Genomic DNA, 281,051 nt, shown 5'->3' on the forward strand with positions numbered 1-281,051 from the left:
CTTTTCAAAGTCCCCCCAGATGCAGCTGCACAAACTCCCAGGGCAAACCCTTCGACCCCCTGACCATCTCCATGACAGGAAGTTTTCTCCTTCTGTGCTCGGAGCCCCTCGTGTCCCCTGGGACAGTGTTGCTTCTCTTTCCCCCAACGCTTCCCTTCAGAGCACTTAACGCACCAACTCTGCCTTGCCTTAAACCCCCCTGGCCTGCAGAGCAGCCACGCTGCTGAGCTACTGGCAACTTTCCCCGTGGCTCTGGCTCTGTGTGGGGGGAGGGCACCACAGACAAGGCTTTCTTGCAGACCTCAGCGGGCAAAGGACGAGAGTCCCTGAGGTACGAGAGCAGCCAAGTGCAGACCTGCATTTACCAGTCCCACGGGGAACTGCTTCCACGGGACTCCTCCTTCTTTTTCCCAGCTCATTGCCACACCCCTCGTCTGGGTCACACTTGCAGACTACCCAGAACACCCGGGTGCTGTTTTGACAAAGCCCTCACCTTTCCCCCTGGCCTTGAGCAGGCCTGTCAGCTGCTTTGTTCACAAGGCACTCCAGAATCTCCTCATGCTGTTGCAAGGCTGCAAGTTGGAAGGGGGTAAATCCCCACTAAAAGGAGAAAGAATCCCCATTAGAAAGACACAGACAAGTTCTGCAGCTGTTGGAAAGAGCAGCTTCAGCCACATGCCAAGGTTACCTGGTTCTGAGCATCACTCTTGGCATGATGCTCCAGTAACAGCCCTGCTACAGCTGTGTTTTTAGAGAGGACAGCCAGGTGAAGGGCAGTGCCTCAGTCCGCAGGGATAGGGGAAATTTGGACCGAGCACTGCAGTTAGGGTTCGGACGCAGTTGAGGTCTCGTGATGCAATGCCAGTTTATTCAAGGGAAACAAGGGTTTAAAAAACCGCGGTTTGAGGGGTGGATGCTAAGCCAGGGAGGTGCAAGAGATTGACAGCTTAGGGAAAGATGTGGTAGGGGGACAGGGGAGAGATGGGTGGAACTCTCGAGTATCAGAAGGGGCTGACTAATGGTGGCTCTCTCTGCACTGTGATAGCTACAGCTTATCAGTAACAGAGGCATGGGAAAACAGGGGAGAAGAAGAGAGAAACAGCTTTCAAAAGGGAAACCTGAGGGAGAAATAGGGACAATATGGGGGTACAGCAGGATCTATAAATTTTGACAATAAACTGGGGTGTACAAGGGTTCATAAGCACACAACAGCAAACTGGGGAAAAACTGCCAGTCTGCTGGGTGGATTATTCAGTGAGTAAAAAGTCCATTCAGACTCCATTAATGCTTTTCCAGGCCACATATCTCTCCCATTCTGTCTTTTCATCCATCGCAGGGCAGTGTTGCTGTCAGCGTCTGCCAGATTGGGGTCAGCACCGTGTTCCAGCAGAACAGCAACACATTCCTCCTGCTCCTGCTGGACTGCCTGGCAACAACACACCAAAAGGGAAAGACTTCCAACTTTTCCATCCCCCTCTGTCACAACGCCCTCAGCTCCTGAGTGCTGGCATAGAAGACCATCTTCAAAGATGAGCTAACAGAGGCTATGCCGTGCCCATTGCAATAGGTGTGTTTCTATGGCCCTGCCCTGCAAGGAATCCTGCCAGACACCTCCCCTTTAACACACCAGCACTAAGCCCCACCTCCAAGCTCAGAAGGCATTCCACACACCTTCATCAGTGGTGTTCTCTTGAAGCTGTCAGCGAGGTTGGGCTGGCTGTTCTTTCTTAGCAGATATCTCACGACATCTGCATGGCCATTGGCTGAAACCAGATGCAGAGGTGTCTTAAAAATTAAACAGACGCTCTTAACCCAGACAGACAAAGGATGAGCCCAAGTTGTGTCTCTACCCAGTACCCTGGGGAGCCTGCCCGCACTCTGCTCCTTCTGCTCCTGCTGCTGCTGCTGCTGCTGCAACCCTGCCCTGATCAGCCAGAGGGCAGAAGAGAACAGGTGAGGGCTGAGCAGCTGCACAACAGCCCTGCAGAGAGACCAGGGCCAAGCGGCAGGTGGGCAACACGCGTTTGCAACAGCGCTGGAGCCCGGTCGGCAGCTCCGAGCAGTGAAAAGCTCAAGAGTTCCCTCTCCCAGCTGACAGGGCAAATGTCACTTTTCAAGCCTTGTCCCTAAGAGAGGGCTGCCGAGGAGTACTGCAGCTTGGCTCAGCCTTCCTTTTTGTCCCCACGGAGGCGAGGACCCCCGCCCCCATCTCCTTCTCGGCTTCCCCACGCGGGTCCGGGACCGCTCTCTCCAGCCCCTCTTCCCGCGGGGTGACTGCCGGAGCCCACAGCGCCCCCTGCCGACCACGACCAGGTACTGCAGGTCCTGCACCTTCCAGTGACCCCACAGCGCCCCCTGCAGGCCACAACAGGGCGCTGCAGACCCTGCCCCTTCCAGTGACCCAACATCATCCCCGGCAGGCCACAGTTAGGACTGTGCTAACGGACAGACGAGTATCCATTTAGACTCGCTGTTGTTATTGTTGTTTCTTGTTACTGTTTTTGCCAACATACATATATCTTCTAATAAAGGATTGTTATTTCTTCTGGTTTTCCACATTTTCCTCGAGTAAAGCCCCTTAATTTGACATTACAATTGCAGAGAGAGAGGAGTTTGGTCTACCTCATAGCTCATCCTCTTTAGCAAACAGTCCAGTCTCACTCTGACTGCGACACACAGTCTGCGATTTGTTAATGGCCAGTATACCCCATGAATGTGGCAGAGGAGGGGGTAAACCCTCTGTGACAGTGAACAAAGGAGCTACCTATTGGTGCCCTAGTTCAAACCCAGGAAAGTCCTATTGCAATTATCCTGGACATTATTATTGTGGATATTGGGGTTGCAAAACCATTGCTACTGCATGGAGGTCAGAAACGCCAGACAGGTATTTGAAAGTACAGTGGGGACCTCCACACTGTAAACCCCCAGCACTTGGAGGTCTGGTAACGCCTTATGAACCATCTAATTGTGAATTTTTGCAAGTGCAGGTTATGAATCATAAAGACCGAGTGTGGTTAACCGGAAAAACTTGGGGTGTAAGACTAGACAGACTTTCCGCAGACCCGGGTGCACATGTCACAATAAGAAAACAACCAATAGTTGTGCATTCGCAGCTAATAGGACCTAATGTGGAAATAAAGAACTCTAGAGAAAAAGATCAAAGAAAAGAAAAGGTAAATGGGGTTTCCGCTAACCCAGTTCTACAAGACTCTAGGAGTGTCCAAGTTTCTCCTACTGAATTGTCTAAAGAAATAAAGGTATCACAAGAGGGAACAGAATCATTGTTGAACCTGGTGGAAGCCTCTTACAGAGCTTTAAACCACACTGAACCTGATATGACAGAGTCCTGCTGGTTGTGTTACGACATCAGACCTCCTTTTTAGGAAGGAATAGGGTTGAACCTCACTTTTAATTTGAGCAAGGAGGATAACCCTACTCAGTGCAAGTGGAGTGAGAAGAAAGTAGGACTAACCATGGCACAAGTTAGTGGCCATGGGGCGTGTATTGGAAATGTTCCTTCAGACAGTAATGAATTGTGTGGTACCAAAACACGTAATATCAGTGAGAAAGGACATAAATGGGCAATACCAAATTATGGTGGGTGTGCTCCAAGACTGGGTTAACTCCGTGTGTGTTTTTACCAACATTTGACAAGAATGATGAATTCTGTGTGCAGATAACTATATTGCCTCGCATGTTATATCATTCTGACGAGTCTGTTCTTAAATTTTGGGAGGTAAATGGTCACAGGATTCAGAAGAGAGAACCAATAAGCATAACAATTGCTATGCTCCTAGGGTTGGGGGCAACAGGAGCGGGAATTACATCCCTGGTGCAACATAGTCAAGGACTGACTGCTTTAAGAGCAGCAGTAGACGAGGATTTGGACAGAATTGAAAAATCTGTCTCATACTTAGAGAAGTCCCTCAATTCTCTCGCTGAGGTGGTTCTGCAAAATAGACGGGGACTAGATTTGCTGTTTTTACAACAGGGAGGTTTATGTGTAGCCCTGGGAGAGGAGTGTTGCTTCTATGCAAACCACTCAGGAATAATTAAAGAATCCATGACTAAGTTGCGTGAAGGGATAATACAAAGAAAGAAGGAAAAGGAACCCTCATCAAACTGCCTAAATGACTGGCATAATCACTTTCCCTGGCTGACTACTGTAGTCGCAACTCTGGCAGGTCCTTTAATAATGTTGTTTGCTATGTTGATTTTTGGCCCATGTGTTCTTAATAAAGTTATGACTTTTGCTAAAAATAGAATTGATACCATACAACTGATGACAGCTAAACAGCAGTATGAAGACATGAGTGGAAAATCCTCTAACGAGGATCAAGCTTCTCTCTTAGAAGTGGCTAGAGAAGCTGTTATTGAATTTGATCAGCAAATTTATGAGGAAATCAGGAGGGGGGAATTGTTATAGGTAATCAGAGTAAATTTGCAGATCAAATGTGATGAGTTAATAAAGTTGTTATATTGGAGTTAATAAGGTTATTATACTGTGTTAAGTGCTTTGCTGTAATCACAAGTTCGAGTGTTGTGTAACCCTTAACCACAAGATCTGTAAGCTGTGGACTGATAAACCACAACGCAATGATGATTTAGCATATTATCTGTTTGCTGTTCTAAAAGCGCCTATTTTTAAGAGTATTAATAGAAAGCAGGATGGAGACAAGCAGGGGGAGGTCAACCACGAGAACCAACCGTCACCCCAGTGGAATTTTCCAGTATCACGGCCTATTGAAACTATTAGCCACCGGACTGTTGGTCGGCAGCCCTCAGCAACAGGACAGGCCCGCGAAAAGAGGAACCAACCTGGAATCAGCTCGTGAAAGAGGAACCAAAGAGGACTTAGCCCGCAAAATCCGGACCAATGGACTAATGACGCGACATTGGGGGAGGTGACTGAAAGAGGGTATAAGAAGTGCTGTTTTCTGCTCCCTTTTGCGGACCGCGGCAGGAACAAGGGGTTTCCTCCGGTCGCCCAGCTAGTCGTTTTTGCTTACTTGTGGCTTTAATAAATCTTTGTTTCCTTGCAACCTAAATTTGGATAGCCTCTATTTATCACACCTGTCACCCTTAGCCAAGCTGTGTTACATATATAAGTTGTTATTTGTCTTGAATAAATGGATTTGGCTGCTGAACCCTCAACCAACTGGGTCCATCTAGGTTTATTACTAATTATATTAATAAACCACCACAGTTGGGTTTGTGGGGGACCCCTAATGACCAAAGAGTGGTCTTGGAAAGGTACTGCCCTGGGTGCAAAAGAAAGACCTAAATAGACCTATACCTTCGTCAACAGCAAGTCGACCAGAAGGATGGGTATTGAGCTTTACAACAATTGGGATAGATTGTTTGCAAAGAACAGAAACCCCTTTTTCACCATCAGTTGGGGACACCCCCTGTAAAAGAATTTTAAGTACAAATTCAGTTTCTGGTAAATATGTTCCCCGAGCTCCCAGGACTTATTGCACAGGCAAAACCACTTCTGACTGTAGATGGATAGAAAGCTGGAAATTGTATCAATGCAAAGCAACAAAAATAAATCCCTTCTCAGGGATAAGGGAAATTTCAAAGGTTTGGGAAAACATAGATAATATCTCTGAAGAATTTTGGAAGGCACTGGATGGCCTTTTCTGGATATGCAGAAAAACAGCATACACTCTCCTCCCAGGAAAAACGACAGGATGCTGTACTCTGGCATTAATACAATCTGGGTTTTTCTTGTTACCTTTAGAGAAGGCAAATGAACTGGGGGTTCTGCTGTATGAAGATTTAAAACAGGAAAAGAGGACAAGTGGAGGAACTCAGAGATGGGGGAAAAGATGAATGGTCTCCTCAAAGAATTCCAGAAACATATGGCCCGGTCACATGGGCATATGATGGGAGCTGGGGTTATCCAACTCCTATTTACATGCTTAATCGGATAACACGATTGCAAGCGGTACTTGAGATAATTACTAATCAAACCACACAGGGTTTGCAGTTACTGGCCCACCAGCAAACCCAGAGGAGAGCAGCCACGTATCAGAACCAGCTGGCACTAGACTACCTCTTGGCAGAGGAAGGAGGGGTTGTGGGAAGTTTAATACTTCAGACTGTTCATAGAATCATAGACACCACAGGACCAGCCCCTCCCAAGCTGTGCCTCTTTGCCAGGACCCCCCAGTGCTCCTGGGCAGGACCACACAAGGTCCTGGCCCCCGTTTCTGCCCAGAGGCACCTTCCCCAAGGACCCCATTGCTTGCCCCTGGCTCCCAGCACATCCCAGTTTAGCCCAGTGTGTCTCTAACCCTGTCTTTCTCCCCAGCCCCCTGTGGTTGAGAAACGTGTGGCTGCATCCCTGGATGGTTGAGGTGAGCAGTGCCTGCAGGGAGAGGGATCAGGACAAGGCCCCTCTCATGTTGCAGTGGACTTTGGGGGTGACATTTTGGGCTCTGTCTTTCAGGACTGGTGGTGACACCCGTGTCCTGTCCCCCTCCAGCACCATGAGGAGATGATCATCCCTGGAAGACCCGCTGATTTCCCTCAGAGCCCAGGGCCATTTCCCCTGAATGATCAATAAATCCCTTCAGCAAAGCTACTCTACTCGATCTTGTGCGTGTGTTCCCATCTCCATGTGTGTGTTCCCTTGGGGTCTCTCTTCCCTACAAACATGGCAAACAAATGTTACCCACATACCAAAATTCAGCAAATACAAATTTGTTCACGTCTCTAGAGACCCTTTTTCAGCTTCTATTTACACCTCCACGCATGTTGGAGAGAAAGCGAAAGATGTTTGCTGCCATTTCACTTGGGTATTTTCTGCCTTAGGAATCCTAAAAAGTATCAAAACAGATAATGGCTGGGGTTATATATCACAGCACAGAGGACAAATGCCCCCAACAGAACCTGGGGGGAGAGGCTGTTTTGAAGGGCTCCACGGCACAGGAAGGCAGCGGGGAGGAAAAGCCCCGGAGATCCCCCAGAGGAGGGGCTCCAAAGCCAGCCCAGGGTGCTCCCGGGAGAAAAGACCCAGCCTGTGCCTGGAAGGTGGCTGGAGCTTGAGCTGGAGCTCCCACTTGGTGGTCCCTGATAGGCCTCCCAGCAGAGAGAAGCCCTTCAGGTTCTTGGAATGTGGGAAGAGTTTCAGCCAGAACAGTGGTAGTTTGAAAAAGGATTTCCCCCTGGAGTTGGAAGGTGGTTAACTCCAGGGGTAGTGTTCTTGGTACTGAGCCAATCAGGCAACCCCCACAAAATTAACATATTACACAGACTGGAAAAGGAGACCTGGTATGTAGCTTGAAGGAGAGGTAGCCATGGAGTGAGACACCACGTGTTAGAGAGTGGGCTGGGGGGCCTTTGCCCCCTCTGGTCCTGGTCGAGGGGCCAGGAGCAGCACAGCAGCTGAGCGGAGCCCCCCCCTGAGGCTGGTGATCGAGGGGAACCCCGAAAGAATAGGGGAGACCCCTGGATTACATTTTCTTTCCCTCTTGCAGTGAGGGGGAGAAAAACGACAGCAGAGACAGCACTCAACAGAGAGCTGTGACTATGAGCTAAGACAGGCTTCTAGCCAAGAAACTGAGCAAAGGAATTTCAGAGAGTAGAAGATGGCATAGACCTAGAGACGTCCGACAGAGAGAGAGAGAGTCTGCAGCTGGAACTAGTTCTAGGGTAAGAACTGATCTACAAGCCCTCAGAACTTTCTGAGCCCGGGGAGGAGGGGTGGAAATCCCCAGAGAAGTCTCCCGAGAGCTTGTCCCCAGGGGCTGGAAACCTTTGAGGGAGCGGAGGATTAAAGACTTTGAGCTTTAACCCCTGTACCTCGTTGTTATAAGTAATCAAAGAGTAAATTCGCAGATCAAATGGAGAAGGGTTAATAAAGTTATAATGTTGTCTTAAGTGTTTTGTTATAATCACAAGTTTAAGTGCTTTGTTATAATCACAAGTTTAAGTGTTGTGTAACAACTAACCACAGGATTTGTCAAGCTGCGGACTAACAAACCACAACGCAATGATGATTCGTCATGTTATCTTCTGCTGTTTTAAAAAGTGCTTGTTCTAAGTATATTAATAGAACACAAGATGGAGACAAGCAGGGGGAGGTCGACCACGAGGATCGAGTTGAGAAACCGTCACCCCAGTGGAAAATTCTAGCATCACGGCCCATAGAGACTATTGACCACTAGACTATTGGCTGATACCCCTCAGCAACAGGACAGGCCTGCGAAAAGAGGAACCAACCTGGAACCAGCCCGCAAAAGAGGAACCAAACAGGACTTAGCCCGCGAAACCAGAGCCAATGGACAGATGACGTGACACTGGGGGGAGGCAGTTGAAAGAGGGTATAAGAAGTGCTATTTGCTGTTCCCTTTTGTGGACCTCTGCAGGAACAAGGGGTTTCCTCCGGTCGCCCGTTTTGCTTATTTGTGGCTTTAATAAATTCTTTTATTCCTTGCAACCTAAATTTCTATAGCCTCTTACTTATCACACTCGTGAATGTCGACTATGGTGATAACGAGCTGTTTCCCTCAAACCCCATAGATGAGAGAGATCCCTGGCTGGAACAGAGGGCTCAAGAAGGGGTGAAATAAACCCCCTGCATTCCAATGAAGACAGAGATTTTCCAGCTACAGCAATCAAAACTGCTGCCTCAAAGATAAAGGAGAGATTGTGCTGCCCTGAAAAAGACTTCTTCTTTCCTTCTGGACAACTATGGGTGAGAAGAGGGATTTGGTCTATATAAATATATTGCTTTAACATAGGAAAAATAGTTAAAATTGTTGTATTTATATGTATTATAGTATTTATTGTGTTAGTAATAAATTATAATACAATTTCCCCGTGCTAGTAGTTGTGTTAGGTCTGAAAACTTCTCACATTGAGACAAATTGTGGGGAATTTGAAAACTGGATTTTTGGGGAGTCAAACCATGACAGGAGCTCTGACCTCCTCTCACCCACCAGCACATCCACACTGGGAAACGGCCTTAACACATGTTGGAAATGTGGGAAGAGCTTGAGGAACAACTCTGACCTGATCCAACACCAGCACATCCACACTGGGGAACTGCCCTACATGTGTTGGGAACGTGGGAGAAGTTTCAGTGACAGCTCCGACCTGATCCAACACTGTTGAGGGATTGAAAATTATAAATTCTGTATTTGGTTTATTGTCATCGTATGGTTTTGTATATGTTATACCTTTTTATGTAATTCTTGTGTTCGGATTGGTTGCAGTATTATGCATATTTATGTTTTTCCTTATATGGTCATAATTTGCATGATTCGCCTAAACCCCACCTTCTGTTCCAGGGCCTTCCCTACCCATGTTATTTAAGGCTGGAGCCATTTTATGCAGTGCTCTTTTTGTTCCTCTCTTTAAGCCATTCAGTTGTACCCTGCTTTTATAATAAAGTCACCTTACCAGCTGCAGCCCAAAAAGTTGTGGAGCTGTTTATTCAAGCATCAACCTCCGCAAGTGGTGGAGAACTTGGGCAACAACTAGTAAGGTGCAGCAACTGCAGATGTTTCAGTGAGCAGATTCTTAACACCTGGGAGCTTCACTGCCACGCTTCAAGAGCCATCACAGCTGAACAGCAGACCCAGACAAACAACGAAAACACTGCACATTAACGCCGGAGAGGCGAGCAAAGAGTTTAATTACTCCTTCTACAACTAATACTGAGATGGGAGCTCACCCTTCAAGGGAGGAGACCAAGATGTATAGTTATTCAAAAGACTTGATCAAAAATCATGGACATAAACTAAATAAAAGGTCCCCGAAAACACTCACGAGATGGATTCATAAAAACATGGACCCCGTTCCTGAACTAATCACCTATTTGGAGTGGGCAAGAAAAGATCTTATAAAATTGGAAGAACAAAATCATAAAAATGTGAATGTGGAAAGCACACAAAATGGTGACGCCCAGGGGGCTTCTGACCCCCTAGACAATAACATCTGTCAAGATGGTGCTGCCCAGGAGATAGTTGCCGGTAACTCAAGGCCTGCGGTTAACATCCACAGATGGGCCTCAGAACCAAAGCTAGCATTCACCACATTTGGCAAGCAACATCTCCCAGCAGAAACAATCGCCACTAATTCAATAAGACCAACACCATTAATGGATACAGTAAAGAAGGAATTAACATCAATCCCGATATCTGAAAGAGAAGGCTTAACACCAATTGCATTAGAACTGCAGTATAAAGCTATGACATACAGAGACCTGCCTTTCAGGGAACTAGGTTTCCAATCTGTACTGCAAATGGTCATGTCTATACCTGATGTAGTCCAAGTTTTTCAGCACGAGGATGGCGATGTCGCTATCCGAGCCATGACAGATGGAACGACAAAACATACTGCAGAACTAGTGGCCCGCCAAAAGAAGAAGGGCCGAATCCATCAACCAATTTCCAGTGAAGGAAGAGTAGTGTTTTCAGAAAAGGTTGAGTTTTGGAATAATCAGGAACATTTTAATTAATTACAACTAGTTACCTCAAACCATATTTACAGCTGTTACTTTTTGTTTAACTCTATGGGTGTACGTATTTCCTTTTATAAGTACATGTGTTAATAGGTATTCTTTATTTAAGTAGAGGTGTAATGCAATTGCTAAAACCCTTCCTAAATATCATAGTTCCCAAGATACCAGTGAGTAGTTTAACAGGTAGCAACCAGGGGCAAATTCCTTTCACAGTCCCCCTGGCTGAGCGGTGGGTAACGGGTTGCATGGCTGGCAGACCCACACGACCACACTGCCTTTGATACTTAGGAATGGGAAATTATTTTCATATTTATGATTTTGTATAAAATTAAATGATAAATATTTTCTTTGTTACTAATGGGTTAGTCGAGTTTTATGTTTAAAGAAAAGAAGCGATAGCAAAAATTAAAAAAAAGTGAACAGGCCACCTTTATGTAACCCGGAAAAGGAACATATATTTCTATGTGTTCAATAAATAGCCAAATCCCTCGTCATCTAATTAGTGATGTGCATGAATGGATGAACGAGATTCCCACTGTCCCTACCTACTACCCAGTGAAACCACAGCCAAGGGAACGGGCTTGGCAGAATCGGCAGGGAAAGAAGACCCTGTTGAACTTTAGTCTGGCGCTGGGAAGAGACACGAGAGCTGTAGAGTAAGTGGGAGGCCGGGCACGTGCTCGGCAGCGCAGGGCAACCTGCCCGCCGGCGTCCTGGCCGTCGGTGAAATACCACTACTCTCATGGTTTTGTCACTCACCCAGTGAGGGAGGGGTGAGCCCTGAGGGGGGTGTTGGAGGAGAAGATTCGGAATGGGAGAGATTCCAAGCGTGGAGAAAGATTTATGATCCCTGAATGGACGTTACATTGCTGAAATGGACACTTTTACCCCGGATTAGACACTCACTGGACTTGACAGTTTTACCCCAGTGTCCACAGTTTATTGTTGTACTGTTATAGTGTTGCATGTACCCCAGCTTGTTGTTGTTTTAAATCATATCCTCCATGTTGTTTCCTTCTCCCCTCACAGTTTTCCCGCCTAAACTTGTTTACTCCTTTGTTCTCCCCTGCTCTCCCGCTCCTCTGCATCTGATCGGCCACAGTTTGTTGCAGTGCAGAGAGAGCTCCCATTGGCCCATTCCCCTAGAGACCTAAAGTTGCCACCCACCTTTCCCTGCTCTCCCAACCACTGCTTCCCTTGAGCTGCCTGTCTTTTACTCCTCCCTCAGCCTGAGTCCACCCCCTGAGCCTACCCTATTTAAGTCACTGTCACTCCTAACAAAGCTGGCATTGCTTCCCTCACCTCAACTGTGTCCCGAACCTCATTGCAGTGCCCGGTCCCATTACCCTCTACCCCCACGAGCCGTGGCAGGGGGGCTCTCGCTTCTGGCACCAAGTGCCAGGGCCCGGGGGCCTGGTATCAATAGCAGGGCACGTGGGAGGCCTCTTGCTGCCCTCCCTTCCCTCTGCAGGAATATGCGGGGCAGGAGGCTCGGTGGAACTCACCCTCACAGAGGGTGGCAGTGGCAGTTGGACCCTCGCCACTCCCAGACCATGGAAATTTTCCATCTATGGCTGGCATCAGCAAGGATACCAAACATGGTGAGGTGCTGCTGGACTATTTTAATACCAAAGTCAACCAGACCAGAACGCCTGATGAAGGACATCAGCAACTAGAAACCCGTTACCATTGGATCAATCATTTTAAGCCTCTTTTCCAGAACAGTGACAGCAAAGCTGGCCAAGGCATGCCCCATTAATCTCAGGCAGAGAGGATTTAGAAGACAAGCAGGATGCTCCAAAAATCCAAAACTGTTACAACTGCTAATTTGAAATGCTAAGAACACAGAGAACTCCGAGTGCTATTGGTTGATATCGCAAAGGCCTTTGATACCGCGAGCCATCAACACATCCTAAGAGATCTGAAACAGAAGGGAGTAGACCCTCCTATTATTACCTTGTTTAAGAACCTGGATGAGAACATCTACACACGTATAGACACAAAGAATGAACGCACAGATCACATCCACATACAAAGTGGTGTGAAACAAGGTGATCCAGTGTCACTGCTTCTATTCAATTTGCCTGTAGACCCTCTGCTGTGCAAGCTGCAAGAGTGTGGAAAAGGGTACCAACAGGGAGGGAACACCGTAACAGCAATGCCCTTCACTGATGACTTGACTTCCTATTGGGAAGGTATGAAAAACATCAAAATCCTAGAGTGTAGCGGATGAAGATGAGGAGAGAGATTTTGAAAATGGCATGAACTCTATGAGAACTACTGACACAGCACCAGAAATCACCAGTAGCTTCCTGTGTTGCTATCAGCAATCATACCAGAAATGGACTTTATTAATATAGAACATGGAAATTGTTAATGCATGTTATATATTATTCTGTACCCCAGTCTTATTTGATTTTAACATGTTCAGACTTGTCTGTCTCCTCACAGCTCCCCCCTCCCTCTGATTGGTTAATATTTGCCACAGTGTTCAAAGCTCTGTAATTGGTCCTTGTTTATGTCATAGTCCTTCCTACCTTCCCTCACTGGTCACTTCTCTTGTCTGTCCCATGCTTCACCCCTATTTCCAATACGTTCCACACCCTATAAAAGCCGGTGTTGTACCCTAATAAATCGTGACAGCTCCAGACCTTCCACCTTGTCTGAACCCCTGTGTGCTGTTGTGATCCCAATTCCCGACCTGGACCGCGGCACTAGAGACCTTCTGCAAACTTACTGGTCTCAGGACACAGGGAGAAAAGTGCCACGGCTTCTACATCAAGCCAACCAAGGATTCGTACACCGTCAGTGACTGTCCAGCACAGACCCTTAACTGCACACACCAGGGATTGAACCTGGTAGAGTTCTGAGAAATATCCGGGCTGGCAGATTGACCCCTGGACTGGTAGAGATACACCAGAACTATCTGCAAAATTAACAAATTGGTCACAATGGATCAATAAGGCACCGCTGAAACCGTTTTAGAAAACTGACATCTGCAAAACTTATCCCATCCCCACATTAACCTACTTGGGCACCACACTGATGTGAAAGCAGGGTTCCTCCAGTCCCTGGACCTACAGAGACGATCCACTGTCAAGGAATAGTTGCATTTGCCACCGAGCACATCTCACATCATCCTAAATTCAAGCATAAGGAGTGGAGGTTTGGGTATCACCAGGTTGACAGGATCGATCCCAAGTGCACAAGCCCAAAGATGGCAGAAACTGGCTCAGTCTTCAGATGAAACAGTCAAAACAATTCTGAAAACAGAACAAATCAAACAAGCAGATGAAAAGCTATGGATAAAAGCTGGAGAAGACAAAGGAAACAGCCAACAATATTGGAACCCAAACCAGTAATCCAACTATCCAATGATGGGGATGAGAAAAAACCATCGGAATGGGAGGTACCCACTCTGAAGATCAGCTTTCTGAAACCCTGAAACTGGAGAGCATCAGAATTTGCAAAATGGACCAAGCTGGTATCCCAGTACCTGGGCATTACCAACTTGGAAAGGGGTGGGACCAACAACTTTGGGATCGACAACTACAGAGGCATCACCCACACAAAGCCTAGAACAGCACTGCAATTGAGAGCCAGTGTTTACCCCACAAGAGAGTTCCTGGCAAGGAGTAGATAAGCAAGGTACATCAAATCCTGCAGACACTGCCAGGTTGAGAAGGAAACATGCTCCCATATCATCGGGAACTGCCCAGTCTTGCAGGATGCAAGACTTAAAAGGTACAAACAACTGTATCTGTGATACCTTATCAAAGGAAGCTAAAGAGAAAAATTGAGCGGTGTTTCAGGAACCACATAGAAGAGATAACAACAAGTTACATAAATGGTACCTCATATTTGTGAAGGACAACCAAGCACATGTGGTGGATGTCACTGCGATACTGACACATCTTTGGAAGAGGCTGCAATGGAAAAACTAGGAAAATACCAACAAATTTAGGATCTGACAAATGCAGCAGACATTGTATTTATGGGCCTTCCCCCTGGAGCACAGGGGAAATGGTACTGTAAAAATGAGGAACTTTTGAGGGACCTGTGTTTCTCCAAATGGAACAAAGAGAAGACAGCCCTGGGCCTGCCCTCCAGAACACTCCTTACCTCTCTAGATATTGTACAATGTTTGGGAGCAAAGCAAGCACTGTTGTATCCTCTTAGTTCACAACAAAGTCTCACAGCGCATAAAGTGAGTGCTGTGAATGCAAGGCCACCACAATCCAATTAAATCTGGCCTGGATAGTAGGTGGGGACGATAATGGAATCAGATCATAATGTGTCACATACCACTAATCTGTGACAAAATTCTACCAATCCTGACCAAGGCGGACAGGTCACCTTTGCTTAATCCAGAAGAGGAACACATAGAAATTATACATACTATTATATGTACCTGATAAATAACCAAATACTTTGCCATCTAATTAGCGATGAGCATGAATGGCAGAACGAGATTCCCACTGTCCCTACCTACTATACATCAAAACCACAAAAAAAGGAACTGGCTTGGCTGAATCACTGGGGAAAGACCCTGTTGAACTTGACTCTAGTCCGGTGCTGTCAAGAGACGTGAGAGGTGGAGAACAAGGAGGAGGCCGGGCACACGCTACTCTGATGGTTTTGTCACTTACCCACTGAGGGGGGGGCGAGCCCCGAGGGAGGTTCTTACTTCTGGCACCAAGCACGTGGGGTCCAGCGACCAGGCAACAATGGGAGTGCACATGGGAAGCCACTGGTGGCTTTTGCTTCCCTTGGTGGGGATACGCGGGGATGGGGCTGGGCTGCGATGGTGGAACCCACCGTCACGGGGGGGGCAGTGGCAGGCGGCCCCTCGCTGATCAGTGGAGGGGTCTGGCTGCTCCCATCTCCCACCACAGGAGACCTTGGTGGCCCTCAAGCCACAACCACCCACCCTTGGCATGTCTGGGTTGGGTGGGGTAGACATGGCATCCCACTCCCGTGCCCCGTTCCCCCTGCCTGGCGGATCCCGCTGCCGCAGGTAGGCCTGCTCCCCGTTCCTGGGTTCACCTGGTACACCTGGGCTCCGGGAATGGACTTGGCCTGTCCGGTAGAGGAGTGTCTTCCATCCGGATGGGATTCAGGGTTTTTCAATGTCTTTAGTCTTTCATCTGCTCCTCTCCTCTCCACGGCCAAAGGGACAGCACTCTGGTTCCCTGTGAACAAAGGCAATCGCAGGCAGTCATCTCATTAAGCATTAAGTCAATATCTGACCAATCAGGATCTTGGTTTCTAACAATCCTTTCAAAATGTTTCACTATCTCACTGGGATCATCTCGGTAGCCCTTAACCACCTCCTTCCAATTATCAAGATCTGCTGCACTAAAAGGGACCTTTACTCTCACCAACTCTCCTGCCCGTCCTACTACCTGCCCGAGGGGGGCCCGTAAGGGGGGGCTCTGGGCTCCTTTTACTCCTGCTGCGTGCGGTGACGGGGGTGCTGCCGCTGGCTCCTGCTTCACTGTCATCGCTGCTAGAGTCATCTCCTGATGCCACTGCAGGGGCTTCAGGTCCCGCGGGGGTAACTGGGGGTGTGGTGCGCTCAATTCTTCTGATCTATAACCCCGTCAGACAGGTCTCTCCCTTTTCTTGTTTTAAAGCACCTTTGCTCGATGCTGCATGATGAGCAGCACCTTTTTATCTTTTTGTTCTCTTTCCTCCTGTCCTTTTCTAATGCTAACAGCAGGGAATCCTGCAGTGAAACGTTTCTCCCGCAATCTCTCTGCCATTCTGGACGGTTTCTCAAACAGAAAAACCTATCTCCACATATTTCCTCATCCCCTTTTCCATTACGCCTTAAAAATAACATTAATTGCAAAATTATATTATAATTTAAAGTTCCATTCGGTGGCCTCCTTTCTCCCACATTTCATTTATACAAAGGCCACCATTATCTGCAATATCTAATCGTGCTTGCCTTATTGACACCACTTCCACTCACACTACCCAGATCTCTCAATGGCTTAAACTATAGCCCAGAGGACTCTTTTTCACAACACAGTAATTTACAGTTGCTTTTCTACCTCCTTTCCTTTTACCAACCCTTAAATACAACTGCTTTTTAACTTACAAACTGCGGGACATAAATCTGGGAAGCTGATGAAAATTAGTGCCACAGAAAAAAAAAAACCCCTCCTAATCCCACTGCCTGCACCAGACACTGAGATGTTAACAAGTGCGAATTAAAATTGGTACCACATAACAATAAGAAAGCCTTTTCTTACCGCACTGCTTGCAGCAAACATTAAGATACTATAGGTCCTAATTAAAACTCGTGTCACAAACAACAAGAAAACTTTTCCCATTCGCACCACCTACACCAGACACCGAAATGCCAACAGTTGCTAATTAAAATCGCACCTACAAGGCAACGACTTCTCTCGCAACACCTACACTGAGTTGACAACACCTCCCGATTAAAATCGGTGCTACAACACAAAACAAGGAACTTCTCTCACTCGCACCACCCCCACCAGACACTCAGATACCAACGCGTGCCCATTAAAATCGCTGCTACAAGACAACAAGAAAACTTTTCTCACTCACAGCACCTAAGCCAGACAATAAAATACCAACACGTGTCGACTAAAATCGGTGCTACAGGACAAGAAAAAAAAAATTTTCTCTCATTCGCAGCACCCACACCAGACACTCAGATGCCAACACGTGCTGATTAAAATCGCTGCTACAAAACAACACCACTGCTCTCACAGCACATACACCTGACATTCAGACGCCAACACGTGCCGATTAAAATCGCTGCTACAAGACAATAACAAAATTCTCTAACTCACACCACCCCAACCAGACACTCAGATGCCAACACCTCCTGATTAAAATCGCTGCTACAAGACAAGAACACTGCTCTCACAGTACCTACACCAAATATTCATCGGTGCTATAGGACAATAACAAAACCTCTCTCACAATATCCCCACCAGACACTGAGATGCCCATTAAAATCGCTATTACAGGATAAGAAAAAATCTTCTCTCACACGCAGCACCTACCCCAGACCCCGAGATGCCAACACGTGCCCATTAAAATGGCTACTACAGAATAAGAAAACATCTTCCCTCGCTCACAACACCCCTACCAGACACTCAGATGCCAACACGTCCCGATTAAAACTGGTCTTACAAGACAAGAAAAAATCTTCTCTCACTCGCAGCACCCACACCAGACACTGAGATGCCAACACCTCCTGATTGAAATCGTGCTAGAACACAAGAAAACTGCTCTCACAGCATCTACTCCAAGAGATGCCAACATGTGCCGATTAAAATCGGTGCTACAAAGACAATAACAAAACCTCTCACTCACACCACCCCCACCAGACACTCAGATACAACAACTGTCCATTAAAATCGGTGCTACAGGACAAGGAAAAAATCTTCTCTCACTCGCAGCACCCACACCAGACACTCAGATGCCAACACCTCCAGATTAAAATCGGTACTACAAGACAAGAACATTGCTCTCACAGTATCTACACCAAATATTCAGACGCCAACACGTGCCGATTAAAATCGGTGCTTTAGGACAAGGAAAAAAAAAATCTTCTCTCTCACCACCTAACCCAAACAATAAAATACCAACACGTGCCGATTAAAATCGACGCTATAGGACAAGAAAAAATCTTCTCTCAGTCACAGCACTTATGCCAGACACTCAGATGCCAACACGTGCCCATTAAAATCGCTGCTACAAGACAAGGAAAGTTTTCTCACTCGCAGCACCTACCCCAGACACCGAGACGCCAACACATGCTGATTAAAATCCGTGCTACAAGACAAGAAAACTTCTCTCCTCACAGAACTCACACTGGACACTCAGATGCCAACACCTCCTGATTAAAATCGCTGCTAGAACACAAGAAAACTGCTCTCACAACATCTACTGCAGAGACACCAACACCTGCCGATTAAAATCGCTGCTACAGGACAAGGAAAAATCTTCTCTCACTCGCATCACCTAACTCAGACAATAAAATACCAACACGTGTCGACTAAAATCGGTGCTGCAAAACCAGAAAAAATTTCTCACTCGCAGTACCCACACCAGACACTGAGATGCCAACACCTCCTGATTAAAATCGCTGCTACAGGACAAGAACACCGCTCTCACAATACCTACACCAGGCATTCAGACGCCAACACGTGCCGATTAAAATCGGTGCTACAAGACAAGAACAAAACCTCTCACTCACACCACCCCCACCAGACACTCAGATGCCAACACGGGCTGATTAAAAGCGGTGCTACAGGACAAGAAAAAAAAATCTTCTCTCACTCGCAGCACCCATGCCAGACACTGAGATGCCAACACGTGCCGATTAAAATCGCAGCTACAGGATAAGAAAACATGTTCTCTCACTTGCAGCACTTATGCCAGACACTCAGATGCCAACACCTGCTGATTAAAATCGCTGCTAGAAGAAGACACACATGGTTTGCCTCACACACTGTACACCAACTCTGAAACCAAATGACCGGTCACCCAAAACTGAATTATACCAAACAAATACCTTCAGTGGGTCGCACGAGGTCCCCGGCTGCTCCCGCAGCGAGCCCAGTGAAGGGAGGAGTCCCTTCGCCAAAATCTCGAGGGCGCCCCAGGGAGTCCCTGCCTCCAGCGGAGTCTGCAGCCGAGCACAGGATGACTCCTGCCTGGCGGGCCGGAACTGATGCCGGGAAAAGCCGACGGTAGTAAAACCCGAGAGCCACAGGTCCTATTAAGCCGCTATTTCTTTATTACATCGCAGAACGAAAAGAGGACAACTGAACTAACACGCGCACACCCTCCCCCCTCACGGCTTCCCTTTTCTACAATTCGGTCATACATATTCATTGCGCAGTTTACATATTCACGAAGTACCGGAGACGGGGCGGTGTTCGATGTAAATCTCGGCACACGCCTTCTGGCGCCTGCGCGCTTCTCTCTCGTGCTCGTCTCGGGTGGTCGTAGGGGATGAAGGCTCAGAGTCTTCCTCTCTCCGAACTGGTCCCCTCGCTCTCGGAGCATGCGCAGTCTCTCAGCACCGTCCCCTGGCGACAGCTCCTCATTGGCTGCCCGGCTGCTCGGCGTCCCATTGGTTGTCTATTGGTTACGCTTGGCTGCACCGCACGCTCTCCCATTGGCTGCCCCTTCCCGCCATCCCGCAGCTTTCCCATTGGCTGCCTCTGGGCACCTCCCCATTGGCTGCTCCCCGCCGACACGGCCGCTCCCTTAGCGACAGCCCCGGAACCTTAAAACTGCCCCTATTCAACTCTGGGCTTCAACTTTCCCTTATCAGTAGCAGCGCAACATCTTCTCCACAGCAACTTAACATCTTCCCTTATCGGGGCAACCGCACAACGCCAAAAAGACTCCCAGCGACGCAACCCCAACTGTGCTTCGCACAGAGACCCCGCCCGGCCCCCGCCGGCAGCGCCCCCGGCCCGTCCCCAGCCTCCCCTCTGCTCCAGGCTCCGCGCCCAGCGCCGAACGCCTTCGCCTCCCCCCGCGCCGCCTCCTCCTCGCCCCGGCGCTGCCGCTGCCGCCGCCCCGGGGCGCGGGGACCGCCTTGGCCGCCCCGCTCCGGCACCGGCCGCTGGGAGGGGGGAGGGCGGGGCGGCCCCGACCCGTGCGCGGGGCCTGAAAGGCGGCGGGGGAGGAGAGGGAGAGCGCGGCAGGGGCTGTGTCTGCACCGGGCCGGGCCCGAAGCTTGAACGGTATTTCTTTTGGACGGCCGAGAACACTGCGGGAAAGCTGGCCAAGAAAGCCCGAGCAGAAACCTGTTTGGGTGCTTTTAGAACAACCCCTTTCGCGGGAGCGACAACCCCGAGAGGCTGTGTGCTCCCCTGTGCTTTGGGACCTGCCTGACCCCCCTGGGGGGGCCCAGGCCCCTCTGTGAGGATTTTATCGCTTGGAGCAGGGGGGTTACCTCCGGGCAGCAGATAAAGAAAACATCGCAGCACCCTGCAGGAGAAAGTTGCTTCTTCCCACCTTAAAGCTTTTCCCTGGCAGCGAGAGTTTCCTTGAGTGGGCATTAAGGTTTTCCATCCTCGGTGTTTCTTGGAAGGTTTTCTACACCTACACTCTGCGTGTGTGTCTGTGTGTATGTCTGGGAGTCTCTGTGTGTCTGTATCTCTTTGTCTGTGTCTGTGCGATGCAGCAGTGGGGGGGCCCGGCCTTTGCAGGATGGCAGCTCCATGTCTGGAGAGATTTATTTCATTGAAAAACTGACAAGTAAAAACCAACCCAAGCCAAAATGCAGTGCTGGAAAAGGGAAACAAACACCACCCCCCAACCCTCCAACATCCCTTCTCTGGCCCCCTCTGCCTCCCACGCCCCAAAATAAAAAAAATACATAAATAAGTAACTACAGCCACTCCCCACCACCAACACAAAAAGAAATACCTCCCTTCACCCCACTATGGCACCAGTACGGGCCAGTATGAGACTAGTACAGACCAGTATGGACCTGTATGGACCAGTCTGGGACCAGTATGCACAACCATGGTACCAGTATGGGCCAATAGGGACCCATAGGGGCACCAGGACAGCACCAGGGTGGACCAGGACAGACACCAGTGACACCAGTATGGCAGCAGAATGGGCACCAGGGCTCCCAGTGCTCCCAGTATGGCCCCAGTATGGGCGTCAGGGCTTCCAGTGTAGGAGTCTCCAGTTCTCCCAGTATGGGGGCACCAGGGCTCCCAGTGCATCCAGTCCTTTCAGGATGGGGTCAGCAGTACTCCCAGAGCTCCCAGGATGGGGTCACAAATGCTCCCAGTACAGGCCCAAGGGTTCCCAGTATGGGCTTCAGTCACAGGGGCTCTTGGGGGTCCCATGGCTTCCCAGCCCCTCCCCCACTCTGGCAATGGGTGTTTCCAGCCCCTCCCCTCATGGAAACAAAGGGACCCTGGGACACTGTGGAACCTCATGGAATCACAGGGCCGTTGTGACTCTGTGGAACCTGATGGAACCAAAGAAACCCTGTGACACTGAGAAACCTCATGAAGTCAAGGGGACGTTGTGACATTGTGGAGCCTCATGGAACCAAAGGAATTCTGGGACACTGCAGAACCTGATGGAACCAAAGGAACCTTGGGAACCTGCGGAACCTCAGGGAACTGAAGGAGCCCTGGGACATTGCGGAACCTCGTGGAATCGAGGGGCCATTGTGCCACTGACAAGCTCTGTCACGGTTTAACCCCAGTCAGCAACTGAGGAGACGTTCGCTCACTCCCACACCAGCCAGAGCAGGGGCAGACTTGGAAGGATAAAAGCTGGAAAACTCCTGGGTTGAGATAAAAGACACTTTAGAGGGAGAGCAAAACTGGGCACACGAGCAACGAAAACCAAAGAATTAATTCAGCACTTCCTATGGGAAGCGGGTGTTCAGCCACCTGCAGGGGAGCAGGGGCCCATCCCACAGAATGCTTACTGGGGCAGACAAATGCCATCACTCCAAAACCTTCCTTTTCCTTCTTCTTCCCCTCACTTTCTATCCTGAGTATGATGTCATGTGGTCTGGAATATCCCTTGGGTCAGTTTGGGTCCCCTGTCCCGGCTGTGTCTCCTCACAGCCTCCCAACTTCCTTGCCAGCCTGGCCCTCCAAAAAGCAGAAAAGGCCTTGGCTCTGTGTGAGCCCTGCTCAGCAACAACCAAAACATCTCTGTATTATCAACCCTGTGTTCAGCACAAATCCAAACCACGGCCCCATAGCAGCCACTGGGAAGAAAATCAACTCTACCCCAGCTGAAAGCAGCCCAAACTGTGACCAAAGTAGTTGTATTTTTTAAAAACAGAGTCTATGCAGCAGTGGGGAAAGATGCTGGAAAATTCTTTTAACTGTAGTACAATAGTGTTTGATCCCTACATCTGTCACTAATAGCCTTGTGCCAGCTCTTGCTTCCTTATTTCCCTATATCAGTTGATTAACATGGACTTGCAAATGCCTTAGTTTTGAGAACAAGGATTGTGTGTCAGAGCAAAGAATGGTAAGAGAAGTACATTATGACATGACCACATGTCTGAGATACTCTCACGGAGAAAAGATTCCTTGGAAGCTCCAGAACCATATTCAAATAAGTCCATGAAGGTAATTAGTACCTCTGCATGTACTCAGGAAATGTAAGGAATATGTAACAGGAATGTCATGACTATTAATTTCATGACTCTAAAGTGGGCTTTCTAACCCAAAAAACTGGTTGGAGAGTTTGTTTCCCAGTTTTCGGTGCCAGAACCTCAAAGAACCAAAGGGACCCTGGGACACTGTGGGGGCTCATGGAATCCAAGGGATCCTGGGACACTGTGGGGGCTCATGGAACCAAAGGGACCCTGTGACACTGTGGGGGCTCATGGAACCCAAGGGACCCTGGGACACTGTGGGGGCTCATGGAACCAAAGGGACCCTGGGACACTGTCAAGAGCCTTGTGGGGCCCAGGGCTGAGGAATCCCGTGGGTGCAGGTGGCTCAGGGAGCAGCTGCAGTTGGAGCTGTGGGATGAGCTCTGGGTGAGGGGCCTCAGACCAAAGGCCGTGAGCTGCCAACCCTGGAGCAACCAAAGGAGAGGACACTTGGAGGCAGGGCAGGAGCCCAGGACTCAGCAGGAAGAGCTGACCCTCCAGTGGGGCTTGGCCCAGTTCTGCCCAGTTTGGGTTGGGCCTTTGCCTTGGCTGGGAAAGAGAGGAGACGGTGGGGAGATGCCCCAGGGGACAAAGTGGATGGGATGGGGAGGCCGAAAAATGTGGGATTTGGGGTCAGAAAGAGCAGGAAGAGGTGGGACTGTGCCAGGATGGAGCCGCGTGCAAGCATCCCATGAGGAAGCTGAGCTGCAGCAGCAGGAGTTGAATTGTGGGAAGGGGAAGGAGAGAGGGAATTGTGGTGCTGGGGAGTGCTGGGGGAGGCCCTGGATTGGGAAGGGGCCCATCCTGAGCCCATGGCCGTGGCATGGGGGCCTCACCTTGGCATCTGCCGGGGGGCTCAGCAGGATGGTGAAGAGCAGGGCCACGCTGAGCACAGCGACCTTCATCTTCCTCTGGGCCTGGGCAGCGCTGGCTGAGGCTGCACAAGGGCAGGAGCACATTTATCCCTGCCGGGACTCCTCCCTGCCCCCTCCCCGAGAGCCCCCGGGGCAAAGCCCGGCTGGGCACAGCCCCCAGCCCTGGCCACAAGCCCAACCCTGGCACAGAGTCCATCCCACCTGCGGCACCCATCCAGCCACCTTCCCTGGCATCCCTCCAGCTTCCTGCACGGGGCAACTGCCCCTGGAAGGGCTCAGGCACCTGTGGGTGCCAAGGGGGTGGGCAGGGAGCTGAAAGCAGCTGCATACCCTGTGGGGACAATCCCACAACAACACAGTCCATCCTCCAACAGCCCCCAAAGCCTGATCCACCCATGTCCTCCTGCCCATCCCTTCCCAGAGCTTTCCCTCTGGGACACCCCAGAGCTCAGCTCAGCCCCAAACCCGGCGTGTCTGAGCACAATTGTCCCTGTTCCCACTCCAACCCCTTGACTGAACGCAGGGCTGGCACTGACCCCCTTCTTGGGGCACCAGGACCCCGGGATCAGGGAAACAGGGAACTGGGAGATAAAGGGGCTGACGGGCAATGGGCACAGTCGGGTGACTGGGATCTCCAGTCTGGGCAGGCACTGGGGAGCACTGGGCAATGCTGGCCCTGGCACACAAGGGCTGGGCCCAGGGAAGTGCTGGGGTGGTGGCAGTGCCCGGCTCCAGCCCATTTGCGGGCACTGCAGCCCCCAAGTGGTGCAGGCCCAGCCACGCCCTCCCCGAGCAGAGCCCAGAGGGGCAGATGCCCTTTGCTGGCCCTGCCCCTGTCCCAGCTGGGCACACCGTGTCCTCCTGCATCAGCCGGGCCCCGCTCTGCTGAGCTGGCCCAGGCAGGGGGTGCCAGGGACTGGCAGCCCAGCAGGGCTCTGGCTCCACACTGGGCTGGCCCTGGCACACAGCTGCCCCAGTGCCCCTGTCCCCAGGGATGGCCCTGCCCTGCCCTGGGCCCAGCGCTGGCCCTCAGCAGGATGGCACCTTCCCGCCCCACTCTCCCTCCCTCCCCACCCGCCTCAGAGGCCCCTCTGTGCTGGGACCCCCGTGGGCAGAGATCAAGGACAGGCACTGAGCGGGGGCTCCCGGCACCTGACACAGCCTCAATTCTCCACTCACCTTTGGCCACATTTCCGCAACACCTTCCATCCTTACGGGCCCCTGACCAGACACAAGAGACCATTGTGGGGCAGTTGGGAAAACATCTCAGGTCAATGACTTGACTCTTTGCCTTGGATTTTCCCCAGGAGCCGGCAGTGACCTGGAAGATTTTCCTTTGGCCCCTTTCTGCTTCGTGCCTCGTTTGTTGGATAATTGAGGAACGTTGACTGAGGAGGGGCCCAGGGGAGGTGAAGCCACTCAAGGAGGAGGCATTTACAGCCCCTCAACACCAAAGATCCTACTCTGGACTATCCAAAGTGTAGAATCAGCAGCTCATTGGAAGAAGGAGATGTTGTAAAAGATTGGTTAGAAATGCGAGGACATATGAACATGGCTAAGGCCATGGACGAACTGCTAAAGTATAAGACACAGTCTGTCTAGGCCCGTGAGAACTCTGAGATAGCAGGGCCGTGAGAAAGCAGCAATGTCCTTGGGCATTCTAAATTGAGCTGAAAAACAGGAGCTTGGCATTAACAAAACAAAGACCCTTAACGAGCCACCTGTGTAAACAATGAAAGGCAGTTAAGATGATATCACCACCTAACTGTGTACCAATAAGGAGCCTAATCCTTGTAACATTCATGAGCCTATTATAGAGTGTATATTAAGCTGCTGTCAATCTTCAATAAACAAAGTTCCTGGACTCTTACATTAAGGTGTCCAGAGCTTTCCGTTGTGACAAGGAGATGTCCCCAGTTTGGTGTTTGAGAGAGAGATGGATGAGAGACGTGACCAGCGTGCCTGAGGTGCAGCTGATCCCACCTGGACTGTCTCCTTCCTTCCCCCTGAGCAGGGCTGGGAGCACCTGGAGAAATTCCTCTTGTTTCTGCAGTCCCTCCTGTGGGATTTTTCCCACCCTCTGGTTCCAAATGGATTTGGGACCTGGTCGTTCTCCTCAGGCCGTGACCCGCAGGGAAGTGTTGTGGTGACTCACAGAGGGAAAGGGGAGGAGAAAAGGGGGCCCTGTTCTCCCCACATTTACGTCTCCCTTCCCAATTTCCTGGTGCCCTTGGCTTCCCAGAGTCCCTCAGTAGCTGCACGAGGGGACACCAGACTAAGCAGGAGGTCTCTGTCCTGTTGTCCTGGTTTTGACTGGGATAATGGACTGGTTTACAGTCACTGCCCACAACAGGGACTTGTCTCAACACAGAATCATGGAATCATGGATTGGTTTGGGTGGGAAGGAACCTTAAATCTCATCCCGCGCCACCCCCTGCCATGGGCAGGGACACCTTCCACTAGCCCAGGTTACTCAAAGCCCCATCCATCCTGGCCTTGGACACTTCCAGGGATGGGGCAGCCACAACTTCTCAGGGCAACCTGTGCCAAGGCCTCCCCCCTCACCCGGGTAACTTCCTTCTAAATATCCCCCTAAACCTGCCCTCTGTCAGTGGGAAGCCATTCCCCCTTCTCCCATCACTGCAGGTCCTTGTCCAAAATCCCTCGGCAGCTCTCTGGGAGCCCCTCGAGGCACTGGAAGGGGCTCTAAGGCCTCTCTGGAGCCTTCTCTTCTCCAGGCTGAACAATCCCAACTATCCCATCCTGTCCCCAGAGCAGTGGGGCTCCAGCCCTCAGAGCATCTTTGCGGCCTCCTCTGGATCCACTCCAACAGGTCCATTCCTCCTGATCTGGACCCCCAGAGCTGGAGGCAGCACTGCAGGTGGGGTCTCACCTGAGGGCAGCAGAGGGGCACATTCCCCTCCTCCCCTGCCCCCGGGATGAGCCCCGCACACGGGGGGTTTCCGGGCTGGCTCGTGTCCCATTTGTCACCCACCAGCACCCCCAGAGCCCTCTCCCAGCAGGGACTTCCATCCCTTCCTCCCCCAGCCTGCACCGATCCCGGGGGTTGCCCTGACCCGGCTGCACCACCTTGGTCTTGTCCAACCTCAGCAGATTCCCGTGTGTGCCGGGAAACGGGGGAAAGGGGAATTCACCCGACTCTTGGAGATTTGTTTGTCTGGTGGTGCCCCAGGGAAAAACAAAACCCTGTCATTCCCATCTAGTCTGTCCCATATTCCACCCAGGAACCCTCCTCCAAACAGATCCACAATGAGGTGGGGGGAATTCCAGGGCCCTTTTTGGGCACTGACACGTCACAGCCAAAGGAAAACCCCTCAGTGGATATTTCCACCAGTTACTCCAGCATTGACAAAACTGGCAGCACCTTTATAAAGGACTCCCTCCAACAGTCTGTGGAATAACACTCTTTATTGATACAAATTGGCACAGGTTAAAGGTTCCTGGTGCTCAGGGACAGGGTCTGGCTGCAAAAACACACTGAAAAATGTCAAAATTGTTGTTAAAGCAAAGCAAAGCACAAACTCTAAACCAAACCAAGCAGGCGCCACCTGTTCCCTGCTGGCTGAGGGATCCCAGTGCTCCCAGTCCCTCCCAGTCCTTCCCAATCCATCTCTTATCCCTGTAACCCCCTCCCAGTCCCTCCCAGTGCCCCCGTTATCCCCTCCCAGCTGATGTGTCTCCACTTGGTCACCTCTCTGGCAGTGGTTGCCGGCGCCGCCTGTTCCCTGCTCCCAGTCCCACCAGTCCCTCCCACTCCTTCCCAATCCATCTCTTATCCCTGTAACCCCCTCCCAGTGCCCCAAGTCCCTCCCAATGCCTCCCAGTGCTCCCAGTCCTTCCCAATCCATCTCTTATCCCTTTAATCCCCTCCCAGTCCCTCCCAGTACCCCATTATCCCTCTCCCAGTGCTCCCAGTGCTCCCAGTGCTCCCAGTGACCCCGTTATCCCCTCGCAGCTGATGTGTCTCCAGCTGGTGACGGCCCTGGCCGCAGTTGCCGATGCCGCCTGTTCCCTGCTCCCAGTCCCTCCCAATCCTTCCCAATCCATCTCTTACCCCTCTAACCCCCTCCCAGTCCCTGCCAGTGCTCCCAGTGACCCCATTATCCGTGTCCCAGGCCATGTGTCTGCAGCTGGTCACCGCCCTGGCCGCGGTTGCCGGCACCGCCCGTTCCCTGCTGGCCGAGGGCTCCCAGTCCCCCCAGTCCCTCCCAGTGGTCCCAGTCCCTCCAGTGCCTCCCATTCCCTTCTCTTCCCAGTCCTTCCCACTTCCTCCAGTGTCCCTCATTCCCTTCCCAATCCCTCCCAGTGCTCCCAGTGACCCTATTACCCTCTCCCAGTCCCTCCCAGTCCCTCCCAGTGCTCCCAGTTCCCCTGTTTCTCCACCCCAGGTGATGTATCTCCAGCTGGTGATGGTCCTGGCTGCGGTTGTCGGTGCCACCTGTTCCCTGCTGGCCGAGGGCTCCGGGGCGGCCGCGGGCTCCAGGATCCTTCCCTTCACCGCCGGCGGCTTCATCTCCCTGGGCACCGTGTCCGTCATTCCCAAGATCCTGCGGAATTCTGGCTCAGGGCCGGCGCTGCTGCAGCTGCTGGCAGGCATGGCCATGATGCTGCTCATCGCCCACCACGAGTAGGGAGGAATCCCGGGAAAATCCCTCCTTCCCGACCCACTGGATCCCGGTGTTTCTGTGGGAGCATCCCAGTATTCTGGTGGGAGCGTCCCGCCGGGAATGGGATCCGCAATTCCTGGCTTGGGACCCCAAAATCACTCCAGGCCTGGGACAAGATAAGCCAGAGCAGTGTCTCCAGTCCTCCTGGAGCAGACAAGCTCAGCCAAGCCAACCCTGGACACCCGTTGCCAGGCCCAGGAGCACCAGGCCCGGGGTCACCAGGGTACTTTGCCTTTTACCTGTGCCCAGACCAGCACAGCCATCACATTCCCAGCTGGTTATGCTGTTCCTCAGGCCACAGCAGTGTCTGTGGGTGCCCTTGGCAACACAGGAGAAGCACAGGAGCAGTTCCCAGGGCCTGGGGAAGCAAACGGGTTCATGGAGGAGCTGAGCTCTTCTCCTGGGTCCTTCTGCTTCAAGCCCTGCAGAGCCCTGGGGTGCAGCTTTGGCAACTTACCCCTCCTCCTCTGCCTCCTGCCTGCCTCCTGGAAAAAGGCACTCACTGGCATCACAGTGCCTGTGTCTGTCTCCCATCTCATCGAATGCATTAAAGCCCTCCCATGATGGTGGTCTGATGGGAAAAGGAAAACTGATGAGCTCCTTCTGCCCTGGCATCGGGCAGGTGCAGGGTGTTCCCCCTTCCCTCTGTGCCATTTCCAGCTCCTGCTGGAAGCTGAACCCGGGACTCAGGGACCAGGGCAGGGCCAGGACTGCTGGGGCAGGCCCTGGCACAGCACAGCACTTGCACCCCCTGTGTTGTGAGCCAGGCAGAAGGACACCAACCTCAAGGGGATTTGGATCCCCATGGTGAACATATCTCTTATAAATGCCTCATCATTTCTGCAGAGGGGGCACTGGAAGGAGAAACGACCAGCATGCAGAGCCTGTCCCTGCAGGAGAAACACAAGCAGCAAGAGTGAGGCCCTGGTGCTGCTGAGCCCCTGCTGTGCCCGTGGGGGTGACAGAACCACTCCTACTTGGATGCAGTCCCTGTGGAACCAGGCGGTTTTGCAGGCTGGGCACACCAGGGTGTTGAAGGTCTTTCTGTCCTCCACAGGCTCCAAGCAGATGAGGCATTGGGTGCCTGGCTCTGGAGTCGCCTCCACTGCCTGCTCTGGGCTGTGTGCGGGGCAGAAGGCCCTGGGGGGAAAAGGGGTGGGTGAGGAGAGAAGTGCTGGGCCCTTCCCTGGTGGTGGTGAGGAAGGGACAGCAGGTACCTGAATGGTCTGCAGAACTGGGTGACACAGCCTCCCTGCTTGGCACAGGGCAGGTGGAAGCTCAGGTCACAGTTTCTTCTACAGCAGGAAATGGTGGCCCCTCTCTGGCCACAGATGCAGCAGATCTGGAAAGAGCAGAGTAACCCCATCAGCAGCAGCCTCAGGGCCTCCTCCTTCTCCCAGAGCTGCTTGGAAGGGCTGGACTTTCTTGCTTGGGTTTTGGGCTAAGCTCCAGCAAACCCTGCCTGGCACAAATCTCCCTACTCTAGTCAGGGTCTCACCTGCTGAGCCGCCAGGGAGACTACAGCTCGGATCTCCCATGAGGGAAGACACCAGAGTCCTCCTCGATGAACCGGGTGGTCAGGAAAGTTGGTGGCAAAAAACTGCTGGAAAATGACACTCACTGATGAGGAGAGAGTGGCAGGGACTGCCTGTCAAAAAGTGGAGGGAGCCCACAGAGCAACTCACCAGGCAGAACTCGTGGGCACAGAGCCCATGTATGAAGAGTTTTTCCCCACAGATGTCCAGGTCAGCCTCGGATTGCTGACACAGCAGGCATGCTGGAGGGGAGAGAGACAATGGCCCCAGGCATGGCACCTGTGCTGCCCGCCCCGACAGCCCCTCTGCCAGGCTGAGAGGGGGGCACTTTGCTCTCACCTGGCTCCCTCCCTCTGGGGGCCTCCTCCTCCCTGTGTGACATGGTGACTGTCAGCAGGGAGTCCCTGTTCTTGGAACACCGAGGTCTCCTCCAGGTGCTCCTCCACTGTCTGTGCAAAAGAAGCGAGAGGCGTTTGCAACAGAGGGGCAGAGCCCGGGGGGTTAGGGCCCCCCTACTGCCCCTGACTCCTGTCTCTGTCCGCCTTCTCCTCCTTTTTTCCTATCCACTGTAGTCTCGTCGAAATTCTCCTTCACTGTAGTCTGAGAAGGGTGAGGTGACTGTAGCTGCAGCACAGGCCAAGAGCCCCAAGCTCTGAGGCTCTCCCTGGGCAGCGCTGTCCCTCCTCTTCCTTCTCCTCTCGTTGTCAGGTAACACTGACACTGGGCCCGAGCCCAGAGTCCCGTTTTGTGCCCTTGGCCCCACGGGTCACAGTGGCCACTGTGACCTCAGCACCCTGCACCTGAAATACGGGCAGGGATGGCCCCAGCCCCCACCACCCAGTGTGAGGCGGCCCCTTGGCAACCGAGGTTCCGCAGCGGGTCCCGAGCCCTCGGTAACCACAGAGCCGGGGCGGCTGCTGCTGCTGCAGCAAGCGCAGGGTCAAATGCCAGGCCCTGGGGCAGCCACCGAGGACTGTTGGGCAGCCACTCTGCACGAAAAGGGCTGTTCAGGCAGTGCCACTCCAGGGCTCTGGCCCTGGCCAAGGCAAATCTCTGCTCCTGCCCCTGGCACAGGGAACACTGCCAGCACATCAGGGATGCTGATTCCCCAGTAGAGGAGCCTGAGGACTGCAGGAAAGCCGACATCACTCCAGTCTTCAAAAAGAGCAGCAAGAGGGACCCAGGAAATGACAGGCCCAATACGGTCACCTCCATCCCCAGAAAGGGGACAGAACAGCTCATGCTGCATGTCATCTCTAAGCCTGTGGAATAAAAGGAAGGGAAAATCATGCTTGACCAGTCTCCTAGCCTTCTGGGCTGGAACGATTGGCTGGCTAGATGAGGGGAGAGCAGTGCCTGTTGTCTGCCGTGACTTCAGCAAGGCTTTTGACCCTGCCTCCCAGAAGACCCTCACAGGCAGTTCAGGAAGTGTGGCTTAGATGAGTGGACACTAAGGGGGTTGAGACCTGGCTGAATGGCAGAGCTCAGAGGGTTGTGAGCGCGGGGCTCAGTGCTGGGGCCAGCCTTGTTTGACCGGTTGCCCAGTGGCCTGGCAGAAGGGATGGAGAGCACCCTCAGCACGTTTGCTGATGGTATGGGACTGAGAGGAGTGGCTGAGGCACCACAAGGCTCTGCTGCCATCCAGCGAGTCCTGGGCAGGTTCAAGCATTGGGCACAGAGGCACCTAGTAAATAGCAAAAAAATCCGGTAGCTGGGTCTTTGTCTCGCTGCCTGAATTCAGGCTGGCAGGCAGATTTTAAACCAGCACAGGACATAGCTGCCCCTTGTGTAAGTACCACACTGCAGTGCAGATTAGAGCCGTAGAAGGGTAGAAGGCTTGGGGTTGGGAGAGCCCTTTAAAGGCCACCCCTTGCAAATCCCGCAGCCTCGGGGCTTCCACAGGCAGCCCCAGGGCTCTGGGCAGGGCACAGTCCACAGATGTGCCTGGGGGACAAGGCTCCTGTGCTGGAGCCTCTGTGCAGCTGCTGGGAGCCGGATGTTTTTCCCTGAGCTGGTTGGAAGGGATGGGGTTTCTTTCCTGGGGTCTGGGCAGAGCGCAGCTCTGATGTCCTGTCCCACTTGGCAGGTTTGGGGAAAGGTCGATGGGAAATCTCTGGATGGCACATGGGGCAGTTTTTGCCTCCAGGGCAGTGAAGCCCAACCCGTGGCACTCGCCGCTCGCCGTCCTCTCCTGCGCTGCGTTGCCCGGGACCCTCCCTCGCTCGGGCCCACGATCATTTCAGTGCCCAAGTTCGGAGCCCGCGCTCCCCTCAGTGCCAGAATGTTCCCGACGCTTTTCCCGGGCTCTCCCTCGTGCCCGAGCGCCGCCACTCCAGCGCCGACCGCGGCCGTTCCCAAAGTGCCGACCGTGTGCGGGGAGGGCGGGAAGGCTCGGGGCGACTGAGTGCGGGGGCTGCCCCGGGCAGAGCTCCCCCTGCGATCCCAGCGCACTCCCGGCGGGCAGTTTGGAGCCAGGCAGCCATTCCTGCGGGCTCTTGGAGCGGGAAGCGGTCGCCGCTGGGTCACAGCGCACAGATGTGCCTGGGGAAGAGGCTGCCCCGGCAACACTGCCGTGCGCGGGCAGCGGGGGCCGCCCTGAGGGGAACCCCGCCATGGCACCGCCGGGGCCGCCCCGCACGGCCGGGCTGCGGCTGCCCACACCTGAGGGGAACCCCGCCATGGCACCGCCGGGGCGCTCCTGCCCCCGGGCCGCCGGCAGCAGGGACAGGACGGGGCTGCCAACACCCCGCCAGTGCTTCCCTGCCTTCAGTGCATCAAGGCGGTGGCACCGCTGGATTGCAAAACATTCCAAACGTCTCCCTTGCAACACCAAGGGGAAACCACAGAATAGGAAGGAAAGGAAAGCTGTGCCAAAAGCCAAGGGGGATGAAAGGGAAACCTGCGCAAAGATACTGCTAAGCCTTGGGCTTTGCAATTAGCCTCCAATGTCTCAGGTGAAACATTAGGATGAAACAATCTGCTAAACTCTACAACATCCAAAGTACCACTTGCCTAATTTTGCAAATGCGCAAAAATATTTTAAAAAGCAATCCTATACATTTATTGAAGGGATTTGATAAAGGGATTTGATATGTTGCTGACAGAACCAGTTTCACGTGTGTGATGTCCTTGATGCTTCCTGGCTGGGGGTGCATCTCCCAGCACTTGGCGCTGCCACACGACTCCTGTCACGGCAACTTCTAGATTGGCTGCATTAATCTGGGGTCCGACGTTGCTGGCGGGACTGGTTTTGCCTTTGGGATGTCCTCGATGCTTCCTCCCAGTGTCCTCCCAGTGTCACCAGTGGGGTCTACTGTCACCAGTGACCTCCCTCAGTGTCACCAGAGGGGTCTGTGACCATCCCAGTATCACCAGTGACCCTCCTAGTATCACCAGTGTCACCTTTAACCCCTCCCAGTGTCCCTCCCGGGGGTCTCCCCGCCCTAAGTCCCCCCTCACTCCTCCCCTGGGGGTCTCCCCTTCCCTCTCGCCCCCAAAACACCCCAAAACTCCCCCAAATCCCCCCCAAAACACATCCATGACCAGCACCACGATCCCCGACAGTCGCCCCGCCGACCTCCCCAGCATGGCGGCGCCGGAAGTGACCACCGAGACGGAGGCGCGCACGCCGCGCCGCTCTGCCCGCACCAACTCTATGGTCAGTCCTTCAGCCGGAGTTTTTCGGCTTTCCCCGGGTTTTTTCCCCCTTTTCCCTGATTTTTCCCCTCCCGTAAACACCTGAATCCCATAAACACCTGAATCCCCTCGTGGCATCGCCAAGTCCTGGATTTCACCCTCTGGGCTCGTCCAAATGTTTTCATTTTAATCCACCAACCCCATGGTTTGCTACAACCCTGAATAACAATATTAAGGAAAAAACCACGCCCGAAATTCCCAAAACTCTCTCGGAATTCCGCGATCTGCACGTGTGGATCCCACTCCAACCTCTTGGGATGACCCAGACCCCACATCCTGGATTTTGGGAGGGGGGTGAGGCCGTGTTTTTGGTCCCAAATTGTGGGGGGGGGGGGGGGAAGTTGGGAATTGTGGATCCCGTTCCTGAGGGGATGATCCCATGGAAAAACCAGGATGATCCCTTGGGAAAACTGGGATATGGCATGGAAAAAGAGGCCAGAAGGAGGTGTTTGGGGTGAGAATCAGGGAGGATTTGGGGGTTTCAATTTGGGAATTGTGGATCCCATTCCCAAGGGGATGATCCCATAGGAATACCGGGATGATCCCAGATGATCCCATGGGAACACCGGGATCCAGGGGGTCAGGAATGAGAGGTTTTAGGGTGGGATTCAGGGACGATTTGGGGAATTGTGGATCCCATTCCCAAGGGGATGATCCCATGGGAACACTGGGATGATCCCACGGGAAAACTGGGATGATCCCAGATAATCCCAGGGGAACACTGGGATCCAGGGGGTCGGGAATGGGGAATTTTGGGGTGGGATTCAGGGAGGATTTTGGGGTCCCAAGCCAGGAATTGCAGATCCCATTCCCGGCGGGACGATCCCGGGACGCTCCCGCTGGAATACTGGGACACTCCCAGGGGAACACCAGGATCCAGGCAGTCGGGAATGGGAGGCTTTGGGGTGGGATTCAGGGACGATTTGGGGAATTGTGGATCCCATTCCCAAGGGGATGATCCCATGGGAACACTGGGATTATCCCAGACGATTCCATGGGAACACCGGGATCCAGGAGGTTGGGAATGGGGGGCTTTGGGGTGGCAATCAAGGAGGATTTTGGGGTCCCAAGCCAGGAATTGTGGATCCCATTCCCAGCAGGATGCTCCCACTGGAATACTGGGACGCTCCCATGGGAACACCGGGATCCAGAGGGTGGTCCCTCGTGTTTTGGGGGCTCCCTCTCCGGGGTTCTGCCTTTTCCTGGCTGCTGCAGATGCCGGGAATCCCAGGGGTCCCCCCTCTCGGAGCCCCTCTTTCAGGGGCCGGGGGTCCCCGGTCCCCCCACCCCTCTGTGCTCCCCCTCTCCGCGCTTCCCCTCCCGCCCCCCCAGGCTGCCGGGGGTCCCCCAGCTCCGCTGTCGCCCCTCTCTGCTCTCCCCACTCCGGGGGCCCTAAAAAAGGGGCTCGTCGCGTCCCCCCCCGCCGGCACCGGGCTGACAATGGGGGCGGCGGGGCCTGACCCCGCAACACCGACCCCCACCGCGGGGGGGTCCCCGCATCCCCCCGCCCACCTCCCGCCTCTGCCGGGAACCCACCCCGGGATCCCCCCCAGCAAAACCAAACCACCTCCCGGGGACCCCCCGAGCTCCCCCCGAGGGCCATTTGCGGCTCAGCCCCAAACATCCCCCCCAAAAACCCCCCGCACACCCCCCAACCCATCGCAGCCGAGCTCCCCCTCCCCGCCCACTCAGGGGGGCGATGCTCCTCCTCTTCCTCCTCCTTTGCCTCTGCCCGCTCCTCCTCCACCCGCTCCATCCCCCGAGCCAGGAGCTCGCCGGTGAGTTGGGGGGGCCCCGATGGCAAAGGGGCAGAGGGGAAGGAAAAGAGGGGCTGGGACCCCCAGAGTGAGCGAGAGAGGGGGTGGGTCACTGCCAAAGCAGCGGGGGGGCGACGGGCAAAGGGTGGGAGAGGGGAAGAAGGGGAGGTGGGAGAGCGGCAAAGGGCTTCCCGTGGGGGTCCCTTCGTGTCCCCACAGCTCGATCCCTGGAGAGGAGGGACCCCCGGGCCCCAGCGGCTGGTGGGGGCCGGGATGTTTGTTGGGAATTCCCGGCAGGCCGAACAAAGGCCCCGGCCACGCGTCGGGAACTCTTTGATTGTCCCCAAGAGTGGCGGGAGTTCCCCAATTGCCGCCCCCCAAAGGGGGGAGATGGGAGAGGGGGGAAGGCTGGGAGTGTTTTTTGGGGTGAGTGTTGGGGCTGTCGGGGGGCAGAGTGCTGGGGAAGGGGGTTTTGGGGGATGCCAGGGCCGAGGAAAGGGGAGTGCGGGGCTCTGGAGAGGTGGGATGGGGGGTCCGGGGAGATCCCCTGGCCAGGGGTCGGCGGTGTGGGGGAAAGGGAGGTCCTGGGGGTTGGGAGAATGGCCAGAAACCGGGGTTCAGGGGGTCCCCCGTGTTCCAAAGAAAAGGGTCCTGTGGGTTGTGGCAAAGGCAGGCCTGGGGGTGCAGGGGGTAGCAGCGTGAAGGGAAAGCAGGGCCTGGGGGCTGGGAGAGGCGGGCTGGGCGGGCAAGGAGGTTGCAGGGGGGTCTTAGTGCAGAATAAGGGGGTGCCAGGGGGTTCCTGTGGCCAGGAATGGGGGTTTGGGGGTGTCCCAGAGGGAAGGAAAAAGGGGGGCTGTAGAGACTGGGAGAGGGGGCCCAGGGGGTCTCTGGGGTCCTTGTGTCCAGGAAAGGAGGGTGCAGGGGCCTCCAGTGTGAGGGAAAGGGGGTTCAGTGGGTGGGGAGAGCCGGGATGTGCAGGAAGGGCAGTTCAGGGGGTGCCGGCTGTTGAGGAAAGGAGGGGTTGGGGAGTGGGAAAGGCAGGAGTGGGGGTGGAGGGGGTGGCAGGGTGAAGGAGAAGGGAGGGTGTGGGGACTTGGAGAGGTGGGATGGCTGGGAAAGGGGTTGCAGGGGATCCTGGAGCTGAGGAAGGGGGTGAGAGTGCCAGTGTTGGAGAGGAGGTGCAGGAGGGTCCTGATGGGCAGGACTGGGGGTCCAGGGAGTGCCAGGGTGAAGGAAAAGGGAGTCTGGGAGAGGTGGGATGGCTGGGAAAGGGGGTGCAGGGGGTTCTGTAGCTGGGGAAGTGGGTGCAGGGGGTGGTGGTCTGGATAAGGGGGTGCAGGGGGGATCTGGTGTCCAGGAATGAGGCATTCAGGGGGTCCCTGGGACACTCCAGGAGCACCCTGCAGGATAAGGCAGGAGTGGGGAAGTGGGGAGACAGGGAGATTTGGGGCTCAGGGTGGTCCCAGGGTCAAGAAAAGGGAGAAATGGGGAGAGCTGTGAGAACTGGGAAGGGGCTCCAGGGGGCCCCAGGGTCAAGGGAAAGGGGACCTGGGGGTGAGGTGGGGTGGGATGGCCAGGAATGGGGGTCCAGTGGTCTCCAGGGTGAAGGAAATAGGGGGATGGAGGGACTGGGAGAGGTGGGATGGTGAGGAAAGTGGGGGCAGGGGGGTCCTGGAGTCAAAGAAAGAGGGGTGTGGGGTCTGGAAAACTGGGTCTGGCCAGGCAGGGGGGCCCCAGGCGCAGAGGAGCAGGAAGAGGAGGAGGAACAGGCGGTGGGGGCTGCTGAGACCTCCAGAGTGGGGAGAGCAGAGAGGGGCGATCCCGGCACCGCGGGACCCCCGTCAGCCTGGAAGGAGGGTGGAACCTGCAGAGAGGGGAGGGTTGGGAGTGCAGGAACCCTGAACTGGGGCCCTAGAGAGGGGGTACCCTTGGGAGCCCTGGGACACTGAAGTGGGGAGCCCAGAGAAGGGGGAGTGCTGGGACCCCCGTCAGCCCAGCCAGGGGGACCCCAGAGAAAGGGGAGCTCGGAGAAAGGGACCCCTGGGATTTCTGGGACCCACAGCAGCCTGGAGAGGGGGAGACCCCAGAGAGGTGGGATCCCTGAGAGCCCCAGCACCCCAAAGCAAGGATTCAGGGGAGAAGAGACCCCTGGGGCCTCCAAAACCCCCCTCATCCCTAAGCAGGGGGACCCTGGAGAGGGGGGAACTGCAGGACCCCCAGCAACCCAGTGAAGGGGGTCCCCCAGAATACCAAAGTGGGAAGACCCCTGGGATTCCTGGGACCCCCAGCAGCCCAGAGAGGGGGGACCCCCAATACACATGGACCCCCAGCAACCCAAAGAGGGGGGACCCCCAGAACCCCAAAGTGGAGAGACCTGAGAGGGGGAACTCCTGGAAGGGTTTTTTTGGTCCGAACCTTGGAGTTCTGGGGGGACTTTGGCTGAAACTTGGTGTTTAGGAGGTTTTTATGGACACGAGGTGCTCAGTGACTTCTAGAGATGGACTTGGGCAGGAGGAACCCCCAACCCAACGCGCTCAACCCTTGTTTTCCCCCCCCCATCAGGATTTCTCCTTCCCAAAGCTTGGGCAGATGAAGGAGGCTGTGAGGAAGAGGAAGATACCACGGGCCCCCCGGGCAGGTGTGGAGGAAGTCAGTGGCCCTTTGCCCTGTCTTGTCCTGTATCTCCCAGCCCAGCATCGCCCCCGGCTGCAGGACAACCCCGCTGCCGCCGCCGTCCTGCCGGGGCCGGATTTGGGGGGATGTCCTTGGCCTTCCCTCTGGGCCGGAGGCAAATCCCCTCCCTGTCCTTCTTCCTTCCACTCCTTGTTCCTTTTCCTTCCTTCTTCCTGCTCCTTGTTCCTCCCTCTCCTTCTTCCTTATGTTTTTTCCTCTTTCTCCTTCTTCCTTCTCCTTCCTTTCTCTCCTTTCTCCTTTTTCTTTGTTCTGTCTTCTCCTTCCTTTCCATCATTCCTTGTCTCCTTGCTCCTTCCTTCTCTCAGGACCAGCGTGGCCAGCAGGACCAGGGCAATGGTTCTTCCCCTGTACTTGGCACTGTTGAGGCCACACCTCGAGTGCTGTGTCCAGTTCTGGGCCTTCTCCTTCCTTCCTTCTTCTTCCTTCCTTCTTCTTCCTTCCTCTCCTTGTTGCTTTTTCTTCTTGTTCTTTCCCTTCAAATTCCTTCCTCTCCTTTTTCCTTCTCTACCCTCCTTCCTCTCCATCTTCCTTCTCCTCCCCCTTCCCTCTGGTCCGGAGGCAAATCCCCTCCCTGTCCTTCCTTCCTGCCCCAGGCCCCGAGCTGAGGACGGAGGGCACGGAGGACAAATCCCCCCGGCAGACCCTGGTGGGAGAGGCTGTTTTGAAGGGCTCCACAGCACAGGAAGGCAGCGGGGAGGAATAGGCCCGGAGATCCCCCCGGAGGAGGGGCTCCAAAGCCAGCCCAGGGTGCTCTGAGGAGGAAAGACCCAGCCTGTGCCGGGAAGGCGGCCGGAGCTTGAGCCAGAGCTCCAAACTGGTGGTGCAGGAGCGCGTCAGTGCCGTGGAGAAGCCCTACAAGTGCCCCAGCTGTGGGAAGAGCTTCAGCTGCAGCTGCAACCTCCTTGCCCACCAGCGTGTCCACACTGGGGAACGGCCCTACAAGTGTGAGGAATGTGGGAAGACCTTCATCTATGGCTCCCACCTCTTCACCCACCGCCGGGTGCACACGGGGGAACGGCCCTACAAGTGCTTGGAATGCGGGAAGGGCTTCACCGTCAGCTCCCGCCTGATCCGCCACCAGCAGATTCACATTGAGGAACGGGGGCAGCAGCCCTACATATGTGGGGAATGCAAGAAAAGCTTTAGAGACAGCTCCGGCCTCATTGCCCACCAGCGCGTGCACACAGGGGAGAAGCCCTACAAATGTGGGGAATGCACGAAAAGCTTCGCATACAGTTCTCATCTCGTCTCCCACCAGCGCGTGCACACGGGGGAGAAGCCCTACAAGTGCTTGGAATGTGGGAAGAGCTTCCGCGTCAAATCCAACCTGACCCAGCACCAGAAGACCCACACTGGGGAATGGCCCTACCAATGTCTCGAGTGCGGGAAGAGGTCTCGGAGCAGCTCAGATCTCCTCAAGCACCAGCAGACGCACACGGATGAGAGGCCCTTCCGCTGCACTGACTGTGGGAAGGGCTTCAAACGCAACTACACCCTCGTCAACCACCGGCGCATCCACACTGGGGAGAGGCCCTACAAGTGTGGGGAGTGTGGGAAGAGCTTCACCCACAGCTCTGCCTTGACCACACACCAACGGACCCACCAGTAAGGGAAGCCCTATGAGTGCCTTGACTGTGGGAAGAGCTTCATCTGCTGCTCCAACTCCATCACCTGTTGGAGGACACACCTTGGGAACAGGCTTGGTGACCCACATTCCCAGTGACCCACATTGAGAACAGGCTTGGTGACCCACATTCCCAGTGACCCACGTTGGGAAGCCCCCTGGCTGGTGGACTGTGGCAGGATAGTCCCAGCCTGGCCAGACCCAAGGTCCAATCAAGCTCATAATCAAGCTGTCGCACAAGATCAACTGCTGGAGCCGGGGTGTTTTCTCGGTGTTAACTCTGCTCAAACCATCCTGGTTGGTCCAACGTTGAGCACACAGCCTACTGGTTGAAGTCTGAGTTGACAGATAAGCTGAGAACTGGCCTGGAAAGGCGGGCCTGGCACTCAATCACTTTATCCTATAAAAAGTCCAGTCCCCTCTCATGCAGTCAAGTTCTTTCTGACAAAACCCTCCCTGGGGGGTGTGTGGAGATTCCTGTCTTGGCTGGGGATGCCCTCCAAGGTCACTCCTTGAGGCTGAGAGGAAGATCTCCCCACGAGCTTTGGTCTGGGTGAGTTACATCAGATCTCAATAATTATTTCTGTTTTCCAGCTTTAATAGAACTGCTTCAATAAATGCTTTGTTCCAGTGCCCTGTACTGCTTTATGCTATATTAGACTCTACTAGTAGACTTTTAGTGTTTGTATTGTTTCAGTGTTTCTGTTGTGCAGTAAATAGTTCTGATTAAGGTTTTTGTCTGATCATTTGTATAAAGTAAATTATTCATTTTATATAAATATTCTGGTTTTGCCATCATGAAAACCTGCAGGACAAAGTGGTTTAAGAGCTCTGTAATTCCTTTAAATTTAAACCATGAACACAGTCCAGGGCTAAGAGAGGATTCAGCCCCACCCAAACCCTTCCCTGGGAAGGAGTTCAGAAAGCCAGGGAGTCCTTCCTGCACCTCCAGACTCTCTGGCAAGACTTTGCTTTTTAAAACTTAGTCTGAGCCTTCCACTCTCCCGTGACGGGGTCTCCACATCCTCCTGGTTCCCCTTGTGTCGTGGTTTGACCCTGGCCAGATGCCAGGGGCCTGTTGAAACCACTCCACTATCCTCCTGTCTGAGTTTAAAGAGACTGGAATGTTTTGCTAAGGAGGATGAGTTATGAAGTAGACCAAACTGGTCTCTCTCAGCAATTGTAAATCCAAAATTAAGAGGCTCCAATCGAGGAAGTATGGAAAAAAGGAAGAGATACCAACCCTTTATTAAAGGATACATGTGTATTGGCAAAACCAGCAAAAGAACACCAAACCAACTAAACAATAATCCTGTACCCAAAAAGTCCCCTTCAAACAAAGGAAACAGTTTGATACTTCCCTGTGCTCTGTCGCAATTCCAATCCCGGTTGGCAGGAGCTGTTGGATCCCTGGAGGGGCGGGGCCTGCAGTGCTCGGTGTTGGCCAGCAGGGGGCGCTGTTGGATCCTTGGAGGGGCGGGGCCTGCAGTGCTCGGTGTTGGCCGGCAGGGGGCGCTGTTGGATCCTTGGAGGGGCGGGGCCTGCAGTGCTCGGTGTTGGCCGGCAGGGGGCGCTGTTGGATCCCTGGAGGGGCGGGGCCTGCAGTGCTCGGTGTTGGCCGGCAGGGGGCGCTGTTGGGCCCCGGATCGCAGGAAAAGCCGAAAATGGAGATTTTCCCCCACCGAGGAGGGGAAGGGGAAAAGGGGAAAGAAGGGCGGTTTCTTTCTCACTAAACTCACGCTGTCTGTGACTGGCTGTGCTCAGGACTCCCCTTTTTTCGTCGGTGAGCACAAAACTCTCCGATGGAATCTGAGCAGATTGGGGCTGGAGACAGAGCAGCGTGCAGGCAAGCCGAGGCTGGAGGGCAGCCAGATGACCAGGTCGAGAGCAAAATGGCCTCAGAGCTTTTTCCAACACACACACACCTTGCCTCTGTTAAGGCAAAAAGTGAAGTGCCACTTTCCAAGGAGAGGAGGGGAGAAAAAAACTCCTCATGTCCCCCCCCAGCCCCAGAGAGAGCTGTCAGGCTGGAATGTAGTTCTGCCAGCCAGCTCCTTTGGGTAGGTAATCACCCAAGGCAGAAAACTGTCCTCCCCATCCAACATCCCTCCCCCACAGGCAGCAGGGGAAAGAAAATTCCCATTCGTATTTTTAGAACAAGTAAACCCGTGACACTGGGGAACAAATCCCCCAATGTATTTCCCCCCATCTCTACACTGTCATCTCCTTTGAACACTAGGCTGGGCAGTGATTCTTACTGTCTTTGGATCTCTGTGAACACAAACGGAGCTGTCCTTGGGGGCTGAATGACTTCAAAGGGTCATAAGTTAACATAGCAGTGAGGACTTGTGCTCCACATCCCAGCAGCTGTGCCACAAGGAACTGTGTTACTGGTACATTTCACTGAATCTGGCACAGTGCTACAGACAGAGCCCATTCATCCTGGGTTTGATCCTACTAATTTTCTTCCCATCAAAACCCCCTTTCCATACTTGTTGGGTTTAACAGCCTTCATAACACCTTGCAAAGCAAAATGACACAAAAGAGCTGGTTAATATTCAAGGATCACTTCCATCAAGCTCCAGAGAGTTTCATCCTAAAAAGCAGGAGGTCAGGCAAAAATTCCAGGAGGCCTGCATGGATGGCTTGACAAGGAGTTTCTTGTTCAAACACAAAAAGGAAGCTTACAGAGAGTGGACGCAAAGAAAGAAAACAGAAATGCTGTCTGTGCATGCAGGGATGAAGTTGGTAAAGCCAAAGCCCAAATGGAACTGAATCAGGCCAGTGATGTCAGAGACAACAGGAAGGACTTCTTTAAGTCTGTAGGTGACAAAAGGAAAAGCAGGGAAAATGTGGGCTCATCCCTCAACAAGATGGGGGAGCTTGTTCCACAGGACAGGAAAAAAGCAGAAATACTGAATGTCTTCTTTGCCTACGTCTTTCCTGGCTTTCCCAACCTTCAGGGATCGGGACAACTGACTCTGGGAAACCCTGTTCCAAAACAGGCCTTGGACTAGAGCACCTTAGTCTTTCCGTGATTATGTGCAGAGGGTGAGCAGTAGTGTGAGAAAAATCTCATTTACTAAATTTAGATAAATGCCAAAAGTTTGCAAAACAAAATGAATGAAACTAAAAGGAAAAATTAATTACAACACGTGCTGGGTGTCCTAGGCATGCAGGATTCCCAGGAACACCTTCCAATTCAAAAGTCCCGCTTTTTAAACATTCTTAAGGTTCAACCCTGTTTACGTCATAGAAGAGGCATTCCCCTCTCCCTGGTTGACTGTGTCGTGCTGGGAGGTGGAGTGTCCAGCAGCACGGCGGCTTCCAGGACCAGCCATGTGGTATAAGGGGTTTCCTCACCAATATTCATTTTACAGTTCCCTATTCCCATCCCCATGTTTCCCTGACACTGGTTCCAGGATGAATCCGGCATCTTACAGCTCCACGATACGCCTTATAGGTAAGGAAAGAAAAACTCCTATGTTAGTGATTTGTTTAATTCATTTGCTTGTAATAAAACCGATTCTTTATTTCCCACACCATCCCTCCCAGAGCCCAGGGAAGGACTGAGGGACCTTGGCTGATTGTCCCTGATCCTCCCCTGCCCCGACACCAAGCTGTGCTCCTTGGGGACGGTGCTTGGACAGCCCCAGTCAGACCCTGTTTCCCGCTGTGCCCCCAAACCACCGGGTGCCCCAGGGGACGTGGGAACACACATGGACACGGGAAGGCACCCGTGGATGTGGGAACACACACACACAGAGAGACACAGAGCATTTGTTTTGCTGCAGGGGTTTATTGATTATTGCAGGGAAATTGCCAGGGCACCCAGGGGATCAGGGGGGTCCTCCAGGGATGATCATCTCCTCATGCCGCTGGAGGGGGACAGGACACGGGTGTCACCACCACTTCCAGTCCTGAAAGACAGAGCCCCAAACCTCACCCCCGGTGTCCACAGGGACATGGGAGGGGCCTTGTCCCCACCCCGTCTGTCTGCAGGGAGCTGGGGCAGGAGAAGGGAATTGGATGCTGAGATCCATGTGGCCCCCAGAGCCCCTGAGCCCGGGATGCTCTGACACCTCCCTGAGCCCCTCCCTGCCCTCCTGCTGACCCTGGGGGTCTGCAGAGCCCCCAGTGCAAGGCAAGGCTTGGGGGCAGCTCTGTCCAGCTGCCCCGGGACACGGAGCAGGGACAGCCCCCTGCGTGTCCCTCTGCTGTCCCCAAACTCTGCCCACTGCAGAGGGCTCAGGGACCCCCCAGGGCCCTGCCAGGCTCCTTTGGGGGGCTGAGGACCCTCCCATATTTCTCACCTGGACATGCAGAGAGGCAGCCGAGCGTCACTGGCGCTGCAGCTCCACCTGGTCAGCCACGGGGGGCTGGGGACAAAGGTAGAGTTAGAGACACACTGGGGTGAACTGAGACACATTGGGATGTACTGGGACACACTGGGCTGGACTGGGACACACTGGACTGGACTGGGACACACTGGAATGTAGTGGGACACACTGAGCTTGAGTGGGACACACTGGACTGGACTGGGACAGACTGGGGTGAACTGGGACACACTGGGATGCAAAGGAAGGGTCATGACCATGAAACGGGACAGTCTGGGCCCAGCAGAACTTTGGGTACCCACCTCAGACCTCTTCACTCGATTGGAATGTATGCTTCCCTGTAGAGAGAGTGTGAGGTGTCACTGGTCACTGGGGTGTTCCCAGGCACAGGAGGGATGGGGGGGGCTACATTTCCCCCCATTTCCCACACTGGGGACATCTCAACTCCAGGACTTACCTCAGCACATCCACCTCCCATTATTGCCCCGAGTGGCTGGGGAAGGAGAGCAAAGGTTTAAGCAGAATTGGCCCCTGTGGGGCTGGGGGAGGGACACGGGTGTCCCCAGACCCCCCAGACCATGGTTGGCCCCGGTCTGAGGGGGAAAATCCCTTCTGCTCCCCCAGCCCCACTGCACCCAGTTTCCCCCGGGATCCCTGTTGCTGCAGGGCCCAGGGTGGGGATGGAGACAAGGAGAGCCAGGGGAATTCAGGGCCTGCAGGGAGGGTAGAGGGGGAGGAGGGGACCCAAAGAGGGTGAAGTGGGGGGAATTGGGGATCCCAGAGGATGGGAATTGGGGTGTGGAAGGGATGGGACTGTGGGGGATGCGGGTGAGGAGGAAGGGATTCCAGTGGAGGGGACCCAGGGAATGAAGCAGGGCAGGGGTGGGGACAGGAGAAATGGGGAAGGGGAGAAAACTGGAAGGGACTGGGAGGGGGTTTGGGACTGAGGGGTCAAGGAAGGGGATTTCTGGACACGAGTGTCGTGGGCAATTTGAAAGGGAAAGGATTAGAGGAGAAAGAAGGGAAGAAATGGTGTGGGAATGATGCCCTGTGTGTGTGTGGTGGGGTGGACTGGGGTGTGTGGGAATAGAGTGGGGGCCCTGAGGAAGGGGCCTCCCCGGTGCACACTGGGGTGGACTGGGGAGCACTGGGATGCCCTGGAGGGTGGTGGCCACCAGAGGGGAAGGTCTGGGCCCAGCACAAGCCCTGGTACTCACGCTGGTGATGTCTCCCTGTAGAGAGACAAGGAGACGTCACTGGTCACTGGGGTGCCCCCAGTGCCAGGAAAGGATGGGGGGCCCAAAGTGCCCCCGACTTCTCACACTGGGTGCCCCCAACTCCTGGACTTACCTTCCCGCAGCCAGCGCCGCTGGCATCAAAGGGCTGCAGGAGGAGAGCAAAGGCTTGGTTAGGATTGGCCTTGTGGGGCTGGAGAAAAGGCCCTGGGAATGGGCCATGGCAGGGCATATCCCAGTTGGTGCCACTTCAGCCTGGCCAGGCCTTGTCCCACTTGAGCCCAGTGTGGAGCTTGGGCCTGTTTGTCCTCCTTGGACTCCAGTGGGGCTCGGCCCAGTTCTGCCCAGTTTGGGTTGGGCCTTTGCCTTGGCTGGGAAAGAGAGGAGATGGTGGGGAGATGCCCCAGGGGTCCAAGAGGATGGGATGGGGAGCCCCAAAAAGGTGGGATTTGGGGTCAGAAAGAGCAGGAAACGGTGGGACTGTGCCAGGACAGAGCCGGGTGCAAGCATCCCGTGTGGAAGCGGAGCTGCAGCAGCAGGAGTTGAATTGTGGGAAGGGGAAGGAGAGAGGGAATTGTGGCCAGAAGAAAGTGGCCTGGTCCAGGGTTGGGGGTGCTGGGGAGTGCTGGTGGAGCCCCTGGATTGGGAAGGGGCCCATCCTGAGCCCATGGCCGTGGCATGGGGGCCTCACCTTGGCATCTGCCGGGGGGCTCAGCAGGATGGTGAAGAGCAGGGCCACGCTGAGCACAGCGACCTTCATCTTCCTCTGGGCCTGGGCAGCGCTGGCTGAGGCTGCACAAGGGCAGGAGCACATTTATCCCTGCCGGGACTCCTCCCTGCCCCCTCCCCGAGAGCCCCCGGGGCAAAGCCCGGCTGGGCACAGCCCCCAGCCCTGGCCACAAGCCCAGCCCTGGCACAGAGTCCATCCCGCCTGCAGCACCAATCCAGTCACCTTCCCCGGCATCCCTCCAGCTTCCTGCAGGGGCAGCTGCCCCTGGAAGGGCCCAGGCACCTGCGGGTGTCAAGGGGGTGGGCAGGGAGCTGAAAGCAGCTGCATACCCTGTGGGGACAATCCCACAACAACACAGTCCATCCTCCAACAGCCCCCAAAGCCTGATCCCCCCATGTCCTCCTGCCCATCCCTTCCCAGAGCTTTCCCTCTGGGACACCCCAGAGCTCAGCCCAGCCCCAAACCCGGCGTGTCTGAGCACAATTGTCCCTGTTCCCACTCCAACCCCTTGACTGAACGCAGGGCTGGCACTGACCCCCTTCTTGGGGCACCAGGACCCCGGGATCAGGGAAACAGGGAGCTGGGAGATAAAGGGGCTGACGGGCAATGGGCACAGTCGGGTGACTGGGATCTCCAGTCTGGGCAGGCACTGGGGGGAGCACTGGGCAATGCTGGCCCTGGCACACAAGGGCTGGGCCCAGGGAAGTGCTGAGGTGGTGGCAGTGCCCGGCTCCAGCCCATTTGCGGGCACTGCAGCCCCCAAGTGGTGCAGGTCCAGCCACGCCCTCCCCGAGCAGAGCCCAGAGGGGCAGATGCCCTTTGCTGGCCCTGCCCCTGTCCCAGCTGGGCACACCGTGTCCTCCCGCATCAGCCGGGCCCCGCTCTGCTGAGCTGGCCCAGGCAGGGGGGGCCAGGGACTGGCAGCCCAGCAGGGCTCTGGCTCCACACTGGGCTGGCCCTGGGACACAGCTGCCCCAGTGCCCCTGTCCCCAGGGATGACCCTGCCCTGCCCTGGGCCCAGCGCTGGCCCTCAGCAGGATGGCACCTTCCCGTCCCACTCTCCCTCCCTCCCCACCTGCCTCAGAGGCCCCTCTGTGCTGGGACCCCCGTGGGCAGAGATCAAGGACAGGCACTGAGCGGGGGCTCCCGGCACCTGACACAGCCTCAATTCTCCACTCACCTTTGGCCACATTTCCGCAACACTTTCCATCCTTACGGGCCCCTGACCAGACACAAGAGACCATTGTGGGGAAGCTGGGAAAACATCTCAGCTGAATGACTTGACTCTTTGCCTTGGATTTTCCCCAGGAGCTGGCAGTGACCTGGAAGATTTTCCTTTGGCCCCTTTCTGCTTTGTACCTCGTTTGTTGGATAATTGAGGAACGTTGACTGAGGAGGAGCCCAGGGGAGGTGAAACCGCTCAAGAAGGAGGCATTTACAACCCCTGCAACCCAAGGGGCTGTGATTGCCTCCACCAAAGGGAAGGAAGAAGGGATGGAGGGCACCCTGAGCCCGTGACACTGACTTGAGTGGGGCAGGTGACACACCTGAGGGACGGGATGACATCCAGGGGGACTTGGACAAGTCAGAGAAATGCTCCCACAGTGTCAAAAGATACATAAGGCTAAAAGTTAACATAGAATAGGAATTAGAGAGAAAACCAGTTACTGCTTCCCGGACAGCAATGAGACTCCACCTGTCGCTTCCCAGCTGGGATAAGGTCATGATGACCCACAAAACTCCCCAGGCACCCAGAAACAATTGTAGAATATCTCAGGAGAAACACTCAAATTCTTCCAAAACTTAAAAAAGAGCATAAAAGAGATTTGGAAATGGGGAAAGAATTGGAGGGAGATTTCCATTGAAACTGCTGGGATCAACAGAAGGGTTGAACCTGCCTTCCTCCCCCTCAGGGACACCTGTGCTGGGTGGGAAGTGTCAGCTCTCCATCATATCTCTCCTGTGACATCACATCCTCCACTGTGACATCACATCCGTGCTGTGACATCACAACCTCCTCTGTGGCATCATATCCTCCTCTATGACATCGCATCCTCCTCTGTAACATCACATCCTTCCGGTGACATCACAGCTCCTCTATGACGTCACATCCGTTGTATGACATCATATCTCTCCTATGACATCACATCCTCCACTGTGACATCACAACCTCCTCTGTGGCATAACATGCATGATATGACATCAAAACCTTCTCTGTGACATCGCATATGTCCTTTGTCATCACATCCTCTTCTGTGACATCACAGCTCCTATATGTTGTCACATCTGTCATTTGACATCACATCTTTCCTGTGACATCACATCTTTCCTGTGACATCACATCTTTCCTGTGACATCACCTCCTCTTCTGTGTGATGCTGTGGAATGTTGGTGCTAAAGAAATAACTCCAGAGCAGTTAATTAGGGGTGAGATAAGGAAAGGGTTTAATTGTGCCAAGGCAATGGATGTTAAAAGACACGCGCCGCTGTGCTCCAGATGGTCCATTTTATAATATTGTCTGTCCAATCCCAAGTGTGTCCACCCCGTAGCCTTTCCTCTGGTCCACCCCGGGTCCACCCCCTGAGAATTGAGTCTGGGGTGTATTTTGGGACCACCTCTTCATCAGTCTCATCATCTTCAGAGCACAGAGAGTATATAGTCACCTAGTTCTTGACTCTCTTTTGTTGTTCAGGCCCTGATATGGGTGTTCTCTAAACAACCTAGGCCTTGCCTTGACAAGAGACTAAATATTGCCACTGAATTCAGGGGTAGATTTGATATAGGGAGCATAGAATGAGGTAAGAGGGTTAAGGAATGTGTAAACTACTTGTAATACAGGGAAAGGGAGTGAGGGATGCTGCTTTTAAAATCTACTTCTACTACTTATAAAACTTATAAAGCTTATAAAAATTAGAAAAATAAAACCTAAAGAGGGGCTTAAGACATCAGTTACATCACATCATTCCTCTGCCATCACATCCTCCTCTGTGACATCACATCCCTCATATGACATCATATCTCTGGGCCCAGCGCTGTCCCTCAGCAGGATGGCACCTTCCCACCCCACTCTCCCTCCCTCCCCACCCGCCTCAGAGGCCCCTCTGTGCTGGGACCCCCATGGGCAGAGATCAAGGACAGGCACTGAGCGGGGGCTCCCGGCACCTGACACAGCCTCAATTCTCCACTCACCTTTGGCCACATTTCCACAACACCTTCCATCCTTACGGGCCCCTGACCAGACACAAGAGACCATTGTGGGACAGCTGGGAAAACATCTCAGCTGAATGACTTGACTATTTGCCTTGGAATTTCCCGAAGAGTTGGCAGCGACCTGGAAGATTTTCCTTTGGCCCCTTTCTGCTTCGTGCCTCATTTGTTGGATAATTGAGGAACGTTGACTGAGGAGGGGCCCAGGGGAGGTGAAGTCCCTCAGGGGGAGCATTTACAGCCCCTGCACCCCAAGGGGCTGTGATTGCCTCCACCACAGGGAATTCCATCTCATCCTGGGCACCTCCTCCACTGGGAGTTTGCAAGATCTTTCTCAAAGCCATTCCTGTCCTTCCCTCTCTGCAGGAGACACCTCCAGAGGTTGAGGACTGCTGCCCCCTTCCCAATCCCGCTGTCCGTGCCCTTATCCCCAGCAAGGAATTCCCAACTGGACTCCACACCCTCCAATTCCTCACTCCTGGCCCCAGTATCCGGCATCTTCCTTAATGATGGAGGCCAATGGATGGAGGGCACCCTGAGCCCGTGACACTGAGCTGAGCGGGGCAGGTGACACACCTGAGGGACAGGATGGCATCCAGGGGGACCTGGACAAGCCAGAGAAATGGTCCCAGGGTGTGGAGACAGAGATAAGGCTAAAAGTTAACATAGAAGAGGAATTAGAGAGGAAAACCAGCTCCTGCTTCCCGGACAGCAAAGAGACTCCAACTGTCGCTTCCCAGCTGGGATAAGGTCACGATGCCTCACAAAGCTCTCCAGGCAGTCAGAAACAATTGTAGCACTTTTCAGTAGAAACCCTCAAACTCCTCCTAAATTTAAAGAAAGAGCATAAAAGAGAGTTGGAAATGGGGAAAGAGTTGGAGGGAGATTTCCACTGAACCTGCCTTCCTCCCCCTCAGGGACGCCTGTGCTGGGTGGGAAGTGTCAGCTCTGCGTGTTAGTCACTGCTTGGAAGGACTAGAGCTGGCTTTTGCTTCCTAATGTATTTGTGGATTGGTTTGGTTTAGAGGTTGTGCTTTGCTTTGCTTTAACAACAATTCTGACATTGTTTGAAGTGTGTTTTTGCAACCAGACCCTGTCCCTGACAACCACGAACCTTTAACCTGTGCCAATTTGTATTAATAAAAAGTGTTATTCCTCAGATTGTTGGAGGGAGTCCTTTATAAAGGTGCTGCCAGTTTTGTCCATGCCGGAGTAACTGGTGGAAATATCCACTGAGGGGTTTTCCTTTGGCTGTGACGTGTCAGAGCCCAAAAAGGGCCCTGGAATTCCCCCCACCTCATTGTGGATCTGTTTGGTAGAGGGTTCCTGGGTGGAATATGGGACAGACTAGATGGGACTGACAGGGTTTTGTTTTTCCCTGGGGCACCACCAGACAAACAAATCTCCAAGAGTCGGGTGAATTCCCCTTCCCCCCGTTTCCCGGCACACACGGGAATCTGCTGAGGTTGGACAAGACCAAGGTGGTGCAGCCGGGTCAGGGCAACCCCCGGGATCGGTGCAGGCTGGGGGAGGAAGGGATGGAAGTCCCTGCTGGGAGAGGGCTCTGGAGGTGCTGGTGGGTGACAAATGGGACACGAGCCAGCCCAGAAACCCCCCGTGTGCGGGGCTCATCCCGGGGGCAGGGGAGGAGGGGAATGTGCCCCTCTGCTGCCCTCAGGTGAGACCCCACCTGCAGTGCTGCCTCCAGCTTGGGGGGGCCCAGATCAGGAGGAATGGACCTGTTGGAGTGGATCCAGAGGAGGCCACAAAGATGCTCTGAGGGCTGGAGCCCCTCTGCTCTGGGGACAGGATGGGATAGTTGGGATTGTTCAACCTGGAGAAGAAAAGGCACCAGAGAGGCCTTAGAGCCCCTTCCAGTGCCTCAAGGGGCTCCCAGAGTGCTGCCGAGGGATTTTGGACACCTGTAGTGATGGGAGAAGGGGGAATGGCTTCCCACTGACAGAGGGCAGGCTTAGGGGGATATTGGGAAGAAAGTTTTCCCTGTGAGGGGGGAGGCCCTGGCACAGGTTGCCCTGAGAAGTTGTGGCTGCCCCTGGATCCCTGGAAGTGTCCAAGGCCAGGATGGACGGGGTTTGGAGCAACCTGGTCTAGTGGAAGGTGTCCCTGCCCATGGCAGGGGGTGGCACGGGATGAGTTTTAAGGTCCCTTTCCACCCAAACCAACCCATGATTCGATGAATCTGTGCTGAGACAAGTCCCTGTTGTGGGCAGTGACTGTCAACCAGTCCATTATCCCAGTCAAAACCAGGACAACAGGACAGAGACCTCCTGCTGAGTCTGGTCCTGCCCCCCCCTCGTGCAGCTACTGAAGGACTCTGGGAAGCCGTGGGCACCAGGAACTTGGGAAGGGGGACATAATTGTGGGGAGAACAGGGCCCCCTTTTCTCCTCCCCTTTCTCTCTGTGAGTCACCACAACACCTCCCTGCGGATCACGGCCTGAGGAGAACGGTCAGGCCCCAAATCCATTTGGAACCAGAGGGTGGGAAAAATCCCACAGGAGGGACTGCAGGAAAAAGAGGAATTTCCCCAGGTGCTCCCAGCCCTGCTCAGGGGGAAGGAAGGAGACAGTCCAGGTGGGATCAGCTGCACCTCAGGCACCCTACTCATGTCTCTTTTCCATCTCTCTCTCAAACACCAAACTGGGGACATTTCCCTCTTCCAGTGAGCTGCTGCTCCCAGAATTTGGATGGTCCAGAGTAGGATCATTGGTGTTGACGGGCTGTAAATGCCTCCTTCTTGAGCGACTTCACCTCCCCTGGGCCCCTCCTCAGTCAACGTTCCTCAGTTATCCAACAAACGAGACACGAAGTAGAAAGGGGCCAAAGGAAAATCTTCCAGGTCACTGCCGGCTCCTGGGGAAAATCCAAGGCAAAGAGTCAAGTCATTGACCTGAGATGTTTTCCCAGCTTCCCCACAATGGTCTCTTGTGTCTGGTCAGGGGCCCGTAAGGATGGAAGGTGTTGTGGAAATGTGACCAAAGGTGAGTGGAGAATTGAGGCTGTGTCAGGTGCCGGGAGCCCCCGCTCAGTGCCTGTCCTTGATCTCTGCCCACGGGGGTCCCAGCACAGAGGGGCCTCTGAGGCAGGTGGGGAGGGAGGGAGAGTGGGGCGGGAAGGTGCCATCCTGCTGAGGGACAGCGCTGGGCCCAGAGATAAGATGTCATATGAGGGATGTGATGTCGCTGAGGAGGATGTGATGGCAGAGGAATGATGTGATGTAACTGATGCCTTAAGCCCCTCTTTAGGTTTTATTTTTCTAATTTTTATAAGCTTTATAAGTTTTATAAGTAGTAGAAGTAGATTTTAAAAGCAGCATCCCTCACTCCCTTTCCCTGTATTACAAGTAGTTTACACATTCCTTAACCCTCTTACCTCATTCTATGCTCCCTATATCAAATCTACCCCTGAATTCAGTGGCAATGTTTAGTCTCTTGTCAAGGCAAGGCCTAGGCTGTTTAGAGAACAGTCATATCAGGGCCTGAACAACAAAAGAGAGTCAAGAACTAGGTGACTATATACCCTCTGTGCTCTGAAGATGATGAGACTGTTGAAGAGGTGGTCCCAAAATACACCCCAGACTCAATTCTCAGGGGGTGGACCCGGGGTGGACCAGAGGAAAGGCTACGGGGTGGACACACTTGGGATTGGACAGACAATATTATAAAATGGACCATCTGGAGCACAGCGGCGCGTGTCTTTTAACATCCATTGCCTTGGCACAATTAAACCCTTTCCTTATCTCACCCCTAATTAACTGCTCTGGAGTTATTTCTTTAGCACCAACATTCCACAGCATCACACAGAAGAGGAGGTGATGTCACAGGAAAGATGTGATGTCATAGGAAAGATGTGATGTCAAATGACAGATGTGAAAACATAGAGGAGGTGTGATGTCACAGGAGAGATATGATGTCATATGATGGATGGGACATCATATAGGAACTGTGATGTCACAGAAGAGGATGTGATGTCACAGGACATATGCGATGTCACAGTGGAGGATGTGATGTCATAGGAGAGATGTGGTGTCACAGAAGAGGATGTGATGTCAGAGGAAGGATCTGATGTCACAGAGGAAGTTTTGATGTCATATCATGGATGTTATGCCACAGAGGAGGATGTGATGTCACAGGGGAGGATGTGATGTCATAGGAGAGATATGAGGTCCTACGATGGATGCGACGTCGTACAGGAACCATGATGTCACCGGAAGGATGTGATGTCACAGAGGAGGATGCGATGTCATAGGAGAGATATGATGTCCTACAATGCATGCGACGTCATAGAGGAACTGTGATGTCACTGGAAGGATGTGATGTCACAGAGGAGGATGCGACATCATAGAGGAGGATCTGATGTCACAGAGGAGGTTGTGATGTCACATTGGAGGATGTGACATCACAGGAGAGATATGATGTCATCTGATGGATACGACATCATATTCTGTGACGTCACATCCTCCACTGTGGCATCATAGAGGACATCATAGAGGAGCTGTAATATCACAGAGAGGATATGATTTCACTGAGGAAGGATGAGATGCCACGTGGGAGGATGTGATGTCACAGAAAGGATGTGATGTCACAGTTGAGGATTGTACATTGAACAATGGATGTGATGTCACAGAGCAGGATGCAATGTCACAGTAAGGATGTGATGTCATAGAGGAAGGTGTGACGTTACAGGAGAGATATGATGTCATATGATGGATAGGACTTCATAGAGGAGCTGTGATGTCACAGGGAGGATGTGATATCACAGAGGTAGGATGAGATGTCACGAGGGATGTCGGAGTAACTCACAGAAATATCCACTGAGGGATTTTCCTTTGGCTGTGACAGTGCCTGAAAAAGGGCCCTGGAATTCCCCCCACCTGGGGGATCTGTTTGGTGGAGGGTTCCTGGGCGGAATATGGGACAGACTAGATGGGACTGACAGGGTTTTGTTTTTCCCTGGGGCACCACCAGACAAACAAATCTCCAAGAGTCGGGTGAATTCCCCTTCCCCCCGTTTCCCAGCACACACAGGAATCTGCTGAGGTTGGACAAGACCAAGGTGGTGCAGCCGGGTCAGGGCAACCCCCGGGATCGGTGCAGGCTGGGGGAGGAAGGGATGGAAGTCCCTGCTGGGAGAGGGCTCTGGGGGTGCTGGTGGGTGACAAATGGGACATGAGCCAGCCCGGAAACCCCCCGTGTGCGGGGCTCATCCCGGGGGCAGGGGAGGAGGGGAATGTGCCCCTCTGCTGCCCTCAGGTGAGACCCCACCTGCAGTGCTGCCTCCAGCTCTGGGGGCCCAGATCAGGAGGAATGGACCTGTTGGAGTGGATCCAGAGGAGGCCACAAAGGTGCTCTGAGGGCTGGAGCCCCTCTGCTCTGGGACAATTGGGATTGTTCAACCTGGAGAAGAGAAGGCACCAGAGAGGCCTTAGAGCCCCTTCCAGTGCCTCGAGGGGCTCCCAGAGAGCTGCCGAGGGATTTTGGACACCTGTAGTGATGGGAGAAGGGGGAATGGCTTCCCACTGACAGAGGGCAGACTTAGGGGGATATTGGGAAGAAAGTTTTCCCTGTGAGGGGGGAGGCCCTGGCACAGGTTGCCCTGAGAAGTTGTGGCTGCCCCTGGATCCCTGGAAGTGTCCAAGGCCAGGATGGACGGGGTTTGGAGCAACCTGGTCTAGTGGAAGGTGTCCCTGCCCATGGCAGGGGGTGGCACGGGATGAACTTTAAGGTCCCTTCCCACCCAAACCAGTCCATGATTCCATGATTCTGTGCTGAGACAAGTCCCTGTTGTGGGCAGTGACTGTCAACCAGTCCATTATCCCAGTCAAAACCAGGACAACAGGACAGAGACCTCCTGCTGAGTTTCGTTCCCTCCAACCTCGTGTAGCTTTTGAGGGACTCTGGCAGGATGTCACAGAGGAGGATGTGATGTCACAGGAAGGATGTGATGCCACAAAGGAGGATATGATGTCACAGGGATGATGTGACGTCAGAGAAAAGGATGAGATGTCACAGAGAGGATGTGAAGTCACAGAGGAGGATGTGATGTCATAGAGGATGGATGTGATCTCACAAGATGAATGTGATGTCACTTGAAGGATGTGATGTCTCAGAAGAGGATGTGATGTCACAGAGGAGGATGTGATGTCAGAGAGGAGGATGTGATGTCACAGATGAGGATTTGATGTCACAGAGGAGAATGTGATGTCACAACAAGAATGTGAAGGATGTGATGTCACAGGGAGCATATGAAGGATGTGATGTCAAAGGGGAGAACATGATGTCCCAGTGGAGGATGTGATGTCACAGAGGAGGATGTGATGTCGCAGGCACAGTGTGTTGTCAGAGAGGAGGATGTGATGTCACAGATGATGATTTGATGTCACAGGAAGGATGTGAAGGATGTGATGTCACAGAGGAGGATGTGAGCACAGCAGACATGGGATGTCATATGTCAGAGGTTACGTCATTTAGGACCCTTGATGTCACAAGAGCAGCTGTGATGTCTTGGGGAGGATGTGACATCACATCCGAGATGTGATGTCACAGGAAGAATGTGATGTCATAGAGGAAGATGTGATGTCACTTTGATGATGTGATGTCATAGGAAGGATGTGAATGATGTGATGTCAGAGAAGAGGATGTGATGTCACGGGGAGGAGGTGACGTCACAGAGGAGGATGTGATGTTGCAGGAAGGATGTGAAGTCAAAGGGAGGATTTGAAGGATGTGATGTCACAGGGGAGAACGTGATGTCACAGTGGAGGATGTGATGTCACAGAAAGGATGTGAAGGATGTGATGTCACAGGAAGGATGTCATAAAACAGATGTTACATCATTGGGGACCCTTGATGTCACAGAGAGGACGTGACGTCACAGAGGAGGATGTGATGTCACAGCAAGTATGTGAATTATGAGATGTCACAGAGGAGGATGTGATGTCGCAGGAAGGTTGTGAAGGATGTGATGTCACAGAGAAAGACGTGATGTCAAAGGGGAACTGGGATGTCATAGCAGATATATGTTGTCACAGGGACAATGTGATGTCACAGGAAGTATGTGATGTTGCAGAGGAGGATGTGATGGTGCAGGAAGGTTGTCAAGGATGTGATGTCACACCAGAGGATGTGATGTCGCCGGAAGGATGTTAAAGATGTGATGTCACAGGGGAGCTGGGACGTCATAGGAGATATATGTGATGTCACAGAAAGTATGTGATGTCACAGGAGGATGTGTAGTCATGGGGAGGATGTGATATCCCAGGGAGGATGTGATGTCACAGAGGAGAATGTGATGTCACAGGAAGAATGTGAAGGATGTCGTCATAAAGGAGGAGGTGATATCACAGGAAGGATGAGATGTCACGGGGAGAACGTGAAGTCACAGGGGAGGATGTGATGTCACTGGAACGATGTGATGTCCCAGAGGAGGATGTTATGTCACTGTGTTGCCCGTAACAAAAACACAAACCAACAGAGTGCCGGTTTATGGGTGCTTTATTTTAGGGCCCGGGAACCTGAGGACTAGCGTCCCAAGTCAGGATTCCAAAGACCCTCATTTTCAGTTCAGCTTTTATACCTTTACACAAACAAGTTTACATGCAGTTTCTACATGAAAGCAGTTGCACTTAGTTACACACACAAACTCATATTTCATACTGATAACAATTGGTAATCATCTACTTTTAATCATAAATCTGTTTAAGTTGTCCTACTCCATAGAAACCCCATAGAAACTGTTCAGCAGACCCTTACTGTATCTAAGGTAACAAATCATTATATACATGCTTGGCTAAATCTTTTTGATTATTGTTCCTACCTCTTCAGTACATTCCATTCTCTCGAACAAGGCTGCTAACCTACTACTTTGGAGTGCTGCTCTCTAGGCCTACTCTCCTACTAAGCCTTAGCCATTCTACTACTAAATTTGAATCATTCTGCAACATGTCCCCCCTTTTGAGCATTCTTCAGGCTTTTCCTGCAAGGATGCTCAAATGTAGCAATCTTCAGGCTGCAGTTTCTTGATGAACAGGAGGTGATCCATCTTGCGGTGAGATTACTTCTTTTCTTGTTATGACTTTCATGATGCGTCTCGTATGTTGACCTTCTTTTACAATCATTCCTAAAAGACACTTATAAACAATCATGGCTATGACAATAATTATTACAATCAATATTCCGTACTGGATAACAGAAGATATCCATCCTGACACATGAAGACCTAGGGAGCTGAATAATTCTCCTATCCAATTGTGTTCTGCTTCCTTTTGTAATTCATAAACATTTTCGTCAATTTGTTCTAATTGACTAATATCTTTCTCTACTTCTTGAGTGACATTTGGGATGTGCATGCAACAATGGTCGTCCTTTGCACGCAGGTATCCACAGACTCCGTGTTCCTTTAATAGGATTAAATCTAAAGCCATTCAATTCTGTACTGTCATCCTAGTGGTGGCTTGTAATTGTAAATTTAGATCTTTAAATCCTTTCTTAGTGACCGCTGCTAACCTTTCAGTTTGTCCCATTAATTTAAACAACATCTCTCTGTTTCGGTATGTTGAGATTGGTGCAAACAAAGATTCTAATACCCATCCAAATTTAACTCCTGCTGATGGTTCATGCCAATCTCCCAACCTCAAGTCATCAATGTCCTTACTAATTTCTCTTTTTCCCCGTGGTTGTATTTCTACTGATGTTAACTTATCCTGTTTCCAGAATGGACAGAGAGTAGGTATCCCTAGTGTGACAGGCACAACAGGACCATCTATTGGCATGTGGGTGGTCCACTGGCCATGCCCCATTACCCACACTAAATTTCCTGGACTCCTAACGGTGGTGGTACGACAATCAATGTTTCTCACAGATCCTTTAATAGTATGATTATATCCTCGACATTCACATCCTAACTGCAAGAGTGTTTTGACTGGTATCAAGCCTATTTCATCGTCTGGGGTATCGCATGTGTATATTCGAATACAATTCCAATTCTCCTTTGTACGTGTTTCTGTCCTCCAATTATGATTTCCTCTATTACCTGCAGAATAAGTTTGATTCTTTTTCCTTTTCCAGTGAATACACCACTGTACTTTTCCAATATAACTATAAGTCTCTAGTAGGTTGGGTCCCCAAATCATTTGCCACTCCTCCATAGTTGTAGAGCTAGTAATATTTTGACATACTTCTTCTTGTTTTTCTCGTTTTATTTGAACTGGAACTTTAGAACAGGGGTATGTTACCGAATCTGTAACTAAACAAGATCCCTTTAATTGGCCAATGTCTTCGCCTGTTACCCATGTCCCAACTACTACCCATCGGAGAAATCCGGGCATCTGTTCACATTGTTTTTTGGTCATTTTGTCTTTTAATAAACATGCATCTGTCATTTCATTCCATGTTTTGGTTACAAATCTGCAATTCCATGTAGTATTCTTAAACACTTTAGGAATTTCTGGCACTGGAATTATTCCCCATGGGATTGGGTCTCCTGCAGCATAAGGCATAGGGAGACATGCAGTGATTTTTGTGACATTCTGCACTTTCCCAAAATCACGAATTAGGTCTACGACTAGGTTTTCTTGTTCTACTTCTCGATCTGGAATCTGCAGGTTACTTACTTGCCGGGTTGTTCTTTCAGTCTTTATGTAGACGACAGTAATTCCAGTATCCCACCAGTCATCTCTATTTATCCAGCAAGTATATTGGCCCTCATCTTCTCCTCTTCGTATTTCTTTGATTTTCAAAACTATTGCATCTGCCCTCTTTTCAATCTGATGTCTCTTCCCGACTTTCAAGTTCTGTCCCTTAAACCACCACCCATATTCAGAATACTGTCCTTCTGAAATTTTGCAACTTAAAGTCAGATCGCTTCCTTCCTGGGCCGGGTAAACACTGTATTCTGGTCTAACTCTTACTCCTTGATGTGGTACAGCCACTGCTGTCCTTATCCCGTAATCTTTTTCTTTTCCACATGAGACCACACAAAGAAATGTACCCTCTGTTTTTCCTACTCTGGGATCAGAAATATTCAGCCACCCTTTACCTTCCTTACTATTAGACCACCAGCTAACTCCTTGATTTTGTGATTCCCAAGATTGATTTGTCATATTCAATTTCCACCACTTTACTTTAACTGATTTCTGACAATTATCAAATTGGAAGGCACAATTGATTTTTAAGGGAGGACCATCCCACATGTCAAATTGTTTCCTAGTGGGCATAACTCGCACTTTGGTCACCGTTTTCTGGGTCGTGTTTATTGTCCGTATTTCTATATGTTCATAATCAAAACTTTCCCAAATCCAAACTACACACATATATGTTCCTTCCATAGCTTTAGACACTTTGGGTACCTGCAGGACGGTATAACCTTTTTGTTGTGTCGCATCCCAGACTGTCGTCACTCCTTCTGTCATGGCTCGATCTTGATCTCTCCATCTCCATTTGACTCTAACATCTCTTAATTCAGCTCCCTGGTCATCAGAAAACAGACAGGTTAAATTCACATCAGTGTACTCTGGTACAAATAAATAAGGATCTGGGGTCTCAATTCTCACGGTGGTCTCTGCTAAACTCATCAACCCCAGGAATACTACGATCCTCAATGGTTGGCTCGAAATACCATTCTTGTAGGTGAGAGAGGTTCTACCGACCACGAGACTGGAACCTTCTTGATTCGGGTGTAATGGATCCAATTGTCGATTCCCTCGACCTTCACCGCCGTGTAAGTGGTCATTATCACCTGGCGAGGACCGTCCCATGTTTCCTTTAACGGTTCCACTGACCAGTTTTTCACATAGACTTGGTCTCCTGGAGAAATGTCATGAACCGGATTCTCCAGGGGCAGAGGTCGATTCCACTGCAGCGCTCCTCTGAGGGCTGTGAGAGTTTTATTTAAGGATAACACATAGTTAAACACTGCTTGATCCCCCACCACATGAGGATCCCCTTGATAGGTAGCTGCGTGATAGGGCTTGCCATACAATATTTCGTATGGACTTACTCCTATTCTCTCCCTGGGTTTGATCCTGATTCTCAACAAGGCAAGTGGTAATGCTTGGGGCCACTGAATTTTCGCTTCCTGACAGATTTTCTTTAATCGGTCTTTCAATGTCTGATTCATATTCTCTACCTGCCCACTGGATTGTGGTCTCCATAGTATATGGAGATTCTGCGCTATTCGTGGCTTTTGATCGATTGATAACCCTAGAGGTACCCCAAATCTCGGTATAATTTCTCTTAGAAGAGTCTTAACCACTTCCTCTACTTGATTAGTCCTGCATGGAAAGGCCTCTGTCCATCCTGAAAAGGTACAAACATACACTAACAAATACTTATAGGATTGGGCCTTCGGCAACTTAGAAAAACCTATTTGCCAATAGTCTCCTGGTAACTGTCCTATCTGTAACTTTCCCATTTGTACCTGTCTTCTGACTACTATGTTATTTTTGATACACATGGGACACATTGCATTTACTCTTTTTGCTAGTGTTAACATCTGGTCTGAGAGAACTTCTTTTTTCAAAAATTTTACCATTGCTTCTGCACCCCAGTGGCACTTATTATGTTCCGTTTCGAGTACTGCTTTCATTATTCTGACAGGTAAGATTACTTGTCCTGCAGGAGTAATGTACCACCCTTTAACATTTTTCCTTGCTTCTGTTATTTGAGCTAATTTCTCATCTTCTTGTGAATAATATGGTTTTTCTTTCATTTCTACTATTGCTGGATTATTCCGAACGGGTAAAGGAGCCATCTGAGTCCATACCTCTCTCGCGGCTCATTTAGCCGCTTGGTCAGCTTGTTGATTACCTTGAAATTCTCGTCCGGGATCAGTTTGATGTCCTCTGGCATGCATTATTGCCACTGCCGAGGGCTTGTATATTGCCTCTAGCAATTGTAGAATTTCTTCTCGATGTTCAATCGATGACCCTTGAGAAGTAAGAAGTCCTTTTTCTTTCCAGAGTGCTCCATGAATATGAGCTACTCCAAAAGCATATTTGGAGTCAGTCCATATATTAACTCTCTTTCCTTGACTTAGTATTAAAGCTCTCACCTACGCCCATATTTTGGCCTTTTGCGCAGACGTACCTGGGGGTAGTGCGTTTGCTTCTATCACTTGTTGTAGAGTGACCACTGCATACCCAGCATACCTGGTGCCATTCTCCACAAAGCTAGATCCATCGGTATACAACTCCCAGTCCGGATCTGTCAATGGCTCATCCTTCAAGTCTCTTCTACTCGCGTAGACTTGCTCAATGGTCTCTACACAGTCATGTTCCAGGGTACCTTCTTCCTGTGTAGACCTAAGAAATTCTGCTGGGTTGAGATGGTTAGTGATTTTCAGTTCAATATCACCTTGCTCTCTTAGCAAAGCCTGATACTGTAACATGCGGCTAGATGAGAGCCAATGCCCCCCTTTTTGTTCCAAAACTGCTATGACCATGTGGGGCACGTACACCACCATGTGTTTCCCCAGAGTCAATTTTCGTGCTTCTTGAATTAGAATAACCGTCGCTGCCACAGCTCTGAGGCACCCTGGCCATCCCCCACTTACTGCGTCCAGCCGTTTGGAGAAATGCCCAACCGGTCTCTTCCAGGATCCTAACCGCTGAGTGAGTACTCCTAAAGCCGTTCGTTGTCTCTCACAGACATAAAGCTGGAATTCTTTGGTTAGGTCCGGTAGTCCCAGGGCAGGTGCTTCCTGAAGGGCTCCTTTCAGTTCTTGGAACGCTTCCTCCTGCTTCGTCCCCCAGGTCAGCTTGGGCTCTTTTACTGCTTCATATAATGGTCTGGCAGTTATTCCGAAGTTAGGAATCCACAGCCTGCACGATCTGACCATTCCTAGAAAAGATCTTAATTCTTGATTATTTCGGGGCACCGGGATAGCACATATTGCTTGTATACGATTTGCGCTCAAACGCTGGATTATTTGAAAAATTTCACACTCCAGATAAATAACTTTCTGCTTTACTAGTTGAGCTTTTGCTTTTGAAACCCGGTAGCCTGCTTGCCCCAGCATGTTTAACAGTTCAATGGGTAGACAGAATCCTTGTTCTGTAGCCCCCAAAAAGATGTTATCTACATTTTGTGGTATTATATGTGAAAAAGGAGATTCTTTTACCTGAGTAGTCTTCCATTCTTCAAGTTCTTTTGCTAACTGATTACCAAATATCGTAGGTGAATATTTAAATCCTTGCGGTAACTGAGTCCAAGTAAGCTGTCGCTTCCGTCCAGTTTCTGGGTTTTCCCATTCAAAGGCAAAAATCTTCCAACTTTCTTGTGCCAGTGGTATGCAGAAGAAGGCATCCTTTAGATCAATCACTGTAAACTACTGAAATCTCTCAGAAACAGATGTTAACAAGTTGTAAGGGTTAACTACAACCGAGTGGATATCTTTTATGATGAGGTTTACTGCTCTCAAGTCTTGCACTAATCTGTACTTACCTTTAGGCTTTCTTACTGGAAAAATGGGAGTATTAAACTCTGACTCACATTCTTTTAATATTCCTAAAGTTAAAAATTGTGTGATCATTGGAGCTATTCCTTTCCTAGCTTCTAAACTAATTGGGTATTGTCGCACCCTAACGGGTTGTGCTCTTTCTTTTAATTCTATTCCAACTGGAGTAGCAGCTTTAGATTTTCCAGGGACCCCTGTTTCCCATACCCAAGGCACTACAGCCTGTTCTATTTCCTGCGGTATCTCTTTTCCTCTAAATTTGATATCTAGGGGTTTTAGAAACGTCTTCTCCTCTATTTGTCCTGAAACTCCTACTACCCATGCAGTTGAATCACTTAATGGCCCCATCAATTTATTCATTGCCGAAAAACTAGCTCCAATATCTATTCTAAATTCTGTCAACTCTCCCTCTACTAATAATTCCTGGTAAATTCTTAACCTTTTATAATCTCCAGACACATTCCGATCCCACTCGGGGTCTTCCTGCAGCACGAAATCATTTACTGTTCCCCCCTTCGCTCCAACTGCTTCCCGCAAAGGGGTCATCAATCTAGGGGGTGAGGGCGAAACGTCTGTCTCCCTTCCCCTTCCCCGTCTCTTTTCTCTACTCCTTCCCCTTTCTTTTCGCCCCCTCCGAGTCCGTTCTGCTAGCGGAGTTCTATCAAAACCACATTCTCGCCCTCTCGTTACTTCCTTATCCGAGGACGATTCTAACGGGGGCATGGTGGGTGATCGTGCCCTCCCACGTGAAGAGAAACTATCTCCCGGGGGCGCACTTGGAGTTATGCTGGGGGAGACTAACAAAAACACATCTTCCTCTGGTTCTTGACATCCTATACATTTATCATCTAATTCTTTTAACACCAACATACCACATTCCTTTTGCCATTCAGTCTTACGTTCCAAATAATAAAACAAATCTAAATACGGTATTTCATTCCACCTCTCATTCTCTCGTAAATTTTGCATCAAGGGGTTATAATTTCCAAAGTTAGTGTACCATTCCTAGGCCACTGCATTCCTTCTGTTTCATATTGAGGCCATACATTATTACAATAATCAATCAATTGTCTCTTACTTAACTCCTGTCCGAAATTTCCTTCCTTCCAATGTTTTAACAAGCAACCAAGCGGAGAATCACTAAGAATATCATTTTCTGCACAAGATAGTGCCCTAAAGGTTTTAAAAGGCATCATAGTCACACACACTGTACAATCACACAATAAACAGTACAATACGAACAGCAAACAGTACAATACAAATAGTAAACAGTTCGATACGAACAGTATAAACCAATACCTTCCTATACCAACTTGTCAAGTCTCACTACGAGTGACAAGTGCTGGTTCAGCGCGGCTTTCGCCCCGTCTTACGACCAGCGCCTAGGCTTCCCAATAACCTTTGCCCAACCCAGCGGGTAAACTCACGGTCCCGTCTTATGGGCAGGCTCCCAACCAACAAACCTAAAAGAATAAAGCACCTCCGGGCTTACCTGGATGGTTGTCCGTCGGGCGCGGGGTCGGGCACGGGTCGATGTCTCCCCAGAAATCACCTGGTTGCCGGCATGGAGTGGATCAGCTCGTGAGCCGCCCCAGCTACCCCCGGAGTCCCATCTGGGTCGCCAGAAAACTGTTGCCCGTAACAAAAACACAAACCAACAGAGTGCCGGTTTATGGGTGCTTTATTTTAGGGCCCGGGAACCTGAGGACTAGCGTCCCAAGTCAGGATTCCAAAGACCCTCATTTTCAGTTCAGCTTTTATACCTTTACACAAACAAGTTTACATGCAGTTTCTACATGAAAGCAGTTGCACTTAGTTACACACACAAACTCATATTTCATACTGATAACAATTGGTAATCATCTACTTTTAATCATAAATCTGTTTAAGTTGTCCTACTCCATAGAAACCCCATAGAAACTGTTCAGCAGACCCTTACTGTATCTAAGGTAACAAATCGTTATATACATGCTTGGCTAAATCTTTTTGATTATTGTTCCTACCTCTTCAGTACATTCCATTCTCTCGAACAAGGCTGCTAACCTACTACTTTGGAGTGCTGCTCTCTAGGCCTACTCTCCTACTAAGCCTTAGCCATTCTACTACTAAATTTGAATCATTCTGCAACAACTGGAAGGATGTAAAGGATGTGATTTCAGACGAAGGTTGTGATGTCAAAGTGTGGATGTGATGTCACTGAGAAGGATGTGATGTCACAGGAAGATTGTGATGTCGCAGTGGAGACTGTGATGTCACAGAGGCCTATGTGATGTCACGGGGAGAATATGAAGGATGTGATGTCACAGGGAGGATGTGATGTCACAGTGGAGGATGTGATGTCACAGGAAGGATCTGATGTCAAAAGGGAAGATGTGAGGTAATGGGGAGGATGTGAAGTCACAGAGGAGGATGTGATGCCACAGAAGGGGATGTGAAGGATGTGATGTGACAGAGAAGAAAGTGATGTCACGGGTAGGATGTCATATGATAGATGTTACGTCATAGAGGACCCTTGATGTCACAAGAGGAGCTGTGATGTTATGGGGAGGTTGAAATGTCACAGGAGAGATGTGATGTCACAGGAAGGATGTGATGTCACAGAGGAGGACGTGATGTCACAGGGATGATGTGATATCATAGGAAGGATGAGAATGATGTGATGTCGGAGAGGAGGATGTGATGTCACGGAGAGGACGCGACATCACAGAGGAGGATGTGATATCATATCAAGAATGTGAAGGATGTGATGTCACAGAGGAGCATGTGATGACACAGAGGAGGATGAGGTGACAGAGGAGGATGTGATGTCACAGGAAGACTGTGATTTCACAGAGGAGGACGTGATGTCACAGGGATGACGGGAGGTCAAAGAGGAGGATGAGATGTCACAGAGAGGATGTGATGACACAGTGGAGGATGTGATGCCACAGAAGAGGGTGGGATGTCAGAGGGATGATGTGATGTCACAGAGGAGGATGTAATGTCAGGTGGAGGATGTGATGTCACAGAGGAGAACGTGATGTCACAGAGGAGGATGTGATATCACAGGAAGCATATGAAGGATGTGATGTCACATGGAAACAGGGAGTTGGGAGATAAAGGGGCTGACGGGCAATGGGCACAGTCGGGTGACTGGGATCTCCAGTCTGGGCAGGCACTGGGGAGCACTGGGCAATGCTGGCCCTGGCACACAAGGGCTAGGCCCAGAGAAGTGCTGGGGTGGTGGCAGTGCCCGGCTCCAGCCCATTTGCGGGCACTGCAGCCCCCATCCTTACGGGCCCCTGACCAGACACAAGAGACCATTGTGGGGCAGCTGGGAAAACATCTCAGCTGAATGACTTGACTATTTGCCTTGGATTTTCCCCAGGAGCCGGCAGTGACCTGGAAGATTTTCCTTTTACCCCTTTCTTCTTCGTGCCTCGTTTGATGGATAATTGAGGAACGTTGACTGAGGAGGGGTCCAGGGCACGTGAAGCCGCTCAAGAAGGAGGCATTTACAGCCCCTGCACCCCAAGGCTATAGGGACAGTGGGGGATGAAAAGCAGGATGGGAGCCAGCAATGGGAGCTCACAGCCCACAACCCCTCCATGTCCTGGGCTCATCCCACAGCGTGGGCAGCAGGGGAGGGGGTTCTGCCTCTCTGCTTCACTCAGCTGAGACCCCACCTGCAGTGCTGCCTCCAGCTCTGGGCTCCTCTGGCTGCCTGCAACGCACCCACCCGCAATGGCAATGGCTTGGGGGGATTCCCCTGCCAGCCCTGGCATCTCCTGCAGCTCCAGGGCTCCTCAGCACAGCAAAGACACGCACCTCTTGGGGCACTTCCAGAGGAGGTCACGAAGGGGATCCCAGGGCTGCAGCACCTCTCGGATGGAGACAGGCTGAGAGAGTGGGGGCTCTTCAGCCTGCAGAAGAAAAGGCTGTGGGGAGACCTCCTTGGGGCCTTCCAGTACTTCAAGGTAGCTTCTTAGAGACATGTGGGCAAAGGGTTCAGCAGGGACTGTCACAATAGGACAGGGGGTGAGGGAGTTAAACTAAAAAAGGGTAAGTTCAGACTAGAGATAAGGAAGAAATATTTTATAGTGAGAAAGCTGAAACACAGGAATACGTTTCTAGGGAGGTGGTGGATGCCCCATCCCTGCAAACATTCAAGGCCAGCTTGGATGGGGTTCTGAGCAAGGTGATCTAGGAAAGATGACTCTGCTCCCCCTCCAGGGGATCCCCCGCTCTGTGTTCTTGGCAGAGCAGTTCTCAAAGGATGCAAGTGCCCAGAGAGCAGAGGGAACACACAGGACCTCTGTTAGCAGGGACATCTTCAGGTGAGATGGGAATAGTTTGGATCAACATGCTCAGGCTCCCCTGTTTTGCCTCTCTGTGGTTGCACACAACGTTTGGAAGAGACTGAGAACCACGAGGTCCCACAGTGTCACAGGGTCCCCTTGGTGACAGGAGGTCATGAAGTGTCCCAAGCACTTGTGGGGGTAGAGTTTTTGGAGGTGTTCTCTGACCCAATCTTCCTTGAGCAAGGCAAGGTCTTCATCCAACATTCCTATAGCCTGGTCTCCCGGGCCAGAGATCCCTGAGGGCTGGTCTTGTCAGGGCAAAGGTGTTCAGTAACTCTGCCTTCTCTGCATCCTTGCCATGAGCAGAGCGGCTCAGGGGGCTCCTGGGGGTCTCTGCACACGAGATCCCCCTCACACTCTTAAGGCAACTTCCCAGGCTCCCCATTCCCAAGACTCCCTGGCAGTCACTCTCCCACCAGCCCAGACTGGCACTGCTGACACTCAGGCCCCTTCCCAGCAGCAGCAGCTCCAGTGACCCGACGGATCCCCTGTGACTCCCCACACCCCCCACTCTCACAGTCAGACCAGGTTTCCTCACTGCTTCCACCCCAGGTTTCCCATGGCAGAGTCTCATGTCTTAGAAACAGTAAAACATTTCATTCCTGAAAAAGAAACAGATACAGGCTGAGCTGGTGCCTTGAGGAAGGACTCCCAACAAAAAACTCCCATGAAGTTCTATCCCCTCACACTCCAAGCACACAAACTGCTCTTCCTGCTGAGTCCTGGGCTCCTGCCCTGTCTCCAAGTGTCCTCTCCCTTGGCTGCTCCAGGGTGGGCAGCTCATGGCCTTTGGTCTGAAGGCCCCTCACCCAGAGCTCATCCCACAGCTCCAACTGCAGCTGCTCCCTGAGCCACCTGCACCCACGGGATTCCTCAGCCCAGGGCACCACGAGGCTCCTGACAGTGTCCCAGGGTCCCTTTGGTTCCATGAGCCCCCACAGTGTCCCAGGGTCCCTTGGGTTCCATGAAGCCCTGTGGTGTCACAGTGGCCCCTTCATTCCATGAGGTTCCACAGAGTCCCAGGGCTCTAAACTGGACATGATGGGGGAGGGGTACAAGATCAGGCTTGTTCCGGGAAATCTGTGGGATAACATGAAAAACTTAGAGGGACAAGGTACCCGTGAGGGCCCCTCTGAGGTGACTCTGAGATGGAGCAGTCACATCCTCCTCTGTGACAACACATCCATCCTGTGACATCAAACCTCTCCTGTGATATCATATCGTCCCTGTGACGTCACATCCTCCCCTGTGACATCATATATACCCTTGACATCATGGGGAGGATGTGATGTCACAGAGGAGGTTGTGATGTCACAGAGGAGATATGATGTCAGAGAGGAGGGTGTGATGTCACAGGAAGGATGTGATGCCACAGGAATGATGTGATGTCATATGATGGATGGGACATCATAGAGGAGCTGTGATGTCACAGAGGAGGAAGTGATGTCACGGGGAGGATGAGATGTCACAGGGAGGATGTGATGTCATAGGGAGGATGTGATATCATAGGGAGGATGTGATGTCACACAGAGAAATGATGTCACAGGTAAGGATGTGATGACACAGAGGAGGATGTGATGTCATAGGAGAGATGTGATGTCACAGGAAGGATGAGATGTCACAGAGGAGCTGTTATGTCGCATAGGAGATGTGATGTCACAGTGGAGGACATGACGTCACAGGCACCATGTGATGTCACAGAAAGGATGTGATATCTCCTGGGGGGTGTGACATCATAAGGGAGGATGTGATGCCAGACGAGGATGTGATGTCCCAGCAGAGATATGATGTCAAAGGAGAGATGAGATGTCTCATCACATCCTCCTCCTCAGAGGATGTGATGTCACGGGGAGATGTGATGTCACAGCGGATGATGTGACGTCACAAGGATGATGTGGTGTGACAGGAAGGATGTGATGTCACACGGGAGCTGTGATGTCATATGATGGATGTAATGTCACAGAGGACGTGATGTCACCAGGGGATATGATGTCACAGGAAGGATGTGATGTCACAGGGAAGGACGTGACGTCACAGGGACGATAAAATATCAAGGAGAGGTTTGATGTCACAGGATGGATGTGATGTCACAGGAGAGATGTGATGTCACAGAGGAGGGTGTGATGTTACAGGGACAATGTGATGTCACAGAGGCTGTGATAACACAGGGGAGATGTGATGTCATATGATGGATGCGACGTCATACAGGAGATGTGATGTCACGGGGAGGATGTGACATCACAGAGGAGGATGTGATGTCATAGGGGAGGATGTGATGTCACAGTGGAGCTGTGATTTAATAGGAGAGATGTGATGTCATATGATGGATGTGATGTCATAGAGGAGGATGTGATGTCAGAGGAAGGTTGGGATGTCATAGGAGAGATGTGATGTCACAGAGGAGGGTGTGACATCATATGAGAGCTGTGATGTCACAGAGGAGGATGTGACGTCACAGGGACAATATGATATCACAGGAGAGGTTTGATGTCACAGGATGGATGTGATGTCGTAGGAGAGATGTGAGGTCACAGAGGAGGATGTGATGTCACCGGAGGGATGTGATCTCATAGGGGAGTTGTGGTGTCACAGAGGGGGTTGTGACATCATAGAGGAGCTGTGATGTCACAGGAGAGATGTGATGTCACAGAGGAGGAGGTGATGTCACAGAGGAGGAGGTGATGTCTGTGGCAGTTTAGTCTGGGCCTTCCTTCATGACCAGTTTGTAACCAAGGAAGTGCCCAGATTTACCCAGTATCCCCTACCATTTTTACCTAAGTCGGGTTATAAGAAGAAATGAGGAGAGGCCTTCACCCTCTTTCCTTCCAGCTGTGGAGGTGCAGGTTCCCTGCTGTTGAGTCTGTCGGGTTGGGGAGTGAGGCCTGGTAAGGTCTGGCCGGCCTTGGCAGACGGAGGGTGCCGACGGTCGTTCCAGAGCGACTTTCTGTTGTCCCAAGGGGAGCAGTGAGATATTCTTTGCTAATTCTTTTAGTTGTTAGATCTTGGGATAGTGATCGTGTATATTTTATTTTGATTTTGTTCCTTGGGTTTTTTTCCCTTCCCCTTCCCTTTTCCTTTTGAAATTGTACATATATTTCAATTGTATATAAATGTAATATAAGTGTAAATATATTTATATATATATATATATATTGCTTCAGCTGTCTCTTATTTCAGTTCTCTTGGGTTTTTTTCTCTTGTCCCTTGGTTTTAGGGGAGGGGGGAGCTCTTGTGGTGAGGTTTGAAAACTTGTCAGGGAGCCAGCCTCAAAACACCTCAATGGGATTTGTTATTATTCAGGATTTGGGGTTTATTTGGCATTTGGGATTATATGGGATTGGGAATTATTGGGGATTTAGGGGTTATTTGGGATTTGGAAACACCTGGGATTTGCTATTATTTGGGATTTGGGAATATATGAGATTGGGAATTATTGGGGATTTAGGGTTTATTTGGGATTTGGGAATTATTTGGGATTTAGGGGTTTATTTGGGATTTGGGAATATATGGGATTTGTTACTATTGGGGATTTAGGGGTTATTTGGGATTTGAGAACATCTGGGATTTGCTATTATTTGGGACTTGGAACTACATGGGATTGGGGATCACTGGTGATTTAGGGTTTACTTGGGATTTGGGGTTTATTTGGGATTTGGAACCACATGGGATTTGGGATTTGAGTTTGGGGACCATTTGGGATTTGGGATCATGTAGGACTATTTGGAATAATTTGGGACTGTTTGGGACCATTTGGGATTTGGGATCAGTTGGGATTGATGGGAACCCACTGATATTATGAATTAATTAGGGATTGATGGGAACCCACGGATATTATGGGTCCATCAGGGATTGATGGGAACCCACAGATATTATGGATTAATTAGGAATTGATGGGATCCCACAGATATTATGGATTAATGTTGGGGGGGGGTTGCCTCAAAAAACTCCAAAATTTGGGGTCCCAAATGTTTATTTGTGTTGTTTTAGAGGAGGTTTTAGGGGGGAAGGGGTCAAGGGGGGGGGGGCACATCTGACCCCCCCCGAATTTTAGGCACCCCTCCCAATCCCCCACCCCCAAAAAAACCCCAAATTTTGGGTCAAAAATGTTTATTTTTGTAGTTTTAGAGATTTAAGGGAGGGGAGGGGTGGGCGTGGTCTCAGTGGGAGTGGCCCGGGGTGGGCGTGGCCAATAAACATCTCCATGGCAACAGCTCCTGGTGGTTTTTTGGAGAGGTTCCACCCCCCTCCCTCGACCTCCCCAGTTTTGGGGTTCCCCTTCCATATTTTGGGGGGACCCATCCCCTACTTTAGGCCCCTTCCCCCCAGTTTTAGGACCCTCCTCAATTTTTGAGGTCCCCCCCCTTTTGTCCCCCACCCAAATTTTGGGGTCCCCTTCCTGCAAACTCAGGGCCTCCCACCCATCTCAACCCCGCAAATTTTGGGGTCCCCCCCTTTATCCCCCCAAATTTTGAAGTCTCCCCTCCCCAAATTTTTGAGTCCTGCCCCTCAATCTCTCCAAATTTTAGGGTCCCCCCTTTCTTCTTCCCCCCATTTTTGGGCTCCCAGACTCAACACCCCAAATTTTGGGGTCCCTCCCCTTTATACCCCCAAATTTTGAGGTCTGCCCCTCCCCCCCCATTGGGGGGACATCAGGGGGGAGGGGTTGGATCCGTCACATGAAGAGACCCCCTGGAATGAGAGAGGGAAAGGGGGGACATTGGGGGGACATTGGGGACACATTGGGGACACACTGGGGGGACACTGGGGACATGGGGGGTCCCCACCTGTCACCTCCAGGGTGGCCCCGGTGACGTAGCCGCTGTCCCCCGACGCCAGGAAAGCCACCACGTCTGCCACGTCTGGGGGACACGGGGACACCGGGGGGTGGTGGTACCTCCAAGTGTCCCCAAAGTGTCCCCAGAGTGTCCCCAACTCACCCTCAGGGTCCCCCAGTCGTCCCAGTGGCACCATCCCTGCAAACTGGGAGGGGGACACACACACAAGTGTCACCTCTGGAGTCACCTCCCCAATGTCCCCAATGTCCCCAGTGTCCCCCCAATGTCCCCCCAATGTCCCCCCATGTCCCCCAAAGTCACCAGTGTCCCCCCAGTGTCCCCCAATGTCCCCAGGAGGTGCCACCCCCCCACTGTCACCTTGTCCAGCACTTTTGGGGGCACTTTGTCCGTCATGGGGGTGACGATAAATCCCGGTAGGACAGAATTGCAGCGGATCCCAAACCTTGGGGGAGGGATTTGGGGGGGTCAGAGGGGTCCCTCCAACCCGTGTCACCTCCCCAGGGTGTCACCGACCACCCCCCCCAGGGTCACCAAACCCCCTCAATCCCATTTTCCCCCTGATTTCCCCCCAATTTTTCCCCATTTCCCTCCAAATTCCCCCAATTTCCCCCCTTTTTCCCCATTTCCCAATGCTCCCCCCAGTTTTCCTCAGTTCTTCCCCCTTTTCCCCCCAATTCCCCAATTTTTCCATATTTCCCTCCAAATTCCCCCTTTTCTCTCCAATTTTTCCCCATTTCCCCCTTAAATTTTCCCGATTTCCCCCCATTTCTTCCTCCTTTTCCCCCAATTTCCCCCCAATTCCCCATTTCTCCCCCAATTTCTGCCCAAATCCCCCCCAAGTCCCCCAATTTCCCCCCAAAATCCCCCAAATTTTCCCCCCAATCCCCCAACTTTCCCCACTTTTCCCCCAATTATTTCCCCAAATTCCCCCCAAATCCCCCGATTTTCTCCCTTTCCCCACCCATTTTCCCTTGTCCCCTCCCAAATGTCCCCAGATGTCCCCCAATGTCCCCACCTGGCCACCTCCTTGGCCACGCTCCGGGTCAGCCCCTCCACCCCCCCCTTGGAGGCCGCGTAGTTGGTTTGGCCCAAATTCCCCACCTGGGGGGGGGAGGGGACAATGACAAAGGGGAGGGGACACCCCTGGGACCCCCCTCGGTGTCCCCAACTCCCCCCCAGTGTCCCCAAATCCCCCCAAAATGTATGTTTTGGGGTGGGTTATCCCCATATTTGGGGGGGTTATCCCCATTTATAGGGGGTTTATCCCCAATTTTGGGCAGGGAGGAGGGGACAGTGACAAGTGACAATGACAAAGGGGAGGAGACACCCCTGGGACCCCCTCCAGTGTCCCCAAATTCCCCCAAAACTGGTGTTTTCGGGAGTTTTATCCCCAATTGGGGGGGGTTATCCCCATTTTGGGGCTTTTATCCTCATTTTGGGGACACTGATGGTAACAAGTGACAATGACAATGACAATGACAATGACAAAGGGGGGGAGAGGACACCCCTAGAAGCCCCCGGTGTCCCCAAATCCCCCCAAAATTGGCGTTTTCAGGGGGTTTATCCCCATTTTTGGGGCTTTTACCCCCATTTTGGGGACAATGACAGTGACAACGGACAGGGACAGGGACAAAGAGGGGGTCCCACCTTGGCCACCACGCTGCCCACGAGGACCAGGGAGGCCCCCCCAGGGTCCCCCGATGTCACCAAGGCCTTTGTCACCTCCTGTGTCACCAGGAACGTCCCCTGGGGGGGCAGCAGGGGGACATTGGGGAGTGGTACAACCCCCCAATGTCCCCCCAATGTCCCCCAATATCCCCCCAATGCCCCCGCAATGTCCCCAATGTCCTCCCAATGTCCCCAATGTCCCCCCAGCGTCCACCAATGTCCTCAATGTCCCCCCAATGTCCCCCCAGTGTCCCCAATGTCCCCCCAAGGTCCCCCAATGTCCCCAATGTCCCCCAGTATCCCCAATGTCCCCCCAATGTCCCCAGTGTCCCCCAGTATCCCCAGTGTCCCCTCTCACCTCCAGGTTCACCCCCAGCACTTCCCGGAATTCCCGCTCTCCCATCTCCAGGAACATCCGGTCGCGGGTGATCCCAGCACAGGACACCAGGACACGGGGGGGAACCCCAAAGTGCTCCTGGGGGGCATTTGGGGACATCGAGGGGTGATTTGGGGTGAACTGGGGAGGATCTGGGTCCATTTTGGGTGGATTTGTGGGGATTTGGGAATCCTGGGGTGGACTCGGGTCAGTTTTGGGTGGATTTGAGGGGGGTTTTCCTGCGATTTGGGTCCGTTTGGCTGCAATTTTCCAGGAATTTGGTGGGGATTTGATGGAAATTTGGGGAATTTGGGAGGAATTTGTGGGGATTTGGAAGTTTTGGGGGTGATTTTGGGGTGGATTTGAGTCTGGTTTGGGTGGATTTGGGAATTCTGGAGTGGATTTGGGTCAATTTAGGGTAGATTTGGGGTTTTTTTCCCTGCAATTTGAGGCCATTTGGCTGCAATTTCCCTGGAATTTGGTGGGAATCGGATGGAATTTTGGGGAAATTTGTGAGTTTTGGGGAATTCGAGGGCATTTGGGAGCTTTGGGGGTGATTTTGGGGTGTATTTGGGTCTGATTTGGGTGTAGTTTTGGGGATTTGGGAATTCTGGGGGGATTGAAGGGGGATTTGGGTCGATTTTGGAGGGAATTGTGGAGGTTTTCCTGCGATTTGGGGTCATTTGGTTGCGATTTTCCAGAAATTTGGTGGGAATCAGAAGGAATTTGGGGGGAATTTGTGGGAAGTTGTGAGTTTTGGGGGAATTTGAGGGAATTTGTCAGTTCCGGGGGTGATTTGGGATGGAATTGGGTCTGGGTTGGGTGGATTTGTGGGGATTTGGGAATTCTGGGGGTGATCTGGGGTGAATTGGGGAGGATTTGGGTCGATTTTGGGTGGACTTGGGGGGGGGGGGGGCTTTTCCTGCAATTTGGGACCGTTTGGCTGCAATTTCCCAGGAATTTTGTGGGAATCGGAAGGAATTTGTGGGAATTTGTGAATTCTGAGAGTGATTTTGGGTGGATTTGGGAATTTTGAGGGTGACACTGCGGATATCGGGGGTCACTCAGGGACACTGCGGGACACTGGGGAGGGTGTGACACTATCGCGACATGTCGCCGGTGGGGGGGAGGCGGTGGCGACATTACCTGCAGACTCCTCACCATCTCGGCGACGCTTTTGGGATCGGCCACATCCACCTGGAAAGCTCCGTGGTCGGAGGGGGAGTTCCGGGGGAGCCCTTTCGCTGTCGCCGCCGCCCCCGACATGTCGCGATCGGCCACGGCCACGCGCGCGCCCTCGCGGGCCAGGCGGCCGCTCACGGCGCGGCCGATGCCGCTGGCGCCCCCTGACGGTTCGGAGGGCCAAGGAATAACCGGAGCCATTGAGGGGTATGGGAACCGCCCCTGGCGCCCCCTGGCGCCCAGGAGGACCAATGACTGCCCGATGGCACCAGTGGGGATCACTTTAACCAGTGACCCCTCCCACTGTCACCAATAACCCCCACAGTGTCACCAGTGGGGTCTGTGACCCCTCCCAGTGTCCTCCCAGTGTCACCAGTGGGGTCTGTGACCATCCCAGTGTCACCTTTAACCCCTCCCAGTGTCACCAGTGAACCCCCAGTGTCACCAGTGACCCTCTCAGTATCACCGGTGTCACCTTTAACCCCTCCCAGCGTCCCTTCCGGGCGTCTCCCCGCCCTAAGTCCCCCCCCACTCCTCCCCTGGGGATCTCCCCTTCCCTCTCGCCCCCAAAACACCCCAAAACTCCCCAAAATCTCCCCCCAAAACCCACCCGTGACCAGCGACACGACCCCCGACAGTCGCCCCGCCGACCTCCCCAACATGGCGGCGCCGGAAGTGATCACCGAGACGAAGACGCGCACTCCGCTCCTCTCTGCCCGCACCAACTCTATCGTCAGTCCTCCAGCCGGAGTTTTTCGGCTTTCCCCGGGTTTTTCCCCCCTTTTCCCCTGATTTTCCCCCTCCCATAAACACCTGAATCCCATAAACACCTGAATCCCCTCGTGGCATCGCCAAGTCCTGGATTGGGGTGGCAAGCAAGGAGGATTTTGGGGTCCCAAGCGAGGCATTGCGGATCCCATTCCCGGCGGGACACTCCCACCAGAATACTGGGACGCTCCCATGGAAACACCAGGATCCAGAGGGTCGGGAAGGAGGGATTTTCCCGGGATTCCTCCCTACTCGTGGTGGGCGATGAGCAGCATCATGGCCATGCCTGCCAGCAGCTGCAGCAGCGCCGGCCCCGAGCCAGAATTCCGCAGGATCTCGGGAATGACGGACACGGTGCCAGGGAGATGAAGCCGCCGGCGGTGAAGGGAAGGATCCCGGAGCCCGCGGCCGCCCCGGAGCCCTCGGCCAGCAGGGAACAGGCGGCACCGGCAACCGCGGCCAGGACCATCACCAGCTGGAGATACATCACCTGGGGTGGAGAAACAGGGGAACTGGGAGCACTGGGAGGGACTGGGAGGGGGTTAGAGGGGTAAGAGATGGATTGGGAAGGATTGGGAGGGACTGGGAGCAGGGAACAGGCGGCATCGGCAACTGTGGCCAGGGCCGTCACCAGCTGGAGACACATCACCTGCGAGGGGATAACGGGGTCACTGGGAGCACTGGGAGAGGGATAATGGGGTACTGGGAGGGACTGGGAGGGGGTTACAGGGATAAGAGATGGATTGGGAGGGACTGGGAGCACTGGGAGCCCTCAGCCAGCAGAGAACAGGCGGCACCAGCGCCATCACCAACTGGAGACACATCAACTGGGACAGGGATAATGGGGTCACTGGGAGCACTGGGAGGGACTGGGAGAGGGATAATCGGGTACTGGGAGCACTGGGAGCTCTCGGCCAGCAGGGAACAGGCAGTGCCGGCAACCGTGTCCAGGGCTGTCAGCAGCTGGAGACACATGGCCTGGGACATGGATAACAGGGTCACTGGGAGCACTGGGAGGGACTGGGAGAGACTGGGAGGGGAATGGGGGACACTGGGAGGGACCGGGAAGGAGTTGGAGGGAAGTGGAAGGGACTGGGAAGGGAAGGGAGTGGGAGGCACTGGAGGGACTGGGAGACACTGGGAGGGGAGTAGGAACTCTGGGAGGGACTGGGGAGACTGGGAGGGGGTTACAGGGATAAGAGATGGATTGGGAAGGAGTGGGAGGGACTGGTGGGACTGGGACCAGGGAACAGGCGGCGCCGGCAACCACGACCAGAGAGGTGACCAAGTGGAGACACATCAGCTGGGAGGGGATAACGGGGGCACTGGGAGCACTGGGGGGGACTGGGAGGGGGCTACTGTGATAAGAGATGGATTGGGAAGGACTGGGAGCACTGGGATCCCTCGGCCAGCGGGGAACAGGTGGTGCCTGTGGATTGGTTTGGAGTTTATGCTTTGCTTTGCTTTAACAACAATTTTGACATTGTTTGAAGTGTGTTTTTGCAGCCAGACCCTGTCCCTCACCACCGCAAACCTTTAACCTGTACCAATTTGTATTAATAAAGAGTGTTATTCCACAGACTGTTGGAGGGAGTCCTTTATAAAGGTGCTGCCAGTTTTGTCAATGCTGGAGTAACTGGTGGAAATGTCCACTGAGGGGTTTTCCTTTGGCTGTGACGTGTCAATCCCTAAAAAAGGGCCCTGGAATTCCCCCCACCTCATTGTGGATCTGTTTGCAGGAGGGTCCCTGGGTGGAATATGGGACAGACTAGATGGGACTGACAGGGTTTTGTTTTTCCCTGGGGCACCACCAGACAAACAAATCTCCAAGAGTCGGGTGAATTCCCCTTCCCCCCGTTTCCCGGCACACACGGGAATCTGCTGAGGTTGGACAAGACCAAGGTGGTGCAGCCGGGTCAGGGCAACCCCCGGGATCGGTGCAGGCTGGGGGAGGAAGGGATGGAAGTCCCTGCTGGGAGAGGGCTCTGGGGGTGCTGGTGGGTGACAAATGGGACATGAGCCAGCCCGGAAACCCCCCGTGTGCGGGGCTCATCCCGGGGGCAGGGGAGGAGGGGAATGTGCCCCTCTGCTGCCCTCAGGTGAGACCCCACCTGCAGTGCTGCCTCCAGCTCTGGGGGCAAGGACCTGTAGTGATGGGAGAAGGGGGAATGGTTTCCCACAGACAGAGGGCAGGTTTAGGGGGATATTGGGAAGAAAGTTTTCCCTGTGAGGGGGAGAGACCCTGGCACAGGTTGCCCTGAGAAGCTGTGGCTGCCCCATCCCTGGAAGTGTCCAAGGCCAGAATGGACGGGGCTTGGAGCAACCTGAGCTAGTAGAAGGTGTCCTTGCCCATGGCAGGGAGTGTCACGGGATGAGCTTTAAGATCCCTTCCCACCCAAACCAGTCCATGATTCCATGATTCTGTGCTGAGACAAGGCAAGTTCCTGTCGTGGGCAGTGACTGTAAACCAGTCCATTATCCCAGTGAAAACCAGGACAACAGGACAGAGACCTCCTGCTGAGTCTGGTCCCCTCCTCGTGCAGTTACTGAGGGACTCTGGGAACCTGAGGGCACCAAGAACGTGGGAAGGGAGACGTAAATGTGGAGAGAAGAGGACCCCCTTTTCTCCTCCCCTTTCTCTCGGTCACCACAACACCTCCCTGCGGGTCACGGCCTGAGGAGAATGGCCAGGTCTCAAATCCATTTGGAACCAGAGGGTGGCAAAAATCCCACAGAAGGGACTGCAGGAACAAGAGGAATTTCCCCAGGTGCACCCAGTCCTGCTCAGAGGGAAGGAAGGAGACAGTCCAGGTGGGATCAGCTGCACCTCAGGCACCCTGTTCATGTCTCTTGTCCATCTCTCTCTCAAACACCAATCCCTCTTCCAATGAGCTGCTGCTCCCACAATTTGGATGGTCCAGAGTGGGATCATTGGTGTTGACGGGCTGTAAATGCCTTCTTCTTCAGCAGCTTCACCTCCCCTGGCCCCTTCTCAGTCAACGTTCCTCAATTATCCAACAAACGAGGCACGAAGTAGAAAGGGGCCAAAGGAAAATCTCCCAGGTCACTGCCGGCTCCTGGGGAAAATCCAAGGCAAATAGTCAAGTCATTGACCTGAGATGTTTTCCCAGCTGCCCCACAATGGTCTCTTGTGTCTGGTCAGGGGCCCGTAAGGATGGAAGGTGTTGCGGAAATGTGGCCAAAGGTGAGTGGAGAATTGAGGCTGTGTCAGGTGCCGGGAGCCCCCGCTCAGTGCCTGTCCTTGATCTCTGCCCACGGGGGTCCCAGCACAGAGGGGCCTCTGAGGCAGGTGGGGAGGGAGGGAGAGTGGGGCGGGAAGGTGCCATCCTGCTGAGGGACAGCGCTGGGCCCAGGGCAAGGCAGGGCCATCCCTGGGGACAGGGGCACTGGGGCAGCTGTGTCCCAGGGCCAGCCCAGTGTGGAGCCAGAGCCCTGCTGGGCTGCCAGTCCCCGGCCCCCCCTGCCTGGGCCAGCTCAGCAGAGCGGGGCCCGGCTGATGCGGGAGGACACGGTGTGCCCAACTGGGACAGGGGCAGGGCCAGCAAAGGGCATCTGCCCCTCTGGGTTCTGCTCGGGGAGGGCGTGGCTGGACCTGCACCACTTGGGGGCTGCAGTGCCCGCAAATGGGCTGGAGTCGGGCACTGCCACCACCCCAGCACTTCCCTGGGCCAAGCTCTTGTGTGCCAGGGCCAGCATTGCCCAGTGCTCCCCAGTGCCTGCCCAGACTGGAGATCCCAGTCACTCGACTGTGCCCATTGCCCGTCAGCCCCTTTATCTCCCAGCTCCCTGTTTCCCTGATCCCGGGGTCCTGGTGCCCCAAGAAGGGGGTCAGTGCCAGCCCTGCGTTCAGTCAAGGGGTTGGAGTGGGAACAGGGACAATTGTGCTCAGACACGCCGGGTTTGGGGCTGGGCGGAGCTCTGGGGTGTCCCAGAGGGAAAGCTCTGGGAAGGGATGGGCAGGAGGACATGGGTGGATCAGGCTTTGGGGGCTGTTGGAGGATGGATTGTGTTGTTGTGGGATTGTCCCCACAGGGTATGCAGCTACTTTCAGCTCCCTGCCCACCCCCTTGGCACCCGCAGGTGCCTGGGCCCTTCCAGGGGCAGCTGCCCCGTGCAGGAAGCTGGAGGGATGCCAGGGAAGGTGGTTGGATGGGTGCTGCAGGCGGGATGGACTCTGTGCCAGGGCTGGGCTTGTGACCAGGGCTGGGGGTTGTGCCCAGCCGGGCTTTGCCCCGGGGGCTCTCGGGGAGGGGGCAGGGAGGAGTCCCGGCAGGGATAAATGTGCTCCTGCCCTTGTGCAGCCTCAGCCAGCGCTGCCCAGGCCCAGAGGAAGATGAAGGTCGCTGTGCTCAGCGTGGCCCTGCTCTTCACCATCCTGCTGAGCCCCCCGGCAGATGCCAAGGTGAGGTCCCAATGCCATGGCCATGGGCTCAGGGATGGGCCCCTTCCCAATCCAGGGGCTCCCCCAACACTCCCCAGCACCCTCAGCCCCAAACCAGGCCACTTTCTTCTGGCCACAATTCCCTCTCTCCTTCCCCTTCCCACAATTCAACTCCTGCTGCTGCAGCTCTACTTCCTCACGGGATGCTTGCACCCGGCTCTGTCCTGACACAGTCCCAACGCTTCTTGCTCTTTCTGACCCCAAATCCCACCTTTTTGGGGCTCCCCATCCCATCCTCTTGGTCCCCTGGGCATCTCCCCACCATCTCCTCTCTTTCCCAGCCAAGGCAAAGGCCCAACCCAAACTGGGTGGAACTGGGCCAAACCCCACTTGAGTCCAAGGAGGACAAACAGGCCCAAGCTCCACACTGGGCTCAAGTGGGACAAGGCCTGGCCAGGCTGAAGTGGCACCAACTGGGAAATGCCCTGCCATGGCCCATTCCCAGGGCCTTTCCTCCAGGCTTTGCCCTCAATGCTTTGCCTTTCCCCCTGCACTGGTGTCCCCAACTTGCCTGGGAGCCGCAATCCCACAGAGGGGGTGAGGACACCTGTGTCCCCCCAGTCCCACAAGGCCAATCCCAACCAAACCTTTGCTCTCCTCCTGCAGCCCTTTGATGCCAGCGGCGCTGCCTGCGGGGGGGTAAGTCTGGGAGTTGGGGGCACCCAGTGTGAGAAGTCGGGGGCACTTTGGGCCCCCATCCCTTCCTGGCACTGGGGGCACCCCAGTGACCAGTGACGTCTCCTTGTCTCTCTACAGGGAGACATCACCAGCGTGAGTACCAGGGCTTGTGCTGGGCCCAGACCCTCCCCTCTGGTGGCCACCACCCTCCAGGGCATCCCAGTGCTCCCCAGTCCACCCCAGTGTGCACCGGGGAGGCCCCTTCCTCAGGGCCCCCACTCTATTCCCACACACCCCAGTCCACCCCACCACACACACACAGGGCATCATTCCCACACCATTTCTTCCCTTCTTTCTCCTCTAATCTTTCCCCTTTCCCATTGCCCATGACACTCGTGTCCAGAAATCCCCTTCCTTGACCCCTCAGTCCCAAAGACCCTCCCAACCCCTTCCAGTTTTCTCCCCTTCCATATTTCTCCTGCCCCCACCCCTGCCCTGCTTCATTCCCGGGGTCCCCTCCACTGGAATCCCTTCCTCCTCCCCCACATCCCCCACAGTCCCATCCCTTCCATACCCCAATGCCCATCCTGTGGGATCCCAAATTCCCCCCACTTCACCCTCTTTGGGTCCCCTCCTTCTCCCCCCCCTCTCCCTGCAGGCCCTGAATTCCCCTGACTCTCCTTGTCTCCATCCCCACCCTGGGCCCTGCAGCAACAGGGATCCCGGGGGAAACTGGGTGCAGTGGGGCTGGGGGGAACAGAAGGGATTTTCCCCCTCAGATCAAGGCCAACCATGGTCTGGGGGGTCTGGAGACACCCGTGTCCCTCCCCCAGCCCCACAGGGGCCAATCCTGCTTAAACCTTTGCTCTCCTTCCCCAGCCAATCGGGCAAATAATAGGAGGTGGATGTGTTGCGGTAAGTCTTGGAGTTGGGATGCCCCCAATGTGGGAAACTGGGGGAAATGTAGTCCCCCCATCCCTCCCGGGCCTGGGGACACCCTAGTGACCAGTGACACCTCACGCTCTCTCTCCAGGGAAGCATACATTCCAATCGAGTGAAGAGGTCTCAGGTGGGTACCCCAAGTTCTGCTGGGCCCAGACCCTCCCCTCTCATGGCCATGACCCTCCCTGGCATCCCAGTCTGCCAAAGTCCACCCCAGTGTGTCCCACTCAAGCCCAGTGTGTCCCAGTACATTCCAGTGTGTCCCAGTCCACCCCAGTGTGTCCCACTACATCCCAGTGTGCCCCAGTCCAGCCCAGTTTGCCCCAGTCCACCCCAGTGTGTCCCAGCACAGCCCAGTGTGTCCCAGTACAGCCCAGTGTGTCCCAGTCCACCCCAGTGTGCCCCAGTACAGCCCAGTGTGTCCCAGTCCACCCCAGTGTGCCCCAGTACAGCCCAGTGTTCTCCAGTCCAGCCCAGTGTGTCTCTAACCCTGCCTTTGTCCCCAGCCCCCCATAGTTGACCTGGTGGAGCTGCTGCGCCAGTGACGCTCGGCTGCCTCTCTGCATGTCCAGGTGAGAAATATCGGAGGGTCCTCAGCCCCCCAAAGGAACCTGGCAGGGCCCTGGGGGGTCCCTGAGCCCTCTGCAGTGGGCAGAGCTTGGGGACAGTAGAGGGACACGCAGGGGGCTGTCCCTGCTCCGTGTCCCGGGGCAGCTGGACAGAGCTACCCCCAAGCCTTGCCTTGCACTGGGGGCTCTGCAGACCCCCAGGGTCACCGGGAGGGCAGGGAGGGGCTCGGGGAGGTGTCAGAGCATCCCGGGCTCAGGGGCTCTGGGGGCCACATGGATCTCAGCATCCAATTCCCTTCTCCTGCCCCAGCTCCCTGCAGACAGACGGGGTGGGGACAAGGCCCCTCCCATGTCCCTGTGGACACCGGGGGTGAGGTTTGGGGCTCTGTCTTTCAGGACTGGAAGTGGTGGTGACACCCGTGTCCTGTCCCCCTCCAGCGGCATGAGGAGATGATCATCCCTGGAGGACCCCCCTGATCCCCTGGGTGCCCTGGCAATTTCCCTGCAATAATCAATAAACCCCTGCAGCAAAACAAATGCTCTGTGTCTGTCTGTGTGTGTGTGTTCCCACATCCACGGGTGCCTTCCCGTGTCCATGTGTGTTCCCACGTCCCCTGGGGCACCCGGTGGTTTGGGGGCACAGCGGGAAACAGGGTCTGACTGGGGCTGTCCAAGCACCGTCCCCAAGGAGCACAGCTTGGTGTCGGGGCAGGGGAGGATCAGGGACAATCAGCCAAGGCCCCTCAGTCCTTCCCCGTGCTCTGGGAGGGATGGTGTGGGAAATAAAGAATCGGTTTTATTACAAGCAAATGAATTAAACAAATCACTAACATAGGAGTTTTTCTTTCCTTACCTATAAGGCGTATTGTGGAGCTGTAAGATGCCGGATTCAGCCTGGAACCAGTGTCAGGGAAACATGGGGACGGGAATAGGGAACTGTAAAATGAATATTGGTGAGGAAACCCCTTATACCACATGGCTGGTCCTGGAAGCCGCCGTGCTGCTGGACACTCCACCTCCCAGCACGACACAGCCAACCAGGGAGAGGGGAACGCCTCTTCTATGACGTAAACAGGGTTGAACCTTAAGAATGTTTAAAAAGCGGGACTTTTGAATTGGAAGGTGTTCCTGGGAATCCTGCATGCCTAGGACACCCAGCACGTGTTGTAATTAATTTTCCCTTTTCGTTTTATTCATTTTGTTTTGCAAACTTTTGCCGTTTTTCTAAATTTAATAAATGAGGGGTTTTTTTACAATTTTGGGGGTTGTCCTCGATTACTGCTCGCCGACCACAGCTGGGGGTGCCAAGACCCCCAGGACAGCGCACTCTGCCCTGATTTTGGCGGCTCAGGAGGCTTTGTAACCTTTGCCAGAGTCGGTCGCGGTAAAGAACTGGGATGAACGACTGTAGAACAAAGGGAAGTGAAAGGAATCCCGGTCGGTATACAAATTAAAACTCTAGAGCCCTTAAAACTCTGTGCACAGAACCCAGTGAGGAACTAACAATCTTTAAATTCTACCGGGCGGGCTGGGTGAAATGTGTGTGTGTGTATATGTGTGTGAACGTAAATGAAAGTGTTGGCGGGCGCGGGAGAGAGGAGGACCGGGGGGGTGGTCGGACCCCAGAGCAGGGAAAAACCTGCGAGCCGCGGCGGGGCCGGTCGGCGGGGCTGGCCTGGAGCGGCGCGGCAGGGTCGGCCCGGGGGCCGGGAGCGAGTGGCGCTGAGCAGTGGCGCGGGGCCCGCCCGGGGCCTGGGCCGGAGCCAAGCGGCGCGTCGGGCGGCCGTGCCGCGGGGGCCGGGGCCACGCGGGGGAGAAGGCGGAACCGAGTCAGCACCGTGGCTGGAGACGGGCTAATCTTGGGCGAGCCGGCGCTCGGATCTTACACCAACAGCTCTGGAAAAACCAAAGGCTGATGCTCCCTGGCAGTGCTGCTGTGAGCAGCATGACAGAAATGGTCCAAAATACAGGCAGAGAACTGCAAGGGCAAGTTGACCAATTGTGAGAAACAGGGAACATAGTCCCAGACACTGGTGGGGAATCCCTTTGGCCAAAAAACCCCTTGATAAGGGGCAGGTTTTTGAGACAATGAAGGGAAGTTAGAGAAAGGGGTGTCTGGAGCGCTCAGTGTGTTAAAGGTAGGAAGAAGACCTCAAATAAGACAAAAATGTCCAGATGCTTGATCTGGTGCTTTTCTGAAGTCTTACATATCATTTTGAGTCCCCCACCAATTTGGGGGACTCCCAAATCTCCCAGTACTCTCCTAATGCTCTTCCAGCACCCAACAGTCCTCTATTTCCCTCCTTCTCTCTCAAAATAAAACTCCTCCTCTTTTACTGCAGCATGACTCTGTCTCGACTGGTGTCCCCAGTGATGTCACCAGTGTCTTTGTGATGTCACTGATGTCCCCAGGGGTGGCACCCGTACCCTCAAAGTTTTCACCAGTGTCTTTGTGATGTTACTTTTGTCCCCAGGGGTGGCACCCTTGTCCTCAATGATGTCATCAATGTCCCTGTGTCTTTGCTGGCATCTTTGATCTGAGATGAATGTTTGTCCCTATGGGATTTTGGGACTCAGGCAGGCAGAATAAGTGAAGGGTTAAAAAAACAAACAACAGCCCTTGTCCGCAGCAAAGAAAGTCTGGAAGCTTTTGCTTTTTGGTGCAGTTGTTGGGCCAGGTTGGGCATTCCATGAGCAGGAAGAGCTTTTGTTGAACCAGCCTGGGCACTCCATGGGCAGCAAGATTTTTCTGTTCTGGCACCTTTTTTGCAGGATGAATCTTCATCCATATGCAATTTTTAGTGTTGGGCTGGCAGTTGCCAGAAAGAACTGAAAACAGGAAACAACAGCTCTTATCCCCAGGGAAGAAAAACTAGAAGATTTGGCTTTGTGGTGCAGTTGTTGGGCCAGGCTGGGCACTCCATGAGCAGGGAGAGCTTTCTGTGCTGGCTCCCTTGTTCTGGGAGAAATATTCATCCATATGCAATTCTGGGAGTTGGGCTGATAGATGGGAGGAATGGATGAAAGCAGGAAACAACAGCCATTATCCCCAGGAAAGAAAGACTGGAAGTTTTGCTTGGTGCTGCAGTTTTTGACTGTCAATCTGGGGACTCCTTGGGCAGTAAGAGCTTTCTGTGCTGGCTCCTTTGGTGTGGGAGGAATCTTTGTTTATATGCAATTTTGGGAGTCAGGCTGGCAACTGGGAGGTAGATCTGAAAACAGGAAACAACAACCCTTGTCCCCAGGAAAGAAATCCTGGAAGCTTTGGTTTTGTGGTGTAGTTTGTGGAGCAGCCTGGGGACTCCATGAGTAGCAAGAGCTTTCTGTGCTGGTACCTTTGGTGTGGGAGGAATCTTCGTCTGTATGCAATTTTGGGAGTCGGGCTGGCATTTGGGAGGCAGGGCTGAGAACAGCCCTTATCTCTAGGTTAAAAATCTGGAATCTTTGGCTTTTTGTTGCAGTTGGGTTTGTCCGCCTGGTCTCCCTTGGGCAGCAAGAACTTTCTGTGCTGACACCTTTGTTGTGGGAGGAATCTTCATCCATATGCAATTTTGGGTACAGGGCTGGCAGTTGGGATGCAGGTCTGAAAACAAGAAACAACAGCCGTTACGCTGGGCAAGAAGGACTGGAAGCTTTGACTTTCTGGTGTACTTAGTGGGTCAGTCTGGGTACTTTATGGCCACCAAGAGCTTTCTGAGTTGGGACATTTTGTGTGGGAGGAACCTTCGTCCGTATGAAATTTTGGGAGTAGGGCTGTCACTTGGGAGGCATGGTTCAAAAGAGGAAATAGTAGGCCTTATTCCCATGAAAGAAAGACAGGAAGTTAACCTAAACCTTAACCTAACCCTAACCCTAACCCTAACCCTAACCCTAACCCTAACCCTAACCCTAACCCTAACCCTAACCCTAACCCTAACCCTAACCCTAACCCTAACCCTAACCCTAAACCCTAACACTAACCGTAACCCTAACCCTAAACCCTAATCCTAACCCTAAACACTAACCCTAACCCTAACCTTAAACCCTAACCCTAACCCCTAAACCCTAACACTAATCCTAAACCCTAACCCTAAACCTAAATCCTAACCCTAATTAACCCAACCCTAACACTAACTCTAACCCTAACACTAAGACTTGTTAACACTAAACCCTAACCCCTAACCCTACACCCTAACCCTAATGCTAAACCTAACCCTAACCCTGACCCCTAACCTAAACCCTAACCCTAATCCTAACCCTAAACCCTAAACCAAACAATAAACCCTAACCAAAACCCAAACCCAAACCCTAACCCTAAAACCTAACCCTAACCCTAACCCCTAACCCTAACCCAACAGCAGGGGAGAGATGTAGGGTCAGGCCTTTTTTCCTGGATGGAAGGGCAATCGTTGGTGACAGGAGCCCCGTTCCTAAATGGGCCGTCCAAGGCCCAAAAGTGAATACGGACGAAGATTCCTCACACACCCCCAGACACACACACACTTGCATACACCTAGACACATGTGCACACACTCCCACAAACACAGACACACTTGAACACACTCTCACACACACACTCGCACACACTCAAGACACACTCGCACAAACTCAAACACAGACACACCCCCACACACTCACACACAGTCGCACACACCCAGACACACTTGCACACACTCAGAAAGACACAGACAGCTGAGTGTGTGTGAGTGTGTCCGGGTGTGTGAGAGTGTGTCTGTGTGTCTGGGTGTGTGCGAGTGTGTCTGGGTGTGCCAGAGTGTTTGCGAGTGTGTCTGAGTGTGTCTGAGTGTGTCCGGGTGTGTGTGAGTGTGTGCGAGTGTGTGTGAGTGTGTCCGGGTGTGCCAGAGTGTGTCTGGGTGTGTGAAAGTGTGTCTGGGTGTACCAGAGTGTTTGTGAGTGTGTCTGAGTGTGTCTGAGTGTGTCCGGGTGTGTGTGAGTGTGTCTGAGTGTGTCTGAGTGTGTCTGGGTATGTGAGAGTGTGTGCGAGTTTCTGTGAGTGTGTGTGAGTGTGTCTGGGAGTGTGCGAGTGTTTCTGGGTGTGTGTGAATGTGTCTAGGTGTGTGTGAATGTGTCTGGGTGTGTGCAGTTGTGTACAAGTGTGTCTGGGTGTGTGCGACTGTGTACGAGTGTGTGCGGGTGTGTTTCTGTGTATTTGGGTGTATGCAAGTGTGTCTGGGTGTGTGCAAGTGTGTGTGTGTGAGTGTGTTTTGGTGTGTTTGGGTGTGCACGGGTGTGTTCGGGTGTGCACGAGTGTTCATTTGTATGCTCTGGTGTGCTCAGGTGAGCATGGGTGTGCACAGGTATGCCTGGGTGTGTTCGGGTGTGCAGGGGTCTGTTTAGTTGTGCTTGGATGTGCTTGGGTGTACCAAGGTGTGTTGCAGTGTTCATGGGTGTACTTGGGTGTGTTCATGTGTCCACAGGTGAGCACACCCAAACACACCCGTGCAAGCCAGCCGGTGAATGACTGACCTTTCAGCCAGGATAGAAAACCTTGAGCCTCCATCTCTCCTGTGCAGCTGGTGTGCCACTCTTGGCACTACATCCACAACAAGTGCTTTCTGCCCAGGCACCTTTGGTCTTGGAGGAATCTACACCCATATTCAGTTTTAGCCCTCAGATGGCCCCTTGCATCGTGGTGCACTGGCTGGTGAACGACTACCCTTCCAGCCAGGAAAGAAAGCCATGAAACTCCGTCTCTTGTGTGCAGGTGTTGTGCCACTCTTGGCACAACAGGCACAGCAAGCGCTTTCTACCCAGGCATCTTTGGTCTTGGAGGAATCTGACCGGGCAGAAAGCTCTTGCTGTGTACGTAATGCCGAGAGTGGCACACCAACGACAGGTGAGAGACGCAGGGTCAGGCCTTTCTTTCCTGGTTGGAAGGGCAGTCGTTCATGGGTAGCAGCGTTGTGCCGAAATCGGCCGCCCAAAGACCAAAAGTGAATACAGACGAAGATTCCTCCCAGACCAAAGGGGCTCACCCAGAAAGCTCTTGCTGTGCACGTAGTGCCAAGAGTGCTGCACCAACGGCAGGGGAGAGATGGAGGGTCTCACCCCACATGTTTTCCTACCTAGAAACCCTAATTAGCACACATGTGTTTGCACCCCATGACTGGAAGGCACTACTGAAAATGGTACTAAGCACTACACAGTTTAGTGTCTGGTTCACAGACTTTAAAGAAAGCTGTAAGGCTTATATTAATGACCAAACTAACTCACAAACAGGAATGTCTTATGCTCAATTAGCGGGGGAGGGGGCACATTAAAAGCCCGGGTCCCAAATAGACAACCCCCAAGAAATATACGAAGTAACCGCAAAACTTGTATTGCGAACAGTGCGAAAAATCCCATGCACAAAGACTCTAACCTATCCTTTTCCAAAGTTTTGGAAGGGTCCACTGAACCTTACCTCCAGTTTCTAGATTGACTGCAAGCTTCCTTAGAGAGACAAATTGACAATGAGGAGGTGAGAGAGATGCTCTTCAGGCAGCTCGCCTACGAAAATGCCAACTCTGACTGTCGACGGGCTCTGCAGTTGATCCCCAAGAGCGACCTGTGCACATTAGCTGAAATGGTCCGAGCTTCCCACGATGTTGGGTCAGTCGATAACCACACAGACTCACTAGCCACAGCATTAGCAGCCAAACTGCAAGTACCTGAAGGGGAAAAGGGAAAAGGCAGCTGCTTCCGATGCGGAGCAACTGACCACATCAAAAGGCACTGCCCTAAAAAACCCCCTCCAGGATACTGCCCCAGATGTGGAAAGGGAAAATGCTGCGCTAGTGAATGCAAGTTCCGGGGTGGTGAAAGAGGGGAGACTACACCACAGGGAAACGGGAAACGGGAAACAGGGTGCAGAGCCACCCACCCTCACCAAGCAGACAAATACAGATTCAAACAACGCGTCAGTGATTTGCTTGCCACCACCTCAGGCAGCACGGGGCTGGACCTGGCCTCCAGAGAACCAATAGTTTTAATATCTACTGCAGTGGTTTTGATACCCACTGGAGTCTGGGGACCTCTGGAGGCGGGAATGCATGCCTTACTAATTGGGCGCTCATCAACTACCACGACGGGTATATTCATCTTACCCAGAGTAATTGATTCAGATTCCCATAATGAAATCCAAATCATGACCTGGACACCTGTGCCACCTTGTTATATTCCAAAGGGGCAACACTTAGCCCAATTAATTTCTTTCTATAGCATTTCTCCCACGCAAAAGGGTAATAAGGGTACCGAGGGATTTGTAAGCACAAATCCCCCACAAATCCTCCACCTCCCAACCCATGATGACGTGTCACATTGATGGGCATAAATTTAAAGGTTTAGTGGATACAGGTACAGATGTGTCTATAATTAAAGACACCAAGTGGCCATCAGACTGGTCCACAGTGTTCCCCGCCTCGACCATCCTGGAGATGGGGTGTGTGCAAAGACCTAGACAAAGCAAACATCTACATACGGTATTGAGGCCTGAGGGACAGACTGCACCCTTCATAGCTTCCATTCTGTGTACCTTGTGGGGGAGGCATGTCCTTGGTCATTTTGGTACCACTGTACAGATAGCAACAATGAATAATCAGGTTTTTCAGTAAGGGTCATTGGTCAGTCGTTCCATGGACTTATCAAACTAGAATGGAAGACAGATAACCTGATATGGGTGGACCAATGGCTCCTAAAGAGGGAATGGCTAGGGCACCTGCAAGACCTGGTACAGGAACAACTGAATGCTGGGCATATAGTAACAACTTCTAGCCCATGGAACACTCCAGTGTTTTGCATCCCCAAGAAGAGTGGTAAATGGTGTTTACTACAAGACCTCAGAGCAATTAATGCAGCCATTGAGTCAATGGGAACACTGCAACCAGGACTTCCTTCCCCTGACATGCTTCCTGCAGGGTGGCCACTAGTAGTAATAGACTTGAAAGACTGGTTTTTTACCATCTTTTTACATCCAGAGGATGCTCCTCACTTCGCCTTCTCAGTTCCAACCTACAACCACGTGGAACCCATGCAAATATACCACTGGACAGTACTGCCTCAGGGCATGAAAAACAGCCCGATGATTTGTCAAACAGTGATAGCTAACATCATACATTCTGTTTGAAAACTCCACCCTTCAGCCATCATCTACCATTACATAGATGATATACTAATAGCCACAGAACACGAGACTGAACTACAATCTACCTTGACTGCCTTAACTGATGCCATTCAGAAAGCAGGTCTACAGATTGCTCCAGAAAAAATTCAACACACCCAGCCATGGACCTACCTAGGATGGAGGATCACTCAACAATCATGCCACAACCACTGACTTTCAAGGTAGCAGACGCTATAACCCTAAATGATTTGCAGTGACTTTTGGGAGCCATTAACTGGCTAAGACCTGTTTTAGGGATCACAACAGGGGAATTACACCCCCTCTTCGAGTTACTTAAAGGTGACCCAACTCTCACATCTATTTGATCCCTAACACCAGAAGCAAAACAAGCTCTGGAAGTATGCTCCCAGGCCATTGAAAACAGGCAAAGCAGACGATGACACCCTGACCTGCACATTCGTCTCTCCATCATATCCAGAAAATTCCAACCTTTTTCCATCCTTTTCCAATGGGATCAGTCAGAATTCAACCCCTTGAGGATTCTGGAATGGTTATTTCTGCCCCACTCTCCACCTAAGACTGTTTGGACTATTAATGACATGTTTGCTAAACTTGTCATGAAAGGTAGAGGACGTCTGCAGGAGAGATGGATGGAAGAGACCCTGAGACCATCTACGTTCCAGCCACGAAAGACAACTTAGACTGGCTTCTTGTGAAGGATGCTGGGTTTCAGACTGCATTAGCGGACTTCCATGGTAATATTTCCATTCACTTCCCGAAACACAAACTCTGGGCAGAAATAGGAAATCTACCCCAGATGGTCACGCATCGGTGCAAACCACAACCAGTAAATGGAGTCATCATCTTCACTGATGCATCCGGACCATCGAGAAAAGTCGCCGTAACATGGAGGAACCCTGCCACAGGACAATAAGGTACAAACCTTGGACCAAGGTTCTGTGCAAGTTTTAGAACTAGCGGCTATCCGCATGGCATTTGAATTGTTCCATGATCAACCTATGGATGTTGTCACAGATTCACACCATGCTACAGGGTTGGTCTCACGTCTCGAAGCCTCCTTCCTTCGAGATGTCACCAATCCTCATTTATTCACAGAAATTCGTACCATATGGTTTCTTATTAACCACAGAAAATTTGATTTCTACATAATGCACACTTGGTCACACACAGAACTTCCAGGACCCGTAGCAGCGGGCAATCAAAAAGCAGATGCAACTGCTGTGGTAACTACAGTTCCCAAAATCCTAGAACAGGCTAAATTTGCACCAGTTCTTCCACCAAATGCACGTTCATTAAAGAGGCAATTCCAAATTACAATAAACCAGGCCAGAGACATAATCATGTCATGCTCTGACTGCCAGCAAGTTACCCCAATGCCATCTAAGGAAAGGGTTAATCCCAGAGGCATAACAGCCAATGAAATCTGGCAAACAGACGTTACACACATAGCTGAATTCGGTAAACTAAAATATGTCCATGTTACAGTAGACACACCTCCCAAATAGATAAATGCAACAGAACACACAGGAGAAAAAACCAAAGATGTTATCAGACACTGGCTTAGTTGTTTCACAATCCTGGGAATTCCAAACATCATAAAAACCGACAATGGCCCTGATTATTGTTCTGAAAAAATCAAAATATTTCTCATAGATTGGGGGGTATTCCATTCCACAGGCATACCACACTCACCCACAGGACAAGCAATTGTAGAAAGAGCACACCACACACTAAAAGAAATGCTTCAAAGACAAAAAAGAGGGGAGTCGGTATATAGCCCCCAGGAACGCTTATGGAAAGCATCATACGTTCTAAATTTCTTAAACTGTGATGATACAGACCATAGCAGGTATGAGTGCCAACATAAAACTCAAATACTTTCATCTTCCAAACCACCAGTTATGATCAAAGATCTAATATCTGGGTAATGGTCAGGACCAGTAGATCTCATAATATGGGGGAGGGGATATGCCTGTGTATCCAAGGGTACCAAATTACAGTGGGTCCCTTCTAGATGTGTCAGGTCTTATATTAGCCCTCCCCCACAATAGAAACAATCAACAGAAGAAATAAGTGAAGAAATTGGATTCGAAGAAACATGACCAACAATAGTAAAAGGAACACACCACACAGTGAAAAACATGCTAGAAAAATACACAAAAAAAAGGGGGGAAAGAGATATGTATCTGGTCCCTATATGTGTAAATCTACATTAACACTTCCTCAAAACAGGAACAATCACAAAGAAGCAATAAATGATACAACAAAACCAAAACTCCATGATTTAAATAGAAACACAATAAAAAGTCTAAGTATGCATGTGTGAGGAGAGAATGAAACGATGACCACCGGAGTATGAATGAGAAATTTGAATGGAGATATGTATGTCTGTGAACGCAAATACACTTTATGGCAAGACATCTTAAACACTACCTCAACCAACACTACCTTAACCAACACTACCTCAAACAAAACATATACAAACCAACACATTTCCCTTTCAAATAAAGATGATGTCATTACCCAATCACACAAAATCACCCTCAGATAAAAGGTTATACACATCTACAAACCCTGGGTAATTTAAGGTTGCTTGAATATTGCATGAACCAATAAAGTTATAAACAGTTCAATAAAGGGCTTTATGACAGTAGGTCTCGGATTTTATAAATGGTTAAGATAAGATTGGTTGTAATAAGAATGTTTAAAAAATGTATTATTTTACAACTTAATTATATAGAAAGAGGGGAGATGTGGCAGGAAGTATGCAGTAAGGAATTATGGGAGTTGTAGTCTTCTGCTTTCTCACTCATGCTCAATCAATACTTGATTGTCATTGGTTGGAAGATCATGTGACCCGTTTGAACACTGTACTTAAGTTGCTGCCTTGTTTATTAAAAGTTAATTCTGCTCTGGCACTTCACTGTGCCTGAGTGGGGTTTGTGCCTTATTCACCACCTCGCTTGACAGATGAGAGGACTTGGCAAGCACCAACCATATGAAGTCCAACAAAGAGAAGTGCTGGATTCTGCACCTGGGATGTGGCAATCCCGGATGAACAGACATCCTGTGGAATGAGACAATGGAGAGCAGCCCTGTGGAAAATGACCTTGGGGTCCTGCTCAGTGGCCAGTTTGACAGGAGTCAGCAGTGCCCTGGCAGCCAGGAGGGTCAACCCTCTCCTGGGGGGCATCAGGCCCAGCATCACCAGTCGGGCCAGGGAGGGGATTGTCCCGCTCTGCTGTGCCCTGGGGTGGCCTCTCTTTGAGTTCTGGGGGCAGTTCTGGGTGACACAAGAAGAGAGACATTAGAGAGCATTCAAAGGAAGCACGTGGGAATGGTGAAGGGCCTGGAGGGGTGTTTATCCAGGGGATGAGGGTCAGCACAAGACACACAGACACCAATTTTAAGGAACAAGGCTGTAATTTTACTATTGTGCAAAACAGCAAAGAATTCAAAGAGGATAATCTTTACCAAAACTTCAAAAACTGTTCAGCAAATTCATTACATCTGTAAAAAACTACTTAACAGACCATTAAAAACTGTGAAAAACCTTAAAATTGAAATTTCCTCTGAAAGATAATGGAGCTTTTATTGGTACTGGAAAGAGAAGGAAACCCGCAAAGTGCAATTTGGAATGTTCAGACTGAAAGTGAGGAAAAAGAAGTATCACTCAAAAGGGCAAGAGGTCACCCAGAGAAGAGTCAGGATCATCCCATGGCTTTGTGTTTCAGGGAACGGCCAGGGATGGGTGCAAAGAAATCAGTGAGGGTCTAGAAATGCTTCTGTGAGGGGGGTGGGAAAGCAGGAGGGGTGTGTGCAGCCTGCAAGGCCAGAGCAGCAGCAGGGCCAGGGCAGGACAGCCTGCAGGAGAGATGGCCAAGGGCTCTGGCAGGGCTGCAAGGCCCAAAGGCACCCAGGCCTTTGTCCCCTTGCCTCTGGCAGCTGCCTCTGCCACTCAGGCCACCAGAAGAAACTTTCCTTTGAGGTTCTGCCCTTAGTTTCTACCTCGCCCCTCCCTGAGGATCCTGGGAGGGGTTGCCCAGTTTTGGCCTTTGTTGTTCCTCCCCCTCCCATCCCAGTGCCCCCCAAACAGCCCTGAGCCAGCCGGGAGGGACAGGATCTGCTGGGCCAGGGCCTGGGGCTCAGGCCTTGGCCCTTCTGCTTCGTCAGACCAAGGCAGGCTTTGCTCAGCATTGCAGGGGCCTGCCCAGAGCCTTTGTCTGCCTGCACTCCTGGCCTCCAAAGATCTGCTCTAAGGAGTCCCTGGGGAGGCTTTGTCAGTCCCTGTCCTCAGTGGGGCCCAGCAATGCTTCAAGGCACTTGCAGTTTGGCTTCTGACTCCTCAAGCAGCTTCTTCAATACCTGGGAACCATGGACTCAGCCCCAAGTACACCGTGGGGCTCGTTAAAATACAGAAAGCCCTCACAAGCTCTTTCTCCTCCTTTAATTATCTTCAAGTCTTTAAGGCTTGTACAGCCGATTGGAGTCTGTTTGAAGTGTTGTTAAGGAGGAAGATTTCGAAGTTCATGTCATGAAATATGTAATCTTTTTTAATGAAAGGGAATCTTTTTTACTTTTCAGTTTAGAGAGGGGTGATAGAAGCATTCTCCAAGTGATGTTGATACTATCTCCTCAGGAGGTCTGGACAGTCCCTTGAGGGGCTGACCCTGTTTGGACAACCTTCCTCCTCACCCCCCAACCTCTCCGTTTCTGACATCACTGTTCTTGTATCAGACTTCTCCTGAACTCTACAGTTGGATGTTACAGGCCCATGGCACCATCTCCCACCTGCTCTCCTCAGAGATCAGCCCGCACACAGGCCCAGAGAGTTTTTTTGTAACAAAAGGAAATTAAGCATGAGAGGGTTTCATAAACACCAAAACACCCTCAGTAACCACATGCTCAGTACCAACTGTCTCTAATGATGTCATCTTCCTGCAAGGAAGGTTTTAGACAGATAGATAGAAAAGATATATAGGAACATAAAAAAGAGCTGTCTGGGCAGACAGGTTCCCAAAAGACAGGAGAGCTTTTAACTGCTGGAATCTCAAGCCAGCAGCAGCTGGCAAGCTGAGAGGTGTCTGAAGGAACAAATCATGGTATTATAGAATATCTCAAATTGGTTAAATCGCTGTTTCCCTTTGTGAACCTGGGCTGACTGTGCCTAATGTTGACGTTGTCCTCCATGGTCCCTTTAATAGCACCCACTATCGCAGGATCATAGGTTTTCTCAAATTGGAAGGACTCATAAGGATCCTCGAGTCCCTGCTGCTTTCAGGACCACATAAAATGAAATCATAGGACTAAGAGCATCATCCATACACTCCTTGAGCTCTGGCAAGCCTGGTAACCACTTCTCTTGGGAGCCTGTTCCAGTGACTAACCACTTTCTGGGTGAAGAACCTTTTCCCAATGTCCTGTCTGAACTTCCTCTCATGCAACCTCATTCCATTTCCTTGAGTCCTGTCACTGGTGACAGAGACAGGAGACCAGCCCCTCCATCCGCTGCCCCCCTTGAGGCAGTTGGAGATGGCAATGAGGTCACCCCTCACCCTTCTCTTCTCCAGGCTGGACAAACCAAGTGACTGCAGCTTCACCTTGTAAGTTCTGCCCTCAAGGCCTTTCACCACCTTGGTTACTCTGCTCTGGACACCCTTTGATGTCCTCCTTATATTGAGGTGCCCAGAACTGCCTCCAGGGCTCAAGGTGAGGCTGCCCCAGTGCAGAGCAGAGTGGACAATCCCGGAGATGCTGGGCCTGACGACCCCCAGGACACGGTGACCCCTTTTGCTACCAGGCACGCTGGTGATATATCTTGTCTTCCACCCAAACCCCCAGATCTTCCTGTGGGGCGACTCTCCAGACTCTCATCCTCAGCTGTGTCTGTCAAACCAGAATCACCCCAGCCAAGGTGAAGGATCTGGCACTTGCTCTTAAGAGGTGTTTAGGCCACAGTGTCCATCCAGTAGCCAACCTGCAGGCTCTCAGGGCTCCCCACTATCTGATCCAGGCATATGGTCTCTAGACTAACTAGATCCCAGGCCTCTTTTTATATTTAATGGGGGATGAGCCAAGACTGGGATGAGGTGCCCTGTGCTGACCCTTACAGTGTCAGTGCTGGTGCAAGTGTCTGTGGGGGTTCAGCTCAGATCCACCTTGTCAGAGTCCTTGGAGAAGGGCTCATGGTGGTAGGACTCTACCCGAAGCATTGTGCACACACGTGGGTGCTTGTTTTGGTTTATATTTAAGCAAAATCCTGTGTTTAATTCACCCCAAGGAGTGCACTAAAAACTCCCCCCAGTTTTGGCTTTCTGTATATGTCTGTGCTTCATTAAGAAATGCTCAGAAACAACTTCAGTCAGAAGCTCCTTGTATTCTGCAGGCAGAAAGATTAGGAAAACCAGAAAAATTCTTTCTTGTGCTTACTTTTTTGATAATCTTTTGACTTTGACAGCACCCGTGAAACTGCTCCAATCAACCACGTGAGAAATGAGGAAATGAACCCCAGGAAATGAACTGAGGTGTGTTTGGGCACTTTGCCTGTTCCTGCTCCCTGTGGTGCTGAATCCCTGAACTGCACACTGGGGACAAACGTCCTGAGAAGTCAAAGTCAGCAACCACCCCCAAGACCCTTAGGGTGTTAACTGGCCCCACTGAGGGTCATCACTGAAGAGACCAGTGAGGTCCTGACTGGTAAGCTGACCATCCCTCGGGGCTGGTGAAGCAGGAAGTCAGAGGCACTGGTTACAGCTGGAAATATGGGGGTGGAACAGTCCCAGCCCCACCAAGGCCCTTGGTTGTCACTGCCCCAGACTGTCCTACTCTCCCCTGTGCCTGTGCTGTTTCCCTGCACACTTTAACCACCCCCCTGCTTCCCAAACTCACTCTTACCTCAGGATGTGCCAAGATTTACTGATATCATTCTGTCCTCACTGGTTGCTGCTTCAAACACCAGTCTGTCATTACTTTAGGATTTCCCCATGCCTCTGAGTTTCCCACAGCCCATCCAGTTCTTTTAAAGTCCAATTCATGTTCCTCTATCATCCAGCGCATCCCAGCCCCAAACTCAAGCCCTCACTCCTCATCCCAGCACTGAAATAAATGTTCTGTTTTCTCTCCCCGTCCAGGTGATGAGGGGAGTGACAGAGTGTCTCTGGGGGAACCTGGCATCCAGCCAGGGTTTCCCCCCCACTACAGCCCCCACAACTCCCAGGACGTTCTCAACACAGCCATTCCCAACCCCCAGTTCAACCCCCACCCAACCTCCCTCCACCATGCCCCTCCCAATGGTGACAGGCAAGTCCCAGTTGCCTGGAGACCCCCAGTGATGGCCCCCCTCCCCCCCAGCCCTGGATCCTGGATGCCTGGGCCCCCATTCCCCAGTTCTGTCTCCCATTCAGTTCTGGGTCTCCCCCAGTTGTCTCTCCCCCAGTTCTGCATCCCCCAACCCAGTTCTGTCTCTTCCCCAGTCTGGGACCCCCTCCAATTCTGGTCTCCCCCCCCAAGGTCGTCATCCCCCAGCATCACCCACAGTTCTGTGCCTCCCCTAGTTCTGTCCCCCACCCCCCAGTTCTGTCTCACATCCAGTTCTGTCCCCCTCCAAATTCTGCTTCCCTCCAGTTCCGGGTCCCTCCCAGTTCTTTCCCCCGTGCCCTAAAATCCTGTCTCCCCCCCAGTTCTGTCTCCTCCCGTTCTGGGTCGCGGATGCCCAGGGCCCCCTGGTTCTGTGTGGGAAGTTTGTCACCCTCCCACCACAGGAAGGAAATGGGGGGGTGGGGTAACACGGGGTGACAGTGACAGCATGGCGGCCGTGGGGCACAGAGGCATCATCAGCATTGTCTTCGGGGTGCTGGTGGCCGGTATGGGGGCACTTGGGGCCCTGACCCATGGGGGGATGGGGGTCTCAGTCCCACAGCAGGGGAGGTGGGGAGTCCTGACCCACTGCGGGGGGGGTGGGAGCAGCTGGATGCCCAGATCCTTCCCATGCTCGGGGGAAGGAAGTGAAGCCCCATGTTGGCGCCGTGGGGCCAGATGATGGGTGCCCCCCGCTTACGGGGCTCAGCGACCTGGAACCTCCAGTTATGGTGCTCAGAGAGCTGGCTCCCCTCTGTGTGCTCGTCTGGGGGGGCTGTGGGGGGCACGGGGGCTCCTCTCACCCCTTCCCCCTCTCTTGCCCCATAGCACTGCCCCACATCGGAGCCTTCAGCATCCACCCGGTCCCACATCGGGTCCTGACCCCCGGCCGGGGTCGGAGCTTTGGGCACCAGGTGTTGCCGCTGGAAGGGGCCCGGTAGGAGATAGGGGGCCTGGACACCTGAGTCCCCCAGTTGTGGGGCCCCCCTGACCCCAGGGATTGGGGGTCCCGGGTGGCTGGGACACCCTGACCCCGCCCCTCTCTCCAGGGTGCTGGTGGGGGCCCCGGCAGAGGTGGGAGATGGGGGGCGGCTGTTCCAGTGCTCGGTGCAGAGTGGGGAGTGCCAGAAGGTGCAGCTGGAAGGTGGGAATGGGGGCATTAGGAGGGATTGGGGTGCGATTAGGGGTGGGTGTGGGGTGAAATTAGAGGTGGGGATAGGCTGGGATTACAGGTAGGGTTGAAGTGGAATTAGGGACAATTTGGGTGAGATTAGGATGGGAGTGGGGTGGGGGGTGGGTTGGGGAGAACTGGGAGTGGGTGGGGTTAGAGTGGGGTGAGATTAGGGTGGTATTGGGATGGGATTAGGGATTGGATTAGGGTTGGGGGTGGAAGGGATTTGGAGATGGGTTTTGAGTGGGAGTGAGGTGGTACTGGGGTGGGATTAGGGTGTGGGTGTGGGTAGGGTGGTTTTAGGGGTGGGTTTGGAGTGGGGACAGGATTAGGGTGTGATGAGGATGAGATTATAATAGGTGGTGGGGTTGGGAGGGGGTGGGGATGAGGTTTCATTTAAAATGGGGGAGGGGTAGGATTAGGGCAGGATCGAGTCTGGATTAGGATGAGATTGGGACAGGATTAGGAATAAACCCCATCCCCAGGGAACAGCACCCGGACCCACATAGGAATGGCCTTGGCCCGGGATGGTGATATCACAATCGTGAGTCCAACAGTTTCCCCATGCAGGGGAAGGGGGGCCAATCCCATCCCCCTTCCCTTCAGCTCCACCCCCTACCCCTTTCTTCCCCCTCCCCAGGCCTGTGGCCCCGGCTTGACCCACGTCTGCGATCGCAATGTCTACACGAACGGGGTCTGTGTCCTGCTGGACCCCCAGCTGAGAACACAGCAGGAGCTGATGCCTGGATACCAAGGTGAGGAGCCTGCCCCAGAGATGGTCCCCCACCCCGTGGAGAACAGGGTCACCTCATGGCTGACCCATGGTGGCCATGGTGCTTGATCCTGGTAGTTGACCTGTGGTTGACCCAAGGCTGACCCATAGGGACCATGGTTGACCCATGGAGGCCATCATGGACCCACAGTGACCCTGGCTGACCCCTGGGGCCATTGAGCCCTGTGCCCCCCCCACCCCGATGCTGACCCCCAGTGGCCCCCCCTGACCCCAGGTTGCCAGCGGGGCCCGGTGGACCTGGTGTTCCTGTTCGATGACTCCAGCAGCATGAGCACCTCCCAGTTCAAGGCCATCCGGGACTTCATGGTGGATGTGATGGAGAAGCTGCAGAACACCTCAATCCATGTACACCCCGGGTGGGCGTGGGCAGGGGTGGGAGTACAGTAGGGTGATGTGCAGGGGAAAACGGGGGTGTATGGGGCCTACAAGGGCCAGTAGAGGGGATGGGGTCCATAGGGGGCACTGTGGGGGATGAGATCTATAGGGGAGACTATGGGGACTATGGGGGCATTGTGGGGGATGGGGGCCATAGGGGGCACTGGGCTATGGTGGCATTGTGGGGGCGGGAGCTATAGGGGGCACTACGGGGGGATAGGGGGATGGAGGCATTGTGGGAGGGGACTGTAGGGAGCACTGTGGTGAGGGAGGTTATAAGGGGCAGTGTGGGGTATGGGGGCAGTCGAGGGCACTATGGGGATGGGAGCTACAGAGGGTACTGTGGGGATGGGGTCCCTGGGGGCACTGTGGGGGCACCAGAGGCAATGGGGGACAATGGGGGGCTCTGGGCCCACGGCGGGCTGGACACTCAGAGCAGCCCCTGTGGGCAGTTTGGGGCGGTGCAGTTCTCGGACAGGGTGCAGACCGTGTTTACGCTGAAGGAATTCGCGGCCCGGCCACGGCCCCGGGAGCTGCTGCAGGGGCTGGAACAGCGCGGGGGCCTCACCGACACCTTCGCTGCCATCGGCTTCGTCGCGTGAGACATGCCCTGCCCCACAGCTGCCCCACTGCCCCCGCTGCCCTCCACTGTCCCCCCCCGTCCTGGCCACCCCTTATGCCCCACACCGTCCTCCGCTCCCTCTCACCACCCTGCAGCACTGCCCTCCTAATGCCATCTCTGTGCCCCACTGCCACCCCCACAGCAGGGTAGCACCCCCACTGCTGGCCCCCAGAACCACCCTGATCCCCATTGCACCCCACAGCCACTCCCCGCTCCCCCTTTGCCCCACTTCTGCCCCACCCCACTGCACCCCACTGATTGCTGCCCCTGTGCACCCCTGCACCCCACTGCCACCCTCCAGCACCCGCCTGTGCCCCACTGCTGTCCCTTGGTTGCTCCCCACCACCCAGCACCCCATTGTCCCCCTGCTGTTCCCCCACTGCCCCTCCTCTGCTTCACTACTGCTCCACTGTTGCCCACCTGCTGCCCCCCCAGTGCCACCTACTGAGCCCCAGTGCCCCCCCAACTGTGCACTGAGTGCCCCCAGCCCCCACTGCTGCCCCGGGTTGCCTTCCAACACCCTCAGCACCCCCCTCCCTGTCCTCTGAATCTGCCCTGTAACCACAGCACAGCACCCTACTGCTACCCCCACCCCCAAACCCATAATGACCCCCCAGCCCTCCCTGCACCCCCACTGTGCCCCCAGCCCCCACCACACCCCAAAATCCCCAGTTACCCTCAGGCCCCACTATACTCCAGCCCCTCAACCCCCCCATCCCCCAGTGCCCCTGCCCCCCAGAACCAGCCCCTGTGCCCCCCACCCGCCCGGTGCTCCCTGCTGCAGCCCCATCAGTGCCCCGTGGCTGCAGGAAGGAGCTGTTCTCGGAGGAGGCGGGGGCACGGCCGGGGGCACGGCGGGTCCTGGTGATGATCACTGATGGCGACGCCACCGACCACGACCCAAAGGCCCTGGACGCGGCCGAGGAGCGCGGGATCCACCGCTACGTCATCGGGGTGGGTGGGCAGGGGTGTGGCCGTGGTGGGTGTGGCTGTGAGGCCGTGATGGAGCTGGACATGGTGGGCACGGTCAGGTGTTGGCGTGGTTATGGTGGGACTGGTAGTGGTGTGGGCATGGCCATTGTGTGGGAGTGGTCATGGTGTAGATGTGGCCATGGTGTGGGTGTGGTCATGGTGTGGGTGTAGCCATTATGTAGGAGTGGTCATTGTGTGGGTGAGGTCATTGTGTGGGTGTGGTCATTGTGTGGGAGTGGCCATTATGTGGGTGTGGTCATTGTGTGGGAGTGGCCATTATGTGGGTGTGGTCATTGTGTAGGCATGGCCATGGTGTGGGTTTGGCCATTTGTGTGGGTGTGGTCATTGTGTGGGCATGGCCATTGTGAGAATGGTCATGACTGGGTGTGTTATTGGGTGGGAGTGGTAAATAGGTGTGTTTGGGGTGGGCGTGGTCACAGTGGGCATGACCAGTGGTGGGTACGGCAATGAGTTGTGGTGGTGGGTGTGGCCAGGAGAGGGTGTGGTGGAGCTGAGCGTGGTGGGTGTAGTTGATGTGGGCATGGTCGCGAGTGGGCGTGGTCAGGCGTGGTTTAGGGGTATGGTGCTTTGAGGGTGCGGCAAAACAGATCACAAGTGGATGTGGTCATGGTAGGATTGGCAGAATGGCTCAGGTGGGTGTGATCATAGTGGGCGTGGCCCTGGGCGGACGTGGCTGTGGCTGCCCCATCCTGAGGTGCCGGGATGGGGAGGGTGGGAGGTGAGTGGAGGGGGTGGACAACATCCACCCCCCATCCCGGCAACGCCCCCTCCTCCCGGCACAGGTAGGGAACAATTTCGACAGCCCCGACACAAAGCGCTACCTGCAGCAATTCGCCTCTGGACCCGGCTTCGTGAAGGTGCTTGAGAGCTTCGAGCGGCTCCGCGGCCTCTTCCAGGAGTTGCAGGCGCGGCTCTACGACATCGAGGGTACCCCAGCACCCCCCACTTCCCCAGTCAACACCTCCCCCTCCCCAGAAGCCTGACTGCAACGTAGAAGGAACCCCAGAATTGGCTGGGGGTTGCACCCCACCTGCCACCCCAATTAACCCCTTCTTTCCCAATTAGCCCCTCCCTCACCCCAATCAACACCTCCCCCACCCTCAAGTCTGATACCCCCCAGTCCCCTCTCCCCCAGTTAACCTTCCCCTCTCCTCTCCCCCCAGGTACCACCCAGCTGCACAGTTTCCACCTGGAGATGTGCTCCAGCGGGATCAGCGTTGACGTCATCCAGGTGGGTTGGGGAGAGAAGGGTTGGGGGGGAGGGGTGTCCTTGTTCTCACGTGACCCTCTCCCCCCTCCCCCCAGGGCCGGCGGGTGACAGGGGCAGTAGGGGCTGATAACTGGGCAGGGGGGCTGCTGGAGCTGCTGGAGCTGCAGGAGAACGAGACCTTCGTGCCCAACCCCCACCCAAAGGAGAGCAGGCCCGAGGGGTACCTGGGTGAGAGGGGTTAATTAGAGGGGAGAGGTTGATTAGGGATGGGGGAGGGATTATATGGATGGAGGAGGGGTCAATAGGTGTGGGGAACGGGAGTTAATTGGGGGGAGAGGTTAATCAGGGGGATGGAGTGGGGGAGGGGTTAAATGTGTGGGACAGGGGTTGAGGAGTTGGGGGAGGGGCAGTCTTGCAGGGGGGAGACTCTGGGTTGGAGGGTTCAGCATGGGTGGGAAGTGGGATCATGGCGGGGGTTCAGACCCAACCAGGGACCAGGATGACCATGGTGGCCCCATGTCAGTGCAGGGGGTTGAACCAGGAGACCCCAACTTGAGGAGCAGGTGATAATGGTGACCCTAACCCAGGGTGACCATTGGGACCCCATCCCAAAGCTCAGAGTGACCAGGTCATCACACCTTGGTGACCACCTTGACCCTGGTGACCCCAGGCCAGGGACATGTGGTGACCAAGGTGACCCCAACCCTGGGGACCAGGATGACCCTGGTGACCCTGGTGCCCCACTGCCCCCCAGGCTACGCCTTGGCCGGGCTGCACGTCCCCGGCCGGGCGCTGGTGGCTGCAGGTGCCCCCCGTCACCTCTACGTGGGCGGGGTCATCCTCTTTGAGGTCCCTGAAGCCACCGGGGACTGGAAGGTGCTGCAGACTCTCGAAGGGGAGCAGGTATGGGGGGACAGGGTACTCCTGGGTGTCCCCACTCCCCCCACGTGACACAAGTGTCCCCTCGCAGGTGGGGTCCTAATTCACGGCCGCCCTCTGTGCCATGGAGGAGGGCCCCATGGGTGTCCCCACCCTCTCCCAGGTGACACATGATCCCCATGGGTGCTCCCACCCCTCTATTGACACGGATGTCCCTCCACAGGTGGGGTCCTATTTCGGGGCCACCCTCTGCGCCCTGGACCAGGGTGGGGGGACGGTGGCACTGCTGGTGGGGGCCCCCAGCCACTACGATGGGCGCTGGGGAGGACGAGTGCACCTGTACAGGTGGGAGGAGGTAAGGGGGGCACCCTCACCCTGGGGTCACCACCAACCCCCAGAAGTGGGGGGCACATGGCCGTGGGGGACACCAGCCCAGGGACGTTGGGTGACTGTGGTAACCCTAAGCCAAGCCCATGGGATGGGGGTGACCAGGAGGACCCCGACTCAGGGAGGGTGGGATGAAGGTGACCAGGGTGACCCCATCCTGAGGAATGTGGTACTGGAGTGATCAGGGGTAACAACAGCCAAAGGTGACCAGGACCGGGGTGACCAGAGTCCTGGCAAGACCGGGGTGACCCCCAACCAGAGATGTGGGGTCACCACAGTGCCACCAGCTTGGCAACCATGGGGTAACCACAGTGACCCCCACCCAAGGTCCATGGGATTGGGGCTGGCCAAGGGGATCCTCATAATGTCCTTGTGCCCCCAGGATGCCCTGCGCCCCTCTGGGCAGCTTTATGGTGCTCCAGGTCACCCCTTGGGCCGTTTCGGGGCGTCACTGGCCACCCTGGGAGACTTGGATGGTGACAACCTGCCAGAGGTGGCCGTGGGGGCCCCACTGGAGGATGAGGAGCGTGGGGCTGTCTACATCTTTTGGGGGCATCCCAGGGGAGTGGAGCTCCACCCCCGCCAGGTGGGACCTGGGGGACAAGGGGGAGCAGACCCCCACCCAGGGGGGAGGGGACATCAGGGCCTGAGGTGTCCTCTCCCCCCTCAGAGGCTGCAGGGGGACGTGGTGGCCCTGGGGCGTTTTTTCGGGCAGGCGGTGGCCGGGGGCCTGGACCTGACGGGGGATGGGCTGGCAGACATGGCAGTGGGGATGGAGGGACACGTCGTGGTGATGAGGTGACATGGGGGGGGACATAGGGGACACGGGGTGGAGGTGAGGACATGGGGACATGGGGATGTGGAGGTGGGGACAGGGATGGTGATGGGGACATGAATGTGGGGTTGTGGGGAGAGTGATGGGGGCACGGGGTTGGAGGCAAGGACATGGGGGTGGAGATGGGGACACAGGGTGGGGACACAGGGACCCAGTGGGGTTGGAGAGGGGAATGGAGATGTGGAGACATGGGGATGGGGACAGATGGTAATGGAGTCATGGAGATGGGAATGTGGGGATGGGGACATGGGACAAGAACATAGAGACATGAGACAAGGACATGGAGACATGGGTGGTGATGGTGGGATGGGGACACGGGGTTGGATGAGGACGTGGGGGTGGGGACAGGGGGATGGGGACACAAGGGTGGGGACAGGGACATGGGGATGGGGACGGGGGGTGGAGATGCAGGCATGGGGACACAGGGATGGAGACATGAAGGCGGCGGTGGGGACAAGGGCATGAGGGTAAGTTCAGGGGAGAAGGGCACTGGGGAGACATGGGATACATGGAGGGACACGGGGTGGTGACACAGCCAGTGCCACCCCTGATATGTCCCCTCCCCCATGTCCCCTCCCCTGCAGGTCCCGCCCAGTGCTGAGGGTCACCACCAACTTGACCTTTGACCCTCCCATGATCTCAACCCGCGGGGTCGACTGTTCCGATGTCACCATTGTCACCATTGTCACCCTCCAGCTCTGCCTGCACCGCCCAGGTCCGGGGAGGGGTGCCTGGGGGGCTCCAGGAGGTGCTGTGGAGGTTACTGACTTTTCACCCTGACATTGACCTCCAGGTGACCTGCTGACCCCCGTGACCTTCCAGGTGGACGTTGACCCGCAGCGGGCACAAGGTCGGGGGGATTTCGGGGAGGGGCAGCGGAGCTGGGACGGGGAGATGCAGCCGGGGCTGAACTGCCAGAGCAAGGAACTGAGGGTGCTGGTAGGGACCCACTCCTGGGGGCCAGGATCCACACTTAGGGGTGGGACCTACACTTTGGGGGCATGATCCCCACTTGGGGGGGCATGATCCACACTTGATGGGGATAAGATCCACACTTGGTAGGGAGGTATCCACACTTGTAGGGGCGAAATCCACATGTGGAGGGGTGGGATCCACACTTGGGGGGGGTGGGACCTATACTTGGGGTGTGGGACCCACACTTGGGGGCCGAGATCCACACTTTGGGGGCAGGGAAACACATTTGTGGGGGCAGAATCCACACGTGGAGGGGTGGGATCCACACTTGGGGGGCAAGATCCACATTTAGGGGGTGAGATACCACTTTGGGGTGGGGGTGAGGCACACAATTTGGGAGGCAGAACCCACACTTGGGGGATGGGATCCAACTTTGGGATGGGGGTGAGACCCACATCTGGGGGACAGGACCCACACTTGAGGGGCAGAGGGGAATCAGTACTTGAGGGGAAGAAGGTAGTTTTGGGTGTGGAGGACCCACACTTCCAGAGTGTGGCTGGGGTGTTACCCCCTACTTCTGGGGTGCCCCCAACCTTATGCACCTTGTGCCCCAGCCCTGCCTCGAGGACTTTGTCACCCCTATCCGTGCCAGTGTCACCATCGCCCTGCCTGACAGGGACCCCCCAGGGCCCATCCTGCCTCCCAGCACTGGCCCCACATGGGTCGAGGTAACACCACAGAGGTGCTGGGATGTGGGGCACGATGGGTGGGGTCCCCCAAAATTAACCCACCCCCTTCTTTCCCTGCCCCATAGATCCCCTTCGAGCAGAACTGTGGGGACGATGAGGTGTGCGAAGCCAACTTGGGGGTCAGGGTGGTGCCAGGGGACGCAGCTGTTTTGGGGGTTCCCGGTGCTGAACTGAGGGTTCAGCTGATTGTGGACAACAGGAGGGAAGATGCCTATCGGGCGGCCCTACAAGTGCAGCACCCCCCGGGGGTCTCCTATCGGTGGGCCCGGGCCAGCCAGGTATGTGAGGTGCCCCACATAGGGACCCCAACATATGGGGGGAGGGAGGGCAGGGGAGGGACATGGGGGTTTGGGGCCCACAGATCCCAGCCCCCCATCTCCCCCCAGGCCTCTGCCCCAGTGCCCATCACCTGCTGGGATGCCCAGGGCGCCGAGGGGCAGCCGTGGGGCCTCTCCTGCAACCTCAGCTACCCCGTCCTCCGTGCCGGCTGGCAGGTGAGATCTGTGGGGCCACGCCCTGGGGCCGGGGGTCGATGTGGGGTAGCCCCCTGAGTCACCCCAACTCTGCCCAACACCAGGTAATGGTGGAGGTGACCTTTGACCTCCAGCAAAATGCCACGTGGGGGAAATCCGTGGGGCTGACGGCGACTGTGAGCAGGTGGGATCCGTGGGGCGGGGATAGGTCTGTGGAGTGCTGTGGGGCAGGGAGGTGACACCTGCGGGTCTTACCTGCCCCATAGTGAGAATGAGCCCAACATCACCCTCGGGGACAACACAAAATCCTGGGATGTCCCTGTCCACTTTGTCCTCGACCTCGTGGCCTCCTGGTGAGCCCCACATGTTCCTGCTCCATGGATTTGGGGGGGCCCAGACATCTGGGCCCCACTGATCCCCACCTGCCCCACACACAGGCAAGAAGACTCCACCCCCCACCTCAACTTCACCCCCCCCCAGCCCCACAACAAGACACTGCGGCACCACTATCGGGTGAGCCCCCTGAGTGACCCCCCCCATCCCTCTGCCCCACAGCCCTCGCTGACCCCCAGCTCTGCCCCACAGGTGGAGCTTCTCCGTGCCCCCACCCCGGGCAGCCCGAAAACGCAGGCAACGCCCTTTGTCCTCCTGCCCCAGGTGCTACCCCACGGCGTGTCCGTGGCTGCCCCCCAAGTGCAAGTGGTGAGTGGGGGGCTCTGCCCCATAGGGTGCCCCTCTGAGCCCCTCCCCCCCAGATACAAGGGGCAGGACCCCCTTCCCCCAACTCAGCCCCTGCCCTCCAGCTGACGCCTGTCCCCCAACTCCCTCCTGCCCCTCAAAAGTCCTTCCTGGCTTCTACTCCTCCTTGAACCCCATGTGACCCCCTATCCTCCAAATAACCCCTTCCCTTACTGACCCCTTGATCCCTGCCCCCAGTTCACGCCCCTGCCCCCAATCCCCTTGACCCCAGCTCCACCCTTGCCCCCCAACTCACCCCCTGCCCCACAGGATCTGGGGGGCCCTTGTGTGGCCGTGGAGCCGCAGTTGGGGGACGCTGTGGGGCAGGAGTTGAACAGGAGCATCGCCGAGGTGAGGGGGGGCGGGGGGACCCCAATATCGGGTTGCAGCTGGGGTGTACTACAGGGTGTGGGGGGACCCCCGTACAGGGGTGCTCTGAGGCAGGGAGATCCCAATGTGGGGGTGCTCTGGGGGCCCCACAGTTGTGGGGCACTGGAGAGTGCCCCCCTCACGGTGGGGGAGGGGCAGGGCCCTAACTTTGGGGTCCCACTCCTCCCACCCCCAGACTTGCTCCACCCCCCACCTGAGACTGTTCCGCTGCCCCCCAACCCAGCTGACCCCGGGGGTCCCTGTGGGGGTCACCGTCAGCGCTGCCCTGCGGCCCCTCCCCCACAGCCAGGTACCCCTGCCCCCACCCCTCCCCCACCCCAAAGCCTCTCCCCCTCTAACCCCTCCCCCACCACAGGGACCTGCCCACTCCCGCTTTTGCTCCGCCCTCTGGCTCACTCTGGTCCCGCCCTTTCTGGCCACGCCCCAATTCCTCCAAGCCCAGGTAACGGAGGGAGGGGCTCTGGGTCTATAGAGGGAGGGGCTCTGGGATGGGGAGGGGTCTATTTGGAAGCCACGCCACAATTCTTCTGTCTACGGGTAATTGTGGGGAAGGGGCTGCCCCAATTTATGGGGCAGCCCCTCCCCCACGCCTGACCTTGACCCCTCCCCCCCGTTTTAGGGGGTCACGGAGGTCGAACTGCTGTGGGAAGTCAACCCTCTCCCCGGCTACGTGGGGGGAGGGGTGGGAGGGCTGCTCCTTCTCCTCCTCATCGTCCTCGGCCTCGCCAAGGTGAGAAGGGGGGGCTCTGTGAGTGGTGGAGGGGTGAACCCCACTTTTGGCGTGCCCCTCCCCTCCATTCTTACCCTGCCCCTCCCCCACAGTGCGGCTTCTTCCAGAGGAATTACCGGGAGCGGATGGAGCGGGAGGGGCCAGAGGAGGGGGAGGGAGAGGGAGAGGAGAGTCCCCCGAGTGGGGAAACCCCCAAAGAGGGGGACTCACCCTCCTGACCTGCACTGCCCCTCCCTCACGGGGTAAAGTGGTTCTGGGCCCCTCCCCCCCACCAAAGGGGTTTCCAGCCCCCCCCCTCCCCCAATAAAAGGCTCTCAAGCCTTGTCTTCACTGGTTTTACTGGGAAGCCCTGAGAAAAGGGTGAGGGGGGGGGAGAGGGAGGGGTCATGACCCTGCCCCACCACCTCTCCAAGCTGGTTCAGAATACAGGGGAGGGGCCCAGCGTTCATTAAACCCCCTGTGGGCATATTGCCCACCCTCCTCCCTCCTTGTCTGGCCTGTACCAGCCCCAGGGTGGGCACAGGCCCAGGGAAATGCCCGAACCCCTGCGCCTGACACAGGTGAGGGGCACCTGAAATCTATGGGGCTGTAGCGTGTCCAGAGCTGGGAACAGGGCTGGGGAAGGGGCTGGAGCACCAGGAGCAGCTGAGGGACCTGGACCGGCTCAGCCTGGAGAAAAGGAGGCTCAGGGGGGACCTTCTGGCTCTGCAACCCCCTGACAGGAGGGTGGAGCCGGGGGCAGTCGAGCTCTGCTCCTGGGGAACAAGGGACAGGAGGAGAGGGAACGGCCTCAGGCTGTGCCAGGGGAGGGTCAGGTTGTATGTCAGGAGAAACTTCCATGGAAAGCATTGTCAGGCATTGGAAGGGGCTGCCCAGGGAGGTGATGGAGTCCCCATCCCTGGAGGTGTTCAAGGAACTGGATGTGGCACTTGGTGACAAGGGGGATGTTGGTCACAAGGTTGGACTCAATGGTCTTGGATGGATTTTCCAACCTCAGTGATCTTGTGATTCTGTGAACTGGGGTGTGTAGTGGCCCACTGGGAGGCAACTGGAAGGTCTGGATGGACAACTGGGATGTCTAGTGTGGGAAACTGGGAGGTTTTATGGGGTCAAATGAGTGGTGTGCTGGCCCACTGGGGGGCAGTTGGGAGATCTGAGGGGCAATGCCCCCAGGGTACCCCCAAACCCACCCAGGGCTCCAAACCGTGGGGTCTAGGATGTCAGTGAGGATGGCCCAGGGGTCACCAGGGCATCACAGGGGCTCCTTTCCTAAAGACTTCTGCTGACATGTTCCCCTGTATGATGATGTCATCGAGGTACTGCTGGTGTTCTGGAGCATCACCCTTCTCTAGTGCGGCCCGGATCAGTCTATGGCTGATGCTGGGGCTTTGTTTCCACCCCTGGAGCAGTCGGTTCTGGGGGTACTGTACACCCCTCCTGGTGAAAGCAAACTGTGGCCAGCACTCTGCTTCCAAAGGAATGGAGAAAAACATGTTTGCAATGTCAGTGGTGGCACCACTCGGCTGCCTTGGACTCCTGTTTGTACGGAAGCTCCAGCATGTCCAGCACAGCAGCACCCAGCGGTGGGGTGACTTCATTCAAGTCACAATAGTCCAGTCAGTCTCCATTCTCCACCAGACTTACCCACAGGCTAAATGGGGCTGTTGAAGAGTGAGTGGGTCTTGCTGACCACTCCTCAGCTCTCCAGTTCAGGGATCCTCTTGTGGATGGGGATCACCGAGTGTCGACTGGTTCAGTACTGGCAGCGATGCACTGTCGAGGTGGCAACTGGCACCTGCTGTTCATCTACCTTCAAGAGTCCCCCAGCAGAAGGATTTTGTGACAGTCCAGGCAAGGTGTTCATTTGCTTAATCCCTTCTGTCTCCACAGCAGCAATTCCCAAGGCCCTTCGATGTCCTTTTGAGTCTTTGAAGTACCCACTCCAGAGGTAGTCAATGCCTAGGATAATGGGGCATCTGGGCCAGTTATGAGGGGGTGTTTCTGCCAGTCCCTCACAATCAAGCTCACTTCAGCTTCCAGCATTGTCTTGAGACCCTCCTGTCACCCCAGAAATGGAAATAGTCTCTGGTCCCACCTGTCCTGATGGCGTTAACGTACACTGAGCACCAGTGTCAGCCAGAGCCTTGTGTTCTTGTGGGTCTGATGTGCCAGGCCATCGGATCCGCACAGTCCAATAGACACAGTTGTCCCGTGCCTCTACCTGGCTAGAGGCAGGGCCCCTCTAACACTGGTCTTGGTTATGGCCATCACAGCTCTTTCCCTGTGAATACACTTGGGAGGTACCTTCTGGCGGGTCAGATCCTTGCCCACAGGAAACCGGCACTGCACTTACTCTCACTGACTTCCTTTTTTCTCTCTCCTTCAGTTCTTGTCCTCGGGCTGCCAGGGCACGGGTAGGTTTCCTGTTCCACTGTCTCTTGTCTTCCCCATGGTCAAGTAGGAAGGACCACAGCTCAGTTCATGGGGTCTGTCCCCTTTCTCTAGCTGGAGGTCATCTGGCTCTGACCTCAGAGGCTCTGATTCGCACTGCTGCCACATGGAAACTGTTCTCCTTAATCTCTCCTCTGAGATTTTTCTGTTCATCTTTTGCCTCTGCATTTAGTGCCTCGAGACTTTCAACCAATGTCCCTGCAGTAGAGATAAGGGCCTGTAGTGGGGTATGGACCATGCCACCATACATTCTGAGTTTTTTACGGAGTCCACTGTCTCTCAGTTTCCCTCAGAATATGTAGACACCAGGAGACTGGATGGCCCCTGGCGTGAAAGGCTCTACCACATCTGTGATGTGCACCTGACCCGGTCGGGGTCGCTATTGGGTTGCCTGTCCCTTCCAAAAAGTACCTCTAACAGTGCCATTTCCCTCAGGCATAGGATCCCTTCCTCCATGGTCTTACAGGCCACTTTATGATGATGCTCCTGCAGGCTGTCCCTGTAAGCAAACTTCTCTCTCACACTTGTTAGAAGTGGTGCCCAGGGAGAAAGGGATTTTGACTCCCTCAGAAACACCTGCTCAATGCCCACATCCTGGGCCAGAGATCCCAAAAACCTCGCTTCGGTGCCATCACATTGCAAGCCTTCATCCCTAAGGTCCCAAACTCGGACCAACCAGGTCAAAATGGGCTCGCTCGGGTGTTAACATCTTTCTGCAGACTGCAGAGGTTGTCAAAGGACAGGGACTCAGTGATGCTCTCTGGCTCTGGGTCTGCTGTCTGTGAGGGTGCTGCCTCCCCATCATCGTCCACCGGATGAACTGATTTGGTCTTATATTTCCTTTTTTTCGGATAGGGGCAACTTCTGTTGGCCTGGACTGTTCTCCTAGTTTAGCTACATCCTGAGTCACCACAGTGCCAGGTGTTTTACTCTCTTCCTTTTCCCCCTGGAAGTGCTGCACCAGACTGAGCAGCTTTTGGTAGGCAGTGGCCAAAGCCCCGCATGCAACTGTCACGGCATCTCTCCCTCACAGATCTCATTACTTTTGTGGGATCCTGGAGTTGTTCAAGGGTGAACTTCCATGGCGTTGGAGAAGAGCAATTTTCCAAGAACTTACCCATGTCCTCCCACAACCCGTGCCACTCAAAGTTTTCTGCCCCTGGGGTGGAACACGTTCTCGAAGGATCCTTCCCAAGCTTTGTAAATAAGATAGGCCATAATGACACAAGCTTGCAGACAAAGCACAAAGAGAAAGGTATCTCTGGCATCTAGAGAGAATTTAAACGTCCCCAAAGCTGTTGTAGCAGACCTGAATAGGAAATGGGTGAAGAATTGGGAAAAAAGTTCCCCTGCGTTTCTCCCCAAGGCTTGATGCCAATTATCACTAACCCCCAGAGGTAACAGGTTAGGCGAGGGCAGGAAGACAACCTTGAAAATACATTCCACACAAGACCTACAGCATTGAATTCACAGTGTCATGAATCCAATGTAGGATATCAACAATAGCCACAGCTGTCTTGGTTTGAGGACCCAGGTCAAAAAACCTGCCTATGAACCCATATGTTTCTGCATGAATAGGTACCAGAAAAACACAAATAAATTGAATAGCATGATGCCTACAGGGTTCTATATCCAATACAGAAATGGATTACCCAAGAACTGTTATTCTTTTTCCAACTTTTCTCTCGATGCCTCACTTGGGCACCAAAATTTTGTTTTGGTTTAAAGACAAATGTCAGTCAAAGAAGGCAGGAACCTTCCTGGAATAGAAAGAAGATCCCCTCCCTCCAAAGTATTATAGCTTTAAAATTAAGAGGCTTTCAGGCAAAAATGTAGGGTTCTTTACTAAATATATATATATATATATATATATATATCTAAATATATACTAAACAAACAACAACACTGTAAGAGAAGCTTTCAACCAGCTGAGTAGCACGTTCCCTTTCGGTGCAGTTGTAGCCACACCAAGCAGGGCAGCTGTGAGGAGTCAGTGCTGCACAAACTGTGTGAGAACTGGGAAGAATAAATGTGGGTGACATTTTTCTTTGTTATTGTGTGGGTGTTGCTTTTGTTCTGTTTTGTTCCCTCTTTTTAGTAAACCATCATTTTGTTTCTACGCCTTGCTTGTAGATCTCATATTTTCAAATTTACAAGAAGTCTGTGAGGGAGGGGTTTCTATTCCCTCAGAGGTCCCACCTCCTAGCACACACTGTCTTTAGCCTAAGACACCCAGTACCAGGACCCCCCTGAACTCCCCATTCCTCAACAGTGGCACCCTCCTGCACCTCCTTATCCTGCACTCCTCCACCCCCTTCTCTGACATCCCACCAGTGCTGTGTTTTGGATTTGGAATGAGAATGGTGCTGATAACACACCAATGGTTTGGGTTTTTTTCTAAGTCGTGTTTATCCCGAGTCAAGGACTCTTTTTTCCTTGTCTCCTGCTGTGCCAGTGACGAGATTGACAAAAGAAATTGAGAGGGAGCACAGCTGGGTCAGGGGACCTGAACTGAGCAAGGGGATATTCCACACCGTGGAATATTATGCTCAGGATACAAACTGGGGGCAGGTATCTGGAAGGGGGCTGTCTGGGTGTGGGCAAAGGAGTCTGGCATCAGTCTGCAAGTGGTGTATCACTTTGTTTTCTCTTTTTATTATCATTATTATTATAATTTACCATTATTATTGCATTTTACTTTATTTACAATTATTAAACTGTCTTAAACATACAAGTTTTACTTTGGTCCTTGTGTTCCCTGTGTCCTTGCCCACCATGTGTCCCTCATGTCCCCGCTGTTGTGGTTTTAAGCCCAGCTGGAAATTAAGCCCCTCGCTATACCCCCTCCGCTTCCCATCCCTGGTGGAATGGGGAGGAGAATCAAAAGAACACAGGGAGTGGGGATCCAGGGGATGGGGGATGAGGGACTCACAGGACACAGGGACTGGGGACACTAGAGACAGGGATGGGACACAAACACCAGGAATGGGGCCACCAATTTCCCTTTATTCCCTGCCTCCCTCTCCCGTGGTGTCAGGCCGCCCAGTCCCACCTCCGCCCTGGAGCAGGCGGCTGTAGGCCCCGTGGCATTCCCGCAGCTCCGCCGGCGTTCCTGCCTCCACCACGGCCCCGTGCTCCAGCACCACGAGGCGATCGGCCGCTTCCAGCACCCGCGGCCGGTGGGAGACGACCAGCACAGTCCGGGCGAGCCCAGTGCGCACCCAGCGCTGCGCCTGGGGCCAGAGAACCCTGATCCCATCCCATCCAACCCTGCCCCACCCAATCCCATCCCACCCCACCCCAACCAAGCCATCCCACCCCACCCCTTCCCCACCCCCATCTCCACTCCAACTTTCCTGTCCTCTCCCCATTGTCCCCATCCACACTGTCCCATCCCACCCCATTCCCACCACCCCAACCCCTCCATCCCATCCCATTCCATCTCTCTGTCCTCATCCCAACATTCCCAACTCCACCATTCCCACACCATCCCATCCAGCCCCATCACATCTCTTCATCCATTCATCTCAACTTGCTACCATCCCACCCGCCCGGTTTTTATCCCATCCTCACCATTCCCATCCCACCATCTCATCCCATTTCCCCAGCCTCTTCCCACCTTCCCACTCCCTACCTTGTTGACCTACCCCACCCCATCCAATTCCTTTGTCTTCATCCCATCATTCTCACCACCACCCCACTACCTCATATTCCCACCATCCCCTCCCCCCAGTCCCATCTCAGCCATCCCATCCCTCCATTGCCCATCTCACCCCAGTCCCACCCAATCCCCCTCATGCCACCCCACTCACCGCCCCCTCGTCTCCATCATCCAGCGCCTCGTCGAGGATGAGGACGGTCGGACGCCGGAGCAGGGCCCGGGCCAGGGCCAGGCGACACCGCTCCCCCGCCGCCAACCGCCCCCCGAGCTCCCCCACCTCTGTGGGGGATCCCATGAGATCAGTGGGATCCCGCCCCTGGGGTCCCCCACATCCCCCTGCCAATCACCCCCATGCTCAGCCACCTCTGCCAGAGTATCCCAAAAACAGCAGGATCCATTTCAGGGGTGCCCCCATGCTCCCAGCTCTCACCGGTGTCCCAGTCCCACTCCAACCCTGGGATGAAGCCCCTGGTTCCAGGATTCCCCTGGGAGCCCCCCCCCGTTCTCACCAGTGTCCCAGCCTTGCTCCAGCCCCTGGATGAACTCCATGGCTCCGGCAGCAGTGGCCGCCTCCCGCAGCTCCAACTCCTCACAGTGCTCCAGCCCCAGCACAACGTTCTCACGGATCGTTCCAGAAAACAGGAGAGGATCCTGCTCCACCAGCACCACCTGCCCCAGCCCAGAGCCCGTGAGCCATCTCAGCTCCTGGTGTCCCCATCCCTGTTCTGTGGCCCGATCCCAATCTTGGTGTCCCCATCACTGTCCCCACTGTCTCCCTCCCTAATCCCACTATCCCCAACCCCATCCTTGATGTTCCCCTCCCATTTCCCACTGTCCCCATTCCTATGCCTGGTGTCCCCATCCTTGTTCCTACTGTCCTCATCCTTGTACCCAGTGTCCCCATCCCATTTGCCACTGTCCCCATCCCACCTCAGCGTCTCCATCCTGTCCCTGGTGTATCCATCCCTTTTCTCAATGTCCCCACCCCTGTCTCCCAGGTCCCAATTCCACTTCAGCCCCCATGCCTGTCCCATTGTCTCCATCCCATTCCTGGTGTTCCCAGTCTCCCTGCTTTCCCCACCTGCCGGTGTAGGTACTGGTGTTCATATTCCTGCAGTGGGATCCCATCCAGCAGCACCTTCCCGCTCCCAGGATCCCGCAGCCGCTCCAGCAGTGCCACGGCTGTGCTCTTCCCGCTCCCGTTGGGCCCTGCCAGTGCCGTCACCTCCCCGGAACGCACCTCGAAGGACACGTCCTGCAGGATGGAGACAGGTGATGCTGGAATTCCCATCCCTGGGAATCCACACCTACCCAGGATACGCCTCGAAGGACATATCCTGCAGGATGGAGAGGATGACGCCATCCCATCCCTGGGAATGCACAACCTCCCCTGGATCTGCCTCGAAGGACACATCCTGCGGAATGACATTGGAATTCCCACACCTGGGAATCCCCACTCCCCCCAGACCCACCTTCAGCACAGGGCGCTCCGGATGCCCAGGATATGTGAAGCAGACCCTCTGGAAGGTGATGTCGCCCCGTAGCTTGGAGGGCTCCAGTGTCCCCCCAATGTCCCTCGTGGGTTCCTGATCCAGGTATTCCCAGATTTTCTGCCCAGCAGCCATGTTGGTCATGAATTCATTGAAGCCGATGAGCAGCACCTGGGGAAGGGGAGGGGATGGTACCGGGATGGATGGAAATGGGGATGGATGGATGGACACATGGATTCCATGGGATCACCTGGACATGGCTGCCAACCGTGTCCCGGTACAGCAGGAAGGTGACAAGGACCCCAGGAGTGATGGATCCATCACAGAGCTGCTGGTGGCTCCGGAAGAGCACCAGGACCCGGATGGCCAGTCGGAGGACCTGTAGGTGGGAACAGGGATACTGGTGTCCCCATTCCCACTCCTGGTGTCCCCATCCTGTCCCTGGTGTCCTCATCCCAGTCTCGGTGCCCCCAACCTCGTCCTGGTGTCCCCATTCCCAATGTCTCCATAACTGCTCTTGGTATCCCTGTCCCAGTCTCCCCACTTCCTTTCCTGGTGTCCCCATTCCTGATCCTGGTGTTCGCATCCCTCGTCCTGGAGTCCCCATCCTGCTTCTAGTGTTGGCATTCCCATTCCTGGTGTCCCTGTCCCTGATCCCAGTGTCCCTATTCTGGTCTTCCCACTCCCATTCCTGCTGTCCCCATCCCAGCTCCTTGTGTCCCCTTTCCTGGGTGTCCCCATCCTGCTCCTAGTGCCCCCATCCCAGTGTCCTCATCCCTGATCCCATTGTCCCCATTCCTGGTGTTGCCATTCCCATTCCCAGCCCCCCTGACCCTATGGATAAGGGTGAATCCTGCCAGCTCCAGCTCCATCCGCTCCTTCAGCCTCAGCTCCTTGTCCAGGTTCTGGCTGTGCCGCTCCTCCTCCTCCTCCTCTGCCGAGAAGATCCGGATCGTCTCGATGGCGGCGACGGATTCCTGCACCCCTGAGGCCGTCCGGGCGGATGCTTCCAGCATGGATCGCTGCAGTGCCTGCGGAGGCACGAGGGGTGCCCAGCTTTCCCAGACTACTCTTCTGGCCCACCATCCACATCCCGTCCCCAGCACTCCCATCCTATCACACCCATCGCAAACTCACAATTCCATTCCCACCATCTCGCACCTGTGGTCTCCCTCCCATCCCCACCATTCCCATGCCATCATGCTATCCTTCCCACTTCCCATCCTGCCATCTCATCCTATCTCCCAGTCCCCATCTCACAATCCCCATTCTCACTCTCCCATCCCACCCCCCCATTCACATTCCCAACATCCCATTCCTCTGGTCACCTTCCCCACTCCCATCTCTCTGATCCCCATCCAACCATCCCATCCTGTTCCATCCTGTCCCATCCCATCCCATCCCATCCCATCCCATCCCATCCCATCCCATCCCATCCCATCCCATCCCATCCCATCCCCATCCCATCCCCATCCCATCATTCCTATCCCAACTGTGCCATCCCGTCTCTTCTACACCATCCCGATCCCACCATCCAGTCCTCCCAGTATGCATTCCACCATCCCATCCCCCCATTCCATTCCATTCCATTCCATTCCATTCCATTCCATTCCATTCCATTCCCATCCCATCTCTTTTCTCATCCCTCTGTCCTGTCCCCTCTGTCCCATCCTGTCTCCATCCCACCTGATCCCATCCCATCATCCCATCACCCTGGTCCTCATCCCAGCATTCCCGTACCCACCATCCCCATCCCATCCCATCCCATCCCACCCCACCATTCTGTCCATCTCCATAGCCTCATCCCACCACTCCCAAATCCACCAATTCTGTGCAGTCTCTTCCCTGTTATCCCCACCCTATCCCCACTGGTCCATCCCCTGATATACACCCCATCCCACCATCTCATCCTATTCCACCCCATCCCTCTGTCCCCATCCCACCATTCCATCCTGTTCCCATTCCAGCATTCACACCATCCCATCCCATCCTAACTCATCCCCTGTCACATGATCCTGCTCTCCATCCCATCTTCACCAACCCATCACATTCCATTCCATCCCATCTCCATCACTCCATCCTGCCCCATCCCCAGCATTCCCATCACATCATCCCATCCCGTACACCCGGTTTCCATCCCATCCCATCCCATCCCACCATTCCCACCCCCACCATCCCATTCCCCTGCTCTCCATCCCACCCCCACCATTCCCACTCCATTATCCCACCTCTGTGTCCCCTTCCCACCCCTCCCCTCCCATATTCCCAACCTGTTTCCGGGCACTGTGGATGCGGCGGGTGGTGATTCCGAGGGGCAGCTCCAGCAGTGCCAGCAGTGCCAGCCCCGGTGCCAGCCACACCATGGCCATCCCCACCACCAGCGCCATTCCCAGGCTGCGGAGCAGCAGGTTGGTTCCCCTTGGCACTGCCATGGACACCAGCGGCACCTCCGTGGAAAACCGTGCCGAGAGCTCGGCTGCGGGGCAGGAAAGGAGGTTGGGATCATGGGGGGCGGACATGGGATGGGAATGGCAGGGCAGGATGGGACAGTTGGGATGGGATGGCAGGAATGGAGATGGTGGGACGGGATGACAGGATGAAGGTCAGGATATGGAACGGGACGTTGAGATGGGATAATGGGGGGGACAGGATGGGATGGGGACTGGGAGGACAGGATGATGGGAAAGGGGATGGTGGCAACGGGAATGGTGGGAATGGACTGATAGGGATGGGACAGTGGGGATGGGATGGCGGGATGGGAATGAGAATGAGGACAGGGCAGTGGGATAGGATAGTGGGATTCGGAGAGGATGGTAGAATGAGACTGGGAAAATGGGATAGGATAGAAAGGGATGGGATAGTAAGAATGGGAATGAGAGGAATGGGATGGTGGGATGGGATAATGGATGGGTGGGGTAGGATGGGATGGGAACTAGGATAACAGGACGATGGGGAAAGGATGGAATGGTGGGATGGGGACTGGAGTCATGGGATGGTGGGATGGGACAGGTCCCATTACCTGCCGGCATTCCCTGGAAGAAATCCAGGTCCTGCTGCACCAGGTGGGAGAAGAGCTGGAGGCGCAAGCTCTGCCGGAGACGCGCTGCCGCCAGCAGGAAGAGCCACCCACGGCACCCAGAGAACAGGACACTGGGGGGACACGGTGACATTGGGGACGCTGGGGCCATGGGGACACGGGCATGGACACCGGGAATGCCATGACCCACCTGGCTGCTTCGGCGGCCACCACCATTCCGATAGCTCCAGCGGTGAGTCCATCCCTGTTCCTGATGGCATCCAGCACCTTCCCGGTGACATACGGCCCCGCCGTCTCCCCTGGGTGTCACCAGGACCGTGTCACTGCGGCACCACCGCTGGCATGGGGGGACCCGATTGTGGGGGCCGGACTCGATTGAGGGAACAAGATGTGATTTGGTGGCAGCGGGAGACAATTTCAAGGGATCAGGACTCAATTTTGTGGTGTCAGTGCCCAGTGTAGGGATTTGAGACCAGATTTGGGGGTTTGACACCTAATTTTGGGGGTTTAGCACCCAATTTTAGGGGTCAGGACCCAATTTCTTGGGGGTCAACACCCATTTTTGGGCATCAGAACCTAAGTTTGAGGGTCAACACCCAACTTTGTGGGGGTTAACACCCAAGTTTGCTTGGTCAGGACCCAATTTTTGGGTAGTCAGCACCCAATTATGGGGGCATCACTGCCCAATTTTTGGGTGGTCAACTCCCAATGTAGGGGCTCAGCACCCAACTTGGGGATGGTCAGCACCCAGTTATAGGGCTCAGCAGCCAATTTAGGGCAATGAACAGCCAAGTTTGGAGGTCCAGGATCCAATTTTTGGGGGCCAGCTCCCAATTTTGGGGTGGTGAGCACCCAGTTTGGGGGATCAGCTCCCAATTTGGGGGGGGTCAGCTCCCAGTTTGGAGGTTCAACACCCAAGTTTGGAGTGGTCACCACTCAATTTAGGGAGTCAGCTCCAAATCTGGGCATTTAACATCAAATTTAGGGGCTCCACACCCAACTTTCGGGTGGTCCCTGTCCAGTCTGGAGGGAGTCAGCCCCCAGTTCGGGGCTGCAAGGCTCAATGAATGGGGGGTCAGTGGCTGTCCCCGCGTGCCCTCACCCTCCCCGCACTGTCACCCACCAGTGGCCGCCAGCATGAGGCAAAGGAAGGCGGCTCCAAGGACTTTCCACTCAGACCAGGCCAGCGCCAGGACCCTCCGGAAGGCAGCAGGAGCCTTGGGGACACCGCCGGGGGTCTTGGGGACACCGGGGGAGGCCTCGGGGATGCTTCTGGGCATCAGGGGCGTGGCCCAGGCCAGCAGGGCCAGCGCAGTGGCCGCGTGGGTGACCCCGAGCCAGGCGGGCACCGCGGCCGCCAAGAGCCCCGGCCCAGCCCCGGGCGGCCCCAGGAGGCTCCGGAGGGTTCCGAAGGCCGCGGGGGTGGCGGCGGTGGTGACGGCCGCTGCGGTGGCTCCGGGGGGCCGGTGCGGGGTCAGGAGCCGGGGGGCCGTGGCCAGGAAGGGCAGGCGCAGGGCGGCCTCGAGCCACACGCCCGCCACCCCCATGGGCGCCAGGGCCGGCACCAGCGGCCCCAGTAACGCCAGTGCCAGCGCGTCAGCCACCAGCAGCACCCCAGGGAGCAGCGCGGCGGGCGGAAGTGCCATGGTGGAACTGGCACCGACCAGTGCTCCCAGTACGGCTCCCAGTGCAGCTCCTGCGCTGGGCTTCAGCAGCCTATGAACTCACCAGTTAACACCAGTTAGGATTTGGGGGCTCACCAGTCCACACCAGTGCTCCCAGTCCAGCCCCCTGAGCTCACCAGTCCACACCAGTGCTCCCAGTTCAGACTGGGGTGCTCATCAGTCCACACCAGTGCTCCCACTACAGACTAGGGCACTCCCCAGTCCACACCACTGCTCCCAGTACGGCCCCCTCAGCTCCCCAGTCCACACCAGCGCTCCCAGTATGGCCCCCTCAGCTGACCAGTCCACACCAGTGCTCCCAGTATGGCCCCCTCAGCTCATCAGTGCTCCCAGTACAGACCGCTCAGCTCACCAATCCACACCAGTGCTTCCAGTTCAGCCCCGCAGAACTCTCCGCTAAAATTTCTTCCGAGACCACGCCTCCTCCCGCCCCTGCCCCGCCCCGGCCCCGCCCAGAGCCCGCCCTCTTTTTGCCCCCTCCCCCTCCTCTTCACAACCTGCTCCGGCTCCCTCTGCCCGGTAACCGATGACGTAACGAGACCATTAACCAGTCAGCGCCGCCATCGCGAGCTGTGGGCGGGGCCAAGCTGGGGTTCCCGGGGATTCCCAGGGCGGAGTCTCCGCTGACCCCGCCCCCACCCCGCGCGCCTTCGGCTTTCCGGGAAACGGCGGCGGCTGCCGGGAAAGGACCGGGGGGACCGGGGGGATTGGGAGGGGCTTGAGAGGGGCTTGAGACGGGCTGGGGCGGACTGGGACACCGGGATACACCGGGACACACCGGGACACGTCGGGATACGCCGGAACTACGACTGGGACCTGCCGGGAGCAGAACGGGGACCCCCAGGGACCCTCTGGGACCCACCGGGAGCAGAACCGGGACCCACCGGGAGACACAGGGACCAGAACCGGGGGCCACTGGGAGCCACAGGGATCAGAACCGGGAGCCACCGGGAGCAGAACCAGGACCCACCGGGAGCCACCGGGAGCCACTGGGACTCACCGGGACCCACTGAAAGCAGAATCAGGACCCACTGGGACCAGACCGGGGCCACTCCGCGCCCCCCGCCCCCCGATGTTGTCCCCCGCCATCCGCCGGCTCCTGGCCCTGCTGCGCCCCGAGTGCGGGCAGTGGGCGCTGGTGGGGGTGCTGATGGTGGCCTCGGCCCTCGGTACGGGGGGACCCCGATTCGGGGGGGCAGGACCCGATTTGGGGGTCAGGGCCCAATCTGGGGGGGCAGGGCCCGACTGGGGGAAGGAAGGAGCCGACTGGGGGGGGGGCAGGACCCGATCTGGGGGAGCAGGACCCAGTTTGAGGGGTCAGAACCCAATTCCGGGGTTGAGATTCAATTTGGTGGGTCAGGACCCAATATGTGGGGGGGCAGGACCCCTCTGGGGGGTGACAGGGCCTGATTTGAGGGGTTGGGACCCAATTTTGGGGAGGCAGGACCCGATTTTGGGAGACCAGAAACTAATTTGGGCAGTTGGAACACATTTTTGGCTGGTCAGGACCCATTTTGGAGACAATTTTGGCAGGTCGGGACCAAATTTTCAAGGGTCAAGACCCAGTTTGGGGGGTGACACCCAACTTTAAAAGTCAGACCCAATTTAGTGGTTCAACACCCACTTTTCAGGGGTCCACAGCCCATTTTGCGGTGCAGATCCACTAGGGAGTCACCACTCAATTTAGGGGCATCAGGACCCAATTTCAGGGCTCAACATCCAATTTTCAGGGATACACACCCAATTTTAGGTGTGCAGGACCCAATTTGGGGGCCATTACCCAACGTGGGGGATCAGCACGTAATTTTGGGGGGTCAGGACCCAATTTTGGGTTCAGTTGTGTGGGGTCAGGTGCAAATCTGGTGGGCCAATCAACCAATTTTAGGGGCCAGGACCCAATATCGAGGGAATCAGCACTCAATTTTGGGGCTCAACACCCAATTTTGCAGGGCCCCACACCCAAGTTTAGGGAGTCAGGACCCAGTTTGGAGGGTCAGCACCCAATTTTCAGGGGTCAACACGCAACTTTGGGTTCTCTGGACCTAATTTTGGAAGTTCAACCCCCAAGTTTGGGGTCTTAGCCCGCAGTGGAGGGGGTCAGGACCCAATTTCAGAGCTCAACCCCCAATTTTGAGAGTGGTCAGTACCCACTTCTTGGGACTCAGCCCCCAAGTCACAGGCTCCCCACCCACTGTCGGGGTGTCCCCACAGGCGAGGTGGCGGGCCCATACTTCACGGGCCACATCGCTGACCAGGTGACACAGGAGGACACGTCGGCGGCCATGTGGCCCTTGGTGGTGCTGGGGCTCGGCAGGTGGGTGACTGCAGGGCCGGGGGACACCCCGAGGTGGCGATGCCCCGCGGTGCCCCCTGACCCCGCTGTCCCCGCAGTGCCCTCACCGAGCTGGTCTGTGACAGCACGGCGGCCGTGGCGCTGACGCGGGCACGGGCGCGGCTCCAGTGCGGCGCGGTGGCCGCGGTGCTGCGGGGGGACGTGCCCGGCCCGGGGGGCAGCCTGGGGGACACGCCGGGTGCGGTGGCCGCGCGGGTGACGGGGGACGCGGAGGCGGCGCACGCGGCACTGGCCGACGCAGTGGTCCCAGCGCTGTGGGCGCTGGCCCGGGCCGGGGCCCTGCTCGCCGTGATGGCCTCACTGGCCCCGCTGCTGGCCCTGGTCACCCTCCTGGTGCTGCCCCTCCTCCTGCTGCTGCCACGTGCCATCGCAGGCATCCAGCAGGTACCGAGAGGGACACAGGGACTGCGAGTCCCTTGTCAGCTCCCTTGGCCCCTTGTCACATCTGTGTCCCGAGTGTCACCTCCCTGCACCCCTTGTCCTCTCCCTGGGCCCCTCCAGACTCCTCATTACTTCCCTGGGCCTCTTGTCACTTCCTTTTGTAACCTGTACCTTTGTCCCTGCACCCTGGTCACTCTTCTGGGCCCCTTGTCACCTCCCTACAGCCCATGTCACCTCCCTGGGCCCCTTGTCCCCTCTCTGCACCCCTGGTCACCTCCCTGTACCCCATGGCACCTCCCAAGGCCCCTTGTCATCTCCCTGGGTCGTGTCCAAGTCCCTCCTGTCCCCTCCTGGTGCCTGTTGTCACCTCCCAATGCCCACTGTCACCTTCTTCTGTCCCCTGTGCCCTCCCTGTCTCCCCATCTGCATGGTGACCTCGAGGTGACCTCCCTGTCTCCAGGATGACCCCCTGTTCCCTCTGTGTCCTCCCATGATCCCATGCAGTGACCCTGCAGTGACGCTGGTGTAACCCCAGTGTGCTTTATGTAACCCCCCATGACTCTGTGGTGACTCCTCTGTCCCCTCCCTGTCCCCACCCTGTCCACCCTCTGTGCCCTCCAACCCTGTGGTGACCCCCTGTCCTGTGTGTCCCCAGGACCTGGCGCGGCGGGCGCGGGCAGCGCTGGCTGATGCCACCGCGGTGGCTGTGGAGTCACTGGGGGCCCTGAGGACTGTCCGGGCCTTTGGACACGAGGCCGGAGTGACCGCACGTGTCCAGCAGCGCCTCAGCCACAGCCACCAGCTGGAGTGTGGGGAGGCCCTGGCCTACGGGGCCGGGCGCTGGGCCAGTGGGGTACGGGGACACTGGGGGGACACAGGGATGGGGGGCACAGGGGAATGAGGAACAGTGGTATGGAAACGGAGGACATGGTGGCAGGGGTATGGGGACATGGGGATGGGGGACACAGGAATGGGGGAAATGGGGGTGAGGGTGGATAGGGGTGAGGACAGGGTGGCAGGGGGCCCAGGGACATGGGGCGTGGGGACATGGGGATGGGGATGTTGGGTGTGTTGGCAAAGGGCCAGAGGACATGCGGACATGGTGATCCAGAGATAGGGGACATGCAGATGGGTGGCACAGGGCTGGGGGACATGGGGACAGGGTGGCATTTTAATAGGGGACAGGGGGACGTGGCAGCAGGGAGCTAGGGGACATTGGATGTGGTGGCATGGGGATGGGGACATGGGGACAGGGAACACAGGGAAAGGTGGCACAGGGCTGGTGGACGTGGTGGCAGGGGGCTGAGGGACACGGGGACAGGGTGACTGGGGGACAGGGGACATGGGATTGAAGTGCCAGGGGGCTGGGGGACATGAGGACATGCGGTTATGGGGATAGAGGGTATGGAGACAGGGGACATGGGGACACAGGGATGGGTGGCACAGGGGTGGGAGATGTGGTGACAGGGAGCTGGGAACACAGGGACATGGTGGCATGGGACTGGGGGACACGGTGACATGGGGCTGGGGTGACCCCATGTGACCCTGTGTCCCCATGTCCCCAGTTCCCGACGCTGGTCATGAAGCTGGGGCTGCTCCTTGGGGGGGGACGCTTGGTGGCTGCGGGGACCATCACCCCTGGGGAGCTGGTCACCATCCTCATGTGCCATCTGAACTTCACCCGGGCTGTGGATGTGAGGAGCATGTCCCCACTGTGTCCCCAGCCTATTCCCACTGTGTCCCCAGCCTATTCCCAGTGTGTCCCCAACCTGTCCCTCCTGTGTCCCCAACCCATCCCCAATGTTTTCCCTACTTGTCTCCAATGTATCCCCATTCTGTCCCCAACCTATCCCCAGTGTGTCCCTGGTATGTCCCCAGCATGTCCCTGTCCTGTCACCAGCCCCATTCCCCATGTCACTGTGTCCTCCCATGTCCTCGCACCATGTCCCCGTGTCCCCACATCTTCCCAGCTGTGTCCCCATGTCCCCGTGTTCTCTTGGTCATGTCCCAATCCCTGTCCCCTCTGTCCCCACCCCAACCCTATTGTGTCCCCTCCGTGTCCTCAAAACCTCCCCATGTCCCCTCACTGTGTCTCAGTGTGCACCTGCCATGTCCCTACCAGGTCCCCCTGTCCCCATCCATGTCCCAATGCCTGTTCCAGCCATGCCCCCCCCAAGTCCCCAATGTCCACCCTGCCGTGTCCCCTCCATTTCCCCAATTCCTGCCATGTCCCTATGCCTTCCTGGCTGTGTCCCTCCCTGTCCCCATGCCCATGTCCCCATGTCCACAAATCCACCAGTGTCCCTGTGTCCCCAGGCCCTGCTGTTGTACCTCCCAGTCCTGGCCAAGGCTGTCGGCTCCTCCGAGACGCTCCTGGAGCTGCTGGACAAGGCCAAGTGGGTGGCACCTGTGGGGACACTGTCACCTGTCACCCCCCGGGGCCATGAGGCCTCCAGGACTCCAGGCCTGTGTCTCAAGGACGTCTACGTGACCTACCCCGGGCGGTCCGAGCCCGTCCTCAAGGTGACAGGGGGGCATGGGGGACATGGGGGGACAGGAGGGGACACAGAGATATTGAGGAAATGGGGAAATGGGGTCCATGGGACATAGAGAGGAGGTGGGGGAGATGAGGTACATGGGGGGACAGGGGAAGATATGAGGGGACACAGATGGGACATAGGGACATGGGGGCTGTGTGGGGATGTGGGGGGACATGGAGGAGATTGGAAGTTGTGGGGGGACATGGGGACACGATGAGGATAGGGGGGACACAGTGGGGATATGGGGCGATGTGGGGGGACATGGCTACAGGGTGGGGACACGGGGACAGGGTTCACATGGAAGTGCTGGTGTGATCCCTGGTGCTATCTCCATTCCAAGTGTGATCCCCTCTCCTGGTGCAATCCCTATTCCCAGTGCGATCGCATTCCCGTTGCAATCCCCTTTCCCATTGCCATCCCTCTTCCTGCTATGATCCCATTCCTGGTGCGATCTTCAGTCCCCTCTCCCGTTTTTCCCGGTGTGATCCCATTCCCAGTGCGATCCCCAGTGCCCTCTCCCATTGTTCCTGTTGCCCCCAGTGTGATCCCATTCCCGGAGCGATCCCCAATCCCCTCTCCCGTTGTTCCCGTTGTTCCCGTTGCTCCCGATGTGATCCCATTCCCAGTGCAATCCCAGTCCCCTCTCCCGCTGTTCCCATTCCCGCTGTTCCCATTCCCAGCGCGATCCCAGTCCCCTCTGCCGCTGTTCCCATTCCCGCTGTTCCCGTTCCCAGTGCAATCCCATCCCCTCTCCCACTGTTCCCATTCCCTCTGTTCCCATTCCCAGTGCGATTCCATCCCCTCTCCCGCTGTTCCCATTCCCGCTGTTCCCATTCCCACTGTTCCCATTCCCGGTGCAATCCCATCCCCTCTCCCGCTGTTCCCATTCCCGCTGTTCCCATTCCCGGTGCAATCCCATCCCCTCTCCCGCTGTTTCCATTCCCGCTGTTCCCGTTCCCGCTGTTCCCGTTCCCGGTGCGATCCCCAATCCCCTCTCCCGCTGTTCCCATTCCCGCTGTTCCCATTCCCGGTGCGATCCCATCCCCTCTCCCACCATTTCCGCTGTTCCCATTCCCGGTGTGATCCCCAATCCCCTCTCCCACCATTCCCGCTGTTCCCATTCCCGGTGCAATCCCATCCCCTCTCCCGCTGTTTCCATTCCCGCTGTTCCCGTTCCCGCTGTTCCCGTTCCCGGTGCGATCCCCAATCCCCTCTCCCACCATTCCCGCTGTTCCCATTCCCGGTGCGATCCCCAATCCCCTCTCCCGCTCTTCCCATTCCCGCTGTTCCCATTCCCGGTGCAATCCCATCCCCTCTCCCACCATTCCCGCTGTTCCCATTCCCGGTGTGATCCCCAATCCCCTCTCCCACCATTCCCACTGTTCCCATTCCCGGTGCGATCCCATCCCCTCTCCTGCTGTTCCCATTCCCGCTGTTCCCATTCCCAGTGCGATCCCATCCCCTCTCCCGCTGTTCCCATTCCCGCTGTTCCCGTTCCCGGTGCGATCCCATCCCCTCTCCCGCTGTTCCCGTTCCCGCTGTTCCCATTCCCGCTGTTCCCATTCCCGCTGTTCCCATTCCCGGTGCGATCCCATCCCCTCTCCCGCCGCCAGGGGGTGTCTCTGTCTCTGGCTCCAGGGGAGTTCCTGGCAGTGCTGGCGCCCCCTGGCGGCGGGAAGAGCTCCCTGGCGGCGGCGGCGCTGGGACTGCGCCCCCTGGCGGGCGGGGTGGTGCTGCTGGACGGGACCCCCCTGAGCCCCCGCGCGGACCCCGCCCTGCGGCGACAGGTGACACCCCCGGGTCACTGTGGCCACCCGCACAGCCCCACTGCCACCCCTGAGTCACCCCGGCTCCCCACTGCCAGTCCCTGTCATCAAACACCCTCTGACCCACCCTGTGCAGGTCCTGCCTTGCAGTGACAAGGTGACACCCTAGGCCACCCCTGAGTCACCCCAGATCCGCAGTGCTACGCCCGGGTCACCCCTGGGTCCCCAGCAGGTTCCCGCTGCCACCCCTGGGTCACCCGCATGTCCCCTGGGCCACCCCGGGTCATCGATGGGTCACCAACGGGTCCCCATGGCCACCCCCAGGTCTCCAATGGGTTCCCAACAAGTCCCCACTGCCACCCCAGGCTCACCAGTGACTCCTCCAGTGCCACCCCTGTGTCACCAGTGGTCCACCATGGTCACCACCATGTCACCCTGTACCCCTCATGGGTCCCCACTGCCACCCCTGGGTTACCTGGTGTCCTCTGCTGCCACCCCTGGGTCACCACTGTGTCCCCAACAGATCCCCATGGCCACCCGCATGTCACCAGCCAGCCCCACCATGGCCCTCCCAGCGCCCCGTGTCCCCAGGTGTTCCCTCCTTGTTCCTGCCACTGTGTCCCCCCTGTCCTAATGTCCCCATGTCCCCCCATATACCATCATGTCCCCCCATATACCTCCATGTCTTTGTGTCCCCCTGTGTCCCCTGTCCCTGCAGGTGGCCGGTGTCCCGCAGTCTCCGTCCCTCCTGTCCCGCTCCCTCAGTGCCAACATCACGCTGGGTTGGGGACACAGGGAGGGGATGCAGGTGACACAGGTGACAGCGGCGGCACAGCGGGTGGGGGTGCACACTTGGGCCACACGGCTGCCACATGGCTACAACACAGGTAAGACAACGTGTCCCCCTGGTGTCCCTGCCATGTCCCTGTAGTGTCCCCAGTGTGTCCCAAAGGTGTCCCCAGTGTGTCCCCATAATGTCCTCTCACCATCCCCAAGGCGTCCCTGTAATGTCCCCACAGCCTCCCCACCATGTCCCACTCTGTCCCCTCCCTGTTCCCTTACTGTCCCCATGGTGTCCCCTCACCATCCCCAGAGTGTCCTTGTAGTGTCCCCATAGTATCCCCACTGTGTCCCTATGGTGTCCCCTCTCTGCCTCCTCACTGTCCCCTCACTGTCCCTCCTGTCTTCCCAGAACTAGGAATGCAGGGAGTGCAGCTCCCCAACACGTCCCCAGTATCTCCCCATGGTGTCCTTATGGTGTTGCCATGGTGTCCCCACAGTTTCTCCTCTGTCCCCAGAAGTGAGGAGGGGGGGTGGTGATCCCCACAGTGTGTCCCCAGCATCTACCCAACATGTCCCCATAGTGTCCCTAATGTATCCCTGTGGTGTCCCCACTGTGTCCTCATAACGTCCCCTCATCATACCCATAGTCTCCACGTACCACCCCCACGGTGCCCCCATGGTGTCTCCTCGCTGTCCCCTCCCTGTCCCCTTACTGTCCCCAGAGGTGGGTGCACAGTGGGTGCAGCTCCCCAGTGTGCCCCCAGTGTGTCCCCAGTGTGTCTCTGTGGTGTCCCCACGGTGTCCCCTCTGTCCCCAGAGGTGGGCCCGCGGGGGATGCAGCTCTCAGGGGGGCAGGCGCAGGGGGTGGCGCTGGCCCGGGCCCTGCTCAGGACCCCCCGGCTGCTGGTGCTGGACGAGCCCACGCGGGCGCTCGACCCCGTGACCCGGCGCCAGGTGGGTCACAGCACTGGCCCTGGTCCCCGCGTCCCCTGGCCCCATGGCCCCATTCTCTGGGTCCCCATGTCCCTTGGGTCCCCATCCCCCATGTCCCTGGGTCCCTGTGTCCTCCAGGTCCCCAGTCCCCGTGTCTCCTTGGTCACTGCCCCTCATGTCCCCTGGGGTCCCCTGGGTCACCACATCCCCTGGGACCCGCTCCCATGTCCCCTGGATCCTCATGTCGCCAAGTCCCCCATATCCCCTGGGTCCCAAATCCCGGCATCCTATGGGTCCCCATGTCCCTTGGATGCCATGTCCCCTCATCCCCCAGGTCCCCACATCCCCCACGTCTCCTCGGTCCCTGTGTCCCTACATCCCCTGTGTCCTCACTCCCTGTGTTTCCATAACCTTGGTCCCCACGTCCCTGGGTCCTTGGTCCCCATGTCCCCTGGATCCCCATGTACCCCCTTTTCGCTTCCATGTCCCCAGGTCTCCTGTGTCCCAATGTCCCCACATTCCCTGGGTCCCTGCACCCTGTGACCCCCGTGTCCCCATGACCCCAATCCCTGTGTCCCCACTCCCTAGATCCCCACTTGTGTCCCCCCGTCCCCCCACCAAGGGGTCCCCTGACACCACCATGTCTCCCCCCACCCCAGGGTCCCCCCAGTGTCCCTGGGTTCCCCCCGTGTCCCCCGTGTCTCCCTGTCCCCTGACCCCTCCGTGTCCCCACAGGTGGAGCAGGAGCTTCTGGGTCCTGGTGGCCTCGGGGCCGGGGAGGGGCCGGCGGTGCTGCTGGTGACAGGGCAGGTGGCCCTAGCCCGGCGGGCACCCAGGGTGGCCCTGCTGGAGGGGGGGCGGCTGCAGGAGCTGGGCAGCCCTGGGGAGCTGGGGACACCCCCCTGGGAGACAGCAGGGGACAGCAGGGACACCTGGGAAGGGGGGGGGGACACTGAGGACACTGGGGATGGGGAGGGGGACACTGGGGACAGTAAGGGTGGGGGACACTGAGGTGAAACAGGGACACGGATTAGGGATGGGGACACCAGGAGCTGGGCTGAGGACACTGGGGATGGTGACACTGGGGATGGGGACATCAGGGACGAGGATGGGGACATGGGGGACAGGGAGGGAGATACTGCAGATAGGTTTGGGACACTGAGGTGGCATAGGGACAGTGAGATTAGGGGTGGGGACACAGGGGACAGAGATGGGACCACCAGGGACAGGGATGGTGACATTGAGGTGGGATGGGGACACTGGGGACACCAAGGGCTGGCTGGGGACACAGAGATGAGTTGGGGACAGTGGGGACAGGGATGGGGACACTAAGAGGTGACATGAGGACACCTGGGGCTGGGATGGGAACAGTGGGAACTCCGGGGACAGGGATGGGGACACTGGTGACACAGACATGAGGACCCCGGGGTGGGGCAGGGGACCGCGGGGCCAGGCCTGTGACAGTGACCAAGTGTGAAATCAGTCAATAAATAACCAAATCAATAAATCGATGGATCAATCAATAAACGCAGCTGGAGGAGGGCAGAGCCGGGACCCCCGTTCCTCCCCCCACAATGGGGCCCCTCCCCCTCCCTCCCCCATCGCCAGCTGGGCCCCCCCGCCCTTCCCCCCGTATGAGCTCATCGTGTTGATGGAGAAAATTCCTTGGCGGGGGCGGGGGGTCACGGGATGGGGGGGAGGGGGGGGACACGGGGGGGGACACAGGGGGGTCACGGGGGGGAAAGAGGAGACACGAGAGGGACACAGGGAGAGGAAAACGGGGCGGACACGGGGAGGACACGGGGGGAAACGGGAGGGACACGGGGGGAGGGAAGGGGGGAGACACAGGGAGACACGGGAAGGACATAGGAGGGGACGTGGGGGAGGACACGGGGGGGCCGCGAGGGGCTCCCCCAACGCTGCCCTGCCCCCTCCTCCCCCCGGCTTTCGGGGGGTCCCAGGGGCCCCCCCGCACCCTCCCCGCTGTTGTTGTTGCTGCCGGGGTGGTGAGTCACGGCCACACCCGGACTGGGGGCACTGGGAGCACTGGGAGGGGCCGTGCTGGGGCACTGGGAGCACTGGGGGAACCTGTGCTGTGTTACTGGGAGCACTGGGATGGGCCATACTGGTGTTACTGGGAGGACTGGCATGGGCTGTGCCACGTTACTGGTGTCACTGGGAGCACTGGGATGACTGGGAGCACTGGAAGCCATAGGGCAGGTGGCACTGGGGTTATTGGGAGCACTTGGCCAGGCTGTATGGGGGTTAGTGCTGTTTCTGGGAGCATTGGGACAGACTATACTGGGGTTACTGGGAGCACTGGGATGGGCTGTCCCATGTCACTGGTGTTACTGGGGGCCATGGGTCACGCTGTGCCACATTATTGGTGTTACTGGGAGCATTGGGACAGACTATACTGGGGTCACTGGGAGCACTGGGGTGGGCTGTGCTACGTTACCCGAGTTACTGGGAGCACTGAGACAAACTTCACTGGCGTTACTGGGAGGACTAGGCCTGACCATACTGGGATTACTGGTGTTTCTGAGAGCACTGGGACAGACTATACTGGGGTTGCCGGGAGCACTGAGATGGCTGTCCAGTGTTACTGGTGTCACTGAGGTTACTGGTGTCACTGGGATGGACCATACTGGTGTTACTGGGAGGGCTGGGATGGTCTGTGCCATATTGTTTGTGTCACTGGGAGCACTGGGACAGACTATACTGGGTTGACTGGGAGCATTGGGAGCTGTGGGGCAGGTGGCACTGGGGTTACTGGTGTTACTGGGAGCACTGGGACAGGTTGTGCTGTGTTACTGGGAGCACTAGGACAGCCCATACTGGGGTTACTCATGTTTCTGGGACCACTGGGACAGACTATACTGGGGTTACTGGGAGCACGGGGATGGGCTGTGCCGCATCGCTGGTGTCACTGGAATGGGCCATACTGGTGTTACTGGGGGACATGGATCAGCCTGTGCCAAGTTACTGGGAGCACTGGGGGCTGTGAGGCAGGTGTCACTGACGTTACTGCTGCTGTTGGGAGCACTGGGATTGACTGGGCTTTTTACTGGTGTTCTTGGGAGAACTGGGATGGGCTGTCCTGCAATACTGGGAGCACTGGGTTGGGCTGTGCTGTGTTATTGGTGTCACTGGTATTACTGGGAGCACTGGGACTGACTATACTGGGGTTCCTGGGAGCTGTGAGTCAGCCTGAGACACATTACTGGGGTTACTGGGAGCACTGGGAGGACAAGCCCCCATCAGCAACTGTTTGGTTTCCATGGAGACGTCCCAAACACGGGCGGGGGCGGCTCCCCTGGGAGGGGCGGGGCAGGCGTGGCCACGGCCCCGCCCCCGGCCCCGCCCCCCTCACGACCCCGCCCGGCCCAGAGCGAGAACCCAGCGGGACCAGCCGGAGGTACTGGGGGCACTGGGAGAGACCGAGGGGACTGGGAGAGACTGGGGGGATCTGGAAGGGACTGCGAGGGACTTGGAGGGACGAGGGGCAACTGGGGGAACTCGGGGAGACTGGGGGAATTAGGGGCAGTGAGGGGCACTGGAGGCACTGGGGAGGGACTGGCAGCGACTGGGGGGGGACTGGGAGGGAAAGGGAGAGACTGGAGGAACTGGGAGCAACTGGGGGGCACTGGGGGAACTGGTAGGGACTGGGGAGAACTGGGAGGAATGGGGAGAAACTGGAGGTACTGGGGAAACTGAGGGGACATAGGGGGTCGCTGGCCGGGACTGGGAGCAACTAGGGGCACTGGGAAACACTGGGAGGGACTAGGGGAACTGGAGGGCACTGGGGGGCCCTGAGGAGGAATGGGATCTGAGGGGCACTGTGGGGAGATTGGGAGGACTGGGAGAACTGGGAGGGACTGGGCAGCACTGAAGGGCACTGGGGAAGACTGGGGTGGCATGGAGAGGACTGGGGGAACTGGAGGGGAACTGGGGGGGACTGGGGGACTGGGGTCTCTGGGAGCATTGGGGGGCACTGAAGGACAGTGGGAGTTACTGGAGGGGATTGGGGTGCACTGGGGAGGACTGGGGGGCTGGTGGACACAGCGGGGCATTGTGGAGGACTGCAGGGACTGGGGGCACTGGGGGGGAATGGGGGGCACTGGTGGAGACTGGGGGGGCACTGGTGGACACAGCAGGGGGACTGGGGGCACTGGTGGACACAGTGGAGGATTGTGGAGGACTGGGGGGATTGTGAGGGGACTGGGGGGAGTGGGAGTGAATGGGGTAACTGGTCTTACTGGGGCAACTGGTATTACTGGAAGCAGTTACTGATGTTACTGGGATGTATAACTAGTGTTACTGGGAGAGGTTGCTGGTGTTACTGGGATGTGTTATTGGGATTGCTACTGATGCTCAGAAGCACAGGTGTTACTGGGGTTACTGGGATGTATTACTGGTCTTACTGGAGGTGTTACTGGAGTTACTGGGAGGTGTTACTGTTATTACTGGAATGTGTAACAGATTGCTGTGGTTACTGGGGTGTGTTACTGGGATTACTAGTTACTTGAGCTACTGCTGTTAAAGGTGTCACTGGTGTGACTGGGATGACTGCTGGCAATGGCTGGAGGTGCTGTTGTGACTGAGGGTTGTTGGTGTTACTGGTGTCACTGGTGGGACTGGGATGACTGCTGGCAATGGCTGGAGGTGCTGTTGTGACTGGGGGTTACTGGTGTTACTGCTGTCACTGGTGTGACTGAGCTTGCTGGGGGGTTACTGGGTGTTACTAGGAGGTCACTAAGGGATCACTGGGGTTTACTTGGTGTTATTGGGGGTCACTGGGGGAGTTACTGGCAGTAACTGGGGTTACTGGGAGGCACTGTGGGTTGAGGTGTCCATGTGTTTCTGTGTCCCTGTGGGTGTCCCTGGATGTCCCTAGGTGGATGTCCCCCCACAGGTGTCCCTGTGTCCCCCTCGGTGTCCCTAGGAGTGTCCCCCCCACGATGTCCGTGTCCCCTTGTGATGGTCCCCCGGGTGTCCCTGTGTCCCCTGGGTGTCCCCTTGGTGTCCCCTTCTGATGTCCATGTGTCCCTGTGAATGTCCCTGGGGGGGTCTCTGTATCCCTTGGGTGTCCCCACAGCTGTCCCTGTGTCCCTTGCTGATGTCTAGGTGTCCCCAGGAGTGTCCCCTGCATCCCCCCGCCATGTCCTTGTGTGCCCTGGGTGTTTCCCGTGTCACCCCACGATGTCCATGGCCCCCCCACTGTGGGTGTCCCCGGGTGTCCTCTGGGTGCCCTTGTGGCTGTCCCATGGATGTCCCTGTCCCCACTATGTGTCCCCCTGTTTCCCCCCAGTGCCCTCACACTTGCCCCCATTCCCCTGTGGTGTCCCAGTGCGTGTTCACCAGGTGTCCTCCAGTGTCCCCACGCCCCATGTCCCCCTGTCATGTCCCCCCATGGGTGTCCCCTGTGGGTCGTCCCCAGGTGTCCCCTTATGTCCCTAGGTTTCACCCCAGTGTCCTCATATCCCCTTGTTTCCCCACAGTGTCCCCACCACCCGTGTCCCCTGTGTCCCTCTGGGTGTCCCTCTAGTGTCCCCATGTCCCCCCATGAGTGTCCCTGTGTCCCCACGGATGCCCCTGTCCGCCCTGGGTGTACCCCCATGTCCCCACTTCTCCCCGAGTGTCCCCAGTGTCCCCAGTGTGTCCCCATCTCCCCCGTGGGTGCCCCCTGGTTCTCCCAGTTGTCCCCCTCGGTGTTTCCCACCCCATGTCCCCCCATGTCCCCACGTCCCCGTTATGTCCCCCTATGTCCCCCTGTGTCCCCTCAGGACGATGCCGGTGACCCTGGAGCTGCGGCTGCTGCTTCTGGCGCTGGCGCTGCGGGGGGGGGCGGGTACCCCCCCGGTGTCCCCTCCGATGTCCCCCCCGGTGCCCCCCCCCGAGGCCCCTCCCGAGGCCCCCCCCGAGTCGTGCGCGGCGGCGCTGGCGGCTGTGCTGGCGCGGCTGCGGGAGCTCGAGGGACACGTGCGGGCACTGAGGGGACACTGTGGGGACACGGGGGGGCCCCAGGCCGGGACAGGTAACAGGGTACATGGGGGGCCATCGAGAGTCATTTGGGACATTGGGGATCACTGGGAGGTCACTGAAGGATCATTGGAGGGACAAAGGGGAACACTGGGGTCATTGGGGGGTCTCGGGGGGTCACTGGGGAGTCCTGGGGAGGGTCATTTGGGGGTCACAGGGGGTCATTGGGGAAGTCGGGGGAGGGTCACGCTGGGTCTTTGTGGGGTCCCAGGGGATTCATTGTGGGGTCCCAGGGGGGTCTTTAGAGGGTCACAGGGATCATTGAGGGGGTCACAGGGGGTCACGGGGGTGTCACGGGAGGTCATTGGAGGACTCACGGGGGGGTCCTGGGAATCATGAGGGTTCATTGGAGGAATCACGGGGGGTCGCTGGGGAGTCGCGGGGTCATGACCTTGTGTCCCCCCGTGTTCCCCAGGCCGGTCGGTTCAGCTCTGTGCCCCCCCCGCCGGGGGAAGCTGCGCCTGCCCCGCCCCCACGGCCGAGGCCCCGCCCCCTGCCCCGCCCCCCCCGTGCCCGCGGGGCTGCAACGACCAGGGCCGGTGCGATCGGGGCCGGTGCCGCTGCTTCCCGGGCTTCAGCGGCCCCGACTGCGGCACCCCCGCCTGTGCCCCCGGCTGGGGGGGCGTCCACTGCGACATCGGTGCGTCCCCAAAGCTTCCCCCGTGCTCCCAGAGCCCCCCCAGTGCTCCCAGAGCTGCCCCCCATTGCTCCCAGTGCTCCCAAAGCCACCCTCCCAGTGCTCTCAGAACCCCCCCACTGCTCCCAGAGCCCCCTCCCAGTGCTCCCAGAGCCCCCCCAGTGCTCCCAGTGGCCCCTAGTGCCCCCTCAGTGCTCCCAGAGCTGCCCCCCAGTGTCATCCCAGTGCCCCCATCCCAGTATCCGCAGTGCTCCCTCACTTCTTTTCCTGTCCATGGGGGGGTTCTTGTGCCACCTCGGTGTGTCCCCAAGGGTGCGTCCGTGCCCCTCCCAGGGCCCTCCAGTGCCCCATCCCTGGTGTCCCCGTGGTATCCCCAAGGTGTCCCAGGGTGCCCCCAGGGCAACCCATTCCGTAGATGTCCCTGTGATGTCCCCCTGGTGTCCTCATGGTGTCCCCGTGCTGTCCCTGCAGAGGTGCCCGCAGTGACACCACGGTTGGCCACCCGCACCTCGACATCCCTGCGTGTCACCTGGCCCCGGCCCTCCCCACCTCCCGACGGCTACCGGGTGACACTTGTTCCCCTGGTGAGTGGGGACACAGGGGGGACACGGCAGGGGACATGAGGTGGACATGGGGGCCGGGGATGTGGGGAAGGGGGACAAGGACATTGGAAGGGTGAGACCCCCACACCACTTGTGTGACTGCAGTGGGCTGGCCCAAATGTGTCCCCTACATGTCCCCTACATGTCCCCATGGTGTCCCCCATGCTGTTCCCTGCATGTCCCCAACATATCCCAAATGAGTCCCTCCGGTGTGTCCCCTCCTGGTGTCCCCAGTGTGTTCCAAACATGTGCCCAAGACATCCCCCCAGCGTGTCTCCAACATGACCTCAGTGTGTCCCCGTGGTGTCCCCAGTGTGTACCCAACACCTCCCCAATGTGTCCCCATGTCCACAAAGTGTTCCTGCAATGTGTCCCCCCCGTGGTGTCCCCTGCATGTCCCACACGTGTCCCCAGTGTGATCCCTAGTGTGTCCCCAGTATCCCCCCCAAGGTGTCTGCCTTGTCCCCTAACACTGTCCCCATCGCCAGGATGACCCCATGGCCATGACAACACATGAGCTGCCCGGCTCTGCTGTGGCCTTCTCGGTGACAGGGCTGTCCCCAGGCCGCCCCTTCGAGCTGCTGGTCCAGGCCCGGCGGGGGCCTCACCTGGGAGCAGCAGGAGTGTTGCGCCTGCGCACAGGTGGGGACAGGGGGGTGGGAACGGGGGTGGCACGGGGACAAGGATGGGGAGGGCCTGGGGTCCTGCGCCTGCACAGGAGTGGAGACACCTGGGACAACTGGGACACTGCAGGGACAAGGGTGGGGGGGACAGAGATGGGGTTGGGGACACTGGGGACAGGGATGGGAGTGGGGATGGAGGGACAGAGGTGGGGACAGAGGGTGGTATGGGGACAAGGATGGGGATGGGGTGGGGACAGGGATGGCACGGTGTCACAGTCAAGGGGACAGGGATGGCACAGGGGTGGGGATGGGACAGCAGTGAGGACAGTGTGGCATGGGACAGGGATGGGATGGCACAAGAATGAGGTTGGGGATAGCAATGGCATGGCCATGGGGAGGGGGACAGGGATAGGGACAGGGATGACAGGGGGACAAGGAAGGTGGTGGCATGAGTATGGAGACAGTGATGACAGGGGCATGGGGACAGGGGTGGTACAGTGATGGGGACAGGGATGGGAACGGCAAAGGGACAGGGATGACACAGGTTTGGGGACAATAGTGGCATAGAGATGGCACAGGAAGGGGGACAGTGATGGAATAATCGTGGGTTTGGGGACAGTGTGGGAATAGCATGAGCATGGGGACAGGGATGGGGACAGGGTTAGGGACACACATAGGGAGAGCATGGAGATGGGGACAGGGAGGGGGATGGCCCAGGGATGGGGACAGCGTTGGGAATGGGGTCTTGGACAGAGCTGGGGCAGGGGTGTCCCCAGTGGAGACTCTTGGGACAGGTCAGTGATCCCAGTCCCCTTTGCTCCACAGCACTTGTCCTGGCTGTGCCCCCCCACGAGGGGTCCCCAGGGTCCCCTCAGGGTTCCCTGGGGTCTCCAGCAGTGGCACCATCAGCCCAAGGGTCCCCAGGGTCACTGGGGTCCCCAGGGTCACCAGCATCGCCTGCATCACCAGATGTGTCCTTGGGTTCACATGGGTCTTTGGGGTCACCAGCATCCCCCTGGGTTCCGGCGTCCCCCGTAGGTCGAGGGTCCCTGGGATCCCCGGCGCCCCCAAGGTCACCAGTGTCACCAGAATCACCAGTGTCACCAGAATCTCCAGGGTCACTAGTGTCTCCAGAATTCCCAAGGTCCCCAGTGTCACCAGATTTCCCAGTGTGGCCAGCATCCCCAGAACCCCCGAACTTCCCAGAGTCACCAGTGACCCCAGTGTCCCCAAGGTCACCTCCAACCCCACAGTCCCTGGGGTCTCCAGTGCCCCCAAAGTCCCCATTATCTTCAGAGTTCCCAGAATCCCCGTGGTCCCAGCTGTCCCCATGGTCCCCGCTGTCCCCGGGTATCCCCTCCCTGCAGGAACTGGTGGCTCGGCTGTCCCCGTACAGTGGGTCCCTGCTCCAGCGCCTTGAAAGCCACCTCTGGGCCACCAATTTCCCACTCCGGGGCAACCAGACAGTGCCGGCAGTGGCCCGTGCCATCCTGGAATATGTCCTGCGCCGGCACGTGGCCCTGGGGAAGGGACAGGGACCCCCCTCCAAACCCCGAGGGGATGGAACACTCCTGGGGACCACAGGTGGGTGACACGCTGGGAACAGGATGGGGGAACATTGGGAAGGAATGTCCTGGGGAAGGGGATGGGGGGAAGGGACACCTCAGGGGTGGGGGGGACAGGGATGGGACAGGGGCAGAACAGCGGGGATGGGGAGAAAGGGACATCCCAGTGAGCGGTCAGGGGATGGCGGGAGAGATGTCCAGGGGAGGGGAAGGGGGGAAAGGAGGGGAATGGGGAAAGAGAAGTCCCAGGGAGGAGGGCAGTTGAGGGATGAAGGGGATGGGGGAAGGGGACATCACAGGGGAGTGGCACAGGGGGGATGGGGGGATCGGGGAGGAAGGGACATCTGAAAAGAGAATGGGGGGGATGGGGGAGGAACATCCTGGGGAGGGAGATGAAGGAAATGGGGCAGAAGAGAAGTCATGTGACGCCTGTTCTGGGGGCAGGGGAGGGTGGGAATCAGGAGCTGGTGCTGCAATGGGGGGACATGGATGGGACAGAGCTGATGGAACCATGGAGGGACGTGGAGAAAACAGGTACCGATGGAGGGTCGAAGATGGGATGGAGGCATGGGTGGATGTTGGCTGAAGGATGGATGGATAGAAGGATGGAGAGTTGGATGATGGATGGAGACACGAAAGGAAGAAGGGACGGATGGAGAGAGGGAAGGATAAGGGGGGGAAAGGTGATGGGAGGGCTGGAGAGATGGATGATGGATGGACATGTGGGTGGACACACAGATGTCCATGCCCACACCATCTCCACTCCATTGCAGTTGCAACCAAGGCAGAAGAGCCACCCCCATCCAAGCCAGTCCTGGGTGACCTCACCGTCATCAGTGTCACCCCCAGCTCCGTGGGGCTGCAGTGGAGCATCCCCGAGGGCCCCTTCGACTCCTTCAAGCTGCAGTACCGGGATGCCCAGGGCCAGCCCCAGGCCCTGCCCATTGATGGTGGGTCCCGGTCGGTGACAGTGTCGGGGCTGTCCCCGTCCCGCCGGTACCGCTTCCACCTCTACGGGCTGCGGGGCGGGAAGAGGATCGACCACGTCTCCATTGATTTCGCCACAGGTGACGGGGAAGATCAGAGGGAGGAAGGATCGGAGAAATAAATTTAGGGACAGAGGGAGGGATGGAGAGATAGACACAGAGATGGATGATGGATGGGCAGGTGGATGGATTCGTGAATAGAAGGATGGGCAGATTATCACAAGGATCATTGGATGCCAGGAGAACTAGACAATGATAGGATGGATGGAGAGTTGAGTGGATGGATGGTGACTGAATGAACTCACCAGTGGGTGGGTGTGTGGTGGTTTGAGACCCCCTAAAATCCAATTCTCGAGTCCAAGCCCCCCCTCCCACATCTCAACCCAGTGTGAGATGGGTTTTCCAGACACTATACAAGACTCAGTATGGGGGGAAAGGGAATTATATCACAATGCACTATACCAATAAATATTACAATACATCATAATCTTTAACTATTTCTCCTATGATAAATCAGTATTTACAATGGATCAATCTCTTCTCCCTCCAAAAAAAGTCCAGAAAGGAAAAGGAAGGATCCTTTCCACTCTCAGAGCAGCAGTATCTCTTCTTCCATGCAGCGGCTGTAGCTGGATGTCTTTCCAGATACACATGAGGGGTGTCTCCAAGCCCCTCTCGGCCCTTTGACTCCAAGTGAGGGTCTTTCTGTTCTGTGGACTGCATAGCAGGGACAAGGCTTGCCTCACCACGTCATATCATGAGGTGTAAGACATCCCATGAAGGTCCCTTCCTTGAGGGGTCAAGTTCCCTCGAGTCAGAACGTCTTGGGCAGCTCTCAGTTGAAAACCTTTGCCTCGAGTTCTCTCAGAGCTCCCATGCTCTGTCTCAGGCTGCTAGCTTAGCAGCAACAGCAGGGGGGCCAAGGGCACCCCGTCAGCATTCCATCTGGCTGTCCCAGTCCAGCTCTGGGACACCTTGAGCTTCTTAGCTCCTCTCTTCGGTGCATGTTGCACTTTAGCACTTCCCTCAAGTGGGAGTCCACCCCCTCCACTTAGGAGACATCACAAAAGGGTTTTGGAGGGTTTTGGTTTCAGTTCTTACCCCAACTCTCCCTGTAGAATTTAGTTCTCTCTCTGCTGCTGCATGCCTGTTTAGCTGCTTCTTCAGTTCTTATCTCTTCTGGCTCTCTGCCACTGTTCTCCAGTCAGTGCTGTTTCTGCCGCTGCTTCTGCTGCTGCTCACAGTGGAGAAACTCCCCCAGCTCTTATTACAGATACCTGGCCCAGTCTAACACCGTTCCAGGTTCCTGCAGCCCCCCAGCTGGGGGCTGGGGGGGGCCTAGCCCCCAACAGGGCTCTGGACCCCTTCCTCGTGGCTTAGAACATGACCACTCTCCTCCAACAACAACTACTACCCTTCTTTTCCAGTCAGGTTGTTGATATGTTTCTATTTCGCAGGAGCGCTCATTGGCTCAACCCCAAGAGTCAACACCCCTTGGGGGGGTTACCATTTTTTTAACTCCAGGGGGAAAACTTTTTTTTTCCTCCACCACAGGGTGGAAGAGGCCTGGTTGGATGGATGCATGGGTGGATGGAGGTAACCAGAAGATGGTCCAGGAGATGGAGTTATGTTGGGAAGGATGGATGGATGATAGATGATGGATGGATGGATGATTGTGATTGTTGGTCAATAGGCAGGTGGGAAGTATCAATCATTGAACAGATACTTCCTGGGATTGGTGGGCGCTTGATGGTGGATGATGATGTGGTTGGGGAGAAGGAGTGATGAGTGGAACTGGGCTGGGAAACTGGTGACAGGTTGAGGATGGGGAGGTGGCTGGGACCTTGGGAGGGTGGAGAGATGGAGGGATTGGTGGTTGGTTGGATGGCTGGATGATGGATGCTGATGGTGGATCATGCTGAAGATGATGATGTATGGTGAATGGATGATGATGGTGGTGATGGTGGATGCGATGGGCATTGGTCAGTAGGTTGGTGGAAAGGTAGAAGGTTGATTGGATGGTGCTGGGGTCAGTGGATGCTCAATGGTGGGTGGGGATGGGATGGTGGGGAGAGGGTGGGGGCAGACGGTGGATGATGGATAAAGGATAACTGGGTGGATGTTGGATGGGCATGTGGATGGACATGTGACTGCAGATGTTCATCACCTTCCCCTCTCCATTGCTGCCACAGCTGACCCAGATGATCTGCCCCCACCCTTGGTGGACCCCCCAGCTGAGACCCCCTCAACTGAGGCACCCCCAGCTGAGGACCACCAACCTGACAGCTCCCAAACTGAGGCTCCCCCGGCACGGGCGGTGCTGGGGGAGCTGAGGGTCTCCAGTGTCACTCCCAGCTCTGTGGGGCTGCAGTGGAGCGTCCCCGAGGGCTCCTTTGACTCCTTCAAGCTGCAGTACCGGGATGCCCAGGGCCAGCCCCAGACCCTGCCCATCGATGGCGGGTCCCGCTCGGTGACAGTGTCGGGGCTGTCCCCGTCCCACCGGTACCGCTTCCACCTCTACGGGCTGCGGGGCGGGAAGAGGATCGACCATGTCTCCATTGATGTCATCACAGGTGAGGGGGAAAATGAGAGGGATCAAAGGATGGAAGGATCAAGGGATCCTATCATGATTACATCCCCACCTGCCATTATCCACCATCATCTTCATCATCATCTGTCATCCACCATCATTGTCATTATCTACCCTCCATCATTATCATCATCATCCAGCATCCATCATCATCATCATCATTCCTCAATCACCTTCCATCATCCATCCATTGTCATCACAGTCCATCACCATCATCATCTTCCTTTATCACTGCCTATCCATTATGGATGAAGAATTGAATGGCTGAATGGATTCCAGACTGGATGGTGGGTGGGTTCCTGCCCAGATGGATGGTGGAAGGTGGATGGATGGATGAGTGTTTTGATGGATTTGGGAAGCTGGGATGGCTGGAGGGTTCCTGGCGGCCCAATGCATGTCGCGGTGTGTGGAAGATTGTCCATGGGATATAGGCAATGGGAGTGTTGGAAGCCTGGAGAGAGTGGGGAGAAAGATCTGGAGAGACAGATGTGGGAGTGGGTGGAGGCTTGGGATGGGTGTTGGGTAGTAGATGGGATAGATGGATGGATGGATGAATGGTCAAATGGCTGTTTATGGATGGATTGGCACATGGATGGATGGGTGATAAATGATGGATAATTGGGTGGGTGATGGACAGACAAGCAGATGGCCACATCCATCCCTTTCCCATCTGTCACAGCCACAGCTGAGCAAGAGAAGCCACCACCACCCCCAGAGAAGCCCACACCTGAGCACCCCCAAACTGAGCCTCCCCCATCTGAGGCCCCCCCAGCACGGGCAGTGCTGGGGAAGCTGAGGGTCTCCAGTGTCACCCCCAGCTCTGTGGGGCTGCAGTGGAGCGTCCCCGAGGGCCCCTTCGACTCCTTCACACTGCAGTACCGGGATGCCCAGGGCCAGCCCCAGGCCCTGCCCATTGATGCCGGGTCCCGCTCAGTGACAGTGTCGGGGCTGTCCCCATCCCGCCGGTACCGCTTCCACCTCTACGGACTGCGGGGCGGGAAGAGGATCGATCGTGTCTCCATTGATGTCGCCACAGGTGAGGGGGAAGATCAGAGGGTTGGATTGATCAGGGAATGGAAGGTTGATGGGATCCAATTCCCATCCCATCCCCACATATCACTGAGAACCCACTGATCCTAGCACCATCTGATCAACCCTCAACCCTTCCACTTACCTATTGACCAACACCTGCTGTTTTCCACCATCATCTTCATCAATCAATCATCCATCTTCTGTCCATCATCATCATCATTGTCCATCCACTATCATCATCATCCCTCATAATGGATGAAGAATTGAATGCCTAAACTGCTTCCTGACTGGATGGTGAGTGGGTTCCTGCCCAGATGGATGGAAGAATGTGGATGGGTAAATGAATAGTTGGATGGATGTGGGGAAGCCAGGATGACTGGATGGTTCCTGGTAGCCCAGTGCGTGTCCTTATGCATGGAAAATTTTCCATGGGTAATGGGATGGAGGTCTGGTGTAGAGGTGGAGGTCTGGAGGGATGTGGGGGGAAAGAACCATAACAATGGAGGTTGCATTGGGTGGAAAGTTGGGTTGGGTGTTGAATGATGGATGGGATGGATGGATGAATGGATATTTATGGATAGATTGGCACATGGATGGATGGACATCTAGATGGATGGATGGATGATGAATGACGGATAGTTCAGTGGATGATGAAAGGACATATGGATGGAGAGATGGATGGCCATGCCCATCACCACCCACTCTCCATCACAGGCACGACTGAACCAGAGGAGCCGCTTCTGGCACAACTGCCCTCAGAGGAGCCCCAACCTGAGCACCCTCAAACTGAGCCTCCCCCATCTGAGGCCCCCTCAATGCGGGCGGTGCTGGGGGAGCTGAGGGTCTCCAGTGTCACCCCCAGCTCTGTGGGGCTGCAATGGAGCATCCCCGAGGGCCCCTTTGACTCCTTCACGCTGCAGTACCGGGATGCCCAGGGCCAGCCCCAGGCCCTGTCCATCGATGGCGGGTCCCGCTCGGTGACAGTGCCGGGGCTGTCCCCATCCCACCGGTACCGCTTCCACCTCTACGGGCTGCGGGGTGGGAAGAGGATCGACCGTGTCTCCATTGATGTCACCACAGGTGAGGAGGAAGGTCAGCGGGATGGAGGGCTGCATTGATCAAGACATAAGGGGATCATGGGATCCCATCCCAATGACATCCCCACCCACCATTGAGCATGCACTGACTCAGCACCATCCGATTAACCATCAACCCTTCCACTGACCTATTGACCAACACCTGCTCTTATCCACCATCATCTTCATCATCATCATCATCCATCTTCATCATCATTGTCCATCCACTGTCATCATCGTCCATCATGATGGATGAAGAACTCTGAATGGATTCTGGACTGGATGGTGGGTGGGTTCCTGCCCAGATGTAGGGAAGAATTCAATGGGTGGATGAATGGTTGGATGGATGTGGGGAAGCTAGGACAGCTAGAGGGTTCCTGGTGGCCAGATGCATGTCCTGGTGAATAGAAGATTGTCCATTGGAAGTGGGGAATGGTCAGGGGGGAGGCCTGGGGCCATGTGGAGAGAAAGAACCAGAGTGATGAATGTTGGATTGGGTGGGGTTTGGTGTTGGGTGGTTGATTGGATGGATGGATGAACTGATGCTTAGGGATGGATGGAGATGTGGATGAATGAGTGGATGTTTAATGATTGATAGCTTGGAAATTGCTGATGAAAACATGGATAGATGGATAACAAATGACTGAAAGTTTGGTAAATGAGGGATGGACATGTGGATTAGACACCGATAGTCATGACCAGGATCATCCCCTCTCCATCACAGCCACAGTTGAGCAAGACGAGATGCTCCTGCCCTCAGAGGAGCCCCAACCTGAGCATCCCCAAACTGAGTCTCCCCCATCTGAGGTCCCCCCGAAACGGACAGTACTGGGGGAGCTGAGGGTCTCCAGCATCACCCCCAGCTCCGTGGGGCTGCAGTGGAGCATCCCCGAGGGCCCCTTTGACTCCTTCATGCTGCAGTACCGAGATGCCCAGGGCCAGCCCCAGGCCCTGTCCATTGATAGCAGGTCCCAGTCGGTGACAGTGCCGGGGCTGTCCCCATCCCGCCGGTACCGCTTCCACCTCTATGGGCTGCGGGGCGGGAAGAAGATCGACCACATCTCCACTGATGTCATCACAGGTGAGGGGGAAAATGAGAGGGATGGAGGGATCAAAGGATGGAAGGATCAAGGGATCCTATCATGATTACATCCCCACCTGCCATTATCCACCATCATCTTCATCATCATCTGTCATCCACCATCATCGTCATTCTCTACCCTTCATCATTATCATTATCTATCCTCCATCATTATTATCCAGCACCCGTCATCATCATCATCATTCCTCAATCACCTTCCATCATCCATCCACTGTCATAACAAACCATCATCATCATCTTCCATTATCACTGCCAATCCCTGATGGATGAAGAATTGAATGGCTTCTGGACTGGGTGGTGGGTGGGTTCCTGCCCAGATAGAGGGAAGAAATTCAATGGATGGATGAGCGTTTGGATGGATATGGGGAAACCAGGATGACTGGAGGGTTCCTGGTGGCCCAATGCATGTCGCGGTGTGTGGAAGATTGTCCATGGGATATAGGTGATGGGAGTGTCGGAAGCCTGGGAAGATGTGGGGAGAAAGATCTGAAAAGACAAATGTGGGACTGAGTGGAGGCTTGGGATGGGAGTTGGGTAGTAATGGGATGGATGGATGGATGGATGAATGGTCAAATGGCTGTTTATGGATGGATTGGCACGTGGATGGATGGGTGATAAATGATGGATAATTGGGTGGGTGATGGACGGACACGTGGATGGCCACACCCATCCCTATCCCATCTGTCACAGCCACAGCTGAGCAAGAGAAGCCACCACCATCCCCAGAGGAGCCCACACCTGAACACCCCCAAACTGAGCCTCCCCCATCTGAGGCCTCACTGACACGGGCGGTGCTGGGAGAGCTGAGGGTCTCCAGTGTCACCCCCAGCTCTGTGGGGCTGCAATGGAGCATCCCCGAGGGCCCCTTTGACTCCTTCACGCTGCAGTACCGGGATGCCCAGGGCCAGCCCCAGACCCTGCCCATCGATGGCGGGTCCTGCTCAGTGACGGTGCCGGGGCTGTCCCCATCCCGCCGGTACCGCTTCCACCTCTACGGGCTGCGGGGCGGGAAGAGGATCGATCGTGTCTCCATTGACATCACCACAGGTGAGGGCGAAAGTGATAGGAATGGAGGACTGGATTGATCAAGACATGAGGGGATCATGGGATCCCATCCCAATGACATCCCCACACACCACTGAGCATCCACTGACCGCAGCACCATCCGATCAAACATCGACCCTTCCACCAACCCATTGACCAACACCTGCCATCATCCACCATCATCTTCATCAACCCTCATCATCATTATTCATCTTCATCCATTACCCATCTTGAATCCATCATCATGTATCCATGATGGATCAAGAACTGAATGGCTGAATGGATTCCAGACAGGATGGTGGGTGGGTTCCTGCCTAGATGGATGGAAGAAGCTGGATGGGTGGATGAATAGTTGGATGGATGTGGAGAAGCTAGGATACATGGAGTGTTCCTGGTGGCTGTATGCATGTTCTTATGCTACAAGATTGTCCACAGGGAAAGGGGATGGCAGGGGTGGAGGCCAGTGCTGATGTGAGGAGAAAGAACCAAAGATAGGGATGTGAGATTAGGTGGGGAGTTGGGTTGAGGATAGATGGATGAATGGATGGATGATGGGGAGTTGGGTTGAGGAGATGGATGGATGGATGGATGAATGGATGGATGGATGGATGGATGGATGGTTGTTTATGTATGGAGAGAGACATGGATGGATGCATCATGAATGATAGTTGGTTAAATGATGGATGAACACATGGATGACCACACCCATCACCATCTCCTCTGTTGCAGCCGCAGCTGAGCCAGAGGAGTCACTCCCACCCTCAGAGGAGCCTCAGCCTGACCATCCCCAAACTGAGCCTAGCCCATCTGAGGCCCCCCTGGTGCTGGCGGTGCTGGGGGAGCTGAGGGTCTCCAGTGTCACCCCCAGCTCCGTGGGGCTGCAGTGGAGCGTCCCCGAGGGCCCCTTTGACTCCTTCACGCTGCAGTACCGGGATGCCCAGGGCCAGCCTCGGGCCCTGCCCATCGATGGCGGGTCCCGCTCGGTGACGGTGCCGGGGCTGTCCCCGTCCCACCGGTACCGCTTCCACCTCTACGGGCTGCGGGGCGGGAAGAGGATCGACCGCGTCTCCACTGACGTCATCACAGGTGAGGGGGAAAGTGAGAGGAATGGATGGATTGATCAAGTGATGGAGGGATCAAGGGATCCCACCCCCTCCCATCCCAACCTGGCACTGAGCCACCACCAACCCCTGCACCATCCAATCAACCATCGACCCTTCCCCTAACCTATTGACCAACACCCGCCATCATCCACCATCATCTTCATCATCTGTCATCCATCATCATCATTATTCACCTTCCCTCATCATCACCTTCCATCATCATCATCATCATCATCATCATCATCATCATCATCCATCCATGACGGATCAAGAATGAAGCGGCTGAATGGATTCCAGACTGGATGGTGGGTGGGTTCCTGCCCAGATGGATGGAAGAACGTGGATGGATGGATGAGTGGTTGGATGGATGTGGGGCAGCTGGGATGGACTAAGGGCTCCTGGTGGCCTGATGCATGTCCTCTTGGATGGAAAATTTTCTATGGAAAATGGGGGATGGTAGGGGTGGAGGCCTGGGGGGATTTGTAGAGAAAGCCGGAGAGATGGATGTGGGACTGGGTGGGGAGTTGGCTTGGGTGTTGGATAGGTGATGGGATGGATGGATGGACTGATGGAGGGACGGATGATGGATGAGGTATGGATGGTGATGGGTGATGGATGAATGGATGGATGGGGGTCTCCTGGGTGTTTTGGATGGATGGATGACAAATGGTCACGTGGTTGGACAGGCACATGTGAGGCTGAGCCGATAGTTGGCTTGTGCCTTGAGTGAGGGAAGGGGTCAGTGTGGGGGTGTAGGTTGGGCAGGGAGTGAGGAGTGATGGTGGAATGGATTCAAGGATTGGCAGAAGGAAAATAATGGATGCTGGATGGATAATGGATGGATGATGTGTGTTGGGGCAGCTTGTTGGTGGTTTGAGAATCCGGTGGAGGGAGACGTTAAAAAACCAGTTAAAGGAAAGAGTGCATGGAAAGAAACATGATTGGATGGATGGACGGATGGTGGGATGGACAGGTGGACGGACAAGCAGATGGCCACCACCATCACCACCCCCTCTGTCACAGCCACAGCGGAGCAAGAGGAGCCGCTCCTGCCCCCAGAGGAACCCCAACCTGAGCACCCTCAAACTGAACCTTCCCCATCTGAGGCCCCCCCAGCGCGGGTGGTGCTGGGGGAGCTGAGGGTCTCCAGTGTCACCCCCAGCTCTGTGGGGTTGCAGTGGAGCGTCCCCCAGGGCCCCTTTGACTCCTTCACGCTGCAGTACCGGGATGCCCAGGGCCAGCCCCAGGCCCTGCCCATTGATGGCGGGTCCCGCTCAGTGACGGTGCCGGGGCTGTCCCCGTCCCGCCGGTACCGCTTCCACCTCTACGGGCTGCGGGGCGGGAAGAGGATCGACCGAGTCTCCATTGACATCACCACAGGTGAGGGGGAAAATGAGAGGGATGGAGGGATGGATTGATCAAGACAAGAGGGGATAGTGGGATCCCATCTTGATGACATCCCCACCCACCATTGAGCATCCACTGACCGCAGCACCATCCGATCAAACATCGACCCTTCCACCAACCCATTGACCAACAGCCGCCGTCATCCACCATCATCTTCATCAACCCCCATCATCATCATTCACCATCCGTCCTCATCATCATCATTCATCTTCATCCATTACCCATCTTGAATCCATCATCATGTATCCATGATGGATCAAGAACTGAATGGCCTAATGGATTCCGGACAGGATGGTGGATGGTTCCGGCCCAGATGGATGGAAGAAGCTGGATGAGTGGATGAAAAGTTGGATGGATGTGGAGGAGCTAGGGTAGATGGAGCGTTCCTGGTGGCTGTATGCGTGTTCTTATAGTACAAGATTGCTCACGGGAAATAGGGATGGCAGGGGTGGAGGCCTGGGTTGATGTGAGGAGAAAGAGCCAAAGATAGGGATGTGAGATTAGGTGGGGAGTTGGGTTGAGTGATAGATACAATGGATGGATGGATGGATGGATGGATGGATGGATAGATGGGTGGATGGATGGTTGTTTATGGATGGATGGTTTTTTATGGATGGAGAGAGACATGGATGGATGGATGATGAATGATGGATAGTTAGATAAATGATGGATGGAAACATTCATGGACAAATGGATGGCCACGCCCATCACCATTCCCACTGTCACAGACACAGCTGAGCAAGAGGAGCCACTCTCGCCCTCAGAGGAGCCCCAGCCTGACTACCCTCAAACTGAACCTCCCCCATCTGAGGTCCCCCAGGCGCGGGCAGTGCTGGGGGAGCTGAGGGTCTCCAGCGTCACTCCCAGCTCTGTGGGGCTGCAGTGGAGTGTCCCCGAGGGCCCCTTTGACTCCTTCAAGCTGCAGTACCGGGATGCCCAGGGCCAGCCCCAGGCCCTGCCCATCGATGGTGGATCCCGCTCGGTGACGGTGCCAGGGCTGTCCCCGTCCCACCGGTACCGCTTCCATCTCTGTGGACTGCGGGATGGGAAGAGGATCGACCACGTCTCCACTGAGGCCACCACAGGTCAGAGGGATGGATTGATCAAGCCATGGAGGGATCATGGGATCCCATCCCCATCTCATTCCCACCCACCTTCGAGAACCCACTGTCCTTGGTACCATCCAATCAATCATCAACCCTTCCACTACTTATTGACCAACACCTGTCATCATCCACCATCATCTTCATCATTCCCCATCACCATAATGATCCTTACCCATCAGCATTATTCTCATTCATCATCCATTAACATCATCATCATCATCCATCTTCATCCATCATCCATCTTCAATCCATAATTGTCATCATCATCATCGTCCGTCCATGATGTATCAAGAACTGAATGGCTGAATGGATTCCAGACAGGATGGTGGGTGGGTTCCTGCCCAGATGGATGGAAGAAGCGGGATGGGTGGATGAATAGTTGGATGGATGTGGGGAAGCTAGGATGGATGGAGTGTTCCTGGTGGCATTACATGATTTCTTAGGTGTGGACAAATTTCCATGGGTAATGGGATGGCAGGGGTGGAGGCCTGGGTTGATGTGAGGAGGAAGAGCCAGAGGTATGGATGTGGGATTAGGTGGGGAGTTGGGTTGAGTGTTGGGTGGTAGATTGGATGGATGGATGGATGGATGGTTGTTTTTGGATGGAGGAAGACATGGCTGAATGGATGATGAGTGACGGATAATTGAATAATTGATGGATGGACAGAATGATGGACACATGGATGGCCAAGCCCATCACCATCTCCTCTGTTGCAGCTGCAGCCGAGCCAGAGGAGCCTCTCCTGCCCTCAGAGGAGCCTCAACCCGAGCACTCCCAAACTGAGCCTCCCTCATCTGAGGCCCCTCTGGCGCGGGCGGTGCTCGGGGAGCTGAGGGTCTCCAGTGTCACCCCCAGCTCCGTGGGGCTGCAGTGGAGCGTCCCCAAGGACCCCTTTGACTCCTTCACACTGCATTACCGGGATGCCCAGGACCAGCCCCAGACCCTGCCCATTGATGGCGGGTCCCGCTCGGTGACGGTGCCAGGGTTGTCCCCATCCAACTGGTACCGCTTCCACCTCTACGGGCTGCGGGGCGGGAAGAGGATCGATCGTGTCTCCATTGACATTACCACAGGTGAGGGGGAAAATGAGAGGGATGGAGGGATGGATTGATCAAGACAAGAGGGGATAGTGGGATCCCATCTTGATGACATCCCCACCCACCATTGAGCATCCACTGACCGCAGCACCATCCGATCAAACATCGACCCTTCCACCAACCCATTGACCAACATCCGCCGTCATCCACCATCATCTTCATCAACCCCCATCATCATCATTCACCATCCGTCCTCATCATCATCATTCATCTTCATCCATTACCCATCTTGAATCCATCATCATGTGTCCACGATGGATCAAGAACTGAATGGCCTAATGGACTCCGGACAGGATGGTGGATGGTTCCGGCCCAGATGGATGGAAGAAGCTGGATGAGTGGATGAAAAGTTGGATGGATGTGGAGGAGCTAGGGTAGATGGAGCGTTCCTGGTGGCTGTATGCGTGTTCTTATAGTACAAGATTGCTCACGGGAAATAGGGATGGCAGGGGTGGAGGCCTGGGTTGATGTGAGGAGAAAGAGCCAAAGACAGGGATGTGAGATTAGGTGGGGAGTTGGGTTGAGTGATAGATACAATGGATGGATGGATGGATGGATGGATGGATGGATGGATAGATGGGTGGATGGATGGTTGTTTATGGATGGATGGTTTTTTATGGATGGAGAGAGACATGGATGGATGGATGATGAATGATGGATAGTTAGATAAATGATGGATGGAAACATTCATGGACAAATGGATGGCCACGCCCATCACCATTCCCTCTGTCACAGACACAGCTGAGCAAGAGGAGCCACTCTCGCCCTCAGAGGAGCCCCAGCCTGACTACCCTCAAACTGAACCTCCCCCTTCTGAGGCCCCTCTGGCGCGGGCGGTGCTCGGGGAGCTGAGGGTCTCCAGCGTCACTCCCAGCTCCGTGGGGCTGCAGTGGAGTGTCCCCGAGGGCCCCTTTGACTCCTTCAAGCTGCAGTACCGGGATGCCCAGGGCCAGCCCCAGGCCTTGCCCATCGATGGTGGATCCCGCTCGGTGACGGTGCCAGGGCTGTCCCCGTCCCGCCGGTACCGCTTCCATCTCTACGGGCTGCGGGGCGGGAAGAGGATCGACCATGTCTCCACTGAGGCTGTCACAGGTGAGGGGGAAGGTCAGAGAGTGGAGAGTGGGTGGGTGGATGGATGGAGGGATTAGGTGGGGGATGGATGGATGGATGGATGGATGGATACATGGATGCATGGATACATGGAGTGTTGGTGGGAGGGATGGAGATTGGGATGAAGGGTTGGTGAGATGGATTATTGGTTATGAGTTGGCTGTGGGGATGGAGGGATCAAGAAGGTTATGGATCATGGGTGGATGATGGTTCGATCAGTGTTCAGATGATGGGTGGATGGGTGACAGGATAAAGAGTTCTGGTGGTCAGAAATTCCAGGGTAAGGACAGAGGAGCAGTGGAAAGAGATTTGGGATGGAGCAACGGATGTATCATGGATGGAATTTCTGTTCGATGAATGGATGGATGGATGGAAGCAGGGATGGATGGGTGGGTGCTCAGGTGACTAATTAGACAATTAATGACTTAATGTGTGGTTGGACCCTAAGTGGATCCTGGGATTCATGGACCAATGAATGGGTGCGAGGGAGAAGGGTCATGGAGAGGGATGGGTCCTGTGGGGTGGGAAGAGAGGTGGATGGAGAATGGATGGGAGATCCTGGATTGGACGGAAGGATGTGTGGTTCTTTGGATGGAATGATGGATGATGGATGGACAGAAAAACAAGAGGAAGGAAAGACGTATGAAGCAATGGAAGATGGGCGGATGAAGTGATGGATGGATAGGTGGAGAATGTACAGATGGGTGGCTGGGTGGGCGAGTGGATGGCTGGGTGTCTCCTAGATAGGATAGATGAAATGGATTGTTTGATGGATGGGTGGGTGGAGAATGTTTATGGGTGAGTGCAGGTTGGGATGAGCCCATGGCTGGTTTGTGCCCTGGATAAGTGAAGCAGGGGAGTGGGGTTGAAGATGGAAGAACAGACAGGGAACTGAATATGGCCAGAGAGATGATGGATGGACAGAAGGACAAGCAGGTGGTGAATCTCCACATCTTGCCTTGTCCTATCTCTGCACAGCCTCACCCTCGGAGGCTCCCCCAACTGAGGACTCCCCAGCTGAGGGCCACGAACATGAACACCAACAAACTGAGGCCCTCCCAGCACGAGCAGTGCTCGGGGAGCTGAGGGTCTCCAGTGTCACCCCCAGCTCCGTTGGGCTGCAGTGGAGCGTCACCAAGGGCCCCTTTGACTCCTTCACGCTGCAGTACCGGGATGCCTGGGGCCAGCCCCAGGCCCTGCCTATCGATGGCAGGTCCCGCTCGGTGACGGTGCCAGGGCTGTCCCCGTCCCACCAGTACCGCTTCCACCTCTACGGGCTACGGGGTGGGAAGAGGATCGACCATGTCTCCACTGAGGCTGTCACAGGTGAGGGGGAAAGTCAGAGAGTTGATGGTGGGTGGGTGGATGGATGGATGGATGGATGGATGGATGTGTGTAGCATTAGTGAAAGGGATGGAGAGTGGGATGAAGGGTTTGAGAGATGGAAGGTGGGTGATGGATTGGATGGAGGAATCAAGGGGGTGATGGATCATGGGTGGATGATGGCTGGATGAATGTCCAGATGATGGGTGGATGAGTGGAAGGATAAAGAACAGGGGTGGACATAAATACAAGAGGAAGGACAGATTTATGGAACAGTGGAAAGAGATGTGGGATCGAGTGATGGATGTACAATGGATGGAAGTGGGAAGGGTGGGAAGGATGGGTGGATGGATGGATGGATGGAAGCAGGGATAGATGGGTGGGTGGTCAGGTGACTAATTGGACAATTAACGACTTAATGTGTGGTTGGACCCTAAGTGGATCCTGAACTTCATGGATCAATGAATGGATATAAGGAAGAAGGGTCATGGAGAGGGGATGGGTCCTGTGGGGTGGGAAGTAAGATGGATGGAGAATGGATGGGAGATCCTGGATTGGATGGGTGGATGGGTAGAGTGGGGTTCCTGGAATGGATCAATGGGTGGCTGGGTGGATGGGTGATTGGTGGATGGATGGATGGATGGATGGATGGATGAATGGATGGATGGGATGAACAAAATAACAAGAGGAAGGAAATATGGCTGGAACAGTGGAAGAAAGTGTGGGATGGAGTGATGGATGAGTGGTTGGAGAATGGATAGATAGTTGGGTGTGTGGATGGATGGGGGTCTCATGGGTTGGAGGGATGAGATGGATGGGTCAATGGATGGATGGGTGGACATATTTATGGAGGGGTGGACATGTTTATGGATGGGTGCAGGTTGGGATGAGTCTGTGGCTGGTTTGTGCCCTGGGTGAGTGAAGCAGGGAGGAGGGCTGAGGATGGAAGAACAGACAGGGGGGCTGCATGTGGCTGGACAGATGACGGATGGACAGAAGGAAAGGCAGGTGGTGAATCTCCATGTCCTGCCTTGTCCCATCTCCACACAGCACCAGCCTTACCCTCGGAGGCTCCCGCAACTGAGGACTCCCCAGCTGAGGACCACGAACATGAACACCAACACACTGAGGTCCCCCCAGCACGAACAGTGCTGGGGGAGCTGAGGGTCTCCAGTGTCACCCCCAACTCCGTGGGGCTGCAGTGGAGCGTCCCTGAGGGCCCCTTTGACTCCTTCACGCTGCAGTACCGGGATGCCCAGGGCCAGCCTCAGGCCCTGCCCATTGATGGCGGGTCCCGCTCGGTGACGGTACCAGGGCTGTCCCCATCCCGCCGGTACCGCTTCCACCTCTATGGGCTGTGGGGCGGGAAGAGGATCGACCGCGTCTCCACTGATGTCGTCACAGGTGAGGGGAAAGTGAGAGGGATGGATTGATCAAGCCATGGAGGGATCATGGGATCCCATCCCAATGACATTCCCACCCACCATCAAGAACCCACTGATCTCAGTACCATCCAATCAACCATTGACTCTTCAACCACCTAATGACCAACACCTGCCATCATCCACCATCATCTTCATCATTCCCCATCACCATAATGATCCTCACCCATCAGCATTATTCTCATTCATCATCCATTAACATCATCATCATCATCCATCTTCATCCATCATCCATCTTCAATCCCTAACTGTCATCATCATCATCATCCGTCCATGATGTATCAAGAACTGAATGGCTGAATGGATTCCAGACAGGATGGTGGGTGGGTTCCTGCCCAGATGGATGGAAGAAGCGGGATGGGTGGATGAATAGTTGGATGGATGTGGGGAAGCTAGGAGTGTTCCTGGTGGCATTACATGATTTCTTAGGTGTGGACGAATTTCCATGGGTAATGGAATGGCAGGGGTGGAGGCCTGGGTTGATGTGAGGAGGAAGAGCCAGAGGTATGGATGTGGGATTAGGTGGGGAGTTGGGTTGAGTGTTGGGTGGTAGATTGGATCGATGGATGGATGGATGGATGGATGGATGGATGGATGGATGGTTGCTTTTGGATGGAGGAAGACATGGCTGAATGGATGATGAATAATGGATAGTTGGGTAATTGATGGATGGACACAATGATGGACACATGGATGGCCAAGCCCATCACCATCCCCTCTGTTGCAGTAGCAACCGAACCAGAGGAGCCGCTTCTGCCCTCAGAGGAGCCCCAACCTGATCACCCCCAAACTGAGCCTCCCCCATCTGAGGCCCTACTGGCACGGGCAGTGCTGGGGGAGCTGAGGGTCTCCAGCGTCACTCCCAGCTCCATTGGGCTGCAGTGGAGTGTCCTTGAGGGCCCCTTTGACTCCTTCACACTGCAGTACCGAGATGCCCAGGGCCAGCCCCAGGCCCTGCCCATCGATGGCGGGTCCCGCTCGGTGACGGTGCCAGGGCTGTCCCCGTCCCGCCGGTACCGCTTCCACCTCTACGGGCTGCGGGGCGGGAAGAGGATCGACCACGTCTCCACTGAGGCTGTCACAGGTGAGGGGGAAAGTGAGAGATTTGAGGGTGGTTGGATGGATGGATGGAGGGATGAAGCAGGGAATGGATGGATGAATGGATGGATGGATGAAGCAGGGATGGATGGGTGGTGCTCAGGTGACTATTGGGACATTTAATGACTTATTGTGTGGTTGGACCCTAAGTGGATCCTGAACTTCATGGATCAATGAATGGATATAAGGAAGAAGGGTCATGGAGAGGGGATGGGTCCTGTGGGGTGGGAAGTAAGATGGATGGAGAATGGATGGGAGATCCTGGATTGGATGGGTGGATGGGTAGAGTGGGGTTCCTGGAATGGATCAATGGGTGGCTGGGTGGATGGGTGATTGGTGGATGGATGGATGGATGGATGGATGAATGGATGGATGGGATGAACAAAATAACAAGAGGAAGGAAATATGGCTGGAACAGTGGAAGAAAGTGTGGGATGGAGTGATGGATGAGTGGTTGGAGAATGGATAGATAGTTGGGTGTGTGGATGGATGGGGGTCTCATGGGTTGGAGGGATGAGATGGATGGGTCAATGGATGGATGGGTGGACATATTTATGGAGGGGTGGACATGTTTATGGATGGGTGCAGGTTGGGATGAGTCTGTGGCTGGTTTGTGCCCTGGGTGAGTGAAGCAGGGGAGTGGGGTTGAAGATGGAAGAACAGACAGGGAGCTGCATGTGGCTGGACAGATGACGGATGGACAAAAGGTCAGGCAGGTGGTTGATCTCCATGTCCTGCCTTGTCCCATCTCTGCACAGCACCAGCCTCACCCTCGGAGGCTCCCGCAACTGAGGACTCCCCAGCTGAGGACCACGAACATGAACACCTACAAACTGAGGTCCCCCCGGTGCGGGCAGTGCTGGGGGAGCTGAGGGTCTCCAGTGTCACCCCTAGCTCTGTGGAGCTGCATTGGAGTGTCCTTGAGGGCCCCTTTGACTCCTTCACGCTGCAGTACCGGGATGCCCAGGGCCAGCCTCAGGCCCTGCCCATTGATGGCGGGTCCCGCTCGGTGACGGTGCCGGGGCTGTCCCCGTCCCACCGGTACCGCTTCCACCTCTACGGGCTGCGGGGTGGGAAGAGGATCGATCGCGTCTCCACTGAGGCTGTCACAGGTGAGGGGGAAAGTCAGAGAGTTGAGGGTGGGTGGGTGAATGGAGGGATGCGTGGCGTGTTGCTGTGAGGGATGGAGAGTGGGATGAAGGGTTTGAGAGATGGAAGATGGGTGATGGATTGGATGGAGGGATGGAGGAACCAAGAGGGTGATGGATCATGGGTGGATGATGGCTGGATGAATGTCCAGATGATGGGTGGATGAGTGGCAGGATAAAGAGCAAGGATGGACATAAATACAAGAGGAAGGACAGATTGATGGAACAGTAGAAAGAGATATCAGATAGAGTGATGAATGTATAATGGATGGAAATGGGGATGGTTGGGTGGATTGATGGATGGATGTAAGCAGGAATGGAAGGGTGGGTGGTCAGGTGACTAATTGGACATTTAATGACTTAATGTGTGTTTGGACCCTAAGTAGGTCCTGGGGTTCATGGATCCATTGGATGGTGTGAGGGAGAAAGGTCATGGAGAGGGGATGGGTCCTGTGGGGTGGGAAGAGAGGTGGATGGAGAAAGGCTGGGGGCTTCTGGATTGAAGGGATGAATGTGGTGCTTTTGGGATGGGTGGCTGGATGATGGATTGATCAATGGATGGATGCATGCATAGGCCCTTATGGGCTTCTTGATGGGTGTATAGATGGATGGAATGGACAGAAAAACAAGAGGAAGGAAGGACTGATGGAGAAATGCAAGAAGGGGGGATGGAGTGATGGATGAGTGAGTGAAGAACGGATAGATGGATGGATGGATGGACATTTTTTTGGATGGGTGCAGGTTGGGATGAGTCTGTGGCTGGTTTGTGCCCTGGGTGAGTGAGGGGAAGGGTGAGAGGGTTGTTCAAGGACAGGTGGGGGGATGCATGTGGCTGGAGAGTTGATGGGTGCACAGAAGGAGAGGCTTGTGGTAGATCTCCACATCTTGCCTTGTCCCATCTCCACACAGCATCAGCCTCACCCTCAGAGGCTCCCGCAACTGAGGACTCCCCAGCTGAGGGCCACGAACATGAACACCAACACACTGAGGTCCCCCCAGCACGAACAGTGCTGGGGGAGCTGAGGGTCTCCAGCGTCACCGCCAGCTCCGTGGGGCTGCAGTGGAGCGTCCCCGAGGGCCCCTTTGACTCCTTCAAGCTGCAGTACCGGGATGCCCAGGGCCAGCCCCAGGCCTTGCCCATTGATGGCGGGTCCCGCTCGGTGACGGTGCCAGGGCTGTCCCCGTCCCACCGGTACCGCTTCCACCTCTACGGGCTGCGGGGTGGGAAGAGGATCGACCGCGTCTCCACTGACGTCGTCACAGGTGAGGGGGAAAGTGAGAGGGATGGATTGATCAAGCCATGGAGGGATCATGGGATCCTATCCCAATGACATTCCCACCCACCATCAAGAACCCACTGATCTCAGTACCATCCAATCAACCATTGACCCTTCAACCACCTAATGACCAACACCTGCCATCATTCACCATCATCTTCATCATTCCCCATCACCATAATGATCCTCACCCATCAGCATTATTCTCATTCATCATCCATTAACATCATCATCATCATCCATCTTCATCCATCATCCATCTTCAATCCATAATTGTCATCATCATCATCATCCGTCCATGATGTGGACGGATTCAGCCAAGAACTAAATGGCTGAATGGATTCCAGACAGGATGGTGGGTGGGTTCCTGCCCAGATGGATGGAAGAAGCTGGATGGGTGGATGAATAGTTGGATGGATGTGGGGAAGCTAGGATGGATGGAGTGTTCCTGGTGGCATTACATGATTTCTTAGGTGTGGACAAATTTCCATGGGTAATGGGATGGCAGGGGTGGAGGCCTGGGTTGATGTGAGGAGGAAGAGCCAGAGATATGGATGTGGGATTAGGTGGGGAGTTGGGTTGAGTGTTGGGTGGTAAATTGGATGGATGGATGGATGGATGGATGGATGGTTGTTTTTGGATGGAGGAAGACATGGCTGAATGGATGATGAGTGACGGATTATTGAGTAATTGATGGATAGACAGAATGATGGACACATGGATGGCCAAGCCCATCACCATCTCCTCTGTTGCAGCTGCAGCCGAGCCAGAGGAACCTCTCCTGCCCTCAGAGGAGCCCCAACCCGAGCACTCCCAAACTGAACCTCCCCCATCTGAGGCCCCCCTGGCACCGGTGGTGCTGGGGGAGCTGAGGGTCTCCAGTGTCACCCCCAGCTCTGTGGGGCTGCAGTGGAGCATCCCTGACGGTCCCTTTGACTCTTTCATGCTGCAGTACCGGGATGCCCAGGGCCAGCCCCAGGCCCTGCCCATCGATGGCAGGTCCCACTCGGTGACGGTGCCAGGGCTGTACCCATCCCGCCGGTACCGCTTCCACCTCTACGGGCTGCGGGGCGGGAAGAGGATCGACCATGTCTCCACTGAGGCTGTCACAGGTGAGGGGGAAAGTGAGAGAGATGGATTTATCAAGTGATGGAGGGATCATGGAATCCCATCCCCATCTCATCCCCACCCATTGTCATGCACCCACTGACCTCGATACTATCCAATCAACCATTGTCCCTTCCACCAACCTACTAACCAACACCTGCCATCATCCACCATCATCTTCATCATTCCTCATCATCATAATCATCATCAACCATCATCATCATCATTCACGTTCCATCATCATCATCATCATCCATCCATGATGGATCAAGAACCAACTGGCTGAACTGATTTCGCATTGGATGATGGGTGGGTTCCTGCCCAGAACGACGAAAGAAATTTAATGGATGGATGAGTGGTTGGATGGATGTGGGGCGGCCGGGATGGATGAAGGGTTCCTTGTGACCGTATGAATGTCCTTATGCATGGAAGATTGTCCATGGAAAACGGGGATAATAGAGATGGAGGTCTGAGAGGAATGTGGGCAGAAATAGCCAGAAATATGGATGTGTGATTAGGTAGGGAGTTGGGTTGCATGCTGGGTGCTAGATTGGATGGATGGATGGATGGTTATTTTTGAATGGAGGGAGACATGGCTGAATGGATGATGAATGATGGATAGTTGGGTAAATGATGGATGGACACAATGATGGACACATGGATGGCCAAACCCATCACCATCCCCTCTGTTACAACCACAGCTGAGCAAGAGGAGCCACTTCTGCCCTCAGAGGAGCCCCGACCTGAGCACCCCCAAACTGAGCCTCCCTCATCTGAGGCCCCCCCAGCACGAGCACTGCTGGGGGAGCTGAGGGTCTCCAGTGTCACCCCCAGCTCTGTGGGGCTGCAGTGGAGCGTCCCCGAGGGCCCCTTTGACTCCTTCACGCTGCAGTACCGGGATGCCCAGGGCCAGCCCCAGGCCCTGTCCATCGATGGCGGGTCCCGCTCGGTGACAGTGCCGGGGCTGTCCCCGTCCCGCCGGTACCGCTTCCACCTCTACGGGCTGCAGGGCAGGAAGAGGATCGATCACGTCTCCACTGAGGCTGTCACAGGTGAGGGGGAAGGTCAGAGGATTTAGGGTGAATGGATGAATGGATGGACGGAGGGATGGATGCGTGTAGTGTTTATGAGAGAGATGGAGAGTGGGACGAAGTCTTGGAGAGATGAAAGATGGGTGAAGGATTGGATGGAGGGATGAAGGGGGTGATGGTTGAGGATGATGATGGGTGAATGATGGTTCGATGAATCTCCAGATGATGGGTGAATGGGTGGTAGGATAAAGAGAAGGGGTGGTCAGAAATACAAGAGGAAGTACAGATCTATGGAGCACTGGAAAGAGATGTGGGATGGAGCGATGGACGTATCATGGATGGAAGTTCTGATAGATGAATGGATGGATGGATGGATGGAAGCAGGGATAGATGGGTGGGTGGTCAGGTGACTAATTGGACATTTAATGACTTAATGTGTGTTTGGACCCTAAGTAGATCCTGGGGTTCATGGATCCATTGGCTGGTGTGAGGGAGATTGGTCATGGAGAGGGGATGTAGGGAGGGAAGTAAGATGGATAGAGAACAGATGGGGGCTCCTGGATTGGATGGGTGGATGGGTGGAATGGGGTTCTCCAGATTGGTCAATGGGTGGCTGGATGGATGGGTGATTGATGGATGGATGGACGGATGGGATGAACAGAATATCAAGAGGCAGAAAGGACGGATGGAACAATGGAAGAAGGGGAGGGATGGAGTGATGTGTGCTTGGAGAATGGGTAGATGGGTGGGTGGGTGGATGGGGGTCTCCAGGGTGAGATGGACGAAATGGATGGGTCAATGGATAGATGGGTGGACATGTTTTTGGATGGGTGCAGGTTGGGATGAGTCTGTGGCTGGTTTGTACCCTGGATGAGTGAGGCAGGGGGTGAGAGTGGAAGGATAAGACATGGGAGCTGCCTGTGGCCGTACAGATGATGGATGGAAACAAAGGTCAGGCAGGTGGTGGATCTCCATGTCTTGCCTTGTCCCATCTCTGCACCGCACCAGCCTCGCCCTCGGAGGCTCCTCCAACTAAGGATTCCCCAGCAGAGGACCATGAACACGAGCACCAACAAACTGAGGACCCCCCAGCACGGGCAGTGCTGGGGGAGCTGAAGGTCTCCAGCATCACCCCCAGCTCCGTGGGGCTGCAGTGGAGCGTCCCCGAGGGCCCCTTTGACTCCTTCATGCTGCAGTACCGGGATGCCCAGGGCCAGGCCCAGGCCCTGCCCATCGATGGCGGGTCCCGCTCGGTGACGGTGCCAGGGCTGTCCCCGTCCCACCGGTACCGTTTCCACCTTTACGGGCTGCGGGGCGGGAAGAGGATCGACCACGTCTCCACTGAGGCTGTCACAAGTGAGGGGGAAGGTCAGAGGGATGGATGAATCAAGTGATGGAGGGATCATGGGATCCCATCCCCATCCCATCCCAACCTGTCATTGAGCCACCATTGACCCCGGCACCATCCAATCAACCATCGACCCTTTCACCACCTATTCACCAACACCTGCCATCATCCACCATCATCTTCATCATCTGTCATCCATCATCATTATTATCCATCATCCATTATCATCATCATTCATCCATCATCATCACCTTCCATCATCATCATCATCATCATCATCATCATCATCATCATCATCATCATCATCATCATCATCATCCATCCATGACGGATCAAGAATGAAGCGGCTGAATGGATTCCAGACTGGATGGTGGGTGGGTTCCTGCCCAGATGGATGGAAGAACGTGGATGGATGGATGAGTGGTTGGATGGATGTGGGGCAGCTGGGATGGACTAAGGGCTCCTGGTGGCCTGATGCATGTCCTCTTGGATGGAAAATTTTCTATGGAAAATGGGGGATGGTAGGGGTGGAGGCCTGGGGGGATTTGTAGAGAAAGCCGGAGAGATGGATGTGGGACTGGGTGGGGAGTTGGCTTGGGTGTTGGATAGGTGATGGGATGGATGGATGGACTGATGGAGGGACGGATGATGGATGAGGTATGGATGGTGATGGGTGATGGACGAATGGATGGATGGGGGTCTCCTGGGTGTTTTGGATGGATGGACGACAGATGGTCACGTGGTTGGACAGGCACATGTGAGGTTGAGCCCATGGTTGGTTTGTACCCTGGGTGAGGGATGGGGTCAGTGTGGGGGGAATGAAGCAATGGATTCAAGGATTGACAGAAGGAAAATAATGGATGCTGGATGGATGAAGATGGATGATGGATGGATGATGTGTGTTGGGGCAGCTTGGTGGCGGTTTGACGGATCAGATCAGTGTCTGGGTGGTTTGATAATCCAATAGAAGGAGATATTAAATAACCAGTTGAAGGAAAGAGTGCGTGGAAAGAAACAGGATTGGATGGATGGTGGGATGGACATGGGATGGACAAGCAAATGGCCACTTCTATCAACATCTCCTCTGTCACAGCCACAGCTGAGCCAGAGGAGCCGCTCCCACCCTCAGAGGAGCCCCGACCTGACCACCCTCAGACTGAACCTCCCCCATCTGAGCCCCCCACAGGACGGGCAGTGCTGGGGGAGCTGAGGGTCTCCAGCGTCACCCCCAGCTCTGTGGGGCTGCAGTGGAGCGTCCCCGAGGGCCCCTTTGACTCCTTCACGCTGCAGTACCGGGATGCCCAGGGCCAGCCCCAGGCCCTGTCCATCGATGGCGGGTCCCGCTCGGTGACGGTGCCGGGGCTGTCCCCGTCCCACCGGTACCGCTTCCACCTCTACGGGCTGCGGGGCGGGAAGAGGATCGACCGTGTCTCCACTGACGTCGCCACAGGTGAGGGGCTGCAGGTCCCTCCCAGGGCCTCTCAGGGAGCAGGGCTGAAGTGAAGCCCAGGGGCAGCCTGGAGGACCTGGGGGGCTGAGCTGTACTGGAGGGAACCAGAGAACTGAGGGCAACTGGGAGGACCCAGGGCACTGGGGAGGACTGGGAATAGGGTGATGTAGGGGGAACTCGGGGCAACTGGGGGCAACCGGGGGCAACCAGGGACTGGAGAATACTGGAGATTGAGGGGAGCACAGCACTTGGAGGGACTGGGGGCAATTGGAGATTGGGGCAAACTGGGGACCATTGGAAGGAATTTGGGGAATCTGGGCACCGGGGAGACTGGGGGAAACTGAGGACAGCTGGAAGGAACTGGGGGGATCTGGGCCCTGGGGGGCTGGGGGCAACTGGGTAGAACTGGGGCCTGGGGGAAACTGATGGGAACTGGGGGACTCGGGGGAACTGGGGATTCAGGGGGAATGGGGGAGGAACTGGTGCCTGGGAAAGACTGGGAACTGTGGAGAACTGGTGTGAACTGAGGAGTGGGGGAACTGATGGGAACTGGGGACTAGAGGGAACTGGGAAAACTGGGTACGGGAGGGAGCTGGGGCAAACAGGCTGGGGGAATTGGGGACTAGAATGGAGCTGGAGACTGGGGAGACTGGGGGAAACTGGGCACTGGGGAGAATTGGGGGGCTGGGAGAAACTGGGGGGATCTGGGGGCTGGGGGGAACCAGAGGGTTGGGGGGGACTGGGAGAACTGGAGTACTGGGGGGACCTGGAGCAAAAAGAAGACTTGGGGGGACTGAGGGGAACTGGAGGGAACCAGGGACTGGGGGGGACTGGAGATTAAGGGGAATGCAGCACTGGGAGAGACTGGGAGAAGATGTGGAGACTTGGGACAACTGAGGGGTGTGGGAAACTGGAGGGAAGAGGGGACTTGAGGGAACTGGGGCCTGAGGGAAACTGAGGGGCACTGGGGCCTCTCTACTGCAGTGCAGTGTGTGGGTGGGGCCCTGGGGCCACGAGGGTTTTGGGGTGTCAGCAGTTCCCCCCCCACAGGTGCCCCAGGGACACTCTGGGTGGGCTCCGTGTGGCCTCGCAGTGCCCAACTGCACTGGGACCCCCCTCTCATCCCCCTCGATGACTACGAGCTGGTGTACGGCCCCCCTGGGGGGCCCCAGCAGGTAATGGACCCCCCCAAGCACCCCAATGCCCCTCAGGGACCTCCCAGGGGGACCCCACCAGGTAACAGGCCCTCCCACCCCAAAATCCCCAGGAGACCCCTCAGGGGCACCCCAAAAATCCCCAGGAACTCCCTGGGGGGGCCCAGCAGGTACTGGTCCCCCTGAGCCCCAAAAACCCTGTGGGAAACTGCTGTGGCCCCTCCTTGGGGGACCCCAACATGACCTCAGGAAACCCCAGTATCCCCTCGGAGGACCCCAAAAACCCCATGAGGACCCCAATGCCTCCCTGAGGGACCCCAAAACCCCTCATGGAACACCAATACCCCCCTGAGGACCCAAATAACGCCTTGCAGAATCCCAGTAACACTCCTGGTGTTCTCAATACAACCCTAGGTGATACCAGTAACACCTCAGGGGTTCCCATTTACCCCACTTTGGGCACCTCAATACCCTGGGGAACCCCATTACACCCCCCAGGGGACACCAATAACCCTTTGGGCACCTCAGTAACCCCCCTGGGGGCCTCCAGTCCATCCCTGGAACCCCAATCCCCCTCTGTGCCCCCCAGACCCTGCAGTTGCCTCCTGAGGCCACGTCGCAGCAGCTGTGGGGGCTTGAGCCGGCGGGACATTATGGGGTGCAGCTGTGGGGCCGGAGGGGGGGGGCCCAAACCGCTCCCCTCGAGGCCACCTTTGACACCCGTGAGTGAGGGCATGGGGGGATGGGGAGGCTCCCTGGGGGGGGTACCTGGACCCCTGGGTCTTTTTGGGGGCTCTGGCTCTTTGCAGGGGTCAAATGGATGCCCGGGGTGGGGGGTTCATTGAAGGGGTACCTGGGTACTTTACTGGGGGGAGTTGTGTCCCTTGGGAGGGGGAGTGGATCTCTGGGGAGGGCACCTGGATCACTGGGTCCCTGGTGGGGAGGTGTTTCTTGGGTGGGGAGGGTCTGGGTCCTTCTGGGGAGGGGGCACCCGCACCCCTGTGTCCCCAGAAGCCCCTGCGGTGCCTGAGGGAACCCCCCGTGCCCCCCAGCCCCTCTCCCTCACCCCCACCCCCGGGACTGTGCCGAGGAGCAGCGGAATGGGCCGGGCCCGTCGCGGGAGACCCTCGTGTTCCTCGGAGGGGACCCGGCCCGGCCCCTCAGGGTCTTCTGTGACATGGAGACAGATGGTGGCGGCTGGCTGGTGAGACTGGGGGCACCGGGAGGGGCTGGGGGACTTCTACAGGTGGCTGGGGGGGGGATATAGGGAGTTCTGTGGGAGCAATGACAGTCTTTGGTGGCAATGGGGGCGTTTGGGGGTGAGAGAGGAGCACGGGGGCACTGGAAAGGGGCTGGGGGGCTTCCATAGGGCGCTTCACAGATGTTTATGGGAGGAAATCAGGGTCCTGGGGGACAACAGAGAGTTCTGAAGCAGGATTGGGGGGCCTTAGAGGGCACTGGGAGGGGACTGGGAGGTTTTGGTGAGGAACTGGGGGACACTGGAAGAGAGACTGGGGGGCACTGGGAGGGGCTGGGAAGCTTCTCCAGGGGTTTCTGGGGAGTATTACAAGAGGCCATAGTGTCACTGGGGGGGTCTGGGGTGGAACTGGGGGCCCCTGGGTGGATTTGGGGTGCCCCTGACCACCCCCCCAGGTGTTCCAGCGCCGCCAGGATGGGGGCACCGATTTCTGGCGGGGGTGGGAGTCGTACGCCCGCGGCTTCGGCAACATCAGCGGCGAGTTCTGGCTCGGTGAGGGGGGGCAGGGGTCTGGGGGGTCCTGGGGGGGTTTGGTGAGGTCTGGGAGGGTTTGAGGGTCCCCCGGGGCTTGGAGGGTCCTGGGGGGCTTTGAGGGGACCCGGAAATTCCAGGGCACACGGAAGAAAGCAACCCACAGGGGCACTCCGGGATTTGGGGAGGAGACTTTGATGAGACCCAGCACCTGAGGGGGCACAGGGGAAACTCGGGTGGGCTCCAGCAGCTGCAGGGTGTCCAGGGAGGACTCGGGGGATCTAAGGGTGGTCCGGGGCGGTCCCCAGGAGTTGGGGGTGTGTCTTGGATGGTTTTTGGGGCACGGAGAACGAGGCGCTGAGTTGGGAATGGAGGGGGGGATCTGGGGGAGGAATTCGGGGGGTCCCCAGGGGTTCGGGGGGTGCCGGACGGTTTTGGGGCGCAGGGAACGAAGCGCTGCACGCGCTGACGGCCGGGACCCCCACGGAGCTGCGCGTGGACCTGCGGACCTCTCACGACTCCGCCTTCGCGCACTATCGCGACTTCGCCGTCGGCGGCGCCGAGGAGCGATATCGGCTCCGAGTCGGGACCTTCAGCGGCACCGCCGGTGCGGGGCGGGGGATGCTGTGGGTTTGGGGGATCCCTGCTGGGCTTTCGGGGGTCCCTGCTGGGGTTTGGGGGGTCCCTGCTGGGCTTTGGTGGGTCTCTGGGATGTTTTGCTGTTCCTGATGGGTTGTGGGGGTCCCTGGTGGATTTTTTGCATCCCTGATGGGATTTGGAGTTCCTCGGGGTCCCTGATGGGTTTTGGAGGTCCCTGGTGGATTTTTGCTGGGGCTTTTAGGGGTCCCTGGTGGATTTTTTGCATCCCTGATGGGATTTGGAGTTCCTCGGGGTCCCTGATGGGTTTTGGAAGTCCCTGGTGGATTTTTGCTGGGGTTTTTAGGGTGCCTGGTGGGTTTGGGATCCCTGACACATTTTGGAGTTCCTTGGTGTCCCTGGGGGGGGGTGTATCTGTGGGGTTTTGGGGTCCCTGGGGGTGCTGACACTCCCTCCCGCAGGGGATGCCCTCTCCTACCACTCGGGCAGCCCCTTCTCGACACGGGACCGGGACCCCCGGGACCCTCGGGGCCCCCGAGAGCCCCCGGGGCACCCCCGGCCTCCCCACTGTGCTGTGGCCTATGGAGGGGCCTGGTGGTACCGGAACTGCCACTATGCCAACCTGAACGGGCGCTACGGGGCCACCCGGGACCACCAGGTACAGGGGGCTGGGGCGTATGGGGAGATTTGGGGGCATGGGGGGGATCCCTGGGGGTCTATAGGGGTCTGTGGGCATTCTGTGGGAGTCTATGAGGGTCTAGACGGTCAAGGCCTACAGGGGTCTGTGGGAGTCTATAGGCATCTCTGGGGGTCTCTAGGGTCTGTGGGGTCTATGGCAACCTGTGGTGGTCTATAGGGATCTATCTATAAGGGTTTGTGGGGGTCTATAGGAGTCTACAGTGTTTATGGGGGTTTATAAGTCTCTATCGGGTACTGTAGGGCCTGTGGGGATCTAGAGCTGTCTATAGGGTCTGTGGGGATTCTATAGGGTCTAGAGGGTTCTACAGGAATCCACAGGGTCTATGGAAGCTGTAGGGGTCAATATGGTCTGTGGGGTTCTGTGGGGGTCTCTGGAGGTCCTGACCCCCCCTCCCCACAGGGCATCCACTGGTTCCCCTGGAAAGGCTTCAACGTCTCCATCCCCTTCACCGAGATGAAGCTGCGGCCGCAGCGTGACTGAGGGGGCTGGGGGGGGCCCCCTGGGTGTGGGGGGAGTTTAGGGGGGCAAGGGGGCCTCCCTGGGTGCTGGGGGGTCCCAGGCATCTGGGGGCCCCCAGGTGGGACTTGGGGAGAGGGTGGGGGGTCAAGGGTGAAACTTTCATTGGGGGTTAATAAAAGCTGACGGTGACACCCCTGTCCCACGGTGATCCCGACATCTGGGGTGAGCAGAGGTCAGGCTGGGAGTGGGGGCAGGGGGACCTAGAGGTTCAGGTAGGGGTTCTGGTCTCTCTCTCCATTGAAATGCTGGACGCAACCCCCCACTGGCCTTGGAGATGCTGAGATGTCCCAACCTGGGCAACACAAACACGTGTTGTCATCAGCAGTGGGCAGAGGTGGGGTAGGGTGGGATGGCATGATCCATCCCCTGAAGCCAAAAATAGAGGTTGTGGAGTTGGGCAAAACAACTCCTTGGAACTGGAATGCCCTGGGCATCCTCCCAGGACTCAGAGATGGAGTCAGGTCACAGTTGTGTCACAGTCATGGTCCTTGTCATCTCCTGGTCACAGTCGGGTCATGGTCATCTCCTGTTGTTTGTGGTGCTGCTCAGGGAGAGGAGTGGCAGTCCTTACCCTGCTCCAACATGGGTCCCTCCCGTGGGAGACAGTTCTTCTCTCACAGGCAACAATTCACAAACTGCTCCAATGTGGGCCCCTTTCCACACGGTGCTGTGGGACCTCCTTGCCACCTCTGACAGGGAAGGGCTTTGCCAGTTTCCCAAATTACAGGGCCTTCCAGACCTTTCCAGGGTAGGAAGAGGGAAGGCTGCCTCCTTTGGATTACTGAATATCCGTCACATGGGTTTGGTTTCCCCCCTGAGCTCCCCCAGCTGCTCAGGTCTCTCTGCCTGTTTGTTCTCTGGGGAAGGGGCAGGTGGGAAACATGGATGGTGCCTCAAGGGGCTGGGGACCAGCACCGCCTGTGTGATACGGGGCACCCATCACTGAGGGGCTGGGGACCAGCACCCACCATGTGACACAGGACCTGCACCATGGGCAGAGGGATGGGCAGCACCCTCCCCTTGCATAAAGCCCCATAATATCCCTGTGACCCCCACCCTGCTGCACCACCTCCTCCCAGGAGCAACCTGGGGCTCGGGGGCTTTTCCCCGTCCGAGCCCGGATGATGAGCAGCGTGTGTCCCAGGATGCAGAGTGGCAGGAATGGAACAAATCACAGGCTGTGATAACAACAAAAGAATGTTCAAATCCTCTTTATAAATATGGAACCAACTGCCAAACCCGCATTTTACAGACACAAAAAGACCCGATCTAACAAGTGCCCCTGGCCTGTTTTCTTTCTCACCCCACGGATCAGTCTCTCGGGAGCTGAGAGGTGCCCAGGAAGCACCAGGGAGCTGCACACACGCACCCACACCTTTCCAGCTGGCTGGAGACCCGGCTGGAGATCCAAAGGCCCTGGAAGAGGGACCTTGCCGGCAGCTGGGTCACCCCAAACCTCACCTGTCGTGCCCCACCGGAAGCTGCAGCGCTGCAGACTCTCCAAAATGCCGGCGCACAGCTCTGGGCCAGCCAAAATGGCACAGCCCTGGGCTGTCCCAAAGACCTGGGCGGGACAGAAAACATTCTGGTTTTAGGGCAAAGCTGATGGGAGGTGCCAGTTCTCTCCTGCCCACTCCCACCCAGAGCTGCACCAGCCCAGCGTGGCAGTGCAGAGCTCTGCCAGCGCACGTGGCACTCAGGGACACCCCGAGTCAACATTCCCCCCTGGACATGGCCACAAAGCCCCAAACAATGGAATTCAGGCGAGGGGAGAGCCCGCCCCGGGCACAACAGCCAGGACCGAGCCCAGAACTGCTCCTGCCCAAGGTGGGAACCGAGCAAAACACAACCTGTGCCCCCCTCCTCCTCTCGCTGCGTCACAGTTTGGGACGACGGGAACTTGATCCCACGGTTTGGAAAAGCTCCGCACTAACCTCCCAAGGGACCTGGAGCTTGCCGGGCCTCAGAGTAATTCTAGAGCTAAAGCGGTGAGAGACATCAGCTCAGCTCAGCTAATACATGCCAGCACTCATCCCCGGCCCAGGCAGTGCCTCCTCCGGCCCGGCCCAGCCCACACACCCTGTCCCCAAAGCAGGACGCTGCCGCCTTCAGCCGGGACCCCGGAGCACAGCCCGAGGCTGGAGCCATCGCCGCTGCGGGCAAGAGAAACCCGCCCGCAGCTGCTTCCCAGAGCCGGCAGGGCTGTTCCCGCAGGAGCCGCTCGGCTGGGCCGGCATCGGGCTCAGGATCCTCCCGCGGCCGCCTCGCCCGGCCCGGACGCTCCGTCCTGGGCCCGCCGGGCTCGGGGCAGCGGCTCCGGCCCCGCGGCCTTGGGGCGGCACCTTCGACAGCCCCGGCCCGTGGGGCAGCTCCAGGGCCGGGGGGTTTCGTGCCCGCGGCATCCGCCGCCTGCGGGGAACGAGCCGCCCAGCAGCCCCCCGGGACCCCCAAACCCGCCGGCACCTCTGCACCCCCGCCCGGTCCCGCACCACGCGGCCGCTCCTACCCTCCGTTCCGCTGGAAGTGACGCCCGACCGCGGGCGGGGCAGGAGGAGCTGCCGGCGGGATCCTCCCCCGTCTGGCTGCGTGCTCCTCCACCGCTCTCCAGTCCGTCCAACCCCCATCCCATCCTCCCCCATCCACCTCCGTCCCCATCCAGTCCGCCCAACCCCCATCCCATCTTCCCCCATCCGCATCCATCCCCATCCAGTCCGTCCAACCCCCATCCCATCCTCCCCCATCCGCATCCATCCCCATCCACACGCCTCCATTTTCCTTCATCCTCCTTAATCCCCATCCGTCCCAAATCCCATCCACCTCCATCCGTATCCATCCCCATCTCATCCACCTCCATCCGCCTCCATCCCCGTCCCATCTGCCTCCATCCCCATTCCACCCACCTCCATCCGCCTCCATCCCCGTCCCATCTGCCCAATCCCCATCCCACCCACCTCCATCCCCCTCCATCCCCGTCCCATCTGCCTTCATCCCCATCCATCTGCCTCCATCCCCATCCCACCCACCTCCACCTGCCTCCATCCCCAGCCCATCCATCCCCTGTCCGCTCCCACCCGCCAGCCCCACCCGGGGCGCATCCCACGCTGGGACCCGCACGCCGCACCGGATCCCACCAGAGCGTGCAAGGAGTGCGGGAACAGCCGTCCCTGTCCTGCCCGCACAACAGCTTTTATTGGGATGCAGCAGTGACTCCCAAACAGCCCTTTTCCAGGGAAACCCGCTGTGCTGGGCAGGCCCCATCCCCAGCCTGTGTTGGGGTCACCCCAGCTCAGCCCACGCTGCGATGCCCAAACGGAGCCCCTTTCCTGCAGGCTTTTCCCGTGGGATCAGTTAATCCACGGTCCTATTGCCCCATCCCGCTCCTTTGGCCCCCGGAGACGCGGCCCCTGTCAGGCGCCATCATTGCCGCTTGCCTGTAACAAGGAAATCCAGCTCAAGGCACAAGAAACGGATTCACTTTTGTTTTCCTCTCAAATTGGCTGATGAAAGGCCCCAAACCCGCAGTGCTTCTTATGGATCTGGGGAACTGGGGCCCTGCGTTCCCTGTGCCAGAGCCAGCTGGGCCCTTCCTCAGGAGGCAAAGCCAGTTTTTTAGGTTCCCTGAGACTGATCCGTTTGCCCAAGCTCCGGGAGTAAACACCGGGAGCCGATCAGTGCCGTTACACACATGGAAACCCCCCAAATCTGACCCCTGGGATGTGCTGGATTTTTTGCCTTCACGGGAACAAATCAACAAGAAGTCAGAAATAAATTAAAAAATCCAAATTTTGTTCACTTTTTGATCACGAAGGTTTGCCAGAGCAGGTTTTTTCTTCCTCTGCTGCCAAAAGGAGAGTGGGCAAGAGAGACACCGATCCCTGTGGGATTCAGGGATGTTTGAGACGGTCAGCTGGGGGGGCTGGTGAGGGCATGAATGAGATCCCAGAGCCTGTGCTGGATCAGGCACAAGAAGAGCAGTTTGGAGGAAAAGGGATTTTCCCAGGTGTTTCTAATGGAGAAATGCAGCAAAATCTCCTTCCCTGGAAGGCAGGACCCGGAGCCGCCACGTCCCTCAGGCCCTGTACCTGCCCAGGTGCTGGCGGGCGATGATCACCCGCTGGATCTGTGCCGTGCCCTCGTAGATCTGCAGGGAGAGCCAGGGCTGGGGGAGCCGAGTGCTGGGAAAGGGGTTCAACCAGAGCTCTGCCCACTCGGGGCCCTCCCAGCACCGAGCCCGGGGCCAGGAAGAGAGAAAAGGAGGAAAAATGAGTGTGACCATGTCCCACAACAGGCAATAAGCATGTACAGGTGTGTGTGCCCAGTGCAGGAGGGATCCAGGGATCCCAGGTACAGAAACACCTATGTGTGTAGCACAGGAGGGATCCAGGGATCCCCCAGGCACAGCCTGTGGCAGCTCCAGGGCAGCAAAATTTGGGGGTTTCAGTGTTTCAGCTCCCAGTTCTACCAGAAGTGGGATTGGCAAATTGCTCCCACTCCTGCAAATCCACATTCTCTGCAGTCTCAAAATCAAGATAATCTTCCCCAAACCACACGAAGCTTCTCTAGGTGAAGCTGCTGGAATTGTGCGGCCCAGTGCCTTTCCTGAGTTCTTGCAGGGATGGAGGGAGCAGGAAACACATCCCAAAATTCATACTAAATCAGAGTAATTGGAACAATTTCAAGGTTCCAGCTTTCCTGGCTCTGCATTGAGGATGGATCTGTGTGATGGAGAATTGGATAACTGGGATCCTGGGGAACAAAAATCTCAGAAGAGGAAAAGAGCCTGATCTTGACAAAGGCCTGCGGCTCATTCAGTTCCTCCCTGGCAGGACTGAAATCAGGACTGATAATTTTTCGATTGCAAACAGCTGCTTTCTGTCCTTGGGGAGGGAAAAATTCCTAGCTGGTGAGAACAGTTGAAATTTTAAAGTCAGCTGTAAAAGGAATGTCAACTACCCAGAATCAACAGTAACAACAGCAGCTGTGACCCCTGTTCCCTTAGACCTGTTTGGATCTCTTCCATCCAGTCACGGGTAATGTCGGAAAGAGGGGAAAGGTGAAGATCCCTGGATTTGCTAAATGGAATTTAATCTTTCCTGCTGAATAACGAACTGGAGTCAAGAGAGAAATTCTGGCCTGGAATAATTTCTTGGCAATAATACTGCAAGAAAACCACTGGGGATTAGGGGTGTCCATGGGCCAAAAATGAGGAAATATGACCGTGTTTGTTCTTTTGGAAAAAAACCCAATAAATAAATACCTAAAGAAGTGAATCACCACAGGCTGAGCCCCACAGCTGTTCCTGCAGCCCACACAGGGTAATTAATGCTGATTAATTAATCCGTGTTCCTTAGTGCTCATGAGAGCTCAGCTGAAGCACTTACCTGGTGTGTGAGTATTTGAGGATCTCAAATTTAAGGCCTTTCTGCCAATGGAAGGATTGTTGCTCTCAGCCTCCAAATCCTTTCATCCCGTGTCCATCCTGATTGCAATTACTCAGCTGTTAATTATTCTCTATAGAACGCCTGTGTCGCTGTGGAGGCCCCATGCTCTGTCCCACTCACCTGGTAGATTTTGGCATCCCTCATGAGCTTCTCCACAGGATATTCTGTGTTGAACCCATTCCCCCCAAAGATCTGCATGGCGTCGGTGGCCACCTGGTTGGCGATGTCCCCGGCAAAGGCCTTGGCGACGGAGGCGTAGAAGGTGTTGCGGCGGCCGGCGTCCACCTCCCAGGCCACGCGCTGGTACGGCAGCCGGGCCAGCTCCACCTTCATGGCCATCTCCGCCAGCAGGAATGCCACGGCCTGGTGCTGGGAGCGGGGAGACCCACCGGGTAAGCTTCAAAGGGCAGGGACACTCGAGGGGAATGTGCCTTCTTCAGGGACTCGAGGGATCATGGAATCGTTGAGGCTGGACAAGAGTGTCCAGATCACCGAGTCCAACCCTCGTCCTCACCACTAAACTGTGTCCCCAAGTGCTGGATCCACATGGTGAAACCCTCCAGGGATGGGGAGTCCCCCACAGCCCTGTGCCAGGGATGGGGAGTCCCCCACAGCCCTGTGCCAGGGCTGGAGAAATCTTTCTGGGAATAAATTTTTCCCCATAATCTGATTTTATATCTTCATTTCCTAATTTGCAAATTCAATACACTTGGGAAGTTGTGCTTGAGGAATTCTACAGAACTGGGATCCATCCCTCAACTCCGTGTTGAATTAGACTTTGCCATTTTTGACCCCCAATCCCTTGGACCCACCTCCACGATGGGTTTCCCGAAGGTTTTCCTCTCCAGTGCGTACCTTGTGGCCTCGTCGAGCGCTCGTTTTGCCAGCCCCACGGCCCCCGCTGCCACCTGGGGCAGGCACAGTGCAGGATGAGTGGCAGAAATCCCCAGCTCAGGTTAGAAACAGCCCATTTCTGGCACTCACGGGGGGCCTGGTCTTGTCAAAGGCACCCATGGCGATCTTGAAGCCAGCGCCCTCTGTGATCAGCACGTTCTCCTTGGGGACTCGGACGTCCTCGAAGATGATCCCGCGCGTGTCCAAGCAGCGCTGGCCCATGTTCAGCTCCTGGAAAAGGGAATTTACAGAGGTGCCACTAAATCAGATTCTTCTGAGGTTCCATCCTTTAGTTTACTCAAAGAAACTTTTTTTTTCCCCCAAACCACTTCAATTTTAGCTAAAACCAATCATAGAGACAAGAAATACCAACTTTGCCTTCCCAGCCCAGCAAGGCCCTGACCTGTCCCACTGTGTGGGATATCAATCCTGGGGCTAGAATCTCTCCTTTGGCTTTTTCTGGTTCAGTTTATCCTTTGGAGGATTCAGTTACATGTGTAATTCAATTCTACCCTCTGACATGGGAGAGGAAACAGCCAAGAACCTCAGTGAAGGCAACTGTGTGTCCCAGCTGTGCTGCCAACAGACAAATTCCTAAATAAATGAGGTTTTCAAGTTCCAAATGTTCAATCTCTAGTTTTGCTGCTACTAAAAATGGCAGTTTCTTGTTTTGGTTTTGTTTCCCCCCCCAAAGAGAACTCCACAGTGCCTTCCTGGGGCAGGAGCAGGTGAAATTTCAGCGAACCGTGAAGTTTTGGGGGAAGTTCTCCACCTGGCTGCTGACACCTTCACCCCCCTGAACGTTAATCAGCTCTTGAGCTCTTGGCAATTCACCTTTCTGCCAGTCTGGATGCCGGGGCTGTTGGCCTCCACGATAAACCCCGTGAAGGCTTTGCTGGCCGGGGCTCGGGGGTCGGGGTCAGTGCGGGCGAGCAGGAAATACCTGTAGGGGAACAGAGACGGGGGCTCGGCTCATCCTCAGCAATCAGACACTGCTGGGCAGAAGTGTCCCCAGTTTTTAATCTGTGTACCATACAGGAAACCTTTTTAATGAGCCCTTCCAAAAAAACCCCCAACCAACGAGGAGGGAGGAGTGCAAGGAATGTCAGTGTTCTCAAGGCCTCTTTTCCTGCAAACATCAAGACTTAATGAAATTCCCTCAGATTTACCTGCAAAGCTTCTCTGCCTTCTCCATGTGTTGTGTCTCAATATCACACTCAGCTTCACAAGTAGCCCCAAATAAACCAATTCCCAGAACATCCATAAGGATTATTGCTCAGGGAGTACAGTATTGTGTGCAAAGCCTTATCCTCTCAATTGCCAATATCTCAATTTTACTCAGTATCAGTTGTAAATGCATTTTTTTCTGTTAGCAATTGTTGAAATCCCATTGCTGGGGGTCAGGAATGTGCTGGGAGAGTCACTGTGATGGTTCTGCTTCAAGCAAGGAGTTAAACAGTGAGAAACCCCAACTTTTGTAGATAAATGTATAAAGTTTTTCCTCTTGAACTGCAAAACCTTGGTGTGTTGGGGTGGGGAGGGATGGCGTACTGAGCCCTGGGGAAGGGTCTGTGCTGCCCTGCCATGCTGGGCAGGCTCTGGGACTCCTTGGAAATGCCTTCCCTTAAGGAAATTCAGTGTAACTCCCCAGTTCCAGAGTTTTCCTGCTTTCCCTGGAGAGGTTTGTGGCTGAGTCAGAAGCAGCTGATCCCTGTCCCAGAGCCAGGGCAGGGCTGGGTAACCTGAGCGCTCTGTGAGTGAACGCTGAGTAACTCCCTGTCCCAAGGGGAAAGCAGAGCGGATTTGGTTTGGTTTCAGCCCAAATCAAGCGGCATTCCTGACTGGGGTTTTGACATCATCGAGCCATGATGTCACCAAGCTGTGACGTCATCACCCCATTCCCTGTTTGGGCACCCACAGAGGCTGCTGGTGCCTCATCCCGATGAGCTGGTGACAGAGCAGAGCACTCGGGTTGGTGACAGGCCCTTCCAGGAACACCAGCAGAGCCCAGTGGGACTGTGAAGCCACACCGGTCCCCGCCAATGCACCAGTTGGCCTTCCCGCCGTTGGTGATCCACATCTTCTGCTCGTTGATGATGTACTCATCTTCCTTCCGCTCCACCCGGGTCTTGATCCCGGCCACATCCGAGCCCGCGCCGGGCTCTGTCACACAGTAGGCCTGGAGGAAACAAACGCCAGCATCCCGAGGAATCAACGGCCTGGGTTTGGGCAGCCACAAAATTACTGTGGAATTGTGGGCACCGATGGATCCCCGGTCATGCTCACACACGTCAGGGACTCCTCTGTCATCAACTAATTAATTAACTAATTATTGTCACTGCCTGGTCACACTCACACACATGAAGGGCTCCTCTGTCATCCTTCCCAAATATTTCTTCTGCTGCTGCTCATTCCCAGCGGTGATCACTGGCATTTGCTGAAAGGGAATGTTCAGAGCATTAATCCGTCACTTCAAGGGCCCCGAGCCCGGTTTGGAGGGCCTAGATCCCAGTTTTGAGGGCTGAAACCCCAGTTTAAAGGACGCAGAGATGAGTTTGAGGGTTCCAGAGTGCAGTTTGGGGCTGAGCAGGACTCACCCCCAGGGAATTGGCCTCGATGGCTGTCTGCACCCCGGTGCATCCGTAGGCCAGCTCCTCTGTGATCAAACATGCCTCGAAGGAGCCCAGCCCCAACCCCCCTGCAGGGGACAGGTCAGAGCTCAGCAGAGTCTCAAGCGGAAAATATTAGTAATTTACAAGCTTTTATTATCCAAACATCCCCCCTGTGCACTGCATTCCATTGGACATCCCCCTACGGCCTTGGGAAAGAATGTGCTGTCAGATTTATATTTTTGTTATTTTATTTCTTTATTTTCATTTCAGTCAGATGATTTAAAAATCCCATTTTACGGTTCCGGGGGAGTTTTGCGCTCAAGGTGGAACAAGTGGCACAAAATGGCCAGGAGGTGCCACTAGGATCTGTCACTGCTTTACATCCAGGCATTCCCCCAGAAGCTCTTGGGAAGCAGAGGCAGGGCCATGAGGGCTCTGACACCTCACAGAACTACCTATTAGAACCCCCAACTCCCTTTTTTCAGAGGCAGGGACTGGTGCAGCAGACACCATTTTACCTGGGAAGTCTGGATCGCTTTTCCCCTTTCCTGTGTCCATCTCTTTTCCCATTTTGAATTTCATTTTAACACCCTGTTCCATGACCTTCTCCCACAGCTCTTGGGAGGCACCAGTTTCTATTTTTCCACACCCACTAAGTCAGTCTCACCAGTGACCTCCTTTTCCCGGTTATTTGTGGGTATCCCAGCCAGACTGTGCTGATGATTTTCTCACCATGAAACATGATGATTTTTCAAATCCATTCCTGAATTTCGAGTGTTTAACACCCACCTGGCCCACCTGTGTGTGCCCACCTGCCCATGGATCCTTTTGGGATTACTCCAGGGTGCAACTGGTAATTTTACACATAAGCCAGAATTTCACACATAAATCCCTTCCAAGGCCTTTTCTTTGGTTTATTTTAGGGATTAAAATGGATCATCACTCACCACAGCTCTCTGGGATGTGGGAATTCATCAGCCCAAGCTCCGAAGCTCGTTTGATGAGTGGCACAGGATACTGGAACAGGAAAAATCCTGATTGATTATCACAGGTAATATTTTAAAATTCACATTAAGAGAAAAGTCTGTTTTTCCCCTGCTGTGCGGTGGATTTACCTCGCCAGTCTTGTCATACTGAGCAGCAACAGGAATAATCTCCTCCAGAGCAAATTTCCGGGCAGTGGCTTGGAATTCCTTCTGTTCATCTGTCAGTTCTAGTGGAAAATAAGAGGTAAAAAAATCACAAAGATGTTCAATTTTCTCCTTCCCTTTGAAACTCCCCTGAGCTCTGAGCAATGCCCACAACACCGTTACTTACCAAATTATTCAAAAACTACTGAAAATAGAGCAGGAAGTGCCAGGTAACAAAATGTTTTAGTAAAAGCACCCATCAGACATCTGCTGCTGCCCCACAGAATTTGCTGTAATAGCTCAAGTGAGGAGGAATCTGCGTGTCACGTCCCTGTACCCACTGTGTTCCCCTGATGCTACACAGGGTTCTTTTAACAGTTTAAAAGCCAATGCAGGATCATTGCTCAATGCTGAGGTAACTTTGGCAATGAAAAGAGCTCAAGACAGGTAAAAGAAGAAGAAAATCTCAGAAATATCACACACGTCCCCCCAGCAGTCCTGAGCTGGAAAGGAAAAGGGATTTCAGATTTCAAATAGTTTTTATAAGAAGAATAGAAATCTATTCCAAATAAACACCTACCTTGAAATTCCTCCTGAACTGCAATGCCATTGTTTGGCTTTTTTGGGGTTGGTTGGGGTTTTTTTTTGGGGGGGTCTCTGGTTTTTTGTCTCGTTTGCTGCCATTTGTCCCTCCCTGTTCCCTCCCCCCCAGCCCTGCCACACTCACCAAAGCTGAACCCGGCCCCAGGTTTGCTCAGGTGCACATTTGGGGCAGGTTTGCTGGAGCTCGACCTCCAGCCATGCCAGACCACAGTCCAGAGCAGCTGCTGCAGGAAAAGGAGTGTGAGAATGAGGGAATGTCCCGGGCTGGAGCGAGGGGCACATCCCAAAGGTGCTGGTGAGGGACACGGGCTGTGACAGGTGTCACACAGGCAAAAAAGGTATTTTCAGAGAATACTGAAAATACCTGTAAACCCAAAAGGTGAAGAACTGTGAGAAGAACTGGGATAGAGCCTGGAAGGCAGAGCTGAGGAGTCAGTGCTGCACAGCTCAGGGAAGGGGGGGGGGCTCCCAGAAGGTGAAGTGTTATCCGTGGGGTTTTCACAAGCCACGATGTTATAAAATGATATTTTCCCTTCTCATCCAGGTTTTCCCTTCTTGCCTGAGCTTTCTTACGAAACTGCTGCCACAGGGTAGGAAAACAAAACAAATAATACCAGGAAACCTCCAGACAAACCTCAACCCTCCCAAACATTTTACACCTTGTTTGAGCTAGAACTGACAGGAAGATGAGGTAGAAAAAAACCCCAGGGAATTGTAATTGTGGAAGCTTTGTTTGTTTGGTTTTTGTTTTCCTTTGGGATTTGCTGGGTTTTTTTCCTTAAGGATGATCGAGTCCTATGCAGCTTGTCCACCAAAAAGTTTAGACAAAAGTAGGAAAAGCCCTGAATTCCCAAAAAGGCTGAAGGTGACACCCTGTGGAAAGGAGTTGTCAGGTTTGTGTTAGAGACGTTCGGTCTCATGGTTCTCCTGTCCCAGGGCTGTGCAAGGTCAAGGACATCGTTGAGGTGACTCTGGAAACACCAACACCCTCAGACAGGTGGAGGTGAGGGTTGGGCAGGGAGTCACAGCAGGAGGCGCACAGAGGAGGGACAAAGGACCAAAGGTCACACACAGAGGATGAGATGCTGGAGCAGTTTATGTGCCCCATCCCTGCAAGTGTTCCCAGGCAGGTTGGACAGGGCTTAGAGCAACCTGGTCTAGCAGAAGGTGTCCCTGCCCATGGCAGGAACTGGTGGAACTGAGTGGTCTCTAAGGCCCCTTCCCACCCAAACCAGTCTGTGATTCCGTGTATGGATTTGGGCAAGCACCTGCCCGCTCGGTCACCTCTCTGTGCCCTGAGCCTAGCCCCAGCTCCTCGTGCCTTCCACCCTCTCTGCCCCCGCTGCCGGGGGCTGAACCCCAAATCCCGGTGCCTGGAGCATCCCTTGTGAGATCCGCAGCCCCCCCGGTCACCGTGACGCTTGGGGCAGATGGCCATGGGGACACTGGAGCGGCACCGGAGGGACAGCGCAGGGACACGGCCGGGCCGGCGCCCTTCACCTTTCCCCCAATTCAGGAATCACGGGGGGAGAATTGGAAGCGCCGGCGCAGTTCCCGGGGAGGGGGCCCGGTGGAACCCAACGTAAGGAATGTTCCCAGTTACCAACGGCACGGGCAGCCCTCGGGGAGCAGAGGGCACCGACCCCTGGGAGGGGCAGTGGCCACTGATCCCGAGGGCAGCGGGGGCAGCAGCTCTGAGGCCGCCCCCGGACGAGACCCTCGGGGTCGGGGCTGGCAGCGACGCCCCCGTCCCAGCACGATCCCGGCCCTCTCCGTCCCCCGTCCCCCCCGAGCCCCCTCACCCGGCTGACGCTGAGCGCGGACATCGCGGCGGCGGCTCCGGCAGTGTCCGGCTTGGGGGGGAGCGGAGCAGAGTGGGACGGTCCCGGCCCCCTCCCTCCCACGGAACAGGAAGGTGCCCCCCCCCTCCCCGAACAGCCCCGTGTCCCACCGAACCAGCCCCGTGCGCCCCCCCCCCCCCGAACATCCTTGCCCCTCGAATATCCCCTTGCCCCCCCGAACGTCCCCGTTCCCCCCCGAACAGCCCCGTGCTCCCCCCGAACAGAGCGGCCCGGGTTCCCCTCCGCACCCCTCCCCCGCCGCTGCCTCGTTTCATTGGGATGACACTTTAGGGAAAGAGCTGCTTTGATTTCCCTGGGAAAAGCCTTTTTCGGTGGGAAATTCACCCCGCGCCGTCGGAGCCGCCCTGGGCTCGGGGCTCCCCGGGCGCTGAGTTGGGTGGATGCGGCCGAGAGAGCCCCGGGCCCCTGCCCAGGGCGGAGGTGGGCTTGGGTAGACGCGGATCGGGTGAAGGCACCGCGTTGAAAGGAGCCGATCATGTTCTCGCACGGGCTTTGTTCAGACCGCGGCTGGTTTTTCACTCCGGGACGGGTGGAATGGCGAGTCCAGAGGCGGGAACGGAACTGGGGAAGGGGCTGGAGCGTGAGTCCTGTGAGAAGCGGCTGAGGGAGCTGGGGGGTTCAGCCTGGAGAAAAGGAGGCTCGGGGGGACCTTCTGGCTCTGCAACTCCCTGACAGGAGGGGGGAGCCGGGGGGGGGGGTCGGGCTCTGCTCTAGGGGAACAAGGGACAGGACAAGGGGAAACGACCTCAAGTTGTGCCAGGGGAGGTTCAAGTTGGACATCAAGAGGAATTTCTTCATGGAAAGGGTGTCAGGCATTGGGAGGGGCTGTCCAGGGAGGTGGTGGAGTCCCCATCCCTGGAGGTGTCCAAGGAACGACTGGACGTGGCACTCAGTGCTCTTGCCTAGTTGACAAGGGGGGGATTGGTCACAGGTTGAACTCAATGACCTTGGAGATCTTTTCCAACCTTTTCCAACCTTAGTAATTTGATGATTCTGTGACTTTTCTCCCTGCAGCTGAGTAAAAGTTAATTTGTAACTTCATGTTATTCCAATGAAGATTTTCATGTTCCAGTTTTAAATCCAGTTTCAAGGCCACGGGATGTGTGACTTCAAGGCTGGGAAACACCCCCTCTCCAGCTTGCGTCCTGTGCACCACAGGTTCTGCTCCACAGGTCACATTCCTGACCAAAGCTGGGAGTTTAACTGCTGAGTAGCCCAATTTCTGTCCATGGATTATTCATCCCTTATTTGCACGGTTCCTGCACACCTAATTCCTCAGTGCTCCTCAGGTGATTTATTATCACCACAGCTCCAGGATGCAGAGACATTTCTCCATCCCTTTTAAGAGAAAGGTTCTAACAGATGGGTTTTCCAATGAGCAGAGTGGATTTTACTGGAGTTCACTAACTGGGATCTTCCCCCCCCCCCCCACAGTCCCAGAGGCAGGAAGGGGGGGTTGGTATCCCTATGGAAAGGTAATGGCACAGGTAACATCTGTCACAAACAGGTGCAGCTGCTTCAGGAGCCTGAGCAACTGCAGGGTGTTCCTGCTGCGGGGAGGGATTTCGGGACAGCATGGACAGAACTGAGACATTATTTCCAGGGACCTCCAAGATCAGAATCAATAACCCTTTGGTAAGGAATGAGCTCCTGAGATCTGTGACCCAGGAATGAGCTGGTATGGGTAGGGTTCAAGAGGGTCAAGATGCCAAAGGTGGTAATGTGGCTGGAAACAGGAATGCCACGGTGAAGCTTCTCGAGGTGATGAGATAAGGAGAAGCCTGGCCTGCAGCCTTCCTGGAAGGTGGTGACTCAGGGGGATCACCAGGAAGGGCTGGGGCTGGACCGCAGCGGGGGGCACTGGTCCCAGAGTGGATCACACTCAGGGGATGGGTGCTGGTCCTGGGGTAAGGGATCACGCTCATGGCATGGGTGCTGGTTCCAGTCCAGATAAGGGATCCTGCTCACAGCGTGGGTGCTGGTCCTGGGATAAGGGATCAGACTCATGGGATGGGTGCTGATCCCAGGATAAAGGATCACACTCACAGGGTGGGTCCTGGGATGGGATGGGGTCCTGTGCAGGGGTGACAGTGCCTTGCTGGTGGCAGTAATTTATGGCCAGATTTCCTCCTCATCCCTAACCCACCCCCCACCCCCTGGGGTCTGAGCCCGTTAAACTGGGCTCAGGGCCACTGAAACTGGGGTTTAGGATCCTTAAACTGGGATCTTGGTTCTCCAGGCTGGGGTCTATGCACCTCAAACTGGAGTCTGTGCACCTCAAACTGAGGTCTGGGTCCCTTAAACTGGGCTCTGGACCCCTCAAACTGTTGTCCTGAACTCAGACTCGTTCCCCAAGCGCCAATTCCCACAAAAGGCTGGATCCCACTCCCTGATTAGCAGAATTTCCACTGTTTTTGAGTAGAGGACCAATGGGTTGGCGGTCGTGACACCCTTCCCTCGCCCTCTCCTCCCCCCCCCCCCATTTTTGATCGGTATAAAGTGGATGTTTTCACACTCACTGGTGGGGTTTGGGGAGCAATGCCCCCAAAAAATGTTAGGGAGACGTGGGGAGGAGGTGTGGGAGGGGTTTATTTGGGGGTACAGAGAGAAAAGGGGGGTGAGGAGACTCCAGGATTGAGATCTGGGGTCACCCCTGGAGGGGGGAAGGGTTTGGGGGGACCCTGGGGACACCAGGATGGGTATTGGGGTCCTCTCTGGGTAAGGGAGACCCCACGGTGAAGATGTGGGGTCCAAGCATGTGTTTTGGGAGGCCCCAGGATGGATTTTGGGGTCCCCTGGATATTGGGGTGGGGGAATCCTCAGCCGTTGGCGCCCCCTGGTGGCTGGGAGGACCCACTGCCGGATTTCAGGGTCCCCCTCCCAGAGGGGGATTTAGGGGGTCCCAGGGTGGCTTTCCGGGGCCCCGGGATGGATTTTAGGGTTCCAGCACCCGTAGTGCGAAGTCCAGGGCGGGGGCGCTGTGGGTCAGACACCCCATGGACACCACGTCGATGTGGGGCCCCAAAAACTGGGGGAGGGTCCCCAAAACGACCCCCCCGCTGGCCTCCACCATCACTCTGGGGTGTGCAGCCTTGACCTGCGCCGCCGCCGAGTGCAGCTCCTGGGGGACACGGGGGGCACCCCGTCACCGAGGAGCCTCCCACCCCCAAAACTGGAGGTGTGCAAGGCAGAAATCTACAAGTTACCCACCCGCTGACCCCCAAAATCGGGATCCCCTCCACTCAGAAACCCCCCAGACTGGGGTCCCCCCAACCAAACCCACGAGTTACCCACCCGCTGATCCCCAAAACTGGCGTTCTCCAACCCACTGACCCTAAAAATGGGGTTCACCCCCCCTTATCTATGGGGCTTCCCCCCATTTTATACAGGGGGTTCCCCTATTTTCGGGGTCCAGTACCACACCTGGGGCTGCCCCCCCCGGATTTTGGGGGCTCACCTGGGGGGAGAGGTTGTCTAGGAGGACGATGTCGGCCCCCGCCCCCGCAGCCTCCAGTGCCTCGGCCGCGTTGGAGCACTCGACCCCCACCCGGCGGGTGAACCCCCCGGCCCGGCGCACCCCCAAAACCATCTGGGGAGTGAGAGGAGGATGAGGAGGGGGAATCCCAGAGGGACCCCACCAAGCCCCGATATGGGGTGGGGGTGAGGTAAAACAGGGGGTGCCCTATCCAGAGCCCCCCAAATGGGGTCCCCCCCCAACTCGTTGACCCACAACTGGGGTCTCCCCCCCCCGCACTGATCCCCCCAAATTGGGGTCCTCGCTTCCCAAATCCCCCAATTCAAGGATGTCTTCCATTTCCCCCCAAAATAAGGGTTCCCCCACCTATTGTCCTCCGAATTTAGGATCTCCCAACCCAGGACCTCCCAATTCAGGTGTGACTCCCCCCCCCCCCCGTTTCCCTCCCCTCTAATCCGGGGGTCCCTCCCACTCATCTCCCCCCCAGTTCAGTGCCCCTCTCAAATATTGGGGTCTCCTGCCCCCAATATCAGTGTTCGCCCACCATCCCCGAAGTCTGGGGTCACCCAAGCTATAACCCCCCAAAATCGGGCCCCCACCTCCAACCCCTCCAGTTCAGGAGTCCCCCCTACCCAACACCACCAAAACTGGGGTCATCTCTCCTCCCACCCAGAACCCCTCAATTCAGCCCCCCCTCCCCACATTTCCTCCCCAAACTGAGCTCCTCCCCCCAAATATTGGGGTTCCGCCACCCATTTCCCCCCAATCCAGGGGTCCTTCTGTCTGCCCTCCACCCATTGTCTCCCAATCAGTGTGTCCCTCCACCCAGAACCCCCGATTTAGGGGTCACCCCCCCAAATCGATGTTTCCCCTCCTTATCCCCCCTGAAACTGGGGTCCCCCACCCACCTTTTACCCCAAATCAAGCCCCAAATACGGGTGCCCTCCCCACAAAATTTCGGGGTGCCCACCTGCTCCAGCCCCCCAAACTGGGGTCCCCCCTCCTCCCCTCCCGAAAATATCGACGCTCTTCCACCGAATTTCATGGTCCCTCTACCCAGAACCTCCCAATTTATGGGTCTCTTCCCCTAAATCGGAGTTGCCCCCTCTTCTTTCCCCAGACTTTGGCCCCCCTCCCAGAACTCCCCCAATTCAAGGGTCCCCCGACCCATTACTCCCCAAAAATTCGGGGTGCCCACCTTCTCGAGCCCCCCCGCCGCCGCCGCCGCCGCCGCCAGCGCTCGGTGATTATCCTTGAGCAGGAGGAGCCCCCCCCCCAAGCCTCCCCGGTGGGGGTCGGCGCCCCCCACCCCCAGCGCGTATTTCTCCGCCAGTCGGAAGCCGGGGGTGGTTTTTCGGGTGCCCGCCACGACCCCCCCCCACCCGTGTCCCCGGGCCACCCCCACGGCCCTCGCGGCCATCGAGGCGACCCCGCTGCAGCGCCCCAAAATATTAAGGGCGACCCTCTCCCCCGTCAGGACCCCCCCGGCCGGACCCTCCACCTCGGCCACCAGCGCCCGCCCGGGGGGCAGCGACCCCCCCTCGGGGACCCTCCAGGTGACGCGGCACCCCGACACCCCGAACACGGCCTCGGCGAAGGGGGCCCCCGCCAGGACGCCCCCCGGGCCGCCCCCGCCCTTGCTGAGGAGGTGGGCGCGGGTCGGGGCGTCCCCCGCGACCCCCACGGTGGCGTCGGGCCACGGCAGGTCCTCGTCCAGCCACGCGCGGGCGAGGGACACGAGGCGGTGGGGGGGCGGCAGGGGGGCCCAGAGAGGGGCGGGGGGCTCGCAGGTCATGGTGGGGGGTCCTGGGGAGAGGGAGAAGGGGGTTATTGGGGTGCTAGCGGGGGATTTGGGGGGAGTTATTTGGGTCCAGGGAGGAATTTTGGGGTCTTCGGGGTGGGGGGAGGTGGCTCGGGAGTCGCAGGGGGGGTGGTGGTTTGGAGGGTTATTGGAGTCTTTGAAGGGGGTTTTGGGGGGGATATTGGGGGTTTGGGAGGGGGATTTGGGGGGCTTATTGGGATCCTGAGGGGTTCTTGGGGGGATCTTAGGGAGTTATTGGGTCCTTGGGGTGATTTTGGCGTCCTGGAGGAGTCGAGGAGGTTCTGGGGAGAATCTGAGGGGGCATCTGGGAGGGGGTTGGGGGTTCTGGAAGGGGTCTTGCAGGGGATTTTGGGGTCCTGCAGGGACTTCGGGGGGTTATTTGGGTCCGGCAGGGGGAAGTTGTGGTCTTCGGGAGGTGGGGAGGAGGAGTGTGGCGGCTCTTGGAGGTGGTTTGAGGGATTATTGGGGTTCTGACAGGGATTTTGGGGGGGCCCTGGGGGGATTGGGGGGGGGTTATTGTGGTCCTGGGGGGAGATATTGGGGTTTAGGGGGAGTCCTGAGGGGTCTGTGGGGGGATTTCGGTTGGTTATTTGGGTCTTCAGGGGTCCGAGGGGGATTTGGGGAGGTTTTGTGCTCCTTGGAGTGGTAGAGGGGAGGATGTGGGGGGCTTGAGGGGTTACTGGTGGGATTTTGGGGAGTTTTTTATGTCCGGGGAGGGGGAATTTTGGGATCCCGAGGGAAGTTGGGAGGGGGATATTGGGGTCCTGGAGGGGATTTTGGGGGGGTTATTTGGGTCCTGGGGGGCATTTGGGGCCCTGGGGGGGGGGCAAATATGGGTCTTGCCCCACAGAGACCCCCAAATGTGGGTCCCACTCCACCCGGACCCCCTTTAAATGTGAGTTTCCCCCCCAAAAATGACCGTCCCACCCCCAAATCCACCCCCCCCACATGTGGGTCCAACCCCCCCCAGAAACACCCCCAAATCTCGCACTCCCCGACCCCCCCCAGATGTGGATCTCCCACCTGCCCCTCCTCCCCAGCTCAGGGGAGTCCAAAGTCCGGCCCTGATTGGCCACATCACCCACCCCTCCCCCCCCCCGCGCCCAAGTGGCGATGGGGGAGGGGCACCCCACTGACCTGTCGCGACTTGGGGGGGCAACTGAGCGGAACTGGGGAGGGGTCAGGGGAGTTCTTACCTGTGGGGGCGTGCCCAGCCCCGCCCAAAGACCCTCCCCCTTTGCTGTGATTGGTTGCCCCGGGGGTCCCCACCCCCCACCCAAAGGTTTGGGGTGGGGGAGGAAAAATTCTCTTTATTGGCAATAAATAAGCGATGCCGGGGGTGGGGGGAATGACTGGGGGGAATTTGGGGGCCACACCATGATCTGGAGAGGTGCTTGGAGGACTTGGGGGCTCAGGGTTCTTGAAGGGCACTTGGGTGGTGCCCCAGGGACGGGGGTGCTTGAGGGGCCTCATTTCCAGCCTGAGGAACCAGGACTCCTTGAGGCAGCTGATTCACTTGGTCACGTTCCAGCAGGGCTGAGCCACCCATCTCTCTTCCCAAGTGATTCCCAGCTACTGTCCAGCAGCTTCTGTGCTTTGGGTGTTTGTCCTGTGAGTATTGGGTTTCTACAGCCACACCAAGCCGTCCCTCTGACCCCAAGGCCTTCTGTCAATGTGTCGTTCTCTCTGGCAGAGCTGCCCTCCCGTGGATCCTCTAATGAAAGGGGGATGTGCATGGAGTGCAGTGCCCAAAGACTGGGATTGTCAGGAATAATCCACATGCTGTCAATGTGTGTGGCCTGGGGTGCCTCTGGCAAGGGAACAGCCCGAGGCACTGCAGGACGCTGCAGACTATTAATGAAGCGCTTGTTGGAGGATCTTGCTCCCCAGGGTGCATGTTCCTGTGATGCCAAGTGGGGCCAGGGAGGGAAGGGCAAACAGACATGGGCTGTTTGCAGGGGGAGATACAGGGATGGTCAATGGCAGCAAGCTGTAAGAAGACAAGAAGGAAAAAGACAAGATGAAGCAAAGGAAATGCTCAGGGCTGTTTGGGGGGAGCTGCCAGGCAGCCCTGGATCTGAGCAGCAATGCCTGCAGTGGGACAAGAAACTCACAGATCACCTGAGCAAACTTTCTCATTGACTTCAAAGGTCACTGGGAACCTGAGTGGTTTTCCTCCCGTCAAGAAGAGAAGGTCTGTGGTCAACGGACATAGACAATTGCTCATGTGCATCACAGTAGCGTCCCACTGCTGGGCACAGAGGAATGACAACAGTGACTGGCTGCCAGGACAGCTCCAGACCACAGGTGACTTCTGGGCCTGGTCATCCAGCCAAACTTCAATCCCGTCATCATCCACTGCTTCAGTCTGGCTGTGAGATGATGGGAGGCCATGGCCAAGGCCTTCCCAAAGTCCAAGTGTGCCCCGTTCCCTCCTCTGCCCTCCCAAACACTTTGTGCTGCGTTTTTCTTTGCCTTCAAGTGCCCGGGGATGACTGTGGGAGGGTTTGTCCTGTCACCTTCCCAAGGACTGAGGTGGAGCTGACCAGTCCCTAATTCTCCCTCCTGAAGACAGATTTGGTATTTTCCTTCTCTGAGGACTTGGAAACCCCCCTGATTGCTCTGTCTTTCCTGAGAGTTGAGAGAGGTCTCATGGTAACACCAGCCAGGTCCCCCAGCACCTCTCTGCCCCTTCCCACACCCAAAGCCCTCCCCTGCATCGGCAGGCACCAGCCAGAGAGCATAGGAAGGGGATCCAGCAGAGAGAGGCCTTTGCAGTGGTTGCTTCCACGGCAGATGAGAGAACTCTCACTGGGACTGGGGACGGGGGTGAGGAAGAGCAGCAGTGTGTGTGTGTATCAGGGCTCTGTGAGGTGTCCACACCTGAGCTGGGCTCATGCCCTGCTCACACCCCCCAGGGGTGTTCAGAGACACGAGTCCTTCCCTTGCACACACAGACAGTTCATTGCAGCAGGGGCAGGGTCTCCCTGGCTCCTGCTGTTGGTCCCAGGAGCTGGAGGCACCTCAGCCCTGTGGGGTGTCACCTGCTCTGCCCTGTCTGAGATGCCTCACGGCCTGAGGGATGGACACGGGGAGCTCTGTGCAGAGAAGCACATCCCAATGCTGCACTCAGGGATTTCCCAGGAAATGTTACTATCAGCTTCTAGGATCTTTCAGCAGTACTTTCCCAGTTGCTGCAGTGCAGGGGAAGTGGCCACATGGCAGAGCAGGGCAGGAGCTGCAGGCAGCAAGGACAGACAGGAGAAAGGAGCAGGAGGTTCAAGGGATCCTGGGGTGGGAGGAGAGGGGAGAGCTCCTCAGGGGAGGAACCTTGCCAGCCCTTTGCCAGGGTCAGGCTGTGGCTGCAGAGCAGTGCAGGTGAGTTCCTGCAAGTGCCTCTCCCAGCTGCCAAATGCCAGCAGTGCCAGGAGCTGCCAGGATGGCTCTGCTGGATTTCCTGGGGTGCAGCAGGAGAAGCTGCTCCAGAGCAGGACTTGCTGCTGCCCCATCAGAGGCCCAGGGCAAGAAGGTGGCACCTCAGTGTGTCTGTACACAGCAATGGTAGGTACTGGTGTAGCAATAGAATGACTAATGACATTCCTTTATGGAAAACAGTAACACAAGTGAAAAAAAAAAGGAATGCAAATATAAAATACATGAACATAGCATCAACAAAATGGACACGTGGCACAAAGCAGTCTGACATCCTGGATGCTGTGAAGAAGTAAAAAGGCACTTCATTGCTTCTGAAAAGCATCCAGTCATTTTCCTCCAGGTATCCTTGAGGTCCTGGTTCCTCATGGAGGGGTTCAGTGCTGGAGGCACCACCGAGTCCAGAACTGACCTCAGCAGTTCCAGTAGCAGGGAGGAGATGGAGGGGGGCTTCAGGTGGGCAAACCTGACAGTGCTGACAAACAGGGAGACCACAGCCAGGTGAGGGAGGCCCGTGGAAAAGGCTCTAAAAAACCCTCCCCGAAGTTCACTCCCTCTGCTCTCTGCACTTTGGGGTTCTGGGGGTCCCCCCGTTCAGGCTGTTGCAGGTCCCTCGTGTTTTGGGGGCCCCCTCCCTGGGGTTCTGCCTTTTCCTGGCTGCTGCAGATGCCGGGAATCCCAGGGGTCCCCCTCTCGGAGCCCCTCTTTCAGGGGCCGGGGGTCCCCGGCCCCCCCACCCCTCTGGGCTCCCCCTCTCCGCGCTTCCCCTCCCGCCCCCCCAGGCTGCCGGGGGTCCCCCAGCTCCGCTGTCGCCCCTCTCTGCTCTCCCCACTCCGGGGGCCCTAAAAAAGGGGCTCGTCGCGTCCCCCCCCGCCGGCACCGGGCTGACAATGGGGGCGGCGGGGCCTGACCCCGCAACACCGACCCCCACCGCGGGGGGGTCCCCGCATCCCCCCGCCCACCTCCCGCCTCTGCCGGGAACCCACCCCGGGATCCCCCCCAACAAAACCAAACCACCTCCCGGGGACCCCCCGAGCTCCTCCCGAGGGCCATTTGCGGCTCAGCCCCAAACATCCCCCCCAAAAACCCCCCGCACCCCCCAACCCATCGCAGCCGAGCTCCCCCTCCCCGCCCACTCAGGGGGGCGATGCTCCTCCTCTTCCTCCTCCTTTGCCTCTGCCCGCTCCTCCTCCCCCCGCTCCATCCCCCGAGCCAGGAGCTCGCCGGTGAGTTGGGGGGGCCCCGATGGCAAAGGGGCAGAGGGGAAGGAAAAGAGGGGCTGGGAGCCCCAGAGTGAGCGAGAGAGGGGGTGGGTCACTGCCAAAGCAGCGGGGGGGCGACGGGCAAAGGGTGGGAGAGGGGAAGAAGGGGAGGTGGGAGAGCGGCAAAGGGCTTCCCGTGGGGGTCCCTTCGTGTCCCCACAGCTCGATCCCTGGAGAGGAGGGACCCCCGGGCCCCAGCGGCTGGTGGGGGCCGGGATGTTTGTTGGGAATTCCCGGCAGGCCGAACAAAGGCCCCGGCCACGCGTCGGGAACTCTTTGATTGTCCCCAACAGTGGCGGGAGTTCCCCAATTGCCGCCCCCCCAAAGGGGGGAGATGGGAGAGGGGGGAAGGCTGGGAGTGTTTTTTGGGGTGAGTGTTGGGGCTGTCGGGGGGCAGAGTGCTGGGGAAGGGGGTTTTGGGGGATGCCAGGGCCGAGGAAAGGGGAGTGCGGGGCTCTGGAGAGGTGGGATGGGGGGTCCGGGGAGATCCCCTGGCCAGGGGTCGGCGGTGTGGGGGAAAGGGAGGTCCTGGGGGTCGGGAGAATGGCCAGAACCCGGGGTTCAGGGGGTCCCCCCGTGTTCCAAAGAAAAGGGTCCTGTGGGTTGTGGCAAAGGCAGGCCTGGGGGTGCAGGGGGTAGCAGCGTGAAGGGAAAGCAGGGCCTGGGGGCTGGGAGAGGCGGGCTGGGCGGGCAAGGAGGTTGCAGGGGGGTCTTAGTGCAGAATAAGGGGGTGCCAGGGGGTTCCTGTGGCCAGGAATGGGGGTTTGGGGGTGTCCCAGAGGGAAGGAAAAAGGGGGGCTGTAGAGACTGGGAGAGGGGGCCCAGGGGATCTCTGGGGTCCTTGTGTCCAGGAAAGGAGGGTGCAGGGGCCTCCAGTGTGAGGGAAAGGGGGTTCAGTGGGTGGGGAGAGCCGGGATGTGCAGGAAGGGCAGTTCAGGGGGTGCCGGCTGTTGAGGAAAGGAGGGGTTGGGGAGTGGGAAAGGCAGGAGTGGGGGTGGAGGGGGTGGCAGGGTGAAGGAGAAGGGAGGGTGTGGGGACTTGGAGAGGTGGGATGGCTGGGAAAGGGGTTGCAGGGGATCCTGGAGCTGGGGAAGGGGGTGAGAGTGCCAGTGTTGGAGAGGAGGTGCAGGGGGGTCCTGATGGGCAGGACTGGGGGTCCAGGGAGTGCCAGGGTGAAGGAAAAGGGAGTCTGGGAGAGGTGGGATGGCTGGGAAAGGGGGTGCAGGGGGTTCTGTAGCTGGGGAAGTGGGTGCAGGGGGTGGTGGTCTGGTTAAGAGAGTGCAGGGGGCATCTGGTGTCCAGGAATGAGGCGTTCAGGGGGTCCCTGGGACACTCGAGGACCACTCTACAGGATAAGGCAGGAGTGGGGAACTGAGGAGACAGGGAGATTTGGGGGTCAGGGTGGTCCCAGGGTCAAGGAAAGGGAAAAACTGGGAGAGCTGTGAGAACTGGGAAGGGACTCCAGGGGGTCCCGGAGTTAAGGAAAAGGGGGTCTGAGGATGAGATGAGGTGGGATAGCCAGGAATGGGGGGCCAGGGGTCCCCAGGGTGAAGGAAATAGGGGATTCGAGGGACTGGGATGAAACAAAGCAAGGCCTGAAGAGTTAACTTAGAATGCATACTCTGAGCAAAGAAACAAAGAACTAAGTTTCAAGGACTAGTGGAACATAACTCATAAATCTGACACACTGACACAAAAGAACATAAAGTAAGAGCACCAGAAATGCTAACACACACGTAAATAGACATATGGAAGGAACACAGGGAGGTAAGGGGAAAGAGAAGGGCCAGAGTCCAGATTCTCCTGCCAAATATCAGAAACTCCTTCCAAATACATGTTGGAGTCAGCCAAATTAAGGAAAGTTCAAAAGTTTACCCAAGAAAGAGGAGTAAAGCGACGACCCCCGAGGCTGAAGTAACAGGATGTACCCCCGAAATTCGCCCCCAAATGATGACCGCGCCCCTGACTCCACCCTAACTCCGCCTGCTATGAATATTTTAATTAGATGTTGCAATAATATTAATATGCATGAAATGATGATGTAATCTCTCGCAAAAATTGTATAAATAGTTTGGCTATTCACTGAGTGCTTTGGAACTCTTTGTCCAGCGTGAGCTGGGAGTTCCCCAATGTTGCATAAAATAATTACCTTGCTGCTTAAAGACTAAACCTTGTCTCTGTGCAGTTCCTCTGCGCCTTTTGGGGCACAAATTCGACATCAGGAAGAGGTGGGATGCTGAGGAAAGTGGGGGCAGGGGGGTCCTGGAGTCAAAGAAAGAGGGGTGTGGGGTCTGGAAAACTGGGTCTGGCCAGGCAGGGGGGCCCCAGGCCCAGAGGAGCAGGAAGAGGAGGAACAGGCGGTGGGGGCTGCTGAGACCCCCGGAGTGGGGAGAGCGGAGACCCTCAGCAGCCTGGAAGGAGGGGGGGAACCTGCAGAGAGGGGAGGGTTGGGAGTGCAGGAACCCTGAAATGCAGGGAACCTGCAGGTACCCTGGAGAGGGGGTACCCTTGGGAGCCCTGGGACACTGAAGTGGGGAGCCTGGAGAAGGGGGAGTGCTGGGACCCCCGTCAGCCCAGCCAGAGGGATCCCAGAGAGAGGGGAGCCCAGAGAAGGGGGACCCCCGGAATTTCTGGGACCCACAGCAGCCTGGAGAGGGGGAGACCCCAGAGAGGTGGGACCCCTGAGAGCCCTAGCACCCCAAAGCAAAGAGTAAGGGGAGAAGGGACCCCTGGGGCCTCCAAAACCCCTCCCATCCCTAAGCAGGGGGACCCTGGAGAAGGGGAACTGCAGGACCCCCAGCAGTCCAGTGAAGGGGGTCCCCCAGAATACCAAAGTGAGAAGACCCCTGGGATTCCTGGGACCCCCAGCAGCCCAGAGAGGGGGGACCCCCAATACACATGGGACCCCCAGCAGCCCAAAGAGGGGGGACCTCCAGAACCCTAAAGTGGAGAGACCTGAGAGGGGGAACTCCTGGAAGGGTTTTTTTGGTCTGAACCTTGGAGTTCTGGTTGGTTTTTTTTTGGCTGAAACTTGGTGTTTAGGAGGTGTTTATGGACACAAGGTGCTTGGTGACTTCTAGAGATGGACTTGGGCAGGAGGAACCCCCAACCCAATGCACTTACCCCTTGTTTTTCCCCCCCCATCAGGATTTCTCTTTCCCAAAGCTTGGCTAGATGAAGTAGGCTGTGAGGAAGAGGAAGATGCCAGGGGCCCCCCGGGCAGGTGAGGAGGAAGTCAGTGCCCCTTTGCCCTGTCTTGTCCTGTATCTCCCAGCCCAGCATCGCCCCCGGCTGCAGGACAACCCCGCTGCCGCCGCCGTCCTGCCGGGGCCGGATTTGGGGGGATGTCCTTGGCCTTCCCTCTGGGCCGGAGGCAAATCCCCTCCCTGTCCTTCTTCCTTCCACTCCTTGTTCCTTTTCCTTCCTTCTTCCTTCTTGTTCCTCCCTCTCCTTCCTCCTTATGTTTTTTCCTCTTTCTCCTTCTTCCTTCTCCTTCCTTTCTCTCCTTTTTCTTTGTGTTCCGTTTTCTCCTTCCTTTCCATCATTCCTTGTCTCCTTGCTCCTTCCTTCTCTCAGGACCAACATGGCCAGCAGGACCAGGACAGTGGTTCTTCCCCTGTACTTGGCACTGTTGAGACCACACCTCAAGTGCTGTGTCCAGTTCTGGACCTTCTTCTTCCTTCCTTCCTCTCCTTGTTTCTTTTTCTTCTTGTTCTTTCCCTTCATATTCCTTCCTCTCCATCTTCCTTCTCCTCCCCCTTCCCTCTGGGCCGGAGGCAAATCCCCTCCCTGTCCTTCCTTCCTGCCCCAGGCCCCGAGCTGAGGACGGAGGGCACGGAGGACAAATCCCCCCGGCAGAGCCTGGTGGGAGAGGCCGTTTTGAAGGGTTCGACGGCGCAGGAAGGCAACGGGAAGGAAAAGCCCTGGAGATCCCCCCGGAGGAGGGGCTCCAAAGCCAGCCCAGGGTGCTCTGAGGAGGAAAGAGCCAACCTGTGCTGGGAAGGCGACCGGAGCTTGAGTCGGAGCTCCGAGCTGGTGGTGCAGCAGCAACTTCACACCAAGGAGAAACCCAACAAGTGCTTTGAATCTGGGAAGAACTTGAACCTGAGCTCCAAGCTGGTGGTGCAGGAGCGCATCACTGGTGTGGAGAAGCCCTACAAGTGCCCCAGCTGTGGGAAGAGCTTCTGCAGCAGCTCCAACCTCCTCGCCCACCAGTGTGTCCACACAGGGGAACGGCCCTACGAGTGTGAGGAATGTGGGAAGACCTTCATCTATGGCTCCCACCTCTTTGCCCACCGCCGGGTGCACACGGGGGAACGGCCCTACAAGTGCTTGGAATGCGGGAAGGGCTTCACCGTCAGCTCCCTCCTGATCCACCACCAGCAGATCCACACTGGGGAACGGGGACCTCAGCCCTACAAATGTGGGGAATGCAAGAAAAGCTTCACCTACAATTCTCAACTCGTCACCCACCAGCGGGTGCACACGGGGGGAGAAACCCTACAAGTGTGGAGAGTGTGGGAAGAGCTTCCACGTCAGCTCCCACCTGACCCAGCACCAGCAGACCCACACTGAGGAATGGCCCTATCAATGTCTCGAGTGTGGGAAGAGGTCTCGGAGCAGCTTGGATCTCCTCAAGCACCAGCAGACGCACATGGATGAGAGGCCCTTCCGCTGCACCGACTGTGGGAAGGGCTTCAAACGCAACTCCATCCTCGTCAGCCACCGCCGCATCCACAGCGGGGAGAAGCCCTACAAGTGTGGGGAGTGTGGGAAGAGCTTCACCCACAGCTCTGCCTTGATCAAACACCAACGGACCCACCAGTAAGGGAAGCCCTATGAGTGCCCCGACTGCGGGAAGAGCTTCAGCCACTGCTCCAACTCCGTCACCTGTCGGAGGACCCACCTTGGGAACAGACTTGGTGACCCACATTCCCAGTGACCCACCTTGGGAACAGGCTTGGTGACCCACATTCCCAGTGACCCACTGTGATGGTTTCACTCTAGGCCTTCCTGGAGACCAACTTGTAGCCAGGAAGGAACTAGAAAAGTGATCACGGAAGTATTCCATGCTATTCCTTTGCGTAACTTGAGGTATAAATAAAGCCAGCGGGAGGGATCTCGCTCTCTTCCTCTCCGGCGAGGTTCGAGAACGGTGGGTCCCTGTTTCGGTCGGGCTTATCTGGAGCCGAGGCCTATAGTGACTGCTGTTATCTGCCACGTGTGAGGGGAGAGCCGAGGACCGTGTCTGGCCATCCTGCCTGTTCGAAGGGAAGTGGTGAGGATCTCGCTCTCTTCCTCTCCGGCGAGGTTCGAGAACGGTGGGTCCCTGTTTCGGTCGGGCTTATCTGGAGCCGAGGCCTATAGTGACTGCTGTTATCTGCCACGTGTGAGGGGAGAGCCGAGGACCGTGTCTGGCCATCCTGCCTGTTCGAAGGGAAGTGGTGAGATTTTTGCTAGTTTGCCTTCGGCTGGCCGTTTGACTTGTTCGGTCCTTGCCCCTTTTTGTCCTTCTCCCTTTCCCCCCCTCTCCCCCCCCACCCCCTCCTGGTGTGTGGTATTCTCCTTTTGTGTATCTGTCTCATATGTAAAGTATATATATATATATATATATATATTTTTGCTATAGCTTTGGCTGCTTGGTTTTTTTTTTTCCCTTTTTCCCTCTCTGGGAGGCGGGTCCTTGTTGTCGAGTTTCGGGGGACTTGGCGGGAAGCCAGCTCGAAACTTGTACACCCACCTTGGGAACAGGCTTGGTGACCCACATTCCCAGTGACCCACCTTGGGAACAGACTTGGTGACCCACATTCCCAGTGACCCACTTTGGGAAGACCCCTGGCTGGTGGACTGTGGCAGGATAGTCCCAGCCTGGCCAGACCCAAGGTCCAATCAAGCTCATAATCAAGCTGTCATGCAAGATCAACTGCTGGAGCCAGGGCGTTGTCTCAATGTTAACTCTGCTAAAACCATCCTGGTTGGTCCAACGTTGAACACACACCCTGCTGGTTGAAGTCTGAGTTGACAGATAAGCTGAGAGCTGGCCTGGAAAGGCGGGCCTGGCACTCAGTCACTTTATCCTATAAAAGGTCCAGTCCTCTCTCATGCAGTCGGGTTCTTCCTGACAAAAGCCTCCCTGGGGGGTGTGTGGAGATTCCTCCCTTGGCTGGGGACGCCCTCCAAGGTCACTCCTCGAGATTGAGGGAAAGAGAACTCCCCACGAGCGTTGGTCTGAGTGAGTTACATCAGATCAGTTTGTCCAGCAAGAACTGCCTTGCTCCTAACGTTGAAGAAACAAATACCTTGCTGGTTAAAGATGCAAAGTCTCTGAGCAGTTCTGTTATTCCAGGGGTTTTCGGCATCAGTTCATATCCCCCCTTGGAGTCTGTTTTGCCCGTGAAGGTGATCAGGAAGTGACCTCTGCCAGCTCTTGGCTCATGAATCCTTGGTTGTTTTTTTAATTTCCTCTGTCCAGTTGCAGAGGGGAGTGAGAGTGGCTTTAGGGGGTCCCTGGTGTCCAGGCAGGGCCAACCCACTACACCTGCTGTCTGTGCCCTGTGACTGAACCTGGTGACAGTGATGGAACGGAGCATGATGATCCTCCCTCCCTTCCCTGGGTGCCGCTGGGTAGACCTGGTGTCTGAGCTCAGAGGGTAGACCTGGTCTCTGGGCCTGGCAGGTAGATCTGGTCTCAGAGCTCAGCAGGTAGACCTGGTCTCTGGGCCCAGCAGGTAGACCTGATCTGTGAGCCCAGCGGGAACACCTGATCCCTGTCTGTGCACTTGTCCCTTGAGGGGACAGGCATCCCCCTCATGCCCAGTCCTTCAGCTCCTCTGCCACCCACCACCACAGCAATAATTCCTCCTGTCAGACCCCAAAGCCAAACCCCAAAGCCGCCGAGCGCCGGCAGCGCCGGGAGCCAGACCCGGCAAAGGGCTCCTGCCCCTGCGCTCTCCCGGCGGGCGGGAGAAGCCGTGCCTGGAGCCGCTCGCTTTGCGCTGGGCTCTGCTGCCTCTGCCCCTTCCCACCACCCCACCTGCTTTTTGACAAACCTATTTCTTGATCCTGAAATGCGGGGCCGGGGCGGGATGGTGTTGCCAGGTCTTCCCGGCTCCTTTTGTTTCTCAGCTCTGCCTGGCTCCAGGGCACAGCTTGGCCTTCGGCTCTCCCCGGCTCTTTTTGGCCTTCGGGTCTCCCCGGCTCCTTCCAGCCCTCAAGAGTTCACAGTGACATCGCTTTGGGGTCCTTTGATATCGGCCCAATGCTGTGGCACAGCGGGGCCTCCTGGAGCCACGGGGACATTGGGACACTCCAGGGACACATGGAATCAAGGCTGCCCCTTGAACCTGCGAGACCTCCTGGTGCCCTGGGGCACCTCTGACCCTTCCTGGCCTCTTGATGGCAAGGAGGAGCCTGTGACAATGCAGGGCCTCAGGGACCCATAGGCACCCTGTGACACTGGGGCACCTGGTGGTTATCGGTCTCTTCTGACAGTTCTGTGCAACCACAGAGAGGCAAAACAGGGGAACCTGAGCGTGTTGATCCAAACTATTCCCATCTCACCTGAAGATGTCCCTGCTAACAGAGGGACATCTGCTGTGTGTTTCCTCTGCTCTCTGGGCACTTGCATCCTTTGAGAGCTGCCCATCACTGCGGTAGCCAAGAGCACAGGGCGGGGGATCTCCTGGAGGGGGAGCAGAGACATCTTTCCTAGATCACCTTGCTCAGAGCCCCATCCAACCTGGCCTTGAATGTTTGCAGGGATGGGGCATCCACCACCTCCCTGCAAATGAGTTCCAGTGTCTCCTTCTCATCATCAAATATTTCTTCCCTCTCTCTAGTTTGAACCTCCTCTCTTTTGATTTAAGTCCCTCCCCCCTGTTCTATTGTGACAGGCCCTACATGTCTCTAAAAAGCTGCCTTGAAGTACTGGAAGGCCCCAAGGAGGTCTCCCCACAGCCTTTTCTTCTGCAGGCTGAAGAGCCCCCACTCTCTCAACCTGTCTCCATCAGAGAGGTGCTGCAGCCCTCTGATCCCCTTCGTGGCCTCCTCTAGAAGTGCCCCAAGAGGTGCGTGTCTTTGCTGTGCTGAGGAGCCCATGGAGCTGCAGGAGATGCCAGTGCTGGCAGGGGAATCCCCCAAGCCCCTGCCATTGCGGGTGGGTGCGTTGCAGACAGCCAGAGGAGCCCAGAGCTGGAGGCAGCACTGCAGGAGGGGTCTCAGCTGAGCGGAGCAGAGGGGCAGAACCCCCTCCCCTGCTTTTCATCCCCCACTATCCCCATGGCCTTGGATGCAGGGCTGCTCTCCATCCCTTCAGCCCCAAGCCTGTCCCTTGAGATCTGGGGGCATTTGGCACCCACTGGCTCCTTTGATCCCCTTTCCCATCCCTCACAGAGCACAGGGAAGGACTGAGGGGCTTTGGTCGATTGTCCCTGACCCTCCCCTGCCCTGACACCAAGCTGTGCTCCTTGGGGACGGTGCTTGGACAGCCCCAGTCAGACCCTGTTTCCCGCTGTGCCCCCAAACCACCGGGTGCCCCAGGGGACGTGGGAACACACATGGACATGGGAAGGCACCCGTGGATGTGGGAATAAACACAGACAGACACAGAGCATTTGTTTTGCTGCAGGGGTTTATTGATTATTGCAGGGAAATTGCCAGGGCACCCAGGGGATCAGGGGGGTCTCCTCATGCCGCTGGAGGGGGACAGGACACGGGTGTCACCACCACTTCCAGTCCTGAAAGACAGAGCCCCAAATGTCACCCCCGGTGTCCACTGGGACATGGAAGGGGGCTTGTCCCCACCCTGTCTGTCTGCAGGGAGCTGGGGCAGGAGAAGGGAATTGGATCCTGAGATCCATGTGGCCTCAGAGCCCCTGAGCCCGGGATGCTCTGACACCTCCCCGAGCCCCTCCCTGCCCTCCCGGTGACCCTGGGGGTCTGCAGAGCCCCCAGTTCAAGGCAAGGCTTGGGGGCAGCTCTGTCCAGCTGCCCCGGGACACGGAGCAGGGACAGCCCCCTCCATGTCCCTCTGCTGGACCCCCCAGGGCCCTGTCAACCTCCTTTGGGGGGCTGAGGACCCTCCGATATTTCTCACCTGGACATGCAGAGAGGCAGCCGAGCATCACTCACGCAACAGTGGCACTGGGTCATCCACGGGCTACTGAGGACAAAGGCAGGGTTAGAGACACACTGGGTTGAACTGGGGCACACATGGATGTACTGGGACAAACTGGACTGGACTGGGGCACACAGGGCTGTACTGGGACACACTGGAATATAGTGGGGCACACTGGGGTGGAATGGAACACACTGAGCTGGACTGGGACACAGTGGGATGTACTGGGACACACTGGGGTGGACTGGGGCACACTGGGATGCCGGGGAGGGTCGTGGTCATGAGAGGGGAGGGTCTGGGCCCAGCAGAACTCGGGGTACCCACCTCAGACCTCTTCACTCGATGGACATCCATGCCTCCCTGGAGAGAGAACGTGAGGTGTCACTGGTCACTGGGGTGTCCCCAGGCCCAGGAGGGATGGGGGGACTACATTTCCCCCCATTTCCCACACTGGGGACATCTCAACTCCAGGACTTACCCCGACACATCCACCTCCTCCTTGTCCCGAGATTGGCTGGGGAAGGAGAGCAAAGGTTTAAGCAGGATTGGCCCCTGTGGGGCTGGGGGAGGGACACGGGTGTCCCCAGCCCCCCCAGCCGATGGTTGGCCCAGTCTGAGGGGGAAAATCCCTTCTGCTCCCCCCAGCCCCACTGCACCCAGTTTCCCCTGGGATCCCTGTTCCTGCAGAGCCCAGGGTGGGGATGGAGACAAGGAGAGCCAGGGGAATTCAGGTCCTGCAGGGAGGGCAGGATGGAGGAGGAGACCCAAAGAGGGTGAAGTGGTGGGAATTTGGGTGCCCACAGGATGGGCATTGGGGTGTGGAAGGGATGGGACTGTGGGGGGACGCAGGTGAGGAAGAAGGGATTCCAGTGGAGGGGACCCAGGGAATGAAGCAGGGCAGGGGTGGGGGCAGGAGAAATGGGGAAAGGGGGAAAACTGGAAGGGATTGGGAGGGGGTTTGGGACTGGGGGGTCAAGGAAGGGGATTTCTGGACACGAGTGTCATGGGCAATGGGAAAGGGGAAGGATTAGAGGAGAAAGAAGGGAAGAAATGGTGTAGGAATGATGCCCTGTGTGTGTGTGGTGGGGTGGACTGGGGTGTGAGGGAATAGAGTGGGGGCCCTGAGGAAGGGGCCTCCCCAGTGCACACTGGGGTGGACTGGGGAGCACTGGGATGCTCTGGAGGGTGGTGGCCACCAGAGGGGAGGGTCTGGGCCCAGCACAAACCCTGGTACCCACCGGGCCGCCGATCACGCCTGCCTGTAGAGAGACAAGGAGACGTCACTGGTCACTGGGGTGTCCCCAGTGCCAGGAGGGGATGGGGGGCCCAAAGTGCCCCCCAGTTCCCACACTGGGTCCCCCAGCTCCCGGACTTACCTCCCCACATTGGACGCTGTCGGCCTCAATGGGCTGCAGGAGGAGAGCAAAGGCTTGGTTGGGGTTGGCCTTGTGGGGCTGGGGGGCACATGGGTGTCCCCACCCCCTCCAGCCCCGGCTGCCCCCCGGGCTGAGCGGGGCTCTGTGGGATTGCGGCTCCCAGGCAAGTTGGGGACACCAGTGCAGGGGGAAAGGCAAAGCATTGAGGGCAAAGCCTGGAGGAAAGGCCCTGGGAATGGACCATGGCAGGGCATTTCCCAGTTGGTGCCACTTCAGCCTGGCCAGGCCTTGTCCCACTTGAGCCCAGTGTGGAGCTTGGGCTTGTTTGTTCTCCTTGGACTCAAGTGGGGCTTGGCCCAGTTCCACCCAGTTTGGGTTGGGCCTTTGCCTTGGCTGGGAAAGAGAGGAGATGGTGGGGAGATGGCCCAGGGGACCAAGAGGATGGGATGGGGAGGCCCAATAAGGTGGGATTTGAAGGCAGAAAGAGCAGGAAGCGTTGGGACTGTGCCAGGACGGAGCCAGGTGCAAGCATCCTGTGAGGAAGCAGAGCTGCAGCAGCAGGAGTTGAATTGTGGGAGAGAGGGAATTGTGGCTGGAAGAAAGTGGCCTGGCCCGGGGCTGGGGGTGCTGGGGAGTGCTGGGGGAGGCCCTGGATTTTGAAGGGGCCCATCCCTGAGCCCATGGCCATGGCATGGGGGCCTCACCTTGGCATCTGCCGGGGGGTTCAGCAGGATGGTGAAGAGCAGGGCCACGCTGAGCACAGCGACCTTCATCTTCCTCTGGGCCTGGGCAGCGCTGGCTGAGGCTGCACAAGGGCAGGAGCACATTTATCCCTGCCGGGACTCCTCCCTGCCCCCTCCCCGAGAGCCCCCGGGGCAAAGCCCGGCTGGGCACAGCCCCCAGACCTGGCCACAAGCCCAGCCCTGGCACAGAGTCCATCCCGCCTGCGGCACCCATCCAGCCACCTTCCCTGGCATCCCTCCAGCTTCCTGCAAGGGGCAGCTGCCCCTGGAAGGGCCCAGGCCCCTGGGGGTGCCAAGGGGGTGGGCAGGGAGCTGAAAGCAGCTGCATACCCTGTGGGGACAATCCCACAACAACACAATCCATCCTCCAACAGCCCCCAAAGCCTGATCTACTCATGTCGTCCTGCCCATCCCTTGCCAGAGCTTTCCCTCTGGGACACCCCAGAGCTCAGCCCAACCCCAAACCCGGTGTGTCTGAGCACCATTGTCCCTGTTCCCACTCCAACCCCTTGGCTGAACGTGGGGCTGGCACTGAACCCCTTCTTGGGGCACCAGGGCCCCGGGATCAGGGAAACAGGGAGCTGGGAGATAAAGGGGCTGATGGGCAATGGGTACAGTCAGGTGACTGGGATCTCCAGTCTGGGCAGGCACTGGGGAACACTGGGCAATGCTGGCCCTGGCAGACAAGGGCTGGGCCCAGGGAAGGGCTGGGCCCAGGGAAGTGCTGGGGTGGTGGCAGTGCCCGGCTCCAGCCCATTTGCGGGCACTGCAGCCCCCAAGTGGTGCAGGCCCAGCCACGCCCTCCCCGAGCAGAGCCCAGAGGGGCAGATGCCCTTTGCTGGCCCTGCCCCTGTCCCAGCTGGGCACACCGTGTCCTCCCGCATCAGCCGGGCCCCGCTCTGCTGAGCTGGCCCAGGCAGGGGTTGCCAGGGACTGGCCCAGGCAGGGCTCTGGCTCCACACTGGGCTGGCCCTGGGACACAGCTGCCCCAGTGCCCCTGTCCCCAGGGATGGTCCTGCCCTGCCCTGGGCCCAGCGCTGTCCCTCAGCAGGATGGCACCTTCCCATCCCACTCTCCCCCCCTCCCCACCCGCCTCAGAGGCCCCTCTGTGCTGGGACCCCCGTGGGCAGAGATCAAGGACAGGCACTGAGCGGGGGCTCCCAGCATCTGACACAGCCTCAATTCTCCACTCACCTTTGGCCACATTTCCGCAACACCTTCCATCCTTACGGGCCCCTGACCAGACACAAGAGACCATTGTGGGGCAGCTGGGAAAACATCTCAGGTCAATGACTTGAATATTTGCCTTGGATTTTCCCGAGGAGCCGGCAGTGACCTGGAAGATTTTCCTTTTGCCCCTTTCTACTTCGTGCCTCATTTATTGGATAATTGAGGAATATTGACAGAGGAGGGGCCCAGGGGAAGTGAAGCCACTCATGGGGGGCATTTACAGCCCCTGCACCCCAAGGGGATGTGATTGCCTCCACCACAGGGAATTCCCTCACATCCTGCTCATCTCCTCCACTGGGAGTTTGCAAGATCTTTCTCAAAGCCATTCCTGTCCTTCCCTCTCTGCAGGAGACACCTCCAGGGGCTGAGGACTGCTGCCCCCTTCCCAATCCCGCTGTCTGTGCCCTTATCCCCAGCAAGGAATCCCCAGCTGGACTCCACACCCTCCAATTCCTCACTCCTGGCCCCTGTATCCGACATCTTCCTTAATGATGTAGGCGAAGGGATGGAGGGCACCCTGAGCCCATGACACTGAGCTGAGCGGTCCAGATGACATACCTGAGGCATGGGATGGCATCCAGGGGGACCTGGACAAGCCAGAGAAATGCTCCCAGAGTGTGGAGAGAGAGATAAGGCTAAAAGTCAACATAGAATAGGAATTAGAGAGGAAAACCAGCTGCTGCTTCCCGGACAGCAAAGAGACTCCAGCTGCTGCTTCCCAGCTGGGATAAGGTCACAATGCCCCACAAAGCTCCCCAGGCACCCAGAAACAGTTGTAACACTTCTCATTAGAAACCCTCAAACTCCTCCTAAACCTGAAGTAATACCATAAAAGAGAGTTGCAAATGGGGAAAGAATTGGAGGGAGATTTCCATTGAACCTGCTGGGATCAACGGAGTGGTTGAACCTGCTTTCCTCCCCCTCAGGGACACCTGTGCTCGGTGGGAAGTGTCAGCTTTGCGTGCTAGTCACTGCTTGGAAGGACTAGAGCTGGCTTTTGCTTCCTAATGTATTTGTGGATTGGTTTGGTTTAGAGGTTGTGCTTTGCTTTGCTTTAACAACAATTTTGACATTGTTTGAAGTGTGTTTTTGCAGCCAGACCCTGTCCCTGACCACCAGGAACCTTTAAGCTGTGCCAATTTGTATTAATAAAGAGTGTTATTCCACAGACTGTTGGAGGGAGTCCTTTATGAAAGTGCTGCCAGTTTTGTTGATGTCGGAGTAACTTGTGGAAATATCCACTGAGAGGTTTTCCCTCTTGATGTGATGTGTCAGTGCCCAAAAAAGGGCACTGGCATTCCCCCCACCTGGTGGATCTGTTTGGTGGAGGGTTCCTGGGTGGAATATGGGACAGACTAGATGGGACTGACAGGGTTTTGTTTTTGCCTGGGGCACCACCAGACAAACAAATCTCCAAGAGTCGGGTGAATTCCCCTTCCCCCCGTTTCCCGGCACACACGGGAATCTGCTGAGGTTGGACAAGACCAAGGTGGTGCAGCCGGGTCAGGGCAACCCCCGGGATCGGTGCAGGCTGGGGGAGGAAGGGATGGAAGAACCTGCTGGGAGAGGGCTCTGGGGGTGCTGGTGGGTGACAAATGGGACACGAGCCAGCCCGGAAACCCCCCGTGTGCGGGGCTCATGCCAGGGGCAGGGGAGGAGGGGAATGTGCCCCTCTGCTGCCCTCAGGTGAGACCCCACCTGCAGTGCTGCCTCCAGCTCTGGGGGCCCAGATCAGGAGGAATGGACCTGTTGGAGTGGATCCAGAGGAGGCCACAAAGATACTCTGAGGGTTGGAGCCCCTCTGCTCTGGGGAAAATTGGGATTGTTCAGCCTGAAGAAGAGAAGGTTCCAGAGAGGCCTTAGAGCCCCTTCCAGTGCCTCGAGGGGCTCCCAGAGAGCTGCAGAGGGATTTTGGACAAGGACCTGTAGTGATGGGAGAAGGGGGAATGGCTTCCCACTGACAGAGGGCAGGCTTAGAGGGATACTGGGAAGAAAGTTTTCCCTATGAGGGGGGAGGCCCTGGCAGAAGTTACCCTGAGAAGCTGTGGCTGCCCCATGCCTGGAAGTGTCCAAGGCCAGGATGGACGGGGCTTGGAGTAACCTGGGCTAGTAGGAGGTGTCCCTGTCCATGCCAGGGGGTGGCACAAGATGAGCTTTAAGGTCCCTTCCCACCTAAACGAGTCCATCATTCCGTGCTGAGACAAGGCAAGACCCTGTCCTGGGCAGTGACTGTAAACCAGTCCATTATCCCAGTCAAAACCAGAACAACAGGACAGAGACCTCCTGCTAAATCTGGTCCCCTCCTTGTACAGCTGCTGAGGGACTCTGGGAAGCCGAGGGCACCAGGAACTTGGGAAGGGAGACGTAAATGCGGGGAGAACACGGCCTCCCTTTTCTCCTCCCCTTTCCCTCAGTGAGTCACCACAACACCTCCCTGCGGGACACGGCCTGAGGAGAACGGCCAGGCCCCAAATCCGTTTGAAACCAGAGGGTGGGAAAAATCTCACAGAAGGGACTGCAGCAACAAGAGGCATTTCCCCAGGGGCTCCCAACCCTGCTCAGAGGGAAGGAAGGAGACAGTCCAGGTGGGATCACCTGCACCTCAGGCACCCTGGTCACGTCTCTCATCCATCTCTCTCTCAAACACCAAACTGGGGACATTCCCCTCTTCCAATGAGCTGCTGCGCCCACAATTTGGATGATCCAGAGTGGGACCTTTGGTGGTATAGGGGCTGTAAATGCCTCCTTCTTGAGCGGTTTCACCTCCCCTGGGCCCCTCCTCTGTCAACGTTCCTCAGTTATCCAACAACTGAGGCACGAAGCAGAAACAAGCACAAAGAAAATCTTCCAGGTCACTGCCAGCTCCTCGGGAAAATCCAAGGCAAATAGTCAAGTCACTGACCTGAGATGTTTTCCTAGCTGCCCCACAATGGTCTCTTGTGTCTGGTCAGGGGCCCGTAAGGATGGAAGGTGTTGCGGAAATGTGGCCAAAGGTGAGTGGAGAACTGAGGCTGTGTCAGGTGCCGGGAGCCCCCGCTCAGTGCCTGTCCTTGATCTCTGCCCACGGGGGTCCCAACACAGAGGGGCCTCTGAGGCGGGTGGGGAGGGAAGGAGAGTGGGGCGGGAAGGTGCCATCCTGTTGAGGGACGGCGCTGGGCCCAGGGCAGGGCAGGGCCATCCCTGGGGACAGGGGCACTGGGGCAGCTGTGTCCCAGGGCCAGCCCAGTGTGGAGCCAGAGCCCTGCCTGGGCCAGTCCCTGGTAACCCCTGCCAGGGCCAGCTCAGCAGAGCGGGGCCCGGCTGATGCGGGAGGACACGGTGTGCCCAGCTGGGACAGGGGCAGGGCCAGCAAAGGGCATCTGCCCCTCTGGGCTCTGCTCGGGGAGGGCGTGGCTGGGCCTGCACCACTTGGGGGCTGCAGTGCCCGCAAATGGGCTGGAGCCGGGCACTGCCACCACCCCAGCACTTCCCTGGGCCCAGCCCTTCCCTGGGCCCAGCCCTTGTCTGCCAGGGCCAGCATTGCCCAGTGTTCCCCAGTGCCTGCCCAGACTGGAGATCCCAGTCACCCGGCTGTGCCCATTGCCCGTCAGCCCCTTTATCTCCCAGTTCCCTGTTTCCCTGATCCCGGGGCCCTGGTGCCCCAAGAAGGGGGTCAGTGCCAGCCCTGCATTCAGCCAAGGGGTTGGAGTGGGAACAGGGACAATGGTGCTCAGACACACCGGGTTTGGGGTTGGGCTGAGCTCTGGGGTGTCCCAGAGGGAAAGCTCTGGCAAGGGATGGGCAGGACGACATGAGTAGATCAGGCTTTGGGGGCTGTTGGAGGATGGATTGTGTTGTTGTGGGATTGTCCCCACAGGGTATGCAGCTGCTTTCAGCTCCCTGCCCACCCCCTTGGCACCCCCAGGGGCCTGGGCCCTTCCAGGGGCAGCTGCCCCTTGCAGGAAGCTGGAGGGATGCCAGGGAAGGTGGCTGGATGGGTGCCGCAGGCGGGATGGACTCTGTGCCAGGGCTGGGCTTGTGGCCAGGTCTGGGGGCTGTGCCCAGCCGGGCTTTGCCCCGGGGGCTCTCGGGGAGGGGGCAGGGAGGAGTCCCGGCAGGGATAAATGTGCTCCTGCCCTTGTGCAGCCTCAGCCAGCGCTGCCCAGGCCCAGAGGAAGATGAAGGTCGCTGTGCTCAGCGTGGCCCTGCTCTTCACCATCACCCCCGGTAGATGCCAAGGTGAGGCCCCCATGCCATGGCCATGGGCTCAGGGATGGGCCCCTTCAAAATCCAGGGCCTCCCCCAGCACTCCCCAGCACCCCCAGCCCCGGGCCAGGCCACTTTCTTCCAGCCACAATTCCCTCTCTCCCACAATTCAACTCCTGCTGCTGCAGCTCTGCTTCCTCACAGGATGCTTGCACCTGGCTCCGTCCTGGCACAGTCCCAACGCTTCCTGCTCTTTCTGCCTTCAAATCCCACCTTACTGGGCCTCCCCATCCCATCCTCTTGGTCCCTTGGGCCATCTCCCCACCATCTCCTCTCTTTCCCAGCCAAGGCAAAGGCCCAACCCAAACTGGGTGGAACTGGGCCAAGCCCCACTTGAGTCCAAGGAGAACAAACAAGCCCAAGCTCCACACTGGGCTCAAGTGGGACAAGGCCTGGCCAGGCTGAAGTGGCACCAACTGGGAAATGCCCTGCCATGGCCCATTCCCAGGGCCTTTCCTCCAGGCTTTGCCCTTGATCCCTTGCCTTTCCCCCTGCACTGGTATCCCCAACTTGCCTGGGAGCCGCAATCCCACAGAGCCCCGCTCAGCCCGGGGGGCAGCCGGGGCTGGAGGGGGTGGGGACACCCGTGTGCCCCCCAGCCCCACAAGGCCAACCCCAACCAAGCCTTTGCTCTCCTCCTGCAGCCCGTTCAGGCCAGCGGTGTCCAATGTGGGGAGGTAAGTCCGGGAGTTGGGGGACCCAGTGTGGGAACTGGGGGACACTTTGGGCCCCCATCCCCTCCTGGCATTGGGGACACCCCAGTGACCAGTGACGTCTCCTTGTCTCTCTACAGGCAGGCGTGATCGGCGGTCCGGTGGGTACCAGGGCTTGTGCTGGGCCCAGACCCTCCCCTCTGGTGGCCACCACCCTCCAGAGCATCCCAGTGCTCCCCAGTCCACCCCAGTGTGCACTGGGGAGGCCCCTTCCTCAGGGCCCCCACTCTATTCCCTCACACCCCAGTCCACCCCACCACACACAAACAGGGCATCATTCCCACATTATTTCTTCCCCTCTTTCTCCTCTAATCCTTCCCCTTTCCCATTGCCCATGACACTTGTGTCCAGAAATCCCCTTCCTTGACCCCCCAGTCCCAGACCTCCTCCCAATCCCTTTTGGTTTTCTCCCCTTCCCCATTTCTCCTGCCCCCACCCCTGCCCTGCTTCATTCCCTGGGTCCCCTCCACTGGAATCCCTTCCTCCTCACCCGCATCCCCCACAGTCCCATCCCTTCCACACCCCAATGCCCATCCTCTGGGATCCACAATTCCCCCCACTTCACCCTCTTTGGATGCCCTCCTCCTCCCCCCCCCTCCCTGCAGGCCCTGAATTCCCCTGGCTCTCCTTGTCTCCATCCCCACCCTGGGCCCTGCAGGAACAGGGATCCCAGGGGAAACTGGGTGCAGTGGGGCTGGGGGGAGCAGAAGGGATTTTCCCCCTCAGACTGGGCCAACCATCGGCTGGGGGGGCTGGGGACACCCGTGTCCCTCCCCCAGCCCCACAGGGGCCAATCCTGCTTAAACCTTTACTCTCCTTCCCCAGCCAATCGCGGGACAAGGAGGAGGTGGATGTGTCGGGGTAAGTCCTGGAGTTGAGATGTCCCTAGTGTGGGAAATGGAGGGAAATGTAGTCCCCCCATCCCTCCTGTGCCTGGGGACACCCCAGTGACCAGTGATACCTCACGCTCTCTCTCCAGGGAGGCATGGATGTCCATCGAGTGAAGAGGTCTGAGGTGGGTACCCCGAGTTCTGCTGGGCCCAGACCCTCCCCTCTCATGGCCACGACCCTCCCCGGCATCTCAGTGTGCCCCAGTCCACCCCAGTGTGCCCCAGTACATTCCAGTGTGTCCCAGTACATCCAGTGTGTCTCTAACCCTGCCTTTGTCCTCAGTAGCCCGTGGATGACCCAGTGCCAGTGCTGAGTGAGTGACGCTTGGCTGCCTCTCTGCATGTCCAGGTGAGAAATATGGGAGTGTCCTCAGCCCCCCAAAGGAGCCTGGCAGGGTCCTGGGTGGTCCCTGAGCCCTCTGCAGTGGGCAGAGCTTGGGGACAGCAGAGGGACACGCAGGGGGCTGTCCCTGCTCCGTGTCCCGGGGCAGCTGGACAGAGCTGCCCCCAAGCCTTGCCTTGCACTGGGGGCTCTGCAGACCCCCAGAGTCAGCGGGAGGGCAGGGAGGGGCTCGGGGAGGTGTCAGAGCATCCCGGGCTCAGGGGCTCTGGGGGCCACATGGATCTCAGGATCCAATTCCCTTCTCCTGCCCCAGCTCCCTGCAGACAGACGGGGTGGGGACAAGGCCCCTGCCACGTCCCTGTGGACACCGGGGGTGAGGTTTGGGGCTCTGTCTTTCAGGACTGGAAGTGGTGGTGACACCCGTGTCCTGTCCCCCTCCAGCGGCATGAGGAGATGATCATCCCTGGAGGACCCCCCTGATCCCCTGGGTGCCCTGGCAATTTCCCTGCAATAATCAATAAACCCCTGCAGCAAAACAAATGCTCTGTGTCTGTCTGTGTGTCTGTGTTCCCACATCCACGGGTGCCTTCCTGTGTCCATGTGTGTTCCCACGTCCCCTGGGGCACTCGGTGGTTTGGGGGCACAGCGGGAAACAGGGTCTGACTGGGGCTGTCCAAGCACCGTCCCCAAGGAGCACAGCTTGGTGTCGGGGCAGGGGAGGATCAGGAACAATCAGCCAAGGCCCCTCAGTCCTTCCCTGTGCTCTGTGAGGGATGGGAAAGGGGATCAAAGGAGCCAGTGGGTGCCAAATGCCCCCAGATCTCAAGGGACAGGCTCGGGGCTGAAGGGATGGAGAGCAGCCCTGCATCCAAGGCCATGGGAACAGTGGGGGATGAAAAGCAGGATGTGAGGCAGCAATGGAAGTTCACAGCCCACAGCCCCCCCCATGTCCTGGGTGGGCAGCAGGGGAGGGGGTTCTGCCCCTCTGCTCTGCTCAGCTGAGACCCCACCTGCAGTGCTGCCTCCAGCTCTGGGCTCCTCTGGCTGTCTGCAACGCACCCACCCACAACGGCAAGGGCTTGGGGGATTCCCCTGCGAGCCCTGGCATCTCCTGCAGCTCCATGGGCTCCTCAGCACAGCAAAGACAAGCACCTCTTGGGGCACTTCCAGAGGAGGTCACGAAGGGGATCAGAGGGCTGCAGCACCTCTCTGATGGAGACAGGCTGAGAGAGTGGGGGCTCTTCAGCCTGCAGAAGAAAAGGCTGTGGGGAGACCTCCTTGGGGCCTTCCAGTACTTCAAGGCAGCTTTTTAGAGACATGTGGGCAAAGGGTTCAGTAGGCTCTGTAACAATAGGACAGGGGGTGTGGGAGTTAAACTAAAAGAGAGGAGATTCAAACTAGAGAGAGGGAAGAAATGTTTTGTTGTGAGAATGAAGCACAGGAACACATTTTCAGGGAGGTAGTGGATTCGCCTGAAATGGAGTTAAGGCCTAAAAGAGTTAACTCTAAGTATTAATCTGGAGAATCTCCTACTCAGAAGAATGTAATGCTTAGCTAGAATGTACTGCTTAGCTAGAGACAGAAACCAGAGCTTAAGGATTACATGGTACTGTACACTAAAAGAATGCTCACACACCTACATAAATAAAGATAAGGGACGAAATAGGGGCTTGAGTCCAAAAGTCTTGCAAAATTCACCATAGAGTCAGCAAAAATCCAGAAAGTTGAAAAGTTCAGCTGAGGAAGAAGAGTGAAAACACGACCTCCCCCTGAAGAAAGAGGAACAACCACCGAATATCACCCCAAAAAGACGACTCCACCCCAAACTCCACCCAGACTCCACCTATTATGAATATTATAACTAGATGTTGCAATTATATGAATATGCATGTGAAAATGTTGTAATCACTCGTAGAAAATATATATAACCCTGTCTTTTCACTGAAAAGGCAGAGCAGTTTTTCCAGCGTGAGCTGGCTGCTTTCCAACATTGCTTAAATAAATACCTTGCTTTTTAAAGGCTAAAATTCTGTCGCTAAACAGTTCCATTGCGCCTTTTTGGGCATCTCCCCAACCCTGTAAACATTCAAGGCCTGCTTAGATGGAGCTCTGAGCAACCTGATCCAGTGAAAGATGTCTCTGCTCCCCCTCCAGGAGATCCCCCGCCCTGTGCTCTTGGCTACCGCAGTGATGGGCAGCTCTCAAAGGATGCAAGTGCCCAGAGAGCAGAGGAAACACACAGCAGATGTCCCTCTGTTAGCAGGGACATCTTCAGGTGAGATGGGAATAGTTTGGATCAACATGCTCAGGGTCTGTTGTTTTGCCTCTCTGTGGTTGCACAGAACTGTCGGAAGAGACCGATAACCACGAGGTGCCCCAGTGTCACAGGGCGCCTATGGGTCCCTGAGGCTCCTCAGTGTCACAGACTCCCCTTTGTTGACATCAAGTCTTGAAGTGTCTGAGGGGCCCCAGGTGAAACAAGAAGCTCAGCCCAAAGGTGTTAACTGAGATCTGGGCCTCCTAAAAAGCCCCCTAACATCTAATGGGTCTGTGTCACCACAGTTAGTTCTGTTCTGCTTACCGGACCAAAACTTAGAAGAATGCTAGAGGCAATATTCAATAGGCCCAGAGGTAATAAATTAGGATACAGGAAGATAAGGTAGAAATTTGAATAGCAGAAATAGGCCTGGAGGCAGGGTTTTCTCCAAGTTTCACTGAGCTGGTCAAGAACAATGGAAAGGTAAAGAGTTCAAGGCTGATGAAGAGGAGGAAAGACCCCAGACTCATGGGAGGAAGGCCTAAACCCCTATCAGAACTGAGTTCCCAGAGAAGCACCGCCCCAAGCTCCGCCTGAGCTCTGCCTACACTCCGCCTGTTATTCATATGTGTAGATAGATGTTGTAATCATATGAATATGCATTTAATCATACATGAAAAATGCATAAAAATCTCTGATTTTGTGTGAAGCCTTTGAGCAAGTTCTCTGTGGTGCGAACCACGCTTGCTCCCTATGTCAGCAGATAAATACCTTTGCTGCTCAAAAGAGCCAAAAGTCTCTGAGCAGTTCTTTAAACTGGATTTTTCAGATTTTGGTTTTGGAATCCCATAAGACGAGGATGGGACGCCATCTCGCTGGGAGGGGAGAGGACGCTCTTCCTGGGGAATATCCCCTTCGGGTAGGTATGTTCCAGTTTTGTTTGTATTTGGCCAAATATTGTTTCTTTGGAGGGAAACAAGGTGTCTAAGTTTCCTTTTGGTTGTTCTTTTGTTTGTGGTTTGAGGTGCCTATAGTATTGTGTATTCTTGGAAGGTGGCAGTTATAGCATTCTGTTTGTTTTATGTTGCTTTGATAATTTTGTGTTTTCTCTTTTTGTGTGGAAGCAAAATTGAGCTTCTGAAGTGTCTGTTCATTCTGAACCAGCCACAGAGACATCTTGTTAAGGTTTTTATGGGGAGGGGGTCTGAGAGGTTGACTGTGAATACCCCACATAGCCTGAAACCTAGAATTAGAATCTGTCCATTTTGTAATTGTTCGTTGTATGTGTGTGCTTTATGTAATAATTGTTTGAAATATATTCTTGGACCTCAGCCTACCCAAGAAATAAGAGTAGATTGGAATTTGAATTTATATTGTATTAGATGTGGAGCTAATCAGACTTTGGAGGAAACTCGGTGTGCCAGATATTACTGTTGACAAACTCATAGTCATGTATTTCTTTTGAGACATTTAGATTCATCACAGAAGGTGCATTAAGAGCATCCAAAAACAGCACATCCTTTGATCTGAGTTTGTTCACAGGGCCTGTTTCTAAGAAATCACACCAAGTGCAAGGAGCAGCGAGTGTCACCTCCATAAGAACTCTGGGCTACCCTGGCCTTCTCAAGGAAAGCTCAACCCTCAGACCCGCTGCCAAAACAGAAGCCAAGAAAGAGCCCTCTTATTTTGGATTCACAGAATCCAACTCTCTTCTCCGAGAGGTCTCTCCTTATTCAAACAGGAAAGGGTACGAGATTCATCTTTTCTGTCACCCATGGGATGAGGAGAGTAGAGACTGGCAAAAAGACTGCCTGCTAAAACAACCTCAACTTGAAAAAGACACCAATAATGCCATAATGGTGCTGCTGTGGTGTTACTGCTGGAACTCTAAAGAGAAAGGAAGACAGGTCTGAGGAAGGGAAGGGTCTTAAGGAACTGTCATAGGTTGAGATTGGCCCCCCCCTGAGAGGCTGGGAGGGCTCAGAGGTGATTGGGTGCCAGGGCAGTGTTCCCTGGAGAGCAAATCACCACTCATGTTGTTCGCTTCTGCTCAAAATCATATATCACAGCACTGGAAGCTGTTGGCAGTTCTGTCTTGGTTGTTTTGCTGTTGGTGTCTGCTGTGTGTAGGTGGAGAAGGCCAGGGGGTGGCTGGGCTCCCTCTCTTCCCCTCCGGGAGGGAGAGGGGAGCCCTGCGACCCCCCAACTCAGTCTTTGGCTAGAGTTAGAGTCAGCATTTGGAGATTTGGAGTGTGTGCTGTGAAGGAAGAGATTCACAGCACCTGAGGTAAGAGGAGAGAGGCAGGCTTTGCAGCCAAGCCCTCTTCCCCCTTCTTTTCTGCAGTGAAGCTGTAGAGGGGGGCTTTTCCTTTCCCTCCACTGTAAGTGGAGGAGAGGCTCAACTTGAAGCTGAGCCAAGAGACTGGGCCGTGGAAGTAGGCCCGGTGCTCGGGGGGAGAATCCCAGGCGAAATTGGAGGCGAGCCAAGAGCTCGAGAGTTGCCTGCTGAAGCTGACTGAGAGCAGCTGAGAACTGATGTGGAGGAATGAAGATTCCAGGACACAGGCGCTTGATAAGCTACACTGCAGCAGCCTACGAACCGAGGTGAGACCCCGAGAGGGAGAAATCACCAGCAGCAGAAGAGCAAGGACTCAAAGCTATCTTCTTGGACTTTGTGAGGAGAGACTGCAACAAACAACTGCTTGAACTTGGTGAGGGGGGAGCGTTCAGGAGCCCAGAACACTCCCACAGCAAAAGACTGTGTTACATATCAACCTTAAAGGCTGCTCCTGGACTAAAGTTAAAGCAGGGGCTTGAAAGGACTGACTGATAGTAATGTAATATATATATATATATATAGTTGCCTTTAGTTTGTATAGTATTTATTTGTATAAATAAATATATATACTTCCCCCTTCCTCTACAGAAGCCTCTGGCCTGAAAGTTTCTCTCGGGTGTTAGGATAAATTGTGGGAAGGGGTGGGGGGAAGCCTAAAAATTGGATTTTAGATTTCTAATGTGGCTCAAACCGCCACAGGAACTTTCCCCACAAATATGCCACTTTTTGCTTTCACACCTGACGCTGACCAGATGCAGAAAAGGGATTTTAGAAGGAAAATGTAGGAGGAAAAAGGAGTCTGTTCTTAGCAGTCCAAAAAAGCATGGACTTACCTTTCCAGTTTCTTGGCGAGGCTTTTTCTGGTTTTGGCTTCCACCAGATACAGCTCTTTGTACTTTTCCACTTCTGCCTGGGTGGATTCTTTTTGAAAAGGTCTTTCTGGTTGGTTGCTTTTTCTCCTTCCCAGTGCACGTTCCAGATCTCTAATTCTGTCTTCTAACTGTTTTTTCAGGGAGTCCAAATGACTGGTTCTGATTTCTTCCAATGTGTCCTGGTAGGCTGCCTGTGCCTGAAGGAGACAGTGCACCTTCAACCACCACAAGAAAAAGAGAGCTCTGCCCAGCACAAAATTGCACACACCCAGTTTCAAGGGCCCAGCCTCACTCAGAGAGGCAGCTGTGCCTCCTCACTCCCAGCAGCAATCAAGGCAGAACCCAGGAGCTACCAGGGCAAACAATTCTTTTCATTGGGAAAGAAGCCCAAATTAGCACTCTTCTTCAAAGCTACTAATGAAGAGACACTGGGTCGGTAGGACAGGGCATGTCCAAAAGGATTCTTCAAAGACAAGAAGAGCATCCTCCACCTCCACCCACTCACCCACACCCCTGGAATTTAAGTGACTCCTTTTCTGAGTACCTTCCCCCCCTGCAAGGACAAAGCAGCACCTGTAGGTCTGGCCATGACAGCTGCAAGTTGCCAAACTCATTGAAGGATGAGCAGCGAGAAGCAGAGCAGCACACAGAGATCCCCCCAAGCACTGCAAAGTGGGAATCTGCCTTGGGCAGCCTTTGGATTCAGGGACCTGCCGCCACATTCCACACCCATGACAGCACTCCTGCCCAACCAGATTGCCTTCTGCCACTGCCTTCAGCAAAGACAGAAGCTAACCCACAGAATACAGGAGCAAAAGAAAAAGACCAAAAACCATGGCCACAAAAGAAGTTTACGTAGTGCCTGTGGACACTGGGGAGAAATTCACTTACTGGCAAAACGAGGCTGACGTCTTGTAGCTTTTGACTTATTTCCTGGTCAGCTCCTTCTTCCACCTCTCCTTTACATTGTTCTCTTTGGCTGCCATCCAGCACCAAAGTCTCCAAATGATGATGGAGTTTTGTCACCTCTTCTTGCAGCTGACATTTGCTCTTCTACAGTTTTTCACACTTCCCAAGCAGAGTGGACAGCTCTTCTGGCAAAGCCTGGTTTGGGGCCTTGAGCTGCATGCCTGTTCTAGGCTCCATGTCCAGCTGCTGGGAAAGTTCACCACCCTGGACACAGAAAAAAAAAAGAAAAGGAAACTCAGTGTGATCTAAAGGCAGTGAATTCTGGGAAAACCTCTCAAGGGGGGGGCCATGGCAACTGTATTTATCATCTACTGGAAACGAACCTAGAAAACACTTGAAAGATTCCCTGACAGAAAGAAGAAACTTTAGACCTACTTAAGAACTGGGGAGTCACTTCTGGGAGCAATACTTCTGGGTCCTTTGGAGCTCATGATGAAACTCCTCATTTAGAATCTAAGAATTCCTCCAGTGTCCAGCACAGTAAATACCCTCAGGACTTTTGTAGCAGCTGGGGAAAGGACCAGGCTGCTTTCTGAGCAGCCTCTGCTGAGGAGAAGACAGAAACTGAGCTTCCCTAGGCTCTCCAGGAAAACTTCATCTGACAACCTCCCCACAGAAATAGGTAACTAGGCTCAAGAGTCACAGAAAGGCAAATTTAGGACCAGCTTACTGAGGCAGAGGCTTGCAGGGCTCTCGGAAGGGCTTCAACGCCGTCGCTTGGCTGCTGGACAGTGGCTTCCAATCTGCTGTTCTCACTTGCAAAGCTTAAGAAGAAATACAGCTCTTATTCCCAGAAAATCCAATGCCAGACAAACTGTGCTAAGGAACAGAAGCCACAGCAGAAGTGTCCTTCAAAATCCCACTGACTCTCCCCCTGTTTCCACCCAATCCCCCAAAGCCACAGACCCCTTGCTTCACTGGGTTACTCTCTTACTGCTGCGCGTCTTCTTCCAGTTGGTTTAGAGTTTTATTGGTCTCCGAAGATGCCAATGGGAGGTCCTGCAGTTCCTGGGAAGAAGTTATTGCCTCTCTTTTCTTGTCATCCAAGGCAGTCTTCAAGTCAGGAACACAATGCTCAGACTGAAGATGCTTTTCTTCCTCCTCCCGCAGCTGTAAAATCACGGGAAGAATGCACAGTTGTCAGGGGAGCTTTTCCAGAGAGGAGCCAGCTGCTGCTGAAGAACTCAGGTGCTGCATGTCTGTGTGCATCCCCTCTGCCCAAAGAACTGCAATCCATTCAAGTCCCTTCAAAGCTTCACTTCTACTCCCCAATGAACACAATGAACACTGTTTTGTCCGTTTTCAGGATGGATAGGAAGCAACAGGCACCCCCAGGTTTCTCCCTGTGGGGACAGGCTTTCCATACCTCCGCGTCAGCCCTGTCCAGCTCCTCCTGCAAGCGCAGATTATCTTCCTCCAGGTGAGCCTCATGGCTTCCAGGAACCACAAGAGCAGTCCTAAAACATGCATAATTTCATCTGAAACATGTCTGATCCTGCATCATTTTTCCCTGCTTGCTCCCAAAACAGCTCTTCCCCCCTTTCCTACAAGCTCTGGGAAAGCAAAGTCAAGTCCATGGAAGCATTGGAGAATTTCTCTTACAAGGGGTCTCCCTAAAGCAGCCTCAGCTACCAGCTCAGGCCATGCTGTTCAGGGCTCCTTGCACTGCTCTTCAAAGTCCCCCCAGATGCAGCTGCACAAACTCCCAGGGCAAGCCCTTTGACCCCCTGACCATCTCCATGGCAGGAAGTTTTCTCCTTCTGTGCTCTCGGAGCCCCTCGTGCCCCCTGGGACAGTGTTGCTTCTCTTTCCCCCAACGCTTCCCTTCAGAGCACTTAACGCACCAACTCTGCCTTGCCTTAAACCCCCCTGGCCTGCAGAGCAGCCACGCTGCTGAGCTACTAGCAAGTTTCCCCGTGGCTCTGGCTCTGTGTGGGGGGAGGGCACCACAGACGAGACTTTCTTGCAGACCTCAGAGGGCAAAGGACGAGAGCCCCTGAGGTACGAGAGCAGCCAAGTGCAGACCTGCATTTACCAGTCCCACGGGGAACTGCTTCCACGGGGCTCCTCCTTCTTTTTCCCAGCTCATTGCCACACCCCTCGTCTGGGGCACACTTGCAGACTACCCAGAACACCCAGGTGCTGTTTTGACAAAGCCCTCACCTTTTCCCCCTGGGCTTGAGCAGGCCTGTCAGCTGCTTTTTTCAGAAGGCACTCCAGAATCTCTTCATGCTGTTGCAAGGCTGCAAGTTTGAAGGGGGTAAATCCCCACTAAAAGGAGAAAGAATCCCCATTAGAAAGACACAGACAAGCTCTGCAGCTGTTGGAAAGAGCAACTTTAGCCACATGCCAAGGTTACCTGGTTCTGAGCATCACTCTTGGCATGATGCTCCAGTAACAGCCCTGCTACAGCTGTGTTTTTAGAGAGGACAGCCAGGTGAAGGGCAGTGTTGCCGTCAGCATCTGCCAGATTCGGGTCGGCACCGTGTTCCAGCAGAATAGCAACACATTCTTCCTGCTCCTGCTGGACTGCCTGGCAACAACACACCAAAAGGGAAAGACTTCCAACTTTTCCATCCCCCTCTGTCACAACTCCCTCAGCTCCTGAGTGCTGGCATAGAAGACCATCTTCAAAGATGAGCCAACAAAGGCTATGCCGTGCCCATTGCAATAGGCGTGTTTCTATGGCCCTGCAGTGCAAGGAATCCTGCCAGACACCTCCCCTTTAAGACACCAGCACTAAGCCCCACCTCCAAGCTCAGAAGGCATCCCACACACCTTCATCAGGGCTGTTCTCTTGAAGTTGTCAGCGAGGTTGGGCTGGCTGTTCTTTCTCAGCAGATATCTGACGACATCTGCATGGCCATTGGCCGAATCCAGATGCAGAGGTGTAGGAAGCGCCTCTGAGGGCACGAGGGATGTGCCAGGGCAGTGGGCCCAAGAGAGCATGCGCGGTCACATATAAGTCTATTGGCTGAAGAAGTCACATGGCATACAGGGATATAAGGAGCGGGAATTTTGAAATAAAGTCTCTTTGTCCACACCACTGCACGAGGAGCGTACTTATTCCTTGTTATACAAGGACCCCGCCGCTACAAATGGCAACCCGAACGGGACCCTTTTAGCTTATATTAAGCAAATAATATCTGTCCTGAGTCAGGAATTAGCCGGTGGTTCCGGGATCGTCTTGATTTTGCAGAGACGGGAGCCTTTACCGCAAAAAACCTTGACGTCAATAATTCCGTGGTCTTAGTGGCATCTAAGAAACGGACAGTTAGTTTAGGAGCTCCAAAATATTAGAAAGAGTGCACAAGAGAAGAAGAAGAAGAAACCGAGAGGTCAGAGCAGCCACCGGAGAGAACGGAGAGGGTCAAACGCAACATCAAAAGCGGTGAGTCCAGCTGGGAGGCATCATGCACGTTTAAGACTGCTCCCTGGGCGAGAGCGTGCCTACAGCTCGGAGACCCGGGCCACGGAGCACCTTAAGATCGTCAGGGAAAAGCCTGTTGGTCCCCTGTGCGTCGGTCTCCTGGTAAAAGCGGTTTGCCGCTGCCGACAGCACCGACCGGACCACGTGCGAGAAGCGGTTTTACCGCATCTCAACACCCCCAGCCACTGCTGACCCCCGTGGAGCCCCGTTCCAGTTTCTCTGTCCAGCAGAAACTATCGCGGCTCCCCGCCTGCTCGCCACCGCTGACTGACCCTGCGGGCGTGTTTAAAAGCACTGCCGCAAAAAAAGCCCCCGCGCCGCATTCAAACCGCGCGGGCTTTACCGAAGGTGCCGCGCCTTCCTGATACAGCACGCCCCAACCCCCGCACCGCCCAGTGAACTGCGGGAGCCCAGGAGCCGCCGCCGCGCCGAACTACCGCCGCCGCGAAGGCCATCCTCGCCGGAGACGGAGCCGGACCCGGACCCGTGCCGAGCAGCCGCCGTGTGACTGAGACGCCGCCGCCAGCGCCGCCGCCGCCGTTCGCCGCTTTTGCAGCCGCGCACACGCTGATCGCCTGCAACCCCAAGCCGCCACTTCTGCAGCCAACCCCGCGCCCGTCGCTACAGCTGCCCCGTGCCTGACGCTGCCCTGCGCTCGCCGCTTGCCGCCTGCACCAGGACACCAGCCGCTGCCGCCGGGATGCCACAGCCCAGCCGACAGAGAGCCAACACAAATCAACAAACCGACAGACCCTCTTCAGCAGCGCACGCTAGCAGCGCCAAGACTCAAAGGTAACATGGGAAACTTCTTCCCTACCGAACTCTCACAGGACACAGACGCGCTAGCCACACTGCTGAAACCTTATTATGTACAGGTCACAAGGGCTGAATTAACAGAGTTGGTACGACTCATTAAAGCAGCCGTACCAGAACTGCCTCTGGTTGAAGCCCTCCACATACAAATTTGGGACAAAATAGGGAACCTCATCAAACTCAGGGCTCAGGGAGGAGACTCCCAAGCAAACAATGCTTACCCAGTCTGGCAAGCTATAATGACTGCCTTAAGCAGAGCCCACCAAAGAACGACAAACTCACACCCCCCCACTCACGCTGCAAGCAGCAACCCAACTTTTACGCGCCGCAGTTTAAACACACAAAATTCGGCGGGAGGAGGGGGTGGAGCCGTTCACAATTCCACTACGGGGAAGGGAACCGGGAGCCCAAGGGACACGGGTCGGCTGGAAGGAGCGGGACCCCAGATGCGAGGTCCCAGTCCGTGGGACAGCCGCAGGGGGTCCCGTGACGGGAATGGGGGGGCTAGTCCAGATTACTTGCCAACCCATACCACGGATGATCGCCGACCACGCGCCCAGGGGCGGGCACCGCCATCTCGCCTGCCACGCAGAACGGACAACAACCTGTCCTTCCCCACCTCCGCACCGTACACCCCCCCCCCCCCCAGGCAACCGCTTTCGCCGAAGCTGCAAGGGGGGAGGGATGGGAGGAATGGGGGGAGGAGGAGGAGGGGGATTTCGGGATAGCTTTGCCAGGAGGGGAGGAAGCAACGTACCGAGAAGGTTCAATTGATAGATGGGCTTTATGCAGAGAGGAGGCATTGCGAACTGGGGACTTACAAGTTATATAAGCATGTCCAGTAATTATCGGACCACGCCAAAGCTGCAGGTTTCAGCCATTGCCACATGAACTAACCAAAGAACTGAGACAGTTGATGAGAGAAACTGGTGTATCTTCCCCTAACACACTTGCATTCTTAGAAACACTGAGCACCACTTACATTTTCATGCCACACGACTGGAGAACCCTGTTGAAAATAAGCCTCACTAATACACAGGATAATGTATGGTTGAACGATTTCAGAGAAATCTGTTCCACTTATGCTAACGACCCACAAGCAGGGGTAACTGCACACCAGCTCACAGGGGATGGTAACTATCGTTCCATAGATGCACAAACCGGGTACAATAGAGAAATATATGAAGTCATAGCAAAACATGCCATGCGGGCAATGAGAAAACTACCCACATCAGACAAAGACACAAACCTGTCGTTCACAAAGGTAATGCAGGGCCCAACGGAACCTTACTCACAGTTCCTAGATCGGCTGCAATCTGCACTAGATAGACAGATTGAGAATGAGGAAGCCAGGGAAATCCTTAGCAGAAGACTGGCTTTCGAAAACGCTAATGTTGATTGTAAAAGAGTTTTGCAAACCCTTCCTAAAAGGGAAACTTGCAGCATCTCAGAATTAGTTCGTGCCTGCCAAGAGGTTGGTTCCTTCACACACCAAACTGATTTACTGGCAGTAACACTGAGTGCTCAATTAAGAACACAGCAAGGGACCAGACCCAGGGATGGTTGCTACATTTGTGGGGCCCCCGACCACTTCCAAAGGGACTGCCCTCAGAAACCTCTAGTAGTGGCACCTCGAAAACAATCCAAAGCAAAAAGGGTGCCAAAAAACGGGAGGAGAGGGGCACTGTCGCACGCCCCGATACAACAAACACATGCGACACAAGAGAGCAGACTGGCGATTTGTGCCCCCCCACAACAGCCAGCAATCTGTGCCCCTACACCCCAGGCAGCGCTGGGCTGGACTTATCCAACAGGGACACAGTCTTCATAACTTCCACTGAGGTAGTGCTAATCCCGACTGGACGTTGGGGTCCCCTTAGCCCAGGGGTGCATGCATTGCTGATTGGAAGATCCTCCACCACCAGAATGGGTTTGTTTGTGCTGCCAAGTGTAATAGATTCAGATTCTCATAGTGAGATTCTGATAATGGCATGGACCCCTTCACCCCCCTGTTTCATCCCAAAAGGACAAAAGATTGCTCAATTAATCCCCTTCTACAGTGCGTCGCCTGCAGGGGAGGGGGGGAGGGAGCGGGGTTCAGGGGCCTTTGGCAGCACGGGACACCCACAGGTTCACTGGGCAGTAGCCATTACAGCCTTACAGTCGCTGATGACGTGCCAGGTAAATGGGCACCGATTTACAGGCCTTGTAGATTCTGGGGCTGATATTTCCATAATAAAAGACTCAGAATGGCCACTTGGCTGGTCTACTGTTTGCCCAGTTGCAACCATTCAAGGGGTGGGAGGCACACAAAGGCCCAGACAGAGTGCTCAAATACTCACTGTCTTGGGACCAGAGGGACAATTAGCAAAAGTAGCTCCGTTCATAGCTCCAATCCCTTGCTCTTTGTGGGGACGGGATATTCTTGGACAATTCGGCACAGTAATGCAAATTCCTCCTGCAAGCAGCCAGGTTTTTCAATAGGGGCCATTGGTCAGCCGTCCCAAGCACCGATTAAGCTAGTCTGGAAAACTGACCAGCCGGTCTGGGTAGACCAGTGGCCCATGAAAAGGGAACGGCTTGAACATTTAAAAATGCTTGCAAAGGAACAATTAGAAGCAGGACACATTGTGCCAACAACCAGTTCCTGGAACACCCCTGTATTTTGTATTCCCAAAAAGACTGGCAAGTGGAGAATGATTCAGGACCTCAGGGCAGTAAACTCAGTCATTGAGTCCATGGGGGCACTGCAACCAGGGTTACCCTCACCTGCTATGCTCCCAGCGAACTGGTCACTAACAATAATTGATTTAAAGGACTGCTTTTTTACCATCTTTCTGCACCCCGAGGATGCCCCGAGATTTGCATTTTTCATCCCAGCATTAAACAACTCAGAGCCTATGCAAAGGTATCACTGGGTTGTCCTCCCTCAGGGGATGAAAAACAGTCCCACCATTTGTCAAACAGTAGTTGCAAACGCTATTCAACCCATCAGAAAGCGTTTTCCCTCTGCAATAATTTACCAGTACATGGATGATATTTTAATAAGCATGGTCACAGAAAATGAACTGCAAATTGTTGTTACTGTTCTGATTGATGCTGTCCAAGAAGCAGGGTTGCAGGTTGCACCAGAGAAAATCCAGCGATCGCAGCCCTGGAGTTACCTTGGATGGAGAATCACACAACAACAGATTTCCCCACAGCCGCTGCAACTCGAGGTAAAGGACACCCTAACCTTACATGAGTTGCAAAAACTCCTGGGAGCTATTAATTGGTTAAGGCCTATTCTGGGCTTAACCACAGAGAAGCTACACCCTCTCTTTGTGTTACTAAAGGGGGACTCTGATCTAACGTCTAACAGGGCTCTGACAGCAGAAGCCAAACAGGCGTTAGACAATTGTGCCAAGGTAATAGAAACTAGGCAAAGCAGAAGGAGAGATCCTGAACTGCAAATCTGCCTGGCCTTAATTCCCAGCAGGTACCAGCCATTTGCAGTCTTGTTTCAGTGGGACCAGACTGAAAAGGACCCACTGCTGGTTCTAGAGTGGCTATTTCTGCCCCACACACCAGCTAAAACTGTATGGTCGATTAATGAAATGTTTGCTAAGCTTGTTATTAAAGGCAGAGGACGATTACAGGAACTCGACGGACGGGATCCAGCTGTCATCTACATTCCAGCCACGAAGGACAATTTAGTTTGGATGCTGGCTGAGGACGCCGAGTTCCAAGCTGCCTTAGCAGGTTTTGATGGTGACATTTCAGTTAATCTCCCTAAGCACAGACTTTGGGCAGAAATCAACAATTTACCTTTAAAGGCCACAACCAGATGTAAAACTGAGCCGGTAAAAGGCCTCACAACCTTTACAGACGCATCTGGGCGATCACAGAAGGCTGCAGTGACTTGGGTAAATCCTGATACAGGACAATGGGAACGGGAGGTACAGACCATGAACCAATGCTCTGTGCAGGTTCTGGAATTAGTTACCATTCGTATTGCCTTGGAAAAGTTTTCTGAACAACCGGTTAATATTGTCACTGATTCTTGTTATGCTGCAGGGTTAGTTTCACGCCTGGAATGTTCATTTCTTTGGGATGTTTCTAATCCTCATTTGTTGTTTGAAATGCGTTCTATTTGGGTTCTTGTCAATCACAGAAGGTTTGATTTTTACATAATGCACATCAGGTCTCACACTGACATGCCAGGGCCAATAGCTGAAGGGAACCGGGAAGCTGACAAGGCAGCAATGTTCAACACAGTACCCAGGACCCTTGAGCAAGCAAAATTGTCCCATTCATTTTTTCATCAAAATGCACACTCTTTAAAGAGACAATTCAAAATTACAATTAATCAGGCTCGAGATATTATATTGACTTGTCCAGACTGTCAAAAAATAACCCCTATGCCATCCCAGGAGGGTGTTAACCCCAGAGGGTTAATATCCAATGAGATCTGGCAAACAGATGTTACACATATTCCCGAATTTGGCACCTTGAAATATGTACATGTAACTGTAGACACACACTCACAGTACATCACTGCGACAGCACACACAGGTGAGAAAGCCAAGGATGTAATAAGACACTGGCTAAGCTGTTTTGCTACCCTTGGCACTCTAAAACAGATCAAAAGTGCTAACGGACCGGCATACGTCTCTGAAAAGGTAAGGAATTTCCTATCAGAATGGGGAATCTCACATATCACAGGAATCCCACACTCACCTACTGGACAAGCAATTGTAGAAAGGGCACACCGTACACTGAAAGAGATGTTAGTAAAACAAAGAGGGGGGGAGAAGCTATGTAGTCCACAAGAACGTTTGTGGAAAGCCACATATGTGATCAATTTTTTGAATTGTGACAGTGCTGAAAGAAGTAGGTATGAGAAGCAGCACAAATCTCAGGCGTTTGCCTCTCCCAGGCCACTAGTCATGGTAAAAGATTTGATTTCAGGGCAATGGACAGGACCTTTAGACCTTATGACTTGGGGGAGAGGTTACGCTTGCGTGGCAACAGGAAAAGAACTGAAGTGGATCCCCTCCAGTTGTGTAAAGCCCTACTTAGATACACAGTCACGGCTGCAAGAACCAGATAACGCAGGAGTTTAAAAAGAGTTATGTTTCAGTTTATATTAATGACCAATGTGGTAACAAGCAATCTACAAACATCGGTGTGTGTATGTGTGTGCGTGAATGATGACGGTCGTCAGTGAGTGAGATGAGTGAATGAATAAAAGAATTGTATGACTGGACAAATAAAAAACACCTCACAAAACCACATTACCTACACCACAAGGTCACTTTAGAAGAATTGAGTTTTTGATATGCTTACCCTGTTTCTTAAATAAAGTTTGAAATCCCCAGTTATTAAAAAACCCTCAGATTAATAAAGGTTATGGTTTACACACGGTTGGGCTAAGACCCTAAGTTAATAAAATAATTATCCAAGTTGCACTACCCTATAGGACTATAAGAAAGTTATAAAAAGGTTTACAATAGAAGTATAAGGAGCCAAGCAAGCAATGTAGTGGGTTACTGCGAGTTTGGCAGTTTACAATGTTTTGAATGTTTTGCACTGTTGTTTGCACTGTTGTTTTGCACTGTTTTTGTGACTTCTTTAGATAACTAAGAGAGGGGATGTGTAGGAAGCGCCTCTGAGGGCACGAGGGATGTGCCAGGGCAGTGGGCCCAAGAGAGCATGCGCGGTCACATATAAGTCTATTGGCTGAAGAAGTCACATGGCATACAGGGATATAAGGAGCGGGAATTTTGAAATAAAGGCTCTTTGTCCACACCACTGCACGAGGAGCGTACTTATTCCTTGTTATACAAGGACCCCGCCGCTACACAGAGGTGTCCTAAAAATTAAACTGATGCTCTTAACCTGGACAGACAAAGGATGAGCCCAAACTGTGTCTCTATCCAGCACCCTGGGGACCCTGCCCGCACTCTGCTCCTCCTGCTCGTGCTGCTCCTGCTGCTGCTGCTGCTGCTGCAACCCTGCCCTGATCAACCAGAGGGCAGAAGAGAACAGGTGAGGGCTGAGCAGCTGCAGAACAGCCCTGCAGAGAGACCACGGCCAAGCGGCAGGTGGGCAACACGCGTTTGCAACAGTGCTGGAGCCTGACCGGCAGCTCCAAGCAGTGAAAAGCTCAAGAGTTCCCTCTCCCAGCTGACAGGGCAAATGTCACTTTGCAAGCCTTGTCCTTAAGAGAGGGCTGCCGAGGACTACTGCAGCTTGGCTCAGGAGCAACCAAGGTGTGCCATCAGCGTGGCCCAGAACTCACCGCATCTCCTGGTCTGGCCTGTCGATGCCGACTACCTTCACGTACCAGCGCCAGCGCCTCAGCCAGCCCAGGTCACCGCGGGCGGCCGCGCGGTGCAGCCTGCCCAGCCCCTTCTTCCTGAGCTGGGAGGTGCTGCTGGAGCTGGTGGCAGCCCAGGGCTGCCCACTGGGGCTGCTGGATGGCGACTTCCGTCGCTTCTTGCTGAGAAGCCACGGCATGGCCCTGCTTGGAGCTCCCAGCAGCAGGAAGGGCAAGAAGGCCCCGGCGGGCTGCCGGGAGCCAAGTGGGGATGAGGAATGGGACGGGACGAGGTTTAGGGGGAGGGTGACAAAGGGGACAAGGATGAGAATAAGGACGGGCACAGGGTAGAAAGCACAAGGTAGACGAGGTCGCCCCGCGCAGTGGTCGTGGCCTGCAACTGCCAAGACGGCGATGCAGGCGCGCAATGCTCCCCGAGCAGGATGTGCTGCTGCTCCCCGAGAGGCTACAGCAGCTCTGTGTGCCGGCTGCGGGCACCAACAAAGCCGTACCCGACTGGCGCCTGTGGCGTCACAATGGCTGGTGGAAGGCTCAGCACGTCAGCGTGGGGTGTGACAGAGGCCACGGTGCAGGGTGGGGCCAGGCGGGACAGGGCAGGGCGGGGCAGGTGTGAGGGCGGCCCTGCTGGGCCTTGTGGGAAGGAGGCGGCCTGGACCTTGTGAGGGCGGCCGGCGGGAGTGGGCACTGCCCCGCCTCAGGGCGCCTCGGGGCAGGGCCCGGGACGCTCCCACCGGGCCGGAGGCTGCGGTAGGCACTGGAGTAGCTCCCTGTCATGGTTTGAGAGCCCCAAAATCTAATTCCCTAGTCCAAACCCCCCTCCCACATCTCAGCCCAGTGTGAGATGGGTTTTCTAGATACCACACAAGACTTAAAATGGGGGGAAGGGAATATATATTACAATGATTGTACAGATACAAATAAATATTATAATACATCATATAGAATCTCAACTATCTCTACCATGGTAAAACAGTATTTGCAATGGATTAAATCTCTTCTCTCTCCAAATAAAAGTCCAGGAGGGAAGAAGGAAGAGATCCTTTCCACTCTCAGAGCAGCAGCCTCTCCAGAGTAGCAGTCTATCTCTCTCTCTTCCATGCAGCAGCTGTAGCTGGATCTCTGCCAGTACACACGAGGTGGATATCCAAACCCCTCGGCCCTTTGACTCCAAGCAAGGGTCTTCTCTTCTGTGGGCTGCGTTCACCCAGACAAAGGTCACTTCACCACGTCATATCAACGAAGTGCCGAAACCTTCGTGACGGTCCTTATCTTCAGGGGATTCAAGCCCCCTTTGCAGAGCTCCTGTGCTCTGTCTCAAAGCAGTGTGGGGGGCAAAGCCCTCCTCCGCATTCCTTTGGCTGTCCTGGTTCAGCTCCGGGAAGCCCTGAGCTTTTCAGCTCCTCTCTTTTCAGTACTGTAGCACTCTAAGACTCTTCTTAAGTAAGAGTCCATCATCTTCCTCCTATCTAGGAGGTCTCAGAGGGGTTTGGGGACTTATTTCAGTTCTTACCCAAACTCTCTCTCTCTCTGTAGAGCTTCGTTCTCTCTCTGCTGCTGGCTCTCTTTCTCTTTCAGACAACTCTGTGTTTTCCTTGGTTGCATGCTGTCTCTACTGCTTCTCTCTTATCTCTTGGCTCTCTGCCACTTCTCGGTCAGTGCTGTTTTGCCACTGCTTCTGCTGCTCATGGTGGAGAAAAAAACCTCCAACTAACAGAGGGTGTAGAATACACAGTTTTTGTTGCACCCACCCAGTGATAAACTGGTCCCGGCCCCTGCAACTAGGACAGATTGCTAAGGTCAGTTACCATGGCAACCATCAACCATTCCCGTTGTTATGGCTGGTTATCATGGTAACCATTATACAGTTCATTGCTACCATCGGTTACCATGGCAACTATCATATTTCCCACTGCTACGGTCAGTTACCATGGCAACCATCAGACATTCCCATTGCTATGGTCAGTCACCATGGTGTCCTGGTTAGGGAGCAGAGGGGGCAGTTTAGCGCTTTGTGGGTGTCACCAAGTTATTTATCCTGCACCATCCGTGCCATCCCTAGGGCTGTGCTTTCAACAGGAAAAGCCGGGGCTCTGCACCGCAACTGCTCCATCCTGCCCCGCTCTCTACAGGGCAGGGACTGTCAGCATCACTCCTGCACTCCCCGTCCTCTGTCCCGCTGCTCCCCCTTCACGTTTTCCCCGGATCAGGACGATGGACCTTTGGTGCTGAAAGGGGAGACCAAGATGGGTTTTGGTGCTGAACCAAAGCTCTGAGCAGGACAGGGCAGTTGGGGGGCAACCTCAGACCCCTCAGCCCTGGGGTTGGGAAGAGAAGAGAGGAGCCAGCGTGGGACTGAGTCCAGGGAGCGGTTGCGCCACACGGTCGGGACGACCCAGCTCCCGGGGCTTGGCTTGTCCTTGGTTCTCCTTGGACACATTACCCTTGGGAGCTCTCCCACCGCGTTGCCTTTGTCCAGGGGCACCGCGCGGACACGTCGCACAGGGAGCATCCGACATCTTGTCTGTGTGCCCCATGGTGACCCCCTTTTGGGGGTGAAACACCTTCTCTTTCTGGATACTTTTGCTGCTGATATTGCTGTTGTGACTCTGCGTGTCTTATTCCATTGCTCTGTGCTTTCAGTGAATTGTTATCTCCACCCAGAATCTCTCATTTTTTGTCCCTCCCTCACCAGAAGGGGCGTGGGAAAGGGAGTGACTTATCTGAATTTTAATTTCCTGCTGGTGCTAAAACCAGCACACCTGCCATGCACCAGCCTCGGGAAAGATGGAATGATACATGGGTGCTGGGACCTGCCAACATTGGGATACACATTTAGCAAAGGCCACCTGGTCACTCAGCACTGGGGGATGTGCCAATTGGGCTGACCCTGTCCAATCCAAGGTTTTACGTGCCATGGAAAGGGATAAAGTTCCTGTAGTGCACATTAAAAACATGCTGGGAAAAGAGTCTGGGTTATTCCTGCTTCAGGCAAAGGGAAGTTACAGTGGTAACTATCTAACACTGCATTCTCACTGCTGTGGCCACTCTTTGCCGTGTCAGGGGTATTACAGTGAAAATCACTGACAGAAATGAACAGCGAGTTTGGAGGAGACCAGACAAGCACAGCGGTGATGGAACAAGAACCGGTTGCAACAGGCAACAATCCCAGAGTAGACAGCATTTTTCCTGCCCTGAAAGAGTATTTTGGCAGATGGAGCCTAAAATCCTGGACTAAATGAACTCAACAGACTTTCATAGACTAAGCAGTGAGATCTGTGGGTTTATATCAAATGATAGGAAAGGTGATGGTGGAATGTGTTGGAAAGTGTGGGATCTGACATGGTGTAAATGGTGTGGAATAAGGGGTGGACACCATCCTTGTCTTGGCTGTTCTTCCTAGTAGATAGGGTTAATCTTCCTATAGATTAACTGCAGATTAATTCTGAGATAGAGTTAATTTTCTTCCTAGTAGCTGGTGCAGGGCTGTGGTTTGGATTCCATGGGAGAACAATGTTCGTCACACACTGATGGTTTGGTTGTGCTTATCCTAATCAAGGACTTTCCAGCTTCCCGTGCTCTGCCAGGTGCACAAGAAGCTGGGAGGGTGCAGGGCCGGGACAGCCAGCCTGGACATTCCAAAGGGATATTCCACACCACAGAACATCATTCTCGGTGGATACATGAGGAGGGGTTGTGCAGGAGGGACAGATCACTGCTTGGGGTGTGGGGCATTGGGCAGTGTGTGTGAGCAATCATGTTGAGCATCACTTGTTTCTCTGGGGTTTTATTCCTCTCTCTCTTTCTTTTCTCTCCCTTTTCAATACAGTTATTATTACAGTTACTACACTTACTATTATTTTCATACTTTACTTCGTTTCAGTTATTACATTTTTCTTATCTCAACCCACGGGTTTTGCCTTTTCTTGATTCTCCTCCTCCTGTCAGTGCAGGGAGAGGTCAGGGGACTGAGTGAGCAGTTGTGGCACTTGGCTGCTCACTGGGGTTAAACCACATGAAAAGGAAATGCACAGGAGCGGAGACCCTGTTGGGATGTGCTTTGTATTCACGAACTGCCCAACACCAGCTGGATAGAAAAGGGCCACACCTTATGTCCCTGCAGCGCTGGGATTCACTCACTGGCCCAAAGACACCCAATGTGTCTGAGGAGCCCTGGGTGGTGCCTGTCACACAGCTGCTGGGAATGGGGACGGGGTCCCTGCACAGGTCATGTGCTGTCCAGGGCAGGTACTGCACTTGTGCTGGAGAGCCCTGGCACCTCCCCTGGCACTACAGGCCCCTGTTTGGGTACTAAATTCAGGTTCAGTTGCCCTCAATTATGTTCAGCAATGAAGGGGTGTCCAGGAGACAACTGCCATTGTACTCTAAGGACATGTAGAAAATACCCTGATAAAGAATAGGAGAGAGACCTCCCTCCCTGTGCCATCTGACTGCATTTGGTCAGCTGAGCACCTCTGTGGGTTGCCCTGGACAGAAGGAGCAGTGACAGGTTCCCCTGTCCTACATGTGGGCACCTTCTGCCACTGAAGTTGGCCAAAGCAATGTCCCAGCAGCCTCCAAGACGATCCCACAGATGCTGCCCTGTCCCTGGGAACTGCTCCATTGGAACCTGCAGTTCCCAGCAGGAATCTCGGTCACCTCTGGCCCCTCAAAAGTGACCAGGGGTTTGTGTCCCAGCAGGTCACTCATGGCTTTGGTCTTCATTCATTCCCATGGGAGCTGGGACAAGGAGTCTAAGACAGTTTAAATAATTGCATGATTCAGTTTGTGGGTACAAAGCTGAATCCTTTGTTTGACACAACTCTAGCTATATATAGGGTTCAGGGAAGGAGGGACATACATTGTATTCATATTTGAGGTTGAGGGTCCAGGAAGCACAGGGGGATATTTTTCTTCAAACAGATAAACAGATATTTCTTTATCACATTTACAACAGGAGATGGGGTAAACAAGGTGGTGTGGTAGACGACGAGATAAGAACTCATACATGAACAGATCATGACTTATCCAACTTTATTGTGGTGTTAGCACAGCTTTCATTCGGCAGGTTTCTGGGCCAAACCAAAGAACAGCCAGTGGAGAAAGGGACACAGGGATGGGCAGTTTGTGTACTCTGCCACTTCAGGGGGAGATGTAGAGCTACAGAGAGAACCAGCCAATGTGGATCCCTCCAGGAGATGGTTCCCATGTCTCATCTAGGCAGTGGTTGCTCCAGTTTGATGTTCACTGGTGGTTACACCCACCCACACCCACCCCAGTCTCATGTGCACACACACCCGTCTCACCAGAGTCTGGTCCCCCAGAGAACACAAGACCCCATGATTTGTGCTTCCCACTCCAGAAAGTGGCACTTGGACCTCCCTCCAAACCCAGAGCACAGAGTTCCCTTGTCCCAAACAGTTCTTGTCAATGGAGGGATGAAGGAAACAGGACAGACTGTGGGGATCCCTTGCAAGGCACGACTAGGGACGGGCGCTGACCACTCACCTGTTTGTACATGACCAACTCCTTTCATTCCCTTTTCCCTCTCTTTTCTCATGTTTGTTCCTACCCAAACTACCTTGACCCCACCCTCTCTCCTCCTGTGGTCCTTTCCTAGGCATCCCATGGTAAGTCTTGCACAGACCCCAAACTCCCTCTCTGGCTGCCCATCACGAGTCTCAGACCCCGAGGCAGAACCCCCCAACCTCAACTGGCAAGGTCACCTGGGAGGCTCTGCCATTGACCCTCCTGCTGAGTCTGACATGAAGAGCTGTTTGAATGTTCTTTAATTTTTTTTTACCTTTTGGGCTTTCAATTGTTTCTCAAAAAGATAGCAATTCAAATCCCAGCAATGGCAACTCCTTCATTTGTATGGAAATGTTGGGGATTAAGTCAGATTTAAATGCTGACATGGGATATGCAGGTAACTGCAACCCTGTTCCAAAGGATTTGGGGATAGCAGAATCAATGAATCACAGAATGGTTTGGCTTCAAAGGGACATCAAAGAACCTCTAGTCCAACTCAGCTTCCATTAGCCAGGGACACCTTCCAAGAGTTCAGGTTGCTCAAAACTCCAGACCTTGGACACTTCCAGGGATGGGGATGCCACTTACTGGGCAACGTGTGCCGGTGTCTTACCACCCTCATCATAAAATATTTCTTCCTTACAACCAATGGAACACACCCCTCCCACCTTGTTCAACTCCAGTTATTGTGCCTTGTTCTGCCATACAACCCTTGGCAAAAAGGGTCACTCTGTCTTTCCTGGACTCACAGCACTCCATTTTCATGGTTAAACACCTTGGAGAGGGCCCAGAGATGGCCCAGGAAGGAACGGGGGGGCCTCGAGCACATGACCTGTGTATAGAGGCTCACAGGTGTGGAGACAGAGGACAGAACAGGAGTAGCCTGGGAGGGCTTGAAGGGTGGTCTCAGAGATGCTGGAGCTTTCCTTCATCTTGGAAAACAGAATGAGAAAGAAATAATTCCACCAAGGGCAACTGGGGAGGTGCAGACTGGGCAGGAGGAGAAAGGAATTTCAAGTCAGGAGCAGCGCTGTGCTGCAACACAACTCTCCTGACTCTGCCCGTGCACTGAACCTTGGGAATGCCTAAAGCTCTTCCCTCCCTCCATAAAAGGTTTGGTTCCTCATCATCCTTCGGTGTTGGGGGGCACCTGGAATCTGGCAGGGACAGGGGCTGGTCTGTTCGACCTTGGGGCTCCTCCAGCTTCAGCATTGCTGGATGCAAACACTGCCCCTCCCAATCCCCTGAGCTGTGCACAGAGTGTGTCCTGATTCTCTCCAGGGGCCTTCTGGCATTGGAATCAACCTGAGCAAGATCCCAAGCAGTGTGGGCTGTATTTGCTCCTGCTCTGTTTTATTCCATCAGTCCAGGTCCTGGGAAACGCATCAATAGTCAGGAGACAGAGGAGCTAACTAAAAAACTAAACTTGTATTGGAATAAAAGGAGGAGTCCCTTCTATTACTCGAGAGGATCCATCAAGAAACACATTCTGTCCTTCAGTTCAGGGACCATCTGTCAAGTCTCTTCTACCTCATGTTTGAAGATCTCTCACTTGAATATGGTTGTGAACTGTCTCTTTTTCAGGGTCTTGTTCATCCCTGTTTAAACAAGAAGCTGGATTAAAACTTTGTCCACTTTTGATCTCTATGTCATTTTGTTCCATTAAACAAGTTTCGTACTGTAATGATCGTGCATTAGTCATCCATTTAGAGGCTTTTTCTTTTTACAGTGCCTTAACCTGCTGTGGGACTTTAATAAATGTCCTCTTGTCATTAACTTTCTAGCCTCAGTTACCATTTGGGCAGTAGTGGCACAGCTTTGGAGACAGTGGGGCCATCCCCTTACTGCTGGATCTAGAAGCTTGGAGAAATAGGTCACTGGTCTACGAGAGCCACTGTGGTCTTGTGTTAGCACTCCTTTTGCGTGTCCCTGTTGAACATCTCCATGTAATTCAAATGCTTTGTTCAAATCTGGAAGAGCTAGAGCAGGGGCTTGGGTTCATTTCCTTTTCAGTTGTTGGAAACTTCCGTTCTATCAAAAACTGCCCTTCTCAACCAGGGCCCACTCAGCAATTTATCAAGGGTTCTATTGTGGTGGGCCTGTGACATCCCTGGCAATCCATCCCCATTAGACAACGGACCTCTTCTTCCTCAGGGTCCATCTGCTTCTGTGGACATTCTCTTTTCCAACGTCCCTCCCTTTTACAGATCGTGCATTGGTTCCTCCCTAGCTTAGGTGTTTGCTTAGAAGAGGGAGGAGTATTTTGAAGAGGTTTGGGGGTCCAACTCTCCCCTTGTCCGCTCATCCCTCCTCCCTTAGGGAAGGAAGGAACTGAGCCATTACCTTAGCTTTCATTTTGGCTTTTCCATCCTCCCTCCTTACAGAAACTGATTGTGCTTTTCTATTAGTTCTTCTAAAGATTTAGTTTGCCACTCTTCCTCTTTCTGAATGCTTTGTCTGATGTCAGGCTGTGATTGAGTGACAAACTGTACTTTTAATCAGGTTTCAAATGCAGGGCCTTCGGGGTCTAAGCCTTCCTGTTTTCTCAAGGTGTCCCTAAGCCTCTCCAGCCACTGGGTAGGGCTCTCATCTTTCTTTTGGTGTAGAGACATAGCTTTAGACATGTTATTTGTGTGTGGCACTGCTGTTTTATTGCTCTTATTCAATATGCTCAATAATCTCTCAGGTGGCCTAAGTGCATCTGGTTGTTCAGATCCCACTTTGGGTCTGCCTGTGGAATGGCATCAGCCACTACAAGGGCATTCTGTCCTGTTCCACCCACAGCTTGTGGGTGCTCATCCTCCCAAATCTGCTGTGCCTTTTGTAATATCATTCTCTTTTCCTGTGGTGCAGAAAGGATTCCTATCCAGAAATCCCAGTCTTTCCAACTGTAATCTGCACTCTCTAGATATTCATCTATTCTTTCTCCTACTCCTGTAGGATTCTCCAAATAAGATGGAAGCTCTTTCTTGAATGCTCTTACCTCCTGAGTTGTAAGTGGCACTATTACAGAACCAGAACGTCCTCCTTGCCCATCCACCAGACCCTGTCTCAGTGGCATTTGCAACACTCCAGCAGCACACTGCCTTCCGCCCTTGTTTTTGGAGGGCACAAGATTAGACTACTTTCCTCCCCCCCCATCACTTTCCCTCACAAGGGCACTTTCCTGCAAACGATGCTGTCGTTCTGGCTGTCTGTCCCATTGAGAAGGTGGAGGTAATTCTTAAAACACATCCCAGTTTAAATTTTTCTCCTTTTCCTTTTTAGTCTTGCTTTGGTTTTTTCCTTCTTTCATATGCTCTAGTTTTATGGAAGAAGTTTGCTTGAACCACGCATCACCACAGTCTTTTTCACTTGTTTCCTTCCACTACCATCTAAAAAGGTACACAGGGTCTGGATAAGACCTGCATCGTAAGACCCAAAACGCGACCACCTAAACCCTCGAGGCAGTGGGTACTGCAGCCAACAAAAATAACTGTATTTCACTCTTAACTGCTTAGTTACTTCTTTTGGTGGTTTTATACTATCTCAAAATTCCAACATTTTACCTAAGGGACTCTCTGGAGGAATATAAGAGTTGTCACCCTTTTTGCCACATCCCCTATCTGGATTTTTGCCCCTCTTGGGCACTGACCTTTTGCCTCCCTTGTGCATTTTCCTTTTGATTTCCCCCAGTTCGCACATTTACTCACTGGTGAGATTCCTCAGTCTTTCCCTGTGGACTCCTTTCCAGATTAGGACATTTCCTTACCCTTTCTTCCCCTCTCACCTGCCTCTGGACAGTCTCAGGAACCCGATGAACTGTTCAATTCTGGCCACAAATGAAGGGAGTTGATCACCAAAGCTTCAAAGCAGGGGCTTCCCCATCTCTTGCAGCTGCTGCGTTCTCTTGTTCCTCAGCAAACTATACAGATACTTCAAAATGGGGTTGAAGGCTGCATAAACGGTAACTTTCTACTCTACTGCTAAACCAATTAGGACTGTAGCACAAGTTTTGCAAGAACAGTCTTATTATTACTTATACCAGGCAGGAAGTTTCCAGCACAGGATGAATTGTCTTTGTTAGTCTCTTCTTTACCTTGTGGTTACTTCACATGTCCTTGGAGGTCTCTAAATTCTGGATTCCACGTGTCCAGATTTGAGTTCCCCCAGGATTTCTTCATTGAAGCTTCTCACAGCTAGTTTGGCAAAACTTAAAGTTTCAGTCATCTCATGATCAAACTCTGACAGTAACTGTCTGTGAAAACAAGCTTGGCACCAAGTTGACCAAAGTGGGAAATTTCTTGATCGAGGTGTTTGTTCCCTCTTGAGCCTCCTTTTGCTACGAGGGGATTTCTCTGATGGTTCCCTGTTGGTTTCCATTATCCCAGGAGTCCCTGGTTCATCTCTGTAAGACATCAACTGTGCTCCAGTGTGGCTGTTCCACCTCAGAATCACCTCAGAGGGGCCCTCATGGGTACCTTGTCCCCTGTCCTAGTTAGAACAGCTGGGACCGATTCATCACTGGATGCACCACAAAGCCAAAGCTTCCAGTCTTTCTTTCCTGGCAATAAGGGCTGTTGTTTCATTTTCAGCCACGCCTCCAAATGCCAGCCAGACTCCCAAAATTGCATACCGACAAAGATTCCTCACAGAACATAAGTGAGAGCACAGAAATCTCTTGCTGCCGAAGGAGTCTGTAAGGTTGATAAACCCACTGCAATAAAAAGCCAAAGATTCCAGGCTTTCTTTTCTGATCATAAGGGCTCCTGTTTCCTGTTTTCAGCCCTGCCTCCTAAATGCCAGCCCAACCCCCAAAATTGCATACAGACGAAGATTCGTCCCACACCAAAGGTGCCAGCACAGAAAGCTGTTGCTTCTCATGGAGTGCCCAACGTGGCCCACCAACTACACCACAAAACCAAAGCTTCCAGGCTTTCTTTCCTGGGTATAAGGGCTGTTGTTTCCTGTTTTCAGCACTGCCTCCCAACTGCAAGCCCTCCCAAAATTGCATATGGACGAAGATTCCTCCCACATCAAAGAAACCAGCATAGAAAGCTCTTGCTGCTCATAGAGTGCCAAGCCTAGCCCACAAACTGCACCACAAAGCCAAAGCCTTCAGTCTTTCTTTCCCGGCGATAAGGGCTGTTGTTTCCTGTTTTCAGCCCCGCCTCCAAATGCCAGCCAGACTCCCAAAATTGCATACCGACAAAGATTCCTCACAGAACAAAGGTGATAGCACAGAATGTTCTTGCTGTGCATGGAGTCCCCAGGCTGACCTACCGACTGCACCACAAAGCCAAAACTTCCAGTCTTTCTTTCCTGGGGATTAGGTCTGCTGTTTCCTGTTTTCAGCACTGCCTCCAAATGCCAGCCAGACACCCAAAATTGCATATAGACGAAGATATCTCCCACACCAGAGGTGTCAGCACAGAAAGTTCTTGCTGCCCATGGAGTTTCCAGGCTGACAAACTGACTGCAAAAAAAAGCCAAAGTTTCAAAGTTTCATTTCCTGGGGATAAGGGCTGCTTTTTCCTGTTTTCAACCCTGCCTCCCAACTGCCAGCCCTACTCTCAAAATTGCATATGGACCAAGATTCCTCCCACAAGAAAGGTGGCAGCACAGAAAGCTCTTGCTGCCCAAGGAGTCTCCAGGCTGGCAAACCAACTGCAACAAAAAGCAAAACCTTCCAGTCTTTCTTTCCTGGCCATGAGGGTTGTTGTTTCCTCTTTTCAGCCCTACCTCCAAATGCCAGCCCAACTCCCAAAATTGCATACCGACAAAGATCCCTCCCACACCAAAGGTGCCAACAGAGAAAGCTCTTACTGCTCATAGAGTGCACAGCCTCGCTCACCAGTTGCACCACAAAGCCAAAGCTTCCAGTCTTTTTTTCCTGGTGATGAGGGCTTTTGTTTCCTTTTCTCAACCCTGCCTCCCAAATGCCAGCCAGACACCCAAAATTTCATATGGACGAAGATTTTTCCCACACCAAAGGTGCCAACAGAAAAATCTCTTGCTGCTCATAGAGTCCCCAGGCTGACACACCAACTGTACCACTGTCCTAGTTAGAACAGCTGGGACCGATTCATCACTGGATGGGTGTAGCCCAAAACTGTGTATTCTATAGCCCTCCATGCCATTTTCCAGAGACTGTTGTCAGTGGAGGCCTGCGAGGTGGGGGGACGTTCCTGTCCTCATGCCCTTTTGTGGAATTCCCTGACTGTGCACCCTTACACCCTTTTATGGAATTCCCTACTCTGAGGGAAGGACTGAGCATCCTTTTATGGAATTCCCCGCTCTGAGGGAGGGACTAAGCATTCCTGCCTGAGCTGGAGAATATATAAACCTGGAGTTTCGGAACCTTTCCACCACTTGTGGGATCCATTGGAGGACTGCAGCTCACTGCTCTCAGCCAGACTGCAACTCAACGCTCTCAGCCAGGTTGAGACCACCACCCTCGGTTGGACTGCAATCATCACTTTTGGTCGGACTGCAGCAGCTCTCCCACCGGCAGGTTTTTCCCCTCTCCCTTTGCTTTGGACTCGGGGGGGCCCAGGGAGCACCGCTTTGTTTGTGCCCCGGGGTGTTGGGTTGTACATTTGGGCTTTGTGGGTTAGTACCTGTTGCTTGTCTGTGTGGTCGTACTTATTGTATTATTTTATTAAATTGTTATTCTGACTTGTAATCTCTGTTTTGAGTTGGGTTGGTTTCCCCTGCTGGTTAACTTTTAAACCAGCACATTTTTGGCGCCCAACATGGGGCAGAGAGAGAGAAGTCAGAATCACAATTTCATTTTAAGCATTTGTCTCTTTGGATATAGAAACTCCCTGATCACCATGTTGTTTGATGCATTCACGTGGATGTTGTATCTGAGTATGTTCATATTTCCACAGATGGGGAACTATTTGCCTGTTTTGATGCTCTCTTTAAAACCAGGGAGAGGGATCCAAATTGTTTTATTAGTATACTATATTTATGTCATCATAACATCAGAAGCAATGACTTTCATTGTAAATGTGTATTCAGTCCTGTTTACCTGTCCTGGTTTGGGTTGCTACCTCTGGGGCCTCATTAAAAATTGCACCCAGCCCTTTGGGGGAACAGGGGGGAATGGTTGTTTCCAGCCTCTCACCTCCTTCTTCCCCTTCAGACCTGCTACAACAGTTTTTGAAAATATTGAGTTCCCTTTTGATGTTAAGGACAGCATAATGTTATTGTTAGTGTTGCTTTGTCTGCTCTGTACTGTCTACACCATGTTTAGGGGCAGAACAGGGCCTTCTAGGGAGGTTGTTTGGACGTCTGTCCTGGGAGTGGATAATGCTGAGTGGCACGGGAAGTGGGAGGACATCGGCCAGTATTTGGAGAAGTTTTCTCCTCCAATGATCTGGAAATTCACCCCTGAACAACTGCAGGATCCTGTTAGCATGATAAGACTGGTGAAGGGAAAATGCTCTGGCAGCTCCAGAGATGGTCAACTCACAGCAACCTGCTGGGCCCTGGTCACTGCCTACTGGACACTACTTGACATGGTACAGCACTGTCAGGGGGAGGAGAGAAGGAGCAAATCCACAGGCACCACGTCCACCCAAACCACAGCTGAGTCAGAGGGAGAAAGAAATGAATCAACCGGCACCGTGTCCACACAAACCATCGAGGAGCCAGAAGAACAACCCAAACCAATAGCAGTCGCCTCTGTCCAGAAAAGGAAATCAAAGACTAAATCAGTCCGTATAGCAAATGATGATGAAGAGGCAGGACCTGCACATCCACTGGAGGAGACAGAGCCAGAAATAATCACTTGGTCCCTACCCCTGGGTGAACTACGTGAGCTCCGGAGTGAGTTCACATGACAGGCAAATGAGTCCATTCTGACCTGGCTACTCCGAATCTGGGATGCCGCAGTTAACGATACAATCCTAGATGGGAGTGAAGCCAGACAGCTGGGATCCCTGTCTCGAGATGTAGTCATTGATCAGGGGATTGGAAGGAGGTAGGAAACTCTCAACTCCACATGTGTCGATGGAAGGGAACGGACAGATGCTCTCAGACCAATATGATCAAGCAATATGTCGTCTTTATTAGAAGAAAGACAGATTATATAGTGCTCATGACGCTTAGTTTCTTGTTCACACTACATTGGTTACATAAGGAAAACATGTTCTGCTGTCCACTGTTAATTGGACCACAACAGGTGGTCATAGGAGATGAGAACACCTTATTCACTTTGCCAAAACTCCTCCTTGGCATCCGGCATGAATCCACCTCTGTTCTAACTTCAGGCCCTGTAGCCATCTTAGTGGCACAGTAATTTTTACTATCAGCATTCAGCTATGCCAAGGTGAAACACACAGAAATGCAAAGAAATTGCTCACACAATTTCTATGTTACGACACACGTGGCAATTTATGGTTTTACCTCCGTGAACACGGAGAAGATATGAGGAAGTGGGATGGGAAACCCACCTCTTCCTTAGCAGCCAGGGTACGTGAACTGAAAAGAGGAACAAGTACCACAAGGAACTCTTCAAGGGTAAATGCTACTCCAGTCTCTCGTGGGCAAGACTCCAGACGGTACAGGAATGATGATACGTCTGATCCTCTTGAAGGGACCTCCAGGTCATACTCACAAGAAGAGTACCATGACCAGGACTAGGGGTGCCCTGCCTCTAGTCAGGTAGAGGAGAGGGACAATCGAGTCCATTGGACAGTGTGGATTCGGTGGCCTGGCACATCAGAGCCACAAAGATATAAGGCCTTAGTGGACACTGACGCACAATGTACTTTAATGCCATCAAGATACGTAGGGGCAGAATCCATCTCCATTTCTGGGGTAACAGGGGGATCCCAACAGCTGACTGTACTGGAAGCTGAAGTGAGCCTGACTGGGAAGGAATGGCACAGACACCCCATCGTGACTGGCCCAGAGGCCCCGTGCATCCTTGGCATAGATTACCTGAGGAGTGGGTATTTCAAAGACCCAAAAGGACTTTATTGGGCTTTTGGCATAGCTACTGTGGAGACAGAGGAAATTAGACGGTTGAACACCTTGCCTGGTCTCTCAGAGGACCCCTCTGCTGTGGGACTGCTGAAGGTTGAAGAACAATTGGTACCGACAGCCACAGTAACAGTGCACCGTCGGCAATACCGCACCGACCGAGACTCTGTGACCCCTATACATAAGATGATCCGTGACCTGGAGACCCAGGGGGTGGTCAGCAAGACTCGCTCACACTTTAATAGCCCTATATGGCCAGTGCGTAAGTCCAGCGGAGGGTGGAGGCTGACGGTGGATTACCGTGGACTCAGTGAAGTCACACCACCCCTGAGTACTGCTGTGCCGGACATGCTGGAGCTCCAGTACGAGCTGGAGTCCAAGACAGCCAAGTGGTGCCACCATTGACATTGCCAATGCCTTTTTCTCCATTCCTTTGGCAGCGGAGTGCAGACCACAATTTGCTTTCACTTGGAGAGGTGTGCAGTACACCTGGAATCGACTGCCTCAGGGGTGGAAACACAGTCCCAGCATTTACCATGGACTGATCCAGACTGCACTGGAAAAGGGCGAGGTTCCAGAACATCTACAGTACATTGATGACATCATTGTATGGGGGAACACAGCGGGGGAAGTCTTCGAGAAAGGAGAGAAGATAATCCAGATTCTCCTAAGAGCTGGTTTTGCCATTAAAAGGAGTAAGGTCAAGGGACCTGCTCAGGAAATTCAGTTCCTAGGAGTGAAGTGGCAAGATGGACGCCGCCTAATTCCAATAGAGGTGATTAACAAAATAGCAGCCATGTCCCCACCAACCAGCAAGAAGGAAACACAGGCTTTCCTAGGCGCTGTGGGCTTTTGGAGGATGCATATCCCCAAGTACAGTCAGATTGTAAGCCCTCTCTACCTTGTGACACGGAAGGAAAATGATTTCCAGTGGGGCCCTGAATAACAACAAGCCTTTGAACAAATTAAACAGGAGATTGCCCATGCGGTAGCCCTTGGGCCAGTAAGGACAGGACAGGACGTGAAGAACGTGCTCTACACTGCAGCCGGGAAGATTGGCCCTTCCTGGAGCCTCTGGCAGAAGGTGCCTGGGGAGACCCGCGGACGACCGCTGGGATTCTGGAGTCGGGGATACAAAGGATCTGAAGCCAGCTATACACCAACTGAGAAAGAGATCCTGGTTGCTTAGGAAGGAGTTTGAGCTGCCTCAGAAGTGATCGGCACCGAAGCGCAGCTCCTCCTGGCACCCCGACTACCAGTGCTGGGCTGGATGTTCAAGGGAAGAGTTCCTTCTACACATCATGCCACTGATGCCACATGGAGTAAGTGGATCGCCCTGATCACACAGCAAACCCGGATAGGGAATCCTAATCGCCCTGGGATTCTGGAAATTATCACCAATTGGCCCGAAGGTGAGAGTTTCGGACTATCCTCTGAAGAAGAAGAGGAGCAGGTGACACGGGCTGAGGAGGCCCCACCATATGACAAGCTACCAGCAGATGAAAGGCGATATGCGCTCTTCACGGATGGCTCCTGTCGCATGGTAGGGACAAACCAAAAATGGACGGCAGCCGTATGGAGTCCCACATGGCGAGTTGCAGAAGCGACCAAAGGACAAGGTGGGTCAAGTCAGTTTGCAGAGCTTAAAGTCGTTCAGTTGGCTTTGGATATAGCTGAACGAGAGAAGTGGTCAAGACTCTATCTCTACACTGACTCATGGATGGTGGCCAATGCTCTGTGGGGATGGCTGGAGCGATGGAAAAAGGCCAACTGGCAGCGCCAAGGGAAACCCATCTGGGCAGCAGAGATGTGGCAGGACATCGCTGGCCAGGTAGAGAAGCTGAGTGTGAAAGTCGGTCACGTAGACGCTCATGTAGGCAAGAAACGGGCTAATGAGGAGCATCGTAACAACGAGCAGGCGGACCAAGCTGCCAAGATTAAAGTCTCTCAGGTAGATCTGGATTGGTAGCACAAATGATGCCAATTTGTACCCCAAAGAAGGTGTGGAAGAACTGCTCAGAGACAGAATTTTCAGTCAATAAGCAGGAGGTATTTAATTTCACGGCCGGGGAGCAGCCAGGTCGCCCTGGACAAACTGCTCCGCTCGGGAAACTTACAGTTGGGCTTTTTATACACTTTTTACCAAGCAATTACATCACATATTATGAATATTCATTATCTTGCAACATCTACTTTTAATATTCATAACAGGCAGAGTCGAGGCGGAGTTGGAGGCGTGGTCTCTAATTTGGGGAGAACTTTGGTGGGAGTTCCTGTTGTCCATCATGAACTCGTGTCCTTTTCTTCATCATCTTCATAAACTTTTGAACCTTCCCTAATTTGGGTAGTTTCCTTGTGCATTTGGCAGGGGTTCTCAGTATCTGGCAAGAGTACCTGATTACTTGGCTTGTCCCTTTCCTTATCTCCCTTTGTGTTTCCTCCATATGTCCTTTTTTGTGTGTGTTAGCATTCTTAGTTCTTTCTGTCCACGCCTGTGTTCCCTCATGTCAGAGTGACCTGTATTTTAGTGAATTTATTGCCTCCACTATTTCCTAATAATGAGTTCTCTATGCCTTGCTTAAAGCTTATATTCTGCGTTTAACTCTCTCTAATCCTTACACTGCTCTATTAACTTTCCGGGTTTTACCTGGCTTCATTTCCCCCCTTTTCTTAAAACTTACGAATTCTTTCGTCAAGTTCTAATCCTCGAGGGTGTTGATATGCTTGTACCATCGCCCAGATTATTTGGGTTCTTTTGACTATGGATTTTAACTTGCACCACAAACATATATTCATGAGGGTCAGCAGAAGCATGGCCATGGTTATAATTAATATTGGGTGTATCAGGTAGTGAAAGACTTGCGTTGTTGTTTGGAAGTATCCTGTAAAGATATCCCACCAGTGATGCTGACCTACTTGTGCAACTTTTGTTAGAATATTCTTTATACCTTTTGAATTATGCTCTACCTGCCATAACATGCGTCGAGTCGTTTGGTTCACCTTCTGTACTAACTTTACTTCAGGATGCACGAGCATTTCTTTGAGGAGCTTAGTGTCCATGCGTATCTGTAGCTTGGGTATTTCATGGTACAAAGTATACTCAGCTTCGATTAACTGCTGCGTATTTATGGGAGCGGTGTAGTTAAAGTCACAGCCTATAGCTTTAGTGAAGTTACATGTGCAAAAGTTAGTATCATTAGTCATTTCATGACAATTATCTATAGTAACATTATTGCAAGCGGTTCGAATACAAGCACATCCATTCCCTACATAGAACACTTGTGATTGGACTCTATTGTGTGGAAGCATTTCAAAGGTACATACACTGTCTTCAGCATCTAAGCATAGGTCTTCAGCTTCTATAATGATATTTTCGCAAATATAACCTAATTGCCCTTTAGGGATACATGCTTCTGTACTAATTGATTGCCACTTGTTCTTAGTACTGTCATAGTTTGCCCGGACATTATGGTCTACAGGTTTGACAATGACATTCTGATGTATAGCTCCTAATATTAAAATAGGAAATATTGCTCTTTCTTCTGCAGCACTAATAGTGAGGACATAGGTTTCAATGTGTTCCTGTTGTGGATCATAAGTAAAGTTAACTAGTTGCCACCAAGCTTGGTGGTCCTTTTCAAATTGTGTAGTGGAGCTATCTCTTAGTATTGTTTCTCTTATTTCTTGAGGCAGTATGCCGGACATTCCTTCTCTTAACATTCCTGCTGCTACTGATTGCACCCATTGTTGTGTCTGAACACACTGGATAGCAAGTGCGATTTCTTTGCTAATATCTCCAGTATAGTCAGCAATTTTAGCAAAATCTTCAGCAGTATGGTTGGCTACTAAGGTCATCAGTCTGACCACTAATGATTGTGTCTCTGCCAAAGTTAGCATGGATGCGCTTAAAGGTACTTTAAGCTTTCCCAAATTAGAAGTGACAGTACTTAACTTGTTTACTAATACTTCTTGATCTATAGTGTTCATTATGCCAAATCCTGTGCCAACCCACCCGCTTATGTCTCTTTGTGTCCGTTTGTGGTATGACCTAGTTGCTAACCAGGCATTCCAGCCTTTGAGGTTTTGCTGTATAAATGGTTGACAATCTTTCTGTAAATGTGTAATGTCTGTTTGAATGTTTATCTGTACTTTCTTCAGACAATATGTAGGATCTAACAGCAGCTTTAGTTCGTTCGATTGTCTTATTACTTGAGGTCCTATAAAGGTTAAATTATGTATTTTCCTGCATTCTAGAGGTGGAGGGGTTTCATGAGATGGGCTTACGATTGGATCTGTTGCTAGTGTAATGACTCGCGTAAAGGCTACGCTGGCTAGAGTGCCTTGTTCAGGGATGGGTTTAGTAATCTTGGCTTCTCTACTCCATGTAAATGACACCGATTGATCTAGCTTGAGCAGAATTTCACACTGTGCCCTACCTCCTTCAATACTATCCCACTGACATGAGACTGGTCCCTTCTGCTGAATCCAAACAATGGGCATGGGCTCTTCATCTTCTACTTGGCTATGAGTAATTAAACCCCGTCCAGCTTCTGGCCAAGATCGAATTGTTAATATTAATTTATCTGTTTTTCCTATTAGAGATTCAACCTCTCGGCACCCTATTTGGATTCGTTCTCCCTTTTGCGCTATGAAAGAGGGTTTGCTAACCCATTCATCTACCGTGTAAGGTTGTTTGTTATGTAGAATGTAGACCTCAAAGTCTGGATTTTCTAAGTCTGGTTGTATGCGTGCACTAGACCACGGTCCCTCTGGAGTAGGGTTTTGGGATAAAACAATACTTATCCAAAGTCCATATTGAAAGCGTTCGGAAGGGAGTCGGAGTCATGATGCTGGGTCTTCTTGCTTATCTTCCGGAGCTCTCTTGACTCGGGAGTAGTGAATCCATGTAGGTCGCTCCTTGATCCTAACCACGGTGAAGGTGGTCAGCAGCACTTGGAAAGGTCCCTCCCACTTCTCTTGTAGGGGTTTTCCTAAAAGATTCTTAACATACACCCAATCACCGGGGTTAAACGGATGCAGCTTACAGTCAGGTTGTTTAGGCTGGTGTTCTATTACTATCGTGGCATTCTTATCAAAATGTTTCCCTACAGTAATTACGTAATCATATGTATATTGGTTACCTATTTGGTCAATAGCATTGCTATTTACAATCTGCATAACATAAGGTCTTCCATACAGATTTTCAAACGGACTCAACTTTTCTTTTGATCGAGGTTTGACTCTCAATCTAATTAGAGCAATAGGCAAAGCTTGATACCAATGCAAGTTAGTTTCTTGGCATATTTTAGCAATTTGTTGTTTAATAAGATGATTCATCTTTTCTACTTGCCCACTGGCTTGTGGCCTGTAGGGCATGTGTAATTGCCATTTAATCTGCAATGCTTTGCTTATTGCTCTCACAACCTTCGCACAGAAATGTGAACCTCTGTCTGAGGATATACTTCTTGGTATTCCGAACCGTGGTATAATTTAATTTAATAAGACTTTAGTTACTTCCCTCTCTTTGTTTGTCCTGCAGGGGAATGCTTCAGGCCACCCAGGAAACGTATCAGTAAGAACCAATAGGTACTGATACCCCCCTTTTCTTGGGAGTTCAGAGAAATCAATTTGCCATACTTCACCTGGAAATTTACCTCGGTTTATTGCCCCTTGGTGTATCTTGGTCCCTGTGTTTGGGTTATTCTTCAGGCACCGTTCGCACTGGGATGTAACTTGCTTTATGGTAGTGAATAATTTTGGTCCTGCTATTCTAGTTTGCAAATACTGATAAAGTGGATCTAAACTCCAATGTGCCTTCTCATGTTCTGTTTTTACAAATTGCCACATTTATTTCCCTGGAATTATTAGTTGCCCTGTTTCCAGTTGAGCCCATCCATTATCTAGTAGTTTACCTTTGTTCTTTCGAATCCAATTCTGATCTGATTCCTGATAATCTGGTTGAAAATTTGTATCTAGCTCCCCTGGTATTAAAGCTGTTATAGTCACTTCTTCAGTCTTTGCAGCAGCTAATTTAGCTTCTGCATCAGCTTTCCGATTTCCTATCTCTGGAACAGTGTTACCTTTCAGGTGTCCCTTACAATGCATTATGGCCACTTGTGTTGGGAGTTGGACTGCTTCTAACAATCGTAGAATTTCTTCTGCATGTTTGACTGTTTTCCCTTGAGCAGTTAACAGTCCTCTTTCTTTCCAAATTGCTCCATGAGCATGCACGATGAAGAAGGCATACTTAGAGTCTGTCCAAATATTAATTCGCATGCCTTCTGCCAATTCCAGAGCTCGGGTAAGAGCTATTAGTTCTGCCTTTTGGGCTGAGGTCCCTGCAGGTAAAGGATTTGATTCGATTACCTCTTCCGTTGTGGTTACTGCATAGCCTGCCATCCTTACTCCCTGCTTCACGAAGCTACTGCCGTCAGAGAACCAGTTGTCCGCATCTTCAAATGGTTCTTCTTTGAGATTCGGGTGGTTGGAGTAGACTGCTTCGATAGTTTCCAGGCAGTCGTGCTCGATTGGTTCTGCTGACATCCTTCCTTCTAAAAATGTGGCTGGATTCACAATGTTAGTTACTTGAATGGTTATGTCGTCTGACTCAGCTAGAATTGCTTGGTACTTTAGGAATCTGGAAGGCGACAACCAATGACCACCCTTCTGTTCTAGCACTGCAGACACAGTGTGGGACACCAACACAGTCGTTTTCTGGCCCATGGTAAGTTTTCTGGCCTCTTCTATGTTTATAATTACTGTGGCCACTGCCTTCAGACAGCTGGGCCATCCTTTGCTTACTTCATCCAGCTGTTTAGAGAAGTAGGCTACAGCTCTTTTGTGTGGTCCCAACTGTTGTGCTAAGACTCCTAAAGCCATCCCTTGCCGCTCATGAGAGAACAGTCAAAATGGTTTTGTTATATCAGGGAGGCCCAGAGCCGGGGTTCTCATGAGTTCCTGTTTCAATCTTCTGAAAGCTCCCTCTGCTTCGGGAGTCCAGACTAGGGTATTCTTAGTCTCTTTTAGTAAATCATACAGTGGTTTGGCTAGCACCCCATATTGATAGATCCATAAACGGCACCAACCTGTCATTCCCAGAAAGGCTCATAGATCTCTCACCGTTTCTGGTTTGGGCATTTGGCAGATGGCTTCTTTCCTCGTTGTTCCTAGGGATCGTTGTCCTCTGGAAATCTCGTATCCCAGGTATACTACTTTTTCTTGCACCAGCTGCGCTTTCTGTTGAGAGACTCGATATCCACTTAGTCCCAAGAAATTCAACAGGGAAATAGTCCATTTAACACACTCTTCTTCTGATTCAGTCGCTATCAATAGGTCATCCACGTATTGCAGAAGAGTGCCATTTCCCTGTGGCTTTTCCCATTGCTCCAATTCCTTAGCCAGTTGATTCCCAAAAATTGTTGGGCTATTCTTGTAACCCTGAGGTAACACTGTCCAGGTTAACTGAGTCTTTCTCCCTTTGCTCACAGATTCCCATTCAAAGGCAAAAATCTTTTGGCTTTCTGGGGCTAAGGGAAGGCAAAAGAACGCATCTTTTAGATCCAACACTGTGAACCAAATTAAATTATCCTTTAACTTGGTTAGGAGTGTGTAAGGGTTAGCTACTACCGGATGTAGTGTTTTTGTTATTGCATTCACAGCTCTTAAATCTTGAACTAGTCTATAAGTTCCATTTGGTTTCTTAACTGGCAGAATTGGTGTGTTATAGTCTGATTCACATTCTATTAATAACCCTAACTCTAGGAATTTTCTAATTATGGGTTCGATTCCTTCTCTGTCTTCCAATCTCAATGGATATTGTTTCCTCACCACTGGTTTAGCTCCAGGTATAAGTTCAACAGTGATAGGTGTTGCCTGTTTTGATTTCCCGGGTACATCAGTAGCCCATACCAACGGGTATGCCTCGTTCATAATTCGTTCTATATTATGGCTTTCAGGTTTTGGTTCTATGCAACTGATCGTCAAACTTAAAGCTGAGATTAGCTGCTCTTCATTTACCTGGAATTCAAGTTTGTCTTTGTTAAATTTTATTACAGCTCCTAAATTTTCTAGTAAATCCCTACCTAGTAGAGGCTTTGGGGAATTTGGTAAGTACAGAAACTGATGGATCCCCATTTGCTTTCCAATTTTGTATTTAATGGGTTTTAGGAAGTAAGTTTTTTCTGGTTGACCTGTTGCTCCCACAACTTGTACAAACTCATCACTCTTTGGCACTAGTTCCTGATTTAAAACCGAAAATGTAACTCCTGTGTCAATCAAAAAGTCTAATTTCTTTTCACCTTCCCCTAGCTCTATTTTAACCAGTGGGTCTGCTAGGGAATGACTCACCGGTCCCCCTCAGTCACTACTCTGGTGTGCAATGGCAGCATTTGCAAGGCTTTCTCTTAGCTGGGGGCAGTCTCGCTTCCAATGGTCTATCTGTAAGCAATTGGAACATTGATTCGGTCCTATTCTGGTGGGCTGGGGTTTGAATCCCCCTCTCCCCCTCATAGGGTAGCTACGACTTCTACCCCTGGCATTTGTGTCTGAGAGTTTTGTGTTTTGGGCGGCCACTGCTACTGCTACGACTCGAGCAATTCTTTTGTCTTCTCTTTTCTTCTCTTCTTTTTCTCTGTTATTATATACCTCCCAGGCCTCATTCATCAATGTTTCTAAATCTCTGTTTGCTGGATGTTTAAGTTTTTGCAATTTCCTTCTAATGTCAGGAGTACACTGTCCCATTACTAACCCCAGCAGTTGTTGTCTCCCTTCTTCTGATGCTGGGTCTAGGGGTGTATATTGTCTCATGGCGGTTCTGAATCTGTCCAGGAATTCTGAGGGGGTCTCATCTTTTCCCTGACTAACATCATACAAGGCCGCCCAGTTAATGGCTTTAGGTATTGCATTTCGCAGGTCTAATGCTATTAGTTTCCTGTATTGCACTAACAGCCCATAGTGAATTGGATTGTTCGGTTCCCAGTCTGGATTACTACTTGGAAATACTACATCTAACGCTTCGGGCAATACGGCGGCATGAGCTTTCCCTGTTTTTAACACAAGTTCCTTCTCCGTTTCCGTTAATTCTGATAACATTACATCTATATCGTCCCAGTCAATGTCTAGGTTCTTTGCTAATAATTCAAACCTCCTAGCTACCCCCTCTGGATTTTTCCTAAAATTCTTTACTTCTTCTCTCCAACTGTTCAAATCACTTGTCGTAAATGGTACTTTTATCCGTGCCTGCTCTCCTGCAGTGGGCATTATCCGTCAGAGGGGAGCTATTGTATAACTTCCCTCGACCCTCTCTTTTGCTTCTTTTCGTGCTACAGACCTGGTATAGTGTGGGTGACTAGTCCCCTCCCCGGAGTCTTCCTCTTGGGCCTCTGTGTCCACTCTATTCTTTCTTTTTTCTTTTCTCTTTCCTCGTTTCGGTTCCTTGTCCTTGCTTCCCATTCCTGCACAATCCTCTTCTGCCAATCCCCTTGCATGGTTCAAGCAGTCCAACAACCTCTCCTTTTGGATCTGGAGGAGACGCTGTCGACGCTCAACCTACCCGGGGCTGCACTCCTCGTCTTCCTCTATTCCTCTAGTATCCCTTTTATCATCTATTTGAATTACTATGTTTAATCTCTGTGGGCTGTTTTCCTTTTCCCCCTGAATTACAGTGTCACTACCTTCCTTACTGCATCTCATCTCGGGGAAATTATCCTTCCTTCCGTTGCCCCCTGATCTCGGTGGGCTACTTCCGTCCTCATAATTTTCAACTCTTGGTGTGCTACTTTTTATTCTAGAGATGCTGTCTCCATTCCTCAGTGTACTGTCATCTTTATCTCTACTGTCTTGTGATTTAGGTGTACTACTCCCTTCCCCATGATCCCCCGGTCTTGCCGGGCTACTCTCTCCTTTATCAATTTCTGACCTGGGCGGACTGCCTCCCTCTCTGTAGCTTACTAACCCCTGTGGACTACTCAGTCCCTGCGAGCTACTTTCTCCTTGGCGACTCTCTGATTTTGAGGGGCTACTTTCTTCCCAATACCCGGTCTTAAATCCCTTCAGTTCTAATGAAATATCTCCTAATAGGCTAGTGTCTTTTTCACCCTCTCTCCGCCTTGGTAGCGGCACCCCTTATCCTGGCGCATAAGGTTGATACTCCCATAGGCTTACTTCACTTTCTCTGTCACTGTCTCTTCTTTTTAGTTTAAGACACTGTTGTCCAATACTACAGGCGTCGCAACAGCGCTCCTTCGGCCTCAGATTTTTCTTATCCTTTTCTAAAGCTAAAACCAAAGGGTCCTGTGGTGCGACATTTACTCCACATTCCCTCTACCACTCAGGTTTGTTCCTTAACGTAAAAAACGTATCGCAATAAATCACTTCATCCCACTTGCCTAGTCGACGTAGGAACAACATAAGTTGTAAAATAGTGTTGTAATTTGTTGTCCCCTCAGGTGGCCATTTTTCGTCATCATCTAATTTATACAAAGGTCACCATTGCTTGCAGTATTTTAAGAGTGTCTTTTTGCTTATATTTCCCCCTGGGGTTCCCCCTAGATCTCTCCAATGCTTTAAAATACATCCTAAAGGGGGTTTCATATTTATGTCCTTGCTTTGCTGGCTTCCCATTATTCTTATAGGGACTTAACTATGCGGCAATAGTAAAGTTTTATGGAAGGTGGGGGGGTTTACCAAGTTAGTACGTCCTACCAGATCCTCTTGCTATTTGAGCATCGGTAATATGCCAGCCAACCCAGGGATTGTGTTTCCAGACTGGTGCCCAATTAAGGAAATCTTCTACCACCAGAGGGTCGCATCACAATCTTCCACTTTCTTTTTCTAATTTTCCTATGAACTCACTTATGTGATACTCTATTATATCAAGCAATTCTTGTCTCTGGATTTGTGCTTCTATGTCTAGCCGGGCTAGACTTCCACCAATATATTCTACCTGAGTAGCTTTCGGTATGTTAGTGAATTGTACTTTAAACTGCAGCACCTTTCTTATTCTATTCCACCGCCTCAAGGTGTTCCTTACTTTATTCCAGCACTTCATGTACACGATTTTCCAGTCACTTCGTCCGTTTCTGGCCTGCCTCCTCGCGGAGAACAGGAACCGCAGAGCAGGACTCCCACTCGCCTCGCAGCGATGCTGCGTCTCAGTTACACTCACACACGCTTGCACGCTTGATATAAAAACTTTCCTACCTTCTGGTTTCTATCTGAGTAATTTACGTCACCACGCAAGGTCGCGAGATGGCGCCGCAGACCGTGAAATACGGGTTTGCTGTCGGCTGTCCGATTTATGTTACAAAATCACAGGATGCCGCTGCAAACTATAAAACACATTCCTTACAGAAAATGCAACCAAGATGTTACAAATACTTGTCTATGTGTATGTCGACAATAGAATTTTACCCACTTAGTTTCTGCTAGATCTTGATTCGACCAGCAGCGTATACAATAGAAATTAAGGGTCCGGTTAAGCGCTATCTCTTGTGTTCCTCTCGGACCCAAAATATATTTTCCACAATTATTACACAAGGCTCTAATATACAGTGAACAATAACAAAAGGGGCAAATCTTAATCCTAGGACTTAAACGCGCTGGCAAAAGCTTATTCACTTTTACAGAACTGAGATTGCAATCATTTCCCATGTAGGGATGTAAGACGTCTTACGAAATGTGCTATTTTACAAAAACATTTTACAAAGCAATATATAATTCCAGAAGACGAGCAAACCACTACGAACAGTGATTAAAATGTCACTAATGATAGAACTCTTTCTGTACCCTTAAGTCTCAAATAGCATGTTACAGTTTCTTTTACTCGCTAACATAAACCAGCATAGTTCGTAAGAGAGACTCTCAATATATCATTCCTGACTGCTGCATTCCAGGAATTCTCCAGCAGCACAAGGAGTTCCCCGGGTCCTAAAAGCCCCTAGAAGCACTCCCAAATCTTTGAACAGTCCCGGAAAAGTTAAAAAACATCAATCCTTCAAATCTCTAAATCAAACACACTTTTAAATGCATCAGTAGACAATATTTTACACAACACAGACAGTGAACGAGGGAAATCAGAGTGAGAACACATTCCAGCAAGACACCAGGAAATCAGAGTGAGAACATATTCAAGCAAGACACCAAAACATAACCAGCATCACAAAGTAAAGACAATTTTACACTGCAGTGTCGGGACTCTAACCCGATCAGAAAAACACCTTCTGGGGTTTTCCTGGCAGGACTCTAACCTGCTGGCAGGCCTCTAACCTGCTGGCAGGCCTCTAACCTGCTTCTTTCTGTACCTGGGACTCTAACCCAATACCTGGGACTCTAACCCAGTACCTGGGACTCTAACCCAGTACCTGGGACTCTAACCCAGTTGGGATTAATGCCGAGGCGTCCCCCGGCTTCCCTTCGGGAGGTAAGTCTTACCCTCGCTAATAAAGCGCTTTGACTTAAAGTATAAAAGAACAAATACCTCTTAATTTGGAGCAGGAAGTTCTTGTCCTCTATGCCTTGCTTAAAGCTTATATTCTGCGTTTAACTCTCTCTAATCCTTACACTGCTCTATTAACTTTTCGGGTTTTACCTGGCTTCACAAAGGAGAATTATTTCTGGTTCGATGGGCCCATGATGCCTCTGGTCACCAGGGGAGAGATGCAACATACAGATGGACTCGTGACCGAGGGGTGGACTTAACCAAGGACATCGTCTCACAGGTCATCCATGTGAGAGACATGTGCTACCATGACTGTGAGACATGTGCTACCATCCATGACTGTGAGACATGTGCTACCATCAACCAGGCCAAGCGGGTGAAGCCTCTATGGTATGGTGGATGGTGGTCGAAGTACAGGTATGGGGAAGCCTGGCAAGTTGACTACATCACGCTCCCCAAAACCCACCAAGGCAAGCACTATGTACTGACCATGGTAGAAGGAAGTACTGGATGGTTGGAGACATACCCTGTGCCTCATGCCACTGCCTGGAATACCATCCTGGGCCTTGAAAAACAAGTCCTGTGGCGACACGGCACCCCGGAGAGAATTGAGTCTGATAATGGGACCCATTTCAAGAATGACCTCGTAGACACCTGGGCCAAAGAGCACGGCATTGAGTGGGTGTATCATATCCCCTACCATGCACCAACGGCTGGAAAAGTTGAGCGGTGCAACGGACTGCTGAAAACCACCCTGAAGGCACTGTGTGGGAAGACTCTCAAACACTGGGAGCTGCATTTAGCAAAGGCCACCTGGTTGGTCAACACACTGAGGCTCCATCAATTGAACTGGCCCTGCCCAATCAGAACCTTTGCATACTGTAGATGGAGATAAAGTTCCCATGGTGCATATGAGAGGAATGTTAGGGAAGACTGTTTGGATTAATCCCATCTCAAGCAAAGGCAAACCTATCTGAGGGATTGTTTTTGCTCAAGGACCTGGTTCCACCAGGTGGGTAATGCAAAAAGATGGGGAGACACGTTGTGTACCACAAGGGGACCTAATTTTGAGTGAGAATGGTCTGTAATGTTTCATTGTATATATATATATATAAGTGTATATAGTTTTAAGGGGACATAGTCTTTAAGGGGGTTAATTAGGGAATGACATGGATGGCATAGAATAAGGGGTGGATAATGTCCTAGTTAGAACAGCTGGGACTGATTCATCACTGGATAGGTGTAACCCAAACCTGTGTATTCTATAGCCTTCCATGCCATTTCCAAGAGACTGTTGTCAGTGGAGGCCTGCGAGGTGGGGGGATGTTCCTGTCCTCATGCCCTTTTGTGGAATTCCCTGACTGTGCACCCTTACACCCTTTTATGGAATTCCCTACTCTGAGGGAAGGACTGAGCATCCTTTTATGGAATTCCCCACTCTGAGGGAGGGACTAAGCATTCCTGCCTGAGCTGGAGAATATATAAACCTGGAGTTTTGGAACCTTTCCACCACTCGTGGGATCCATTGGAGGACTGCTCACCGCTCTCAGCCAGGCTGAGACCACCACCCTCGGTTGGACTGCAATCACCACTTTTGGTCAGACTGCAGCAGCTCTCCCGCCGGCAGGTTTTTCCCCTCTCCCTTTGCTTTGGACTTGGGGGGGGGCCAGGGAGCACCGCTTTTTTTGTGCCCCAGGGTGCTGGGTTGTACATTTGGGCTTTGTGGATTAGGGCCTGTTGCTTGTCTGTGTGGTCGTACTTATTGTATTATTTTATTAAATTGTTATTCTGACTTGTAATCTCTGTTTTGAGTTGGGTTGGTTTCCCCTGCTGGTTAACTTTTAAACCGGCACATCCCTCTAAGTTTTTCATGTTATCCCACAGATTTCCCAGAACAAGTCTGATCTTGTGCCCCTGCCCCATCATGTCCAGTTTAGAGCCCTGGGACTCTGTGGAACCTCATGGAATGAAGGGGCCACTGTGACACCACAGGGCTTCATGGAACCAAAGGGACCCTGGGACACTGTGGGGGCTCATGGAACCAAAGGGACCCTGGGACACTGTCAGGAGCCTCGTGGTGCCCAGGGTTGAGGAATCCCATGGGTGCAGGTGGCTCAGGGAGCAGCTGCAGTTGGAGCTGTGGGATGAGCTCTGGGTGAGGGGCCTCAGTCCAAAGGCCGTGAGCTGCCCACCCTAGAGCAGTCAAGGGAGAGGACACTTGGAGACAGGGCAGGAGCCCAGGACTCAGCAGGAAGAGCAGTTTGTGTGCTTGGAGTGTGAGGGGATAAAACCTCACAGAGTTTTTTGTTGGAGGTCCCTCCTCGAGGCACCAGCTCAGCCTGTATCTGTGTTTCTTCTTCAGGAATGAAATGTTTTATTGTTTCTTAGACATGAGACTCTGCCATGGGAAAGCTGGGGTGGAAGCAGTGAGGAAACCTGGTCTGACTGTGAGAGTGGGGGGTGTGGGCAGTCACAGGGGATCCGTCGGGTCGCTGGAGCTGCTGCTGCTGGGAAGGGGCCTGAGTGTCAGCAGTGCCATTCTGGGCTGGTGAGAGAGTGACTGCCAGGGAGTCTTGGGAATGGGGAGCCTGGGAAGTTGCCTTAAGAGTGTGAGGGGGATCTCGTATGCAGAGACCCCCAGGAGCCCCCTGAGCCACTCTGCTCATGACAAGGATGCAGAGAAGGTAGAGTTACTGAACACCTTTGCACTGACAAGACCAGCCCTCAGGGATCTCTGGCCCAGGAGACCAGGCTATAGGAATGTTGGAAGGAAGACTGTAACAGGGAAAGGTGGAACACCAAAGGGAAAAAACAGGTTCGAGGGATCCTGGTACGTGAATAAACCAAACACCGTTGCTAGTTGGCAAAACAATAGCTATTTATTAGAAAAAGGTGGCAAACAGGGAAAAAGGTGAATAAAAACAGGCACCTGAGGGAAAAGAATTAGGGCCAAGGAGGACAAAGTGCACAAAAACCCCAGTAAGACAACTCGACACCCTATACTCACCCATGTGTCACCTATAAGATAATCTTACCCATCCTAACCAGTAATGAAGTCTCTCTACGGCAGCTGCGTGGTCCGGAGGGGTGGCAGGCTCCCACTTCAGCAGGCATCCCCGCTAGAAGCAATTCAGTCCGTCGTGAAGAGCCCGAGACCCTAGCCAGACATCCGTCTGCCCTTTTAAAGTTTACTGAGAGCACCTGCCCAGGGGAGGTGTGGCCAGCACCGCCCTGTCGGGGGCTCTCAATCCCACCCCTTCAGTTATGTAAGTGCTCCCCTCCTGCGCATGCGTGAATACCTTGGAAATCCCCCGACGCAGGCGCAGTGAATTGAGGGGGGTCTTATCAATTGAGTCTGGGGGATGGCCTTCAGCACCATCATCATCACTTTGTCCTCCAACTGCCCTTGGAGAGCAATGAGCCAATCACAATAGACCAATTAAAATAGTTTACACAGAAACTCTCTCTCCAAGGCCAAGTTCACTGCTTTATCAGCAGACTTGGTGGGAGAAAAACATAAACTTTCGCAGATGGCTAGGGACAAACACAGACCAAAAGCAAAATAACATCCCAACTTCGCCCTGATACAGAAGACCTTGCCTTGCTCAAGGAAGATTGGGTCAGAGAACACCTCCACAAACTCTACCCCCACAAGTCCATGGGACACTTCATGACCTCATGTCACCAAGGGGACCCTGCGACACTGTGGGACCTCGTGGTTCTCAGTCTCTTCCAAATGTTGTGTGCAGCCACATAGAGGCAAAACAGGGGAGCCTGAGCATGTTAATCCAAACTATTCTCATCTCATGTGAAGCTGTCATGCTAACAGAGGTCCTGTGTGTTCCCTCTACTCTCTGGGCACTTGTATCCTTTGAGAGTTGCCCATCACTGCGATAGTCAAGAGCACAGGGCGGGGGATCCCCTGGAGGGGGAGCAGAGACATCTTTCACTGGATCACCTTGCTCAGAGTCCCATCCAACCTGGCCTTGAATGTTTGCAGGGATGGGGCATCCACCACCTCCCTGCAAATGTGTTCCTGTGTTTCAGCATTCTCACTATAAAATATTTCTTCTTTATCTCTACTGCGAACCTACACTTTTTTAGTGCAACTCTCTCACTGTCCTATAGTTACAGACTCTACTGAACCCTTTGCCCACATGTTTCTAAAAAGCTGCCTTGAAGTACTGGAAGGCCCCAAGGAGGTCTCCCCACAGCCTTTTCTTCTGCAGGTTGAAGAGCCCCCACTCTCTCAACCTGTCTCCATCACAGAGGTGCTGCAACCCTCTGATCCCCTTCGTGACCTCCTCTGGAAGTGCCCCAAGAGGTGCATGTCTTTGCTGTGCTGAGGAGCCCATGGAGCTGCAGGAGATGCCAGGGCTGGCAGGGGAATCCCCCAAGCCATTGCCATTGTGGGCGGGTGCGTTGCAGACAGCCAGAGGAGCCCAGAGCTGGAGGCAGCACTGCAGGTGGGGTCTCAGTTGAGCAGAGCAGAGGGGCAGAACCCCCTCCCCTGCTGCCCACGCTGTGGGATGAGCCCAGGACACAGGGGAGGTTGTGGGCTGTGAGCTCCCATTGCTGCCTCACATCCTGCTTTTCATCCCCCACTGTTCCCATGGCCTTGGATGCAGGGCTGCTCTCCATCCCTTCAGCCTCGAGTCTGTCCCTTGAGATCTGGGGGCATTTGGCACCCACTGGCTCCTTTGATCCCCTTTCCCATCCCTCGCAGAGCCCAGGGAAGGACTGAGGGGCCTTGGCTGATTGTCCCTGACCCTCCCCTGCCCCGACACCAAGTTGTGCTCCTTGGGGACGGTGCTTGGACAGTCCCAGTCAGACCCTGTTTCCCACTGTGCCCCCAAACCACCGAGTGCCCCAGGGGACGTGGGAACACACATGGACACGGGAATGCAGTCGTGGATGTGGGAACACAGACACACAGACAGACACAGAGCATTTGTTTTGCTGCAGGGGTTTATTGATTATTGCAGGGAAATTGCCAGGGCACCCAGGGGATCAGGGGGGTCCTCCAGGGATGATCATCTCCTCATGCCGCTGGAGGGGGACAGGACATGGGTGTCACCACCACTTCCAGTCCTGAAAGACAGAGCCCCAAATGTCACCTCCGGTGTCCACTGGGACATGGGAGGGGCCTTGTCCCCACCCCGTCTGTCTGCAGGGAGCTGGGGCAGGAGAAGGGAATTGGATCCTGAGATCCATGTGGCCCCGAGAGCCCCTGAGCCCGGGATGCTCTGACACCTCCCCGAGCCCCTCCCTGCCCTCCCAGTGACCCTGGGGGTCTGCAGAGCCCCCAGTGCAAGGCAAGGCTTGGGGGCAGCTCTGTCCAGCTGCCCCGGGACACGGAGCAGGGACAGCCCCCTGCGTGTCCCTCTGCTGTCCCCAAGTTCTGCCCACTGCAGAGGGCTCAGGGACCCCCCAGGACCCTGTCAGCCTCCTTTGGGGGGCTGAGGACCCTCCGATATTTCTCACCTGGACATGCAGAGAGGCAACCGAGCGTCACTGGCGCATCAGCTCCACCTGGTCAGCCACGGGGGGCTGGGGACAAAGGCAGGGTTAGAGACACACTGGGGTGAACTGGGACACACTGCGATGTACTGGGGCCCACTGGGGTGGACTGGGTGCCACTGGGATGTACTGGGGCACACTGGGATGCCAGGGAGGGTCGTGGCCATGAGAGGGGAGGGTCTGGGCCCAGCAGAATTTGGGGTACCCACCTCAGACCTCTTCACTCGATGGATATTCATGCCTCTCTGGAGAGAAAGCATGAGATGTCACTGGGGTGTCCCCAGGCACAGGAGGGATGGGGGGACTACATTTCCCCCCATTTCCCACACTGGGGACATCTCAACTGCAGGACTTACCCCCTTACATCCACCTCCTCCTTGTCCCGAGATTGGCTGGGGAAGGAGAGCAAAGGTTTAAGCAGGATTGGCCCCTGTGGGGCTGGGGGAGGGACACGGGTGTCCCCAGCCCCCCAAACCCATGGTTGGCCCCGGTCTGAGGGGGAAAATCCATTCTGCTCCCTGCAGCCTCACTGCACCCAGTTTCCCCTGGGATCCCTGTTGCTGCAGGGCCCAGGGTGGGGATGGAGACAAGGAGAGCCAGGGGAATTCAGGGTCTGCAGGGAGGGTGGAAGGGAGGAGGGGACCCAAAGAGGGTGAAGTGGGGGGAATTTGGGATCCCAGAGGATGGGCATTGGGGTGTGGAAGGGATGGGACTGTGGGGGATGCAGGTGAGGAAGAAGGGATTCCAGTGGAGGGGACCCAGGGAATGAAGCAGGGCAGGGATGGGGGCAGGAGAAAAGGGGAAAGGGAGAAAACTGGAAGGGATTGGGAGGGGATTTGGGACTAGGGGGTCAAGGAAGTGGATTTCTGGACACGAGTGTCATGGGCAATGGGAAAGGGGAAGGATTAGAGGAGAAAGAGGGGAAGAAATGGTGTGGGAATGATGCCCTGTGTGTGTGTGGTGGGGTGGACTGGGGTGTGTGGGAATAGAGTGGGGGCCCTGAGGAAGAGGCCTCCCCAGTGCACACTGGGGTGGACTGGGGAGCACTGGGATGCCCTGGAGGGTGGTGGCCACCAGAGGGGAGGGTCTGGGCCCAACACAAGCCCTGGTACCCACCGGGCCGCCGATCACGCCAACCTGTAGAGAGACAAGGAGACGTCACTAGTCACTGGAGTGTCCCCAGTGCCAGGAAGGGATGGGTCACCAAAGTGCCCCCCAGTTCCCACACTGGGTACCACCCAGCTGCTGGACTTACCTCCTTGCATTGGACAGCGCTGACCTCAATGGGCTGCCGGAGGAGAGCAAAGGCTTGGTTGGGATTGACCTTGTGGGGTTGGGGGGGACACGGGTGTCCCCACCCCCTTCAGTCCTGACTGCACCCCAGACTGAGCGGGGCTCTGTGGGATTGCGGCTCCCAGGCAAGTTGGGGACACCAGTGCAGGGGGAAAGGCAAGGCATTGAGGGTAAAGCCTGGTGGAAAGGTCCTGGGAATGGGCCATGGCAGGGCATTTCCCAGTTGGTGCCACTTCAGCCTGGCCAGGCCTTGTCCCACTTGAGCCCAGTGTGGAGCTTGGGCCTGTTTGTTCTCCTTGGACTCTAGTGGGGTTTGGCCCAGTTCTGCCCAGTTTGGGTTGGGTCTTTGCCTTGGCTGGGAAAGAGAGGAGATGATGGGGAGATGGTCCAGGGGACCAAGAGGATGGGATGGGGAGGCCCAAAAAGGTGGGATTTGGGGTCAGAAAGAGCAGGAAGCGGTGGGACTGTGCCAGGACAGAGCTGGGTGTAAGCATCCCGTGAAGAAGCGGAACTGCAGTAGCAGGAGTTGAATTGTGGGAAGGGGAAGGAGAGAGGGAATTGTGACCAGAAGAAAGGAGTAATGCCTGGGGCTGGGGGTGCTGGGGAGTACTGAGGGAGTCCGTGGATTGGGAAGGGGCCCATCCCTGAGCCCATCGTCGTGGCATGGGGGCCTCACCTTGGCATCTGCCGGGGGGCTCAGCAGGATGGTGAAGAGCAGGGCCACACTGAGCACAGTGACCTTCATCTTCCTCTGGGCCTGGGCAGCGCTGGCTGAGGCTGCACAAGGGCAGGAGCACATTTATCCCTGCCAGGACTCCTCCCTGCCCCCTCCCCGAGAGCCCCCGGGGCAAAGCCCGGCTGGGCACAGCCCCCAGCCCTGACCACAAGCCCAACCCTGGCACAGAGTCCATCCTGCCTGCGGCACCGGTCCAGGCACCATCCCCGGCATCCCTCCAGCTTCCTGCACGGGGCAGCTGCCCCTGGAAGGGCCCAGGCACCTTGGTCGTGCCAAGGGGGTGGGCAGGGAGCTGTAAGCAGCTGCATACACCTTCCATCCTTACGGGCCACTGACAAGACACAAGAGACCATTGTGGGACGGATGGGAAAGCATCTTGTGACCGTAGTAGAGAGATTTCTCTGAACAATTTTTCCTGCACTTATAGACCTTGGTTGCCATGGTTTAATGTTTATACTTATAAACTTTCTGAAAATACGCAGTGTTTATACTTGTTAGTCGTGTGTTTATAATTATAAGGTTTGAGAGCATAGTATGTTTATAGTAAGAAAACCTTGAGAAACTGGAGATAATGAAACACCTGTAGATTTCGAAAAAACCCTAGAGGCAGATCAATAGAAAGAGCCGCGTGGACAAAGAACCTGGTCCAATAAACTGAAAGTATGAGACGCGTGCACAGACTGAACTGTCCAATCACCTAATTGTGAGCATGTACCCAGAATAAACTAAACTGTATAAAAGTTAACAGATTTAAATAACAAACTGGACATCGCTTTGATCACATTGATCGTCTGCCTTGTCTCTGTACCTCTCCATAAAAAACGTGGATTGGTTTGGTTTAGAGGTGTTGCTTTGCTTTCATTTAACAACAATTTTGACATTGTTTGAAGTGTGTTTTTGCAACCAGACCCTGTCCCTGACCACCACGAACCTTTAACCTGTGCCAATTTGTATTAATAAAGAGTGTTATTCCACAGACTGTTGGAGGGAGTCCTTTATAAAAGTGCTCGTGGAAATATCCACTGAGGGCTTTCCCTTTTTGCTGTGACGTGTCAGTGCCCAAAAAAGGGCACTGGAATTCCCCCCACCTCATTGTGGATCTGTTTGGTGGAGGGATCCTGGGTGGAATATGGGACAGACTAGATGGGACTGACAGGGTTTTGTTTTTCCCTGGGGCACCACCAGACAAACAAATCTCCAAGAGTGGGTGAGTTCCCCTTCCCCCCGTTTCCCATCACACACGGGAATCTGCTGAGGTTGGACAAGACCAAGGTGGTGCAGCCGGGTCAGGGAAACCCCCGGGATCGGTGCAGGCTGGGGGAGGAAGGGATGGAAGTCCCTGCTGGGAGAGGGCTCTGGGGGTGCTGGTGGGTGACAAATGGGACACGAACCAGCCTGGAAACCCCCCGTGTGTGGGGTTCATCCCGGGGGCAGGGGAGGAGAGGAATCTGCCCCTCTGCTCTGCTCAGGTGAGACCCCACCTGCAGTGCTGCCTCCAGCTCTGGGGGCCCAGACCAGGAGGAATGGACCTGTTGGAGTGGATCCAGGGAGGCCACAAAGGTGTTCTGAAGGCTGGAGCCCCTCTGCTCTGGGGACAGGTTGGAACAATTGGGATTGTTCAGCCTGGAGAAGAGAAGGTTCCAGGGAGGCCTTAGAGTCCCTTCCAGTGCCTAGAGGGGTTCCCAGAGAGCTGCAGAGGAATTTTGGAGAAAGATCTGTAGTGATGAGAGAAGGGGGAATGGCTTCCCACTGACAGAGGGTAGGTTTAGGGGGATATTGGGAAGTAAATTTTCCCTGTGAGAGGGGGAGGTCCTGGCACCGGTTGCCCTGAGAAGTTGTGGCTGCCCCATGCCTGGAAGTGTCCAAGACCAGGATGGACGGGGCTTGGAGTAACCTGGGCTAGTAGGAGATGTTCCTGCCAATGCCAGGGGGTGGCACGGGATGAGTTTTAAGGTCCCTTCCCACCCAAACCAGTCTATGATTCCATGATTCTGTGTTGAGACAAGGCAAGTCCCTGTCGTGGGCAGTGACTGTAAACCAGTCCATTATCCCAGTCAAAACCAGAACAACAGGACAGAGACCTCCTGCTAAATCTGGTCCCCTCCTTGTACAGCTACTGAGGGACTGTGGGAAGCCGAGGGTACCAGGAACTTGGGAAGGGAGACGTAAATGCGGGGAGAACAGGGCCTCCCTTTCTCCTCCCCTTTCCCTCAGTGAGTCACTGCAACACCTCCCTGCAGGACACGGTCTGAGGAGAACGGCCAGGTCCCAAATCCGTTTGAAACCAGAGGATGGGAAAAATCCCACAGGAGGGACTGCAGCAACAAGAAGCATTTCCCCAGGGGCTCCCAGTCCTGCTCAGAGGGAAGGAAGGAGACAGTCCAGGTGGGATCAGCTGCACCTCAGGCACCCTGGTCATGTCTCTCGTCCATCTCTCTCTCAAACACCAAACTGGGGACATACCCCTCTTCCAATGAGCTACTGCTCCCACAATTTGGATGATCCAGAGTGGGACCTTTGGTGGTCAGGGGCTGTAAATGGTTTCTTTTTGAGCAGCTTCACCTCCCCTGGGCCCCTCCTCAGTCAGCGTTCCTCAATTATGCAACAAACGAGTCACGAAGCAGAAACAGGCACAAAGAAAATCTTCCAGGTCACTGCCAGCTCCTCGGGAAAATCCAAGGCAAATAGTCAAGTCATTCACCTGAGATGTTTTCCCAGCTAGCCCACAATGGTCTCTTGTGTCTGGTCAGGGGCCCATAAGGATGGAAGGTGTCCCGGAAATATCGCCAAAGGACAGTGGAGAATTGAGGCTGTGTCAGGTGCCGGGAGCCCCCGCTCAGTGCCTGTCCTTGATCTCTGCCCACAGGGGTCCCAGCACAGAAGGACCTCTGAGGCAGGTGGGGAGGGAGGGAGAGTGGGGTGGGAAGGTGTCATCCTGCTGAGGGTCAGCACTGGACCCAGGGCAGGGCAGGGCCATCCCTGGGGACAGGGGCACTGGGGCAGCTGTGCCCCAGGACCAGTCAGTCTGGAGCCAGAGCCCTGCTGGTCTGCCAGTCCCTGGCGCCCCCTGCCTGGGTCAACTCAGCAGAGCGGGGCCCGGCTGATGCTGGAGGACACGGTGTGCCCAGCTGGGACAGGGGCAGGACCAGCAAAGGGCATCTGCCCCTCTGGGTTCTGCTCGGGGAGGGCATGGTTGAGCGTGCACCACTTGGGGGCTACAGTGCCCGCAAATGGGCTGGAACCGGGCACTGCCACCACCCCAGCACTTCCCTGGGCCCAGCCCTTGTGTACCAGGGCCAGCATTGCTCAGTGCTCCTCAGTGCCTGCCCAGACTGGAGATCCCAGTCACCCGGTTGTACCCATTGCCCGTCAGCCCCTTTATCTCCCAGTTCCCTATTTCCCTGATCCCGGGGTCCTGGTGCCCCAAGAAGGGGGTCAGTGCCAGCCCCGTGTTCAACCAAGGATCTGGAGTGGGAACAGGGACAATTGTGCTTAGACACGCCGGGTTTGGGGCTGGGTTGAGCTCTGGGGTGTCCCAGAGGGAAAACTCTGGCAAGGGATGGGCAGGATATGGTGGGATCAGGCTTTGGGGGCCGTTGCAGGATGGATTGTTTTGTTGTGGGATTGTCCCCACAGGGTATGCAGCTGCTTTCAGCTCCCTGCCCACCCCCTTGTCACCCGCAGGTACCTGAGCCCTTCCAGGGGCAGCTGCCCCGTGCAGGAAGCTGGAGGGATGCTGGGGAAGGTGGCTGGATTGGTGCCGCAGGCAGGATGGACTCTGTGCCAGGGCTGGGCTTGTGACCAGGGTTGGGGGCTGTGCCCAGCCGGGCTATGCCCCGGGGGCTCTCGGGGAGGGGGCAGGGAGGAGTCCCGGCAGGGATAAATGTGCTCCTGCCCTTGTGCAGCCTCAGTCAGCGCTGCCCAGGTCCAGAGGAAGATGAAGGTCGCTGTGCTCAGCATGGCCCTGCTCTTCATCATCCTGCTGAGCCCCCCGGCAGATGCCAAGGTGAAGTCGTCACTCTGACATCACATTCTTCCTGTGACATCACATCGTCCTCTGTGACATCACATCTTTTGTGTGACAGCACATCCTCCTCATTCTTCCTGTGACATCACATCCTTCACCTCCTCCTCTGTGACATCACAGCTCCCCTGTGACATCACATCCTCCCTGTGACATGTGGTGATTTGAAACTCCCAAGAATCTAATTTCTAAGTTGAAGCCCCCCTCCCACAGTTTGCCCCTGTGAGAGGGTTTGGTGATGGTATGGACTTGATATCTTTTTCCCCTCATGTGGAGAGTTTTCAGAGAAAACACAACCATTCGTTATTGGGGGAAGGGGAAAATATTTACAAAGGTTTATTTACACACACTCATATATATTTACATTGAATTGAATTCCTCTTCTTCCTTCAATAAAGGTCTAAGAAGAAAAGAGAAAAGTCTTTCTGTCACTCCTCAGACCACAGTTCCTCCATTTCAGTTTTCTGTGGCACCGGTTAGTGTCCTTCATTTTTCCCAAGGCAGCAGATTTAAGTGCGGCAGTCAGGATTTTGTTCTTACTTTGTGGAAATTCCAACCCCGAACCCGAACCTTCGGGGGATTTCCTTGTAGATCTTCACTCCTCTTGGGTTAGAACTTTGAAGGTAGCTTTCAGTTCAGCCTTACCAAAGCTCTTCTGCTCTGTCTCAGCTCGCCAGCATGATAGAAGCAGCAGCAGCAGCAGCAGCAGAGGGCACGGCCACCTCCTCCGCATTCCGTCCTGGCTCAGCTCTCTGGACGACTCTGGGTTTTTAGCTCCTTTCTCTCTCTCTCTCTCTAGCTGCTGCTGCATTTCGGGACTCCCTAAGGGTTTGGAAGTCCACCCCTCCTCTTCAGGAAGTCTCTGGGTTTTGGGAAAGTAATACAGTCTTACCCCAAACGAGCTCTGTTGAGTTTTCCTCTGATTTGTTGCCAGCTCTCCCTCCTGCAGGAACATCTCTGCGTCTTTCAGCCGGCTTCACGTTATTTCACTGCTACTGGCTATCTTTTTGGCTTTCAGCCATCGCTGTCTCTGTTCAGGACTGCTCCGCTGCCGCTTTGCAATGTCTTCTGCTGCTGCTGACAGTAAGGAAACTCTTCCAGCTCTTGATTAGGGGACCCGGTCCAGCTTTGACACTATACCGGGTCTCCCGTAGCCTCAGCGGAGGGTTGGGGGCCCTTGGCCCCCAGAGGGGCTCACTGACCCCCCGCCTCCTTGTGGCTCAGATCATGGCTACCTACTTTCTAAACTTTCTTCACCACCTTCTCTTCCGTTTCTGTGAGAATGTAAGTTCCGCAGGACTATTGATTGGTCTGGTATTATCAGTGGGGCAAACCATTACTACCTCAGAGAAAAGGTTTTTCAAACCACCACAGACATCAACTCCTCCGGTGACATCACAGCTCCTCTGTGACCTCACATCTTCCCTGTGACATCACATCCTTCAGATCCTTCCCGTGACATCACATCCTCCTCTGTGGCATCACATCCTTCCTGTGACATCACATCTTTGCTGTGACATCAAATCCTCCTCTATGACATCATATCCTTCCTGTGCCATCACATCCTCCTCTGTGACATCACGTCCTCCTGTGGCATCATAACCTTCCCGTGACATCACATCCTCATCTGCTCCATCACATCCTCCCGTGACTTCACAGCTCCCCTGTGACGTCAGGTCCTCCCGTGTGACATCACATCCTCCTCTGTGACATCGCATTCTCCTCTGTCACATCACATCCCTCCTGTGACATCATATTCCCTGGTCACATCACATTCTCCTCTGTGACATCACATCCTTCACATCCTCCCTGTGACATCACATCATCCCCTGTGGCATCACGTCCTTCCTGTGACATCGCACCTGTACTGTGACATCAAATCCTCCTCTGTGACATCATATCCTTCCTGTGACATCACATCCGTCTGCGTGACATCACATCCTCCCTGTGACATCTCATCCTCCTCTGTGACATCACATCCTTCCTGTGACATCACATCTACATATGTGACATCGCATCCTCCCTGTGACATGACATCCGACTCTGTGACATCACATTCTTCACATCCTTTCTGGGGCATCATATCCTCTTCTGTAACATCACATTCTCTCTGTCACATCACATCCTTGCTATGACATCACATCTTTCCTGTGACATCATATCCTCCTCTGTGACATCACATCCTACTCTGTGACGTCACATCCTTCACATCCTTCCTCTGACATCACATCGTCCACTGTGAGATCACATCCTCCTCTGTGACATCACATCCTATTCTGGGACATCACATCCGTCCTATGACATCACAGCTCCCCTGTGACATCACATCTCTCCGATGAAATCCGATACTCCCTGACATGTGACATCACATCCTTCGCATCCTCCCTGTGACATCACATACTCCTCTGTGACATCACATCCTCCCTGTGGTACCACATCCTTCTCTGTGACATCACATCCTCCTCTGTGACTTCACATACTCTTCTGTGACCTCACATCCTCCCCATGACATCACATTGTCCCTGTCACCTCATATTCTCCCTGTTGCATGACATCCTTCACATTCTTCCTCGGACATCACGTCGTCCCTGTGACATCACATCATCCTTAGTGACATCGCATTTTTCTCTGTGACATCACATCCTCCTCCGTGACATCACACCCTCCCTGTTACATCACATCCTCCTCTGTGGCATCACGCTGCCAGGTCTTCGCAACTCCTTTTGTTTCTCAGCTCTACCTGGCTCCGGGGTACGACTCGACCTTCGACCCTCCCCGGCTCTTTTTGGCCTTCGGGTCTCCCCGACTCCTTCCAGCCCTCAAGAGTTCACAGTGACATCGCTTTGGGGTCCTTTGATATTGGCCCAATGCTGCTCCTCTGTGGCACAGCGGGGCCTCCTGGAGCCACGGGGACATTGGGACACTCCAGGGACACATGGAATCAAGGCTGCCCCTTGACCCCGCGGGACCTCCTGGTACCCTGGGGCACCTCTGACCCTTCCTGGCCTCTTGATGGCAAGGAGGAGCCTGTGACATCTGCTGTGTGTTTCCTCTGCTCTCTGGGCACTTGCATCCTTTGAGAGCTGCCCATCACTGCGGTAGCCAAGAGCACGGGGGGGGATCCCCTGGAGAGGGAGCAGAGACATCTTTCACTGGATCACCTTGCTCAGAGCCCCATCCAAGCTGGCCTTGAATGTTTGCAGGGATGGGGCATCCACCACCTCCCTGGAAACGTATTCCTGTGTTTCATTCTCATCATCAGATGTTTCTTCCCTCTCTCTAGTTTGAACTTCCCCTCTTTTAGTTTAACTCCCACACCCCCTGTCCTATTGTGACAGGTCCTACTGAACCCTTTGCCCACATGTTTCTAAGAAGCAACCTGGAAGTACTGGAAGGTCCCAAGGAGGTCTCCCCACAGCCTTTTCTTCTGCAGGTTGAAGAGCCCCCACTCTCTCAGCCTGTCTCCATCCGAGAGGTGCTGCAGCCCTCTGATCCCCTTCGTGACCTCCTCTGGAAGTGCCCCAAGAGGTGCTTGTCTTTGCTGTGCTGAGGAGCCCATGGAGCTGCAGGAGATGCCAGGGCTGGCAGGGGAATCGCCCAAGCCATTGCCATTGTGGGCAGGTGCGTTGCAGACAGCCAGAGGAGCCCAGAGCTGGAGGCAGCACTGCAGGTGGGGTCTCAACTGAGCAGAGCAGAGGGGCAGAACCCCCTCCCCTGCTACCCACGCTGTGGGATGAGCCCAGGACACGGGGGATTGTGGGTTGTGAGCTCCCATTGCTGCCTCACATCCTGCTTTTCAGCCCCCACTATCCCTATGGCCTTGGATGCAGGGTTACTCTCCATCCCTTCAGCCCCGAGCCTGTCCCTTGAGATCTGGGGGCATTTGGCACCCACTGGCTCCTTTGATCCCCTTTCCCATCCCTCCCAGAGCACAGGGAAGGACTGAGGGGCTTTGACCGATTGTCCCTGACCCTCCCTTGCCCCGACACCAAGCTGTGCTCCTTGGGGACGGTGCTTGGACAGCCCCAGTCAGACCCTGTTTCCCACTGTGCCCCCAAACCACCGAGTGCCCCAGGGGACGTGGGAACACACATGGACACTGGAACGCAGCCGTGGATGTGGGAACACAGACACACAGACAGACACAGAGCATTTGTTTTGCTGCAGGGATTTATTGATTATTGCAGGGAAATTGCCAGGGCACCCAGGGGATCAGGGGGGTCCTCCAGGGATGATCATCTCCTCATGCCGCTGGAGGGGGACAGGACACGGGTGTCACCACCACTTCCAGTCCTGAAAGACAGAGCCCCAAACCTCACCCCCGGTGTCCACTGGGACATGGGAGGGGCCTTGTCCCCACCCCGTCTGTCTGCAGGGAGCTGGGGCAGGAGAAGGGAACTGGATGCTGAGATCCATGTGGCCCCGAGAGCCCCTGAGCCCGGGATGCTCTGACACCTCCCCGAGCCCCTCCCTGCCCTCCCGCTGACCCTGGGGGTCTGCAGAGCCCCCAGTGCAAGGCAAGGCTTGGGGGCAGCTCTGTCCAGCTGCCCCGGGACACAGAACAGGGACAGCCCCCTCCATGTCCCTCTGCTGTCCCCAAGTTCTGCCCACTGCAGAGGGCTCAGGGACCCCCCAGGGCCCTGCCAAGCTCCTTTGGGGGGCTGAGGACCCTCCGATATTTCTCACCTGGACATGCAGAGAGGCAACCGAGCGTCACTGGCGCATCAGCTCCACCTGGTCAGCCACGGGGGGCTGGGGACAAAGGCAGGGTTAGAGACACACTGGGGTGAACTGGGACACACTGCGATGTACTGGGACACACTGGGTGTACTGGGACACACTGGGATGGACTGGGTCCCACTGGGGTGGACTGGGGCACACTGAGATGCCGGGGAGGGTCGTGGCCATGAGAGGGGAGGGTCTGGGCCCAGCAGAACTCGGGGTACCCACCTCAGACCTCTTCACTCGACCGATATCCATGCCTCCCTGGAGAGAAAGCGTGAGGTGTCACTGGTCACTGGGGTGTCCCCAGGCACAGGAGGGATGGGGGGACTACATTTCCCTCCATTTCCCACACTGAGGACATCTCAACTCCAGGACTTACCCCAACACATCCACCTCCTCCTTGTCCCGAGATTGGCTGGGGAAGGAGAGCAAAGGTTTAAGCAGGATTGGCCCCTGTGGGGCTGGGGGAGGGACACGGGTGTCCCCAGCCCCCCCAGCCCATGGTTGCCCCCGGTCTGAGGGGGAAAATCCCTTCTGCTCCCCCCAGCCCCACTGCACCCAGTTTCCCCTGGGATCCCTGTTGCTGCAGGGCCCAGGGTGGGGATGGAGACAAGGAGAGCCAGGGGAATTCAGGGCCTGCAGGGAGGGCAGGATGGAGGAGGAGACCCAAAGAGGGTGAAGTGGGGGGAATTTGGGTGCCCACAGGATGGGCATTGGGGTGTGGAAGGGATGGGACTGTGGGGGACGCAGGTGAGGAAGAAGGGATTCCAGTGGAGGGGACCCAGGGAATGAAGCAGGGCAGGGGTGGGGGCAGGAGAAATGGGGAAAGGGAGAAAACTGGAAGGGATTGGGAGGGGATTTGGGACTAGGGGGTCAAGGAAGGGGATTTCTGGACACAAGTGTCATGGGCACTGGGAAAGAGGAAGGATTAGAGGGGAAAGAGGGGAAGAAATGGTGTGGGAATGATGTCTTGTGTTTGTGTGGTGGGGTGGACTGGGGTGTGTGGGAGTAGAGTGGGGGCCCTGAGGAGGGGCCTCCCTGGTGCACACTGGGGTGGACTGGGGATCACTGGGATACCCTGGAGGGTGGTGGCCACCAGAGGGGAGGGTCTGGGCCCAGCACAAGCCCTGGTACCCACCGGGCCGCCGATCACGCCTGCCTGTAGAGAGACAAGGAGACGTCACTGGTCACTGGAGTGTCCCAAGTGCCAGGAAGGGATGTTGGGTCCCCCAACTCCCGGACTTACCTCCCCACATTGGACGCTGTCGACCTCAATGGGCTGCAGGAGGAGAGCAAAGGCTTGGTTGGGGTTGGCCTTGTGGGGCTGGAGGGGACAGCGGTGTCCCCATCCCCTCCAGCCCTGGTTGGTTGAGCGGGGCTCTTTGGGATTGCGGCTCCCAGGCAAGTTGGGGACACCAGTGCAGGGGGAAAGGCAAAGCATTGAGGGCAAAGCCTGGAGGAAAGGCCCTGGGAATGGGCCATGGCAGGGCATTTCCCAGTTGGTGCCACTTCAGCCTGGTCAGGCCTTGTCCCACTTGAGCCCAGTGTGGAGCTTGGGCCTGTTTGTCCTCCTTGGACTGAAGTGGGGTTTGGCCCAGTTCCACCCAGTTTGGGTTGGGCCTTTGCCTTGGCTGGGAAAGAGAGGAGATGATGGGGAGATGGTCCAGGGGACCAAGAGGATGGGATGGGGAGGTCCAAAAAGGTGGGATTTGGGGTCAGAAAGAGCCGGAAGTGGTGGGACTGTGCCAGGACGGAGTCGGGTGCAAGTGGAGCTGCAGCAGCAGGAGTTGAATTGGGGGAAGGGGAAGGAGAGAGGGAATTGTGGTCGGAAGGAAGGGGCAATGTCCGGGGCTGGGGGTGCTGGGGAGTGCTGGGGGAGCCCGTGGATTGGGAAGGGACCCATCCCTGAGCCCATGGCCGTGGCATGGGGGCCTCACCTTGGCATCTGCCGGGGGGCTCAGCAGGATGGTGAAGAGCAGGGCCACGCTGAGCACAGCGACCTTCATCTTCCTCTGGGCCTGGGCAGCGCTGGCTGAGGCTGCACAAGGGCAGGAGCACATTTATCCCTGCCGGGACTCCTCCCTGCCCCCTCCCCGAGAGCCCCCGGGGCAAAGCCCGGCTGGGCACAACCCCCAGCCCTGACCACAAGCCCAGCCCTGGCACAGAGTCCATCCTGCCTGCGGCACCGATCCAGCCACCTTCCCCAGCATCCCTCCAGCTTCCTGCACGGGGCAGCTGCCCCTGGAAGGGCTCAGGTACCTGCGGGTGCCAAGGGGGTGGGCAGGGAGCTGAAAGCAGCTGCATACCCTGTGGGGACAATCCCACAACAAAACAATCCATCCTCTAACAGCCCCCAAAGCCTGATCCCACCATATCCTGCCCATCCCTTCCCAGAGTTTTCCCTCTGGGACACCCCAGAGCTCAGCCCAGCCCCAAACCCGGCGTGTCTGAGCACAATTGTCCCTGTTCCCACTCCAGATCCTTGGTTGAACACGGGGCTGGCACTTGGGGCACCAGGACCCCGGGATCAGGGAAATAGGGAACTGGGAGATAAAGGGGCTGACGGGCAATGGGCACAGTCGGGTGACTGGGATCTCCAGTCTGGGCAGGCACTGGGGAGCACTGGGCAATGCTGGCCCTGACAGACAAGGGTTGGGCCCAGGGAAGTGCTGGGGTGGTGGCAGTGCCTGGTTCCAACCCATTTGCGGGCACTGCAGCCCGCAAGTGGTGCACGCTCAGCCACACCCTCCCCGAGCAGAACCCAGAGGGGCAGATCCCATTTGCTGGCCCTGCCCCTGTCTCAGCTGGGCACACGGTGTCCTCCTGCATCAGCCAGGCCCCGCTCTGCTGAGCTGGCCCAGGCAGGGGGTGCCAGGGACTGGCAGACCAGCAGGGCTCTGGCTCCAGACTGGCTGGTCCTGGGACACAGCTGTCCCAGTGCCCCTGTCCCCAGGGATGACCCTGCCCTGCCCTGGGCCCAGCTCTGGCCCTCAGCAGGATGGCACCTTCCCGTCCCACTCTCCCTCCCTCCCCATCTGCCTCAGAGGCCCCTCTGTGCTGGGACCCCCGTGGGCAGAGATCAAGGACAGGCACTGAGCGGGGGCTCCCGGCACCTGACACAGCCTCAATTCTCCACTCACCTTTGGCCACATTTCCGCAACACCTTCCATCCTTATGGGCCCCTGACCAGACACAAGAGACCATTGTGGGCTAGCTGGGAAAACATCTCAGGTGAATGACTTGACTATTTGCCTTGGATTTTCCCGAGGAGCTGGCAGTGACCTGGAAGATTTTCTTTGTGCCTGTTTCTGCTTCATGACTCGTTTGTTGCATAATTGAGGAACGTTGACTTAGGAGAGGCCCAGGGGAGGTGAAGCTGCTCAAAAAGAAGCCATTTACAGCCCCTGCACCACCAAAGGTCCCACTCTGGATCATCCAAATTGTGGGAGCAGTAGCTCATTGGAAGAGGGAAATGTCCCCAGTTTGGTGTTTGAGAGAGAGATGGACGAGAGACGTGACCAGGGTACCTGAGGTGCAGCTGATCCCCCCTGGACTGTCTCCTTCCTTCCCTCTGAGCATGGTTGGGAGCCCCTGGGGAAATGCCTCTTGTTGCTGCAGTCCCTCCTGTGGGATTTTTCCCACCCTCCGGTTTCAAACGGATTTGGGGCCTGGTCGTTCTCCTCAGGCCGTGTCCCGCAGGGAGGTGTTGCAGTGACTCACTGAGGGAAAGGGGAGGAGAAAGGGGGGCCCTGTTCTCCCCGCATTTACGTCTCCCTTCCCAAGTTCCTGGTACCCTCGGCTTCCCACAGTCCCTCAGTAGCTGTACAAGGAGGGGACCAGATTTAGCAGGAGGTCTCTGTCCTGTTGTTCTGGTTTTGACTGGGATAATGGACTGGTTTGCAGTCACTGCCCACGACAGGGACTTGCCTTGTCTCAACACAGAATCATGGAATCATGGACTGGTTTGGGTGGGAAGGGACCTTAAAACTCATCCCGTGCCACCCCCTGGCATTGGCAGGGACATCTCCTACTAGCCCAGGTTACTCCAAGCCCCGTCCATCCTGGCCTTGGACACTTCCAGGCATGGGGCAGCCACAACTTCTCCGGGCAACCTGTGCCAGGACCTCCCCCTCTCACAGGGAAAACTGTCTTCCCAATATCCCTCTAAGCCTGCCCTCTGTCAGTGGGAAACCATTCCCCCTTCTCCTATCATTGCAGGTCTTTCTCCAAAATCCCTCTGCAGCTCTCTGGGAGCCCCTCTAGGCACTGGAAGGGGCTCTAAGGCCTCCCTTGAGCCTTCTCTTCTCCAGGCTGAACAATCCCAATTGTCCCAACCTGTCCCCAGAGCAGAGGGGCTCCAACCTTCAGAACACCTTTGTGGCCTCCTCTGGATCCACTCCAACAGGTCCATTCCTCCTGATCTGGGCCCCCCAGAGCTGGAGGCAGCACTGCAGGTGGGGTCTCACCTGAGCAGAGCAGAGGGGCAGATTCCCCTCCTCCCCTGCCCCCGGGATGAGCCCCGCACACGGGGGGTTTCCAGGCTGGCTCGTGTCCCATTTGTCACCCACCAGCACCCCCAGAGCCCTCTCCCAGCAGGGACTTCCATCCCTTCCTCCCCCAGCCTGCACCGATCCCGGGGGTTTCCCTGACCCGGCTGCACCACCTTGGTCTTGTCCAACCTCAGCAGATTCCCGTGTGTGATGGGAAACGGGGGGAAGGGGAACTCACCCACTCTTGGAGATTTGTTTGTCTGGTGGTGCCCCAGGGAAAAACAAAACCCTGTCAGTCCCATCTAGTCTGTCCCATATTCCACCCAGGAACCCTCCACCAAACAGATCCACAATGAGGTGGGGGGAATTCCAGTGCCCTTTTTTGGGCACTGACACGTCACAGCAAAAAGGAAAAGCCCTCAGTGGATATTTCCACGAGTACTTTTATAAAGGACTCCCTCCAACAGTCTGTGGAATAACACTCTTTATTAATACAAATTGGCACAGGTTAAAGGTTCGTGGTGGTCAGGGACAGGGTCTGGCTGCAAAAACACACTTCAAACAACGTCAAAATTGTTGTAAAAGCAAAGCAAAGCACAACCTCTAAACCAAACCAATCCACAAATACATTAGGAAGCAAAAGCCAGCTCTAATCCTTCCAAGCGGTGACTAACACGCAAAACTGACACTTCCCACCCAGCACAGGCGTCCCTGAGGGGGAGGAAGGCAGGTTCAGGGGAAATCTCCCTCCAATTCTTTCCCCATTTCCAACTCTCTTTTATGCTATTTCTTTAAGTTTAGGAGGAGTTTGAGAGTTTCTAATGAGAAGTGCTACGATTGTTTCTGGCTGCCTGGGGAGTTTTGTGGGGTATCGTGACCTTATCCGAGCTGGGAAGCAGCAGTTGGAGTCTCTTTGCTGTCCGGGAAGCAGCAGCTGGTTTTCCTCTCTAATTCCTATGCTGTGTTAACTTTTATCCTTATCTCTCTCTCCACACTCTGGGAGCATTTCTCTGGCTTGTCCAGGTCCCCCTGGATGCCATCCCATGCCTCAGGTGTGTCACCTGGACCGCTCAGCTCAGTGTCACCGGCTCTGGGTGCCCTCCATGCCTTGGCCTACATCATTAAGGAAGATGCCGGATGCTGGGGCCAGGAGTGAGGAATTGGAGGGTGTGGAGTCCAGTTGGGGATTTCTTGTTGGGGCTAAGGGCGCGGACAGCGGGATTGGGAAGGGGGCAGCAGTCCTCAGCCTCTGGAGGTGTCTCCTGCAGAGAGGGAAGGACAGGAATGGCTTTGAGAAAGATCTTGCAAACTCCCAGTGGAGGAGGTGCCCAGGATGAGATGGAATGCCCTGTGCTGGAGGCAATCACATCCCCTTGGGGTGCAGGGGCTGTAAATGCCCCCCCTGAGCGGTTTCACCTCCCCTGGGCCCCTCCTCAGTCAACGTTCCTCAATTATCCAACAAATGAGGTACGAAACAGAAAGGGGCAAAAGGAAAATCTTCCAGGTCACTGCCGGCTCCTGGGGAAAATCCAAGGCAAATAGTCAAGTCATTCACCTGAGATGTTTTCCCAGCTAGCCCACAATGGTCTCTTGTGTCCGGTCAGGGGCCCATAAGGATGGAAGGTGTCCCGGAAATATCGCCAAAGGTCAGTGGAGAATTGAGGCTCTGGCAGCTGCTGGGAGCCCCCGCTCAGTGCCTGTCCTTGATCTCTGCCCATGGGGGTCCCAGTACAGAGAGGCCTCTGAGGCAGGTGGGGAGGGAGAGAGAGTGGGGCAGGAAGGTGCCATCCTGCTGAGGGCCAGCGCTGGGCCCAGGGCAGGGCAGGGCCATCCCTGGGGACAGGGGCACTGGGGCAGCTGTGTCCCAGGGCCAGCCCAGTGTGGAGCCAGAGCCCTGCTGGTCTGCCAGTCCCTGGCACCCCCTGTCTGGGCCAGCTCAGCAGAGCGGGGTCCGGCTGATGCGGGAGGACACGGTGTGCCCAACTGAGACAGGGGCAGGGCCAGCAAATGGGATCTGCCCCTCTGGGCTCTGCTTGGGGAAGATGGGCCTGGATCTGCACCACTTGGGGGCTGCAGTGCCCGCAAATGGGTTGGAGCCAGGCACTGCCACCACCCCAGCACTTCCCTGGGCCCAGCCCTTGTCTGCCAGGGCCAGCATTGCCCAGTGCTCCCCAGTGCCTGCCCAGACTGGAGATCCCAGTCACCCGACTGTGCCCATTGCCCTTCAGCCCCTTTATCTCCCAGTTCCCTGTTTCCCTGATCCCGGGGTCCTGGTGCCCCAAGAAGGGGGTCAGTGCCAGCCCCGCGTTCATCCAAGGATCTGGAGTGGGAACAGGGACAATTGTGCTTAGACATGCCGGGTTTGGGGCTGGACTGAGCTCTGGGGTGTCCCAGAGGGAAAGCTCTGGCAAGGGATGGGCAGGAGGACATGGGTGGATCAGGCTTTGGGGGCCGTTGGAGGATGGACTGTGTTGTTGTGGGATTGTCCCCACAGGGTATGCAGCTGCTTTCAGCTCCCTGCCCACCCCCTTGGCACCCGCAGGTACCTGGGCCCTTCCAGGGGCAGCTGCCCCGTGCAGGAAGCTGGAGGGATGTTGGGGAAGGTGACTGGATCGGTGCTGCAGGTGGGACGGACTCTGTGCCAGGGCTGGGCTTGTGGCCAGGGCTGGGGGTTGTGCCCAGCCGGGCTTTGCCCCGGGGGCTCTCGGGGAGGGGGCAGGGAGGAGTCCTGGCAGGGATAAATGTGCTCCTGCCCTTGTGCAGCCTCAGCCAGCGCTGCCCAGGCCCAGAGGAAGATGAAGGTCGCTGTGCTCAGCGTGGCCCTGCTCTTCATCATCCTGCTGAGCTCCCCGGCAGATGCCAAGGTGAGGTCGTCACTCTGACATCACATTCTTCCTGTGACATCACATCGTCCTCTGTGACATCGCATCTTTTGTGTGACAGCACATCCTCCTCATTCTTCCTGTGACATCACATCCTTCACATCCTCCTCTATGACATCACAGCTCCCCTGTGACATCACATCCTCCCTGTGACATGTGGTGATTTGAAACTCCCAAGAATCTAATTTCTAAGTTGAAGCCCCCCTCCCACAGTTTGCCCCTGTGAGAGGGTTTGGTGATGGTATGGACTTGATATCTTTTTCCCCTCATGTGGAGAGTTTTCAGAGAAAACACAACCATTCGTTATTGGGGGAAGGGGAAAATATTTACAAAGGTTTATTTACACACACTCATATATATTTACATTGAATTGAATTTCTCTTCTTCCTTCAATAAAGGTCTAAGAAGAAAAGAGAAAAGTCTTTCTGTCACTCCTCAGACCACAGTTCCTCCATTTCAGTTTTCTGTGGCACCGGTTAGTGTCCTTCATTTTTCCCAAGGCAGCAGATTTAAGTGCGGCAGTCAGGATTTTGTTCTTACTTTGTGGAAATTCCAACCCCGAACCCGAACCTTCGGGGGATTTCCTTGTAGATCTTCACTCCTCTTGGGTTAGAACTTTGAAGGTAGCTTTCAGTTCAGCCTTACCAAAGCTCTTCTGCTCTGTCTCAACTCGCCAGCATGATAGAAGCAGCAGCAGCAGCAGCAGCAGAGGGTACGACCACCTCCTCCGCATTCCGTCCTGGTTCAGCTCTCTGGACGACTCCGGGTTTTTAGCTCCTTTCTCTCTCTCTCTCTCTAGCTGCTGCTGCATTTCGGGACTCCCTAAGGGTTTGGAAGTCCACCCCTCCTCTTCAGGAAGTCTCTGGGTTTTGGGAAAGTAATACAGTCTTACCCCAAACGAGCTCTGTTGAGTTTTCCTCTGATTTGTTGCCAGCTCTCCCTCCTGCAGGAACATCTCTGCGTCTTTCAGCCGGCTTCACGTTATTTCACTGCTACTGGCTATCTTTTTGGCTTTCAGCCATCGCTGTCTCTGTTCAGGACTGCTCCGCTGCCGCTTTGCAATGTCTTCTGCTGCTGCTGACAGTAAGGAAACTCTTCCAGCTCTTGATTACGGGACCCGGTCCAGCTTTGACACTATACCGGGTCTCCCGTAGCCTCAGCGGAGGGTTGGGGGCCCTTGGCCCCCAGAGGGGCTCACTGGCCCCCCGCCTCCTCGTGGCTCAGATCATGGCTACCTACTTTCTAAACTTTCTTCACCACCTTCTCTTCCGTTTCTGTGAGAATGTAAGTTCCGTAGGACTATTGATTGGTCTGGTATTATCAGTGGGGCAAACCATTACTACCTCAGAGAAAAGGTTTTTCAAACCACCACAGACATCAACTCCTCCCGTGACATCACAGCTCCTCTGTGACCTCACATCCTCCCTGTGACATCACATCCTTCAGATCCTTCCCGTGACATCACATCCTCCTCTGTGGCATCACATCCTTCCTGTGACATCACATTCTCCTCTGTGACATCACATCCTTCCTGTGACATCATAACCTTCCCGTGACATCACATCCTCATCTGTTCCAACACATCCTCCCGTGACTTCACAGCTCCCCTGCGACGTCAGGTCCTCCCCTGTGACATCACATCCTCCTCTGTGGCATCACATTCTCCTCTGTCACATCACATCCCTCCTGTGACATCATATTCCCTGGTCACATCACATTCTCCTTGTGACATCACGTCCTTCCTGTGACATCGCACCTGTACTGTGACATCAAATCCTCCTCTGTGACATCATATCCTTCCTGTGACATCACATCCTCCTGTGTGACATCCCATCCTCCCTCTGACATCACATCCTCCTCTGTGACATCGCATCCTTCCTGTGACATCACATCTACCTATATGACATCGCATCCTCCCTGTGACATCACATCCTGCTCTGTGACATCACATCCTTCACATCCTTCCTCTGACATCACATCCTCCACTGTGAGATCACATCCTCCTCCGTGACATCACGTCCTATTCTGGGACATCACATCCGTCCTATGACATCACAGCTCCCCTGTGACATCACATCTCTCCGATGAAATCCGATACTCCCTGACATGTGACATCACATCCTTCGCATCCTCCCTGTGACATCACATCCTCCTCTGTGACATCACATCCTCCCTGTGGTACCACATCCTTCTCTGTGACATCACATCCTCCTCTGTGACTTCACATACTCTTCTGTGACCTCACATCCTCCCCATGACATCACATTGTCCCTGTCACCTCATATTCTCCCTGTTACATGACATCCTTCACATTCTTCCTCGGACATCACGTCGTCCCTGTGACATCACATCATCCTTAGTGACATCGCATTTTTCTCTGTGACATCACATCCTCCTCTGTCACATCACATCCTCCTCCGTGACATCACACCCTCCCTGTTACATCACATCCTCCTCTGTGGCATCACGCTGCCAGGTCTTCCCAACTCCTTTTGTTTCTCAGCTCTGCCTGGCTCCGGGGTACGACTCGACCTTCGACCCTCCCCGGCTCTTTTTGGCCTTCGGGACTCCCCGACTCCTTCCAGCCCTCAAGAGTTCACAGTGACATCGCTTTGGGGTCCTTTGATATCGGCCCAATGCTGCTCCTCTGTGACACAGCGGGGCCTCCTGGAGCCACGGGGACATTGGGACACTCCAGGGACACATGGAATCAAGGCTGCCCCTTGACCCCGCGGGACCTCCTGGTACCCTGGGGCACCTCTGACCCTTCCTGGCCTCTTGATGGCAAGGAGGAGCCTGTGACAATGCAGGGCCTCAGGGACCCATAGGCACCCTGTGACACTGGGGCACCTGGTGGTTATCGGTCTCTTCTGACAGTTCTGTGCAACCACAGAGAGGCAAAACAGGGGAACCTGAGCGTGTTGATCCAAACTATTCCCATCTCACCTGAAGCTGTCATGCTAACAGAGGTCTTGTGTGTTCCCTCTGCTCTCTGGGCACTTGCATCCTTTGAGAGTTGCCCATCGCTCCGGTAGCCAAGAGCACGGGAGGGATCCCCTGGAGAGGGAGCAGAGACATCTTTCACTGGATCACCTTGCTCAGAGCCCCATCCAAGCTGGCCTTGAATGTTTGCAGGGATGGGGCATCCACCACCTCCCTGGAAACGTATTCCTGTGTTTCATTCTCATCATCA

General features: G+C 54.7%; 9 protein-coding genes, 6 long non-coding RNA genes and 1 other non-coding gene across 28 annotated transcripts in view; 7 read left to right on the top strand and 9 right to left on the bottom strand.

Annotated features, from left to right (window-relative positions):
* Positions 1–773, bottom strand: part of LOC116779946 — a 1,764-nt gene extending 991 nt beyond the window's left edge. The window contains exons 1-2 of the long non-coding RNA XR_004354256.1: positions 689–773; positions 494–600 (exon numbers count right to left, since the gene is read on the bottom strand). This is a non-coding gene — a long non-coding RNA (uncharacterized LOC116779946). The remainder of the gene's footprint in view (positions 1–493; positions 601–688) is intronic.
* A 27,318-nt stretch (positions 774–28,091) lies between these two features.
* On the bottom strand, positions 28,092–29,280 carry LOC116779943 (PHD finger protein 7-like). Its single transcript, XM_032674469.1, has 5 exons — positions 29,169–29,280; positions 28,975–29,081; positions 28,649–28,762; positions 28,431–28,549; positions 28,092–28,297 (listed from the first exon to the last, which is right to left on the bottom strand). Exons 2-5 carry the CDS (start codon positions 29,004–29,006, stop codon positions 28,287–28,289), a joined length of 276 nt encoding a protein of 91 aa, XP_032530360.1. The 5' UTR covers positions 29,007–29,081; positions 29,169–29,280; the 3' UTR covers positions 28,092–28,286.
* Positions 29,281–36,769: 7,489 nt separating this feature from the next.
* Positions 36,770–38,697, top strand: LOC116779954. Its single transcript, XR_004354266.1, has 3 exons — positions 36,770–36,816; positions 37,742–37,817; positions 38,467–38,697. It is a non-coding gene; the product is annotated as an uncharacterized LOC116779954 (long non-coding RNA).
* A 4,579-nt stretch (positions 38,698–43,276) lies between these two features.
* Positions 43,277–44,156, bottom strand: LOC116779953. Of its 2 annotated transcripts, XR_004354264.1 has the most exons (3): positions 44,137–44,156; positions 43,811–43,876; positions 43,277–43,417 (listed from the first exon to the last, which is right to left on the bottom strand). It is a non-coding gene; the product is annotated as an uncharacterized LOC116779953 (long non-coding RNA). The 2 variants fall into 2 exon arrangements; XR_004354265.1 differs by lacking the exon at positions 43,811–43,876 and having other exon boundaries at positions 44,137–44,155.
* A 26,753-nt stretch (positions 44,157–70,909) lies between these two features.
* Positions 70,910–191,327, bottom strand: LOC116779940 (estradiol 17-beta-dehydrogenase 8-like). The gene is given in 10 exon segments (XM_032674467.1): positions 70,910–71,508; positions 71,604–71,678; positions 71,757–71,799; positions 71,973–72,057; positions 72,631–72,716; positions 73,263–73,361; positions 73,642–73,758; positions 74,806–75,005; positions 75,672–75,688; positions 191,120–191,327. Coding segments are annotated over 10 exon segments (741 nt in total). The 5' UTR covers positions 191,122–191,327; the 3' UTR covers positions 70,910–71,491.
* Positions 81,742–82,737, top strand: LOC116779952. Its single transcript, XR_004354263.1, has 3 exons — positions 81,742–81,758; positions 82,138–82,203; positions 82,597–82,737. It is a non-coding gene; the product is annotated as an uncharacterized LOC116779952 (long non-coding RNA).
* LOC116779935 (integrin alpha-L-like) lies at positions 98,077–109,253 on the top strand. 5 transcript variants are annotated; one of them, XM_032674449.1, is made up of 29 exons: positions 98,077–98,184; positions 98,507–98,615; positions 98,728–98,822; positions 99,335–99,393; positions 99,490–99,604; positions 99,857–99,987; positions 100,470–100,615; positions 101,449–101,597; positions 102,419–102,559; positions 102,796–102,863; positions 102,938–103,070; positions 103,597–103,745; positions 103,945–104,076; positions 104,491–104,694; positions 104,779–104,906; positions 105,528–105,658; positions 105,737–105,882; positions 106,473–106,586; positions 106,673–106,885; positions 106,994–107,101; positions 107,185–107,264; positions 107,347–107,433; positions 107,518–107,593; positions 107,666–107,782; positions 108,089–108,169; positions 108,384–108,497; positions 108,564–108,650; positions 108,828–108,938; positions 109,031–109,253. In XM_032674449.1, the coding sequence occupies exons 1-29, from the start codon at positions 98,127–98,129 to the stop codon at positions 109,154–109,156; spliced, it is 3,408 nt and encodes a 1,135-aa protein (XP_032530340.1). In that variant the 5' UTR covers positions 98,077–98,126; the 3' UTR covers positions 109,157–109,253. The 5 variants fall into 5 exon arrangements, with proteins under 5 accessions (XP_032530340.1, XP_032530342.1, XP_032530341.1 ...); XM_032674451.1 differs by lacking the exon at positions 104,491–104,694; XM_032674450.1 differs by lacking the exons at positions 108,089–108,169; positions 108,384–108,497.
* On the bottom strand, positions 114,042–121,685 carry LOC116779937 (antigen peptide transporter 2-like). 4 transcript variants are annotated; one of them, XM_032674458.1, is made up of 12 exons: positions 121,615–121,685; positions 120,701–121,293; positions 119,768–119,876; positions 119,560–119,690; positions 118,811–119,016; positions 117,374–117,571; positions 116,791–116,919; positions 116,523–116,711; positions 116,132–116,305; positions 115,560–115,719; positions 115,202–115,329; positions 114,042–114,622 (listed from the first exon to the last, which is right to left on the bottom strand). In XM_032674458.1, exons 2-12 carry the CDS (start codon positions 121,221–121,223, stop codon positions 114,395–114,397), a joined length of 2,175 nt encoding a protein of 724 aa, XP_032530349.1. In that variant the 5' UTR covers positions 121,224–121,293; positions 121,615–121,685; the 3' UTR covers positions 114,042–114,394. The 4 variants fall into 4 exon arrangements, with proteins under 4 accessions (XP_032530349.1, XP_032530350.1, XP_032530348.1 ...); XM_032674459.1 differs by having other exon boundaries at positions 121,619–121,666; XM_032674457.1 differs by having other exon boundaries at positions 121,584–121,661.
* Positions 121,907–131,504, top strand: LOC116779938 (antigen peptide transporter 1-like). Of its 5 annotated transcripts, none has more exons than XM_032674465.1 (11): positions 121,988–122,173; positions 122,206–122,431; positions 123,474–123,576; positions 123,654–123,999; positions 124,652–124,849; positions 125,562–125,690; positions 126,313–126,519; positions 128,150–128,323; positions 129,021–129,189; positions 129,903–130,039; positions 130,754–131,504. In XM_032674465.1, exons 2-11 carry the CDS (start codon positions 122,335–122,337, stop codon positions 131,027–131,029), a joined length of 1,836 nt encoding a protein of 611 aa, XP_032530356.1. In that variant the 5' UTR covers positions 121,988–122,173; positions 122,206–122,334; the 3' UTR covers positions 131,030–131,504. The 5 variants fall into 5 exon arrangements, with proteins under 5 accessions (XP_032530353.1, XP_032530352.1, XP_032530356.1 ...); XM_032674464.1 differs by having other exon boundaries at positions 121,988–122,168; positions 122,201–122,431; XM_032674463.1 differs by having other exon boundaries at positions 121,988–122,162; positions 122,195–122,431.
* LOC116779921 (tenascin-X-like) lies at positions 135,221–169,311 on the top strand. Its single transcript, XM_032674431.1, is given in 37 exon segments — positions 135,221–135,240; positions 135,805–136,055; positions 136,476–136,700; positions 137,169–137,281; positions 137,788–137,941; positions 138,748–139,506; positions 139,932–140,021; positions 140,261–140,554; positions 142,028–142,069; positions 142,666–143,046; positions 143,812–144,099; positions 144,810–145,175; positions 145,896–146,252; positions 146,964–147,320; positions 148,047–148,403; positions 149,461–149,478; positions 149,525–149,800; positions 150,625–150,912; positions 151,651–151,655; positions 151,719–152,007; positions 152,767–153,123; positions 154,120–154,467; positions 155,515–155,868; positions 156,634–156,990; positions 157,769–158,116; positions 159,062–159,415; positions 160,185–160,541; positions 161,238–161,588; positions 162,618–162,944; positions 164,078–164,365; positions 165,416–165,540; positions 166,109–166,283; positions 166,551–166,723; positions 167,173–167,269; positions 167,694–167,855; positions 168,307–168,503; positions 168,945–169,311. Coding segments are annotated over 37 exon segments (9,381 nt in total). The 3' UTR covers positions 169,026–169,311.
* LOC116779957 lies at positions 171,022–171,105 on the bottom strand. The gene has a single exon (XR_004354268.1). It is a non-coding gene; the product is annotated as a small nucleolar RNA SNORD45 (small nucleolar RNA).
* LOC116779939 (medium-chain specific acyl-CoA dehydrogenase, mitochondrial-like) lies at positions 172,856–181,594 on the bottom strand. Its single transcript, XM_032674466.1, has 12 exons — positions 181,547–181,594; positions 179,869–179,968; positions 179,127–179,224; positions 178,959–179,028; positions 177,997–178,097; positions 177,756–177,836; positions 177,448–177,578; positions 176,234–176,342; positions 175,490–175,630; positions 175,318–175,413; positions 174,626–174,874; positions 172,856–173,205 (listed from the first exon to the last, which is right to left on the bottom strand). Exons 1-12 carry the CDS (start codon positions 181,568–181,570, stop codon positions 173,134–173,136), a joined length of 1,272 nt encoding a protein of 423 aa, XP_032530357.1. The 5' UTR covers positions 181,571–181,594; the 3' UTR covers positions 172,856–173,133.
* On the bottom strand, positions 184,178–186,876 carry QPRT (quinolinate phosphoribosyltransferase). Its single transcript, XM_032674432.1, has 3 exons — positions 186,280–186,876; positions 185,064–185,195; positions 184,178–184,727 (listed from the first exon to the last, which is right to left on the bottom strand). Exons 1-3 carry the CDS (start codon positions 186,874–186,876, stop codon positions 184,542–184,544), a joined length of 915 nt encoding a protein of 304 aa, XP_032530323.1. The 3' UTR covers positions 184,178–184,541.
* A 4,425-nt stretch (positions 191,328–195,752) lies between the features above and the next one.
* LOC116779955 lies at positions 195,753–214,744 on the top strand. The gene is made up of 3 exons (XR_004354267.1): positions 195,753–196,114; positions 201,756–201,767; positions 214,734–214,744. It is a non-coding gene; the product is annotated as an uncharacterized LOC116779955 (long non-coding RNA).
* LOC116779949 lies at positions 208,672–209,881 on the top strand. The gene is made up of 3 exons (XR_004354260.1): positions 208,672–208,983; positions 209,100–209,120; positions 209,845–209,881. It is a non-coding gene; the product is annotated as an uncharacterized LOC116779949 (long non-coding RNA).
* Positions 214,745–217,618: 2,874 nt separating the features above from the next.
* On the bottom strand, positions 217,619–221,507 carry LOC116779934 (ankyrin repeat domain-containing protein 7-like). The gene is made up of 5 exons (XM_032674447.1): positions 221,450–221,507; positions 219,467–219,591; positions 219,048–219,221; positions 218,852–218,959; positions 217,619–217,798 (listed from the first exon to the last, which is right to left on the bottom strand). The coding sequence occupies exons 1-5, from the start codon at positions 221,505–221,507 to the stop codon at positions 217,619–217,621; spliced, it is 645 nt and encodes a 214-aa protein (XP_032530338.1).
* Between the last annotated feature and the right edge of the window lie 59,544 nt (positions 221,508–281,051).

The sequence above is a fragment of the Chiroxiphia lanceolata genome, chromosome 33, assembly GCF_009829145.1.
Source record: "Chiroxiphia lanceolata isolate bChiLan1 chromosome 33, bChiLan1.pri, whole genome shotgun sequence".
Classification (NCBI taxonomy): Eukaryota; Metazoa; Chordata; class Aves; order Passeriformes; family Pipridae; genus Chiroxiphia; species Chiroxiphia lanceolata.

Bases quoted from the DNA above. Each gene is read 5' to 3' on its own strand.
- LOC116779943 (XM_032674469.1), bottom strand. From the start codon at position 29,006: ATGTTCACCATGGGGATCCAAATCCCCTTGAG. The intron at 28,763-28,974 runs GTTGGTGTCCTT...TTTTCCCATCAG, and splicing joins GGGATCCAAATCCCCTTGAG to ACCACCATCATGGGAGGGCT. The intron at 28,550-28,648 runs GTAAGTTGCCAA...TTGCTTCCCCAG, and splicing joins CAGGAGGCAGAGGAGGAGGG to GCCCTGGGAACTGCTCCTGT.
- LOC116779935 (XM_032674449.1), top strand. From the start codon at position 98,127: ATGGCGGCCGTGGGGCACAGAGGCATCATCAGCATTGTCTTCGGGGTG. The intron at 107,434-107,517 runs GTGAGCCCCACA...CCCCACACACAG, and splicing joins CTCGACCTCGTGGCCTCCTG to GCAAGAAGACTCCACCCCCC. The intron at 108,939-109,030 runs GTGAGAAGGGGG...CCTCCCCCACAG, and splicing joins TCGTCCTCGGCCTCGCCAAG to TGCGGCTTCTTCCAGAGGAA.
- LOC116779937 (XM_032674458.1), bottom strand. From the start codon at position 121,223: ATGGCACTTCCGCCCGCCGCGCTGCTCCCTGGGGTGCTGCTGGTGGCT. The intron at 116,712-116,790 runs GTGATCCCATGG...CCCCTTCCCCAG, and splicing joins CGGTTGGCAGCCATGTCCAG to GTGCTGCTCATCGGCTTCAA. The intron at 115,720-116,131 runs GTGGGGAAAGCA...GGGCTGGGGCAG, and splicing joins ACCAGTACCTACACCGGCAG to GTGGTGCTGGTGGAGCAGGA.
- LOC116779938 (XM_032674461.1), top strand. From the start codon at position 122,335: ATGTTGTCCCCCGCCATCCGCCGGCTCCTGGCCCTGCTGCGCCCCGAG. The intron at 124,850-125,561 runs GTACGGGGACAC...CCATGTCCCCAG, and splicing joins CCGGGCGCTGGGCCAGTGGG to TTCCCGACGCTGGTCATGAA. The intron at 125,691-126,312 runs GTGAGGAGCATG...CTGTGTCCCCAG, and splicing joins ACTTCACCCGGGCTGTGGAT to GCCCTGCTGTTGTACCTCCC.
- LOC116779939 (XM_032674466.1), bottom strand. From the start codon at position 181,570: ATGTCCGCGCTCAGCGTCAGCCGG. The intron at 179,969-181,546 runs GTGAGGGGGCTC...CTTTTCCTGCAG, and splicing joins CCGCGCTCAGCGTCAGCCGG to CAGCTGCTCTGGACTGTGGT. The intron at 175,631-176,233 runs GTGAATTGCCAA...TCCCTTTTCCAG, and splicing joins GCATCCAGACTGGCAGAAAG to GAGCTGAACATGGGCCAGCG.
- QPRT (XM_032674432.1), bottom strand. From the start codon at position 186,876: ATGACCTGCGAGCCCCCCGCCCCTCTCTGGGCCCCCCTGCCGCCCCCC. The intron at 185,196-186,279 runs GTGGGCACCCCG...CTCACTCCCCAG, and splicing joins CGGCGGGGGGGCTCGAGAAG to ATGGTTTTGGGGGTGCGCCG. The intron at 184,728-185,063 runs GTGAGCCCCCAA...CGTGTCCCCCAG, and splicing joins TAGACAACCTCTCCCCCCAG to GAGCTGCACTCGGCGGCGGC.
- LOC116779934 (XM_032674447.1), bottom strand. From the start codon at position 221,507: ATGGCGGTGCCCGCCCCTGGGCGCGTGGTCGGCGATCATCCGTGGTAT. The intron at 218,960-219,047 runs GTAACCTTGGCA...TTCTCCTTTTAG, and splicing joins AGAGTGATGCTCAGAACCAG to TGGGGATTTACCCCCTTCAA. The intron at 217,799-218,851 runs GTGAGGGCTTTG...GTGATTTTACAG, and splicing joins CTCAAGCCCAGGGGGAAAAG to CTGCGGGAGGAGGAAGAAAA.